The following is a 279,528-nucleotide window of genomic DNA, read 5'->3' on the forward strand; positions in this document are numbered from 1 at the left end:
GTATACCCCTAGAACTCAAGGAGCAGAGGCAGGAGGATCAGGGGTTCAAGGCTTACATGTCCCTGGCACACCAGATCTCTGAGGGAAAGCAGAACAAGGAGCAAAGGCAGGAACAAGGCAGGAGCAAAGGCAGGAACAAGTGCCATATTGTGAAGCCCTGTTAAAAGGATAGAAAGGAGGAGACAGTGGAAGAAAAGAAGGAAAGGAGAGAGAGCGGTCAGACAGAAAGACAGGAACCTGGATTTGAAAGCCAGTGTGTAGGGAGCCCAGGCTGGAGGGCTAGAGAAGACCAAGAGGACTGTGGGATGAGGCATGTTCAAGCCCTCTGCAAGCATGGGCAGTCCTGCTGGTGAATATGGTATCACTCCAGATGTGAGGGTAAAGAGTTATGTGAGTGACAGGGTCAAGCTGAAGGCAGCATGGCTCTCAGTGTCCTCAAAGGAATGAATAGATCTATCTGAGGCACCTCTGGGTGTCGTATCCATGAGGAGGGCGGGAAGAGGGGGTCCAGGGAGGCCTGGGAACACAGGGCAGCCAAGAAGCAGAGGCATCAGGCTAGACTGAGGCAAGTCCTTGGAAGTGCAGTGTTCTCGTGGAAGAAAGAACGAGGGACTGGTGGAAGAAAAGGGCCTGGGGACCTGGAGAGTACATGGTTTCCTGGTGGCCCCAAGGGAAGCCAACTGATCTCAAAGAGAAGGGCTAACCACAGCATGGCTACATGCAAGGTCAAGGGGCAGCAGGGCAACTGTAGGTGCCAGCAGGCTAAAGGACAATTCCCGGAGAGGGCAGTGGGAGGGCTCCTGTGTCTTTGGGTGTCTTTGATCTCTGAGCCACTTTGGCCAGGGGCAGAGCCGTGGGTACCAATGGGGTCGTGTCTGTTTAAACACTAGTGGTAAATCATTAACTCGAGGAAGAAACAAACAGGGGTATAAACCACATCTCCCACTCCAAGGGTTTACAGCTGGGAAGAAGTGCTTACCCTGAGCCAAAGCAAGTGTCTGCGGAACATCTTCTACTGCCGAGTCTCAGGGCCAGGCGCTGTAGGAACAGATCATACAGCCAGTTAGAGTCTACTCTATACTCGTAGCTCTCTCATCATGAATACCCAGCGGCCAGCTCATGTAATCCTCACACTGACCCTCTGAAGTAGGGCAAGGGTCACGGATGCATTTCCAGGCAAGAACACCCAAGCTCAGAGAGGGAGAGCAATTTGCCTTGATCACACAGCTTGTCGGTCATGGAGGGGAACCAGAGCAGGAGTTTCTTTGATTTCTGATGCACTTTAGCCTGAGACAGGATCAGCAAAGCTCTGGAAGGCAAGGCAGTAACTGTGTTTCTTCGTTTATTTTTATTTTAAATTTTATGTATGCATACGTGAGCCTGTGTGAGCAGTGTTGTGGAGGCCAGAAGAGGGCACCAGATCCTCTGGAATTAGAGTTACAGGTAGCAGTAAGCTGCTTGACTTGGGTGATGGGAACAGAACTCATGTCCTCTGGAAGAGCAGAAAGTGTTCTTAACCACTGAGCCATCTCTCTGGCTCTCACCTCACTGTCTTTTCTGGGACCCCCACAGCCTACCAACTCTGTTTCTCATTGAACATTATTCTTCCTTCTATTTGGGCCTTAAAAGCAAGGGGCCTGGCATCAGGTCCGGGTGCAGTCTTAGCTTCACCTCTGTGTAGCTCTGCAACTTCAGTGGAGCCCACTTCCCCTTCAAGTGAGAATACTGCATGCCTTGGGTAGAGATCAAAGGAGAAAGCCTGTGCCAAGCGCTTGGCCCAGTGCCTGGCACACAATAAATACTCAATAAACACAAGCTGTTATCATCTCACATGGAGGAAACCGCTTCCTTGGCCTTCCTGGCCCCCACAGCAATTTCCATGCATCTCTGTTCTGATTTCTTCAGTTGGAGAACCAACTCCAGCAAAGGAGTCAGGTAAGTGGAAAGCAGAGCAAAGACGCTGAGCAAAGTAGCCAGTGGTTTCTGTTACAGAAATTTCAACGGCAGGGCCTTATGATCAGAAAACTGGTTTGCCAACCTTTCCAGATCTTTCCATCGTAAGTCTTTGGGGCATGCCAGAAGGGCAGCCTGCAGAGGAAATGGAATGAAGACGTGGGAAAGTGCCTGCTGCATTTGTGGGAGCTGCTGGGGGTGGGGTGGGGGAACATACAAAAGAGGCAGAAGGATGCTTTGGGGGTCCATTCAAGAAAAACTTACGACTCTTAAGGCTTTTATTTTGTCACACAGTCAAGAGTCAGTCATTCATTTAGCAAATATTTATTGTGTGCCAACTGTATGTGAGGCATTTTGCCAGGGATTAGCTACAGAAGCAAAAGGCACAGTACTTGTCCTCAGGAAAAGTGGTCTAGGAGGAGGAACTTCAAACAATTTGTGTTGCACAGCAGGTCACGAGTGGGCTCCTGTCCACCGTGGGGTGGGGAGCCAGGGGCCGTCAGAGGAGTGGACTCCCAGATTTGTTGTTGCCTTTATGGGTATTCTGTGCTTAACGTCCCAGTCCAGCGTTTCTTAAGCAAGAACAATCTACCAGGATTCTATCTCCAAGTACCAGAGAAACGGGTGTTAAATCTAATCTAGTTAATCAGCATATGCCTTCCCTCGGGCCATGGTGATTGGTTTACTAGGGTGTATGTCAATCAAGTCTGCCCAATGACAGTCAACCAATGCCTTGGGCAGGCAATAAGAGGAAAGTAGCTCTTTTTCTGAGCATTGTGGGCAATTTGGGCAACTTGCTCCTGAAAAGAGGCTACTCCTGTAGACAAATAGCATCACAAAGGAAAGCACCGTGAGCTTGAGAGAAGTGGAACCTAACAGCATCCTGTGAGCTCCCAAGAACCGCTATTTCTAGAACCCCAATTGCCTCCAGCACCGTGCACTCTTTTGTTTTTGAGACAGGGTTTCTCTATGTAGCCCTTGCTGTTCTGGAACTCCCTCTGTAGACCAGGCTGTCCTCAAACTCATAGAGGTCTGCCTGCTTCTGCCTCCCAAGTGCTAGGATTAAAGGTGTGCGCCACTACTGCTCACCAGGACCTTGCACTTGCACTTTTATACCAATCATTAACACACACATACACACACACATCCCCTTTGGGGGTGAAGGCAATCTAAATTGAGTTTCTGTTACCATAAGTGAACAGCTTTCAGTATGTTCTGCCTCTTTCCTAGACTTCAGTTCTCATACTTTAATTTTGATATACTTATATATGTATATCCACATACATTAAAATACTTATACATGCAATTATTTTCTTTTTTTCCTTTTTATTATTATTATTAATATTATTATTAGATATTTTATTTACACTTCAGATGGCATCCCCTTTCCCCATCCCTCCCACCCCCCTTAGGAAACCCCTATCCCATACCCCCTTTTCCTTTTTGCATTTATACATTTTTAAAAAATAATGTTAATCATAGGCTTTATAAGTTTGGAATTGTTCAATCAGAGGTGTAACCCACTGACCAACCTAGATATAACAACTATCTTTGACATGCAATTATTTTCTTTGCACAAAAAACTAATTGCCTTGCGTGCAATTAGTTTTGTGTGTGTGTGTGTGTGTGTGTGTGTGTGTGTGTGTATGTATGTGTGTGTGTGTTCCTTGTGTAGGAGCCTTGAGGTCAGAAGATGACTTGGATCTCCTAAAACTGGGGTTAAAGACTATCGTGAGGTAGCATGTGAGTGCTGGGAACTGAAGCTGGGGCTGATCTCCTGCCTCTACCTCCCGAGTGCTGGGATTACAGGCATGCCCCACCATGCCTGGGATATGAGGTGCCAGGCAAGCACTCTACTAACAGAGTGACATCTCCAACCTCTAAAAAGTTTACCACATTTACTTACTTATTTTGCCTTTTTTTTTTTTTTTTTTTTTTTTTTTTTTTTAAAAAGGGCTTCACTATGTTGCCTTGGCTGTTCTGGAGCTGTGTAGATCAGGCTGGCCTCAAACACAGAGATCTGCCTGCTTCCGTGTCCCAAGTGCTGGAATTAAAGGTGTGCAGGTAACCACACCAGGCTCATTTTAAAGTTTCTAGTTGTGGGCTGGAGAGAGGCACAGCGGTTAAGAGCACTGACTGCTCTTCCAGAGGTCTTGAGTTCAATTCCCAGCAACCACAGGTGGCTCACAACCATCTGTAATGGGATCTGATGCCTTCTTCTGGTGTGTCTGAAGATGGTGACAGTGTACTCATATACATAAACTAAATAAAATATTTAAAAATTTTCTAATTGCTTTGTAAAATTTATAAAAAGTATTATAATGAAGACAGCTAGGGGCTCATATTCTCCTATCAGTAGAATATTGCAAATAGTTGTCCACAGTTTCTTTGTGGTTGAGGGAAATAGCCACACTGTTATATTATGTAGTCTTTAAATTTGACATTGCAGAGCAGTAAACAACTTTACTGACCAGGTTGTTGTTGAGCCAGTTTTAGAGAAGGCCTTGATTTTGTCCTGCTTTGGGTGAATGGTCACTGTTGAGCCAACTAATGTGGTTAAGAGACTGAAGTGCTCTGAGTGGCCGTTCTACGTCACAGGCTCGCCTGTCTTCTAGTAGTTGTTTTGTCTTGTTTCTCTGTGTGTTCTCTGTCCTGGAACTCACTTTATAGACCAGGCTGGCCTCCAACTCACAGAGATCCATCTTCATCAGCCTCCTAAGTGTTTGGATTAAAGGTGAGAGCTGCCACTGAAGACAACCTCTGAGCTAGCTAGCTAGCTTGCTTGCTTGTTTGCTTTCTGTCTTCCTTTCTTCCTTTCTCTCTTTCTTTTTTTGTTTTGTTTTGTTTTGTTTTGTTTGAGACAGAGTTTCTCTGTGTAGCCCTGGCTGTCCTGGAACTCACTCTGTAGACCAGGCTGGCCTCGAACTCAGAGATCCACCTGCCTCTGCCTCCCAAGTGCTGCGATTAAAGGCGTGCGCCACCACTGCCCGGCAACCAATGAGCTTTATAAGCCTTGTGTTAGACTGCTTCATACAGATAGCTTAGGCCAGGGCACAGAGCAGATACTTCTCGTTGGTTATATTCCAGCCCTCACCCCCGAGCCCTGCAAGCTGAAGTTTTCTAGGCACAGTATGGAGCGCACATCTCCACACTACTGTCGGCAGGCTCTTCTCTCCCATTAAATCACTTCTGTTAAGCCATTCCATTCGATATAGTTGGGCAGAACTAAATAGGCAGCCTTTATTTCCTCTGGTTCCTTTCCCCTTCTCCTAAAAGAGGTTAACTCACATTCAAGCAGCCTGGCTTGTCTCTCTTCAAAGGTCTAATGACCCCTCATCTACCACCAGCCTTCCTTGGCCAAGTGGGCATGTGATTGGGCTTCCAGTACAGTTAGCTATGCCTCCTGGATGGCACTGCTACCCACGGATACTCTGTCTCTCCCACACAGTGCACTGTGCCGCTTCTCAGCTCCTGGAATTGCTTCTTCTTCTATCAGCACAGCCTAGACGGTTCTAGACGGTTTTTCTTCCTTGATACTCCATATTTCTGTGTCTTTTGAGCCACAACTGGCTTGTAAAATCGCCAAAACCAATTGCAAATACTTAACTTTTTTTTCTTCTTTTTCTCCCCCCCTCCTCCTTTTCTTCCTCCTCCTCTTCCTTCTTCATCTTCCCTCCTCCCTCCCTTCCTCCCTCCTTCCCTCCCTTGCTCCTTCCTTCCTTCCTTTTCCTCTCCTCCTTCCCTCTTTTGAAAAGCATTCTGGGCCTAGATTTCCCATAGCATCTAGGTGCTGGAGCAACCTTTAAATGGTCAGGCATTCCCCCAGCGCCCGCCACTACCAAGAGAGTTTTTGTTTGAAGCCCCACAGCCCTTTACTGTGGCACTTGCTTACACCTGGCCAACTTCACTCACTCACATTCCCTGCCTGGCCCCTGGAGCATTGTTTGAGTTTTGTGACTCCCTGTTGGGTGGCCATTGCAAATCAAGGGCAGGTTGAAGCAGGGTTTAAACCACTGATGAGTCTGGGCCTAGATTGGCCTTCTGCCTCAAGGCTCAGAGGAGACAGAGATTGATGGTATACATCAAAGGTGGAAAAGACACTTCTAAGGGGTTTGAAAGAACTGCCGCTACTTGTCTGTATAACTACTATTGTACCTTTCAAGAGAATTATATGATGTTTAAATACAATAAATGAAGTTTCCAGAAATAGGTATAAATGCTGTGGGAGAATGCTAGCATAGCTTAAATTTGAATTGCCTAAAAGAAGTAGGATAAGATGCAAAGTCTTAAAACCATTTTGTAAAATAGTTAATGTGTACTTACATTTTATGGAAATCTTTTATTGACTTCTTTGTCTGTCTCATATAGTAATAAACGTTTGCAGAAGTAAGAAAAGCAAAAGAAAAAAGACGGCAGGAAGGTAATTGTATCCAGGGGCTGGCTAATATAACTATAAATTTAATCTTTATTTTTAAACTATTGAAAAAAAAATAGTCCAGGCAGTTCTGTGTACCTGGCTTCTCCCAATGGTGACATCTTCTTCCATAACTATAGGCCAATCCCATTTGTCTTCTGGTGGCATGGCTTCATGCAAACACCTTATTGCTATTCAATAAAGTTTATTGAGTGGATCTGTTTGAATATAGAAAAGGAATGCTGCCATTTGTTGATTTAGTAGATTCTCCACTTATTTTTATTCTCTTGGGAAGGTAATAAATATATGCACAGCGAACAAAATTTAAACAGGTCTTAGTTATCCAGGGAAAACCAGTTATTTATTTATTCTTAAAGATTTACTGGGTCTGGAAAGATGGCTTAGTGGTTAAAAAAAATATACTACACTTGCAGAGGACCAGTTCTGTTCTCAGTACCCATATCTGGTGACTTACAACTGCCTGTACATCCAGCTCCAGGGAATCCAACTCCTCTTGCCTCCAAGGGCATGTGGCATTCAGACACACAGACTCACAGGTGTACACTTAATTAAAAATAATACATCTTTTAAAAAAATTTGTTTATTACCTTATGTGTATAAGATTTTGCCTACATGTATATCTCATACCCAAGGTAAGAAGGTGTTGGATACCTGGGAGATAGAGTTAGGGATGATTATGAGCCACCATATGAGCACTGGGAACTGTCCCTTGGTTCTCTGCAAGAGCAACAAATGCTCTTAACTGGTGAGCCAACTCTTTAATCTCCATTTATGTCTCATACTGCCTTCCATGCAAACTTCCATGTATCTGTTTTCTCTCATCCAAGCACTGTTGTTACAGCATCTTTTATTTTCACTCAGCAGTATATTTTGCAATAAAATCATACTCTATACATATATTTATTGCACACACAAGGATGTATACATGTGCTTACTTTTTCTCACTTATCAGTGTATGTTTGAATTCTTTCTGTACAAGTTCATAGAGTTTCTTTAACATTTTGAGTTAGCATACGAAGTGATGAGTTTTGTGGTGTAATTTCATACCTGTGTGTGATTGTCCCCTGTTTTTCCTTCTCACCCTCTGCCCTGTTCCAAATGTCTCCTTTTAAATAGTTGTTTAACATGTGTCCCGTTAGAGTGAGTGGATTCACTGTCTGTGATGGATGGATTCGGAAAATGTTTCCAACAGCTCAATAACTAATCACACCCAGGATGGTTTACAGGATATACTGTGTATGATGACCACAGGTCATGTTTGTTCATGCTTATCATTTGATCCCAGCTTGTAGACTCCATCCATAGCCTTAGTTCACAAGACTTTTCCTTCTTCTTTTCTTTTTTTTTAAGAGTTATTCTTTTTATGAGTATATGTGTGTATGTGGGTATGTTTATGCACACATGTGCATATACCTGTGGAGACCAGAAGAGGTCATTAGATTCCCTGGAACTAGAGTTGTAGGTGCTTGTGCACCGCCCAATATGGGTTCTGAGACTGAATTCTTATCCTCTGCAAGAGCAGCAAGTGGTCTTAACCACTGAGCCAACGATTGCAGGATTTTTCCCTAGTTCTGGAGATAGACCATAGGGCGTCATGCGTGTTCATCAAGCACTCTGTCACTAAGCTCCATCCCTCAGTGTCTGAGGTTACTTTCTCTCTTCCTTTTCTGTCTGCCAGATTTCGGTGGAAACTTGATAAATACCTCGGTTTCTAAGTAACGTAGTCTCTTTGAGGGGCAGATCATGCTGTTTCTATGTTACTAGCCTGTGTATTATTGATCCTCTCTTGAAACAGGGTTTAAACAATCAAATCCAATCTGGTGTGGTAGCACACACCTGCAATCCCAGTACTTGGGAAGCTGGTGGGGCAGGAAGATTGCTGAGAGATAAGAGACCAGCTTGGGTTACATAGAGACCCTATTTGAGAAAACCAAATAGAAATAAAAACTGTCTGTCTGTCTGTCTGTCTGTCTATTTACTTGTGTGAAAGTCAAAAGATAACTTGTGGGAGTTGGTTCTTTTTCTCCAGCATGTGGGTTCTAGGGAATAAGCTCAGGTCATCTGGGTTGGCAGTAAGCACCTCTACCCCCAGCACCATCTTACTGGATCCAGGCTAGGTTATTTTCTGACCCTTGTCTGTAGTGCCACTGCCGCTGAAGTTCTTAAGACCAATACTATTGTTCTTCATTCTCAGAATTTATTTTGGTCCCATGAAGCCCAGTGCTCCTAGGCAGCTGCTGACAAGCTATCTTAAATGTCTGAAGAATGGGAGGGGTGTGTGTTGATGAGCTTATCACTCTATCATTCACTTATCAATCCATGTAACAAATATTTATTAGGTGCCTATTCTGGACCAGGCAGCTTTAACCTAGGTAAGACCAAGGTCTTTGCCATTATAGCAAAGTGTGATTAATGAAGAGATCACTGAGAGCTGAACTTTTTAAAATAAAAAGATTTATTTTAATGTGTTTAATGGGTGTTTTGCCTGCATGTATGTCTGTGCAACATGAGTGCAGTGTCCTTAGAACAAGAAGAGAGTGTTGGATTTCCCTACAGAGGGTTATGAGTTGTTATGTAGGTGCTGGGAACCAAACTTGGGTCCTCTGCAAGAGCAACAAATGCTCTTAATGACTAAGCCTTTTGAAAATTCTGTCTCTCTCTCTCTGTCTCTCTGTCTCTTTCTCTCTGTGTGTATGTGTGTAAATGTATGCCATATGTGTACAGAAGAGAGGGTCAGAGACCATGAAGCTGGAGTTACAGGCGACTGTGAGCTGGGTGCCAGGGACTGAGCTTAGATCCTCTCTTGCCCCAAGGTTTCATTTTTGAGAAAAGGTCTCACTATGTAACCCTGCCTGGCCTGAAACACCTACGTAGACAAGGTTGGTCTTGAACTTATAGATCCACCTTCCTTGTCCTGCCCAGTGCTAGGATTAAAGGAGATCTCCATTACATCAAGTGTGCAAAGGCTTACATTTTCAACAGCTGTATTGAGATGTAATCTATATATTATAAAATCCATCCTTAGAAAATGTACAATTTGGTGGAGGACTTCAGGTATTTACAGAGAATATAGTCATCACTGTCTAATTACAGAATAGTTTCATTACCCATAAGAGAAATTCATTAGTAGTCACACTACCCAGTCCTCTTTCCAGCTCAGCATCTGGCAGTCACTAACCTTTCCATCTTTCTATATTCTTGGCATTTCATACAAATGAAAACGCTAGGTGCTTCACTTAGTACATTTTTGTCTCATTCATTCAATATTCAGTATTTTATTTGCCTTTAATTTTGTTATTTAAAATGCAATTGAATTTTGAAACTTTACTATGTTAAAATCCATTGTATGGCTAGACCATATTTGCATATTCATTCATCAGTTGATGGTGATCTCATACTTCTAAGGGTTATAACGCTATGCATGGGCTGTAATAATTGCTCTCCCCTTAAAGACTGGGCTGTGCCTTAGTGGGTGAAGTCACAATCCTTGGAACTGACAGTGCTCCCATCAGTGCTCCCAAACAGTAAGCTCTGATTAAGCTTGGCTTGGGGAAACTAATGACTCTCCAGCTTTGTCAGTTACTCTGTGTGCCAAAGCTTTGGGTGGTCCAAATACAGTAACACAGTTCTGTGAATTTCTTTTCAAATGTATTTTCTATTCAACACGTTGGCAAAACATTCCTTTTCAGTTTAAACTGTAGCCTCCATGAGTTGATTACTCAAGGAAACTCTCAATGACTTTTCTTTTTGTCTTAATATTTTGGGTGTGGTAGCAAGTAGAAGCAGATCACCCTAACCAAATATTTGCAAATATTTAAACAAAGTCATTCAGGTCAGGGAAGGAAGATGACTGAGGAAGCAGAAATTGAATGTGGCTTTTAAAGGAGGGTTTTGAGTCCCATAGGTTTGCTGAGGAAGGAAAAAGCCTGTTCCAAAAAGGGGAAGGGGATTAAAAGTTTATCTTCTGGGTGACTGTGAACGTCTGGGTTCGGAGCACGTGTCTTTGGTATGTTTGGCAACCAGTAGACTGTGCATTAAGCGTGTTGACTCCACTCTTCTGCACGTGGTGAGATGTTTCAGAATTTTTATTGAAGGGAATGTTAGAGATCATCTCCAGGGCAGCAGAAAGATGAACTCCATTAGAATCTAGATAACTTCTTCAAGTTCTCCGTCACCTGTCCTCACTTCTTTAGTTGAGGGTAACTGTCTATGTGACACCCACGTAAGAACTGTACGTGGCCCGGCGGGTTGCAAACCGCCCGGGCCTTTTGCATTCCATGGAAGTGGTGGGGCGCGAGCACCGAGTGCGGGTGGCCAGCAGTGCCGGAGCTGCGAATGAAGCATCCTTGCGCGGAAGGACGAGGCCTTTGAAGCCCCAAAGGCTCTAACTCCTGCAGCAAAGCAGGATGCGCCGAGCGGGCGAATCACCCGGGAACAGGTTGTGGACCTTACTCTGCCAGTACTCCTGCAACTGCTAGGAGAAATGTCCGCCGCGGAGGGCGGAGCACAGACGAAGGGCGTGGCAAAGAAGAAGGGGCGTGGCCGAAAAAGACGACCTGGGCGGAGCAAGGGCGGAGGGGCGTGGCTAAGACTGTGTCAGGGCGGGACTCAGTCGATTGGGCGGGGCGGGCGAGGCCTCGGGGCCCCGCCTCTCGCCGCAGGCGCGCCCGCCCCGCCTACCCGCTCCCCTCAGAGGTGGCCGCGGCCGAGCGCGGGGAGGGAGGGGAGAGCGGGTCACGACGCTGCGGGGGCGGGGATAACCCCTCACGTGGAGCAGATGAAAGGGCCGCGGCGCGACGGCCGGGGGAGCGGAGCAGAGCCTGCGACCCACAAAGCCGCCGCCGCCGCGATGGTGCTGTGAGGCGACCGCCCGCGCTCGGTCCTCCGCCGGCCCGCGACTATGCCCGGCCGCGCCCGCCCTCCGCGCCCTCCCGCCGCAGGACCATGAGGCCACGCTCGGGCGGGCGCCCAGGGGCCCCGGGCCGCCGCCGCCGCCGCCTCCGCCGCGGCCCCCGCGGTCGTCGCCTGCCGCCGCCGCCGCCGCTGCCGCTGCTTCTCGGGCTGCTGCTGGCGGCCGCGGGGCCCGGCGCGGCGCGGGCCAAGGAGACGGCGTTCGTGGAGGTGGTGCTGTTCGAGTCGAGCCCGAGTGGCGACTACACCACCCACACCACCGGCCTCACGGGCCGCTTCTCGCGGGCCGGGGCCATGCTCAGCGCCGAGGGCGAGATCGTGCAGGTAGCCACCCGGGCCCCGCGCTCCGCCGCCACAAGATGGCTCCGGGGGCTGCGCCTGCGGACCCCGCCGCGGGCTAGCGGGCGGGCAGGGGGAGGCGCGGAGCCCGGCGGCATCCCTCCGGGGCAGGCGGGACGGGGCCTCCGGGGCACGGCGGCTGAGGCGAGCGCACGTGGGGGCTCGGCCTCCGGTGGGTGCACCGCGCCGGGGTGGGGGTGGGGACGCCGAGCTGGGCATGGGCGCCTGGGCGGCACTCTTGAGTTGGCGGGACGTTTTTCTCCCTCAGGTGAAAGTCCCGGGAACTACCTGTTGAATGCCAACTTTGCAAAGGCGAGAGTTGAAGAATGGAGCAGCCTCTTAAAGGTCGCAGGCTTTGCTCTCCATCCATGTTTGCTCTGTTTTCGGAGCGACCAAGTTGCCGGGGTGCACATCTTCAGGTTATTTTTGCTGAAATCTACTGGCAGCCTTACCTGGACACTAACCCGCTGGCAGGGCTCTGGACAGGCAGCAGCAGGAGGGGAGCAGGCGGAGCTGGCTGAGAAGTGGGAATTGGGAGAGCACAGTAGTTGCGGTGGTAGGCAGTCTTCGCTGCGTGCCTCAGATTACTGGGGATGAGAGAGACCGCAGGCTCGCTCCTGGGTCAAGGACTAATACCGAAGAGGCCTGCAGACCGGAGCCAGGGTTTCTCACTGACAGGGCCTCCACCTTGCTCCAGATGAAAGAAGTCTGCATTCCAAAGGAAGCTGGCTAGGGAGTGCTTTGAGCTGTCCCCAGTCTTTGAGGGGGAACTCTCAATTGAAGCCTTTGCTGATGGATAGCTGCATAGATTTCTCGATTCCTCGACCATGATTTTTATCAACTAACATGTTCCAAGGCCAGCGCACCTAAGGTCTGTTAGGCGAACCTCTGGTAGGAATGATCTGATATGGTTGGCTTGACTGTGAATCTTTTGGAACTTTAGAGGCCTATAGTTTGAATCTTCAGTGCTTTGCTCTTGGGTGAATTATGAAGAGAAAAGGGACTGTGTGGAATGACTACAAAGCAGCTCTGAGTGTAGACAGGAGGGTGAAGCTGCACCCTGAGCTTTGATAGGACACGGGCCAGTACAGTGTAGCTCCTTAAAGGTGTGTGTCTTTCCAAAGCTGGAGGAGGACCCTATGCCTCTGCTTAAAAAGCATTGTTGTATGGCGCTCCTGTTCCTATCTATAGAAAGCAAATTGCATGTTTGACCAATTTCTGTGACTACGGATATTGTTAACTGTGTGCTGGGACTTCTTTTCCCCCTTACAATGTTATTGTTACTGTCATTAATATACAAGCTTTAGAGAGGATGCTTTGTTGAAGATACCTCAACATCTCTGTTGCAGGCTTTAAGAATAGTTTGAATTTTAAATCTTGCTTCTTAGGAGTCCTTGTCTGTCTTTGAGGCTTTCCCTGTGCCCTGATGGCTTTAGAAATGTTTGATTTACAGTCTTGGGGGCGGGGTGGCAGCTGAGGGGGAGTATGTTTTAACGTGGCACTTCACTTTTTGAAGGAGACTTTTGAAGTTTGAGATTTTTATCTGTAGTGTTTAAACTTGAGCCATTCTCTGTGGTAGTTTGTCTGGGGAACTATTCATTATGCATAATGCTGTGCTTTGCAGATATTCTTGGGTTCACCATTTAATACAAAATTAGCAGTTTAAACACACCATTTGTAACTATTTTATCCTGACAAGTAGAGAGATAATGTGTAAATTTGGCAGGACTCTGTTCTGTTGAAAAGGTTTTGAAGTGCTTATCTAGTTCTTTTGTAGTCTACTAGACTCACACCTCCCTTCCAAATTAAGTCAACAGTCACTAAGGGGAGAAAAATGACTTAAATGGTGTTTAATAAGTTTATCTGTTAAGCAATCACTAATGATGTCCTTAATTCCTTTATAACTGCAGTGATATTGATGGGGTTTTCTGAGCTCTCTGAAAAAAATAGTTTGTCGGTGGTACACTCCATAGCTTTAATAACTTTGTTGTGGTCATCAACGTGTTGAACTGTGTGTCCACAGACGAGTACAGTGTGGCTTTCAGAGCTGTGTGTACATACACAGACTGACGTGCTTTTATTAGTTCTGTGAATACTGCCAGACTAAAGGAACTGTTGTGGCTCCTGCCTACCAGCCCTGGAGTGAGTTTTGTAAGGAAAGCCAGTGTTTTTGGATTGCTGAGAGGGAATATAGTGAGAGCATGTGTAGTAAGAGTGTAGAACAAACACAGCCAGTCTTTAAGTTCAGATTCATCGTGTTCTCTAGGGACTCATTGAGCTTCTGAAAACCACCTTTTGTTTATCACCTGAAAAACTTCATGATTTGCCCTTTAATGAACGTTTTATGGTCTTCTGTTTATTTTCTGATAACTAGAACTAAACTAACTAGCATTACTTTTATTCTTAGTGTGATTCTATAGCAATATTGTTCTTAGTTGGGAAGAGAGGAAAAAAGCTGTTTGATTGTCCCTTTTTAAAAATTGTAAGAAGTATTTTGTAATACTGATTTTTTTCCTGTTACTTGCCAATGAGAGAGAGAAAGAGAGAGAGAAAGAGAGAGAGAGAGAGAGAGAGAGAGAGAGAGAGAGAGAACACACAATAGATTCCTTTTTATAGCCTGGCCAACCCAAGGACCTGTTTAGTCTTTATCATGGGCTAAAGCAGGAGGAAGCATGGATGTGTGTGATTGTTTAGGAGTGGGATCTGTAATTCAGACTTTGGGATGAGTGTATTTTAGGTGTAAATAATTATCCCAACGTCATTAGTTTAGTTTGTATGAAGACAGGGTTGTTTGTGTGTGCTTGATTTTTTTCTTTTCTATTTTAATATTTCTAGCTGTGAAAATTGTGAATAGACTATTTAGGTGTGAAATTAATGGCTTTTATTATGCAACATTATAGACTGTTTGCATCTAAGCAGGTCAGACATACAGCTAAGTGCTAGAAGAATCACCCTTTAACTGTACTTTTGAAGTGTGGACTTTTAAAGAGCTTTCAGGCATACTGGTACATATTTCACCAATGTGTTGATATTAATGAAATTATTATCTGAAACTTTTAAACTTGACTGTACAGCACACTTGATTGGTGTTGCTAAATAAGGGGCCTGATTAAACACTGGCTAGTGGTGTGTAAATTGGCTAAACAAACAAGAAAATTTGCATTGCTAGAAATGAAAGCTTGTTTTAAAGTGGAAATGCCTATTTCTTCCATTGAAGTCAAATAGTTAGAAACATCAAGAAATTCATTTGTAATAGGAATGAGAATGATTGCTTCTGTGCAACTTTAAAGTCAGTTATTCTGGATCCCAGATTAAATGTTTGATGAATTTGAAGCTGAGAACATGAACTAAGGAAGTTCTTTTAGCTGTTAAAGAGTGAAAGGAGAGCTGCGTGGTGATTAGATAGGCTGGGTAACTAAAGGTATCACAGGGAATAATTGTAGGAGGCTAATTCCTCTGCCTTGTTTCCCTGTCAGTGTGTTTTTACAGTTCAGCATTTGATCAAGCACTTTCTTTTCATCTCCATTTGAAGTTAACTTAATAGGCCTGCCTCCAAAAATTGACTTGGCCCTAATAGAACAATTGCCCGCTGACAGCTGACTTGGATTTACACAGAAAGGGCCTGCCGACCGTCTTGTCAGATGGTCCTTTATAGGTTAAAAGCAAGCATTTCATTGTCGGGGTGGAGGGGAGGTTGGTAAATTCCTAGGATCTCTTCTCTGGTTTTATACCCTGAGATCTCATGGGCATTACCAGTAATTCTGACTGGGGATAGAGATTAGAGTGTGGAGGAAGCAGCCATGGCTCCATTGATGCACTCGTGTGTGTGTGTGTTTTTATGTACACGGGACTGTGGCAAGCACATTAAGCTTGTTCATTTCATCTTACATTCATATAGATTTAGATACTATTGTTCGTTTTTTACAGAAGAAGAAACTGAGGCTGAAAGTTTTCTCTAACCTGACAGCAAATGATAAAACCTGAATTGAAACCATGTCCTGTCCTTGTTCTTGTCAAATAAGTAAAACTGAGTTTGTTAGGATTTTGACATTTAATTCAAATCTAATTTTTCATAATTTGTATTGGAGTTCTCCTGTGGCTTCTCTACCCCCGCCCCCCAAGAAATTATTCACACATTCTTGTGAACGGGTGTGTTCATTTTCCTGATAGCTTCCCAAGAGGAAAAGAGAAGTTCCCGCCTAGTACTTGTCTTGGACTGGTCCAGCACTAATAACTTAAGTAGGAGGCCTAGAAGATAGCTCAATGGATAAAGGTGCTTGCTGTCAAGTTTGATTAAATTTGATCCTGGAAATCCACATGGTAGAAGAGAACTAACCCCTGAAAGTTGTCTTGTGACCTCTGCCTAGACTCTGTGGCACACATGCCCTTCCCATAAACGTAAAAAAAAAAAAAAAAAAAAAGTTGAGTGATGTAATAGGTTACCTGGGCTTGCCAGGGTTGGAGGGAAGTCTGCAGCTTTGCAAAGCTCCATTGAGCCTTTGATAGCTATCTATCAAAGCCCTGTCCTGTACAGAACATCGCTGCAGTACTGTAGTCCTCTGAGATAGACTCATCCACAGAGAAATAATAATCCTTACCAACTGAGTTTTTTTCACAGAATTGCACCCTCATGCCCATAGGCATCAATATCTCAACTGAGTTTGTGCATCTATGTCCTGCTAGTTCTGTATCATCCTGGGGAGAGAGAAAAAAAGTAAACAACACTCAAGGAATTTTTTTTTACATTTAGATCAAGTGGAGGAAGAGATGGAAATGAAAGATTTGAGATAGCAAAAGGTTAGGCATGTCCCTTTCTACCATTCACTGCACAGTGAAGTGGAACAGCTGCTGGTGTTGGAAGGCTGAAAGAGTAGTCCCTGCCTTCCGGTGAACCAAATCTCAGGGAGACAGGCTTTCATAGCCAAAAGAATGAAATGTGTGGGCTGAGACATAGCTCAGTGGTACGAGCACTTGCTTAGCATAACTGAAGCCCTGGGTTTCATCCCCTGCAATTGAAGAAAACAAAAGTACCAAATTTAATGCATTAGATTTAATTAATGCAAGGCTAGAAAGGTGGAGTGCCTTGTTTGGGCTATATGTGGTAAGGGTAGGGACAACCATGATTAACAATTAATTCCTCTGAGTCCAAGGCTTGGAGCCGCTCTGTTTACCCTGGTACAGCTGGGCATTATCTCTTGGAAGAGTGGGTGCAAAAAATGCGGCTTATGATTAAGGAAAACCAGGCATTCTTCAGTTATATGTTGAGTGTAAGTGGTTGCTTTTATCCTGATTATTTAAATTTTGATTCTTTTTAGTATTTCTCTGTCAGAGCTTTTAAAAATAGCTATCAGGAAGTCGGGTAAGGGTAGCGCATACCTTTAATCCCAGCAGGGGCAGGTGGATCTCTTTAAGTTTAAGGCCAGCCTGGTTGACAGATTAAATCCAAGACACCCAAAACTGCACAAAGAAACTTTGTCTTGAGAAACAAACAAACAAAACAAAACAAAACAAAACAAAAGTAGCTATCAAGGACTGGGGAAATGGCTCAGTGGTTAAAGTACTTGTAGTATAAGTCTGGGGACCTGAGTTCAAATCCCCAGGACCCAAGTCAAAAGCTGGGCAGGTAATACATTGCCTGTACTCTCATTGCTGGGAAGGTAGAGGCAAGTGAGTCCGTTTGGGTTGTTTGTCAGCCAGTCTAACTGAATCAACTAACTCTAGGTCAGGGAGAGACCCTGTTTCAAAAACTAAGGTGGAGGGGGGCAGCTGAGGAGGTGTCCAGAGCATTGACCTCTGGCACTCACATGCACATATAACATATACATACACACACACAAAGTAGCTACGAATGAAGCGAGACACTGTGGCTGTGGTTGCACATCTCTAATTCCAGATAATTAGGAGACTGAGGCAGGAAGGATCACAGGAGCCAGGAGTCTCAGATTAGCCTGTACAGCATGGTGAGAAACACAGAAGACAACAACAAAACCTAGCCGGGCGGGGGTAGCGCACGCCTTTAATCCTAGCACTTGGGAGGCAGAGGCAGGCCGATTTCTGAGTTTGAGGCCAGCCTGGTCTACAGAGTGAGTGCCAGGACAGCCAGGGCTACACAGAGAAACCCCGTCTCAAAAAACAAAACAAAACAAAAACAACAACAACAACAAAACCTAAACCAAAACAAAAAAGCTACTAATGTTCAGATGTTTGCCATATAAGGCCTTAGATAAAATGCTTTGTTTTAATTTTAACAGACATGGTTGATGGCAATTTTTAGACTAGAAAGTCAGTAGCAAAGTGGTACCTGTGACAGTCACTGAGCAGTTCTGTAGCGGATCAGGTTCAAACTGATCATACCGGTGCTAAGATTTGTTTGTTTGTTTTTCTGAGGTTGTCTCACATGGCACTTTTTTGTTGTGATAAGGTTATATGTACTGATCTTGGAATTCAAATTTGGGTTTAAACCTGGAACCATTGACTGAGAAGTGTGTTTGTAACTGAGAAAACCCCCTAACTACTAGAGAAGTGTTTTTTCTTGTTTCTTCTCCCATCTCTCACAATCACAGAAGACTCATTCCAACTTGTTTTTCCCTAGAGCCAGGCTGACAAGTTTCTGAAGACAGTGACTGGAAGTATCTAGCTATCACTTGATGGCACTTGTGCTGCTTTGGGCTGTTGGCAAAGCTGGAATGGCTGAAGCAGCCTGCCCTTTAGAGGGATTTCTGATGTGAGAGACACCTCATCCTGTGGCTGACTTCAGAGCCAGTCAGGAGTCTGTACCACTGTCTTCAGAGAGATTATGTCCCATGTACATTACTTTTCTTTGCACAGGCTGTACATTCCCTGATGATTAAAGATTCTTAAGGACCCTGCTCTTTCCATTAGCAGAATCCAGCAGTGCCTTGAATTCACCAGATCCTGGATGGGGCATAGTAGGGAACGTGAATAAGTCTTTGCTTCTGTCTGCAGGCAGAGTGTGGGGACCACCCTGTCTGGTAGGACACAGCCTATAGGATACTTGTGGAGAGTTTGGCCCTGGTGCTAAGTTTGGGTTGGACAAGTCCTTGTACGTCACAGCATAGTATGTGCATTTGAGCGGTCTGATCTTTTCTAACTCATTTTTTTACTTATCTTTGAGGTTAAAGCTGATAAAGCTTTTGTGGAGACATGCCTTTGTACCTATCAAACAGAAAGGCAGGAGGCAAAGAGTGGAGGCTCTTTGTTCTGTTTGTACGCTGAACTAGATGTTTTAAAATCTTACTTTTAGCAGCTCTGTTGACTTACGATAGTGTGAAAAGAATAAGGTCAGCTGGTCCATTGTGGTTCAAAGGAGAGCCTTTTATTTTTTATTACTCTTAAGATGTGTTGTAAGAGTTGCTATTAATTCCCTTCTCTGTGCAGCAGCCAGGGTGATATGGTTATTTAGAAACTGAATGTGTGAGTTGACTTGGTAAAAGTAAACTTTGATGATACTAGGAGTTTGAAGAGAAAATGTTGGAATGGGAACTTCTGGTCTCTCTCGAGTGCTGCTGCATTTTGAAACTGGAAGAGTAAGGATGGCTGAATTTTAGGTACATGTAAGATCCCACCCAGTGCTATAAGATCTGATTAAAACATAATTTATGAGGCTGGGAGATGACTCGGTAAAATGTTTGCCATGCAAGCATGAGGACCCAAGTTTGAATCCTTAGCACCCACATAAAAAGCTGGGTGTAGCAGTGTTTGTCTGTATTCCCAGTGCTGGCAAAGAATAAAAAGCAGACCCATGGAGCTCATAGGCTCATATCTGAGTTGATGAAACCCTGACTCAGAGAAAATGGAAAGTAGTGGGGAAGACTCCATGCCAGTGTTGACCTCTGGCCTACATGTACTTGACAAAATATAGGAACACATGCAAGTATATATCACACACAATATAATTTTATTATAAAATACTTGGGAAATACAGAAAATTATGAAAAAAAAAAAAAAAAACCCTTATTGTGTACATACTGCTTTCCCCCTGAACTGATTGAGATTTTAAAGAAAACTGGAAAAACAGTGGTGATAGCCCTTTGTCTGCTTTGAGTATTTAATTGTTATTAAATAGTCTGAAACATTTCCAGAGACCATGTCACAGGTTATTATTTTCTGTTATAGGTCATACTATCGAAAATCCTTAGAGTAGGTGAATATGAACATGTTTAAATTTCTCATGGCATTGTCAGATACCTCTGTGAAGGACTTGTGTTAGTTTATACCCCACCAGTTAACATGTGTGGAGAATATGTACCTTGTGGTATGTATATGTTTCTTTGAAAAGTAGTACAATAAACCAGATAAGGTAGAAATTTGTATATGCCTGTCATTTAGTAAATAGCAAAGACTGCTCTTTTCTCTGTTAGCATTCTGAGTGATAGCTAGTTCTGTATAGAGATGTGCTGTTGGTAGCCTCTGAGTGCCTTTCCTGTGTGTCTGTGAGCTTAATTCTGGAGCAGCAGATCATGCCCCTCCTCTGGGCAAGGTGGTTATCCACTCCAAGTTGACTGAGCTTGGAGGTCTGGAGACTGCAAAGCATGTTATGAGATAAAGCAGCTTGGTGCTCAGGGGGATGCTATTGCCTTCGATGTTTTCTTTATTTTATTTTATTGATTTATTTTTTTGGTTTTTTGAGACAGGGTTTCTCTGTATAGCCCTGGCTGTCCTGGAACTCACTCTGTAGACTAGACTGGCCTCGAACTCAGAAATCCACCTGCCTCTGCCTCCCAAGTGCTGGGATTAAAGGCGTGTGCCACCACCACCTGGCAACCTTGATGTTTTCTACTAGGCCTGTTTATCATTGAATAGTTCTCTGCTTATGAGCAACCGGGGTTCAGTGAAGCGCAAGCAAATTGACCTCAAATTCTAAGTGACACTGTCAGTTATTGATGAGTAGATAGAGTCAAGCATCAGAAAAACTGTGGGCTGAAAGCAACTTCTAGAAAAGTGGTTCCTTTTAAATATCTAGAAATTGTATGTATAGATCAGCTCTTAGTGAGAAAAGGAAACATCTGACAGTACCAGGTCTCAGTCACAGTAGAGGAACAGCTAAGAACCCTTCAGCTCAGAAGTCCCTGTGGCATCACCCAGCCTGCAATGGACTGTATAACCTTTTCTATCTCTGAAAGTTCTGAATTTGAACTCTAACGGTGTGTTTCTTCAAATAGCCTGTGTTAGATGTCCATCACTGGACCCCAGGAACCTCATACTATGTTCTTGAACTAAGCTGCACTGGCTCTAATGTAAGTCAAGTTGTTTTTTTTTTTTTTTTTTCTTTTTTTCTCAGACTATTTCCTATCCTGCCAAGGCTGGCCTCAAACTCATGATCCTTCTATCCAAGTGTAGATTTTTGTCCCACCAGTCACAGCTGCTGCTTTGGGTGGGCTTTTTCTTTACTCTCTGCCTGCAGATGCACACAACTCGCTCTCTCTTTTCTTTTCTTGCCTGTCTTTCTCTTTCTTTCTTTCTTTCTTTCTTTCTTTCTTTCTTTCTTTCTTTCTTTCTTTCTTTCTTTCCCTTTGACAGTCTTATTGTAAGCCTCTAATTGGAACTTGGCTATACAATCCTGACTTTGCCTTTCCCTCTCAAGTACTGGAATTATGGCATGCCCACCATTTGTTTTGGATTATCTTTCTTCCTTTCCTTATCTTCTCTACCTTTCTTTTCTTTCCTCCCATTTTTCTTGCCTTCCAGTATTGGGGATTAAATCTGGGACCTTTATGCTTAATTCTCAAACCCCTTTTGGAGTTCTCTGAGATTGAGGTCTTGGGGCCATTTGGCCTGCTTGAAGGGATCTTCTCTCCCAATCCTTTTCTTATATATTTATATATTAGATATACTATATTATAATAGTGATATTATATATTATTAATTTATATGTATAAATACATTAATTATATAATGTATATATAAAAAAGTATGAGCATGCATGTGGGTTCCTGGTGTTCTTCAAGGTTAGACGTGGGTGTTAGGTTCTAGGAATTGAACAAGTGCTCTTAGAGCTGGCTAACCCTTCAGCCGTGTGTGTGTGTGTGTGTGTGTGTGTGTGTGTGTGTGTGTGTGTGTGTAGGTCTCACTCTGTAATCCAGGCTGTCTTGGAATTTACAGTGTAGTTCAGGTTGGCCTCAATTCAAACTCATGGTAATCCTGTTTCAGTCTCCCAAGATTTGGGATCACAGCTCAGGTCTTGTTTTCTTTTAGTTACAAGAAATTTGTTTGGTTGCTTCTAAGTGTCATGACTCATTTCTCCTTTAGCATAAGGGAACTAACTGTGTGTGAGGATATAAGAGGCTGGGCCTAAGCTCCCTAATAGTGTTCTACCTTGGTTCAGTTCCAGGAAATCTCTAATGAGCCTGGAGCTTTAGAGACCCTAGTGCACTTTGACTTGTACTGTCCTTTTTTTTTTTTCTTTAAGATTAATTTATTATATATATGTGAGTACACTGTAGCTGTCTTCAGACACACCAGAAGAAGTCATTGGATCCCATTACAGATGGTTGGGAGCCACCATGTGGTTGCTGGGAATTGAACTCAGGACCTCTGGAAGAGCAGTCAGTGCTCTTAACCACTGAGCCATCTCTCCAGCACTGACTTGTACTGTCATTATTATTCTTTTCTGGGAGTGAATTCTGCTCCAGAAGGCATTCTACCATTTAAAGGGGTCTTGGTTGCCAGAGCTTGTCCATACTTGACCCAAAATACTTTTCTTTGTACCTAATGTGTATTTTTCTTTAAATGCATTTGACATTGTGTATATATATCAGCTTTATGGACAACTCTCTCCCTCCCTCCCCCAACTATCACTCAGTACTCAGAAACTTGGCATCTTTTCACAAAGTATCTCAGTCTTGAAGTAAATGCTGAGCAGACAACAGCTAGTGGTTTGTAAAGAATGTTGCAAGCTTGATTAGCAAAACTTTCAAAGTAGAAATCAAGTTAACTAGGGGTTAAGTCACTGCAAAAAGTGTCCTCAGGATGATGTTTGGTTTGCTCTGTCTCTTAGTGACCTTACTTTCTCTACTTTTAAAGTTATATTTCTATTATTTTTAAATTATGTGTACCCGTTGGTGTGTGTATATGAGTCTGTGGAGGCTGCAGGTGTCAAATTCCCTGGAACTAGTGAGCTGCCTGAGGTGGGTGCTGGGAACTGAGTAAGGGACTTCTTCAAGAATAGTACATCTCTTAGCTGCTGAGCCACGTCTGCAGGTCTACCCTGTGATGCCTTAGTCTCTTTTCACTCCCTTCCCTCTCTTCCCCACCAGGTTTATCTTGCTGCAATGACTTATGAGCACAGCAGCCCCTGGTCAGAATCCTTGATTGTTCTCTGAAGGATGGGTCCTGTGCTTTCTTCCCATTGCCTTCCTGCTGAAAACATTGCTGTGTCAGCATTCCTGCTCCCTGACTTGCCTTTGATTCTTTTTACCCTCTCCCAGCTCCCATATGAAACCAAAACTTCTAGTCCGGTCCATTGAGTGCTTTCTAGTTCCTCTGGCATAGCCTTTGAGGCAGAACATTCCATCTCTCTAGTGCTTTGCATGTATACCTTTAAGATAATTACTGAACTAAAATTCTTCTAGATCTAGTACTTTGGAATAACATAGAAAGGGGAATGTTAGTGTAGGAAAAGACATCCTGTGACAGAGAACTGTCTATAATTGTAGAAACTATTGACAAGTAGTTTTCAGACATGAGTGTGTCCTAGGCTATTCCAAATAATTGGGGTAGACTAGACTCTTAAGCATTCGCCTGTGATCTTAGCATGAAGAAGGTTGAAAAAGGATTATGAGTTGGGGCTAGCTTATGTCAAGACCAATCAACCAACAAAAACAAACCAACCAACCATCATCCAACCAAATAAAACCTCCACCTTGTTTGTGCTGTCTTTGACAGCCTCTACCTACTCCCAGCCTAGAATGTGACTGACTGACTGACTGCCTTGGACATGTGTTGGGAACTTGTTGGAGAAACAAGCATTCTGCCTGACTCTAGACTTTAAGGATATATTTATTTAAATTAGTATATTTTAGTGTCACTGACTCATTAAACTTAAAAACAATAACAAAACCTGGTGCTTTGGGGAAACTGCTCTTGAGTGACTTGCCAGTAGCAGCTATAATGTGAGTTCTTAAATATATGCTGTATGTTCCTTCAAATAATTTTTGCCCCTTTGGAAACTGTGTCATGGGCCTTGACAAACGATGACAGTTTTGTTCCTGAGGACTGTGAATTAGTCTTTGGTCTCAGTTTGATTGTTTTTACTCTATGAGGCCTCTATAATCCAAAAATTATGAAATTATTGCTTCATTGTACTTGTTGAGTGCTACGAGGTTTTTTTGTTGTTGGGATTTTTTTTTTTTTTTTTTTTTTGTCTCTTGCTGTTTTGTATGGGATAGTGTGGGACACATGGACACCAGTATCTTCAGGACTAGTCCAGGAGTGATACAGAGTGTGCTATATTTTACTTGTGTTAGATGATTTTCATGGCTGCTTTTCTATGGCATGTCTGTTTTAGATATGTTCCAAAGCCTATCAATAAATGCTACCCTTGCTCTAGTTATTAAATGAACAGATAAATACATGGTTTAGAAGTTTTGGTGTTACTAGATTTAAATGTCTAGGACACATATGTACTGGTTTGTGGTATTGAATGTGCAGTGTGGATGATTTCAGGTTGCAGAGGCAGAGGTAGTTTTTGCATTTCCTGATTCTTATGTTTAAATTTGCAGTCTCAACATTTCATCACCATAGGCTCTCACATTTAATGAATATTTATGTTGAGCTGTATTCTATATGAATATGAAGGTTTTTTACTTGATTATAACTTGTTATATACTGTGGCCAAGAGTACCCTACAGACAACAGAGTTGGCACACATTTCAGCATGCCAAGCCTCAGCGGATGTGGTTAGGGACCATGGTGACTGGCCTTGGTTGCTATGCCAACCTTGTTTTTTGGAAAGGGGAGACTCTAAAACAGTTCATGGTGTGGAGGCAGAATAATTTTAGATATTTCAAGTAAAGTGATTTTGTTCAAAGAGATGTAGAAAACTTTAGAACTCAATTCAATTACTATTATTATATATATGTATATATGTATATATATGTATATATGTATTTGAATGTATTGCCTGCATGTATGTCTGTGTACCATGTGCATGCCTGTTGACTTTGGGGGTCAGAAGAGGATGTCAGAGCCCCTGGAACGGGAGTTACAGATGATTGCAATCTACCATTGTAGGTGCTGGAAATTGAACACAGACCCTCTAGAAAGAGCAGCAATGTTCTTAACTGGTGAGCCATCATTCCAGCCCTGAAAGCCTTAGAATTCTTGTTTGCATACTTGACAGCATTAAATTAATTGTCGTTTGCAAGCTTGTTTTAATTGTCTTTTTGTAAATCTGGGAATGATCTATATTGACTTTTTTTTTTTTTTGAGATAGGGTTTCTCTGTGTAGCCCTGGCTGTCCTGGAACTCACTCTGTAGACCAGGCTGGCTTCGAACTCAGAAATCCACCTGCCTCTGCCTCCCAAGTGCTGGGATTAAAGGCATGTGCTACCCGGCCTATATTGACTTTCTGATTAATGTGGATTTTACATGTTGGGGTAAATGAAGACTCTTATATCTAATATTATGAATTCCACCCCTCACCCCCCCCCCCCCCCCCCCAATATCCCAGTATCCTTGTTCTCTGGTTCCACTAATCTAGTGATCACTGACTGGGGAGAGGGACTAGAACAAGAGAAAGGGTAGATGGGCCCTATTCCCCACTGCTCCTTATTCTCATTTCTTCCCTTACCTCCTGTACCAGAAGGCCTTCTTCTCTCTGTTCTTGTGTGTTAGCAACCACCATATCTGTAGTTTGAATGCTTTTATTGTTCCTTTTGAGCTAGGGTCTCACTCTAGTCTGCCCTGGCCTTTAATTCACTATGTAGCACAGGCTGGCCTTGTATGTTGATCCTCCTGCCTCAGCCAGCCTAGTAGCTGGAATTGCAGATCTCTCTTACCAGGCCTGGCTATACATAGAATCTTATGTTTTCCTATCCTCAGCAGTTAGGAAAGCTGGTATTTGGGATAAACTACAAAGCAGATAGTGTTCTACATGGCACTTCATGTTAGAGAGAATTGATCAGGCCTAGGAAACCAGATAGAATCTAAGAGTACAGGTAGAGAATAGGTTTGCTGGTTCCTCTCTTCAAGAGGCCTGACAGCCACTGGAGGCTGCACCCTGCCCAGGTTCAACAGCCCAGGCATTTTGTTGTATGGAGGCTTTTGTCCTCAAATCTCATCACTGCTTGGACTGTCCACATATAATCTTTGCTTGCTATAACAGAATCTACTCTGACACTATATTAGAACGAAACACCCTTCCCAAAGGGCCTCTGTGAGGATTACAAGAAAGCTATTTTGGGTTTAGGATGTGGACAGATGTGCAGAACATTCATTAATATTGTGAAGTTCTCAGGCTGGGTTCCCTTGAGATGTCTCTCTCCCTGTGGGTGGTGTTGCACCTGTCTATACATTGTCACTTCAAGTCTGCCTTGCTGCTTCTTTTTTTCTGAGGTTCCTTCCTAGAAAACCAGGGAACCATGTATGTAAAATGAGGAAATAGATACCAAGGGGACTGTCAGAGATTTAGTATATAGAGTCTTGGCATCTGCTTTGCCTGCTTTTTGAAACACTTTGTGCCAACCTTTTTTTTTAACATAAGCTGACTAATGCATGGGATCCTCAGAATTTGGAAACATTTTATATTATTTTGGTTGTTTGAGACAGCTCTGACTATCCTGGAACTCATAGAGATCCTCCTGCCTCTGCCTCTGAAGTACTGGGATTAAAAGTGTGCCCTACCCATCAGATCCCATTACAGATGGTTGTGAGATGTGATTCCTAGGACTCTGGAAGAGCAGTCAGTGCTTGTCATCACTGAGCCATCTCTCCATCTTCTACATCAAAGGAAGTCAGGGCAGGAATGGACAGAGGCCCTAGAAGAGTGAGTGCTGCTTACTGGCTTGCTTCCCGTGGTTTGCCCAGCCTACTTTCTTATAGCACCCAAGGCCACCAGCCTATGAGTGCTACTGCCCACAGTGTGTCAGGACCTCTCCCACATTAGAAAATGCACCCCAGGCTTATCCACAGGCCAGTTTGTTGTTGGGGGCGTTTTCTCAGCTGAGGGTCCCTCTTCCAAAATGACTCTAGCTATGTCAAAACCAGACAGCATAGGAGATTTTTAATGACTGTTTCTGTCTCAATGGGTGTTAACAGATCTACTTAGGGTTATTTTCTTCATCTTGATTTAACTGTATATATCTCAAAATTCTTTATCAGATTGTTCAGTTTGGTAGATTATATTTAAAAAAAATATTTATTTACTGTATGTGTATGTCTGTGCCACATGTGTGCCTAGTGCTCATGGAGGCCAGAAGGGGGCACTGGACCCTCCTGTACTGGAATTAAAGGTGGCTGTGAGCAGCCATGTGGGTGCTGGAAATCCAACCTAGGTCCTGTGGAAGAGCAGCTGGTTTTCCCATCTACTGAACGGTCTCTCTAGCTCCTATTGGGAAATTTCTTGATTTATTAATGAAAGAGGGCCCAGTTCAATGTTGGTGATGCCGTCCTTGTGTGCTATAAGAAACCAGGTGGAGGGCTGGAGAGGTGGCTCAGTGGTTAAGAACACTGACCGCTCTTCCAGATGACCTAGGTTTAATTCCCAGCACCCACATGCCAGCTCACAATGGTCTGTAACTCCAAAGTCTGATACCCTCACACAAACATACATGCAGGCAAAACAACAATGCACATAAAATAAAAATTAAAAAAATAAACCAGTTTGAGCAAGTTAAAAAAAAAAAATTGTGCCCTACCATGCCCAGCTGAAAATATGTTTTTTGTTGTTGTTTTTTTGTTTTTGTTTTTGTTTTTGGTGTTTGTTTGTTTTGTTTTTCAAGACAGAGTTTCTCTATGTAACAGCCCTAGCTGTCCTGGAACTTAGTCTGTAGACCAGGCTAGACTTGAACTCAGAAACCTACCTGCCTCTGCCTCCTGAGTGCAGGGCTCACAGTGCTGGGATTAAAGGAATGCACCACTACTCCTGGTGAAAATACTTATTCTTAATCATTACTTGCAAATTAAGTTTTGGAGTTCAATCTGACTTGTATATAAAGTCTCTTTAGTTCTTGGTAACTGTACAGTTAGCCAGCTGTATCTGAAGACTTGGAAGGATGCTTACATCACCAGCACTAGTATTGTTGTTAGACCAGTGTTTGTCAGGTTCCTTATTCTGTGAGTTCTGTAGAGCACCGCAGTTATGTGTTTCCTTTGATAAAAGGAAAGTCTGCTCAATACATTGTCTGGGGCCAGACTGTCTGGTTCTACATTCTTACACTGACTATTACTACTGTGATATTGCTTGACTTTTCCTGGAGAGTCTGTTTTTATTTTCCACTGTTACATAGGGCTACAACAGGCCAAAGAGATAATTCCACCCAATTCTAGCTTGGTGAACCAGTGAGTTTAATTGAACCACTTACAGAGCATGAGTAAAGGGTTATTTTCAAGAGCATGAACAACTTATAGGCATCTACACCACCAAGGAAGAATATTTCTGTTTGCTTATTGGTTTGGATTGGTTTGGTGTGTGTGTGTGTGTGTGTGTGTGTGTGTGTGTGTTGGAGTTGTTAACTGCCTGTATATTATTGAGGAGCGATGAGCCCACAGCTTCCTGTCCCTTGTGAGCCTTACAAGCCTCATGCCACTTCCTAATGAGGGGATGCTGGTGGCCCAACCTTGTGAAGAACTCATGTGATAATCACAGCTACTTTGATATCAAGGTGATTAGAAGAAGAATCCTGCAGCATGTAGAAGGTGGGTTTTGCTTCTCTAGATCTGTTTCTTCATCCTTCCAAGATTTGACTCAAGGATGACTTGAGTTACTCACAGTATGCAGTGGATGTGTGGATGTTGAGTCAGGGTGAGAATGAAAATATCAGACACAGTTTTGAGACATTTTCCACATGTGCCTTACTTTTGTACTGTGGTTCCCAGTGGTTGATCATTTTTACTCAAGTCCAAAAGATAACACTGACTGAGGAGTTACACTCCCCCACACCCCTCTCCCCCCTCTTATTTGGCAGGAATGCAGTGCATCCTTTGTGCTTCCTTGTCTGTTGTTGCTGAGTCCTGAGATCTGCATTTGGTCAAGACTGCTCTAAAGGAAAGCAGGGTAGTTGATTTTGCCCTGAGCACTGGGAGAGCTTGTATATTGGAGGTCACACTGTGAGCCTAATTATGTGGCAGACACAAAATGACTTCAGGACTTGGTTCAGTCCAGCATGAAATTTGCCAAAGCAAATCTTACCCCTCCCCAATTAGACACATTGACTTTTTCTAAAAATGGGAATGATTGGAGTACATTGTGGACTTTAAAAAATCTCCCCTTCTCTCTCTGTCCTCTACTCGATCCTCAAAGGCAGGCAGTGCATTCCTCTCCTTGAATGGAGAAGGTGATTTTTATTACTGCTTACGTACATCTTCTCACATTTTTGAAACTAGGTGATGGGAAGATAGCCTGTGAAGGGTGTGCCTGTGAAGGGTGTGTAGATTTTAAGACAGGGTCTCTTGTAGCTCAGAGTGACCTTGAACTTGCTATGTAGCAGAGGATGACCTTAAACTATTGATCCTCTTGCCTCCACTCCCAGGTGCTGGAATTAGAGGTGTGCTTCACTGTGCTTTACTCATTCTTTTCAAGGCCAGAGAAAGGGTTTACTGACTGGGAATTCTTGGGATTCTGATTGAGAGGCTACATTCAAGGAAAACTGTTGGGTGACTTCTGTTAGTGACCTTGAATGTGTCTGGGAGGATCAGCTATAATTTTGTGTGTAGTAAGGGAATACATGATGTCAGCAGGGCTTACCTGACACCCTGAATCTGTCCACAAAGTCTGCTGGGTTAAGGGAAATTCACAGGGTTCATTCATACCCAGTATCACAGTTTGTTCCTATCTAGATGAGAAAAAAAAAACTGCCTCTAAACAAGCATGCAGCCCTACCTTACCTCACAGAATACAGTTCTGTAGCTTCTCATGTAGCTTCTGCCTGTCGAGCCCAGGCTGACCTGTTGAGAGTTATCAGCTTTGAAGTCCTGAGGTGCCATTTTAATACCTTCTTTACGGTGCAGGTTTTGAGAGCAATTTAACTAGATTCTGGAGGGAGCTTACTTTACAGCATTCTTAAGAGCTCCGACAATCTTGAAAGAGTTAAACTCTAATTAGCTCATTCCTAAGGTATTTAATGCCCTTATTAAAACTCAACTGCTTGTTCACTTTTTTCTTTAGTGAATCAGATTTCTTGAGGAGCTGAGCCCTTGCTCCTCAGATCACAGGCTCACATGTTGAAGCTGGCAGTGCTAGAGGCTAGTTCCTATCTGTGTGACAGCATTTTTAATTTAACAGGACTGCCTTTGATGTTCCTAAATATTTATAGGCAGCTTTAGATCATTTCAGTATGTGCTTTCTTTTTTTCTCTTCTTCTGTCTTGCTCTTTAAAAAAAAAAAAAAAAAAAAAAAACTGGAGCAAAAGTTATTCCTCATGCAACAGCTTTCATTTTATCCTGCTGGTTTATTTTTGCTTGCTTTGCAGCCTTGATGAAGACTCTGGCTGCCTTCACACATAGGAGGCCAACTCTTCTTGCTTCTTCAGTAAAAGCCATTCTTCTGTATCATATGGCCCACTTGAGATTGCTTGAGGCACTTCTGTTTTGTCCCTTGACTTTTTTCTGTTTGTCCCTTGACCTTCTAAATTCAGAATTTCTTTTGGGAATCTGTTTTCTGGTAACCTGGAAGCATTCAGACTGGTGTGACACCTTGTGCAGTTTTTGTGGAAGATGATCAGTGGCCATGTCTTGCTCTCTTCCTGCCTGCATTGTCTGAATCTCCAAAAGGTGTGACTTGTAATGGACCCTTGGAGATAATGCTCTCTTGATTGTAGGATTACTTCTTGTGGTTGTACTAGACATGTTGTCTAAAATACTAGGGAATCAAAGACTTAAGACTCAGGAATGGGATAAACAAGGATGTTGTGTAGAGACTTGTTAAGCCACTAGAAAAATAAAGAAACTTTGTACCAATGAAAACATGTGGCAGAGAGAGAGGACAGCAGCCTGTCAGTGTAGGCTCAGGTAAACATTCTGCTTGTGAAACAATCCAAGTTTTTGAACTCTTGGCTCTCTGTTACTTACCTGGCTGGGACAGGCAGAAACTGGGACACTTCATGACTTCCTTTAGCACTGCTGGCTCTGCCTGCTACTACATGGTAGCTTTATGGGTCTGAAGGTCAAGTAGGTGGTTGATGAAATAAATTTGAATGAATGGATGCTCTGTTAAGACACTGTCCCTGGGCTTTTACACTTTGTCCCCAGATCTTCAGGAGGATTCTGAATGATGAGGTTTACTCCCATGTTTTTGGATGAGAACACCAAAGGGCAGTGCGATTTAACATAGCTGAAACTGGAGCTGGAACTCAGGACTGTGTAGCCTTACTGCATGGTAGTTCTGGGTAGGTGTATACAGTGATGGTCTGCTACGCTCTTATGGGTAGGTATATACAGTGGTGGTCTGCTAGGCTTTTATGGATAGGTTGTATACAGTGGTGGTCTGCTAGGCTTTTATGGATAGGTTGTATACAGTGGTGGTCTGCTAGTATACAGTGGTGGTCTGCTAGGCTCTTACAGGTTTTAAAAGAGAGAGAAAAAAAAAAAAAAAAAAACCCTGAGTCTGAAATCTCCTGTGTGTTATGTTTTAATCAGAGCTGACAGGTTTTTGCCATATAAGAGCTACACTGGTGCCAGATAGGTGTTTGCTGGTTTTGCCAATGTCAGCAGTATGACCTTGGCCAGGTCTTCCAGCCTCTGTGAACTGTTTTTCTATCAGTGGCATGGGCCATTTAGCTTCTACCTCAAAAGAATTATAAAACTTAAATGAAATAATACATTGGTGACTTGGTGTTACCAAATTGTCATTGTTTAAAAGAGTTCATAGTCCTGTGGGAGGACAGGTAAATCAGTCATTAGAAGACACCATGGCAGCTAAAGCTGGGAAGTCTGTCATTTACAACAGGAACCCAGGGCAGAGGCACTGATAGAGAGAGTTTTATATCATCTTTAAGCAGATGCTTTTGAGGCCTCCTTGAAGCCAGATGATGCTAGGTGGGACCATCGTGTTGGTTGTGTGTCCCCCCAACCCCCCTGTCCATTTCCCTCTTAGGAGAATTTGAGCTGAAATGTTAATTGCTACCTAAAGAAAGATTTTCTGAAGTGAAATAAAACCCCAAGGTGCCAAATAGCACAGATATACTTTAGTTAATAGTTTATCTTGTATGGCCCTGTGTTATTCTTCAACTATTTAATCTTATCTAATTTCTCTTAAATTTTCTAGTCTCTTCTATATAAGAACCTTACAGTACTTGAGAATGTACTCGAAACTTGCCAAGGGAGCAGGTGGTGACAGTTTGGTTCCCCACAGTGCCCAGATGGTGTCCCTGCTTTCTCATAGTCTGGCTCCATGGGGATTTGTTGATAAGATTTTGCTTTGATTTGATTTTCCCGTCAGCACCATGTTCAGATTCGGTTACACCCTGTAGCTGTTTTCTTTTCAAGGCTCCGTGGTTTCAGTCATTGACAATGCTGACACACAGGCCTTGTGCTGTATCTCTGGCCTCTGCACACAGTGAGATGGCTGCAGGATAGATTGGACTAATTTCAGTGTACTTTTCATTTGTTCAGTTGATTGGGAACATATTTAACCTAGACCAGAAGACACATGAAAATCAGTTGCTATTATTTCTGTAAGCTCCCTAAAATAGACTTAAGGTCATTTTTATGTCTTTCCTGTACAGTTGGAAAGCTAGAAAACAATTTTGAAATAGTATTGTCTACTGTGCAAGTCTGTCAGAGTAGATAATGTGGCTATCACTAACTAGTAACATTTGAGTAAAAAATAGACCAAGAGGATCTACTTAGTACCACAGGGGCACATGTGTGGTGGTGATTGCATTTCTTTCTCTCTCTCTCTCTTTTTTTTTTTTTTTTGGTTTTTCGAGACAGGGTTTCTCTGTGTAGTCCTGGCTGTCCTGGAACTCACTCTGTAGACCAGGCTGGCCTTGAACTCAGAAATCCGTCTGCCTCTGCCTCCCAAGTGCTGGGATTACAGGCGTGCACCACCACTCCCGGCTGCATTTCTTTCTCTTGTAAAGATTTTTTTGTTTTGTTTTGTTTTTTTCTAAGACAGGGCTTCTCTATGTATCCCTGGCTGTCCTAGAGCTCACTCTGTAGACTAGGCTGGCCTCGAACGTAAAGATCTGCCTGCCTCTGCTTCCCAAGTTCTGGGATGAAAGATGTGTACCACCACATCTGGCTAAAGATTTATTATCTTAAATTATGTGAATATTTGTGTTTGTGGCCACTAGTGCATGTGACCATAGATAGAGTCAGATTCTCTTAGAGATGGAGTTAGAAGCATTTGTGAGCCACCTGATATTGGGTGCTGGGAATCAAAACTCAGGTCCTGGAAAAGCAGTATATGCTCATATACACACTGAGCCATATCTCCAACCTCTGAGGTTTGCATTTACAGTGATATGTACAGAGTATCAGTTTGCCCTATGTCATGCAGTACCTCTGTGCCTGTGTGCACCTACCCATTCCCCACAAAGTAGTAATAGAAACAAAATCCTTTCTGCATTACCCCTCTTCATGCTTAGCTGGATTGTTGGCTGTTCTATAAGTTGGGTGTAGTTTGTGTTTGCTGAAGAAAAGAGAGGGCTTGTATTCATAGTACAATGATCGTGCTTGCTTTCCACTTAGGTTTAAAACTTGGTGATTCATTTTGCCTTTGTGGGAGCAAAGATGAAGTTGGTGTTATAGTATACAGATCACTGATCCCCAGGCAAAGGCCTAGTATCTTAGTTGGTATTTTTAAATGAAAATGATTTTTTTTTTTTTAATTTTGAATTGTTTTCTAAAGCTCTGCTAAAGGCTTCTGTTCTCTTAACTCTTTGGGGAAATTTGCCAGTTGGGACCAGGCAGCAACTGGAGCCATTGGCTTTGAGGCTGGGACCCTTCCTAAGAGGTTCTGTGTATCAGTTCCACTCTGCATGCATTTTCCATTTAGATCCTTTAGACCAGGAGGATTTTTGTGAAAATCCTCAAACCAAACCAAAACTCACCCTAGCATGTATAGAGTAGTTTTTAAAATTGGATCTGTATGCTTGTATTCTTAGAGATGCAGTTCTCAGGGGAGAAGATGGCACCTTTACTGGAGCTATCCACTTTCCTCATTTCTGGAATCCTCCATTTGTTTAGATCTAAAAGACAGGAAAAAAGCAAAGTAACATTTCTTTCTTCTCTTTGTGGGTGAAAGCTATCTTGAGTCTTCAGTGTGGTCTGCCTTGTAGTGTATTATTTGGATACAAAGATAGGAAATTTGCAGCAGCCTGGGGTGTTTCAAGGTATGTCTGGCCTCACTGTTCTGAGCCTCAACCCTGATGACCTCTTTCTTAGAGAAGGTTCATGGGTGTAGAGCTTGTGGTTTTCTGAATAGTGCTCTTGGCATGGTTGGTCTCTTTTTTGGTTATCTTCTGGAGTAGGCTGATTGGTCATTGGAAAAGATATGAACTTTAGGTGGTTGCAGTGTTACTTACAGAGGTGTGAGTGCTACATGCCTAATTCAAGAGTGTGTCTAGAAACCAGAGAATGGTCCTGGGCTATGCTCCATTTAAGGAAGGCCTGTTCTTGTATTTGCTTCTGATACCCCACTTTCTTTGCTGAGATCCAAGCTGGGTTGGCTCTCAGTAGGGGCTTATTTTTGCTGTGTATATCAGAGTCATCTGGTGTGGATAAGCTCAGGGCAAAGCAGGAGAAAGGAAAGACCATGTGAGGCATGGCCAGAATCATGACACTGAAATGAAACCTAAGGGTGAACCAGCTCTTCTCTCCTGATCCTCTGTTCTGCCATCTGTAAACTGGCAGGCATGTGGCCTCAAGTCAGGGTCCTGCCAGGAGTAGGGGATCTATAGCTGGATTTCATCTAAGTGGGAGAGAGCACCTAACTAGTGAGGTAGGAGGACACATAGCTTAGAAGGTAGGGATGGCTATGAGTAAAACCAGGCAGAGGTGAACAGATGGCAGCCATGTTTAGTGCTAGAGTTTTGATGGCTTGACCTCCCTCCTGCCCCATGTTCTACAGCAGCAGTGTGCAGGGGCTGTTCTAGCAGTTGCTCCTATGAAGAAAATAATTTGGAATGTCAGGGAGTCACGTTCTTGTGACAGCTCTAAATTCACTTTATTAAAGATAAATAGGACAGCTTTGGCTTTTAGTGTTATTTGTAACAAACTGCTCTCTACTTGTATACTTAGCCATTCACATCACCTTGGGAGAAAATTGTTGTTATGTGGCATTTGACCTTGACTCAACTTATTTTCTGAGGTTTTGAAAATAGACCAGGAGAGTGTGGAGACTTCTGGAAAGCAGTTCATCAGGCGTCTTTAAGTTCTGCTTCTTGCCCTTGAGTTTGAGATGTCAATGGACAAACCTCGGTTTTAGCAGAGAGCTTGTGTAAGCATGTTCCATCCCCAGCCTTAGGATTAGGCAATAGAGTGATAGGCTGGTTTGGACATTTTTCTGGTTATTGATGGTGTATTGTGACTTCTCCAGACTGAATGAGGATTTCTTTCTTTCTTTCTTTCTTTCTTTCTTTCTTTCTTTCTTTCTTTCTTTTTTTTCTTTCTTTCTTTTTTTTTTTTTTAAATACAGCTAGTGAGTCAAATGAGCCACACTGGGATAAACTCTGTTTGTTTACAAATTATGTAAGAGAAGGGCCCGCCATTAAATTCTTCTGAGCCAGAATTTCTATCCCTCTTCAAAGTTGTAATCAAACTAAACAAACACTCTCCTGCAGGAGAAACAGGAGCAGATGCTCCTGGGAGGCCTTCAGCAACTGTGGAATGTTTAAAGTAGAAACACGTAACCAAGGTGGAGTTGTTCCAGAAACAGTGCTTGTTCTAGCCAGAACCAAAGCACGTGTCAGCTTTTTTTATTTAGGGCAAGAGGTGCAGAATGAACCAGGCCAGTGCAGGCAGAGTTTTCCTCAGAATGTTTAACTGGGTTTTCTTACCCTGCTTCTTATAGTGTCAACTCCACAGATCTTACTTTCCTTTTGCCTACTCCTTTTTTCCCCTTAAAAAACAAAACAAAACAACAACAAAAAAGCACTCCCCAAACCTTAATTATTATCTCTTGTTTTTTAGGTGTATTGGATTACAGTTGATCCTTATCTTTTAACTGAGCTAGATTAGAGCTGGGAGTCTAAAAGCTCCATTCTCACAGGGTCATTCAGGGAAGTCAGGTGGAAGCTTTCCTGGCCTTGCTAGTGTCTCAGTGAGCCTGCGAGACTTAGTTCTTTTGGGCATGGGCAAAGACTTCTAGGCTCAAGGACATAATTTTCTAGCACTCACTAACTTGGATCTTTACTGAGTGCCTTGATTTAAGATTAATTCATTTTTATTTGTGTATATGTGTCTGTATCTGCCACGTGGGTGCAGGTGCCCACAGGGCCAGAACAGGGTGTCAGATCCCCTCATGTAAGAGTTACAGGTAGTTTTGAGTCTCAAGACTTTGGTTCTAGGAACCAAACTTGGGTCCTCTGAAAGAGCAGTATGTGCTCTATGGAGCCATTCTCCTCCCATCCTGAAGTGGCTTGATTTAACTTGGCTTGGGAAATTATAAAATTTCAGGACACCAGTGTTTAAATAGATGTGTACTTTTTTTGTTTGTGTTTTTGAGAGGGGGACTCTATATAGTTTTGACTATCATGGAGTTTACTGAGCTTGAACTCAGAGATCTGCCCCTGCCTCCCTAGTGCTGGGATTAAAAGTGTATTCTACAACGCCCACTCTGTTTTGTTTTGTTTTTCGAGACTGGGTTTCTCTGTGCAGCCCTGGCTGTCCTGGAACTCACTCTGTAGACCAGGCTGGCCTCGAACTCAGAAATCCGCCTGCCTCTGCCTCCCAAGTGCTGGGATTAAAGGCGTGTACCACCACTGCCCGGCTATAGCGCCCACTCTTGATGTGTACTTTCTAAGCCATGTGTAGGTTTCTGTGAAGTGTGCCCAAGATGAGCTTTTCTCAAGGTATCTTCTAAAAGATACCAACACTGCAGAATGATCTAGGGTGAAAGGATTTTATGAACTCACTTTGAGAAATGATGTTTATTATAGTTCCTTAAAAGCCCTACTGGAGAAAAAAAATCTGTGTAATCTGGCATCACTCAAATATACTTGATCACAAAACTTTTTCTTAAGGGACCTAAAGGACTTGGGAAGATTCTGTACTATGTACCTAGTAATGTTAAGCTGGTTAAGGGTTTGTATCTGTTGGATTATGAGTAAAATAGGCCAAGAGCACATCTACTTCTACCTTAAAGGCCCTGGATATATAGTCACCACCAGCTAGACCAAGGGCACACCTTTTGGAGATGATGGGAGTGCTTTTTTATTTCAACTCAGCATTTCATGATCTTTGTGAGTGATGCTAATGCAAGGAATTAGAAGCCATGTCATACAAGACCATATGACATTACCCTAAAGTGATCCTAGCCCTGGACTCAGGAAACTTGTTCTGTGGCATTTTGAGGGATGGGGATAGCAAGAAGCAGAGGTGTCCTTTATTGTGACAATTTAGCAAACTGTTTTCAGGTTGTATGTGTGTGTGTGCATGTGTGAGATAACCTGTAAGGATCACTGGCTGATATTCAAGCTTCACTTTGTTGGGTTACCATCTTGAGGTTGGTTGGTATGGATGTGTTTCCCAAATTTACTTTCATGCTGTAAGTTTGGTGGTCTGTTTCTCAGGTCCAGCTACCTTGGAGGTGCTAGGCTGAGTTGAATGGATGCATTTTCCAGACTTGTCTACCTTAGTGCATGAAATTTGGAAAGAGTATATGGCACAAGCTTGGCTAGGTTAGATTTTCTTCTCTAAGGATCAAAGGGGATAAACTCTGAGGTGAGAAGTTTAAATTCTTCTCCAACTACGTGTCCTGTATTTAATAGAGTGTTGACTTAGTATGCCCCCCCCCCTTTTTTTTTTTTTGAGTCAGGGTTTCACTATAGCCTTTGCTAGCCTGGACTAGGCTGACATCACACTTACAGAGAGCTGCTTGTCCCTGCCTCCCAGGTGTTGCAAACATTAAAGGTGTGCACCATAATCATCTTATTCCTCCTCAGTCTCCTCCCCCCACTTCCCAGGGATAGCAGCAGCAGCTCTGTTTCTCTACAGGATGTCTATGTTCCCCTCACCATCTCTTATTTGCAGAGAGCTGATTGTTACAAAGCTTTCCCCTTATCTCTCCACCCCCAAGTAGAATTAAATGCTTCATTATCCCACAGCTACCTCCTAGTGTGTATTTTAGGGCAGGCATAGCAAGTAGTGCAGACTGGGTAGGTTGACAATCAGGCACATTTATTTTTTTACAGTTCTGGAGGCCAGAAGTCCAGGAATAAGGTGATGGTAGTGTTGGTTTCTTCTGGGCCCTCTCTCCATGGCTTAGAAGAAGAGCTGTATTATTACTAGTTATTCTTGTTTCACACCACTGACCAGAGTGATATGCTGGCTTTTCCTGCTCTTATCTTTTCTTATCTTTTCTTCAGTCTGGAATACCGAGTTCATGGATGGTGCCATCTGTGTCCAATGTGGACGTTCTCTCTTCCTTTAATCCTTTTTAGAAACACTAGCATGACACATCTATATATATGCCTTGTCAGTCTCCTAGGTACTTCTAAATTTAGTCAAGTTGATAATTAAAGTTAATCAGACAGGAGTCTCACTGTTTTCCCATGGTCTGTCCTCTAACTGTACAGATTTTCCTTCTATAAACATTGCAATCACTATGGCTAGAGAGATGGTTCAGTGGTTAAGAGCTCAGACTGTTCTTGCAGAGGACCTCAATTCCGAGTGACCATATCCGATGTAACTCTAGCTTGTGAGATGATCTGATGCTACTGTCTCTTTAAGACCCTATCCTCAAATAGTCATGTTCTCAGATGCTAGGAGACCTTCATATTAATTTTGTTTATTTGTTGTTTTTTGAGACAGTGTCCCTCTATGTAGCCCTGTCTGTCCTAGAACTCTGTATGTAGGTAGGACTAGCATCATATTCACAGAGATATGCCTGCTTCTGCCTCTCAGGAGGCAGTGCTGCTATCAAAGGCATTTACCATCATGTTTGGCTTCATACTAATTCTGAGATACAATTTAACCTCAGCAGTCACTAAGGCATAATGAGCCTTCAGGCTTTTGAAGGTTGTGAACCCTCTCTTTTCATCAATAAAACCAGTAGGATTGGTTTTTCATTGCTGAGTACCCCAAGTTCTTTCTGTTCTTCATAGGAGATGGTTTTGGGGTTCTTCATCTTGAAACTGGGACTTTGTTTAGTTGAGGAAGCACCGTGGACTGCTTGATATGGTCAATATAATAACCATTTTAATGTTCTACCCTACAGCAAGAAGACATTTAAGTGATATTTGGAGGAGGGGAGCTACAGTGTGTGTTGGGGGTGCAGAGTTTGAGTTGCAGCTGTCACCTTCACTTGCCTGAGTTTTTGTGACCACTAACAGATGACTTGCAACATGGGATGGTTGAAGTCATCCACCATAGCTTTTCCCAGCAGCCTTGAGCCTGGTGCTGACTGTTTCTAACCCAGGCATCTGTGCTTAGAGTAAAGCATCCAAAGCCACATTCGCTCACCACTCTTCGGCCTTCCTCATAGTCTTCAGCTTTAGGAAATCTTTGGGGATAGTTACTTCAAAAGAACAAATGAGTGTAGAGTTTTTTGTTTTGTTTTGTTTTAAAGTCTGATTGTGTCTGGAGAGCTTAGAAGTCAGTCAGTGAGCATAACTTTTTAGTTACATAGTTTTATGCCAACCTTTAGTATAATTAGATTCAATACTATAAGGTTTCCTCTTTATTTTGGGGAATAGTTTACTTTCATTACCCATCTTCTCTATTAGAAATTATTAAAAGGCTCTTCTTTTTTCTTTATACTTAAGAGTGAAGTTCAGAAAAAAGTTTGTTGAATGGCTAAATGAATCTTCTTAATTACCTTGTGTATATTTAAGTAGGGACATCCTTGTGTTTTAGAAGCCTAAATGAAACAGAAACAGCAACATAAGGTTTAGGAATTAGCTTGCTCCCCCCCCTCCCCCCCCCCCCCACACGCTGAGGATACAACCCAGAGCCAGGGTAAAGCTCAATGCATTACCACTGAGCTATACTTCCATTCCCTTGATGTTGAATTGTGTGGAACGTCCATTAAAAAACAAACAAACAAACAAACAAACAAACAAAACACTTGGTGCTCCACTGCTAACCCACGGTTTAGAAATCCTGATTGATAGTTTGAACAGTCTTTCTCCCCTTCTTGTAGTGTCATAAGATGGAGTGCAACACTCTTGGAGTAACAGTCTTTGAAGATGCTTTGACTGCACCGCCCAGGATTTCCAAATTCTAGCCCTTTGAACCCCAGAGCCCCATCCCCCCCTACTCCCAGCTGTTAGGCCCCCTCTTTTCTGGAGGCCTGACAGCATTAAAAGCACCAGCTATTTATAGCTTACTTTTCATTCTCAGTAAATTATAGGCTGCCTTTGCCAGTGGGATGGGGCTAACATTCATCTGCTGTCGCTGATTACCTAGTAGCATCAGCCAGGTGACAGGAGGTAGCCCCCACCTGACTGTTTCTGAGGTCTCACCTGGTACTTACTATACAGAATACTACGGCTTGGTGAAATGAAATGAAGTCTCTATTAGAGTCCATAGTCTTTGTGATAGAGTGGTGGCAATTAAAAAAAAAAAAAAAAAGAGGAGAGATAGCAAGATAAATGTACTCTTGAGAGAGGCCCAGGCTGGTTTCACTGCCAACTTCCAACTCACAGACTTAAGTTGTGGCTATATATGTAACTCAGTTGGTAGAGTGCGTTCCTAACATGTACAAAGGGCCAGACATGGTGGCAAATGACTAATCCTAAAACTCAGGAAATGGGAAGACAGGGATCAGAAGTTGAAGATGGGGCCAGAAAGTTGATAAAAAGATTGAGTTCATCCTTGTTACATAAAGAGTTTGAGACCAGCTTGGGCTTCATGAGACTTTGTCTCAGAAAAAAAGGTGGAGGATGACCTTAATTCATTAGTGAACTGGGGAGTGTCCTGTGCAGTGTTTCAGGGGAGGAGCCTCAAAATTCAGCAAGGTAACTGAAGACTGTTTTAAATGTGGGCCAAGTAATCTTTACAGTGATGGATATTAAGAGTATGGGAAGGCTCTGAGGAAGGCCCTCAGGCCTAGAGTCTTCTGTCAGCCAAATCCTGGCATACCTTACACTGGGAGGGGTGGCCCCTCCACCAGACACTATTTAGAAGGCTGTTGAAGCTGTATTGCCCAATGGTGCCATACCAGATCAGACGTCAGGGAGCAGGTTTTGTTCTGGTAGCTTTTGATCTCTGAAGTTCTTAGAATGGCTCAGGGTAGGCTCAGGCAGCAAAAGAGGTCTGTGTGTTTAGTTGGAGTTTCTTCTGAAATGCTAGCTGCTGTGTTTTTTGACCTTCTAGCCTAATAGGGTATTTATAACTAGCTGTTTGTATGCTTAGAGGAGCCTAGGCCCTGCCTTTCTGTAGTAGTTTAAGAACTGTGCCCTTGGTGTGGTCTGAAAGGGCAGGCCTGATGAGTGTGGGGACTCATGACCCGCTCCCCATGAACTTGTCCTCCTACCCTCCATCCTGCCAGGCCATCAGCCCTTTCAGGGTTAATTTCTCTGCTTTGGAAGCAGCTGGCCAGTTTACACTCCTCCCTGGGCTGTACAAAAATACTTCCTTTGAAGTGTTAGGAGATGCGGTGAAGGGTAAAACCTGGTGAAGAATAAAATCTGGAGTGGGGCTCAAATGCATTTCTCTCCCAGGGAGTTTGCTGAGGAACAGTTTGCTCAGCCTTCATCTGAATCTCTCAGGCAGAGTGTTTCTCCTCCTGTAGTTTACAGCTTTGAATTTTAGTTTCATGCTCCTACCCCCATGTGTTCTTTTTCCACGAAGAAGTATTTCTTACCAAGAGGGATAGTTAGAATGCAGCCACCAGCTTACTTGGTAGCTGGAATCCTTCTGAAGACCATCTCTCTGGGGACTGCTCCATCTCTCCCAGCAGGAGTGATTATACTTTGGAGTATGATGTGAAGTTCTAATGCAGCCAGCCCTGTTCTTGCTTCCTTCTAGGGAAGGAGAGCTGTCATGGATCTTATCTCTGTTTCAGGTGTAAGGCTAGTAATGTAAATTAGCATTGACCTCAGAGTCAGAAATTGTCACTTTTACCTTGAATTTCCCTTTGGTAAAATGGTGTCAGCTGCAACGGTGTTGCAAGGATCTGTGGGAATACTGAGGTAGGGTCCTTGAAAGTTTTCTCAGGGCATTTTTTCTAATGTAGGCCTGCTAAGGAGCAGAAATGGCATTTAGGATAAAGAGGCCAAAGAGAATGCCAGAGCAGAAATGACACAGAACAAGGCTTGAATGTCTTCTTAATCCCTGAGTATTTGCAGCCGAAGGGTTGGGCAAGAGCTGGAGGAAAGGCAGCTGTTATATTCTGAAGAAGAATGCCAACCTGCTGCTTTCCACAAAGTGGGACACATAGATTCCTTCTGAACCTGGTTTGCTGTCCTTTTGTCCCTTGAAGATGTCCTCATTGGATTTCTAACATTTTCTTACAAGGCTTCCTGTGTCTCTCAGACAAGGAATGAGGCCCACAGACTTAAAAATAATTCCATGTGTCTTGCATTTATTGCTGATTTTTGCCATGTATTGTATTAAACAGCAGCATGAATGACCTCATTTATTCCATCTCATAACAGCCCAGGGCTGCTAACTATTCTTGTTTAGTTTCTATTGTACAAGGGTTGGAAAAGAGACCCCCATCACACTGACTAGAACTTTACTTTTTTGTTTTGTTTGTTTGTTTGTTTTGAGACAGTCTCATTACTTAGCTGTGGCTGGTCTTAAATGCACCAGCCTTCTGAGTGCTAGGATTTCAAGAGTGTGCCACACTTTTAGCCTTTTATTTGTAATAAAATAGAAGCTGTAATAAGTGATGGAGGTGAAATTTCATTCTGTGCTCCAGACTTGTTCAGGAGTTGTTTTTAGGGGAAGAAGTGGAACATTGACCTCTGTTCATTCAGGTCATTTTGTCAGGTTCATCAGTTGGCTTATTGATCCATTTGTATTTGAATAAACACAAATGGGAACTAGTTTTCTATAGGAATGCCTTTTCTCTCCTTCTGACTCTAGTTGACTGTGACTTCCTGGTTGAAGGTCTGGGGTGTTGAGGGTAGACAGGTAGCCTGTGCCTTCGCTATAAGCCATGGCTTTTCCTTAGCCTAGAACCAGAGTTTGTATGTCTTTCAAGGGGGTTTAGAACCTTCCTTGACCCTTCTTCACTCCTGAGGGGTATAGAGCTGGGGGTAGGGGGCTGGGAAAGTTAGACGGATTTGCCTTTACTCACACATGGGGCCTGACCCTGGGCCAGACTGGCAGATTCTCAGTGTACTGGCCACATGCCTCCTTCCCACCTGAATTTCAAATAGGGGAAAAGATGAAAGGACTAGAAATGACAAGTCTGGAGCAGGAGGGCTCTCATTTGCAAACTGTTTCTTTTCATCTTCACCCCTTTGTTTCTTTAAGCACACACAAGGGACTCCCTCCCAAAACTGGTAGCCTAAGCACAGGACTTCTCTAGTTCCCAGAGGGGCAGCCACTTCTCCTTTAAGCAGGAAGACTTTCTACTCCAAGTGATCCCATTTTCCTTAGGGCCCTGGATCCCCTCTTCTGTCTGCTGTTCTGCTGCCAGATGTCACATTCTCTTTACAATGTTTCTGAGAGCCTTTTACTGAGTATAGGATGGGGTCTATACACTGCCTTACCTTCATATTCTAAATCTTTTGGCTGTTTGCTTTGTCAGTCATCTTTGCATGTGTTTAGTGTCCTGCAGACCTCTCACCCCAGTCAATGGTCTTTGACTACTTTCTGCCCTTCTTTCCAGGCTGTAGCTGCCACCTCCAGGAAGCTCATTGCAGCAGAGTTGTCTCTGCCATCTCTGAACTTGTAACAACCTTGCCTGGCTACTCATTTGACATTTAATAGTATATTATTTTGTGTTGTTTAATTTATAGGTATGGTATTTTAATCACCTTTAGCTGTTGTGAGGACATACTTTGTTTTCTTGACCCTTTCTTTTAGTTGTGTTATGTGCCCTGCCTTTCAGCCTATGTGTCTGAGATCTGGCCTTGAATATACCTAGTAGTGCTGTCTCATGTTCTTTTCCAGTCCTCTTCTTTGTCTGATGTGTATGTAGCATGTTCTGTTGCACCTGTGGGAAGAACTGCGCTTGCATTCCTTTTCTTTTAATACTTTTTTCTCTTTTATCCTCCTGTGTCAGGTGTTTATCCTAGGAAGTGCCAACATTAGTAGCTCTTGATTTAAAAATGTTGAAACAAGCTTAGAGAGGTTAGTATTCTTACTCAAGACCACACAGCTAATCATTGGAGCAAAGTTGACCTTATGGTACAGCCCAAGGATGTGCCATGCCCCATGCTGGTTCCCTATGTTGGTATTTGGAATGCATTGGCTTGTCAAGTACTGCAACTCTTAGGAAAGAAGTTATCCAAGTAAAGCGGCAATTTAGTGTTCCTCCAGGGGTCATTTCTAATCTGGTTCCCACAGAGTTGATTGTAGGACCTTCTCCTTCTTCCCGGACAGTTCTCTTCATGGATGGGCTCCCCAAAGGGAAGAGCTGTGAAGATGGGACAGTGATCCCCCTATGCTCTACAGGGACTGACTGCGCAGGAAAACTGGACTCAGTGGACTACATACTCTACTAACAGGACAGGGATACAGTAGGAATGTCATGAAATCTACCTCACCATCCTTCATCTAGTTTCAAAGTACTAAAAGATCTGTGAGGAAATTGGGTGTGGTGATTCATCCCTGTAATCTTAGTGCTGCTGGGAGGCCAAGGTAGGAGGCTTAAGGTAGGAAGTCTAATGTCAGCCTGTGCTTCATAGGGAGACTATGTCTTTTAAAAAGATTGCAAAGGGTAAAGCTAGAAGAGTTAGAGGTTATAGTCATTTTCAGGTTCTCATTTGTAGGACGTAGTTGCACGGATGTATACTCAAGAAAGCTGTAGGGCACTTAAGTGGACCTCCATGTAGGCTTCACTCAAACAGTTGTCAAACCTGGCTCAGCTTGTCTTATTCCTGTATTATTTTGAAGTAAAGTCAGCCATATATATATTTTTTTTTCATGTAATTGTTCCAGTAAAGAGAAAAGATATTTTGAAAAACAAAACTTCAAGGCTAGTCACATTAGAGGTCAATGTTAATTTAGTGATGTCTCTTTCCTAGAGCCATTTCTCTAACTTGCTCTCCCCCCCCGCCCCCCCCCCCCCCCCCCCCCCCCCCCCCCCCCCCGAGAAAATGTGTGCCCTTCAGTACTTAGCAGGGGGTGAGGGTGGGGAGGGCTGATGGCCATTGGCCAATTGGGACTCAACCTGCAAGGCTTGGCCCTGGCCCTTGTGATCAGGATCTGGGATCCTGCTTGGGCGCCGTGATGGTATCAGCTTTGCTGCAAGCGGGAACCACAAGATCAAAGGCTCCGAGCTCTGAGGTTCTTCAAAGCAGCCTGAGCAGCTCAGATTGATGTCGAGAATGAGAGCGCCCTGCTGATGTAATCATAGCCTGTGAGACAGGTTCTTCTTTTTTTTTTTTTTTTTTAATTTAAACAAAGACTCCCCTTGTTTATTTAGCAAGGTAAAGCGGGTGCTGTGCAGGGCACACGTGCACTGTGGGTATGTGGGTGTGGGGGGGATGGCGGGATGGGGGGTGGGGATGTCCATTCCAGCTTGGTTGGTTTGTAAAAGGGCTAGTCTGCAGGTGGGCTTGGAGATTTTCCATAAAAGACAACCTATTTGTGTTAGGATCAGTTAATTTCCTCCCACTTTTTTTTAGAACGTTAAGATTTATTCCTGGGTTATATTACTAAAATCTTGAAAGCACCATCCCACAAAGGAAGATGCAGGTTTCAGGCCACACTTGGTGAAGCAGGTAGGGAGGGAGACAAGTCAAAAAGGAGGCAGTCTGTGGAAGGAAGCTCATCTTTCCCTCCCCAGAGGTTGGTGGCCAGAAGCCTTAGCATGTGTGGATTAACCCTTCCACATACCCAAATAGTCTTCTAGTCTCTATAAAAACTGCTGACATTTGACATTGTCTGATCTTGTGGTGTTCTTAGCTTCCATCTGTCCCTCTGCTTTTAACAGATAGGTGCACAAATCTTTTAAACCCTGTAAACTACCTCTATGAATAAATATTCATATTTTGTTTTCTTGCCTTCTTACAGATGGCCACATAGACTAAGCAGCCTTCCAAATTGAGCCAGGTTGGCAGATACTGAGTTCTTTCCCAGGATACCTCATCACCCCCAATCAGAGTTTAAATTCAATGGAATTTCTGCCATTCTTTAGTATAAATTGAAATCATGGTGACTGAGGTCTATTTCTACCAACATGACTCTTACCCCTTCCCCCAAGTCAGGGTTTCTTTGTATAACTGTCTTGCCTGTCCTGGAATTTGTTCTATAGACTACAAATGGCCTTGAACTCACAGAGATCGTCCTGCCTCCTGAGTGCTGGGATTTAAGGTGTGTGTCACCACTGCTCGGCTTATATACAATTTTAATATTTACAATGTAAGTACTTGTATATCCAGCTCAGGTATGCTTACCTGTTCTAATTTCAGGGGGGGGGGTGTTGAGGGCCTCTTTTAAATTATGCTAATATCACTTTTATTTGTAGATTTTTCCTGCCCCCACAGGTTGGGAATAGATATGAAGATATTGTTTCTATAGTCAAACATTCAGGGGAGCCCAGGAGGTTAGTTACAAAGACCAAAGGCTTCCCTGGTAGCTGTGTTGACTGTGGAGGCCCAGTTATGCTTAGGTAACTTGCCTACCCAAGTGTCTGGAATAAAGTGTGCCTATGTGCATGCTGATATTTCATGACAACGTTTCTGTTATGTAGACTGAGGTAGGAGGATTATGCTTTTGAGGTCACCTTGGACCCTGTCTCAAAAACAAAAAGCAACCAAGAGGGAAAAAAACCCACAAAAACAAAAATGGAGCATTTGTCTTGGGGCACAGAGACACATCCTTGTAGTTGCAGCTGTTTGGGAGACTGAGTGGATGAGACAGGAATTACTGTAGTTCTCGGCACCACAGCAAGACATTGTCCTGAAAATGGTTTTTAAAAAACGGTCTTTCTGAGTTTGAGGCCAGCCAGCCTGGTCTACAGAGTGAGTTCCAGGATAGCTAGGGCTACACAGAGAAACCCTGTCTCAGAAAAACAAAAACAAAAAAACAGTCTTGGCAGTGTCTCATATGTAAAGTCATTTTTATTGTTTTTGAGAGAATGTCTCATGTAGTCATAGCTGGACTAGAATTCCCAGACACAGGCCTGCTTCTGCCTCTCCTATGTTGGGATTAATAAAAGCATATGCCAATATGCCAACAATCATTTGGAAAGTAATTTTTTTGTTGTTATTGTTTTTCAAGACAAGGTTTCTCTCTATAACAGCCCTGGCTGTCCTGGAATTCATTCTGTAGACCAGGCTGGCCTTGAACTCACAGAGATCTACCTGCCTTTGCCTCCTGAGTGTACCAAACCAGTCTTGGAAAGTAATTTTCAAAAAGTATTTTTGTTGTATTCACAAACACTATAATGCTAACTATAAGGGAAATCTCCCTAGTTCCTGATACCATGTGAAACCCATTTTTTTTTTTTGTTTTTTTGTTTTTTTGAGACAGGGTTTTTCTGTGTAGTCCTGGCTGTCCTGGAACTCACTTTGTAGACCAGGCTGGCCTCGAACTCAGAAATCCACCTGCCTCTGCCTCCCAAGTGCTGGGATTAAAGGCGTGCGCCACCACCGCCTGGCCTACATGTTAAACCCAATTAATGTCTTTTTTCCATCTCTTCTTTTTGGGGGGGGATGGGCTAGGAGTGAGACTGGGTTTTTTTATGTAGCCCTTGTCTGTCTTGGAACTTCTTAGGTAGACCAAGTTGGCCCCAAATGCCTCAGATTTGTCTACCTGTGCTTTAATTCCCAAGTTGGAATTAAAGGTGTGCTCCACCACGTCCAGCTTCCATCTCTTTATAAGTGCAGATTTTGACAAACTTTTTAAAAATTGTATTTCCATAACCACTCATGAGATAATTAGAGGCATTATGGGATGTAAAAAAAAAAAAAGTATACTGACAAACTGTTTTCTGTTTTATCCCCAAAGCAGAAATTATTGAAAGAATTGAGTTTTGTTAAGAACACCAAGAATCCAGTGGTCTTTGAGTAATACTTGAATGTAGAAGAAATTAACTTTTATGTTAGGCTCTTCAGAAGCCGGCTCTTGTGATGTTGTAGAAGTGCCAAGTTTCTGGGAGTCCCTCTTCCACACTGCCAGGTCTCCCTCTCAGTACTGTGAACTTTTAAGTGAATCCAATGTGAACATCTAGAAATTTCTAGATGTTGTGAGCCAAAGGATCAGAACTAGGTTAGCAGATGACAGCAGTATCCTTTTCATGATTTTTGTTCTTTAGGAACAGTCTGGTTGTCTGAGACTGTTAGGATCTCTAAGTGGTTGAGTATTATTTACAAAAGAGCAATTCAGTTGAAGCACAGAATGGCTTAAAATGATAGTTTAAAATTAAGAGTCTGGAGCCAGGCTTAGTGGTTCCCACCTGTAATTCCAGCATTTTGGAGACAAATGGATCAGGAATACAAGGCCAGTCTACATAGTGAGTTTGAGGCCAGCCTGGGCTATATGAGACCCTGTCTAGAAACAAGACAACAACAACAACAACAAACCCTAAGTTTAAGGGGCTGGTAGTATAACTTAGCAATAAAGCTGATTTCAGTGTGCTTATGGCCCTCAGTTCAATTCCCAGCGCCAAAAAAGAAAACTAAAGCTTGAATGAATGCCACCAATTTGTGTCTTTTAGAACTTTGTATTAGCCTTAACCCTGATATCATTAAATATACATTTCATCATCATTAAAGTATACATTTCCTTTTTTTTTTCTTTAAATAGCAGATCATAAACTTAAAGACAGTTATAAAGTTACCAGGAACCTTCTTGAATTTGACCAGTTTTCACTTTTGAATCTTCAGAAGTTTCAGTTTGTTTAGCAATTAAAAGAAAAAATGGAGGGATGGAGAGATGGCTCAGTGGTTATAAGCACTGGCTGCTCTTTCAGAGGACCTGGATTCAATTCTCAGCATCAGCATGGCAGCTCACAACTGCTTGAAACTCCAGTTCCAGGGGACCTGATACCCTCACACAGACTTATGTACAGGCAAACAAATGCATGGAAAATAAAACCAAATAAATCCTTTTAAAAAAATGTCATTACTTAATCTTTCCAAAGTGTCTGATTTAGATTTCATAAAACAAAACTGAAGGTTTTGCTTTGTAGTTTTTAATTTAGGTGTCTAATTATAGAAAGTGAGTTTTTAAAGCAAATATAGAAACAGCTCAGCTAGCAGGAGCAGTGGAGCAACTAGAGTGTAGTTTCCTTTTTGACAAGTGTGGAGGAGTTGGAAGTCACCAAGCAGTTGATTGTTGACTTGTTAGTGTATGCATTGGCCCTTGGAGGAAAGTCAGAGAGTTCTTTCTAAGAGTGTGTGTGCCTCCTTTGAAATCAGAAGGTTGATGTCAAACTCTGTTTTTTCATGCTTTCTACATGAGTTGGGGGCAAGCTCCTTGGTGGTTGCTTCTTTTGAGTTGTTGTCTGTCAATGGGAGTAATACTTAAGTAAAATGCTGGCTTTTGCTTTTGAGCAGATTGTTTTGTAAGCCTCATAACAGGGAATGTAATCCCAACTGTTGTATCGAACATCATTGTGCTGGCTGGTTTTGTGTGTCAATTTGATATAAGCTGGAGTTATCACAGAGAAAAGAGCCTCCCTTGAGCAAATGCTTCTATGAGATCCAGCTGTAAGGCATTTTCTCAATTAGTGATCAAGGTGGGGAGGGCCCAGCCCATTGTGGGTGGTGCCATAGTAAGCAGCATTCTTCCTTGGCCTCTGCATTAGCTCCTGCCTCCAAGTTCCTGTCCTGTGTGAGTTTCTGTCCTGACTTCCTTTGGTGATGACCAGCAATGTGGAAGTGTAAGCTAAATAAATCCTTTCCTCCCCAACTTCCTTCTTGGTCATGATGTTTTGTGCAGTAATAGAAACCCTGACTATGACAATCACTTTGTTATTAATGGGCCCGCTATTGCTTAACCCAAGAAAACAGATGTGTTCTTCTGAGAATGTGTTGGTTGTCTCTTACTCTACAACTCAGAGTACATGAGAACTTGAGGCACCAGTAGAAACTGAGGAAGCTTTGCCCAGTGCACATTCATGACTGCTGTTGAGGAGTCACAGAACTAGGGCTTGGTTTAAGTAGTGTGTCAATGGAACTTACTGGTTTCCCAGTGCTGAGCCCTGAGAGCAGGTAAGGATGAGGGAGCAAGAGATGAATGAAGGTAGTGGGATTTGGCTGGAGTATTAGACAGCCAGAATTCTTACCACAGTTTCTTTTTCCATATTTGATGTGCACACTAAGTAAGTGGTATTGTGAAGATTAGTCATCCTAGAGAAAAAGAAGTAATCACTTCAGTGAGCCATTTTAATTTTCTAGAAAGAAACATTTATTTTGCTAAGATTCTGTTGTCCTTTTCCCACTGATTTCTCTAGCAAGTTAACCAAAGTCAGAGCCAAGAGATTACACAATAAACAGATAAAGTTTTCACATCTGTTTATACCTTGAAGGACCTTTTGTTATGATTTGTGATTTGAGATTCAGAGCTTACTTTCAGTAGAACAAATCTTATTTACTCTTTGTAACTTTTTCTCTTGGCTCTCCAGAAGAGCTAGAATCTCTCAGTTTGGGTCCAATGGGTGAATGTATTGTGAGTTCTTGAGTAACCCAATGGAGGCTTACATAGAAGTTAGCTAGGTGGTGGTGGGGGTCCTGGGTTTAGTGGCCCAAACCTGTCATAGGTATAGCACAAAGTCTGCTGTTAAACTAGCATGGTGTTTTGATGTTGGAAATGAGAATCCAAAGAGGGTATTACCCTCTTAGGGAATACTATGTACCTACCCAATAATCTATCCATCCATCACTCAGTAATACTTGGAATTCTTCGATGGGAAAGAATATTGTACTGAGGAAACTTGGGTCTTGGGACATTACCATTCTGGAATCAGAGATTGCTATCTAGTGCTACATGGCTGGACAGGTAAAACCTTGTGATTCGGGAATAATTAAGTTTTGGTTAAGTGGCAAAATACAGGTGAGGGGTGGTTAGAGAAGGCAAAAGGGTAAATGGAACATGCTGAGCTCAGTGTTACACACTGTATATAGCTGATAGGACTGCAGTAAGGACAGTGTAGATCACTGGCCAGCTAGGCATGTGGGAAGATACAGGTGTGGTTTGTGGCATCTCTAGCTAAAGCTTAGAGGACATTGTCATTTAAGTAGAAACCATCCAGCCATTCACAGAATCATCAGTGAATGTTTGTTAGTAGCTGAGGATGAAAGCATAGAATCAGGGAGGCTTTATGGCTCTGGACTATGGAAGAGGTTATACTTAGTGAGAGGTAGCCTGTTATTGGCATTGTCTTCCTCCCTCACATGTAAACAGCGACATCAATAGTTTAAAAAGGTCTTTCAAAATTCAATTTTTCAAAAACAATAATAAAGCTGGACATGTAACTTGTTACCTCTTGCCTTTGATTAGTGATCCACATGAATGGAAGGACCTGATACTTTGTTTCCTACAACTTTTGGAGTGAGTGTATAGTGTCCATTTTTACTGATGACTGAATCCCTCCCTGTTGGCAAGTACAGAACTTCAAAGTGTTCTAGTACACCTAGTGATAACGCTAGGCCGTTTTATGAATAGTGTGGTAATCTGCCACCAGACCATTACTCTCATTTTGGTTGGTTGGTAGGTTGGTTTGGATTGGGGTCTCATTTAGTTCATGGCTAGCCTTATACTTGACTATGTACCTGAGATTGGCTGTGGATTCCACATCTTCCTGCCTTTACCTTCCTAATGCTGGGGTTATACATATGTGTTACTGTTTTGGTTACTTGGTGATGGTAGAATGTTATTTCACTTTACAGGTTATATTTCTTTGAGGAAAGTCAGGGCAGGAAATCAGAGCAGGATACTGAAGGCAGGAACTGAATCAGATACAATGGAGTGTTGCTTACTGCCTTGCTTTTCATAGATTACTCAGTTTGCTCTCTTATATACCCTCGGACCACTTGCCTAGAGGTGGCAATGCCTAAGTGGGCTGGATCCTCTCCCACATCAATTATTAATTAAGAAAACGTCCCACAGCCTGGAAAATGTCCCTTCAGTTCTGGGGTCTCTACTGAAACTGAGATTGTACTTTTACTAACAGCTCCTCTGGCCTTTCACAGTGGACGATAATCTCAGCTTCTCTTTCCCTTTAATCCCATACACATTAATCTAGCAGTAGGGAGGCAGAGGCAGGTGGATCCCGAGTTTGAGGCCAGCCTGCTGGTCTACATAGTTCCAGTACAGCCAGGGCTACATAACAGAGACTCTGTCTTAAAAAACAAAACCACAACAAAAGGGAGGGAGGGGAGAAAGAAAATGTCCCAAGTCCACAGACCATTGTGATGGAGGCAGTTCCTCAATTAAAGTTACCTTTTTCTCAGGTAACTTTGGTTTGTGTCAAGTTGACAGAATTAATCCGAACAATTGAACCTGTATCAATGTGATACACAAACACATCACTATTAAACCAAAACTTACTTTGCTTATCTTAAAGATCTTATGTTCATCATAATCATAATATAAAACACAATAAATTTCTAAAAGTCCTGGTCTTTAAAAAATTCAAACACTTTTAAAAGTTCAGTCTCCTTGAAATAGCCAAAATCTCTTAACTGAGTTTCTGTATAATGGAGGGAAAACTAAACAACTTAAATACTTTCTACTCTAAAAGGGAAGAACCAGGTCATAGAAACAACCATACTTAACCAAAACCAAAGTCCAGTAGTATAGTTCCAAATCTTGCAGTTCAGTGCCTTGTATCTGGGACTAAACACAGTCTTTGGGGCTCCAAAGGGCTTGGGCACATCATGTGCCTTCAGCAGCACACAGCTTGTCTTAGAGGTTCAGGCCAGCTCCACTCCTGTTGTCTTTGGTCATTCCACAGTCCTGACAGCTCTAATATGCTGGGTCTCCACTGCAGTTGAGGCTCCACCTTAGCCAAAGGCCTCTCTCCTGGCCTCTGCCAGTTCCAAGCCTCAACTTCTTTCTATGATTCTTTCAGTTCTGGGGTCTCTCCTGCAACTTAAGCTGCACCTTTACCAATAACCCCTCTGACTTTTCATGATGGATGCTAAGTCTCAGCTGCTCCCCGTGACCCCTTTAGGTCTTCAAATTCAGTACCAAGTGGGAGACTTTTATACACTCCTATATCCTGCTACTGGCTTTAAATGCAGCTGTGGCCTTCCCTGGACCACAGCTTCTGTGTGCTGACCCTGAGGAAATACCTCCCAGAAGATTTTACCTCAGTGATGCTGGTCCCTTAATTACAGCTGATACTTCAGTCCCAGCTCACGAGCAGCTCTAGTGAGACATGGGTTTTACTTCCTTAGATTCTTTTTTTTTTTCCCCCTCTCAAATGGTTTGTTTGTTTGTTTGTTTGTTTATTATTTTTCTCCATTTTTTTACTTCCTTAAATTCTTAGTCCCAAATATCATACAAATATCCCAACAGTTTTTGCTTCCCTCTGAAACTTCATATGCTAGACTTCCATCTTCTGTTTTTTTCTCAGTATTATCTTTCAGATTCTCACAACAGCTCATTAAGCTCAGAGCACTGGATGCTGACTGTTCCCCCCAACCCCCAACAGTCCAAAAGGTATAAAAACCATATGGTTACAGTGACATATCACTTTCTAGTACCAATTTCTGCTCTAGTTTTCTTTCTGTTTTGACAATAAAACACTGACCAAGAGCAACTTGGAGGATGTAGGATAAAGGTTATTCAGCTTACAGGTTAGAGTCTGTCATTGAGGAAAGCCAGGTCGAGAGTGGACTAAAGCAGAAACTATGGTGGAATGCTCCTTATTGGCTCACTTCCACGGCTTATTCATTTTGCTTTCTTAATACAACTCAGCATTACCTGCCCAGAGGTGGCACCACCCACAGTGGTCTGAGACTCCCCCATATCAATCATGAATCAAGAAAATGTCCCACAGACATGCCCATAGGCCAGTTTGGTGGAGGTAAATCCTTAATTGAGGTTCACTCTTCTCAGGACTATAGTTTGTCAAGTTGACAAAACTAACCTACATAGTCCCCATGCTCAGTTCTATTCATCTTAACCCAGAGAAATTTCTCCTCTGCTCTGCTGAGAGGCAGAATTGACAGAAGTGCTTCTGTAATTGGAACCCTGGGGGACAGGCAGGGCTGACCTGGTCCTTCACATACTAGTTAATGGCTGGCCTACGGAGAATAGCTTCACTAGATATTTGCTTATCAGGAGTTTCTGTAGCCTTCCTCAGCCTTCCTGAAAAAATGCCCTTTTCTTCTCTCTGCTCACATCCTCTTTCTTCTACTCTTCATTTATTGTGATAGAATGGAGCAAAACAGCTGATTATATGAAAACAAGGGTTGCTAGAGAGCATTAGAATGAAGTTTTGGAGGGCATGTCTATGTAGTGCCCAAATCTACCGGAGTACACTATCTGACATTCTAGAATGCACACTTCCATCTGGTAACAAAGCTGTATTTTAATAATAGTTTGTGGCATACTCAATTATATTGAAACTTTACCATAATCTTCTTTCTTTTCCTTAATTTCTCTAGGCATTATTGGAATTTTGAAAAGCTAGGAGTTATATAAAAATTGTTTAAATACAAATCAATTGAAGTTTGAGTTTTGGGTGTAATTTAGATTGTTTCTAAAGCACACCCTGAACCTGAATGAAGTCACAGCCTGGTGAGCCAACAACAGTTAGCTAGTGCCCAATGTAACTACTATTAAGGAGTTAACATTACCTCTGCCGTGTTTAAACATTAACCCAAGGGTTTCCCCTGTCATGTCTGTTATTAACAATGACTTGGACCGTTTTCTAGCAGTCAGCTTTGTTCTTCCCTTGAAGAGGTGCTAGGACAGGATGAGGCTAGACATTAGGCCACAACAAAGGGAAGTTCTTGATTATGTCCAAAGGAGCATTGGCTTTGTGGTTGCATAGTTTGCTCTGTTAACATTTTGAACCTCCCTCCCGTCAAAGACCTTTCTGCCCCCTATTTACATGGATCTGGGGTAGAAAGAGGAAGTGCTTATTATCCTGAAACAGAGAACAGGACTTCTTTTTCTGTTTGGGACGATAACTTGAATTGATTGATAGACTCAATGACAATGATACTGGAGTGCAATTCTAGTTCAGCAAATCACTTAGACAGTCAAATGCTTTCTGCTTAAGGAATTGGGGTATTGACGCTGCCTAGGGCATGCATATTTTGGAGGGTAGGGAAAGGATTTACTGCTTTACTGCACATGTGGTCATTTGGTTAGTAGCAAAAGACTGAATGACCTAGAAGTTTTTTTTTTTTTTTTTAAAGAGGGCACTGGAAACATCCTTTTTTTTTTTTTTTTTTTTTTTTTTTTTAAAAGGCACATGCTAGGCAAGGGATGTACCACTGAGCTGTATTCCCAGCCCTGCCCAAGAAGAACAGAGGTGATGTTTAGACTACAAATGGGAAGCTCTTGGAGGCTCTGAATAGCGCCTCTGCATTGCTACCTAGCTGCTTTGGAGCCGTGGTAGCAATAGCTTGTCAGCCTAATAGGCCCCACAAAACTTGAGCCTGTTTCTATACAGAGTGCCTTGGAGTGGCCATTTCTCTTTGCCTCTTATTTACTCTCAAAAACCCCTTGGAAAAAGAGCTGATGAGGTGTATTGAGATTTGGCATAAAAAGCCATTCATGGGTAGTTTTAATTCAGCCCTGAACTCTTGTTCTTATTTTTTTATTTTTTTAAAATTGCTTTAGAGAATTATTCTTATAATTCCAGAAGGCATGCTTATTAAAATCTAAATAGTTAAAAATAGATAGAAGCCCTTCTATCCAACTTTTCTTACAGTAGATATACACTAAAGTGGGTATTTGGTTTTGCATTTCAATGCATTTAGCTACATTCTTATGGCTTTTCATGAACAGGATTGTCCTGTGTACTAGTTACAAGACATGGTGGTCTGGGACCTTCTTGGATATGAGTGCTTTAAAATACACTATAACAACACCTTATGTTGGCTTATGATTCAGACTATGAGACAGGACATACTTCTAAGCACTTGTGAGAGAATGGCATTAACATGTTTTTTGAGACAAAATTTTACTGACTGTTGTGGCTGCCATCTCATAGATCTACTTGCCTCTGCCTCCTGAGTGCTGGGATTAAGGGTGTGCTACCATGCACAGCTTAAGCAGCATTTGCTTTAAACACCCAGTTTCTTTTCTAGAAGCTTCAGATAATGTCCCACTTTCTGGACATGGATTTCATGATCTTGATTTTTGTCCTGTAGTTTTTTTAATAGTCTTTTCTGGTATAGAATTTCTGTATTGCTCAATTCCCTCAAACCTGTCTGTGTGTGGAGGTACCACTGTGCATACTCTTATCAGGTGGTTCAGTTCCTTCCAGCTCTGTAGGGTCGTAAAGCTCTCTGCACAGGTTTGTAGTCCAGCTCATCATCAGTGTTACGTTCTCATTTCTCATTCTTACCTGAACTATACTGACTGACCTTTTCTCCCTGGGACCACAGCTGCATTCTATCTTTGTACATCTGGGAACTAGGCTATCTGCTGTTGAGTGTTATGTGGATGAAGTACTCAAATTGCTACCACCAACACAGATCTGACTAGCTACATGAGGTCAGCTTACCACCTCCTTTCGTGTCCTTCAAGATTTGTTAGTTTTTGTTTTTATTTGTTTGTTTATTTTTTGTTGCTGTTTGTTTTTTGAGATTCTTTCTCTGTGTAGTCTTGGCTGTCCTAGAACTTGCTCTGAAGACCAGCTGGCCTCAAACTCAGAGATCCACCTTCCTCTCCCTCCCAAGCACTGGTATTGAAGGTATGTGCCACCACAGCCTGGCTTGGTTTGTTGGGTTTAAATTTCTCAAAGGATCATAAAATGATATTCCACAGTTAGTCTGCAACTCCACCAGCAATGAGGAACTCTCAGCATTTGCACAGAGGCTCCTCACACAACTGCCAAGTAACCCAAGGGAAGAGAGGGAAGTGGCTGGTTTTGCTTAAAGAGCTCTGCCTATATTTGTTGTCCTTCACCATTAATGAAGAACTTGAGCTGGAGCCCCACCAGCCGTCTTTTCTGGTGCCATCTTCAGTGGAAGGGGGAGCTCCAAGTAAGTACTATTTGGATACACAGCTGATGTAATTTAAGAAGCTAGTCATTGTTCTCTTGGGTAGAGATTTCATATCAGTCCCTCCCTCCCTCCCTCCCTCCCTCCCTCCTTCCCTCCCTCCCAGGTATCTTCCCTTTCATTCACCTTGAAGTATTTCTTAGTCTCTGTTCATTGGTACTTCGAGACTCATGAGAAGGTCTTTTCGTAGGTCTTGATTTCAGACTTTGATTGAAAGTCTGTATACTTCAGTAGTATTCTTACTCTGTGGCTGAAAGGCCTGATCCATTCAGTCACCACCCAGACCAGACCTACCCCCATTAGTCTTTCTGGCTTGGGTGATCTCATCCATGGTGGTTGTGACCACCAAACCCACCCAACATGATACCCTACTATAGTTTCTTACCATTTCAACTTGCCCACTCTTGTTTAGGAGTGCATCAACAGCCCTCTATGGTAGAACACCTAAGTCCCCCTGTACCTGAACTCTGGCCCCTTTTCCTTGGGCTCAGAAAAGTACCTAGAATATTGTCACAAGAGGATTATTCTGACTGGTTCACACATTCTTCTTTCCCAACCCAGCCAGTCTTTGCTCTAGCCAGTCATAGGTGGGAATAAATTGATTGGTTATAAGGTAGACATTTCTAGAAGTTGCATTCCTTTTTTTCTTTTCGATAACAGGTGCAAATTTCATTAATGGACAAAAGCATCCTCTTGGTACTTGGAAAAGTATAGAACCTTCTCTCAAAATTGAGCCAAGGGGGGGAAAAAAACCAACAACCATGGCATTTCTACTCTAGGCAGTAGTCTGAGGATAATTCTTGAGGGCTGTAAATACTCCAGCTACAGAACAGGATTGAAGGAGGCCACAGGAGGTCATCTCCAAAGCAGGGCCCACTGCCTGTCATGGCACTTTGTTCATCCCAGCTGTACCACCTACAAGTTTAGGAGTCTCCAGGTTTTAAACTGTTACATCTCAGCTAGTGCTGCTAATTTAAAACTGAGACTAGAGGCCATTCATTTGGAGATGAAGATCAAAATCTGCCAATGGACTTCTCTTTTGCATAACTAATTTTTTTCAAAAAAAAGAAAAATACCCAAATGTCAAACTTTCTTTAGCTATGTCTCTGTAGGCATTCCAGAGGTTCCCACTAAGCTGGCCTGAGGTTAGGAGGTAGACAGAGCTGGTAGGTCATTGTGAGCTTGAGAATTGCTGTGCCTGAGTCCCGTGGTATATACCATGTTTGGGCATGTGGTGACTCTTAAATGCTATTCATCCATCAGCACACTGACCCCTTTTTCGAGCTTCATTGTTCTATTGTTTTGACTGTGAAAGTGGCACTTGTTACAAAACCAGTTTCTGAGATCTAGGACACCATTCTCTAGCTTTCATGTACATCAGGATCATCTGGCCCCACCTCTTGGGAGGCTGATTCAGTAGTTCTGGGGTGGGGCCTTAGAATCTGCATTTCTAACAAGTTTCCAGCTGCTGCTGCTGCTGACATGGCATTCATTCTCCCTGTGAAACCTGAGTTGCAGAAGGTACAAGGAAATGAACATTATTTTTAATGTTAATATTCAGAGGAAGCAATTGTTAACATCTTAAGGTATACATTCCAATATAGACATACTTTATAAAGCAGTGGTCTGTGCTGCACACAGTATCACTTTTTTTAATCCAACAACTATTTTATTTTGGGGTAGTTTATAGGAAACTTGTGAGACCAAACAGCTAACCTATGCCCTATTTCTGTTTTTAGTACATAGATCCATCTTATTTGGGGATATACTTTTGTTTCATTTTGTTTTGTTTCTGTTTTTTTTTTTTTTTTTTTTTTTTGAAACAGGGTCTCTATGTAACCTTTCCTGTCCTGGAACTCTATAGACCAGGTTGGCCATGAACTCACAGAGATCCGCCTACCACTCACTGCCTCCTGAGTGCTGGGATTAAAGGTGTGTGAATCCAGCTCAGGTCCAGTTCCTATTATTAGTTTCAACCTGTACAGTAGCAACTGTTACAGAGCCTTTACATTAGTACTATAAAGAATCTAAAGACAAATGTACTTTTTTTAACTCTAATTTTTTTCTGTATCGGCACCTCTGGATTTGCTTCACTGTTTTTTAAAGGGCAGTGCACATCGTTTTGTTTGTTTGTTTTGTTTTTGTTTTTTACCTTTTTAAATTTTAATACATTTTATCTATGTTCAGATTGTAAATCTAGCAGATGAAAGGTAAGGACAGTCAAACGTCCCTTTTAGCTTATATTGATTGAAGACTAGAGATTATTTCCTGGCCTCTGTGGGGGTTCTTAGCCTGTTCTAGAAACTGCCAAGCATTTAACATATTATCTCAATCATTTATCAAAACAATCTTAAGAAATTGGTATCATTATTTTCCTGTGAGGGTTTGGGGGGGATTAAGGGAGTAAAATCCTCTGCCGGCTTTTTAGCTGAAGCCATAGTTCTGTGGCACTTGGGTGCTCTGATCAGAATCCAATAAGGCTTAGTGTGTACATTGCTTGTGCGCTCAACTTCAGGGCCAGACCTTTTGCTGTGATAGGAAGGGGAAGAGTATCCTTGAACTCCCGTTTACTTCAGTCGTGAAGGACATAGAAAAATAATAATGTACCTAAGTACTTTATGGAGCTGGATATAGAGCTGAGTTATAGAGCCTTGACCAGCCATGGGCTCATTCTCAGTACTCAGGGTGGAGAAAGCACTATGTGAAAGGTCGTGCGTGAGTTGTAAGACCTTGCAAAGAGGATTTTTTATGCCTTCAAAAGTCCTTTGAAGAATTAAGGTATACCACATGTGCAGCTTCGATGGTGCAGATGAGGTCCACATGCTCACAGTGATTATAGAAAAACCCATGGTGGGCTGGAGAGATGGCTCAGTGGTTAAGAGCACTGGCTGCTCTTTCAAAGGTCCTGAGTTCAATTCCCAGCAACCACATGGTGGCTCACAACCATAAGTATACTCATACAAAAAATAAATAAATTAAAAAAAAAACCATGGTAAGTTGGGAGTATCATAAGCTGAAATTACATAGGACACACATAGACCATTCCTACTTAGCAACACAGCACACAGTAGGGTCTCTGCTGTTTCTTAGCCTCTTTGGAGAGTATTGTACTGAATTATCAGTAGCTTAGGGGAAAAAAATCTAGATTCAAAATTTGAGGATTTGTACCGAATATATGACTTTCATGCTGTTGTAAAGTCAGCACTCAGCCATTAGACTTGGAAATGAGACCCATGTTGAAATTCTCTGTGTTAATGTGTGCTTGTTCATGTGTATCTGGGTGCATGTGGAGATAACCTGAGATATCATTCATCCCTGTGTAGAAGCTGCTGTTGGACAGGTTAATGAATGATACCAACTGTGTTTGTCAGACACATTCCTGAAGTGTTTTAAACCAATGTTGAAGGTGCTTTTTTAGAATCTTGTATTGGTGACAAGGTATTGATACTTGTGACTCAACATCCTCTGGGGCTGCTGCCTACCCTCCCTCTTCCCCCTCCCTTTCCTGCTTATTCCTCAGCTGTCTTTGATGTTGGAATTCTGTATAGACCTGACTAGCCTTGAACTCACCTGCCTCTCCTCCTAGATTCTGAAAGACTTATACAACCACACTGGGCTGGCTTTTCTTTTTCTTTTATATAGAGTCTCTGGTTGGTCTGGAACTTCCCAGGTGGGTTAGGCTGGCTAGCAGAGAGCCCCTATGATCCAACTATTTCTGCCTCCCCAGGGCTGAAATTAAAAGTGTGTGCCATCACTTGGGGCTTTTAAAACTATTTCCATTCTTTGAGAATTTCATACCATGATCTTTAAAAAGTTTTGTAATGAGTATTTTAAAAGGTATATCCTGTGAGTATTATGGGTTGGATGTGTGTAGCCCATGCCAGCCTCAAACTCTCTGATCCTCCTGCCTCTGCCTTTCTAGTGCTGGGATTACAGATGTTTGCCACCATGCCCCAGTATATGATAGCAATAGTTGAGTAAGTTTGGTCTGGAGAGATGGCTCAGCAGTTAAGATCATGTACTACTCTTGCAATTGACCCAGGTTCAGTTCCCAGCACTCATGTTGGGTGGCTCACAGTTATCTATAACTCCAGCCTCAGCAGGATCTAATGCCTCTTGTGCACCTGTACTTAGAGGCACCTGTACTCAAACATACACACAAACATATAGTTTTTAAAAAATCTTTAAAATACTAAATAAATTTAAATCCAGAAGTAATATTCTGCCCAATATGTAAAAATGAATGGTATATTTAATATAAATGCAGTATCTGCTACATTGATTACCAAGTGAAGAGGTTGCCTTTTAAAGTCCTTGAAATCAAATCCAGAAGCCATCCTGAGACCTTCTGTCCTCATCTTTGGTCCTTAAAGCATCCTCTCAGTAGATATATGCCCTCCAACCCCATATTTATTGTGTTCTGTTCACATTGAGTCTCCTCTGCAGCTACAATTTCCTGGAGCTCTGATCTGTGCCTTTCGACCCTGTGTCCCCTGCAGTTTAATGGGAATACATTAAACTTCAGTTATAGAAACAGATGTTAGAGAATAGTCTCAAATCATGCATGGTAGGTCGAGCTTAGACATGATAGTTTTGTAAGTTTTGTTCACCTCTTCTGTCTTTGCCCCCCCTTTTTAAAAAAAAAAAAATTAGCCTTTGCCACCCAACTTTAAGCTTTTAGCATAGAAGAAGGGTCATTGAACATTTTGTTGAACAAGGTTTTTTAATGAATTATACTTGATATATGAGCAGTCTTCATTATAAATTGACTTAATCCTTAGCTCTTTCTCTGTGATGAAAGATTTATGTTGATAGTTCTCTCACTACTTAGAAAAGCAGAACAAAACCCCAGCAGGCCTGAGCCTTGTAAAACCAGGGTGATTTTTTACCAGCCTGCCACAGGTTAGATAAATACTTTTCTTGCTCTTTGCCATTTCTGCTCATGTTTGGAGCAGGCTGCTTTCTCCCACAGGGATGCTGTGTCAGCTATGCTGGGAGACTGCTGTAAAGACTTGCTGAAGATGAGTTGAGTGACCATTTCTTCACTATGTAATGGCTTGGGAAAGTTTTCAAGTTTGTCCTAGGAAGATGTGTTCAAGGCAATTCCTTATCAGTCTCACCTGTTCAAGAAGTGTGACAATATTACTGTCCTCCTACTTTTGGAAGTTAGATGAATCTGTAGAGCTTGTGAAAACCCACTCTCCTAAATTTGAGCAGCAGGTCTCTCAGTTTTGAAAGACAGTCAGAGAAAGAGAGAGAGCCACGCTAGGGTTGTTTTGTTTGTTTCTTGTTTTTTAAGGCAGTTGCTCTCCCTTGAGAGAGCCAGCTATTCAGAAAACTTAATCACAGGGTCTTCTTCCATTCAGACTTAATCTGGTCATTCAGAGGCCCCTGCCTTCCCCTTTAGAGGCTGCTGGCACCTGACCCAGGGCCACCAAAGTCTTCCTCTTAGGACTTCAGAAGGCTCCCAGGGCAGGAACAGGCACCTCATTCTTTAGATGGGGAGTTTGACTGGGTCTTTTAAAATTTATCTCTGGTTGTGCTGTTACCAGCAGGGATTTACTCTTGCAAAATAGTTACCATTGCAGAAGCCTTTGATGGTTTTAGCCAAAAATTTAAATAAAAATAACCAACCCGTAATGGGACTCATACTACTGAGATTGTTCATTTTATGGACAGTTGTTCCTTTTCAGGCACTTGACTCACCCTCATGACCCCCACCCCACCCCCACCCCCTTCTGTCTTCAATTCTCCAGCATTTGACCACAGAAATGAAAGGCCCTTAGGTGGTCTGTCTTCATGGTAATAAACACTACATCTCTCCCCTCTTTTCTGTTCTCTGACATTAAAGCAACAGTATAGTAAGCTTCTTAGCAGTCTTGTCATTGTAGAAAAGGCTAGCTTGAAGTGGTGAGCAGGCAGTGGTGGCTACTATTAGGGAAGAAAATCAGAAGTCACTTAAATGTTGCATGAACAATAGCTATTTATTAGCTGCATGACACCAAGCAGTATGGAGTAATACCAGTTTATGTTGATAAGGATTCAGAGGTGTTTCTTTATTGCTTTTTATTTTAACAATCTAATTTTAGATCTCTTTTAATTGCCAGTGCCGAAATTTTATATAGGCTGTTTTAACCTCATCACACTGATAAAATAAGCTCGTTCATCCATCCATCCTTCCTTTCTTTCTTTCTTTCTTTCTTCCTTTCTCTTTCTTCCTTTCTTTCTCTCTCTCTCTTTCTTTCTTTCTTTCTTTCTTTCTTTCTTTCTTTCTTTCTTTCTTTCTTTCTTTCTTGACAGAGTCTCACTTTGAAGTTGCAGCTGGCCTAGAACTGACAGAGGTCTGCCTGCTTCTAGCTCCCAGTTGATGGTATTAAAGGTGTGTGCTACTATGCCTACCAACATAGTTTTTTAAATTACATGTTTAGTTTTTTGTGCTTGACTGAGGACAGTCACTGAGAAAAACTCTTCCAATCGAACAAGTCATTAAACTTCTGTTTTTAACCCAGGACATTTTAAGTCTACAGAATATGATGAAGACAGGTACATTGATACAAAAAGATGTCATAAGTCTTTAACTTCTAAGTGTTTAAACTGAAATAAGTGATCCAGGCCATTTAACTTTGCCCCCTACATGGAACATTGGGCTCTGGTGTGCTCTCTAGTCAGTCAATCTGTCTGTCTCCCTCTCCCTCTGCCCCCCTCTCTCTAAACATATGTGAGTATACTATTGCTCTCTTCAGACATACCAGAAGAGGTCATCAGATCGCATTATAGATGGTTGTGAGCCACCATGTGGTTGCTGGGAATTGAACTCAGGACCTCTTAGTCAGTGGTCTTAACTGCTGAGCCATCTTTCCAGACCTCTAGTCTGTCTCTTTCAGGGACTGCTTCTGACCAGACTTTACCCTCTGAAGGTCTGAGCACATTTTCAGCAGAGCTTATCAGCAGCTGTCTATGTGTAATAGATGCAGGGAGCTAGGGCCAAGGCTGGTTAGCAGCTAACTGTATATGATAGATACAAGGAACTGGGTCAAAGCGTACAGCAGTGTCCACCTGTCTATAGCCTGACTCCTATTGTGATGATTCCCTAAAACCTATAGGTGGACAGGGTTTTTTTTTTGGGGGGGGGGAGGGGGTAAGAGGAAAGCCCGGTACTTTCAGAGAAGCTGTTTAATAGCAACCATAAGGTGAGCAAGAAGATCAACTCTTTTTTTTTTTTTTTTAAATATTTATTAATGTAAGTACACTATCGTTCTCCTCAGACATACCAAAAGAGGTTGTTGGATCCCATTACAGATGGTTGTAGTTGCTGGGAACTGAACTCGGAACTTCTGGAAGAAGAATTGAACTCAGGGCCTCTTAGTCAGTGCTCTTAATTGCTGAACCATCTCTTCAGCAGTTACCCCCCCCCCCTTTTTTTTTTTTTTTTGGAGATGGTTTCTCTGTGTAGTTCCAGCTGTTCTAGAACTTGCTCTGTAGATCAGGTTGACCTTAAGCTCAGAGATTCCCCTGAGTGCTAGGATCAAAGGGGTGCACCACCACTGCCTTGCTGAAGACAAGTTTTTAAGCTTTCTTTCTGATCCCTAGGTCCTATAGTTGTAGCTGGTCCTTGGAAAGGGTTGTTTTCCAAGAGTTGGGGAGACATGGCCTCTCGATAAGTCAGTGATCTGTGCAAATTGCTTATATCCCAAGCCTTTTGTTTTTCTTCAGGGTGAGGGAATGGGTCTTGATTCTCTACTCTATGTCCTATTCAGTTCCTAGAGTCCAGTGTTATATGGAGATCTCAAATGTGAAAGGGAATATTTGAGGTACCCACTTAGGGGCTTTGGACTCTCATCTCTTTTACTTGGAAAAACAAAAGCAGCTTTTACTCAGCTTCAGATTACTCTCAGATTCATGTGCTTAGAAAAATACATTTCCATGACCCAGCATTGGGAAGGGCCATTTTAGACTAAAAATTATGAGCATTTTCATTAAGAGATGGTCATATTTGTTCTGGTGTATCCTCAAAGCTTTTCCTTTCCTTGTATCACTAGTGTTTGCTTTTTCCGTAGCTATGACCTTTCTCTAACCATTTCAGGTTTGCTAAAAGATGTGGGTAGTACTTTAAAAGGCATATTTAGAAAATGTTAGTTACTGTTTTGTTTTTAAGTTTCTTTTTCTTTCTAGTTTCGTCTTGTTGAACAGACTACTACCAGGTTTAATGTTCCACAGGGCAGCTGCTGAGAGTATGATGTTTTCCCCTCCTCCTCTTCTTCCTCAGTCCCTCCCCTTCCCTCTCCACTCTGAAGGGAACTGCACCTTTGTGGTTCTTCTGCAGCTGCTGGACTTTGATGGGGACATGCTTGTAGCCTCTATACTTGCTTCCCTTAGCAACCAGTCCTTTGACGATGACCTCTTGCTGTTTGCCTGTTGTCTCTCATGTTGGATTATAGATGAGAGGTTTACCAGACTGGGGGTAGGGGCCTGCTGTTAGTGCATTTATTCTAGGGTTCCCAGTGTCCCTCAGCATGAATTTTTCTCTGTCTAAAATGTGAGGTTTGGGAGAGGGAGGAAGAGAGTAGAAGAGAGAGAAAGCAGCTCCCTTCATGTTGCCCCCATAAGCTTTATGTTTGCAGGCTGGCCCTAGTTAATTTGGAAACAGATGCTGCAGTGGTTGTTAAAACTACTTAATTGACTTCTCATCTTTCCAATAGTGTGATTGACATACATAAGAGGGGAAGGGAATACTGCTTGTTTTCTTTTATTCTTCCCAAGGTTTTCATACTGGCAGTAAACTTGCTTTCTGTTGTAATCTGAGGTCTGGGAATCGCTAAATTACTTAAATCTTTATACATTGTAACATTTTTATTTTCTGTAAAGTATCATCATCTTTGCTTTTTTTGCTTTTTTTTTTTTTTTTTTTTTAATTTTGGAATCCCATGGCCCTTCCCTGCCTGCCCTTGTGCTAGGGATTATATGCTGGGGAAATGTGTCAGACTTGTATTGGATTTATCTGAGTGCTCTTGCCTTGGACAAGGTGGGGGTTGGGACTTCGTGAAACAGCAGGGATTCCAAAAGAACCCAGATTCTAAGTTTTTAGAAGAAGCCTTTAAAAAAAAGGGAAACTATCCAAATAATAAAGGCTCCAAGAAAAATCACTCAGTTTCATTAGAAGGTAGAAGAAAACAGGTTCCCATAATTTCTGCACTGCTGGTGGGGATGCTGCTTGGACATAGTAAGAAACTCAAGTGCTTGCTAGTCCTGGACCAATGCCTTTTCTTCTGGGAATTTACCCTAAGAAAAGAAAATTAAAATTCCTAATTTTGTTTAACTAAAAAATAAGAAAAAAAGCCCCTAAGTAGTATACATATAAAAGGGGAAGAAAAGACTACCATGGTCTTTATGTATAGGCTGTTCCTTTGATACTGGGTTTTTAATGCTTTCATTTTTTTTTTTTTAATCTTATAGATGTTACTTTTATAAGCTGAGAATGTTCATTTTAATTGATTCTCCATTTCCCACAAAGCATTGTGAGAATATTTTTTTAAATCTAAAGTTAAATGCTTACTTAATAGGTGAATCATACAAATAAATACCTCTGTTCTTTTCGTTGTTGGTAATTGTTAAATTACCTGAATCTGATACCTAGATTTACTTTAAAAAAAAAAAATAGTAACCCAGGCTGACTTTGAACTCACTGTAGAGTACGATCTTAAATTTCTTTCTTCCTGCTTCTACCTCTTAAGTGCTGGGATTACAGATATATAGGCATGAATCACTATGCCTGATTTAATGCTGTGCCAAGGATTGAACCTAGTGCACACTAGATAAAGCAGTCTGCTAACTGAACTATCAGCTACAGCCCTGACTTTGCTTTTTACAAATTAAAGCCACTGTGATTCTTTGTGTGAAAAGTGGCTTTAAGTTGCATTTTAATCTGTTCCTTAGTTTTCTGTATCACCTTCCTGTGATCATGTAGTGATACCTGATGTTAAAATGACTTATTAGTTTATAGAAATTGGTGCTTGAACCAACTGTTATGACAAAGTCCAGGAGACCTCACTAAAGGTGGCTGAGAATGGTGGTGGACTTGGGAGCTAGTCTTGTCTGTTGTTGAAATAATTCATTCCTGAATTTGGAATTAAGAGGCATTAGAGGGATGAGAAAGGGCGTCAGGAAATTTCAGTTGTGGTGATAGCTACTGAGGGCTAAAGTCTGTGCTGTGTGTTATAAGATACAGCTGGTTATAAAGTTGATTGAGTTGGGAGATACTGCAGCTGTGAAACCCTGAGCCCAGCCTTTTGGCTCTTTGGAACTCATTGTCACCAGCCATTTGAGAAATCTGTAACTCTGGAAAAGATTAAATATTACCAGACATTTGGGAGTTGAGAGTTGAGAGTTGAGAGTTGAATTCAGAGCACTGGGATATGAATAAAACCACAGTACAGTGCTTCTGTTGGGATCACCATTTTGTGTTGATGTACGCGTGGCTTATGTGTGTGGTATATGTGGTTTATAGGAGGGTACATGAGTGTGTGCGTGTGGAGGCCAGAGGACAATGTTGGATGTCTTCCTCCATTGCTCCTTACCATATCTCCTTGAAAAGGTTCCATTATTGAACCTAGGACTCCTTAGTTTTTTTCAGGTAGGTTGGCTGGCCAGTAAGTCCCAGCTGTCTTCCCTAGAACTGAGGTTGCAGATGCTTGCAGCCATGCCAGCTTATTATGCGGGTACTAGAAATCTGAACTCAGCTTCTCATGCTTGGGCAGAAAACCCTCTTACCTACCCAGTGAGCCATCAACTGGCTGCCCAGTTTTACCATTTTTGAAAGATGAACAAGGTTAGAGTTGGCTCTTTTTGAGAGTTTTAAAAAATTATCCTACAGTAATTTCATACATGAATAAAATGTATATAGATCATATCCACCCCTCCATGCCCATGTACTAACTCACTGATTCCAATCAGTGCAACCCATATGCAAGAGTTCATATTTTTTAACACTTATACTTGGATTCTTGTAAATAAATACATAAAAACAATATTCTTTTACTAGTCTCTTGTTATCAGACATTTACTGCTGATTACTGTTAGACTGTGGATATTCCTTATTCTTGGTTACAAGGTTAGGAATTAGTGCTTCATATAGAGTCACCTTATTTCACATTTTGAGCGGTTGAAGTACCTTTCCAATGTGGCTATACCATTTTATGCTCCTGTCAGCAAGATGTCTCCACTAACTAATTTTTCTCTTTTTTAAAAATCATGATTTTTTTTATGTATATGAGTGTTTTGCCTCCTACAAGAGAGTGTGTTAAAGTCTCTAGAGCTGGGGTTATAGATGGTTATGAGCCACCATGCTGTTGCTGGACAAGGAACCTGGTTCTCTTGTGACAGTATCAAGTGGTTCTCATAACTACTGAACCTTCTCTCCAGCCCCTGTGATCTATCTTTAAAGCAAATTTAAAAAAAAAAATATTTAATGTACATGAGTAACACTGTAGCTGTCTTCAGATGCACTAGAAGAGGGCATTGGATCCCATTACAGATGGTTGTGAGCCACCATGTGGTTGCTGGGAATTGAACTCAAGTCCTCTGAAAGAGCCGTCAGTGTTTTTAACCTCTGAGCCATCTCTCCAGCCCCTTAAAACAGATTTTTAAGGGCCAGATGTGGTGGTGTACTTTAATCCAGCATCTGGAAGGCAGAGGCGGTCAGATTTCTGAGTTCAAGCCCAGCCTAGTCTACAAAGCCAGGCCTGTTACACAGAGAGACTGTCTCAAACAAACAAAAACAAAAAAACCACCCAGATTTAATTTTTAATTATATGTATATATGATTTTATCTGTGTAGGGTATGTGCATGTGGGTGCAGTTGCTGATAAGCCAGAGAAGGAAAGCCTCCAGTTCCCTAGAGTTGGAGTTACAGGCAGTTGTGGTTGGGACTGAATTGGGGTTTTCCACAAGAACAATATGTGCTACTATTTTTTTTTAATTGTATGTGCATTGGTGTTTTGCCTGCATGTATGTCTGTTGTGAGAGTCCTCTGGAACAGGAGTTGCAAACAGTTGTGAGCAGCTATGTGGGTGCTGGGAAGTGAACCTGGATCCTTTGGAAGAACAGCCAGTGCTCTTAACTGCTGAGTTTTCTCTCCAACCCCCCAGTATATGCTCTACTCCCTAGTCTTTTCTCCAGTACCATCCTTCCTCCTTTAATGATTTATCTGTCTTATGTTAGCCACTCTGTAGTAGATGCAGAGTAGTATTATTATAGGGTTTTGTTGTTGTTCATTTGTTTTTCTTTTTCAAGACAAAGGTCTTTCTGTGTAGTCCTGCTGACTAGCCTAGAACTCAGTACAAACCCAGGCTGGCATTAAACCTGAGGCAGTCTTCCTGTTTCATCCTTCCAGGTGCTGGGATTATAGGCATGATGCTGGCTTTGATTTGCTCCCTGATGGCTAATGATATTAAGTATCTTAACATGTGCGCATTGGTCATTCTTTCATATTTTTTGGAGATGTGTTTGTTTGTATCCTTTATCCCTTTCAATCATGGTATTTGTTTTATTTTTGAATTCATGGTCACAAAGTGATTTTCTTCGTTGAGTTATGTCTGTTGAGAGTTTCTGTAAGAAAAGTTAGAACATTTAAAAATATTTTAAAGGTAACCTTAAAACCTAATACCTGTTAATCAAATGAACTTTAAAATGTGTTTATTTATTTATTTATTTATTATTTTTATTTATGTGTGTGTGAATGTGTGCCTTCACGAGTTGATATGTACTGTGTGTATGCAGATACCCATGAGGTCAGAAGACCTCAGATCCTTTGAAACTGTAGTTAGAAGTGGTTGTGTATTGCCTGATGTGAATTTTAGGAACCTAACCTGGATCTCTGCAAAAATAATAAGTGTTATTAACTGCTGAGCCATCTCTCTAGCTCCCAAATAGTTTTCTCGTTAGTTTGTTTGTTTGTTTGCTTGGTTTTAATGAAAAATATATATTTTTTAATTTTGGAAGATTTAAGAAAAGTAGCCTTGTTTTATATATTTGTAATACTTCTACCTTTCTGCTCCCAGATTGACTTACTGCATCACTGAGCCACATCCTCAGCCCTGTAAATGTCTTTAATGCTTGTCTGAATAGAAGACAGATTTTAAAATCATTCTGTCATAATATGTATTAGTTCAATTATCTAAAGAAAATTTGGCCATATACAGATGTTGTTGAGAAAAACTATTCTTTAATTGTGGACATCTTTAATATTGTGTGAAAACTTGACAAGAAATAGTTTGTCTGCCTGCCTGCCTGCCTGCCTGCCTGCCTGCCTGCCTGCCTGCCTGCCTGCCTTCCTTCCTTCCTTCCTTCCTTCCTTCCTTCCTTCCTTCCTTCCTTCCTTCCAGATGGTCTCATCTGATGTAGCCCCAACCTGTCCTCTGTCTCTAGGGGTAGCATGCCATCATACCCAACATTTTAAGATTTACTTGGGGTTGTTTGTTTGGGTTTTTTGAGATCAGGTTTCTCTGTGTAGCCTTGACTGTCATAGAACTGGCTTTGTAAACCAGCCTGGATGCAAACTCATAGAGAAGTGCCTGCCTCTGTCTGCAGAGTGCTAGGATTTTTAAAGGGGTGCACCACCACCCCTGGCTTTTTGTTTTTAACATTCTTTAAAATTTTTTGTGTGCTTTTGTATATATGTTTGTGCATGCATGAAGGTCAGAGCTATAGCATGTGGGCATCTATTCTTTCTGTCATATTGGTTCTAGTATTGAACGCAGGCTTGTCAGCAAGCATCTTTACCTGTTAAACTGTCTTTCTGGTCTCCTGCCTGGGTTTCCTCCTCCTCCTTGAGATAGGCTCTTACTCCATAGCTAGGTTATCCTTGAACTCCTGATCCTTCTGCCTCCTAGTAATCTATTACTATACTTGTCTGAAGAGATACTTTCTCAAAAATATGTTGACTTCAATGGAGGTGTTGAAACCACATCAGTAAATTCTTCATATATTGTTTTACAATGAAATCTGTTGGTCATTCCTATACCTTGAATTGCTTTTTTACTCATAAATTTTTATTATCATGAATTGGCCTTAGTAAATATTGAATTACTTAGTTAAGAATCTCTTCAGATAATGACACATTTATCTATATAGTACTTTAAAATTATCCGTTCACCTTATGCATTATAGTATTACATAGTAATATTATCAATCTCAAAAATAAGATCTTTGGTTATCAGGATTCTGTGAGGTACATGGTTATAGATATGTTTCCTAAACTACTTTTTACTTGAAGATTTATCACTGGAAATAAAATTTTAAATTATTTTTCTTGAAATTATGGGCTTTCTTTATTCACTGGAGAAACTATCTGCCCTGTACCTACCTAAATAAATCTGCCCTATAACTATCTGGATATTTCTGGATTTAATCATACTTGTCAGGTTTTCTTTTAAGTAAAATGGAGTCCTCTAGAAAATTGGCTAGCTTAACTTGCAACTCAAAATTACACAAGTTGAAATAACTGTCAAGTTTCATTTTAATCAGAAGTGATTTATGTATTATTCACATTTTGTCATACAACATGAAAACAAGGGATTAGGAAGATGCCTCAGTCAGTTAAAGTGCATGACACGCAGACATAGGACTTTAGTTGGAGTCTGTATAAAAGCAGGTATGGTCATGAGTATCTGACCCTAGCACTGAGAGTTGGAGGTGAATCCCTGGAACTCTGTGGCCAACCAGTCTAACCAGTTAGTGAGCTCTGGGTGAAAAGATGAGAGTGATAGTGACAGATACCCTACATTGACCTCCTGTCTCTTATCTGCATGTATGTATACATGCATACATATGTATAAGTTACACACAGAAGAGACTGTCTGAAAACAAGTGTGCTCGATTGAGATGTGTAAAATCTCAGTATCACATTACCAACATTCTTTAGAAAATGTCACTTGCATGTGTATAGTTAAAAGTAAAGTGGATACCACTACACTAATTTCATTCAGCTTTTCTCTTTGTTGTTTAGAATAAATGCCACCAACATATAAAAGGCAAATCTATATCTTTGTCTGACAAAAAACATTTAGCCTTCATATTTTACCTGAAGAGATTAAAGGATACCACAGTTCATCTGACCCCACAGCTTACAGATTGGACTTTGAGAATTGATGGCCTAGCAAGTATTTAATGGAATTTGGGCTAAATTGTCTCAAAAGCACTTGCTGCTTTGAGACTGGTAGCATAACCTTTCAATTATTCCATTTCCGTATCTTCTTGGAATTTAAAATCACAAGGCTATTCCTGTTGAAGCTTTGTTGAAAAATAAAATGTTTTCCCAGTTTTTTCTTTATTTCTCTTTGTGTTTTAAATTTGCAAAGGCTGTGGCCCATAAGAGTCTTCTTCCATGTCTTTGTCTTAGGTCAGTCCTCACACTAAGAAGCCTTGACTGTTGTATAGTTCAGGCCCAGGCCAGTGGCTGGCAACGACCCGATCCTTGCTATGTAAATCCTCACTGAATGGCATGGGACTTCAACTTAGCAATTCATGGAATTGTAAGGTGAGCCCAGTTTCCCAGCCAATTATGACTCCATCTGAAGCTGTAGCTGGGCCATTAGTGTATTTTGCACCTCGACCTCTTTTATATCTTGCCAGGCTTTGAGAGTCTACTGTATAGCTACTGGCAACAGGCCACTGCCAAAACAGCCTAGAAATGTATTGTTTTACAACTGATTTTTCTTTGTTTCCCTCTGAGGTGGCACCTTGCCTGTGTTTCTCTCACCCACTTTAAAAACTTATTTATTCATCTTATTCCTTCATCATGATATTATAGGTCTGGCTTCTGTAGTTACTTATTTGAAAAAAAAAAAACATGTTAAAGAATGAAAATGCTAATGTCTTCGCCAGCCTTCCTCCCCCATCTTTGTGAGTTAAAACCCTAACAGGAGGCTGGAGAGATGGCTCAGTGGTTAAGAGCACTGGCTGTTTTTCAGAGGTCCCGAGTTCAATTCCCAGCAACCACATGGTGGCTCACAACCATTTGTAATGGGATTGGATGCCCTCTTCTGGTTTGTTTGAAGATAGTGGCAGTGTACCCACATAAAATAAATAAATCTTAAAAGTAAAAATTTAAAAAAAAAAAAAAAAACCTTAACATGAGGTGCCACAGAATGTGACTATGTTTGGTAAGTACTATAAGGCCACTAGAGAGAGTTCTAATTCATTTAAAGTAGTATCTTTTAAAAACATAGGATTTGGACATAGACAGGGAGAACCCTTGGTGAATAGTGATTGGCGATGTAGCGAAGAATCCTTTATGGTTGCTAGCAAGCTACTAGAAGCTGAGAAGGCCTGGAAGTCTTCCTTGTAGCGCTCCGAAGGAATCAGCCTTTGCCAATACTTTGACTGTAGGCCTTTAAAAACTGTTAGATGGTCAGTTTCAGTGGTGTAAGCTACTCAATTTGTACTACTATTCTCTAGCAGCCCTGAGAAATGACTGTTGGCTCAAGGCTGACTGCTGGCCACCCATGCTTTCAGTTACTGTGACACTTTGTTTCATAAAGCTACTTCATTGTTTCCCAGGGTGACCTGTGTCCCTATCATATAAGGTTCCTTCTCAGATTGATGCTCTGTATATGGTCACATTGATGAAGAATGCTACATTGAGGGTGATGTATTCTAGAAGGATGCTGGAGAATGTTGATAGGCCCAGAGACAAGTGACTGTGTGTGTCAGCATTCATCTTTCTACCTGTTCTTGCTCTGCACTGGTCCTGGTCAGAAATGTTGAACTTGACTGGCCTCCACCTGCTTCCCTTTCCTGGGGACCACAGAGCCTTGAGCCTGCATGGGGCTATCTGGCTATATTTTCTCCAAGTGCTTTTACCATGGTATTCTTCTGTGGGTTCCCAGCTGACTGACAGTTTCAACCACACAGCTGGGAATGGCAGCCAAGAACAGCGAGCTGCTGGAATGCTTAGGCCCGAAACATTGCCCTTCGTGGTAGTGTGGTTCGTGCCAGGATGTCCTTGTAAAACTTTTATGAAGATGTTGTTGTACTTCCATGGGAGGTTGAAGATTGCTGTTAACCTTGGTGAGTCCCTTGTCCCCTAGGAATGCAGGGCACTGAAGAAATGTTTGTAGCTCTCCCTTTTGGATGGGCACTCTATTGCACAGCTGCCTAAGCAGAAAGTTGAGCTGGTTGGATGGATTAAGGGACATCAGCTAGGCCTTTGTTTAAAAATATTTAAAATATGTTTGAACCTCTCTTTATCAACAGAACAGCTCCTTTCAGTGCAGACAAGTTTTTTATTTCCATGTTTTTTCACGATTTTGTTTGGTTCTTTTGTATATTAGTGACTTTGGGAAAGTATTCCCATTCACAGTTTTGAGCCCCAAACACAAAGGCATTGCATAGTTGTTCTGCTTTGCTTGAGGGAAAAGAACAGTCTATTTCCATTAAGAGTGTTTGCGAACACAGTCTCTGGCTTGAGTTATTTTTTTCTGGTGTGAACTTTGGCAGTTAAAATTAAGAACATGTTTGAGAACATAACATTTATATGTACATATTGCTCTGAGTTAGGAATTGATGAGCTATATTATAAGAATGAGGTTTGGAAGTTCAAAGAAATAAAAATAAAAGGTTCTTACATGTTTGGATTTTTGGCAGGAGAACTACAGTATTAACCCACTCAGAGAGAGCCTTAGGAATCAAACATTAATAATGAAGTGTAATGGTAATGAGGTTCCCCTAGCCTTCCTTCTTGATGATCATAGTGTACATCAGGTTTCTGCCCAACTTCAGATTGGCTTTGGTCATCTTCCCAGTATTAGAAACCTGAGCTACTTCTGCATACGTGTAGGAGGGACCAGCATGTTGCACAACTCTGGTGGCCCCATTCATCATTGAGTGCTCAGAGTAGACCTTGGCATCAAGGGCATCGGGTAGCGTGTAGCCCTGCACAGTGATACTAACAGGAAAGGACTGGTGGGTGGAGGACCCTGTTTGTTTGGTCAACTAATATATAATTATTTTTAGGAAAGAGTCCTAGCCATGTTCCTGCTGATCTGTCCATAAGCCAGATCATTCGTTCTAGGGAGCATTTGGCCACTTGTGGTTTAGAGCTCTATCTAGCAGTCACAGGCACAGCCACTGGTTCAGCCACAGCCAACAGGAGTAAGACTACAACCTGAGGAGGCCAGTCTGTAGAATTCATTGACTCTGAAAATTGTTATAAAACCACAGACTAACCCTGTCATTGAGTAAAGTAAGTGTTCCTGTTTTTTTCTTCTGTACTCCACCCTACCCCCAGCCCTACCGAAGATTGGAATATGAAGAGAAAGATGAAGAGGGCTTTTAGTTAAGCATTCCAGAAAATTTCAAAAGCTTCAGGACTCTGAGATAAGGTTTAGTGATGTGCACTAATGACCAGTATGCCACTGTATCCTGAAAGGATAATTTTTCTGCAGCCTGTCATTAATCAGGTGTTAATCAGACTCTTGACTGATGGCACTTACATGTGTTGAGTTTTCCATTCTTGAAAGTTAGAATTGGTAAAATATTGGCACTTTCTTATGGATGTACCCAGAGGGGTCTTGTAGTTTAGAAAAACAGGGATCTGGGGCCAGCATGCTTGTACCTTGCTGGAATTCTTATTTAGTACTTGTTCATGGCTCTAGAAAGGTTACTCACCTTCGTGGTATTTAATGTATTACTCTGAAACTGGCAATGTTGGTGGTTACATGTCATAGGTTTGTTTTAAAGATGAAATATGCCTTGTATAAAATGGATCCATATCCAACCTAGTACACAGCTCATTATGGCCACCACTGGGACAGATGAAGTTTCTTCTATTTTTGTCACTTGAGTAGTCACAGTCTTCTTCACACAATCAGCTTCTCCAACAGAGCACTACAAACTGAGGTACTTGAGTAGGAGCCATTTATTTATTCCTCACAGTTCTGGAAGCCATAATACCAAAATCAATCTCCCAGCGTGGTTGATTTCTGGTAAGGGCTGCCTCACATATAGCTGTTGTCTTGTGTCTTCAGGAGTTAGAAGAAACAAGAACAAAACCTATTTGGTGCCTCTTCTAGAACACACTTGCCCTATTACAACAGCCTCGCCATGACCTCATCAAACCCTAGTTACCCTGTAAAGCCCTCAACTGTGAGGATACTTTGGGGAATAGGACTTCATCACAAGAATCTAGGCTCCCACCTCTACCCTCACCCATTTTCCTTCCTCTATGCCTGCTTCTCTCCTGGAACAAGGTCTCACTCTGTAGCCCAGGCTGGCCTTGAATTCATGTAATCCTGGAATTACTAATAAGAGCCACTAGGCCAAATGGGACTGGCATTTTCTCTGTGTGTTTAAGGGTGGAGTTGTAGAACAAAGTTGATGTGCATGGATTATCTTGGCCTATCACAACTTTATGGCTTTATGGTTTAGAGCCAAGGACAGTGTTTTTCTAATTTCATCATTGGTAATTTTGCAGTTCTGAATTATGAGTTGTAAAGACCACTTCTGAATTAGAAATTGATTGCCACTCAAAGAGAACAGGTATTAGACTAGTTTTCATGAGAGCACAGAAAGACACGAAGAGCTGCTGCAATTGGCTGCATTTGGTTCTTCTCTCCATGAGTATCCTCCACCAGACATAATTTCTCAGTTTGACTTCACTTAGCTCCAGGTAAACATAAAACTAATTGTTCAAGCCCAGTGAATTGCATTTGATATCTTTAGTTCTTGGGTCTTATAGTGAACCTTTAATAGAGTTTTCAACAAAAGTAATGCGAAAATTCTAGAGTAAAGCTGAGTAAAATTCTAGAGTAAAACTTTTTAGAATGTTTTGTTCATGATCCAAATTCAGCAATTTCCTTTAAAAAAAAAACACTCAATAGACGTGTTTACATAAAATAAACTTAAGGCAATGCATATATATACTTGAGTTGTGACACCCTGACAACCATAGACCCTTACCACTCAAAGTGTTTTGTCTCTTTATAGTCTTGCACTGAGTGTCCTTCATTCTAGACCTGTCAATCACTGATCTGCTTTCTGTCTATAGAATAGTTTACATTTTCTGGAATTCCTCATAAGTGGAAAGCATGCATATGTAATTTTTGCTGTTATGTTAGCAGGAAAAGAGGAAGTCTGAGTTTGCTTATTAAGTGTGATGATTTTGAAGTTCATCCTTGTTGTAGCATATATACATCACTGTTCTGCTGATGAATAACAGTCTCTTGTACGGACATGCCATAGCTGATTTATCTGTTTAGATTGTTTCTTTCTTTCTTCCTTTGTTTTGTATTGTTTTTGTTTTTTCTGCTTTTGCAAATAGAAATTCTGTGGATATTTAAATTAAAAATTTGTATAGATAAATGTTTTTATTTTCTTGTGTAACTATCTCCTAGAATATGTAGGTCACATGGTAGGTTTAACTTTTTAGAAGTGCCAACTCTTTTTTTTTTTTTTTTTTTCCGGAAGGGACTACTTTTTGGAAATGCATTCACAAATGCAGTGTACAAGCATTCTCTTGCTTCATATTCTTGCCAAAACTTTATCTTTACATTCTAGCCATTTTAGTGGCTCTGTAACAGTGGCCTATTGCAGTTTCAGTGTGCATTTCTCTGATGAATAGTGCTGTTAGGCATCTTGCTATCCCTGCCTCTTTGTGAAGTTATACTTTTTACTGTGTGTGTTGCAGGGAAGGGAGGGAGGATGCCTGGGGATTAAATTTAGGGCTGTGTGCATACTAGGCACATGCTCTGCTTAGGCATATCCTCAGTCTTGTTGTCGCCGTCATTGTCATTGTCCTTACTCTTATGATTCTTGTTGTTGCTGTTATTTGGTTTTTCAAGACTGGATTTCTCTGTGTAGCCCTGGCTGTCTTAGAACTAGCTCTGTAGACCAGGCTGGCCTAGAACTCACAGAGATCCTCCTACCTCTGTCTTCTGAGTGCTGGGCTTAAAGGCATGCTCCTGGCTTTTCATTTTGAAATAGGTTCTCAAATTTGTTCAGGCTTTGAACCTACTCTGTAGCCTAGATTGACCTTGAACTTGCATTCCTCCTGTCTTAGCCTTGCCAAGTTTCTGGGATTGTAGGCACCATCATGCCCCATGTTTTACTTAATATTTTAATATTTAATATTTTAGCTAGTTTTGGTTGAGTTGTTGATGCTCTTACCATTGAGTTTTAAGAGTTCTTTATAAAGTTAGGTGTGGTGATACACACTTTTAATCCTACCACCAGGGAGGCCAAAGCAGATAGATTACTTTGAGTTTAAGGCCAGCCTGGTCTACATAGCAAGTACCACCAGAAGAGCCAGGGCTATATAAAGAAACTGCCTTAAAAAAAATAGAAAAATAAACAAAAAAGGAACCTTCTATATGTTCTGGATTATGGTCCTCAATCCTCATTTGAGTTTTAAAATAATTACTGTATTTTTATAATCCAGTAAAAAAAAATATATTTATTTTAATGTTTAAAACTGAACTCCCCAACTGGGATATAGCTCATTGGTAGAGTATCTGCCTAGCATGCTCAAAGGCTCTGATTCTATTTTTAACACTAAAAGGCAACTAAAATTAATTAATATTAAAGTTTTTGAAGAAGGGGCACTGGCCTTTTTTCCTCATCTTGGTTATGATGTGTCTATGTACAGAGTCATTTCTTGGTTCCTTTTTATCCCCCATCCATCTTTAACTCATCAGCAGCACCCCACCCCCCAATTCTACCTTCACTTTCAGAATCTAACCACTTCACAACCAACAGCTCTACTGTCACTGCCTTATTCCAAATTGCTATTGTTTATCCTCAAGAGCCTCCTGCCTAGCTTTCCTTCTGCAGTCCCACTTTCTATGGTTATCCCCCTACCAAGTCTTTTCAAGTACAGCAGCAGCTATAGCAGTCCCATTAAAATACACACCAGACCACATTACTTCCATCCTCAGAATTTACCATTGATTCTCTTCTGAAGGCTTATAAAGTCTTTGTGGTTTGGCCTGCTGTATCCGCTTTCCCTCTTTCTAATATACTTTTTCCCTTGCCTATCCTTCCATCTCCACTGTACCATGCCTACTTCAGGTATTTTGTACTTGGTCTTGTTTCCTTGGTCTTTTATTTCTAGGGATAAAAACCACCCAGTGCTCTACTTCCATTTCAAATATCAAACATAAGAAGAAAATTAGAAATCCTTAAAAACTAAGATATAAACAAATCTATGGGCATAAAAGAAAAAAAGAGAAATACAGAAGAAAGGTTGATGCTGATACCATAGTTCTGCCATGTTGAGTTTGAAAGAAGCCATTGGCTGGGGAGTGGTGGTGCATACCCTTTAATCCTAGCATCCAGAAGGCAGAGACAGGTGGATCTCTTGAGTTTGAGGTCAGCCTGGTTTATAGAGCAGCCAGGGGTACACAGAGAAACTGTCTTGAAAAACAAAACAAAAACAAACAAACAAATAGGCATTGATGCTATTGAAGCTAGCTTTATTCTGGGAGTCCAGGGAGACCTCAAAATATTCTCTGTGGGGGGGACTGTAGTCAGATTGACTGCCTGACTTCTCCAGCTATGAAAGTAGGTAAGAAACAAAACAACTCATCCTTCATTCACTGCTCAGGTACTTGTGGGGCAGTTGGAAGACACAGATAAAAACATTGCACCAACATGAGTGCTATGGCCTCCTAGAGACCTGAAGACTGCCAGTGTCCCTATGTCCAGGTTTACTGAGGTTACTTAGTAAAGTAACCACAGACCTGTTGAGGAAGGAATGCTATGTGCAGGGAACCACCTTTGAGGTCTTTCAACCAGATCTGACTATAAGTTTTCAGACCATAAGCATACTTGAGGACGATGACCCCATAGAAAGAGATGAGGCTGAGAGGGTGTAGCTCAGAGGTGAACATGTATTTGATACACATGAAGCTGGAGAGGTTTTGATCCCTAGCACTGTTGTGAGCAAAAAAAGTAGATATATGTAGTTAGTACAACAAAAGTTGTAGACTACCCTAAATTCTTAACTACAGTCCTAAGATAGTCTCGTCAAGGCTGCTTGCTCACATATGCCACTTATCTTACCCGAAGGTCAGGTATAGTCTCTTAACAGAAGTCTTTGATTTGAGGGTTAGGATCCTAGGGGAGACTTGCCAGCCAGAGGACAGATCAAGGTGGAGTCTCTTCAGACGTGTAAAGCAGAGTGCTGCTGTTGGTCTCTGTTAACATACTGTCTAGTGAGCATCATGGAGTTCTAGGACTGTGTCTGATTTTCTTGAGTGAGTGATGTCACTGGGTTCTGGTTATCAGGTGCAGCTCTGAGTGTAGTAGCGTTCCTGAATAAGCTATTTTTTTATATGTCTAAAAGGTTTTTTTGTTTTTTTTTTTTTTGTTTTTTTTTTTTTTTTTTTTACTATGCTCATTACATTCCATTTCTTGGTCTTTGAGCATACAGAGTGCCACATGTAAGGATTATTAACAATTTTACAGTAATTTGCAAATTTGGACCACAACAGGAAAAGGAGAAAGCATACAATAAATATTCCAATCACTGATAGTCAAATGTAGGAAAATAAATCTCAGACACTAAAACAATAAGCAAAATGGTTCAAACAATATAGATCACATGATATTGCCATGATCCCTATGGCATATATGTATTTTCCCAAGTTTGTATTTTTCAGGTTTGGTATGTACCAAGTTGAAAACGTATTCAGAAATAAAAGTTAATGAAATTACTTTTAATATGATGGCTGTGCTACAGTATAATCTAAGTTCTATAGAATACTGTGCAGGCACAGAGTATAACTGTCTGCATGGGATGTCCTTGGGTAGTGGGGCTTCAGTATCATAAGATTTGAAGGGTTGTGGCAGCAGGTCAGTCAGGATCAGTGGACAGCTGTAATATTATGTCTTCAATGCTGCAATTTCTAGCCAGTCATTAATAGGTAAAAATGAATACGACCATCATACCAAAGTAGAATAGGTTAAGAAATTTGACCCCACCCCATATGGTCACTTTGGGCCTATTCAGTTGTGGGTATGGTCCAAAAAGTGAATTTGGGCTTTTGAATCCATATGATAGGTTGTACCATATTCTAAGCGAGAATATACTTTCATAGTGTTCTCTTGTCACTCACCCTCTGGGTCAAATGTACAGTTCTGCTGAATTGTGGGTTTTCACTTGATGTCTCCTCAGTCAGGTAACCTGTCTCCTCATTCTTGTCCCAATCTGGATAATCATAGACATTTTCATTTGCAGTCCCAGTTGTTTTATTGTACTGGTAGCCAAACACAAGGTTCATCTGCCATATGTATGGGGCGAAGAATGCTGAGAGAATGCTTTTGTGTTTGCCGCTATTTCACAGTCAAACATGGAGTTTTCCCTGTTTGGCATCTCAAATCTTATTCACCCCTTGTTCTTCATTGTAAGGTAGAAGGATGATTTAAGAGATACTTCTTTCCAGGGGAAGTTTAGATGGCTAATGCTGTTGTGATATTTCTCTAAATCTATGTTATGACATTTCAGTGGGTTTCTTTTCTTAAAATGGTTATTTCAGCTTCCTCTTGGTCATTGGTGACTGTGGCTCTCAAAATTGGTGCAAAACGGGTACTTAGCCTTTCTCCAGTCATCACAGTAGCTATATCAAACTCTATTCCCAAAAGCTTTACAATGAGCATATTGACCATAGAATGGGGCAAATCACCAATATCATATTTTACATTTTCATATGCAATCCCAGGAGTTTTATCTTACTAGTAGCCAAATGCGGGGCTCATCTGCCATTGTACTCACCCTTAGTAAGGGAGGAGGGAGAAAGAAAACCACATCTTTAAAGCTAGATTGGTACTCTGTGTCTGTAATCCCAGTACTCAGGAGGATGAAGCAGGACAATTACCATATTGAAGTCTAGTCTATACTATATACTAAGACCTGGATTTAAAAACTATTTATCTGAAAAAAAAATTTCTGAGGGAGATAAAGAATATCAGTAAGAAAAATACAAAACACAGCAGGTAAAAAGTAAATACTGCTAGCAGCTGTGAATGAGAAAGTGACTAGACACATTAGAAGTGAGAACAGAGCAGAGTCTTTGTACTTGGAAGGCTGAATTCAGTAAGAGGTTCACCAGGAGTTCAAGGACAATCTAGGTAGGAACCTCTCTCACTGGGTTGGGGATGAGACATTTAATTGGAGATTTATATTTAAAAACCACAACTTTTGAGACAAAGTCTGGCTCTGGCTGGCCTGGAGTTTGTGGCAGTCATTCTCTCTCTGAGTGCTGGGATTATAGGCCTCTGCCATTAAACCTAACTCAAAATTTATATCTTCATAAGTAGAACTCTAAGCTGAACAGGAAGGCAGCTAGTATTAGTGAAGTGAAAGTTGTCCTGAGGAATTTACCAGAATGCATAGAGGAAAAGTAATATATTTTAACAGAATACTTGAGTAACCAAGAGGGCAGCTCTAAGCTTCTAACCCAGTTCTGATTTGTGTTCCAGAGCACAGAGAGAGATTGATAGGAGACAAGAATTATATAGAGCAGTGGTTCTCAACCTTCCTAATGCTGCAACCATTTAATAATAATGGTTTAGGCAATCTCTCCCCCTCAATCCCAAAAGGGGTCTCAACCCACATGTTGAAAAGCACTGATGCCGGGCGGTGGTGGCGCATGCCTTTAATCCCAGCACTTGGGAGGCAGAGGCAGGCGGATTTCTGAGTTCGAGGCCAGCCTGGTCTATAGAGTGAGTTCCAGGACAGCCAGGGCTACACAGAGAAACCCTGTCTCAAACAACAACAACAACAAAAGAGAGAGAGAGAGAGAGAGAGAGAGAGAGAGAGAGAGAGAGAGAGAGAGAAGCACTGACTTAGATGAAAACTTTCCAGAAGTGGGGTAAGACACAAGTTTTTATAACAAAATACAGAGCGTGTGGATTAGCAGGATGAACTGGAACACATATCTACTCCTAGGTGCATTACAGCAGAAAAGCCCAGTGCAGGGTTAAATAAAATTGAAGAGAGAAGACAAGTAGCCTATGCAAGAACAAGTTTGAAAGTACTTCCTTTTCTTACTCTGCAAGCCTTAACCTTAAATACTGCAGCAGGTAGTACGGTGCTACTTTCACTCCACTTGGAGGGTTGTGTCTTATGACAAAGGACTGTGCTTGTGTACCTGTGCCTCACAGTTTTAGAGAGGAAGGGCCATGGTTTTCAGAGTCTGCTCTCTGTAACCCCCCTTGGGTGGATCATACACATTAGCCAAGTAGACAGTCAGAAGTGCTCAAGAGTTGGTTTTAAGCTCGGATGTGAATTAAAGATCTCTAGTTTGGGTTCATGTTATAGCCTTTCCGGTCTTGATCTTTCAGGTCAAGGCTATGAAAGCATTAGATGGCCTGGTTATCCTCCAGAACAACAGACTAGCCCAGTGCCTGCTAGAGTTAGTCCTTGCTTATTTGTTCACTTCCTTTAAAAAAAGGGAGGGAGGGAGAGAGGGAGGGAAGGACCTGTTTTTTGTATTGATGCTAGATCAAGTCAGTGCCATAAATATGTGTTCTATCTATTCCTTTTTTACGTATTGCTTTTGCCGTTAAAAGTACCCATTTATTTCCTTTGCTCATTACCCTACTAACTTTAAAACATTTCATTTTTGTTACCTCGCTCTCTCTCTTTTTTTCTTTAGTTGAGCAAGGCCTGGTACTTTGTCAGAAGTCAGCTTTGGGAAAAGTATTGGAAACAGAACACATGTTAGGAAAATCATTTATTAAGTGGCAGAATGTGCTTGAGGTGAAGGTGCCATGGGTAGATTTAGTATGTAATACAGTTGTCAAGTTGATGCGTCTGTCTCTCTCTCTCTCTCTCTCTCTCTCTCTCTCTCTCTCTCTCTCTCTCTCTCTCTCTCTCTCTCTCTCTCTCTCTCTTGACCTCTTGCATGTTAGGCAGGTGCTTTAATACTCAGCTATGCCCTTATCCCAGTTTATGTCTTTTTAATAAATTAGGGATTGAGGCTGGTTAGATGGCTCACTGGAGGTACTTGCTGCCAAGCTTGGTAACCCACAAGGTGAAAGATATAACCAACTCCTAAGGGTGTTCTCTCTCTCTCTCTCTCTCTCTCTCTCTCTCTCTCTGTGTGTGTGTGTGTGTGTGTGAGAGAGAGAGAGAGAGAGTCTGTGTGTGTCTGTATATGTAAATGTGAAACACTTTTAGAAGTCAGATATTATACCCATTTATTCACATACTAGCTCAAATACTGTTTCTTTTTTCTTCCTACAAAGTGGTATTCTCATTGGTAATTTCATATTTCTATTGCTGCATTTCATTTAATATGGTCAGCATTTAGCTGAAAATACTTTGCATTCTTAAATTTGGACCTTTGACCTATGGAGGCATAGGGGTATTTGGAGTTAGTTTTTCCTTACCTGTAAGCCAGGTGGTACCTACACACTGGGAACTGGATTGCTCATCAGTGCTAGAAGCCTTTGTCTCTTGGACTCTAGTCAGTGCTTATCTTTGCTTTATGTTTGCCTTTTACTCAAGCTCAACCTAATAACTAAGAATATATGGAGTCAGGAACTGTTTTTAGATTAGACTGGATAAAATGGTGCTCTTTGCAGCAGCAGTGAATAGCAAGACTTTAATGTCAGCTATGGTAGTTGGTTAAGAGCCCAGGTTCATAGGCTGCCTTAGGTTTAAATCCCAAACTTGTAGCATCCTTGTGTGTAACACTGAACTTGTCTTCCTCATCCATAAGACACTAGTATGTGATTGTGAGGACCATAGATTGAGTCAGTGTTTATATGATAGTGGAGTGATGCCTATGACCTGGCAAGCATGCAACAAATGTCACCAGATGTTATTATCTCTGGTGTCTTGGTAGTTGTGTCAGACACTGCTCTGTATGAGATAGATTTTTTTTTTTCTAATCCCCCTCACCTTTCCCCTCTCCTTCTTGCTTCAGCCCTACTCCCACTCATTTTTATGAAGGCGTCAGATCTCATTACGGATGGCTGTGAGCCACCATGTGGTTGCTGGGAATTGAACTCATAACCTCTGGAAGAGCAATCAGTGCTCTTAACCGCTGAGCCATCTCACCAGCCAGATTTTTTTTCTCCTAATTTTAACAACAGCCTTATAATTCCAGCATTGATCTTTTCATGTGGATGGTAAAACAGATAGGAAGGATTCTGCCTGTGGGAGGGGCTGACCCAGGAGTGTCTAAACTTGTTCACTGTCCTTGGTCCTGTCTTGCTATTCCATTGTGACAGGTCCTGGGAAGCAAAGGGTCTTACAAGAAAAAGTTTAGAGAACCACTAGTTCTTGAAAAATTTTTGTTTTGTTTGTTTGTTTTTTGACACAAGTTTTCTCTGCATATCTGGCTGGAACTCTCTGAAGCTAGCCTGGACTACTCAGAGATTCACCTGCCTTTGTTTCCCCAAGTGCTGGGGATTAAAGGCATGAGCTACCATGCCCACTTTCTTTAAAAATTAATTTCTTAAATTATTATTGTGTATATAACTACACAATAATACATAATATATGGCACTCATGTGGAAGTCAGAAGACAACTTTATGGAGTTGGTTATCTCCTTTTACCTTTATGTATATTCTGTGGATCATACTCAGGTCATCAGGTACTTTTACCCCTTGAGATATCTCACTGGCCCACAATTTCTTTTTAATCATCCATTACTGGTATTAAAGGCTAAACACTGTTTTAGATTCTCAGGGTATTCCATTGCTAACAAATGAAGCTTTAGGGAGTGGATTTAATAAAACCAAGCCTTGATAATTAACTCATCAGTCTACTCTTTATGGGGGTAAGAAATTCTGTAAGCAGAATCAACCCAGCATAGACATCATGAAGTAAGGATGGGCAGGAAACTACCCTAATTTGTTCTCATAATCCCTGATATATGATGGCTGTCTTCAGGGATTCCGTAGTACACAGGACAGACATCTCATCAAACCCACACAAGATCAGGAGGTCAATAGACATTCCCGTTGCTCTCAGTACCAGTGAGTAGGGTTTTTATGTGATTTGCCCAAGATCATATAGGGTAGTGAAGCCAGCACATAATTTACTGTTTTCAAAACCTGGGCCTATGGTTTCTTTCCCTCTCTTCTTCACCCTCTGTTAACAGACTACTCAGGAATATTTTAACCATGTGATTTTCATCAAGTGTCCCTTCCTGGAGCACTCTTGGCTCTTTCTCTGGGTTTGGAAACTTACCAGGGCAATTACAGAAGACAGTGAATCTGTAGTCTGTGAGTACAGCTAGTGATCCTGCAGGAACCATCCTGTCTATGAGAACTCTTGCCTACTTTGGATTCATAGCTGCTATCCTGCTTTTCTACATTCTTTGAATTGGGGCTCTTTTTGAAGCTTTGTTCAGTGTAATTTAATGAAGGCCTTCTTGTCCCACGAAACTTCCTTTTGATTGCTTTCTCCACCCATGAGGCTATGCCATTTTTCTTTTTCTTCTTCTTCCTCTTCCTCTCCTCCCCCCTCCTTTTCATCTTCCTCCTCCTTTTTTTTTTTTTTTTCCTTCCCCCAAGACAGGGTTTCTCTCTGTAGCCCTGGCTATCCTGAAACTCGGTAGACCAGGGTGACCTCAAACTCAGAGATATTCTGGGATCCCAGAAGCTGGGATTAAAAGCTTGTACCCCTCACTGCGGGGTACCATTTTCATTCTTATCATGTTAACTAATGAACCTCATCCTTGTAATGCACAAGACATTCCCTCTTGTGCATTACACTCTATCGCTCTTTATTTGTTGATTTGTAATGTCCACTTGCAGGTGGGTCAGGGTCCATTCCTGTTCTTTAGATGGACAAGCTGAACTGAGGGGAAGTAAAGTAATTTCTCTGTAATACTTGGTTTTACCTGTGTTCTTTTCACTGTGCCTGCTACTCATATGTGAAGCTTTAGATCCTGAGCACTTGTGACTTTCCTAAGAGAGTTGTGAACAGACATCTGTTAATAACAGATAGGACACCAAGTATAAGCAAAGAAATGATTACACCTAACTTAATCTGATAGAACAATGAGTTTAATTGGGGCTACTTTAATTGGGGCCTAAGCAACTTAGGAGCTGCTACACCACTGAGATTTTATCCCAGGAGTTGTTAACTCTGAATAAGACTCTGTCCCAGCAATTGTAAACTTCAGGGAGGGGAGAAGCCTCCTGTGTCTTGCATGCTCTCTCCCACTGTCTTAGGGTTTTAGTGCTGTGAAGAGACACCATGACCAAAGTAACTCTTATAAAGAAAAACATTTTAATTGGAGTTGGCTTACAGTTTCAGAGGTTCAGTACATTATCATTAAAGTGGGAAGCTCCACAGTGTCAAGCAGACATGGTGCTGGAGAAGGAGCTGGGAGTTGATCTTCATCTTGATCTTCAGGCGGCAGCAGGAGACTGCCATACTAGACATAACTTTTGCATAGGCGCCCTCAAAGCCCACCTCCACAGTGATACACTTCCTCCACAAGGCCACACCTAACAGGGCCACACCTTCTAATGCTACTCCCTATGGGCCAAGTATTCAAACTCATGACTCTCTATAGGGGTCATTCCTATTTAAACCACCACGCCCACCTTCCAGCAGGAAATGTTAATAGGCCTAATCTTGTATGGGTTTTGCACTGATAATTATAGCTGATCTGATTTTAAGACAACACCAATGCTATGCCAGAGTTCTATAACAGCATGAGCATGCATATGCACTCTCACCCCTCGGTACTTGATGATAATTAGAATCTTGTTCTTTTTTCCCCCCACTTTTCCTTTATTCACATAGTTCTTTAATAATAACTTTGTTGATACAATTCATGTATCATGTAATTCTTCTTTATAACATGTATAGTTCCATTGGTATTAGTGTATTATATATAGAGTTATAGATTCTTCATCATAATCCATTTGCAACATTTTAACCTCAAAAAGAAACCCCAAATCAGACATAGTGGTACACATCTTTAGTTCCAGGACTTGAAAGGGCAGAGAGAGGGGAGCTATGGACTCAGGGCCTTTCTGGTCTACATAGTGAGTTCCAAGACAGACCTGTTTCAAAAAATAAAAGAAATCCCATGGCACACACTGTTTGTTTGTTTGTTTGTTTGTTTGTTTCTTTGTTTGTTTCTTTCTTTCTTTCTTTCTTTCTTTCTATCCCTGTACTTCAGTCTTAAACACCTGTTTTATGCTTGTGGAGTTCCTTCTTCTGGACTGTGCAGACACAGATTCTTCTGCCTAGCTTCTTTCACTTAGCATGATATTAAAGTTTATCAGGATTGGAGCATGTCCCTAGTGCTCTGTTCCCTTCTAAGACTGAACAGTAAGTAATTCCATTATATGTGTATATCACATTTTGTTATCAGTTTGTAAACTTTTGTGTTATATATATATATATATATCTAGACTTTTATGAATAGCCTTTAAAACATTCACATACAAGATTTTGTGTGTAGCTAGGTGTGGTGGCACACACCGGGCCAGGTTGGTCTATATAGTGAGTTGCAGAACTCCAAGGCTATGTTGTCTGCTGCCTGACCCCTCCCCCTCCAAAAAATAAAATAAAATTGCACATGTTTCTCTTTTGAGTATATACCTAGAAATTTCTGAATGACATGGTAATTCTAATTGAATCTGGCAAAACAGTAAAATCCCTCTTTATGTAAATTTTTTAATTTTAATTTTATGTGTATAAGTGTTTGGCTCCATGTATGTTTGTACACCATGTTTGTGCATGGTGCCCCCCACCCCCAACCCCAGAGGTCATTGGAGGGCTGGAACTAGAGTTAGAGATGGCTGTGAATCACTAAGGGTACTGGAAATGAAACCCAGGTCCTCCAAAAGAACAGCAATATTATCCACTGTGCCATCTTTCCAGTCCCAACTCTTCATTTTTACCAGCAGATTGTAAGATTTCTAATTTTGCCATATTCTAACCAGTGCTTGGTGTTTTTTTAGTTTAGTTTTGCTTTGTTTTAAAGAGAATTTAAAAAAAAAAAACATGACTTTTAGTCTGTGTATCATGTACATGCCTGGTGCTTGAAGAGGCTGTTAGATCCTCCAGAACTGGAGTTACAGATGGTTTTGAGCCTTCATGAGCCTGGGAATCAAACCTGGGTTGTCTGCAAGAGCAACCAGTGCTTCTAACCCCTGAACCATCTCCCCAGCTCTGCAATGCTTGTTACCATTGATTTTTTTTTAACTTTTTATTTTTTATTTATTTGTTTGTTTAGTGTTTCGAGACAGGGTTTCTCTCTGTAGCCCTGGCTGTCCTAGAACTTACTCTCTAGACCAGGCTGTCCTCAAACTCACAGAGATCTTTTTTCTTCTACCTCCCAAATTCTAGGATTAAAGGTGCACCACCACTGCTAGCCTTTTTTTTTTTTTTTTTTAAATGATACCCATCCTAACTGGTGTGAAATGGTATTTGATTGTGGTTTTGACTTGTCTTCCCTTAGGATAATAATGAGCATCTTTTTATATGCTTATTGGCAATTGCATATCTTTTGTGGGTATATCCAGAGCCTTTTCCTATATTTAATTAGATATGTTGTCTTTTTTATTATTGAGTTATAAAAACTCTTTTAGTATTTTAAGAATGAGTATCTTGCCAAATGTACAGTATAGAGTGGCAGGTTGGAGGCAGAACACTTTTAATATACACAAGGTCTTAGTTTGGTGCCCCACATTGCAGGGGGAGGGGAACAAAGATTTCCATGTACCTTTATACACTGTGAGTTGTCTTTTTCACTTTCTTGATAGTATCTTTTATAACTCAGAAGTTTCTAATTTGGCCAGGTATGCTGTCACATGCCTTTAATCTCAGCACTTGGGAGGCAGAAACATGGACCTCTGTGAGTTTAGATCTAGTCCAGTGAACTCCAGAGGATCAGGATGTAGTCCAGGCCAGGTGGCCCGGACTTAGCTTATATCTGTGGTCATAGGAAGCAGCAGAGCTGGGACCTATCTCATGCCACATGACCCATGCCTAGCTCACATCTGCACTCAGCACAGTGAGCTTTTCTGGGTATATTCCTGACCAAAACACTAAAGTTCTTGCTGTTAATGCCATTCAGATTGAATACCCTTCCCAAACTTAGCTGCTCGGCAGATGCTGGATTATTACTCTTATTTTAGTTTCTGTTTTTCTAATTAAAGAGACTTCATGGAAATTAAAAGGAAGGAAGGAAGGAAGGAAGGAAGGAAGGAAGAAAGAAAGAGAGAGAGAGAGAAGGAGAATTTTAGTTTAGAAGCAGTGGACCTGCCTGCCATCCAATGGCCTCCTTTCTGTGTATTCAGAAAACCACTTAGGTTGACAAAAAAAACTGGCCATATCATGACCTATTAGGTTCTTGTAAAGAAATCTCCAGATAGCAAGTCTCTAGTCTTTATTTCATATAAAACTTTTTTTTTTTTAAATACGACGTCTCATCTATGGCTGTCTGGGAACTCATTGTGTCTCTTGGGTGGCTTCCTCAGGTTCATAGCAGTACTCTTACCGTTACGTCATAAGTGCTGGGGTCACAGGCCTGAGCTGCATGCCTGCCCTTTAAAAAGAAACTTGACTTGCATCTCATTGTAATTATTGGCATGTGATAAAATATCCAATTTTTCATTACCGGAACAATCAAACAAAAACATCTACAATATGCTTCTGGAGGAATCATGTTCTTGTCCTCTTGTATCCTCTAATTTGACCATTGTCTCCCATCTGGTCTTGTCTTTCAGACTTGTCTTTAAAAAACATCCTTGTTGATGACAGTTTTATCCAAGAGGACATCCACAGAACCTCTTGTGGGCACAGAGTGATTGTTATAAGCATTTATGAAAGACTTGATTTTTGTTGTTGTTGATCTACAGTGATGTTACTTTGCATGAATAGCAGTCAATTTCAGGTCTCAAGAGTGGCTGAGGAAGTGGTGTGAGGTGTCATCAGTGTTCTTCACAGTGACAGTTTGCATCCAGAGTAGTGTCCAGCCAAAACCACATTACTTTCCTGAGTCTTGTGAACTTGTCCGTTTTGATAGCAACCAGAAGCAAAAAGAAGTGAAAGCTTTTTGTTGTTGTTGTTGTTAGTTTTGAGTAATTTGTCTCTTTTGTTTGATAGATTAAGGAAATGAAATGATTACTATGGCCCTAGATGTGAGCCAGGTCTGGGCCATGTGCCCTTGGTGCTTCTATAGTTGGATAATCCTTTTGAACCAGCTCAAAGTGTTGGAATAACTGAAGCTGAGCACTGTCATCACTGATTAAATTCATAGTATTGTTGGTTTCCCCTGTGAGCTGTTCATACTCTGGTGTTTTTCTTGCTGAGTGCCTGCAGGCTACGCATGCAGAGGTAACCAGTGTGTGCATCCAGGGCTGTGTGTCTGGCTCTCTGGCTTACAGGAGTACTTTCCTTGGTCACTCAGCCCTTGCAGGGCGGCCCATCAAAGGCCATAGAATTTGTTGTAAGAGAGTTAAAAACAACATTACTACCTGGTACTGCTATGTTTGCTTTTAAGCTGTATTATGTTTTGGGTTTTAGTCGCCTCTTATGGCAGCAGATAGGTACATTTTAGAATCTTTTTCAAACAACCAATCAAACATCATGATTGCAGGGAGGGTTCAATACTTAACTGCATTTTCTCACTTCCACTGAGAGTGCTTAGCATAATTGTTACAAATGAATATTAGAATCTTGCTCTTTTAAAGCTATTATCCTTATTCTCTAACCTATTAACTTTCACATTTTCACCTTCAGTTTTTGACCAGAAATAGATGACTATTTTCAGTGTCCTAACATATTACTAGGTGAGCAATCTCCCATTGAGCCACACCCTTCAATTTGACTGTGGTTTAGAAATAGCACAGGTTGTGCACATTGACTTTAATTTTTTTTAATGTGAGTTTTCCCCCCTGGGGTGTTATTTTCATTGTCCTCTTTTGGTACAGAGTACCAGAAGAATTGGTACAGAGTTATAGAAGTATTCTTCATGTTTCTCTAAAAAGCAAAGTTCATTGGCAGAGACTTGAGCTGAGCATTCAGAAGACTTGTGCCTGAAGTAGAGGAGTGCTGGTTTCATTCTCACACTGGTCCCAGTTGGAAGCCTCCACAGGGCCAGAGCCAAGGAGCTCCTTTTCTGTGTCAGTTCCTTATCCTGTTTACAGTTGTCACAAAAACTGTGACAACAGGAAGAAAAGAAACTGTTCTGGGTTCTGGATTTCAGAAAAAATAGACCATTGGTTCAAAGAGCTAGAGAGGCATTCATTTCAGGACAACTTTCTAACATTCTGAATGGCTCAGAGGGTAAAGTGTTCGGTGAACAAACATGAAGACTTGAGTTTGGATCCCCCAGGAGGAGAAGAGAATGCTACAAGTCTGTAATTCTGGTACTTCTATGTTGAAATATGCTGTGGAAACAGGAGCCGCCCCAGAAGCTTGAGGCCAGCTAGCAGTGGCATGAGCAGTGATAAACAGCAAAAGACAAGATGGAAAACAAGGACTCACACCTGAGGCCATCCTCTCATCTTTCCATACATGCCTGTGCATGCACACAGAACTTTTTAATTTTCTTTAAAAGGAATTATGTATTTTTTATACATGAAAAAGGAAAAAAAATCTTATTATTCAAGAGAAAAGTGGATGAGGCTGTCACCTTATCCCTTCACATAAATTATAAGCCTTGACTTTAGCCACCACACTTTAAAGAAAAGGTCTGGAACATCTTGCATCCTGGACCACAAAGGGGAAAGGACCACACAGGAGGGGGGTTTGCCCTTTAAATCCCCAGGATCTTTTGGATAAGGTAGTATTACAGAGTGAGTTAGCTTGTCCTGCTTAGTATAGCAAGTGGTTCCTGTGTAACAGTAACCTACTTGCAAGCAGATGATACTTTTGAAGTCATTGTAAACCTTCAGTGAAATGTAGAAGTATTATAACTTTGGGCAGAAGCACAGTTAGTCCAGGCTTCAGCTCTCCCCTTTAAGACATGGAGAGAGACTATGCCAGTGTGTTTCAAGCAGTTTGTGTTGAAAGCTTCTGAAAGAGCTACTTTTGGTTTCAGAGCTTGGCAGGTGGACCATCTCAAGGGAACAGTTCTCCCTAGACACTTATGTCTGGCAGTACATTGTCTTTTGACTTAGGGGTTCCTGTAGATTCTTTGTCCATTAAGAAAACAGTGAAACTGTGATAAAATCAGTCTCACTGGGCCCTGAGAAATCTGAAGAAGGTCTGTTTTCATATCCTAACATAAAACAGTTGTTCCATACCTGTACCATTCCTTGGTCTGGTGTGCACACTCCTTGTTAGCTATTCTGTTTTAGCAGCCCCTTATTTGGAAATGCAAATAGATGTTCATTGCCTTTTCTAGATATCATAGGATCTGTCTGAGGAGAAAATTAGAACTTCTCAGGTTGTTCACCCTGGTTATTATGTTTGTTGTAGCTGTAATATCCAAATCCATGTCAGACTTTAGTATCACCGAGAGTTAGCTTTAATCATGAGGGTGATAAAGCTGCTGGTTCTTTCTTCACTGTGTCTGCCTGTCCCACATGCTCATTTCCTGACTGTCTACAGCCCATGCCAGGAATGGCTCCCAGAGTCTTCCTTCAGGTGAACACCAACTGTCTCATGCAGGAATCCCTTTGGGAGTCTTTCCTGGAATTCTCTATGTAGATCAGGCTGGCCTCAGACTTAAAGAGGTATACCTAACTATGCCTGACTTTGTCTGCAGTATGCTGAAATTAAGGCATGTGCTGCTATGTCAGCCTCTGCAACTGTCATTAACTGTTTGGTGTTTTCTTCTCTCTCTTTTTTTTTAAACCTAATTTTATTTTCTTATTCTTTTATTTTCAATACTTCAGTTTCCCCTCCCCCACTCATCCTTTTTCCTTCAGAAAAAAGCAGGCCTCCCAGGTATATCAGCCAAACAAGGCATAACAAGATACAGTAAGATTAGGCACAAATTCTCATATCAAGGTTGTGAAAGGCAACTCAGTAGCAAGTGAAAGAGTTAGAGACCACCCCCATTCACACTGTTACGAATCCCACCAAAACACCAAGCCAACAACCATAATGCATATAGAGGACCTAGAGCAGACCCATGCAGGCTCTTTACTTCCTGATGCAGGTTCTGTGAGAGCCCTGCTTGGTTGATTCTGTGAGCCATGTTCGTCTTGTGTACTTGATACCTCTAGCTTCTACAGTTTTTCCTCCTTGGCTTCTGTGGGTTCCCTGAGATCCTAGGGGAGGGGCCCAATAGAGATCTCCAATTTGGGCTTTTTTTTTTTTTTTTGGCTGTGGGTCTCTGCATCTGCTCCCATTAGCTGCCAGCAGTGCCTCTCTGATGACATTTGGGCAAGGCACTGATCTATGAGTATAGCAAATATCATTAGGAATCATTCTACTGATTCCCCCCCACCCCCCCCTTTTTTTTTTTCTTCTATCCTAGGTTTCTGAGCTATCCAACCTCTGGTTCCTAGTCCAAGTCATTGATTGACCACTCCCACAAGTTTATACATCTATAGCCCCAGCACATCTTGCAGGCAGGATAGATTGTAGGTAGGTTTTATAGCTGGGTTAGTGTCCCAGTCTCACCACTGGAAGCCTTGACTGCTTAAGGAAGATGGCTGGTTAAGTCTCTGTATCTTCCATTACTAGGAGTCCTTGATAGAGTCACCCTTGTAGATTCCTGGGAGTTTCTACTGTACTAACTTTACACACACACCCTGCACCCCTCCCCCATGCCTTCCAATTCTAGTGTCTCTTCTTCCATCACCCCCACCTGATCTCTCCTGTTCCCATCTCCACCTGTCTCCAGTCCACTAGAACATCTGTTCTATTTCCCCTTCTCAGGGAGATCCATGTGTTGCCCTCCCCACCCCCACCCCCACCCTCGTTATTTAGCCTTTCTAGGTCTGTGAACTGTATCATGATTACTTTACAGCTAATATCCACTTATAAGAGAATATATGAGTCTGGGTTACCTCACTCAGAATTTTTTTTGTTTTTTTGTTTGTTTTGTTTTTCTAGTTCCATCCATTTACCTGCAAGTTTAATGATGTCATTTCTATGAACAGCTGAGTAATACTCCATTGTGTAAATGTACCAAATTTTCTTTATCCATTCTTCAAGACTTGAAGGACATCTAATTTGTTTCCAGTTTCTGGCTATTATGAATAACACTGTTATGAACATAGTTAAGCAGGTGTCACTGTAGTGGGATGAAATGTTCTTTCGGTATATAGAGTAGTATAGATAGCTGAATCTTGAGGTAGATTAATTCCCTGATTTCTGAGGAACTACCACATTGATTTCTATAGTGTTTCTACAAGTTTACACTCCTACCAGCAATGGAGGACTATTCTTTTTGCTCTATATCCTTGCCAGCATAAGCTATCACTTATGTTATTAGCCATTCTGATTGGTGTAAAATAGAATCTCATAATAGTTTGATTTGCATTTTCCTGATGGCCAAGAATGTTGAACATTTCTTTAAGAGTTTCTCAGCCATTTGAGATTCTGCTATTGAGAATTCTCTGTTTAGAACTGTTATGCAGTTTTTTGGGGTGCTTGCTTGCTTGCTTGGTTTTTTGTCTTTTTTAAATGTTTTGTTTTGTCTTGAGAAAGGGTATCTCTGTGTAGCCCTGGCTGTCCTAGAATTCACTCTGTAGACCAGTCTGGCCTTGAACTCAGAGATGCTCCTACCTCTGCCTCCAGAGTGCTGGGATTAAAGGCGTGTACCACCACCGCCCAGCTTGTGCCCCAGTTTTTAATTGGATTAGTTGATTTGTTTTGGTGTCTGGTTTCTTGAATTTTTTAAATGTATTTTGGATATTAGCCCTCTGTTGGATGTGGACTTGGTGAAAATCTTTTCCCATTCTGTAGGCTGCCATTTTGTCTTATTGATGGTGTCATTGCCTTACAGAAGCTTTTCAGTTTCATGAAGTCTCATTTATTTTATTTTTAAAATATTTATTCATTTATTTTATGTAAATGAGTGCTCTATCTGCATGTATACCTGCATGTCAGAAGAGGGTATCAGATCACATTATAGATGATTATGAGCCACTATGTGGTTGCTGGGAATTGCACTCAGGACCTCTGGAAGATTAGACAGTGTTTTTAAATGTTAAGCCATCTCTCCAGCCCAATGAGGTCTCATTTATTAATTGTTGGTCTTAATGCTTGTGCTATTGGTATTTTCTGTCCAGAAAGTTGTCTCCTGTGCCAGTGTGTTCAGGCTATTACCCACTTTCTCTTCTGTCAAGTTCTATGTGTCTGGTTTTATGTTGAGGTCTTTGATCCACTTGGACTTGAGCTTTGTGCAGGGTAATTAAATATGGATCTGTTTGCATTCTCCTACATGCAGATACTCAGTTATACTAGCAACATTTGTTGAAAATGCTTTTTTTTTTTTTTTTTTTTTTTTTTTTTTTTTTTTTTTTTTTTTTTTCACTATGTCTTTCTGGCTTCTTTGTCAAAACTCAAATGTCCATAGGTATGTGGATTTACTTCTGGGTCTTCAATTCCATTCTGTTGATCAATGTGCCTTTTTATGCTAGTACCATGTGTGGTTTTTATTACTGTAGCTCTGTAGTAGAACTTGAAGTTGGGGGGGTACCTCTGGAAGTTCTTTAATTGTTTAGAGTTGTTACAACATCCTGGTTTATTTTGTTTTGTTTTTGTTTTTTATATGAAGTTGAATATTGTCTTTTCAAGGTCTATAAAGAATTGTGTTGGAGATTCCATTGAATCCCTAGTTTGCTTTTGGTAGCATGGCCATTTTTACTACTTTGATCCCACCAATCCATGAGCATGAGAGGTCTTTCCATCTTCTGATATCTTCAGTTTCTTTCTTCAAAGACTTGACGTTTTTAATGATATAAGTCTTTCACTTGTTTAGTTAAAGTTAACCTGTAGATATTTTATATCATTTGTGGCTATTATGAAGGGTGTTGTTTTTCTGATTTTTTTTCTAAGTCTAATAAATATATATATATATATATATTGATCTTATATACAGCCACTTGGATGATGGCATATACCAGCTGTAGAAGTTCTGCTAAAATTTTTGGGGTTGCTTATGTATGTACTTTGATTTCTTCTTTCCAATTTGTATCCCCTTGATCTCATTTAGTTGCCTCATTACTCTAGCTAGAAAGAACTTCAAGTGCTATATTGAATAAATATGGAGAAAGTGGACAGCCTTGTCTTGTTCCTGGTTTTAGTGGAATTGCCTTAAGTTGTTCTTCATTTAATTCGATGTTGGCTATAGATTTGTTGTAAATCGCCTTTATTATATTTAGTTGTACTTCTTGTATTCCTACTCCAAGCTTTTATTGTGAATGGGCCTTGGGTTTTATCAAAGGCTTTTTTGGCTTCTAAGCTTTTTGTGTTGTTTTTTCTTCTTCTTCTTCTTTCAGTTTGTTTATTTGGTGGATTACATTGACTTACTTTGTTATATTGAAACATCCTGAATCTCCAGGATGAAGCCCACTTGATCATGGTGGATTATCTTTTTGATGTGTGTTTGGATTCAGTTTGTGAGTGTTTTATTGAGTATTTTTGCATTATGTGTTCATGAGAGAAATTGGTCTGTAATTCTCTTTCTTATATTTTTGTTTGTGAGCCTATCCTTTAACGGCTGAGCCATCTCTCCAGCTCTGTAATTCTCTTTCTTTGTTGAATCTTTGAGTGGTTGGGTTTCAGGGTGAGAGTGACCTTAAAATGAATTTGACAGTGTTTCTTTTTTCTTTTTTTCATTATTGAATAGAACTACATGACATATTTCATTTAGGTTCCAAATACAAATGCATCAGTATTTCTCTTTTTGGACTAATTTGAGGAGTATTACTGTTACTTCTTCTTTGAAAGTCTGGTAGAATTCTGCACGAAAACTGTCTACCCTGGGCGTTTTGTGGTTGGGAAACTTTTAATGACTGCTTCTCTTTCTTTATGGGGTTATAGGTCTATTTAAATTGTGTTTCTGATCTCAATTTTGGTAAGTGAAATCTATCAAGAAAATTATCCATTTATTTTAGGTTTTTCAATTTTGTGGAATATAGATTTTAATGTATGACCTACTGTTTCTTTGGATTCCCTTAGTGTCCATTGTTATGTCCCCTTTTCATTTCTGATTTTGTTGATTTGGACATATTCTCTCTCTCTCTCTCTCTCTCTCTCTCTCTCTCTCTTTCTGCCTTTTCGTTTGTTTGGATAAGTATTTGTTTATCTTCTTGATTCCCCCCCCCAACAAACTCTTTGTTTCATTGTTCTTTTTGTTTCTATCTTATTGATTTCATGATTAGTTTGATTATTTGCTGTCTACTCTTCATGCTTATGCTTGCTTCTTTTTGTTCTAGAGCTTTCAAATGTGTAGTTAAGTTGCTAGTAGGAGATCTCTCCAATTTTTATATGTAAGCACTTAGTGTCACAAACTTTCCTCTTGGCACGACTTTCATTGTGTTGCATAAGTTTGAGTATGTTGGTATTCATTTTCATCAAATTCTTTAAAGTCTTTCATTTCTTTATTTTTCTTATTGATCCAGTTCTCATTCAGTAAACAGTTGTTCACTTTTCATGAGTTTGTAAGCTTTCTGTTGTTACTGTTGTTGAAACCCAGCTTTAGTCCACAGTGGTCTGATAGGATGCAGGTCTCTCTCTCTCTGTCTGTCTGTCTCTGTCTCTGTCTCTGTCTCTGTCTCTGTCTCTCCCTCTCTGTCTCTCTGTCTCTCTCTCTCTCTCTCTCTCTCTCTCTCTCTCTCTCTCTCTCTCTCTCTCTCATTTGTTGAGACTTGCTTTGAGGTTCCATGGGGTGCAAAGAAGATGCTATATTCTTTTCTTTTAAAGTGAAATGTTTTGTAGATGTCTGTTAGGTCCATTTGCTTTATACTGTCTGTTAATGCCAGTAGTTTTCCGTTTAGTTTTTGGCTAGATGACCTGTACATTGATAAGAGTTGGGTATTGAAGTCTCCCACTGTTGATGTGTGACGGTCAATGTGAGATTTAGGCTTTAGTAATGTTTCTTTTACAAACATGGGTATCCTTGTGTTTGGCAAATAGATGTTAAGAATTGAAGCATCATCTTGGTGTTTTCCTTTGAAAATGGAATGTCCTCTATCTCTTTTGATTAATTTTTGTTCAAAGTCTATTTTGTTAGATATTCGATGGCTACATCAGCTTGTTTTGTTCTTTTAGGTTCATTTGCTTAGAAAAAAAAAATTTTCCAACCCCACTCTCAAGGTAATGTCTATCTTTAATGTTGAAGTATGGTTTTTTTTATTCATCAGAAGGATAGATTCTGATTTTGCATCCATTCTGTTAGTGTCTATCTGTCTGTCTCTGTGTGTATGTGAGAGAGAGACAGAGAGACAGAGACAGAGAGAGAGAGAGAGAGATTTTTTCTGTGTTTTCATGGGTGTAGTTAAATTCCTTGGGTTGGAGTTTTCCTTCTAGTACCTTCTGGAGGACTGGCTTTCTGATTGGATGTTATTTAAATGTGTATTTATCATGGAAGAAGATCTTGTTTTCTTCACCTATGATGTCTGAATGTTTTGCAGGGTATAGTAGTCTGGGCTGCCATTCATAGTCTTTCAGAGTCTGTAAGACCACCTGCCTGGACTTCTGGCGACTGGCATGGTCTCTAATAAAGCAGGAAGTCTGTCCAAAGTGGGGATTGGGACACAGCAACAAGGAGGTTGAAGAACTGGGGAAAAGGGTGGGGGTGCAACACTGAAAGAGTTGGGGATATCTGCAGGTGGACAACCTACTTGGACTTTTGGCAGCCTGTGTAATCTCTTGTCTCCCTGACTTGGGAGCTAGAACATGGTTAGGGTGTGGAGATTGGAGGCATGAAAGGGAGTACCAAGAGTGTAGGGAAGGTCCTCGGGAGGGCAGCTCACCTGGACTTCTGGAAGCCTGTTTGTCCTCTAGTCGAGCAGCTTCTTCTCTTTTTGAGTGTTTCTAAGCTCATTTGAAAAATGTTCATGTTGCTGTTTCATATTCACATTGTCCATTAGCTAAGCATAGACCTAAGTGGCTTTCGGAAAACAAAGCAGGCAGCCAAATAGAGAGGCCAAAGGCTTTGTTCAACAAGCAGTCATTTATTGAGTACCTGTTGATGTCAAGGTTAACAGTAGGATGGTTGGAAGCTCTGAGTAATACTGTTCTAGAAGCAAATGCTCACATTAGGTGGGAGTAGGGGATAGTAAAAGGGACTGGTAAGCACCATGAAAGTATTTGGTATCAAAGATGTGGAAGCAACTTAGCTTTGTGAGTGCATTTAAGAAAGCTCCATGGAAAGAGTGACATTGAGGTTGGTCCTAAAGGGCAGAGTGTTCTTGGCAAAAGTGTAAAGCAAAAGTGAACTAGACAGATCTAGAGAAAATAAAGAGGACTTAGTCACCGAGCACCTACCATGCTACTTGTTTGTGTCACATCTCATCCAACTCTTGTTTTTCATTAAGGCATTGTGGTTAGTATCAGTCCACATAAAGAATGAGCAGTGTTCTGCCTTCCTTGACTCATGCCATTGCTGAGCATCCCCAGGTTACTCTTTCCAAAGCACAGGATCAATGTTAAACACAGAACAGACCACACTTTGTTTTATCCTTGAGTTTAATTATAGCTTATTATTTGCCTGATATTCTCTCAGAAAACTTGCTTCTCTTTTTGCTTCAGGCAGTGGGGCTGTCCTTTCATTTCCTAATAGAGAATTAAGTATTTTAATGGAATCTTTCTCAGGTTCCATTCTAGGTTTTTGAACCTATGGGATTCCCCTACCCCCACCCCTCTGCCACGTGATGTTTCTGTGTTCTTATATGTAATCAGGCCTCTTAAAACTGTCCTAAAAATAGTAGAGTAAAAGCTTTTAAAATTTCAGCCATGTGGCTAGGTAAACTCTCCTTCCCCAAACATTTTAAGAAAAATTCAGGGCCTGGGGAAAAGTATGTACTCACAAGCAGAGGATCTGAGTTTGAATTCCCAGCTTGCATCTACAAAGCCAGGCACCGCTGCCCAAGCCTATAACTGCCTCTAAGGAGAGGCTAGCAGAGACAGAGAGATCCCAAGAGATGACTGGTTAGCCAGCCTAACCAAAACAGGAGCTTCTGGTTCAGTGAGGAACCCTGTCTCAAAGCAGCAAGGCGGAGAGGATAGAGGAAGACATTGAGCATCTTGCTCTGGCCTCCAAATATATATGCCCATATACTTACATGTATCTTTTGTGTGTGTGTGTCTGTCTGTCTCTGTGTGTGTGTCTGTGCATGCGCATGTATCATTTGGCTTCATTGCTGTTGCACACACACACAGACAGAGGCAGAGAGAAAGCTTATAAGAGTAAAACTCAGAAGTGCTTATAATTTTTAAATGCTAATGTACCATATTAAGTTCAAAATGACCATGTTTGAAAACCTTACACTACTGGATCCTAATACTAATTTTGAATGATAAAGTGTCAGAAGTATACATTGTTCCCATGTGGAGTGATCTGATACTGATTGACTGATCGGGAACTGAGGCTTTTACATAGTGGCTGTGGAGTAATGATGTAGAAACAATACCTAGCTGGGCCTTTTGGAGGTTATTTGAATTCCTTATATAGAAGGTCCTTGTTTCGTGTAGATGATTTGCTATCCAGAAAAGGGTCTGGAATATTTTAAAATTAGGGACTAATATCTTAGATAATAGTAATGAGTCTGATTGAGACTGTCTTGAAAATGAGGCTGAAAATAAAAATGTTTAGGGTTGTTGTTGAAGATCCATTCTGAGATGGAATCCATACATTCATGACACTGTTAATGTGGCCAAAAGAACCTGAAGCTAAATAGGTTGAGAATGTGTTTTTAATTTGACAAATTAGGATGTAATTATAGCCTAAGTATCTTAAACTGGGGACTGCACATTGGATCTCAGATGAACAATGTTAGAATATTTTCAGGAGAATTATCTAAGTGGTTGTGGTATCCTTTATGTTTGACTTTGGTGATATCATCCAGTGGTCATTTTCCAATTGAGAAAACTCTCATTTCCTCATAGTTCCTTTTCTGCTTTGATCATTCTCTGTGGAAGCAACCATTCTTTAATTCTTAACTAGATCATTTTCCATTGGCTTTGAGTGGGATCCAGCTGTTCATTGGATGACATGACTTGTGGTACCATTCACTTGGCTTCATTGCTGACTTGCAGTTCCAGTTTTCAGGTTCTTTATGTACTCTAGTCACTATTATTCTATATTTAACAGTTTGCCATAAGCATGGAATGAGATTGAAATGTAACCTGGTCATACACTTTCAGATGAAAAGTTTGCCAATTCACTTTCTCCTTGACACATCATGTTCCTTTGCATCTGATGCCTACCTTTGCCTAGAGGACATTATTTGAGAAATATTTTCCCAGCCTGGCCACGGGAGGCAGGTGGGTCTTTGTGAGTTTGAGATCAGCCTGGTCTACAAAGTGAGTTCCAGAACAACACAGAGAAACCCCGTGGGGCAGATGGGGAACATTTTTCTGATCTTGTAACTTGGACCTCCTTGAGTGAGATAGAACCCTGTGGTGCAAATGGCTGCAGGTATGGGACAAACATATTTCTGGAAGCTATTGTCAGAGATGAACTGACAGCAGCCTGAATTTTACAATATTATCTTTGGCAGATAAGTAAAATTGTTATAACCAATAGTTATATTGGTTAATTGTAGTAGCAAAGATTGAATTTGCAGGGTAGCTTACCTGGGGAAGTTAAACGGAATGGGAAACTGGGGTAGAGATGGTCTTTGACATCCTTTCCTTTTGGGGGAGGTCAGGCTTTCACTTTGTAGACCAGGCTGGCTTTAAGTTCATAGAGATGTACCTGCTTCTGTTGCTCTACAATGACTGGCTGTAAGGTGGGTTTATAAAGAAAAGTAAACAACCAGTGGCAACTGATAATTGGTGTTTTAGAAAAGTCTGTTTTAGTTTTGAAGAGTTTGACAGTATTTAATAGTCAAAAGTCATGCCAGGGCTGCCAGCAATTGCCCCAGTGTCAGCAAGAAAGTCTGATAAAGGGTCTTAGAGAAGTGTAAAAGGAAGAAAGAGCCAGCTCAATAGAAAGTATTTTCCGAGTGCTGGCCTGACAGAGTCTTAGGCGCCCTTGGTTGTGCTTGATGTTTGTCTAGTTTACATTTTTGCATACTGAGGCACAAACTCTTGACACACCTTCCTTAATGTTAGGTCCCATTGTCATAGTGGCTGAAGTGAGTCAAATTCCAACCGTGGCTTCTGTTGCTCTTGGTTCCTGTTCTGGTTTATCTTTTCTCCCTTTCTTCTGTTTGCTGTCTTCCCATGTCTCTCTCTCTTTCTATTGTCTTTACTCTTGATTCATGGTTGGTTCTTCAACATTTGAGGTCATTTAGCTTTGCCTTGTATCAGATTTAGTGTGTATGTGTTCTCCCTTCCAGCTTATTCTCAAAATGTGTTTCATAGAACAACATAATTATATTAGTTAAACACGAAGCAGTTGTAGGATCAGAGTAAGAAATGATGGATTTAGCAACAGTTAAACACACCTCACTCTCATTTTTAATAGCTGGGTATGGTGGCATGTGCCTGAAATCTCACATATTTAGAAGATAAGGATAGTTCAAGGCCAGCTTGGGCAATTCAATGAGACTGTCTCAGACTTATTAATTAATTAATTTGTTTTGAAGGATTAAGATTATAGCTCAGTGGTAACACACTTGGCTGGCATGCTTGAGTGATCCCCAGGCCATGTGTGCAGGTGCACAGACACAAAAGACAAAGTGAAAGAAGAAAATGTAGCCTTCTGTAGCTTTTTAGTTTACAAATGTAGATGCTGAATTCCTGTGAAGTGTTTCTGTGTATTACACTGTTTCTTTGTTGTTGTTTGTTATTTGTTTGTTTGTTTTGTTATTGTTTGTTTTGGTGGGGCCCAGGCATGATTTCTGAAGGGCCTTTATAATTGGTTTATGTTCTGAAAGGATTCAAACCACATTGCCCTATACTGTGGATACCCATATTCACCAAGGCCAACAGTAGGCCAACAACAAATTCTTTCTGAATAAACAATTGCTTGGTTAAAAAACAAAAAAAAAACAAAAAAACTACCATTTTAAAGCTTTTAGTGTCAGATATGATGGTGCATGCCTTTAATTACAGCAGAAACAGGCAGATCTTTCTGAGTTCCAGGCCACATGATCTACATAGTGGGTTCCAGGACAGCCAAGGCTACAAAGACACTGATTTAAACTCTGTGTGTGCGTGCGTGCGTGCGTGCGTGTGTGTGTGTGTGTGTGTGTGTGTGTGTGTGTGTTATGTTGTGTTATACAACTGTTACCACTATGAGGTTCTTTCATCCTCAAGAAGAAATTTTACCCACAGAACAGTTGCTTCTTATCACTTCCAAGCCCAGGATAACCATTAGTCTGCTTTAGTCTCTTTATTTGCCTTTTAAATTTTTATATGAATAGATTGATACCTGTTTGGCCATGTCTGCTGGCCTCTCTTCAATGAAGTTCTGAAAAAGACTCAGCTCTTATGTCTGCAAAATCCAGGAAATCTCCATCTCATCATGTCTAGTCACATATGCCAGTGCCTTTGTATGTGGTAAATTCTTACTGTGTAAGCTAAAATGTATGAAGGTTAGGATATGAATGTCTTTGGAGCAGTTATCCCTTCTATAGTGGAATCTAGAAGGTTCTTTGTTTAGGTTTGGTTTGGTTTTTTTCCCAAGACAGGGTCTGACTATGCAGCCCTAGCTGTCCTGGAACTCACAGAAATCTACCTGCCTCTGTCTCCCAAGTGCTGGGATTTAAAGTCACATGCCACTACTCCTGGCCCTAGAAGGTTCTTAATACAAATCTAAAGATATCTTTCAACTTAAAGAGTTTAACACATTGGGCTGGAGATATGGAACAGTGGTTAAACGCGTGCATGCTCTTTTAGAGGGCTAAAGTTCAATTCCCAGCACCCACATAGTGGTTTATAATCATCTAAGTCCAGTTGTAGGGGTCTGACTCCCTCTTCTGATCTCTGAGATTAGGTGTGCACCTGGTGCACAGGCATACATGATAGCAAACTACTCATAAAGATAAAAATAAACAAATAAATATTAATATAAATATTAAAGGGGGAGATTTAGCACCCTGGTCCTCTGTAAGAGCAACAAGTAACCAAACCACTGAGCCAACTCTCCAGCCCTAGAACTTCTGAGTTTTAATGAGCTTCCCTTTAGAACTTACTAGATCTTAAAGAACCTGTGAGGAAATTGCTACAGAATAGCCTGATACAAGTCAATGCTAGAACTCTAAACATAGACCTTGGGATTTCTGTAGTTTTCAAGTTTCTATATGAGAAAATAAGCTGGTGCTCTTCTACCCAGTTTCTATTTTGTGATGTGTAACAGATTTTGAAAAGACTTCAGAGAATGTCCTCTATTTCCCAGTAACCATTTGCAATCTTAAACTAGCCTGCTGATTATACTGATGATTTGCCACATTTCCAGTTCTCTCATAAAGTCCTGAATATGTCTCTAGACCCTCATGCATAAGTTAATGTGACCTTAAGATCTAGAAGCCAAATAGGATATTATCCTGGTTAGTTTTGTTTGTTTGTTTAACAGTTGCTTAGTGTTAGATTTATGTTACTTCATAGTAATTTAGATTGGCGTTTATATAAGATGCTTTCTCTCCCTCTTATCAGGTGGCTTCTACCTTGGACAAATACTACTTTGAAGGCGGAGAGAAAGTAGCCATAATATATATTGATAGGGTCTGAAATCATGGCCCCATCTGTAAAATGCTTGCTGTGCAAACATGAGGCCTTAATTTCAGTCCCCAGTACCATGTAAAAATCAAGCACGGTGGTGTACACCTGTAATCCTAGCACTGAACAGGCAGAGACAGGGGGATCTAGCCGGATTCGAAAGCTCCAGGTTCACTTAAAGACCCTATCTCAAAAAAATAAGGTAAAGAGAGATTGAGAAGTCATTTAACATCAACCCTTGGGTTCCATGTACCTACATAAATGTGCATACACATGAATCTATGTGTATACAATATATACCCTATTTTACTTTATGGGTTTGGATGTTATGTCTGAATGTATCTGTGTAGCAGCATATGCAGGGCTGGTGCTTATGGAAGCCAGAAAAGGGCATCAGATCCTTTGGAACTGGAGTCAGATAGTTGAGGGCCATCATGTACATGCTTGGAATTGAAGTTGGGTCCTCTGGAAGAGCAATCGGTGCTCTTAACTGTTGAGTCATCTCTCTACCCCTTAGAATATCTATTTCTAGGGGTTTTAGTGTATTCTCTTAGGGCTCAGCTAACTGTAATGAATTAAAATTCCCTGTGGATTGAAAAACTGTTCCATGCCACAAAGTTTGAAGTTTTGAAGTGGCTTTTGCTTAGTACACGATAAGAAATGCATGAAGTGGATCAAACCAGCCTGTGGCCAGCCTGTTGATATTTTCTTTCCATTTTGTCTCTTAGATGCACCCACTAGGCCTATGTAATAACAATGACGAAGAGGACTTGTATGAATATGGCTGGGTAGGAGTGGTGAAGCTTGAACAGCCAGAATTGGACCCCAAACCATGTCTCACTGTCCTGGGCAAGGTAAGCACCAGGCCTTCTGTGTCATATCCATTGTAGTTGGTCTTTTCATGCATTTTCCTGAGTTTCAAATAGCAGGTTCTGAAAAGTATGAAAAGCCATACTGGTATAGCACTCCTTCTGAAACTGTGTGAACATACATAGCACCATGGAGCTCATGAGCTCTGGCCCTGTAAGAGGCCCTAGTCTCCAAGTCTGCTGTCCCCCTGCCTACTATGTGGTCGTGGACAAGTTGCTTTCCCTGGGAGTCTGAACTTCTTTCTTATCTGTGAAGTGATTTGATATTAGAAATCCATAATACTGTACCTTACACCTTTGGGGCTAGATGTTTTAGACCCGAGTTGTGGGGTAGGGGGAATTCAGGAAGAATTATGGTTTATATATTTTCTGGGGACCTGGGGCCATACTCAGTAATCACACATGTTTGTATATGTATAGCAAACCATATGGATATTCACGTGGGATAACCAAAGCCTAAACAGCCTCCTCTTAGCCCACAGCTGCTTTATCTCCAAATAAATGAGTTCAAATCCATTCATTTTTGCTGTCAGGTATGTTATAGAAAAACTCTTGCAATTTAGAGCTTCCTTGGTTTCAGAATGGCAGACAGCAATTATGGCCCTGCATTAGAACTTACTTCACACGTGACTAGGAGATGAGTTAAGGTCTAATGTCACTGCTGGCTGTTGGCACACCATTTAGAAGCACTAGCAAACAAAACATGCTTTTTAGCCGCTAGGGGTTAATATAACTTCTGGCGGTAGGATAAGATAGAAATAAATTCACTTTGGAAATCATCCATCAGGAACTCTTAACTTGATAAATCATAACCTTTTTAAAAGTGGATCATTTTGTCAAGGGGATGGGTTTTGTGAGTGTAATTTGAATTTTTGATTGTGAAAAACATAGTCCCCCAAAGAGTAGTCTTACTGCCTGGATTTTATGGTCCCCAAAGCTACAGATCTGTGTACTGTGGAAGACAACTGCATTCTCTTCCCAGAAGCTGAGGTTTTCTTTGCTATCCAGGCAAGAGAAGAGGTGATAATGGTACAGAGAGCCATCAGAAAACCTAGAGAGTCTTCTGCCAACTACTCCTAAAAGGTCTTTGGTCCTGGAGATCCTCATGAGCCTAATTTGTTTGTGGTTTTTATGCCTCTTATGCCTTTTGAGAAACTGCATGACTCTTGTCAAGTTTTCCTGCCCTTTCATTGGGGGAGAAACCTGACAGGAATTATGGCCTGTTTGGTTTATGGTTCACCAAGTTGAATAAAGGTGTTTAAAGCTCAGCGTTGATGCTTGATCATTTTCATAGTTGACCAGAGTGGCTTGCTGATGGTTAGGAGAGCAGTAATCCTCTCAAGAGTACTTTAGTGTTTTCCTAGGGAAAATGCCAGCTACATCCAAAGGGTAGAAACAGTGCTCTCCTTGTAGCTGTCTGCTTCAACTAGGCCTTTTGCCTCTGTTTAAGCTGCTGCTGCTCTATGCTTAGCTTATTGGCTTCATTGTTCTCCCTTCCCTCAACCCAGGGCCCAGTGGGGATCCATCTCTTGTGTCTATAAATGGGTTGAAGCAGGGTCCCACAGTGTAACCCTTGTCCTTTGATGGTTTAGTGGTGGGTACTAGTTAAAGTCACTCAGAACCCCAAACTGTTTCCTCCACTGCCTGAACCAACTACACTGTGGTTTACTTGGTGAGTTTCATATGGTTCTGCTGGTCTGTGAAGCCAGTGGAATGGAAACTTTAGATATGTATGGACTTACTGAGCACTTTTTGTGTTTAACTCATCAGGAAGTAGTTATTGAATGTGGGGGCCTACAGGCTCCATGTGTGGCTCCACCTGCCTAAGAGCATCGTATTTCTGTTGGGGAAGGCTGAGACGGGGGGCGTGGCACATGGCAACACACGTTTGTTGTTAGTCTTAAGGGTTGGCACCTGAGTAAAGTCATTAGTAAAGATGCCTGGGCCAGACAAAGAAAAATGATTTCCCGTTTGCTTTAAATGTAGGTTAGTAGAAAAGGTATGATGAATCAGAACTATTTTATCTTCTTCCTTTCTTCTTCCTCCTTTTCTTCCTCCTCCTCCTTCTTGTTCACAACTTTAATTTCATTGATTTTCCATCCCTGTTTTCTACTTTTCTGGGTTCCCAAGAACAGAAACATAAGACTCTGGTGGGGGAAGGCACAGTAACTCTCCACCAGCTCAGCATGCCAGTACCCTGCAGACAGTATGGTTTTTCTTCTAGTTCTGACTTTCAGTGGCTATAGCAAGGATTGCTTGGCAAGGAGAAGCACAAAGACAAAGGAAATGAATTAGGAACATAGCTGGGGACAGAGCTCCTGCCTAGCATGTGAGGCCCTGGGTTCCATCACTAGCATTGAAATAAAGAAAAAGAAATTAAAAGGCGTAGGAAGAAACTCAGCCCAGCGTGCAGGTGGGAATGGGTGAACTGCTGTGGATGGACATTGAAACTTGTCTCTGTTGCCACAAAAAAGCCTATGGGAAATTAGGAGGGCTAGACACAGGCCCCCTCCTCCCTACCCTACCCTACCCTACCAGCCCACAGAAAATCAGCTGAAACACCAAAGATTTTAAAAAACATAAATGCCTCTCTAAGAGTCCAAATCAAGTTTTATTTTAAAAGCAAACTACATAAATTCATCACCTTGATGTATTACCAAGGGCTTTTGAGTTCAACACTTTAAAACTCATGAGAGAAAAATAATTTATGATCACATCCTTCTATTCTTTTAGATTTTGTAAAGGTACTAACAAAATCAACTAGGTAAGTAGAATTGGGGGAACTCTTACCACGGGGAAAAAGTGGGCCAAGATGCCCCCAGGCCTCACTTCAGGCCAGGCTCAGGCGGATCTCTGCAGCAATTTCTCTTTTACTTAGTGTGAAGATGATGTTCTTGCTTGTCTGACATTCTGAGCTTCTGGATCAAGGTTAGGATCTTCCCTAATGCCCTCATTACAGAACTTAACCCAATGACAGTAAAACAGTAGAATTGACATTTGGGGGCAGCTTACTTTGAGGAGAGTCTTAAATCATTCCCAAAGTGTAAGAGTCTGTATGCTCCAGGCATTTCATCCCTTCAGTTTCATAGTGTTTGTTAAGAATCTTACAGGGCTGTAAAGAATTTAAAAGGTTAATCTTAATTTGGCTATTATGACCCATCAAATTCACAGAGACTCTCATGTTGTGCTAGAATTTCTAGCAGAATTCACTTGGACTGAATTCTGAAATTCCATGCTGGATAAACCCCAAACCCCAGAGAGACTAATTCTGTGGTAGCATTTTGAAATACAGTAAATTCAGCAGTCCTGGACCTGCCTGTGTCTCCTGCTTCAGAAGATGGTATGGGGAATTTAATGTAAAGATATTTAGAGGATTTTATGTTAGAATGCCTTGCCTGGGTGACCTTAGAAAGGCAACTTTAGTTCTTGGTGCCTTGCTTCTTTGTGAAGCACTGCCTCTCTGATCACTGTAGGGCTGTGAAGTGTTAGCAGAACACTTAGCTTAGAACCTGGCTCATGGACCCATCCTGAACACTGCCTGCTAGGGGCTGTAGTTGCCTTTGCTTGTCAAACTGACATCTTGTCCACACTCCCATGTTATGGTGAGGAAACTGAGTCCTAGTAAGGTTCTCCACATTATCTGAGATAACACAGCTCACAAGACCCTGGAGCTGAAACAGAACTGTTCTGTGCTTCACCAGTGTTGAATTATTGCTAGGCATTGGTGGCACATGTCTTTAATCCCAGTACTTGGGAGGCAGAGGCAGGTGATTTCTGAGTTTGTGGCCAACCTGGTCTACAGAGTGAGTTCCAGGACAGCCAGGGCTACACAGAGAAACCCTGTCTCCAGGAAGGGAAAAACAAAACAGTGTTAAATTCTTGTCTTCTCTTGTTTCAGTCAGTCTTTTCTGGATAATAAGCACCAGCTGCTTTCAGTATCACTTGGATGTGGTCAGGACTGTTGCTTCTACATGGTAGAATCACAATTCTCCCATAGACGGGGTGTTTGCTCTGAGAGTTGAACTGTGTCATAGAACCTACATCTGGCACTGCCACCACATCGGCAGTCCCCTCCCCAGATCTTCTTATAGATCTGTTTTGTCTCCCTACCCCTACCTACTCAGGAAATATAACCTCCATATTCCTGGTTTTGAGTCTAAAAGGATTCCAGGAAAGGGATTCATTGACCCATCTCAAATCAGGCACTCTTCTTCAGGCTTATTAGTTGTGTTATGGGGCTGAAAATACTATGAAACTAAACTAAGCCTGTCTCTCCTTATACTGTGTGAGGGTAGGAAGAAATGTGTTCTTCAGAAAGGGATAGGGGCTGGAGTAGTGCTGAGCTAAGCATGCCCCTGTAGTTGGTAGGGCAAGAATGCTGTTACAAGCTAGTGGGCAATGTTCTCAGTTTATCCCAGGTCACTTGAAGTGGGTCTATTGAGAGAAGACGCTTGGGTCATGTGTGTTTGCATAGCAGAGATCAGTGCATAGATATGGTGACTGAAGGGGTGGATACCAGCCAAAATGGACTGTGAAAGCAGGAGATGGGGAAGAACAAAGCAAAGTGAAGGGAATCATAGCTTCTTTAGAGGTGTGAAAAGTTGCTGAGGAAGAAAGCTTACAGGTTTAGGAAATATGATCTCAAAGGTGCTGTTGAAAGATTCTAATAGAATTACATCATAATTTGCCTTTGGCAGTAACATCCAGGTTGGACAGAGAATATGAGGAACCCTTTTGCTACAGTCTTAGGGAACTGTATAGGTCCACACATTGACCATTTTTAGCCAAGGGAGTTGGTGAGGAGTTATGTTTGCCTCTGTCCTGGTCAGTTTTCACACATAAACACATACACTGAAGAGACTGAAGAGTCCACAGAGTGATAGGGAAGAACCCTGCTGCACCATGAGCAGAACTGCTCTAAAAACTGGCCCTTGTGGTGAACTCAGAGAAGCCAAGGGTGAAGGCTGATAGAGAACCGCACCCTCTGCTACGGCTGCTTTTCTGCCCCCCTTTTTCAGATCAGTCTCAGAAATGTCAGTGCAAAATAAAAATCTTGCCGTTTTAGTTTCTTTTCTGTTGCTGTGACAAAACACTGGCAAAAACCAGCTTGAAGAGAAAAGGGACACCCTCGCTCACTCACTCACTCACTCACAGAAATCTTCCATTGGTTATATTTCTCTAGTGAACCCTGACTCATACGCCTGGTGACCAAGATGATCTGAAGTCAGAGCCAAGGGATGTTTTCCTTTCAATCCAGGTTTTAACTCTAGTTGTAACTGTTTGTTTGATTCCATACTGGGGATTGAAACTAGCCAGTCCCCCCCCCCCCCTTCCTATGTAAGCACTTAACCACCAAGTTATAGCATTCCAAAGTTGTATTACTTTTATAGTGAAATCCAGAAATGCAGAGAGTGAAATAATTGCCGGTTGCCAGACTCTGGGATCTAGGAGCAGGAAAGCTTTTTTGTTTTGTTTTGTTTTTTAAACTAGGTGTAGAATTTCAGTTTGGAAAGATGAAAAGATTTAGATTTTAGAGGGTATTAATAGCCATGATTGACAATATAAATATATTTCATTCTGACCTGCACACTTAATAATTAAAGTGATAAATTCCATATTATATATTTTACCCAAATAAAATATGGTATCTCTTAAATCATTTTACAGTATATGGACTAGAATGGCAGTAGGTATAAATAATTATATTAAAGTGGGTTGATTTATGTCTGAAATCCTAGCACTTGAGAGATCAAGAGGACCAATGTGAGTTCGAGGTCAGCATGGATTACATAATGTATTCTAGGTCAGCCCCAGCTCCAAAACACAGCAAAATAGCAACAACAACAGCTCTAAACTGTTTGTTTCTGAAATGATAAAGTGTAGTCCCATGAAGGGATACCTGATAATTCTGAGTCCTGGTATATGATAGAAAAGGAGACAAATGGCCAGAGAGCCTCATCCTCCTCTGAACATCAGTCTATCTCAGGAAAGTGTCTTCCCTGTTCAAACTACAGCTCTCAAAATACACAAGTTTATGGGTTTTGTTGTTGTTGACAACAAACCTTTCTTTTTGTCATAATAATTCTTTGAGAATATCATATACTATATTTTTATTGTATTAATCCCTCTTCCTCAACTCCTCCAGATCATTCTCTACCTCTCTAACCACCCAGCCTTATGTTCTCTCTCAATCTCTCCCCTATTGAATGCAGTTTGTATAAGTACTCCTGAGCATGAGGCCCTGCCCTGGAGAATGTAGTCGATATGCCAGCTACTACACCATTAAGGAAAGCTGACTTTCCCTCTCCTGGCAGCAATCAGATGTCAGTAGCTCCTCAACTAAGGATGGGACTTCATGCCCACCTGTACTGGCTGGTTTTGTATGTCAACTTGACACAAGCTGGAGTTACCACCGAGAAAGGAGCCTTAACTGAAGAAATGCCTCCATGAAATCCAGCTGTAAGACATTTTCTCAATTAGTGATCGAGGGGGAAGGGCCCAGCCCATTGTGAGTGGTGCCATCCCTGGGCTGGTGGAATTGGGATTCTATAAGAAAGCAAGCTGAGCAAGGCAGGGGAAGCAAGCCAGTAAGTAGTACTCCTCTGCATCAGCTCCTGCCTCCAAGTTCCTGCCCTGTGTGAGTTCCTGTCCTGACTTCCTTTGGTGATGACCAGCAATGTGGAAGTGTAAGCTGAATAAACCCTTTCCTCCCCAACTTGCTTCTTGGTCATGATGTTTTGTGCAGGAATACAAACCCTAAAACACTTTTCATACCTACTCTTTCATACTGGGGTTTTGTCTGATTTCAATTTTTGCAGGTCTTAAGGTGCATCTGCCTGTTGTGCCTGGAAAACCATTTTCTTTAAGTCAGCCACCACAGTAACTCTTAGTCTTTCAGTCTCCTCTTCCAAATAGATCCCTGAGCCTTGAGGGGAGGGCTGTAATATAGATATTCCATTTAGGACTGAGCACTCTGAAGTCTCTTTTTCTCTGTACATTGACCCATTGTGGGTCTCCTTGTTAATTGCTAGCTGTTATAAGAAGCATTTCTCCCCAAACCTCACCTAGGCAGCACAGTAGACCTAGCCCTGGTGTCATGGGCACGAGAGAGTTGGTGGGCTGACCAACTCAGCTTCCACCCAGGGCCAGATCCAGGGCTCTGAGTTGGTCCACTCCAGCATCCACCCCATCTATGAACTCCTGGAGTACAAGACAGGGCTGGTCCTGCAGATCCAAAGCTATGGCATGTCCATTGAACATTTGCAAGAAAAGATATGCGGACAAACAGGAATTTTGCCTGAAGCACTGTGGCACCACAGCTTCCAAGACGAGATGTTTGTTTTTTGTTTTTTGATTGTTTGTTTGGTTTAGTTTTATTTTTTGTTTTCTTTGTTGGGGAGGTTACAAAGATGAAGAAAGAATAGAAAAGGACAGGGAAATGAGTGGGATTGGGGTGCATGATGGGAAATTCTAAAAATGTTTAATTAAAAAAGCTTCTTGTATGAGGACAGAGACATGTACTGATCTATGGGGATGGCAATAAGTCATTAGAAGGTGTTTTATTGCTGTGTTCATTTAGTACAGTAGTTGTATTAGGTTTTCCCTTAGAGCCCATGCTCTATCTATGGGTTCTGGGTTTTGTTGGCAGTGTCAGGTTCCATGTCCTGGGGTGGGCCTAACACTTACTCCTCCCATTAGCATTCGCACCACTCTTGTGCCAGTGGGCAGATCTTGCCAAGGACTGTCGTTATTGTAGTTCACAGGGTGCATAGCTGGGTAAGCTGGATGATTACACTTCTCTTCCTATAATATGCATAGTATCTTCCAGCACTATGAGTGCTAGCCAGTAGACATGTTTCTGGCTGATACTATCTATATTTCTCTGTGTTCTAACTCAAGAGTGTGTCTTCAGGAGTAGATTCTTGCTATCATGCTCTGGATTGTAACCAGCACCATTGACTGTAGCCTGCAATAGACACAGGGAGCAAAATTTCCCCTAAGTGCTAGTGACCTCATGATGATAAATGGGTTTTGGCAAATATCTTGGACATAGAGCTGTTCTCTTCTGGGAGCTGTCTCACTGACTTCTCCAGTAAACACTGGGCCTAATAAGGTTCTGGTGTAGATGTTAATCCAACTGTTCAGGTTTTAAAGTGTGGCCAGGAGACCTACCTTTCCAGGACTCTCAAGATCATGACTGTTTTTATAGTATACTACAGTCTTTCCTTCCATCCCCTCACAGTAGGGCTATCCAAGGGGATCATTGTATGTGCTGACTTCATCCCACTCATGACTAATGGAATATGTGTTTGTGTGTTCCATGTTTTCACTTTTATGGTTTAGTTCCTAATAAGTGCAATATAAAATAGCTGTAACCGCACTGGTGGTGGCGCATGCCTTTAATCCCAGCACTTGGGAGGCAGAGGCAGGCGGATTTCTGAGTTCGAGGCCAGCCTGGTCTACAGAGTATCAGGACAGCCAGGGCTACATAGAGAAACACTGTCTTGAAAAAACAAAACAAACAAACAAACAAAAAGCTGTAACCCATACAAACATGAGAATATGGAGTGAAATCTGAGTTTGCTAACCCAACATTATTATGTTCCTACAGCAAGATCATCTCACAGAACTCAGCTAAGCTCTGTGACTGTTAATGAGTCAGTGGAAATAAGTAGGCACACAAGCCATAGAAGGCCATGTATAAATAATAATCAGACGAATATGAAAACTTCTTAGTATCTTAGAACATGTTAGTATCTTTGAGACTTGCATTGGTATATAACCTTTAGCCATGACCTTCTAGAAACAGGGATTATCTACATGAGCAGGAATTTTTAGGTGGCTGGTAAACTGTGGTGTTCTTTTTGAACCCTGAACATACTGGGTAAGAGGAGAGGTCCTTATCCTCAGGACACCACTCTCATTTGGGGTTTTGCTCATAGATGTTTCCAGGAATACTTCAATCTCCTTGGCTCCCCTCCCTTCTTTCTTCTCTCTTCTCTCTCTTCTCTCCTCCCTCTTCCTGCCTTTCTCTCTCTTCTTCCTTTCTCCCCCTCTCCCTTGTTCCTCTCCCCTCCCCTTCTCGACACGGTTTTTCCATGTAACAGTCCTAGTTGTCCTGGAACTCGCTTTGCAGAACCAGGCTGCCTGGAATTTACAGAGATCCACCTGTCTTGGCCTCCCTGCCAAGATTTAACGTGTACGCCACCACCACACACCCAGTGAGTGTCTGAATGATAGAACTGAAATCCTTGTCAGAAAAAAAAAATGTGATTGGCTGCTCCAGCTGCTTCACGTTGCAGCCTTTAACCTCAGCAGGCTGCCTCTGGTCAGCAAAGCAAGTAGGTGTTTGTCACATGTTAGCACAAGGTGACATGTCTGTAGCTCATTGCCTTGGCATTCCTGGAAGCATTCTATGAAGTGCTTAGGACACTTCCTATATCAATCTTTATTTTATTTTTAATTATAAATATATATATTTTATTTGCAGATACTCACAGAAGCCAGAAGGTTTCTGATTCTCTGGGGCTGGAGTTACAGGAAACTGTGAACCATCCAACATGGGTGCTGGGAATCAAATTCAGGTTCTGTACAAGAACATCATTCTTACCTGCCGAGCTATCTCTCCAGCCCATGTCCATATTTTTTTTAATATAGAATCTTTCGTGTATGACATTGTTTTCAATGACGTATAATGCTTGGGGACATTTTTAGCTTTTTAGGAAAGTATGTTGGGGTTGGGGAAACAAGTACAGCCAGGCTTGTTGCTCAGCATCTTATTGATCATAGAATAGTCACCACCACAGAGAGTTCTCTGGCCCCACAAAGTGTACTATGAAATTATTTGTCAGGAATGGACTGGAGCAATGGTTCAACAGTTAGGAGCATTCGTTGTTGTTCTATAAGATCCAGGTTCAGTTCCCAGCACCCACATGGCAGCTCACAAATGTCTATAACTTCAGTTCCGGGGGACTGAATGCCCTCTTCAGACTTCCACAAGTTTCAGATACACATTTGGTACACACACATGCAGGCAGAATGCTTGTACACACACAAAATAAAAACAAGGTTTTTTTTTAAATAGAAGGAAAAATAATTTGACTTCAAATATTCATCTCAATATGAATATTTTTATTATGACATGCAAACATTCTCTTTCCCAAAGATGTTAGTTACTTTTGGGAAGCTAATTCTTCCCTCATTCCCTTCTGTGCCTCCTTCCTTGTTCTCTGTACATGATACTTTTATTCTATACTTTTACACTTTTATTGCATTTTGCACATTGAGATGTATACAGAATCCAGGCCATGAAGCCAAAGACCCTGTATATGAATGCTAATTCTACTGAGCAGAAGCCTCTTTAAGCCTCTAATTCTCTTTACCTCTAATTCTGCAAGTCTCCTTCTGTAACAAGTTGTGATGGACTGGCAAGATAGTTAAGTGCACAAGTCTAGTAACCTAAGCTCTTCTAAGCCCACAGTGAGAGGAGAGAACTAACTAAAAGTTATTATCCTTCCAGCTTCCACTCTCACATACATGTACACACACACATACACACACACACACACACACACACACACACACTCTAAATTCATAGAAAATTCAAGTTTCCTTCTGTCTTTAAACATACTTCTCCTGAGTAAATGGGAGTCCTTTCCTGAAATGAGTTTCTTATTGGGTAGGAAGTTTGGAAGACTGTACAGATTTATTTTAAGGAACATAGGGGTAAATATCTCCCATATTTGGTTTAAAAAGCAAGAAAGGAATTTGGTAAAAAGAAATCAGACCAGCGGCAAAAAAATTGGCTTGATATGAATGGAAAATTTAGGAAATACCAGTTTGTTTTTGAGGTTATGAGTCTGGTCTGAAAGTCAGACCTTTCAAGTGATGCTTTTCATTTACACTCAAATCTTCCATAAAGCTCTTGATTAAAAGACTATATTATAAAAGAATATATTGTTTTTTAAAACAAAAGCCCGACCATTTGATTTTACCAAATGAAGAGTCAGGAGCCAGACACTGATGAAAGCCTGCTAGCTCAGAGAGACAAAGAGCACCCAGCTGACCTTCCTACTCAACTGAAGTCTCAGAAGGAAAAGGCTCCTTCTTCATACTGTCTAAATTCCCTTCAACTCAACTCTAAATGTCCATCCTTTCTCTTTTCTTAATTCCCTCTCAGCCGGTTACTTGCTCCTCCTCTTGACCTACCCCTGACTTTATTTAGCTTTTGTTTACCGAAAGCTCTTGGTTTAAAAGGTGTATGCTAGGGCTTAGCCACTTCACAACAAGGTTTTTTCCAGTTCACAGACTTGGGATTTGCAATGCGATCAAATATCCTGTGCGTGTGTGTTTGTGTGTAAAATCAGATACATCATTAGCTATAAAAGGCTGAAACCAACTTGGAGGCTTAAACGAGTTTTAAGATACAGTAGGTGAACAGACCAAATACTATGTCTGCTAACAAGGAACACAGGTAGTTTGCCCCCTCCAGGACTTGGGGATGGTTTCCTCTGTCTTAGTAGTCCTTAACATTGTCCCTAGCCATTGATCTGATTTCACCAGAGCTGCAGTGAAGTTGTTCTAGAACACAAGAGATGGTAGCAAGGCTGTCCAAATGTTTATCAAAGATAGCTAGTGAATTTGTCTACTTGGAGAGGTTGTGACTTTACTGCATTGTGTCTTCATACTATATAAAGTGCAGCTACCAGGTCAGTTGTTCAGAACCTTACCTGTGGACAAGCCAACAGTCCCATCTCAAATAGAGCAACCTCACATACATCTGGTTTTGCACATGCATTAACTTGCGTAAGCGTCAGTTTCTGGCTATGGTCAAAGGTGCTATGAGAGCCATCCTGATAGCTTCCAAGGCCATGGAAAGTATGGATATTTCTAACCTAGACAGACACACACACACACACACACACACACACACACACACATGCAGGCACACACACACACAAACTTTACTTGTATAGCATAGGAGCAAAATTCGTGTATACTCTTCACATAGGCATAGAATCCCCTGGAGACAAAGAAGGAAGGATGTAGGGGAACTTGTCTGCTGGTCTTGGTCACAAGACCTCAGATTCCTGATACCAATACCATATCTTTTCATTGTTTTACTTTGTTCTTCCTTTCTAAAGATACTAACTGAAACATACAGGCACATGCATGTAGTTCCTGGGAACCATTCTGTTCCATGATATTCTTTCCCAATTCAATGTTAGGCTATATGATCTGACTGATATCTTTGCTTTTTCTAGTTATACAATAAAAGTGGACGATGAGAGGGCCCAGCAGGTAAGAGAGCCTGGTTGAGTTCCACCTCTGGAACTTACATGGTGGAAAGTAAACCAACTCCTTCCTTCCTACAAGTTGTCTTCTGACCTACACACACACACACACACACACACACACACGGCATGCCCATACCCACATACCCAAAATAAATAAATATAATAATATACATTTTTCATTTAAGAAATACTTTATTAGTTTCTATAATCAAGCCCATGTAGATGAGACTTTACATATTTAAATCAGTATGTTGTTCTTGTAAAAAATATTTAAATAATAAAACTATAAACATATTTCAGTTACTGTAACCATTGTTAGAGCCAATAAGATTTTAGTTATCCTGAAAAACCTGTGCTATTTCTTATGCTAATTAAGAAACTTGACTTACTCTCTCCGTATGAACCTGTTGCTCTAGTTTTTCACAAGTTTACCCATTCTCTTATCGAAAAATGGACCATGCAAGGAACCTGTTGTCTTCATTCCTAGCCCCACCTCTGTGTGTGTGTGTATGTGTGTGAGCATGCACCTGCCATATCATATGTGTAATGTCAGAGAACATTTTTTTCTGGTATCCTCTGTACTTTCCCACTGAGCCATCTCCCAACTACTGATTTTTTAAAAATAAAAATTTAAATTGATATTTAAAGGCTAAAAGCTTTCAGCTTTATTATCTATTTGTGAACAACAGGTTCATTTGTTAAAAAAAAAAAAAAATCTCAGGTTTCTTTCTTTTAAAAATGTATGTATGTATATGAGTGCTCCATTTGCATGCGTGCCTGCATGACAAAAGAGAACATGAGATCCATTACAGATGGTTGTGAACCACCCTATGGTTTCTGGGAATTGAACTCAGGTCCTCTGGAAGAGTAGCCAGTGCTTTTAACCACTGAACCATCTCTTTACCCCTACCCACCTCTCTCTCTTTTTAATGTCACCTGAAATCTCAAGTTTTGTTTGCTTGTTTTGTTTTTAAAACCTTGAGTTGTGTGGAGTTTTGTTTTGTTTTGTTTTTTTTTTTTTTTTTTTTTTTTAAGATTTATTTTTATTGTATGTTTTTAAATGTTTGCCAAAATGTATGTCTGTGCACCATGTGAATGGTGAGTGCCCAGAAGAGGGTGCTGGATTCACTGGAACTAGAGGTGAAGACAATTGTTGGCTACCATTTGTTAGTGGCCTTTTAGGGTCATTGCACAGTACACTTTTCACTCATATTTGGGCGTTTGGAGCATGATTACTTGGCTGTGTGAAGTTCTGGTTGGAGGAAACCTCTCTATACCTGCCACTTTTCATTTGCTAATTTTGGGAGTCTTCTTTTCTACAGATTATTCTTCTGACTCAGCATTTACAATGGCTGTGGGAGTGGTGGTCATTGGCTTTAACAGAGGTGTCATCTGGATCTCCTAGGTACAAGCTAAGCTCTTGAGCTTCTGTTAAATCCCCATACAGGCCACTAAATATGTTACCAAAAATGTTTAAGTTGTTTCTTCATAGTTGTCAGATGATACTGAGGAAATCTAGATCTCATCTTAGAATTATTAGTCTCAATATTAAAAGAATTTAACAATGACTTAAATGTAGTGTGAGGACAATTTTAAATTTAAAAGAAAAACCCAAAGCAAGTTATAGCAGCTGCCTAAAAAAGAAAAGTAAAGACATGTCATTTGAGTTAAGCCAGCATAGGGTCAGACCACATGATTGACAAGCAGCCACACGGCAGGATGGGGGACTTAGAGAATGAGTAATGAAACTCCAAGTATCAGAACAGGGAAAAATAGTCTCTGACATTTAAAGAAAAGCACAGATGAGAAGAAAAAGGAATGGTTAGACCTCTGAACCAGGTCTTAGAAAGGAAGGCAAACCTCATGGCAGTCCTGGAACTCACTTTGTAGACCAGGCTTGCCTTGAACTCAGAGATCCAGAATTCTGGGATTAAAGGCAAGCACCACTGGTTACAAAGAAAGGGACTACTACTCCAGTCAGTGTGTCTGGATAGGGCAAACTTTATTTCTGATTAAGAGAATGTGCTCAAAAGGGCAAATACAAAGACAGAAAGTACATTGGTTTCTGGTTTGTTTGTTTGTTTGGTTGGTTGGTTGGTTGGTTGGTTGGTTTGGTTTGGTTTTTTGAGAAAGGGTTTCTCTGTGTAGCCCTGGCTGTCCTTGAACTCACTCTGTAGGCCAGGCTGGCCCGGAATTCACAGAGAATCACCTGCCTCTGTATTGGGTTTTTATTTTAACTTTGGTGACTGTGTCTTTTCCCCCATTGGCTGAGGTCCAACCTCACAAGCTTATTCAATTGGCTAGTCTGAAAAGAATTGGCACAGAGGAAATGAAGGAGGAGGAAAGGGACCACCAAAGAGAAAAGGGTCACTGCTTCAGGCCATCAAATTTCTACAATTGAGCTGTGGCCTTTGCATAAGGAAAGGCTTTTCAGGGTGGAGAGGATTAAAACATTTGCATGAAAGTCTTATTAGTAGGGGAGATAAAAAAAGATTTTCTTTGTCCCAAACACAAGTTTTATAGTTGATAGAAATGACTCATTTGATTCTCTCTCTTTCTTTCTCTCTTTCTTTCCTCTCTCTCTTTTTGAGACAGGGTCTCTATTATGTAGCCCTGGTGATTGTGCATATGTATGTGCTTGATTGCAGATACATGCCACCATGGCACAAATATCAGAAAACAACACTTGCAGGAGTCAGCTTGCTCCTTCTACCATGTTGGTACTGGAGGTCAAGCTCATGCCTCAGGCTTTGCAGCAAGTACATTTACCTAGTGAGCCATCTAGCTCTCTCTGTTAATGTTTCTTGTACTAATTTTAAGATTAAAAGTAGTTATTTTCAGTTGCATATCTTTGATTATTATACATTATCACTAAACATTAAACTTGAAACATTTTTTCTAGGTTCTAATTTAATTTCTTTTTTTGTTAAATGTTTCTCTAAGTGAGGACACAATGAAACCACCAAACTGGACCATTTATTTGGGTTGAAACTGCTACTCTCAAGAGTCAGAAGAAAAATGGTGGAAAACCAAATAGATTTTATATGGCAGCCAGTCAACAAGATGGAGGATTTTTGAACTGGTAACAGCTGTTGGGACTGACCAGGATCTAGATGCCATTACCCCAGGGTAGTTGACTTTTGAGGGCAGAGTAAGGGAGACTCCTGGTAAATAGATACCCACTTTTAGTCTTCTGCTTACCTAGTAACACTCCTCCTGTTTCCCAGCCAAAGTCCTTCTCTTGAGGACATTGTCACCAGCACAGCCATGGGAGTGGAGGGCTGCTTTGGACTTAACATTTTCCTTCTGGGCTATAACTGATTTTTATGCATGGATATTAATGTAGGTTTTTAAAAATAAAGCTGTATAAGTACCCATTTGATGTGTTGTTATTTGCATTGGTGAGGCTGGAGCCCAGGACTTTATACATCACGCAGGCTTTCTAATGCTGAGCCACACACACCTCCTGCTTTACGATGTTTTATTTTGGGGAGTTTTGTTTACACACACACATATATTACATATAATGTATATATTATATATAATATATATAACATTTCAACCACAGCTTCTCCTCCCAATCACTTCACCTCCCCTCTTCACACAAACCCTCATCCACTCCTCCATTTCTCCAGGCTGTTTTGTAATCGACCCTTTTAGTCATCTTTTGTTTGTTGGGTTACAGGATTTTGGAGTTTCTGTGTGGCTCTTGTTATTTCTTAGGCCGCTTCTAATATCAATATATTCTTTAAATCACTTAAAACTTGCCTTGTTATAGAAATGTATAATATCAGAAATGGGTATAAAATCTGGAAAAAAGCTCTCACATTAAATCATTTCCAACCTTCTGTATATCTTAATCTTATACATACATACATACATACATACATACATACATACATACATATTGCACCTCTTAGATAGCTTAGCTGCCTGGGACACTTGCCACCAAGACTGACCTTAGTTCAATCCCCAGAACCCACATGGTAGGAAAGAACTGATTCCCACAAGTCCTTTGACCTCAATATGAGTACCCTGGTACATGTGTACCCCCACATAACACCCAGTAAATAAATGCAGTAAAAAGAATAGTATGTTATAAAATATAATATATTAAAATTATATTTTATAATATACTAAAGTAGTAAACTATAGAACTTAGGATCGTATCTTGTATTTACTACCAAATCTGGATGTCTTTTTGGAATAATATTATGCTACTATGATTTTTTTTTATATTTTTATGCATTCATTTTGGGGAATGGAGTTCAGCAGTTAAGAGCATGTATTGCTTTTACTGAGGACATGAATAGTATGAATAGTCCTACTTCTGGACTCTTAGGACCCCTGTGCTCAGACATATACATACAATTTTTTGTAGCCACCCGCGGCCACAAGTCAACTGGGTTCACCTGAAAGGGGGACTGGAATTGAAGGGGGAAAGAGGGCGAGAAGAGATGAGGCCAAGACAAAGGCCCCCAGCTTTAATGTTCAGCTCTCAATTTGAAGGGGAAGACCCAACCCACAACCCCTCCTGGTTCCAGAAGGGTGGGATAATCCATAGTCCGTTCCAGGTCACGGCCGGAGATGTCTCAAGGCAAGCCCAGGGGCAGTTCTGCTTCTGTGTTCTGGGCAGCCAAGGTGGGTAACTCCACCTAGATCCTGTCACTTGACCTTGTTGTCGTAAACAAGGTCTCTCAGGCCTGCTCATGGTAGGGGGAAGGGTACAATTTTTAAAGCTGGAAAACTTAGAAGACTGCCAAAAAAGAAAAGTAAGCACTCATTTCTAGAGCTAAGTGAACTATGCTTGTAAGTACATTTAAAATAATTGATAAAAGTAGGTGCCTGATTATGTTTTATCCCCTAGAACAAGGAATCTTAATTAATCCCCATCTACTATCTATCACATCTGTACACCAGAGTGTCAGTATGGGAGTTACTTTCAGAACCTTTGCTCGTTGTCATCATGTCTATATTTAATGGTTTGGGTTTTTTCCCAGGGGTGGAGGGCTTGTTTTGTTTAGATTATAGGATGTCACATAGGCTTGCCTAGCTTTAGAGGGACTGAGGGTTACTCTTTGATGTCTTATCTTCTTGCCTCCACCTTCCAAATGCTGTTGTTATAGGCATGCAGTCACCATACCTGGCTTTACACTGACAGGCAATTAAGTCCAACACTTTGTACACATTATGCTGATACTCAAGCATCTGAATTATATTCCTAGCTACCACACTCCAGGATATAAGATATGTTTTTGTTTTAATTTTGGAAAAATACATAGGGGTTAAAACCAACCCCAAGCCTTATTTCAGTTTACATTGCCTAAGATAATTTCATCACCAAAACTTTTCTACCTGTTTCTGTTTGGAAAAGTTTGATGGTTCTACACTATCTAGAAACAAAACAGAAAGTCTTGATCAAATTGTTCCTATATGAAACTATATAAAAGCTTACTTTCAAAACATGTATGTGGGGGCCTGGAGGGATGGTTCAGCAGTTAAAAGCACTTACTGCTTTTCTAAAGGTCCTGAGTTCAATTCCTGGCAGCTACATGGTGGTTCGCAACCATCTGTAGTGGGATCTGATACCCTCTTCTGGTGGGTCTGAAGACAGCAACAGTGTACTCAAATACATAAATAAATAAATCTTAAAAAAACAAAAACATGTATGTGGTTTTTAGTGTGTACACAAAATTGTTCATCTATTACCAAAAAATAGCTTTAGAATATTTTCTTTTTATTGCTTTAATCCAATTTCCTTATCAGACACACTTTCATCACTTCAAAAACAAATGTCTTATCTTTTATCTCAACAGATTCCCCTCTATTCCGAAATAACCACTGATTCATTTTTTTGTCTATGGGTTTACCTGTTGTAGATATTTCTTATAAATTGAATCATCATATGTAATATTTTGTGTGGTTTCTTTCAGTTAGCAAAATATTTCCACTTCATCCATGTATCAATACTGCGTTTCTCTTTCCCCCATTTAAAAAATGTTTTCTCATTTATTTTGTTTTATGTATATGGGTATTCTGTCTGCATGTAAGTATATGCACCATGTGTGCCTAGTGCCCATGTAGGCCAGAAGAGGGTACCAGATCCCCAGGAAATGGAATTATGGATGGTTATGTCTGTGGGTGCTGGAAACCAAACCCAGGTCCTTTGCAAGAGCAGCAGATGCTCTTAACAACCTCTTAGCTACCTCCCCAGCTCTCCCTATTGTTATTCCTGAATAATATTCCATTATATGAGAATTATCAGTTGCTTTTATTTGTTATGAACATTGTTACTGTGAATATTTTCAAGTAAGTTTTTTGTTTGGTTTAGTTTGGGTTTGGTTTGGTTTGGTTTGGTTTGGTTTGGTTTGATTTGGTTTGGTTTGGTTTTTCAAGATAGGGTTTTTCTCTATTAGCCCAGGTTGTTCTGGAAGTCACTCTGTAGACCAGGCTGGCCTGCCTCTATCTCCCAAGTGCTGAGATTAAAGACGTATTCCACCACACCTAGTTTTCGTACAAGTTTTTACACACACACACACACACACACACACACACACACACACAATTTGTTTTTCTTATGTTTTTAGAAACTGCCAAACTTTTTAAATGGCAGCACTTGGGACTTGCTTAGTGTGTAAAAGTTCTTAGGTTTAATCCCCAATAATACGAAGAAGTCAGGATATATAAACAATCCCCATCACTGGTGAGGGGTGTGTGTGTGTGTGTGTGTGTGTGTGTGTGTGTGTGTGTGTTCTTCATTTCTTCTAGTAAAGGTTCTGAGTTAGTCTGTACCCTCACTGACTTCCTGGCTTTGGTAATTGCCATCCTGCTGTGGGATTTTGATTTGCTTTTTTTCAGTGGCTTGCTATGTTGAACATCTTTTACTTTGCTAACTGGTAATTTGTTTTGTTTTGGGTTTTGTGTGTGTGTGTGTGTGTGTTGTTGTTGTTGTTGTTGTTGTTTGTGTGTGTGTGTGTATGTGTTGTTGTTGTTGTTGTTGTTGTTGTTGATGATGATGATGATGATGATGATGATGTTGATTGCAACAGAGTCTCACAACATACTTCTGGCTGACCTAGAATTAGCTATGTTGAGGAAGCTGGCCTTGAACTCACAAACATCTACTTGCTTCTGACTCTGAAGTGCTAGGAATTAAAGGTGTGTGCTACTGTGTTAGGATCATTAGCAAATACTTCTTCCTACTCCATGGGTTTTCTTGTCATGTCACTTTCTTGATGAAGTCCTTTGCAATACAAAACTATGTTATTTTGATAAAATCTAAGTCACCACTTCTTTGGTGGTTTGTACTTTGATCTTCTGTCTTGGTAATCATTACTTTGATGAGGTCTACTAGTTATTTCTGTGCTATTTTATTATAGACATATATTTGAGGGCCTTCTGGAATTCCTACTGAAGAGTTTCTTTCCTCTCTCCTAAAGCCTTTAAGTTAATAGAGAAGCCAGCAAACATTGACTTGTCTGAATCACTAATTCCTATCCTGATCTGCTATCTAAGATCCCTTGATTCTACCTGGGCTATTTGACCACAGTATCCATTAGTGGGAAGGTGGCAGATCCCTTCAGCTCTTAGCAACAGAATTAGCTAGGTTATGAATATGGAAAGATGAGAGAGGCACCATCCAGGAGCCTCGTTTTTAGACTCATGATAGTTCTGGAAAATACTTCCTAGAATCCCAGACAGTCTTCATGACTGTGAATGCCCCTGCTGGCCAACCTTCGGACCTTAGTTCCATGAACTTAAAAGTACATTCCATCATTTGAAATAAGGGAAGGCAGGACTGTCTACCTAAATAAAGGTAACAGAAGTGCTGCCAAAGAAAGGATGTTGGCTACTGACAGCTGTCAGTAAGCCTCCCACAGCTATTGTGTGCTTTTAGTACTTTTGAAAAAAGAACAGCTCAAAAAAAATTCTATTTTAGAATGTTCAAGATCAAAATGTTTTCAAAGTAGTTTTTCTCTCACAGGTTTGCTGATGAATAGCAGACTATAGATAATTTCCCTGACTGGTATCCAGGCTCTTCTTCTCAGGAGGGTTTGGGCCTGGGAGCTAAAAGGGTAGGCAGGATCATTAGTTGGAATCTGGATAGCCTAAGATGAGTACCAACAGACAGTTCAGAGACCTGTTCATTGAGATCTACCCATCTCAATGAATTGGCTTCATTGGGAACCAGCCTATGTGCAAGCCTGACTGCAGGCCACTCAGCCTTGGTAGACGGGCTGATAGACAGGCAGACATGACAAAGAGAGATGAGCACACATAGTTTCTCTCCTACAAGACCTGTTTTCCCAAGTTCTTTTTTAAAAACTTCAGAAGATCACATACCCCCTCCCCAGTTTTACTTTTCAGCTGATTTGGGGTCTTTCCTATTATCTGAAGTTCATCTAAAGTACATTCAGCCTTTGTGGTTATAGCATCCCTATCTCCCTGGCACATGGCCCCAGTCTGATGTTGCAAGGTTTTTGAAGAATGGTCAATGTAGAAATAAACAAACAAACAAATAAATAAATAAATAAGCAAGCAAGCAGTTGACTACCACACAGACTTTTGCTTGGCATAAGAAACTGACTCTCTCCTAAAAGCCAAATAAAATCTATTTAACTTCAAAAGGCTCGCCTGTAAAATCTGTTAGTTATTCATGTAGCCCTTGCAACCGCCAGCCATCCCCAATCCACAACTACACACAGAAGAGTCCAGGTTACCTACTCACCTCTTAAGAAGTGACTGAATTATACAAAATGGCATCTCTTACCAGCCTTCCTTTCTTTCTGACCCCCTCATGGTATTGTTATTTTTGCTTTGATTAGACTGTCTTACATGAACTAGAAAAATAAGAAAATTGCCTGTTTTCTGCAATCCAGGTGTGTTTTGAAGATTTAGAGTTAAGAAGTCAAGTAAATATTTTGGCAGCCCAACAAAGGTAAAAAAGGGAGAATGTACCTAACTGGCTTCTCAAATTGCAGACCTGTCCAAACACTCCCTTTCTTAAGAGAAGCTGGTCTAATGAAGTCTGCCTCGTTCACCCAACAGCCAGGCCAGTGGCTAAAATGGACTTGTCCCCTTTTCTGGCACCTTCCCTGGTCTGGTGCTGAGCCAGATTTGATTTTTGATTTCCTCTAGTACAAGACAGAGATACTCTATCTGTAAGCAGGGATCTTTCCTCCTTAACACACTCTAATCACGTTGTTTTCTCATCTTCCTGAGGGGGAAAAGAAGAGCCAGCCTATTTTCTCTACCTCTTTTAAGTTGGAACCCTGACAACATTAAGCCCAAAAAACATCACAAAGACTCTCAGATAACATGGAGACTTCAGTGTAACTTCATCCCAGGAAGGGGCAGACAGCTGTTGAAAGGTCCAGGACTCCCCAGAAGGGGGGGCTCCACTTAAGTCACAGGATAGCACGCACCCAAAGGACACACGAGAGACTTGTCTTGCTGTAAAGCACATGAGGTGGTTTATTAAATCAGAGCTCTGGGCCAGCCCATATCCCCATATCTCACATAGGGGATAGAGGGACTGACCTCGTGGCTCAGGGGCATAGTGCTTATATATGGGCGGGGTAGGGAAAAAGCGAACTTTCGAGCAGGTGCACAGGATTGGTTGTTTTACCTTTTTTGAACACTAGTAGGCCGTACCATGGGGCAGGGTGTAGTTCTTCCCTTGGCCAGTCAGTTTCTGGGATGTTCTTAACAGGCCTTTGTACTGTAACTCCCCCTCCTCTGTAACTAATTAGATGGACCCAAACCTGCTGACAGGTGCTTTTCTGCCCAAAGTCTAAGGTGAAAAATTTACACATATTTCATAAGATGGCCTTTATAATTTTTCACTCTACACTGTGAAAGGGAATCCAGAAGTACCATGTACAGGGCTGCTGGTCTCTAGGACTCCAAGATCAGGGCACTAGAGCACAACCAGGTGCCAATCTAGATGACTACCCCCTCCCTCAATGCTTTCACTTAAGAACAGCCATCCATTCCAGACGTAGGGAGTTCTGGCCTGCTAGTCCTGTCATGCTGTGCTTTGTATCTCTTCTAAGGGAGAGACAGACATGAAAGCTGTCTCTTTCTCACCCTCCCCCAGTGGCTTCCACCAGATCACCTTGGCAGGGGCCTCATCGCAAGGGAGGAGGGGGTGGGGTGTGGCTGCTGTGACAGTTCCTTTGATCACCTCCTGCTAGATCCAGGCCTGGCTGCCAGGAGGCCAACTAAAGGTCCAACTATACTGACCTGATGAGGTGCTGAATAAAACCCAAGGGGTAGCAGCTAGTGAGAAGAAAGCCTTGGGAATGAAAGGATCTACCCCTCCCTATCAACCTGCACAGCTTCATAGGCTGGATTTTCCTAACAGTGAGCCTCTCAATTCCTGCCAGCCAGGCTACATACTCTTAGCCTTGGCCCCCTGCTTTTTAGATCTTGTGTGCCCTGTGTATGTTTTGTGCTTGAATCCAGGCTGGCTCCCTGGTTCTCAGGCTGGGAACCCACTGTGCCTGTTTCCATGGTCACTGGGAAGCTCTTAACGCCATGTGCTTCAAAGGGATCCTTTCTCCTCCCAGACTTCCTGCTGCTTGCCCTAGGGAGTGCACAATGAGAGACTCCTTTGCCAGGCCTCTGACTAGCCTGCCAGGAGGAAGATCTATGCTTTGCCAGGGAAGGCTGTGCTACCTCACAGTACTAGGAAGTACTCCCAGTCGTTAGTGAGCCAGCCCCCTTATAGACGTTTATAGTCTGTAGATTGGTGTTTTCCAGACATCTCTTTGTTTAGGAAATCATAGAAACTGAAGGAGAGTGCAAAGTCTAGGTCCTTGTAAGAGGTAGCAGTCTTCTGGGTGGGCAAAGGGGAAAGAAAATGATGGGTTGGGGAAGATGTGGGAATGGGAGACTAATGTTAGATATCTTTGGCCAGACTCCTGTCTTTTTTGGGCCAGCAGAGAATGAAGTTGAAAGATGGCTCTTGCTTTCTGTCCCTGGAGACTGGCTGGGGAAGCGATGCCTCCTCACACTCCCAGAGCCAGGCTTCCAGGTTTGACAGTTGCTTTCATTCATGTGTTTCAGAATGTAGGGAACAGGCTCTCCCAGCTGAAAGAAGATAAGAACTTACAACTTAGAGATTTTGGAAGGTGCTCCAAGCTGAGGCTGGAGTAAATGTGGAGCTCCTGGTTTTAGATCCAAGACTGAACCCTAGCTCTCAGAGCTGGCAGCTTGGTGTCTGGGCTTACCATATAGCAGAGAACATGTGGGCCAAATGTTTTCCAAGGATAGAGGAATTGAAATTCTTTATTTTGGCTTTCATCCTGGTGTTGCTTTCCTGATTCCTTGTCAGCCTTCAGAATACCTCTTTCCTTCCCCATAAGTTTCCTTGTCTTGATACAAATTTAGCTAACAGGTCACAGATACTCTTTATATTACTAGAAAAGAATTCTCTTTGATAGAGTTAATTATTTTCTACTTAAAACTTCTTGGAAAGGTTTCTAGAACTTTGAATTATGAGAGTGATAAGAAAATCTGTGTTCACTGCCTGTGGAACATCATATAGAGGGTGGATTCTAAGAATAGCTCACTCTGTGCTGCTCTGTTGGAACATGCTATTGGAACTCTAAAGCTGGTGCCCTTGGAATACCTATGGAAAATAAAATGGAGAATATGGCCCCTATTATAGACAACATGGTTCCTACTGGAAGGGAATGATACTAGATTTCTTTCAGTGAGTACAGGGATGAAATTCCAGGATGACCTAACAATGTGTGTGGCCATATATCTGTTTTGGGCAAACAGGGACCACTAGACCATTCACTCTTCCACTGATGCCCTTCCAGTTTGCTGTCAAAGTAGAATCTTTTCTAGAAAGCAAATACCTTATTAGTGCTTAAATATTTCAGAGGCTAATAAGAGAAAGAAACATCTTAAAGAACTATTTAAAAAAAAAAAACTACTAGTTTCTTTCTTGTAGATTCTAGTTTTCTAACAATCTATCCCTTTTTCTCTTTTTCTTACCTGCCCATACCAAATTTGGTAAGGAAAGAGATAAGAAGACTGAATGTTCAAAAATGTCTTCCTAACCATTGCCCATTTGGTGGGCAGATTGTGTGCTCCAGACGGTGTTCTTAATCATTGGAGTTGAAGACCCTGTCATTTCAAAGTCTATCTGAATATTGCAGCACTGGTTATGGAATCCTGGTGATGCTTTTGTGTATTACATGTTCTGAGCCAATTCTTCCAGATTCTTTGTCTAACCTTGGGCTTTTTTTAAAAAAAATTTTTATTTATTTAATGTATGTGAGTACAATGTCACTCAGATCTCATTATAAATGGTTATATATGGCTATGAGCCACCATGTGGTTGCTGGAAATTGAACTCGGGACCTTTGGAAGAACAGTCCAGCCCAACCTTAGGCTTTCTTAGGTATCAGGTATATAACCTGAAGAAAATGAGACATAGATGATAGATAGATTAGATAGATAGATAGATAGATAGATAGATAGATTCTATATAGTATAGATATATGATTTTGTTTGTTTCTTCCCAACCTAAGCCCTTCTGACTTTTTGGTGGGGGGGGGGGATTGGTTTTTTTGGTTGTATTTTTTGTTAGGTTGTTTGTTTGTTTGTTTGTTGACAGAGGGTTTCTTTGTAGTTCTGGATATCTTGGAATTCACTCTGTAGACCAAGGTGGCCTCAACTCAGAGATCTGCCTGTTTCTTCCTTCCATGTTCTGGGATTAAAGGCAAAGCCCTTCTAACTTTAAGGTTGAGTGACTCTTCATATTCTTTGTGGTGAGAGGCGTAGAGTGCCCTCAGTCTTCAGTCCCTGCAGCAAGAAAGTGTACTTTTGATGGGTTTTTTTGGTTTTTTTTTGCTCCATTTCACTGTCCTGTAATTGCTATATACACCAGGGTAGCTTTAAACTCAAAAGAAATCCACCTGACTGCCAGGGATTAAAGGTGTGCACTACCATACCCTGTCCCATCCATCTTTTTTTTTTTTTTTTTTAATTGAGTTTTTGGTTTTTTGAGACAGGGTTTCTCTGTGCAGCCCTGGCTGTCCTGGAACTAACTCTGTAGACCAGGCTGGCCTCGAACTCAGATATCCGCCTGCCTCTGCCTCCCAAGTGCTGGGATTAAAGGCATGCGCCACCACCGCCCAGTGGGAGATTTATTTTTTAAGGAGTGGGTTATAACTTGGTAGAAAGCATTTGCCTGGTATGTACAGCCATGTTTTCAGACTCCAGAACTGTACCCCCTAAAGAAAAGTATGTGTGAGTGGATGTATGCATGTGTGAGAGCGTGTGGCTAGATGATTAGGTACATGACGATGATTAACTATACGTGACACAAGATTTACCATTTTAACTTCTAAGGTATGACATATACTTACATTGTTTTTGCACATAATGGCAGCAGCTATCTGGAACATTTTCCTTCCTCACTACAACTCCATACCCATTAAGCACCAACTCTTCGTCTCTGCCCGACTCTGCCTTAGCAACCATTCATCTACTTTCTGTCTCTCTGGATTTGCCTGTGCTTGGCATTTTATATAAATGTGCTAAGAAAATAGTTGTCCTCTTATGACTGGTTCTTTCACCAGTATGATGTCTTCAAGGTCATCCATGTTACACCATGTATCAGAATTTTTTTCTTTTTTATGATTGAATAGTATGTGTGCTATTGTACTTGTCATACTTTGTCCATTCATCTGTTGATTAATCCTTGGGTTACTTTTTTATCTCTAGATGATTGTAAATAATACAATCATGAATGAGATCTCTTTGAGAGATCCTGCTTTTAGTCCTCCAGAGCATACACTGTACCTTGATATGAAATTGCTGAACCATGTGGTCACTAATATTATCTTGTTGAAGAATCAGTATATTGCTATCCTCGATAGCTACATAATTTTACTTCCCACCAGAAATGTACAGAAGTTTATTTTACACATCCTTTTACCATGTGCATACATGTATACACAGGCAAATAATGGTCACCTTAATTGGTATGGTCTGGTAGTTCATGGTAGCTTTGATTTGCATTCTCTTATTAGTCAATGATGCTGAGAAGCCTTTTGTGTACTTTTTGTCCATTGTCCATTCTCTTTGGAGAACAATTAAAATCTTTTGCCTGTTTTGAAATCAAATTGGTTGGGTTTTGTTATTGAGTTTTAGGGATTTTTTTTTTTATATTCTTGGTATTAATCTCTTATCTAGTGTACAATTTGCAATATTTTTTCTCGTTCTTTGGGCTGACTTTTCATTCTGTTGATAGTATCCTTTGCTGCACAAATTTTTTAATCTTGAAGAAGTCTAATTTGTCTTTTTTTTTCTGTTGCCTGTGCTTTAGTGTCTGTTTTTTTGTTTTGGTTTGGTTTTTTGTCTTTTCTCTTCCTTTTTTTTTTTTTTTAAATAACATTTATAGTTCTTTTTCTTTTGGTTGGTTGGTTTTGCTTTTTTTTTTTTTTTTTTTTTCACATAGAAAGTTAAACAAATATATTTGTCAATTTAATGTTATCCCAAGAATTCCAGAACAGAAAAGAATTGTTGCATCCTGGGCCAGGCTCCCAGTATCTCTATGTGTTAGAAGACATGAAGAATGAGAAGGAAATACACAGGAGGTGCCCTAGGCTAGCTGTCAGGGTCCAGCTAGCTGGCCACACTGTTTTGTGGCCAACCTCTTGCGAATGGGGAATTGCTGTCTTGTCTCCATGGCCAGCTGCCACCAGCCCTATGGTGTAAATGGCAAGGAAATGGGGACTGGTGGCTGGCTGAAGTCCAGGATGTAGCCTTTGCTGGCTGAGAACCAAAGCAGAGGGGAAAAACACTCCATGCACAAGAGAGATAATGCCAGTTCCAAAACCTGTAATTCCCGACTTTAAAAAAAATTTTTTTAAAGAGATTTTTCAACCAAACTGTGCTTTTATCTTTAGGTTCTGAATGGAAAATTGTTCATACAGCTAAGCTGGCTGCAAAAGCCAGGCCAGTTAAAACAGTATCCAGGCAGTACTCCTTCTAAGTAACCAGAAGCTGTTGGCTCAGAGGAGCCTAAACTGAGGAACCAACCTGCTGGGAGACGTTTTCCAAGTAACTCCAAGCAGTGGCCTAAATGCAAACCCTCCTGCTGGGGAATGGCACTTTGGCAAATGAAGACCCTAATTAGAAATGGAAGGGTTTCTATTTTGTTTTTCTTTAATCCTTACCCTGGGGCCTTTGCAGGGCCTGCCATGTCTCTGCTTGTGTGCAAAGAAATTTCCAGCTTCTCTTTGTAACAGGATCCTCTTTTGGGAAAGCAGCAACAGTGTGGGCCCACCACAGCCAAAGGACCCTGCAGCCAGCCTAATCCAAAACAAAGAGCTTGGGCTGGGTCACCTGGATCGGCTAGTCATTGAGGTTATGACCAAGTTGGAGCTTATGCTGCCTCTTGAGACACTCAGACACATGTGTAGGCAGAAAGTGAAGTTCCCTCCGTCCCAGAGGACAGAGGCATGAGAAAAATGCAAAGCAGTAAGGCAGAGCTGTGGCTCTGAGTACTGCTGTACTGAAAGCACTGGCAAGGTCCACTTTCTTTCCTATAGTTTCTTAGCTGTTACATCCAGATGGCGGATCAATCATCTTTTGATCTTGAGATCAAATCCATGGAGACTGCCTGGACCCATCAGTGCTACCAGTCCTATTGTTCATGTATCCTTGCTCTGTGAGGCACCTATGGGGGCTTAGGGCAAAGAGTCCCTTCAATTCTTTTTTTATTTAGCTCTGGAAAGACAGATGAACAGAGCTTCTCTGAGCCTAAAGTATTGAATAACTGGTAAGTTGTAGCATTGTTGGTTTTATAGATAATTCTAAGTAAATTCTAGTTGATGTACCTTTTCAGTCTCAAAAAGCAGTTCTATTTCAGGTAACATCTTCACATCAGAGAGCGTGGTGTGGCAAGGGGACTGAAAAATTTCATGTGTCCTTTGTGTTTTAAACACCAATTGATAGCTACAGCTTTTATTTTCATCATCATTATTTATCATTATTATTATTGTCAAATTCATGACTTAGTTTAAAATGCTTATGCCTAAGGGACTTCAAAAACTTATTGGGGGAAATTATACATTTTTGAGCCAAATACAGGAAGGATATATCTCCCAAGCAGCTGCTCCCTGAAAAGAGGGGGTTGGACTTCATCCTGACAGTCTTTAAAATTCAAAACCCTGGAAGCTAGTTCAAAGATTAATGATCCCAGACTTGGGGAGAGGAGCTTGGCTGCAGACACTAGCTAAGGCTTGTCCAGGACCCAGGTTAGCACCAGCTTCACAAGCTCTTTTAGACCACTGCAGTTCTTGACACATCAATTCTGTCCTCTGATTTGTGGAGCCTCTGAAGAGTGCCTCTCTCCAGTTCTGCATGTGTAACAGGATGGATTCCTGGACAGTCTACACCCCTCTCATTGTTGAGAAGCATCTTGCTGTCTACACACCTAGCTCTGGCCAGAAGAATGTATATCTGGAACAATTCTTTTCCTGAGATGCTCCCCCTCCACACACATACACAAACCTACTGATTGCTCACTCTGCCTAAAGTTAGGCTTCAGGGCAGTTCTTTTTCAACTCTGTTTGTGGTCCACTCCAGCTTGGAAGAAAGTGGTCCTAGGAAAATGGCTTTCCTAGCTTCCTGGGAAAGGGGTAGTCATACAGAGTATCCCTTTATGCTGTTGCTAGTTGACCCCTTGTTCCAGCTTTTCATTCTTGATTCAATTTTCAGGGGCTTTGAGAAGCAGATAAATCCAGAACTGAAAAAAGAAAACCAAGTTTTTACTGATTGTATTTCTGTTTTTCAAAATATATCTGAAACAGTGTTATGGCTATTTTACTTAGGTTGGTTTTTTTTGTTTTGTTTTTTTTTTGTTTTTGTTTTTTTTTTTCTGGCTCTAGTAGTGTACAATATTAAATGACAGTGTAGTAGCAACATTTACTCCTTTTTTGTTACTTGAAATTTTTGTCAAGTTATGCCTTTATACTCATAGGTAACCCAAAGACGTATCAAACCAGGCAGGGGAGGCTTTCTGATAATTTGCATTTCAGCTAACACTTATACCTAAGGAAAAGCTGGGACCATTCCATGTTATACTTGTATTGACAGTCACTTTAGAACTAGGTTTGTAAAAAAGATAATAGTAATAAATTAAAAATTCTGGGTCTAGAGACATGTTCAGCAGTAAGGAGCACAGACTGTTCCCAGAGCATCTACGTGGCTGTTCACAACCCTCTGTAACTTCTAAATTACAAAGGATCAGATTCCCTGCTCTGTTCTCCATGGGTAATAGTCATGCATGTAGTACACCGGCATACATGCAGACAAACAAAATTCCCACATATATACATTAAAAAAGATTCTGGAGCTGGCAGGATGGCTCTAGGTAGAAGCTCTTGCAACTCATACCATGGTGGGTGGAGAGAACTGACTCCATAAGTTGTCCTCTCACCTCTCCTCCCTCCCTGAACCCCCCTCACACACAGACACACACAGACACACACAGACACACACAGACACACACACACACACACACACACCCATGCTTATGTGCACACTAAAAATGAAAGAAAATTAAAAAGAAAAGAAAAATTCTACCATAGATAATTGGATTAGCTGTGTAGGTCATAAAAGCATGAGTACATAGAATAACATGAATACTCCTGGATTTATAAAGGCTTTGCTTTTACAGTAGCAGGGGCCTGATAGCACCTACCATGGGCAATGTGGAATATTGGGAATAGCCTTTACCAGGGCAGGTTAGTATTGTTGATACTGCTAAAATTGTTTTTACTCAGAGAAAATAATGCAGAGGACTTAGTATCTTCATATCATTTCCTAAACATCTTTTCTCCATACTTTCTGCTCTGGCCATTTCTTTGTTTCTGTAAAGTCTCCCTACCATACTAAATGCTATTCTGTCAGCAGTGAGAATACTTTTGAAAATTTTGCCCCACAAAAGAGCTAAGAAATGACATTCTATGCATCTTGGTTTTGAGTTGTCTGTCCCCTAGTCCTCTGGAACAATGGTATATTTGATGTTACTTAGTTGTATGAATATCTGTGGTCCTCTAGCCTGCTGGTACAGGCTTGAATTTGGTGTTCCTCATGTCTGTGAGATCTTTGAACCAAGAACATTTCTGTAGCTACTAACTGCAGAGCAATTAGACTCATAGCCTACTTTGTAACACATTGTTAAACAGGATGCAGAGAAGAAGCCCCAGCCTCCATCTAAGGTAACTTAGACTCAAACTTGCCAAAGTCACTCATTTTGTACAGTGTAAACAAGATCTTGTCTTTATAATTCAGTTATGCATTTATTAAGGCTCCCCTACAGCTCAGTGGGCTGGCTACACAGTGTCTAACCTGACACTATGATGGTTAGAGTAGACAAGTTCCCCGCCCTCATGAGACCCTTGGTCAGTAAAGGGAATGCAGAAACAACCAGCACATGAATATACACACACAGAAGAGCGATGGCTACAGGCCATGATGTGGTTATAAGATCAACAAGGTAAAGGGGTGAGTAGAGCATCTCTGCCTGAATTGCTTTGAGCCATTAGCCTAGGGTCAAGAGGAGAGAGACACACATCTCCCACAATGAGTTTGTCTACCTCTGCTTTGTCTTCTGTTTTTAAGTATGTCTGCTACCTAAAATGTGCTTTATTGCTCCCTGTCATCTCTGTCATTTTAAACCCATCAAACAGTTCTTTGCTCCCATATAAGTATTAGCATGTGATAAGAATGACAGGAAGGCACTTAGTCTTACAGAAAGTTAGCTGCTCTATTTTAGGAACCTCATTAAATATTATCTACCTGTCTATTTCATGATGATACCTTTAACCTCTGAAAGTTGTATAATATGCTGTGATATAAAGGGGTGTGGGGGTGTCCCCTAAAACTCAACCCTTGGTATTGTTTTAGAGATTAATGTTACCTACAGAGTCCAATGCAGTGTTTTGTTTTGGTTACTCTTTCTTCCTTTAAGACTTCTTTTCTGCTGGTGACTACAAAAAGAGAAGGAAGGAGGGGGGATCTGTTGAACTTAAAACTGTCTGGCTGTATCTTATACCTTGAAATATTGTAATTAAGAGATCATTAGCAGATAGTATCTCTGGCACTAGTAAAGGTTATTGTCATAAAAAGCTGCTAGGTGCATCAACTTTGTGGTCACAAGAAAATCCAAAGGCCAGCAAAGTGCCCTCTTAAGTGTCTGGTGAGAGATGCATTCGAGAAGGTGGGAAGGTGAAACAGCATTCAACCATCTTGAGAAAAGATGAAAGCATGGATCTAGCCTTTGATAGACTAGAAAAATTGACTGAAAAAATAAGCCTTTGCACAGAGTGGGAAGATCTCTAGCCAATATAAGGTTGTACTAGAACCCACTTCCTTTGTTCTGTTAAAGTCCTGATAATACTGAATAAGTATGGTAGAAGAAGCCCGAAGTATGCTTTCGGTTGTTTGATAAAAATTAATTTAAGGACACAGTAGAACTTAGGATGTACCTTGAATTTAGGGACTTTTCTAAATAATTTGCTAGAGGCTATAGAAACAGAAGTGTGTTGGTTCACTAGTATGTAGATAACCTCAATATTGTATTTAAGAGTAATACTAAACAGGGAGCTTCAAGTGGGATATTGCTATATTTAGATTTAAAGATGCTACCTCAGTTGGGCATGGTGGCACATGCCTTTAGTTCCAGTATTTGGAAGAATGAAGCAAGAGAATCATGAGATCTAGGCATCAGGACCCTGTTTCAAGAAAGGAAAGAAGAAGAAAAGAAAGTAAGTTAGTTGTTTCAGTGGGAGTTCCAATGAGTCGCAAGCAGAGAAGAGCTCTGTGATCTTAGGGCACTATGACTTTATGGCCAGTGCCATGAAGCATGCTTTTATCCAGAAGACCTAAAAAGAAGGAGAAAAGTAACATTCCTAGAAAGAAAAGTCATGTGCTCCTGATAGTCTAGGTGAAGCTGGGATAGCAGCCTACCCACAGATGGTCTGTAACAGAGCTAATGAGTGACAGAGCCACCTTGGCTCCTGTTAGTTGTAGATGTGAAAAAGGGAGAACACCACTATGAAGACAGTCTATGGTGATGCTTTCCGTAACCACCTCCCTTCCTTAGACACTCTGAAATAAATAATATGTCTGATAATAATGCACTAGCATCTGCAAGGGGTGAGAAGCTGATGCTGGGCATTGGAGACAGGGGAACTCAGTACAGGATAGTAGTTGCAAAGAGGGAGTTTGCTTGCAAGGACTCTGTATGTAGATAGGGTTGGGCAGGCTGGATGTAGGAAGAAGGAGGGGCTGTGAGAGGAGGGGAAGAAGATGTATTTCTCATATAATACAGTGGTTTTATAAATGTGAGTTTTAGGAGAAGCTTGATGGCTTTGATTTTGGTTTTGTTGTTTTGGGATTTTTGTTTTGTTTTATTTGGCTTTGTTTTTTTTACAGATTTATTTACTTTATGTATGTGAATATACTGTTGTTGTCTTAATCATGTTAAATGGCCAGGGAAATCAGGGCTAGAGATGGTGTGGTACAAAATGAGCTTGTCCTAGAGGAGAATTCAGAGAAAAGGGCTCAATGGGAAAGGAGTTAGTGGGACTCTGAAGGAATCATTGAAGGGATCTAATGATATGAAAGAAACGGAGCTGGAATAGAGCACAGAAGATAGGCAGGTAAGGGAACAGGGCCTGTGCATTCATTTAGCACAAGTACATCAGCTTGCTACAAAACAACCACCCCTAAAACTTACTACAGAAACCTACCAAACAAAAACTACTGCTCCTATTTCTGTGACTTGGCTAAGCATTTCTGGTTGGGGCCACCCTGACTGATCTCTGTGGTTGCCTGGTGGTTCAGCAATAGCTGAATAGTCTAGGATGGCCCTAATCACATTGGGACCTTGCCTGAGACAGGTGTGCCGTGTGTCATCTAGGAGCTTAGGGTTCTTTACATGGTGGGGGTGGGGGAGGAGAGAATAAATATATGAAAGAGAATGAGCATAAGCATGCCCAAGTCAGGTATTCAGGCCTCCTTCAAGAGATGGAAAAACAACTTCCCATCTATACCTGGAAATGGGCTTTTTTTTTTTTTTTTTTCAGTCCATTCAAGTGTAACTGTCTTGTAACATATGGCAGCAGGAGATACTTAATCCTGAGAGAACATGTGAAATTGTGGAGACGTCCTTATGGAAGTTATTTTTCTTCAGCCTCAGATGAAGGCAGAAAATTAGATAATACAGCAGGAAATCAATACCAGTCTGGTTCATGACACCAAGCAAACAAGATTGATAATGCCAGATGTAGTGGCTCAGTCAGCCAAGAGCCAAGGCAGAAGGATTATTGCAAGTTCAGGGCTAGCCTAGGTTACATAATGGATTCTGGGCCACCCTAGTCTATATCCTGTCTCAAACACACACACACACACACACACACACACACACACACAAACACACACACACAAACACACACACAGAGGTAGAAATATACTGCTAGGCCTAACCACCTGAATTTAAGCCCAGGAACCCAGATGGTATAAAGAAAGAATTAACTTTTGGAAGTTGTCTTCTGGACTCTACACTATACATGCATGCATATACATCCAACATACAATAAATGAGATTTAAAGAAAATAAGAAACTTATAATCAGTTACAAACTCAAACTGAAACACCCCTGCTCAAATCAGCACTGTCTGATCTACAGGATTCAACATTTTACTGTTGATATTCATGTAAGATTAGGCCAATGAAGAGTGGTCATAGCTGCCATTAGTTTGTAGCTACTGTGTTCCCAAATTGTGCCAAATATCCTATGCCCACGATTATTTGATAATTTAACAATTCTATAATGTATAGCAATATTATAACTACTACACTCCCAGTTTTAAAGGTGTGAAAATGAGGACCAAACTGTAATAGACTTGGCCAAAGGTATCTGTTTAATAAGTGATAGAACCAGAAATCAAACCTCACAGGCTCCTGGACTCCCTTGACTGTGAGCAGCAGCAACAAGTGTGCATTCAGCCTCACGCTTATCTCTCCTTCTTCCCCTCAAGATAAGATCTTAATATGTAGCCTAAGTCGGACTTGAATTCACGCAGTCTGGTCCCAAACTCAGTGCAGTCCTCTTGCGTTAGTCTTCCAAGTCTCGGGATTACAATTACGTGCAACCATGCCTGTCTCTGGATCTATCTCTTCCCTGCTGGTCTCATCTTTCTATCCCTTCCTTTCTTTCACAATTTCATGCGCTCACACACTGTACTTAGATGAATGGCTTCTCTCCCCATTATCTTATTTTGTCGTCCCCTCCCCCATACGGAACTCCTCCCCCAATAAGTTCCTCATTTGTGTGTCTGTGTGTGTGCATTTAATTAGGATTGCTTACATGAATATGGGTGATGGGTTATTTACTTGAACAAAGGCAACTTACTACTGGCTCTTACACAGAAGAATGTGACTCTTCTTTCCTCAGAAGTGGAGGGCTTGTACAGGTAGCCACAACTGTTAGGAATTCATGAATCCAGTGGCAGTCCAATAATAAACAGAAGACACTGGCTGACAGCACTCCCCCCATCCTCTGGCTTTTACATTCTCTCTGCCCCTTCTTCCGAGGTGTTCCCTAAGCTTTGGAGGTGGTGCAGTAGATGTCCTGTTTAGAGCTGAGTACTCAGCAGTCACTTGTTCTCAGCATTTGACCAGTTATGAGTCTCTTCCTTAACCATTGCCCACTGCAAACAGAAGTGTCACCAAAGTGGAGCACACACTAATGCTATGGATATAAATAGGAATATTTAGAAAGCAGTTTGACACCATTGATTATCTATTTGTTTGTTTGTTTGTTTTTCAAGACAGGGATTCTCTGTGTATCCCTGACTGTCCTGGAGCTTGCTCTATAGAGGAAGCAGACTGCCTCAAACTCAAAGATCCACCATGCCTGACTATCATCCTTTTCTTAATGAAATACTCACTCTGTCTACTTGCTTGGGATCTGCCTGTTTCCCAGAGACCTAGTGAATCTGCACTGCTAGCTTAACTTACCCTTCATCCAGATGCATTGGCAGTAGATTTCAAATACTGAGTCAGTTTGAAATATCAAAGGAGGTATTATCTTGTTCAATCTGGGTAACTTTTAAAACTAACTTTGGAATTTTCTTCTATTATCTAAAATTAATAGCATTCTCAACTGGGTACAGTAACACAGCATGAATTCTACCACTTTAAAAGTGGAATCCTGGCTGAGCGGTGGTAGCTTTTAATGCCAGCACTTGGGAGGCAGAAGCAGGTAGATTTCTGAGTTGGAGGCCAGCCTAGTTTACAGAGCAAGTTCCAGGACAGCCAAGACTACACAGAGAAACCCTGTCTCAAACAAAATAAAACCCAACCAAACCCAACAAACAAAAGAGTGAAGCCTAAGGATCAGTAGGTCAAGGTCATCCTCAGCAGCAGCTGGCCCTAGAGAAAGAGTGAAGAAGTTAAGTGCTCTTGCTGCTCTTTGAGGGGACCAGAGTTTCCAGCAGCTAAGCATCCTCTCTGGCCTCCATTGGCATCCTTCCAAACATACATGCACATATAGACAAATATATACCTAAATATAAATAAAATAAGTCTTTTTAAGAACAGCATTCACATGATCAAATGTCATCAGGTTCAGAATAGTTTTGCTTTAAAGCAGTAATGGGGAAAGATTAATTTTGGGTTGTTCACCTATTTCATCTAAAACCAACTTTAGGGGCCAGCAAGATGGCTTAGTATGTAAAGATACTCACTGTCAAGCCTGATGCCATCTGTTTTTTGTTTTTTTGGTTTGGTTTTTTGTTTGTTGGTTGGTTGGTTGGTTGGTTGGTTGGTTGGTTGGTTGGTTTTTTGGTTTGGGGTTTTTTGTTTGTTTGTTTGTTTTGATTTTTTGAGACAGGGTTTCTCTGTGTAGCCCTGGCTGTCCTGGAACTCACTCTGTAGACCAGACTGGCCTCAAACTCAGAAATCCACCTGTCTCTGCCTGCCAAGTGCTGGGATTAAAGGCGTGTACCACCACTGCCTGCTGATGCCTTCTGTTGAATCCTCAGAATACACATGGTAGAAGGAGAGGACGAATTCCTGCATGTTACCCTCTGAAGTCTGACCTGTACACACACCTATAAAACTATAACCTGGCATGCCAAAAGTTCCCTCCATTCCCCCTTTGAAGTCTCCTTCTTCTATACATTTCTTCCCAACTGCCAGACCACTAATTTGCTTTCTTCAACTATAAATTAATTTGCATTGTGTAGAATTCCATATGGAATCATACTGTGTGTGTGTGTGTGTGTGTGTGTGTGTGTGTGTGTGTGTGTTTATCAAACTTAATATGTCAGGATTATTGAAAGTGTCTTTATTCACTGAGCTATCTCAGTATAAGTTTAATCTTGGCTCTTTCACTCAGGATTCTTATTTAAGATCTATCCATTCATGTTGTATGTCAGCAGCCCCACCCCACCGCCATGTATGTGAAAGAGAGAGAGAGATTTCAAATTTTAAATTTTGAATACATGTGAGCATTCTGCTTCTTTTTTACTCTTAACTTGAGCCAGGACTTGTAAAGTTGCCTGTGAATTGTACATTAACCAACTAATGGCAATGATGAGTTAATCTATAACTTCATCTGTTAGCTGTTAACATGACCCCCAAGCCTAACTTCCTCTTGACTATCTGGTTCTAAACACACCTTCTCTTGAGGTGGTAACCGAAGGCAGCCTAGAGGACTTGGGGGAGTGGGCACATCTATATATCCTAATATGTGTGGCTCTGTGACCATCAGACTAGCATGGACCAGTGTTCTGTAAAAACTTCAGCTATTCTCTGACAGGTTCAAGTTATACAAGTACCCCAGCCTTGCCTTGGGGCAGACTCAATATATTGGGGAGATGATTGCTACAAAAGTATTCACTTTACAATCTAATAAATGGCCAGATGCAGTGATGCACACCTTTAATTCCAGCACTCAGGAGGCAAGGCAGGTGGATGTCTGTGAGTTTGAGGCCAGCCTGGTCTATGTATTGAGTTCCAGGACAGCTGGGACTACATTGAGATCCTATCTCAAAAAAAAAAAAAAAAAAAAAAAAAAAAAAAAAAAAAAGGATTTAATAATAGGAGCCAGAACACTGTCTTGGTGGTTAAGAAAACTGGCTGCTCTCTGGGTGGTAGTGACACATGCCTCTAATCCCAGCACTAGGGAGGCAGAGCAGATCCTGTGAGTTCCAGGCCAGCCTGATCCTAAAAAGTGAGTGCCAGGTCAACCAAAAGCATGGAAAAATGAGAGAGAGAGAGAGAGAGAGAGAGAGAGAGAGAGAGAGGATATATATATATATGTGTGTGTGTGTGTGTGTGTGTGTGTGTGTGTAACTTTGGGTTCTCTCAACCCCAAGTGTAAACTTGGACTTTGCAAAACTTAATGGTATGGTAGGAGTAGATTTGACAGGAACTGTTGACTTTAAGTAGAACACACTCTGTCCTCAGGAAAAGCATGGCCTCCTTTGCAAATCAAAGAAATGGGACCCTGACTCCTAAATAGAAGAAGCAGGCTCACTATCCTCAGGTATGCCATATAGGCTCTGGGGACCAAGAGTAGATAGACTCAGTCTGTGTAGGAACAACTGGCCAGAACTCCTACTTCAAAGAAGGTAGTTTGTGGCCCTTCTTCCTCTAGAGTTGCCTCACTAATCCTTCCAGGTGTTAGACACCCAAAAGGTGTGTAGTTTGATCTTTTTAGCCTCAAGGCTAGCAAGAGAGTATAAGTTTAGTGATCAAACAAGTTCAATACCCAGAACTCCCACATAAAGATGGAAAGAAAAACAGATTCCACCAAGTTGTCCTCTACCTCCATATATTCACTGTGGCATGTGTACCCACAAATAAACGATCATAATAAAAATAAATAGACTTTTAATTTAAAAGTGCTGGGTATGTTAACGTACCGCTTTAATTTTATCAATCCAGAGGCAGAGACACAGGCTGAATGTCTGAGTTGAAGATCAGCTTGGTCTACATAGATTAGTGGTTCTTGGCCTACTTAATGCTGTGACCCTTTAATGCAGTTCCTCATGGTGTGATGACCCTCAACCAAAAAATTATTTCACTGCTACTTCATAACAATAATTTCTTAGTTATGATTCATAATGTAAATATCTGTTTGCCAATGGTCTTGGTCGAGACCCACAGGTTGAGAACCACTGACACACATAGGGTGCTCCAGGCTGGTCAAGGCATGGTGAGACCCTTTCTCAACAATTAAAAAAGGAGCCAACAGTATGACCCAGTGGGTAAATGTTTTTGCTACAAAAGCCTGATAACCCAAGCTCAATTCCTAGAACCCACATCAAGTGGAAGAGCAGACTCCACAAAATTATTCTTTGGCTTTTACTTACTCTCTCTCTCTCTCTCTCTCTCTCTCTCTCTCTCTCTCTCTCTCTCTCTCTCTCGCTCTCTCTCTCTCTCTCTCTGTGTGTGTGTGTGTGTGTGTGTGTGTGTGTGTGTTTATGTGCATGCACATAAACAAAACACATAGTAAATAAAGTAGCTTTTTTAATTAGAAAGAAAGAAGGAAGATGGTAGTAGGTATTTCTCCAGGCCCACCTGGTAGCTGGGTACCTCCTAGCCAACATTGTCATTTCCTACAACTACTGACTTTTATTTGGGGTTCTACAGAGCATGGGGTGCTACCTCTACTTGTCCACAAACCCACTAGCAAACTCTTACATCATAAAGTAGAGCACACACATGACCTACTCTTTGCCTGTTCATTTGAAACTTCCCAAGAAGGGTTCTGGGTAGATGCTAGTGATTACCCCTGATTCCCTTAGTATAACTTTTCTTGGAACCAAACTGTCCCTTTGCAAGAAGTTGGTTTTGGGGAGGATTGTTTGTTTGTTTGTTTGTTTGTTTGTTTTTTGTGGCAGTTATTCACCTGTTATTGACCAAAGGAAGTGATAGCTCTCAGACCTAACAGGTCCCAGTGAACCTCTAGCAGTTCCCCTCAGTTGTCTCCATGGAGGAGTCTTTTTTTTCCCTTAGAGAAATGGGGGGTGGGGTGGGGAGAGAGAAGGAGAGGGAGAGGGAGAGAAAGAGAGTGTGTATGTGTGTGTACGTGTACCATGTATATACAGGTGTCTGCAGAGATCAAGAGAAATAGTCTGTGCTAGTCCTGAAAGTCACCTTAGTGCAGTATAAAGTTCCCAGCAAGGTCCTGGGAACAAAACTGGAATCTCTGGAAGAGAAGCAAGTACTGTTCACTACTGAGCCATCATTCTAGCTCCAGGGGGAGTCTTTAACAAGTTCCTTAGGCAGTCCCCACTGCCACCCTGTGTCTAATCATTCCATGGCTTTATTTTTTGTCATTATGTGATTTTCCTGTGGCATTAGGAGTACAGTATGTCACATCAACCTCCAAAAATCTTCAGGTCAACTCACTGTGGTTCTTAAGAGACTTCATGCTTTGTGCAGATCCCACACATGCAGGAAGGATCAGAGAATGAATTTTCCTCTTTCTTCAAGAGAATATACCCTATATGCAATCATCATTGGGGGGGGGGTTAAGGATCCATCAAGAAATGTAGAGTAAATGTTATGTTCACAGGAGGGAGATGTATGTGGTAATCATTCCCAGGTACTTAGATCTGAATCCCAGCCACTGTGAGTGTGCTATTAATTTACCTCTGAGGATGCAGAGTAAGGATAGGCTTTCCCTCACTGTCATGGAATTAAAACAGTAAGTCAGGATTGCAATTCCAAGAGTTTCAACTCCCTTCCCTTCCTCTATGGCAGAGCTAAAATAAAAGCATGGTTGCCAGCCTGAGCTCATGTCACCTGACCTTCAGCCTGTGCTAGTCCTGAAGGTCACCTTAGTGCAGTGTCATCAAACTACTTGTAGACACATAAGACTAGCAGGATGAGGGTAGGGAGTTGGGAGTGACTGTTCTTCCCTAAAGAAAGATGTGATGCTGATGTTGCTATAAATTATCTTTGTGAGAGGTTAAGATAATTAAACAATCATTGTTAAACTCCTCTAATAGTAAGGTTCAGAGTTGAAACAATATTTAAAAAAAAAAAAAAAAAAACCATAAGTGGATATATCCTTTAAAAGTAAAGAGAGAAAAAAGTAGAGTTCAGCATTGTGACACAGGCCTTTAACCCCAGCAGAGGAGGTAGAGGCAAGTGAATCTCTCTGAGTTCAAGGTCAGCCTGATCTACATAACAAGTTACAGGACAGTTAGAGATACATAGACTCTTCTCAAAAATAAAAATCAATAAATAAGCAAAAACCAAGTAGTAAGGGTGAGAAGTGGCCTGTTTGTGAGCTTACATTGGCCTAAATACCAGTGGCTATCACACTACTGAATAAACAGCCTTGTCTGATCAGAATAGACCTTCTACACTGCTGGCCTGAAGGAAAAGAAGAAAACTCCTTAAGCACCTCTCCAAGGTGGCCACTTATGAGGCAATGCAATAGGTAACTTGAGGGAATAAGTCTCTTCTTTATGTTGAATATTTGATTTTCATGGCATTTTTAACAAGTTTTAAAGAGGAAGAAGACCAAATGAGTTAAATAAGAACTAAGTGGGGCCCGGAAAGGGCTCAGGAAAGATGGCTCAGGAACTGAGAGTACTTGCTGTTCTTGTGGAAGATCCAGGTTTGGTTTCCAGCATCCACATAGCAATTCACAACCACCTCTAACTCCAGCTCTAGGGGATCTGATGCCCTCTTCTGGCCTATATAGGCACAGCAGTCATGTGCACACACAAGTATACAGGCAAACACTCAGACACATAAACATAAATTAATGTTTAAAAGATAAAGGGGCTGGAGAGATGGCTCAGCACACTGACTGCTCTTCTAGAGGTCCTGAGTTTAATTCCCAGCAACCACATCGTGGCTCCCACCATCTGTAATGGAATCTGATGCCGCCATCTGGTGTGTCTGAAGAGAGCTACAGTGTTCTCACATACATAAAATAAATCTTAAAAAAAAAAAATCTAGAACTTCCTTGTGGGACTATGGAGAGTGACATTCACCTGGCAAGGGATGGAACCTAAGGTCTCATACATGCTAGGTCAGAGCTGTGCTACTCTGCCCCAACCCTCTTGTTTTTATGTTGAGGCAGGGCCCATGCTGACCTTCAATCTGCCAAGTAGTTGGGATTATAAGTCTGCTCTTCTAAACTTGGCCAGTATAACACTTATGTGTTTAACCTGTCAATGAAGTATTTTGAGGTTCAGCATTCATGTTTCCAAGTGGGGCATGATGAGAATTTCTCTGGGGATGGGATGGAACGGAACGGGATGGGACGGGAAAGAGGTTTAGGTCAAATGTCAACCCTCTAATTCATGACCATAGAGGAGATACATAACTTGGAGGTTCCAGCTCTGTAATAGAGCCAGTTGCCTTGGCCTTGCAGTTGTGCACATTCAGTACCTTTTGGAAGCACTGAGTGTCTTGCCTCATACATTAATGAGTATTTTACTTTTCCTTCTGAAGTTTCCATGCTCCAAGTCAATATTGCTGATGACAAGAGCTGTGGTGTTGGCAAAAGACCCAGCTTATCGTTCCCTTAATCCACCCCCAAGATAGCTCTGTGCTAGTTCCCAGTCCTTCCTAGAGCTATCCTCCTAGGGACAGAATACTATGGCAACACAGGTCTCTAAGCAAAGTGAAGGAAACTTGGTGTTTGAAGGCTGAGAGTCCACCTGCATGTGTGTAAGTCCCATCCAAGTGGCAGGTGAACTGTGAGCACACTCTGATGATGAACTGAGGAATAGTGTATATATGTCAAGGATATCTTGTGCTTAGTGTTAAAGTTGTATATTCAGACTGTTCCTGTTTTGATTTTGCGTTTAAATTTGTTTACCACCTGATTTAAGAGTATTGTAATATCTTCTTTTACCTCATCACAAGTATTGTTGGGTTCTGCGTAGTTAGATCCAGACTCCATTAGCCCATCTGCATCAGAACATAGATTCCTAGGGATCAAACTGAACTCTAAAACTTGATGGCAGGTGTCTTTACCCACTGAACCACCTCACCAGCCTGAGATATTTATTCTTTAATTCCCCAGTTTCTCCCTCAGTGGGCCAACCTTAAGAACGAAGCTCCTTGCCGTAAGATCCTACCTTTAATTCTCCAGAGGGCCGCTTAGGTGTTCAGACTTTGCAGGCAAGGTTGTTAAGCCTGGTTCTGCCACCTAATTAACACTTGTTTATATTAATTAGTTGCCACATGTACAGAAGGCAGTGGTCCTTTTTTGAAGTTTCCAGTTACAGACCTAATAAGATCTTTCAGAACCTCCCAAGGCAAGGTAACAGCTTCCAAGTCTTCTACAAGTTTCTCTTTCAGGCATAGACAGCTCTACAGCCATTTTTCCATAACATCCTTCATTCACCCAGAAGGATGGATGGAACAGGAGGGTGTGCACAGGCTCTCCTGAGTTTTTGGTACTCCTTGTCAGGTGTTAAAACAAAGGGACCATTGTGTTTCTTGGAACTGATCTAAAAGTCTGTGTTTGAGATTAAGATCTAAGGAAATGCATTTCCGTTTAACACCCAGTAGTTTCTGATTGTGAAAAGACTCCCAACCTGTGCATCGGCGCCGCCGTATATGGCTGCAGACTCCAGCCTCTTCTGTTGGTTCCTTTAATTAGTAGGAATTAAGTGGAGGCTGCTGCATATTTTGAGAATAAATAACACTGTTTAAACTTAGGCAGCCTTAACCATTAACTTAACCGCTGGATTCTCGCTGCTACATGTCTCCTGAATAGATCAGCATAATCTTAACTAGGACTTAAAAATCCTTCAGCCTCTCTCTTGGGAACTTAGAACTTGAAGCCCATGGGAGCCTTTGGAGACTTAATGACTTTAATTATGGCAAGAAATATCTTCTGGTGGGTAGAAGTGCAGCTGGTGGGAGAGCCCTTTCTCAGTGAAGCCGGATGGGAGCTGGCAGAAAGGCAGTCATGGGGGAGGGGGACTGAGAGGGGTGACTTGGGGGGGGGGTTGGCCGCAGGGCCTCTGAATTCTGAACTGTGTTTGTGGCTTCAGAGCTTTGATCACTTGCCAGGGAAACCTGGAAGGTCAGGCCAGGCTGCAGCCAAGCCCTGGAATGAGGAGCCAAGTCAGTGGAGCGGGTAGCACTATGTCAGTGTCCTCACCTCCTACCCTGGAGGAAGTAACCCTATCTGCAACCCCATCCTTTGGTCCTCTTTCTGTGTTGGTCTTCTTTTGAATTGGGGGCTCTAAGGCCTGAAATAAACCAACAAAATGCCTTCCAAATGGTAAAATCAGATATGTTTTATATACTTTAGAGGAAATTGGGGCTGGGTTCTTGTTTTTTGTTTGTTTGTTTGTTTGTTTTTATTCTGTGTGTGTCTAGTACAAATTATTCCAGAGCACAGGTAATCTCTCCTGGTGGCTTATGTCAGGTTTCCTCATTTCTTTTAACATTGCCACCACCACCCCCACCTTGTTTCTTGGCACCAAGTTTTTCTCACTGGTTCTCTGTGTGCCCTAGTGTGTGACCTCATTTCCTATTGAATGAAAAGTTTCTGTCGGAAAACAGGGCCCTTGGTGAGTCGGTCGTCTTTAAGCCCCTTTGCCTGGTGTGACTCATGCTCTAGGGCATAGGGGCTGTCCAGAGTATGCAGGAGCCTGGTGCCTGGGTGGTCACTGTCTAGAGGAAAGGGAAGGAAGGAAAAAGTGAGGAGTGAAGGTTTAAAATCCATTTAGTGATCTCCAGAGAGAAAGGGTATACACGGACCCAATGAGTATCTGCTTGGACCAGGAAGACCCACCAAGAGAGAGCTGATGATGGTAGGTATGGACAGCCCCTAACACAGCCACCACCACTTTCCCCTACATGACCTCCCTGGCAACAGGAGCAGGACCCTGTACAACACCAGAAGCTTGTTACTGCCACTCTGCAAGACTGTAAGCTGCAGAAAGGAATAGTGTCTCTCATGTTGGTGCTTAAGAGCTGTGAAGCTGTGGTTTCTACAGCCAGTACTCCTAGAGAGCCATGTTCCATTTCTCAGCAGGGCCTGTGCCTTGTTCTCTCTTGCAAGTGGTAGGATAGATTCTGTTGGTCCTCTAGGCCAGAGAAAGTCCAAGGGCACATATCCAAGGGTAGTCATCTGCCTAGCTTTTCCTCATTGGAATTCTAAGGGAAGTTCACTTTCCTCCAGAGAGAGGAGGGACACAGCACACACTGTAAATGTACAGGATACTTTTTTTGAGAGAGAGAGAGCTTTGAAGTCCAGAGATCTGTGTGTACAAAGCCCAGGGCCTAAGAGCCACAGGCAGAGCCACTTTGGAGTTTAAGACTGACCAGAGACAAGATGTCTGCCTTAGAATTCAAAAGCCTCCTCAACAGTACAACAGAAGATGGTGCAAATAAGAAGGCAGGTCTTGAAGTTTGAAGTGTGAAGACTGCAGACTGCAGAGTTCCAAGAAGACATAGCTAAGCAGACCTTTCCTCACTGAGGAGTTGAGGATCCACAGGATACCTGGTGGCCAGGAGCAGGCAGCAGCAAAGCCCAAGTATGGTGCTGACTCTTGAGTGAGCCTGGTGCTGTATGAGCGCAGCAGGATTGGGCAGTTCCTTGGTGCTGAGAATCCACTGTAAAGAAGTCTGGCTGCCAGGCTGCCCTCTAGTGTGGGAAGCTTTTGAAGATTGGTACTGCAATATGGAGCTGGTGCAAGGGTTAGGTAATGCCCTGAAGGGCAAGTTAAGTGAGGTAAAGCCACATGCTACATCCTGCAATGGGAAGGACACTCAGAGAACCAATAGGAGGACTGTCTGGTAAAAGGGAGAGGGATGTTGAGTTTGGAAGCAGTTAGCAAGGGAGGTCAAATTTTAAGCAGCCCTAAAAGCAATATAAATCCTTGACTGAGAAAGGTCCTTGTGCTGTGTGCTGTGGGTAAGACTGGCTGGGTAGGGAGAGCCCCAGGAATAAAATAGTTGTGAGTCACAAGGTTGCAACAGTGGAGAAAAATAGTAAGTAGATTTGGAAGTTGAAATCAGTATAGCTTGGTGAGCAGTTAAATGTAAAGGTGAAGCAACAGATTACAGTTTCCATGTACCACCTTGAGAAGGGAGCCCAAGTTGTAGGGAAGAAAAAATTGCTTTTAATTTGGTTTCATTTGTTCGGATTTTTCAAAATAGTGTCTCACTGTGTGTCCCAGGCTGTTTGTAAACTCTTTATACCTCTTGCTGATTCAGACTTGCAATGATCCATCTGCCCCAGCTTCCTGAGTGCTAGCTAGAATGACAGATATGCACTACCACAAATAACTTAAAAGTCAGGATTGAATGAATCATAGGCCATGGCACCCATATTGTCCTGCTCAAGAAATGGCCCACAAGTGTCTGAGATAATGTACTCTGCCCTGCTCTGGAAATAGCTGCAGAACTTTGGAGAAACCCAATCTGAAGCAGAAAGCTGGTGCCAAGTCATGGGAAGCAGTCCTTGGGCCTCCAGTACCATGAATTCCCCACTGTCGTCATTTCTGCCTGCTTGGGTTAAGCTGCTATTTGCAAGCACATCTGAGAGTCCCATGAGTGTGTTCATGTGGGTGAAGGGAAGAGACCCCGGCACCTTCACCTTGCTTAAGAAAGAGTGCTTCAATCAGAGATTATCAGGTGCGTTGTGGTGGTAGATGCTTCCAAAAAGTCCTTGTCTGTGTCTTTCTTGAAGTTCCTATGACACAATTATTTGGCTATCTTAAATTGTTCATAGATGGAACTGTGTAATTGAATGTTTTCATACCAATAACCACCATTTACCATCTGTTAAGTTGTGGATGTGTGCGTTATTTAGTTATTGGCTACCAGAGCAAAATATCGATTCTTCCACCTATGAGAGTAAGATGTGAGAGGTTAATAATCCTTTCACCCAAGCATGCTGCACACCATGGAACATTTGATCCAAACAAAGCCTGCTTCACAGCAGGGAAGGTATTATTCGCATTGCTTTGGAAGGCTTTCTAATGCTGGGTAGTCTGGAGCTGCCCAAACATGAATATGCTTCACATACATCACAGATAGCTCTAGAATATGCAGTGCTTCCAGATGGTACCAGCCAGGAATGTATGTCATTTTCATATATGCAGAGACAGGATAAACAATCTTATGTTCTTCATCTCTTGCCCTTATACCCCTGAACTAAACACTAACCCTTCCTGGTGCTGCCCCAAAAGAATGGTATTGTTCCACAGTCATCACATGCAGAGGACATGCTCAATGAGGACAAAGACCTGTCACTATGTCTGCTGTTCAGAGCTATACATGTTCCCAGGGCTTAGCACACATAGTAACTGGCTAATAACTACTGTTGAACAGCTGAATTAGTAAATGGTAATGCAAATGGAATTAGACCATTCCTTACTGCTATGTTAATTACATTGAGATGGCCTGGGGCCATCTGTTTTGTTAGGCTTTATAGAGTATACAAATGCAACCTGTAACATCTACCTTTGGACCCCAAGGGGTCTCTATTTTACACAGGACATGCCTAGTACCTGAGTGAGGTGTTTGCATGTAGGACTACTCAGATATTTTAAGGACAGGTGCCACAGAGAATGTACCTAGCCCCTGCCTGTGTTGTTCATTTATGGCATCTTACTTTGTCATTAATACAGGCTTGGATGAAATCTAAGAAGCTTGTCAGTGGCCCTCACCTGGCCAGCTTCACCGGGCTGTCTTTCCCCTGCTTTCTGTCAAGCAACTTTCTTCTGAGAGTCTTTAAAGCATTAGGGTATAACACTATAATATCATATATATTGCTCACAAGAATTGGAATCTTCTACCTGGGTTTTAGATTTGTTTGAAATACAATAATCTGGCAGGAAGTTGACTAGATAAAATTGGAAATTATCTAAGATAAGAAATTTTGCTCAAAGAATTTGACTCTTCAGGTTTTTAAAATTATATTGAGTCAGGAAGAAAAGTGTAACCAAGCAATATTCTATGATTTTAAAATGTAATGAAAGCTCCATTTTGTAAATGACAATTACTCGTGGCCTTTTTTTTTTTTTTTTTTTTTTTTGATTAAACAAATTCAGGATTAATGTCTACTAGGCAAGTGTTTTACCACTGAGTAACATCCCCAGCCATCACAGTCTTTTCTAAAGCCATCTCTCAACTGGCAAGATCTCAATAGGATATCCTCCCTAGTCCTGATATGTGCAGGAAGTACATTATTTCAATAACATATAATTTTTGTTTTGTTTTTTTGAGACAAAGTTTCTCTGTGTAGCTCTGTCTGTCCTGGAACTCTTTCTGTTGACCAGGCTGATCTTGAACTCAGAGTTTCAGCTGTTTTTGCCTCCTGTGTGCTGGGATTAGTGCGTGCCACCACCGACCAGCTGTTTCACATGTTTTTTTGTTTTTTTGTTTTTTTTTTAAAGTCTCACATGGTCCAAACTGACCTCAAACTCTCTTTGTTGTTGGAATGACGTTGAACTTTGGAATCCTCCTGCCTCTACCTCTCCTGCTGGAATTACAGGCACCATACCTAGTTTTATGCAGTACTGAGGATCACTTTCTAAAGTGCTAGGGTTTCATGCATGGTTGGCAAATCTACCCACTGTGTTACATCACCAGCCTCAATAAATATAATTTTAATGTAATTCACTGAAAATTAAGCATTCCTCAACCACAGTATTTGTCCTTAGAGTCCATGCATTAGTGAATTGTGTCTGAAGTTGGGCTGTAGATGGGATTTAAGCACTTTATTCTCTACCTGCCTTCCTCACTAAAGAAAGCAAGTATGTTTTAAAGTATCTTTTGTTAGGCTGAGAATGGAGCCCAGTGGTAAAGCACATCCGTAGCATGGGTGAGGCCCAAGGTTCATCCCCCAACACTCTGATGTGTATCCTGAATGGATCATGCCTCTGCAACGAATAAACATTCATGTTCTTGTGGAACAAGAAATACTGGGAAGCCAGAAGGCCCTCTGGCTGTGTGTTTCCCTGAGGCACATTCCAGGAAGGCATTCCCTACCCAGGTGTTGCAGTCCATGCCAGCCTTTCCAGGTGCACCAGCTTCAAAGCTGCAGAAACAAGCACTCCCAGTCAGGACATACCTGAACTCACACTCCCCAACAGGTACTCTTTGATATGCTGGATCCCTGGCTGAAAGCAGAATTAAAAACATGAGAAGCCCTCTTTATTTCTTCCTCTAGGAATGGAATTTGGAAGAAGCCTAGGGTACCACTGGGGCAGAAACACAAGCACCTACTGAGAAGTCTGTGAGCTGTGCCCTCAGGAGCTGCTGCCCTAAGGAGTTTAATGGAAGAGAATAAACATGCCACCTTGGCTTCTTGGGGGGGAGGGGGGATGGCTGTTCTGAGACGGGGACTAAAAGAGATTCAGTGACTTGAAATGCAGTGATACAAGAGCAAAGCCTGGATTTGACCCTAGCACTACCTAGAAGAAAAGGAAATACTGAATCTTACTAGTCACTTGGGATCACTGATTGATGAACAGTGAGGTGATCCTCAGGCGACTTTCTGATTGTTCAGTCTCAGTTTGTTTTTAAGGAAGCTTAAAACTGTAGGACAAGGACAAATTTTATAGCACTATACCCAGGATTCCAGGGCTTCTTAAATTTCCAAGAAACACAGTTTTATTCCCAATATCACTAAATTTTGACTTGCTGGTCCCAAGTTCAGGGGATTGGCTTAAAAAGCAACAGGGTGACACTGCCCTCTAGTGGTCCAGTAAAGTATTTGCCCATTGGGTTTGTGCATCTGTCAGTACAGATTATTCCTGTGGAAAGAATTTGGATTTATTCTCAAACACTTGGGCCCACTGTGATGTGACCTCTGAGCACTGGATGAAATTGCCCATCTTTTTAGCATGCTGGTTTGGGAATTTGTTTTGTTTTCCCTGTTTTGTTTTTTTTTTTTTTTGTAGTGGCTGTCTTTGTTACAAGAGTTCAAGTCCTAAAAGCAAAGATCTGTCTCATGTCTCTTCCTCCTTCTGCAGACTCAATTCTGTTGTTCACTTAGCTGGAGATAAAATTAGAAAGTTCATTGAGGTAGAAAGGAATCTTTTCTCCCTCCCTGCCCCAACAACAACAACAAAAATTTATCACTTCTCATTTGTTTCTAAGCCTGCTTGTCTTGTCCCTCTGACCTCTAGTTTTCCAACTGGTGGGACTATCTGAGTCCCTGAGAGTTTACAGAACTCAGCTTCCTGGGCCTGCCTCCAGCCCCACTGAACCAGTCTCTGGTTGGAACCAGGAAATCTGCTTTACACACTTCCCAAGTGGTTTTTGATGTGCAACCTAGCTTGGCAGCCAGCTGCTCTAAATCCCCACTTACTATTTTTTATACCCCCCCCCCCAAGTCTTCAGAGGTCTTTAACTTGTGTCATGAGTTAAAAGTGACCATTTTGAGATTCATTCAGAAATAGTCAACATGCTATCTTAACTGGATGGCATGGAAAGGAAGAAAGGACCACAAGAGACAAACCAAAAGCATTTACTCTTGTTGCCAGGGGCAGTGTGTTTATAGCAGAAATACCAAAACCAATACCTCTGTGCTGGCTGGGCAAGCTGCCCATCTGTAGTCTTGTTCTTAATATTCCAGCTAGGTTGGGGGATGGAGAGGGACAGACTTCTGCAGTAGTCAGTTACTCATTGCCACCCATTCTAAGTCTTCATGCTCTCAGGAAGATAGGACAAAGTAGGTGGCAATGTCTCCTATTTTGCAGTTGAGAATGCCAAGGCTTAGGAAAGAGGATCAACTTGCTCAGGCACAGACATTGCTTGCTGTCCAGTTCTGCGTTCTGAAGCCATGCCTGATTTATAAGGCCACTGTTGGCAGAGTCAGAGGACAGAGTTGCCAACCTGTTGTTTTTCACTCCACCAGGCCAAGAGAGCAGTTCAGCGGGGAGCTACTGCAGTTATCTTTGATGTATCTGAAAACCCAGAAGCCATTGACCAGGTAAATCACCACTACAACTAGTCCTACTGTCTGCCTAAGAGGCATTTACTCTAGTCATCTTTAGTAGGCACTGTTTTGACACCCTTGTCTCAGATCCTTTTACTTGTCCACTGAAGTTATATGCCTGTGTTTGAATATCATACCTGAACGAGGCATGTAGTAGCTGTGGGTTTGAGGGGTTAGGGATGAGGGACATTTTCAAAGTCTTTGGGCTTTTGGCCAACTCAGCCCATCGTAAAACAAGTATATTCTCACCTTTCTGGAAACCCCAAGGCTATAATGCTTGAAGATTTCAAGATTTAGCATTCTTTTTTTCCTCCTCTGTGTGTGAGAGTGTGTGTGTATGTGTGTGTGTGTGTGTGTGTGTGTGTCTGTGTGTGTGTGTGTGTCTGTGTGTACATGCATTGGAAATGATCACTTGACCTTGCATGTACCAAACAAGCACTCTACCCATGAACCACATTCCAAATCTTGTTTCTTAAAGTAAGCATGTCCTTTAACTGGTACCCTCTTCTTTGTCAGCTAAACCAAGGCTCGGAAGACCCTCTTAAGAGGCCAGTGGTGTATATGAAAGGTGCAGATGCTATCAAGCTGATGAACATTGTCAACAAACAGAAAGTAGCTCGAGCAAGGATCCAGCACTTCCCTCCTCGAGTGAGTGGCAGCTTGTCTGTTGTCCTACTGGTGCCTTTGTTTTGTTTGAACTTTGAGCTTTCAGCCCTTGTTCCTATATCTAGAATGCTGGTGTAATGTAGGTTCCTACAGGCTGAGCTCAGCTATGGCACAGGAGGACAGAGAGATTTTTCACCCATATTTCTTTATTTGTAAAAATGTGAAAAGGCTTATAGAAACAGCCATTGTATGCTATGAATCTGGTTTCTCCAACCTGGCATTGCCCCTTTACAGTTCATTCTTTTAAAAGATAAGCCGAGAAAGATGAAGGATAACATCATAGCACTTGGCTTCCTTTGTCTCCTTCTCTCCATCTGACCTAGAGATGGGAAAAGGCCTATACTTTATTCTTTCAATCATGTAGATTACTCACTTGAAACTCCCTGACTCACAAATAAGAATGTTAAGAATTATTCAAAACATTAAAAATTATTCGGGCCTCGGACTGACATTTGTTGGTGACAAGTAGTGGTCAGATGCCTCTTCAGTGTGCTGAAGCAGTATTACTGCTCACTGATACTTCACCCCAAGAAAAGAAACCAAGGAAGATTGCAGAACTGACATCCTCTCCTCAACCTTGGACTAAAGCATTCTAGGAATCTGGGGCTAGTGCCCCACATATGTTTTCTTTCCTCCCCAGAATTAGTAAACTGTTCCCTTGTGGGGTGATTCTTCTACCTGTACCAAGTATCTGGGTAGCACAGCATCTCACTAGGGTCCTGTTCTTATTGGCACAGGCGAAACAGCTTCAGTGATAGTGTTCTGCGCAGAAAAGATAAAGACTGCCAGGTGTACCTCAGTTGGTAGAGGGTTTGCCTAGTGTCCACAAAGTATGAAGTTCATTCCCCAGCACTGCATAACCACTGTGGTGGCACAACTGTGATCTCAGGACTTAGAAGGTAATGGCTGTAGAGTTAGAAATTCAGGGTCATCTTCAGTTCAGCTAGGTAGAAGACCAGCCTAGCATAAATACTGCCTTGTATCCCCTACCTCACCCCAAGAAAAGAAACAAGGGGAGTTTGCAGAATTGACTTGCTGGCTTCTTTTTAAAGGAAAAGGAACTTTTTGGTAAATGTGACTCATTGAAGTGGAAGCTGATATTTGTGGAAGCAGCGTACAATTTTCTAAGTTGTTGTAAACCATTAAATATATGGTTAGTAATCATTTGTTCCCTCAAAAACACATCACTCCTTTGTCTATAACTGTGATTATTTGTGTTTATTCAGAAGGGCTTTCCTCACTAGTTTCACCAAACTTTGCAGTGTTTTAATGGGAGGCTGAACTTTACAAATGGCTTTCTTAGCTACTGGAAAGCCTCAGCCACTTTAACTTCCCAACCCTCATCCTGGCCACACTAAAGGCACCATCACTGTGCATTTGAGCAGAACCCCAGGAGCTTCCTACTGAGGGTCCCTGTCCTCATTCCTCCACTCCATTTCCCAACTGACAGCTCACATGCCCACCAAACAGGCCAAAGAGAACATGGTTCATGGCATTTGTGTTCTATTCTAGCAACCCACCGAGTACTTTGACATGGGGATTTTCCTGGCATTCTTCGTCGTGGTCTCCTTGGTCTGCCTCATTCTCCTTGTCAAAATCAAGCTGAAACAACGTCGTAGTCAGGTAACCCTAGGAGTAACCTGTGAACCCCATTGCCCTGTTCCTGATGAACTTTAGAGGAACTAGATGTAGTAGCACACTCTTTTAATCCCAGCACTTGGGAGGCAGAGGCAGGTGGGTCTCTGAGTTCAAGGCCAACTTAGTCTACATAGTGAGTTCCAGTATAGTCAGGGCTGTTACACAGAGAAACCCCATCTCTCAAAACTCAAAAACAAAAAAAGAAAAGAAAGTTAGGGATTTGACCAGCCTGCTGTCTATGGCACCCATCCTATCTCAGTGGTTTGGAGAATACCAGACCTCAAGTACTGAATCCTCATGCTGAGAAGGGCGGGCCTGCCCACAAAGGCCTCAGCATTGGAGGTGTTCCAAGCTAGTATTTTAAGGGGAAATGTTAAATAAATGTTGCTTCAGAGCACGAGACCTTGCTTCTCAAGTAGATCTGAGATTGATAGAAATACAGACTGTCAGGCTCCTAAGTCTTAGGATGAAATTTGCCTCTGCCAGGTCCATCTGTTGATTGTTGATAAACAGGTAGTGCTCTAACAAGTGCATCACTGTAGCTTACAAGAAAGAAATACCTCTAGGTAGAGGGTGGTAAGAAGGAAAGCAGGAAACTAGACTTTGAGATATGTGGTGGTATGACACCTTGGGAGAGTTGGGACCTTAGATAGTGACTGTCAAAAGGAGAAGGTTTCAGTTGTCAGGAAGGTTGAGGGGCCACCACCAGCAAGCCAGGCTCAGGAGCTAGTCTTTGCATGCTCACACTGTGTGTCAGGTACAGCACTCACATGAGCTATCTCATTTCCCTTCGACAAGGAGGGTCATTTGGCCTGGAGCCTTTCTAGCAGAATTGGGAAATATCGGAGACAGGAATTGCCTTTCCTCTTGAAGGCAAGACTGTAGTAGAGTCAATGTCATGGGCACTGTTGGGTCTAGAAAATACAGTAGCAGGATGAGTTTTGAACAGTTTCTCAAGGATCTGTTTGGTTGACCTAAGTGAGGTTAGTCTTTCCTGAGTGCCATGGCCTGGGGTATGCCTGCCACTGTTAATGTGTACCAATACTGTCCATGTTCTGCCATGCAGAATTCCATGAATAGGCTGGCTGTGCAAGCTCTGGAGAAGATGGAAACCAGAAAGTTCAACTCTAAAATCAAGGGGCGCCGGGAAGGAAGCTGTGGGGCCCTGGATACACTTAGCAGCGGCTCCACATCCGACTGTGCCATCTGTCTGGAGAAGTACATTGATGGAGAGGTAGCTGCAGAAACAGGGCCTGCCTTGGGTGGGGAGGGATATACAAGCCCCAAGAGGTGCTAAGGACCACCATGACCATGACCAGAGTTCCTCACAACCTAGATTCAATGTGCAGGCTTCTAAAGGCATTTCTTCCTGGGGCTGGGAAAACTATACTCTAAATAGTCTAGGTAATATAATAAGTACATGGTAGGCCAGGATAGTAGCACATGCCAGTAGTTCCAACACTTGAGAGGCTACTCAAAAGGATTGTGAGTTCAAGATCCCAGCTTTGAAAAAATGCACATGGTTGGACAGAAAATATGTAGATAAGAACAAGTTGCTTGCTTTGCTTTGAAGAACTGGTTAAGTAATGAGTTTATTTGGAAAAAGTCAAGAGATTTGAAGCCTTTGTTTTTGCTTGTAATTCTTTATTAATAGATGCAAGGATCAAGAGCAGCATAGAACCCCGTTCACATAGAACCATCCAGCCTTAGCATTCTTCTACCCTTGTGTTTGTCTGTCTCCAGGTGGATAGGTCCATACAAAGTGGGGAGCAAACCGCCTAAGAGTCCAGGCCTCAGACAACCCCTGAATAAGATGCTCCCACTGATGTGTAGATTGCTGGGTGGAAGTGTGTTTGTACACAGGCCCATGGGTGATACTCTTGCATGGACTGTAGGTACAGACTCCTGGGTTCTAACTTAGCCCAGGCAAATTCTTGGTTTGTGAACTTGGCAAGTGGCTTCATTCTGTGTCTGCACTTCTGACACCAACCAGCATACAGATGCTCACAAAGGCTATTTAGGTGAGAAGATACAGCATCCCTTTTTTATTTTTTTTTTAAGATTTTATTTATTTATTTATTTTATATATATGATAAGTATATGATGAGTACACCATAGGTGTCTTCAGACACACCGGAAGAGGGTATCACATCCCATTACAGATGATTGTGAGTCACCATGTGTTTGCTGGGAATTGAACTCAGGAAGAGCAGTCAGTGCTCTTAACTGCTGAGCCATCTCTCTAGCAAACCCCCTCCCCCCGCTTTTTTAAGATTTACTTATTTGTATATGTATATGAGCACTCTATTTGCATGTACACCTGAATGCCAGAATTGGGCATCAGATCCCATTACAGATGATTGTGAACCACCATGTGATTGCTGGGAATTGAACTCAGGACATCTGGAAGAGTAGCCAGTGCTCTTAACCACTGAGCCATCTCTCCAACCCTGATACAGGCATTCTAAACCATATTGGTTATTTATTTGAATATTACTGTGTCAGACGAGTGAGAAAAGAAAAGAAAAAGAGTAAGAACAAGTCAGGAGGATGCTTTGGTTTGGAAAGCCCATCATATTCTTTCAAATTGGCTGCTTTCCTCAAAAAACCAAGTAGCCTTATCAAGTGTTCCTTTCTAATTTACCTCATTTAAGGGTGCTTAGAGGCAACCCAGTATAGTCTAGTGGTTCTCAACCTTCCAAATGCTGGACCCTTTAATACAGTTTCTCATGTTGTGGTGACCCCCAACCGTAAGATAATTTTCATTACTACTAAATAACTGTAATTTTGCTATTGTTATGAAATTTTATATATATCTGTATTTTCCAATGGTCTTTTGAGGTCTTGATCCAAAAGAACCACAGATCTACACCAATATAGATGGCCTGGGGTGTTTGTTACTCTCCCTGTAAACCCTATGCTCCCTGTCCTGTGTCTTTGGACTTAGGTGTGCCCCCAGCTCCCAGAAATGAATCTGTTCCTTATGTTCCTTGTCCTTTACCCCTGATAGCTGTGATTGAGGCAGGTGGATTGGGCAGTTTCCTTCTCCCTGTGGGCCTTACTTTAAGGAATGAAACTGGCATTTAGAGTTAAGGAAGAGAGTAGGAAGTACCTTGACTTTCCATTCCTGTAACAAATGCTTGCAGGAATAAACAGATATAGAGCAAAGGTTTGTTTAAGCACATAGTTTTAGACGGTTGTTTTATTTTTAATGATTTTACTTGGTTTATGTGTGTAGAGTGCTCTATCTACCAGAATTGGGCATCAGATCCCATTACAGATGGTTGTGAACCACCATGTGGTGGCTGGGAATTGAACTCTGGACCTCTGGAAGAGTAGTGCTCTTAACTTCTGAACCATCTCTCCTGCCTAGTTTTGGACATTTTAACCCACACACTTGACCACAATCCTTTATTAGGCTTATAGAGAGGCAGCATATCATGACAGGAATATGTGAGGGCTAGGACTGGAGAGGTACCTCAGTGGTTACCAGCACATCCCTCTAGTCCCTCAGGCAGCTACACTCACATGCACAGACATCAAGCATACATACTCATAATTAAAAGTAAAAATTAAGTCAGTCATGCAGCCTTGTACAACTTGTAATACACAGCCATGAATTGCTCAGAAAAATGGACCTTCTCCTTTTCTTCTATCTCTTTTCAAAGCATGCTTTCTCACACTGTAGACTTCCTTGCTCTTTCTCCATGTATCTGACTCTAGGCCAGCTTAACTCAAATAGCATGGCTCTCTTCTCTTCTTTGTTCTCCTCTGAGCAACTGATGAGACATACTGGGAGTTTTCTCTTTATCACTAATGAAATTGTCCAGGAGGGCACAAAAAGAGGGACAGAGGCGACCAGGTCCCACTTGGCTCCCTTCCCTGATACTGATGAGCTAAAAACACTTAGGATCCATATTACAGTAAGGGACACCAGCACAGTGCACAGGGCTGTTTGTCCCCCATAGGCTCCACTGAAGGAAGTACTTGTGTGAGGATGAAGGCAGAAGTACCCTCTTCTGTCCATCCTTCAGACTGTGTTCTTTCTCTCCCTCTGCAGGAGCTTCGGGTCATCCCTTGTACTCATCGGTTCCACAGGAAATGTGTGGACCCATGGCTACTGCAGCACCATACCTGCCCCCACTGTCGGCACAACATCATAGGTAACTGTTACAGGCCTTGTCACACCCTGACCCTAGAAAGTATGACAAGTGTGTGCTGCATGCTGTAGGCTCATGGGCAAGCTGAACCAACACAGAATGGTCTTCTGGACCTGCAGATGGGGGCCTTAGGTTTTGGAAGTTGGTTGCACAACTCTAAGCAGACCTGGCATTAAGGATCACTTTGAGCTGCAAGTGATGTGACTTAGTGGTAGACTGTTTACCTCGCGTGTGGAAGGCCCTGGGTTTGATGCCCCCTTAGTCTCCCGCCTCTAAAGAAAATTATCTTGTGTTTTAAGTTTGAGTTTCCAATTAAATAGGATCCTGGTTGGGTATGGTGATGTACACCTGTATACCCAGCACTTGGGAAGTAGAAGCAGAAGCTCAAAGTCATCATTAGCTTTGTGGCAAGTTGGAAGCCAGTCTGGGGTACAAGTCTGAGGAAAAAAGGAAAAAAAAAAAAATCTCAGCGTACTGACCTGGCCTCCTTGCTGCTTAAGGCCCCATCTCTTTAACAGATGACAGTAATGTTGGCTGCCCGGGCCTAGGGGTTGTCTCCAGGGACACAGAGATGATGAATATGCAATAGCAGTGTTTGCAGCCGCACCCACACCATATTACAGGGCAGCTTGGGAGGCGCTCTCATCTTTGTATTTGTTTTACTCTGTATGTAGGGAGATGGGAAAAGAAACAGGTCAGCCTCTACCAGCTCAGCTCAATTTGGAGACAGCTTACAGTATGGCAGGGTCAAGCATAGACTTCCCTGGCACATAGCTGCACTTGATGCTTCAGTCTCTACCCCATTACCTTGTTTTCTCCACCTCTTCCAGAACAAAAGGGAAATCCAAGTGCTGTTTGTGTGGAGACAAGCAACCTTACACGTGGTCGGCAGCCAAGAGTGACCCTACCAGTACATTACCCAGGCCGTGTGCATAGGACCAATGCCATCCCAGCCTATCCTACCAGGACAAGTATGGACTCCCATGGCAACCCTGTCACATTGCTAACCATGGACCGGCATGGGGAGCAGAACCTTTATTCTCCACAAACACCCACCTATGTTCGTGGCTACCCGCCCCTGCACCTGGACCACACTCTGGCCGCTCATCGCTGCAGCCTGGAACACCGGGCCTACTCACCAGCCCATCCCTTCCGCAGGCCCAAGTTCAGCAGCCGCAGCTTCTCCAAGGCAGCTTGCTTCTCTCAGTATGAGACCATGTACCAACACTACTACTTCCAGGGTCTCAGCTACCCAGAGCAGGAGGGCCAGCCAGTACCCAGCATCACACCCAGGGGCCAATCCCGTGCCTTCCCACCAAGTGGTGGCAGCAGCCTGCTCTTCCCCACAATGGTGCATATGGCCCCTCCAGCCCATGTGGAGAGTGGCAGCACATCTAGCTTCAGTTGCTACCATGGGCACCGTTCTGTGTGTAGTGGCTACCTGGCTGACTGTCCTGGTAGTGATAGCAGCAGCAACAGCTCTGGCCAGTGCCGCTGCTCTTCCAGTGACTCCGTGGTGGACTGCACAGAAGTCAGCAACCAAGGTGTGTACGGGAGCTGTTCTACCTTCCGAAGCTCCCTCAGCAGCGACTATGACCCCTTCATCTACCGCAGCCGGGGGCCTGCTGTGCACCTTGAGGGCTCCCCTCCACCAGAGGAGCTCCCAGCAGCACACAATCAAGGTGCTGGGCGGGGTGAGCCATGGCTAGGCCCTGCCTCTCCCTCAGGGGACCAGCTGTCCACCTGCAGCCTGGAGATGAACTACAGCAGCAACTCCTCGCTGGAACCCAGAGGGTCCAACAGCTCTACCTCAGAAGTGGGGCTTGAGGTTTCTCCTGGGGCTGCCCTGGACCTCAGGAGGACCTGGAAAGGGGGCCCAGAGGGACCATCATGTGCTTGCTGCTTCGAGCCCCAGCCCTCCACCCTGGGCTCTGGGATAGGAACAACTGCAGGTGGCAGCAGCTTATTCCTGGGTCCCCGGCTTCTAGAGGACTGCAACCCTCCAAGTGGGGAGTCACAACTAGGGAGCTCCCAGGGCCTGTATGGCCTTCACTCAGACCATTATCCTAGGACAGATGGGATGAAATATGAGGGCTTGCCCTGCTGCTTCTATGAAGAGAAGCAGGTGGCCCACAGTGCTGGCAGGGGCAATGGCTGCTACACTGAGGACTATTCAGTGAGCGTGCAGTACACACTCACTGAGGAACCCCCACCCAGCTGTTATGCAGGGCCCCGGGACCTGAGCCAGCGCATCCCCATTATTCCAGAGGATGTAGACTGTGACTTGGGCTTGCCCCAAGACTGCCAAGGGCTGCACAGCCACGGCCCCTGGGGTGGGGCATTGGGCTTGGACGTTCCCCGACTCCACTGGAGTCTGGGGACAACCCAGGAAGAGGAACAGGCTCCATGTTACCAAGCTGAGGTACAGCCTGGCTGCTCTCCAGAGGAGGCAGATGCTTCCAGGGCTAGCCTCTCCAGTGCCCCCCAGGACACTCAGGAGTCCCATGCCCTGGCTGCTGAGGCTTCAGGTGAGAGCAGATGACAGTAACATTTGCATAGGGATCCTCTTCTCAGGCCTGTTTTGTTTAGCTTCCTCTGTGCCCTTGGCTTCTGTACCTGATGACTTTCAAACATTGCTTCTCAGCTCTACCCATCCCCAAACCCTCTATCCATGATGTTAGCATCTCCTCCCATCAGATGCTTCATATCCCAAAAGCATATCTCATTAACTATTCTGCATCTCCTATGGTCCGTCCCTGTGCCTGTTAAAGAGCGAAGTTCTGACAGAGGTCACTGCAATTGTTTGCTGTCCCACTTGGGAGGCCCAAGTCACAGTCCTTACACTAGAAATGCTGTCATGACTTTCAGTTACCTTTATAAGATGTCTGGTTTGTGCATTTTTGTTGTTTCTGAGACAGGATTCCTCTGTGTAGACCAGGCTGGTCTTGAACTCAGAGATCTCCCTGCTTCTGCCTCCTGAGTACTGGGATTAAAGGCATGCACTAACACTGCCCAATGTAAGATATCTTCTTAATGGAGATGCTCCCTTTGATCCAGCCTTTGTCCTGTTCCTGCAGTATGTCAGGTTCATTGCTATCTCCATTTGAGATCTTCTGATCTCAGCTTAACAGCCTTCCTTTCCCCATCAGGATCACTCCCCCTGCTATCTCCTGAGTCACCTCAAGCCAGGCACCTCGTGGGGAAATCTGTGTGATCTGTGAGGGGTCTTCCCTGGTCTTTCAGTGCCCCTGGGAATTCACTTAACTTCATTTCTACCTATGCTTCCATGACATCTTAGGGCTTCCAGAAGATTCAGTATAGCCATGAAGGGAGACCTGCTCACTCCTCCACCCCCACCCGCACAACTGTTTTCAGTGTAGACTTGAGCTCCTGAAGCCATTGCTGACCCCTTCCTCACACATGGTCCACTCACCACTGTGAACTGTCACTTCCAAGGGCCCCATAGACAGAGGATAGGGATGCTCAAGGGCCTTACCTGATGCATACTGCTCAAAGCCTGCTGTGCTGGCTCTCTCCACATCCTTGATGACTCTTCTCCCTCTCTCTCCCAGGACCAGGATCTGGCCCAGGCATCGGTACGGGAGCTTGAGCTCAGAAGGAACTCTTATATAGAAATCGTGAACTGTACGGAGACTTCAAAGTCTGGCTTCCTTCAAAACTAATATATATATGTGTGTGTGTGTGTGTGTGTGTGTGTGTGTGTGCATATATCTGTGTGTGTATGTGTGTATATATATATATGTATGCATGTATACATATACACATAGATGTATGTATGTATGTATACACATATATGTGTGTATATATGTATATATGTGTGTGTATATATATATATATATGTGTATACACACACACACATATATTTTAGCTTTGACAAACACAAAAGTGGTAATAAAGAGAGCCCTCCTCAACCCAAAATGTGAGCCACCTGTGGCATCCCTTCCCCATTAACAAACCAACAGACAAAATCTCTTGAGTCCTTTGCCTCTTTAATAATGTGTTGTTCTGTTTTGTAATGTGTGCTTGGGTTTCTGAGGTGTGTGGAATTGAGTTCTCTGCTTTTTTTTCTAAGATATTATATGTAAATGTAAAAAGTTATTTAAATATATATTTTAAAGAACCCTAACTACCAACTTTTGTTGAAAAAGGAAAAAAAAAATCACTGCTGCATTAAATGAACCACATCATGTGTCAATACTGTCGTCTCCCTGGAGGGACCTCAGGCCTTTGAAAAGCTCAGGGTTACACCTGCCTTATTGAAAATGAACCAGAAACTTGAAGAAAAAGCTAGTTGATATGGGTACAAACTCCAAGGAATAATACAAAGCTGCCTCATGCTTTTTCCCTTTTTTGAGGCAAATCTGGACTTCAGGGCTTCTGGGAAGCCACACCTCTCCTGCCCACACCTGTAGGCAGCAGTGGAACAGAGGAGAAATGGGGGCAGTGTCAAACTATTATTGCCTAGGCCCAGTTTATTGGGGACAATTCTGCCCATTCTTTTCTATTCCTTCAGTTCATCATCCCAAATAAGAAATAAGATTGCAGTCTTTATCCCAGCAGAGGCTGTGACTGTGGCCAGCCCTGTTAATAGGGTCTCTTGCCTGCACTCTGACCACTGGGCAAGAGAAGAGATGCTCTCACCCTGTCTGGTTTTTGGAGTCTTTTGTAAAATCATTTGGGCTTCATGCCATCAATTGCAGGAGTGATTTAAATGGGGTGTGCAGGGTGGACACCCAGGAGGAATGTTGCTTTGTAGCCTTAGTGTCCTGTGGGACTAGAGGAACAAGCTCTCCTCTCAGTAGCAGTGCACCACCCTTTGAAAGGTATGCTGGGGCCCACTTGTGCCCATGGGTCTGGGACAGCCACACCCCTCAGCTGTTGCCCCCTTAGGTTGCCTTCCTGGGGGACACATGCTTCAACCACAGTAGTGTACTAACCTCCAATTGAACCAGTCTCCCATCCCCAGAGACAGGCCTCTGCCTGGTGGCTGCAGTGGCTCACCCTGCCAGCACATGTCTGCTAGCCTGTCTGCCTGATGCACTAGTACATACTGATTCTCCACGAGAGACTATCAGATAGTTCAGACCCAAAGGGTAGGCTCTTGTATATTTTTTCTAGCCTCTTTTTTTAAGGGGAAGAGTTTTTTTTAAACCCAAACCACTTTTGGTTGTTTTTGTTGTTATTGTTTTTAAGATGCTTTGTTTATTTTTAAAAGGGAGAGAGAATCTATTTAAAATCACTTCAGGGATTGTAATCCTTTTTATTCAAAATAGTCCTTGCTCTTAAAAGTATTTTCTTTTCCTTAGAGGAAACTAATCGGCTTGGCCCTGTGTTTGCTAGCTCTTCTGGTCACTTTTACTCATTCACTTAGCAGATATCTTTTGCCATTAGGAAGAGTTTGGCCCAGTGGGTCTGAAAACTCAGTTACAGAATCTGGGTTGCCAGAAACAGAAATGACCCTTCTTCCAGTCAGTCTCCCAGGAAGTCATCCCAGGGTCCAGACCGCACATTTTTGAGATGATCAGAATACTTTATTCTATAAAATCCCATCCTAAGATGAGGACATTTTCTTATTTCTATCCAGAATCTAACAAAAGAAATCCCACATCAGATGATCCAGTTATTTGCCCTTTGGGAAGTGGCCATGGTGAAATTTGTTCTTCTGCCCAATTCTGGGGGTCCGACCCTTGAGGCTCCTCCCCTGGGCTATTCGCAGTGCACCTGTTGCTGAGGGTGTGAGAAGGGCCTAAACTGTTGACATGTGATCAAGGCTGCCTTTATTTCTGGGGCCAGGAGTAGCAGCTGCTAAGAACAGCAGCTTGCCTTACTGTGCAGGGGGAATGGGGGCACAGCTTTTAACATGAACTGCAAAGCACAACTTCTCATTGTTGAGATGTTTGTTGTTTCTGGTTTTGCCTTTGTTTTTAGTGTCTGTATGTGCATATTTCTCCATTGTTGAAAACAGACCCCAGAAAGATTTGCCTTTGTCCTGCCTGACTAGAAAACCACTTCTCAGTACTCACAGACAAGAGAGAATTTGAATGCCACTAGACCGAGTCAAATAAACAAGTCCAGCTCTCCCTTGAAAAAATGCTATGGGTGGGCGACAGGCACGTGTAATTGTTGTACTTTTGGGCTAGTAGAAACAAAAGGAAGATTTAGAAACAATTATTATTATTAGAAACAATTATCATCTTTGTGTAGCCACATCAGACCAGAATAAAACCTTCTATCTTATGTCACCATTTAAATCAAAAGAAATAATGTCTTTGAAGTTCTGAGACTCCCAATACTGTTTGTTCCCTCTTTTGGGAAGGGAATGGTGGAATAGGAATGTCAATAGTGTGTGGTAATTGTATAACCATGGACAGCCATTCTCCCCTGGGAGCCTCTATAACATGTGAGTGTGTGATAGCAAGTGTGGGCTTGATACCAGCCCTGGGTGTAAAACAGCCATGTCAATTCAAAATCTAGAATCAGATGAAAATGGAAGTGTAGTCATTCTGTACCATGAGGTGCCTCTGTGATCATAGCTCCAGAAGCTGACCATCTATCCCCTCTTCTAGGCACAGACCATTTTATTAGGTTCTATCTTTGGTCCTGTAGTTCAGGCCCTTCCCTGTGTGCTTCTGTTCTCAAAGTTCACACAGGATTAATGCTTTTAAAATGTGGTCTGTAAAAGAATTTGAAAGTATCATCTTTTAAACTGATCTGCCTTTTTCTATTCCTTACATAAACTTTTTGTATTGTGTTGGTCTAACAAGACACTTTTAATTTTTTTTATTTCTCCCATAGCACTTAATATTTTGTAAAGATTTTTTTGTGATAAAATGGTCTAAGGGCTCTTTTTCAACATTACCATTTTAAAAACTGTTTTTAAAGCTAGAAAACAACTTATGTATATTCTGTATATGTATAGCAGCACATTTCATTTATGGAAATATGTTCTCAGAATATTTATTTACTAATATATTTATCTTAAGCCATGTCTTATGTTGAGAGTGTGACATTGTTGAAATAATCATTGAAAATGACTAACAAGGCCCTGTAAATACATAATAATTGCACACAGATTTTACATATTTGCAGACCAAAAATGATTTAAAGCAAGCTGTAGTCTTTTATGGTTTTGTAACAAATTGTACAAATGACTGTAAAAAAAAAAATACAATTTTATCAAGTATGTGTTACATGTGGTCATTGCTGTGGCTCCTGAAGTCTAGAGCCTGGGCCAGTGCTCTGAATTCTATCTTACTCAGAGATGCCTGTGACCTTCTGCTCCTATTAACAGATTCCAAGTTATGGGGTATTTCCAGTCATCAGAGGATTGGCTGGAATCTGTGGGTTATATCCTTGAGTAACTGTGTGTGGCAGGAACCTGAAGCAGGGAGTTTCAGGCCATCCTGGACTACAGAGTGCATCCAAAGCTAGTCTGTACAAGGTAATGAACCCCTGTCTCAAAAAAGTAAAAGATGTTCTGGAGCCTGGACACCTGCCACCAGTCAAGGCTCTAGGTTCAATCCCCCACACCTCCCTTCCCCTGCCCTGTGCCATCCCCAGAACAATAGCTGGGCATGGTGGCTCATACCTTTAATACTAGTGCTTGGGAGGCAAAGGCACGTGGGTCCCTGAGTTCAAGTTCAGCTTGGTCTACAGAGTGAGTTCCAGGACAGCCAGGTCTATGTAGAGAGATCCTGTCTTCCTGTCTTCCTGTCTCCCCACCCCTCCCCCCTTTAAAAAAATAAAAACGACTGGGACTTTTGTCTCTTTTCCCTGGGAGGGTAGTCACTAGTTTGTAAAGCATTCTGAGATTAGGTGAAAGATACAGTTTATTTTTCAGACATACTGCAGAGGAGACTCCAATTCTATGAGTTCCAATTATTTTTTTATCCTAGCTTGGGCCATTCCTTGGCAACAGCAACCATATTCCGTCGCAGCGTCAGGCCCCTCCATGCACTCCTGGTGACAGCTGACTGCAAAGCTCCCCAGAGCCTTTGTTTAATGGCCTTGCCTAGCTCTGAGCTGTACCTCTTGGGGCTTCCAGAAGGATCTCACAGCATGGACTCTACCACAGTGTGGTACAAGAGCCTGGTAACCCTCAGTGAGAATGCCATGGATGGTTGGCATGACCTCCAACTGCTGTTCCTCTTGGGTTTCAGGAAGCAGTGTCCAGCCCTTCCAGGCTGTCGTCCCACTCTCCCTGGACTTGGGTAGTAGCTGCATGTTTGGCATATCTGTCCTTAAGATCTTGGCTGACTGTTACTTTTTCTCCTTTGAACTTTCTTTATTCAGGCCAAGAAGAAAGCAGAGATGTCAAAGTTAAAACTTGAGAAGGGAACTCAGAATAATTATCAGGGATTTGTGTCTGAGTCTTCACTGCCACAACAGCCAACATTTGCCTAGCATAGTCTTGTTACTGAATACCTTTACATAAATCACTGAGTAGTCCCTAGAACCCTGTAGAGTCAGCAGAGGTGGATTTAAGGTGGGGAAATTAGAATTGGTTTACCCAAGGCCACAAAGCTTAGGAACTTTATAACTACAGCTGACACCTATTGCATACTAAGGAAGCTCCTAGTTATTCTCTACCAACCCATCCAAAAGGCCTTTGCGTTCATTTATTCTTCATGGAACCCTGCGAGAGAAGGGCCAGTATCATCTTATATGATAAAAATCAAGACACACACACACACACACACTTGAGACTTGGACCCTGATAGCCAGTCTCTAAGACATACTCTGAGTTCTGCTGGCCACCATAAAGTGACAGAACTGGACTGACTCATCAGGTCAGGCCTCTAGCTGCCAAGTTTATGTGTACAAGTTCACAGGCTATAGGTACCTCAGCTGTGTATACATAAGAATATACCATCCACCCTTTTTATTTTACCTCATTGTCATCTTCCTTTTGTCTGTGTATATGAAGTCATCCTACAGAACTAAACATAGGATGAACCCTAAATCTAACTGTAGATCTGGTGTTACAATCCTCTGTCACAGAGACTCTTCTCCCCTAATCCTGTCTTCAACTTAAGGATTTTCATCACCTTGTGGTAAAATCTTTGCCTTTGGCTTTTCCTTCCTCCCAACCATCTTCCCACCACTAGTAGTTGGTTACCTCTCTGATGCCACCTGTAAACCTGTGTTCTTGTTAAAGAGCAGTTCCCATGGAGAAACTAGAGTTTGGGTAAGAGACTAAGCTTTGACATCATTTTACGTGTTTTTCCTTTGCCCCAGACTTTAGAAATCTTGCTGGGTTTTGTGCCTCCTGCTCATCTAGACTTTATATATATATATTAATATATATATAATAATATATGTATATTATAATATATATATATTAATATATATATATATATCAAGTAAGAGAAAGATATACCACATAAGAGAAAGATGTGAATTTTTAAAGGTCATGATATTTTGGTTCTTAACAGCATGCTAGGGCAGGAAGCTGGAGTCAGGAAGAGCTCTGTAGGAACATAAGGCAGTTAGCCTGCTGGAAAGATGAATCCGCAGCAGGCAGGAAAGAACTGGGACCATCTTGCAAGACTTCTGTATAAGCTACGGTCACAACTGCCCATTCAAACAAATGACAGCAGGTAAGTCCTGCTGGACTGTGAATATGCCTTCTAACCTGATAGCAAGAGCCAGGAAAAGCCACTCAACAGGGAAATACTCTGGAACCCATAAAGAACAAAGCATACTTCCTGGGACTGGAAACAATTTGGATAGATTTAATCACACTAGAAGACCTGGCTTTTTAAAGAGATGTCACCTATATAAAAGTGAAATCGGGGAACAGAGAGCTCAGCTGGCTACTATTTCAGAGGATCCAACACCTTCTGACCTCCCTGGGCTCCTGCACATAGGTAGTGCACATATCCTTAGCCTTTCTGCTTGGTTGGGAGGTGTCCTGGGACTCGGAAATCCAGCAACTCCCCCAGCTCTGAGCTGTTCTCAGGGAAAGGTATCCTAGACACAGGAGCCCAGGTACCACACAGCTCTGAGGAAGCTTCCTCAGCAGAGGCAGTGTAGCTCCCAGGGGAGGGATCCCAGCTGAGCTGAGTGCCTCAGCCCCACTCTACTTCGATTCCCTTTTCATTGCTTCTTGGCTTCTGATGAGAGTCACACCAGACAGCGAATCTCGTGAAAGACTTATTGAAGGGTCCAGGGTGTGGAGAAACGAAGTGGCTGCCTCTACTCCTGAGAGGGAGCCAACAATTGGAAGAAGCAGTGTTTTTATAGGGTTCTTGGGGAGGGGTGTGTGTGGAGATTTCCAGAGTGAGGACTGGTGGGATTTCAAGTCCTGGGCTTTAGGAGAGCTCAGAGATTGGGTTTTCCTGTTCAGGGATTGGTGTGTTTTCATGCGCAAGGGTTGGTGGGTTTCTGTGAGAAGTTCAAGGATTGGTGGGTTTTGCTATTCAGAGATTGATGGTGGCTTTTGTTCAGACTTTTCACCTAAAATTAGCATAATCTGGGGAGGGTCCTGCTGAGAGGCTAGGGATGACCTTTGTGACAGTTACAGAGGTTGGAAACATAGTTATGAGTTAGGGAGGCCTGGGGGAGGGCTTAGTTGCTGGAGCTTTTCAGGCTGGTGCCTGGCTGCTTTCCTGCCTTGAGGATTTACAAAGGGAGTCCATGGCATCAAAACCCTTTCCTACCTCTTAAGTGGCCTTAATAGTCAACACATATCAGGCTCACACACACATACACATAAGTATTTTTTCAATAAAATTACCATATTTTGCTTGCCTTAATTTTTATTTTAGCTACCTTAGTAGGGGGAAGAAATGTGTATTTTTCTTTTTCTCCCTTCGCCACATTTCTATGTGTTGTGTATTGTTTCTTTCATATATCTAGTCTAGTCACCTGCCTTTCTCATCTGGAGAAAATTGCTGTCTGTTTAGATTCTGGGTGGCAGTGTAGGCAGTTTTGAGCTATTTACTCCAGGATTTCTGATGTCACTTTGGTTTGTGAAGTGGGTGTGGGCTGGTATTACATCATCAAATTTTATGGTCAAATGATTTTTAGAAGAAGTTCCAAAATGTCTGGAGTGTTCATTTTCCCTAAAAGGCTTGGGGGAAAGACCCTAGTGTTCTTAGGAAGCACACTTTGCATAGAATACCAGCAGACATGCAGACTAGACTATGTGGGTACAGATGTCAAGATCATCCTTATGTGTGCAAAAGTGCCCTTCTCCATGCACATAAAGAGGTTACTGTTAATTTATCCAAATAGCTGCCAAGGTTAGGGGACCAGAAATGAAAGAACACGTTCCTGCAGCCCAGAGCACCTCTCCCTGTCTCTTGCCCAAGGAGATGACATGGTTTCTGGAATGTGGTTTTATTTTACATCCCATGGCAAATGCAGTAATTAGAGCTGTTAGCACTATAAAGGCCTGGAAATGAGAACAAAGACGCCTCTTCCTGGGAACTCTTGGGCAATGCCTAGCTCCTTATCAGGTGCAGGTCCCGTTGGTGGTTTTGATTTTTTTCATATACTGAATGCCAAAGGAGGCTCCTTCCAGAGTGGGAGGAGGGTGAAAGGATGGAAAAACAAAGTATGTGTCTGGCAGGAACTCCTGGAATCACCATGTGTTGCCTGTTTGAAATTTCAACTGTTGTCCCTGGAGTGAATCAAAGCTGGCAGGCCGACCACAACACAGGCTGCCCTGTGGTAGAGCCACCCCAGGCCCATGGCATCTGTGTCCACAGACACTTGGGAAGACAATGCCGCCTATTCAGCAGCAAACTCTGGCTTCACCTCCCAAGAGGTGGGTCAGTTTTATAGCAGGACATTGGAAAAGGTTTGTCTTTGGGAAGGGTTTGCAAATACCTAAAACCAGACAAGAAAACATCCTTCCAAACCAGTGAATCCTGGAGAGATGGCACCATGCTTGTAGGTCACTGGATAGTCACTGCATTTGATTCTGCTTGGTGGAAACCAAGAAGCCATAGTGAGAGTCATTCTGTTTTCCTTTCCTTCCCCAGCTTCCCTCCCCTCCCCCACAGTCTCCATTACATAATGTAACCTAGACGGTGTTCTAGAACTCATGATCCTCCTGTCTCAGTCTTCTGAGTACTGGGATTGCTTGCAGGCATGTGCCACCATGCCCAGCATCCTTCCCCATCTCCAGTTTGATTTTTCTCATCAGCTTTCTTCCAGACACAACTTCATTTCTGGGAAACACTGCACATTCTGGCATACAGCCATTCCCAGAGATGTCTCTTGAAACACTCGCCCCTGCTCCCCTTGTGTCAAACATTTAAACTTTGGGTCTCAAGCAAGCTAGAGGAGCACTCTTACTGACCTCCAGAGCCCACTGTTCATATTCTAACAGTATTTATCTTAAATTATTTGTGTGTATATACATGCCTGCACAAGTCAAGAGAACGGCACCATATCTCTTGGAACTAGAGTTACTTACAGGCAGCTGTGAGCCACCAGTGGGTGCTGGGACCCAAACTCTGGTTCACTAGACCAGCAGGTGCTCTCAAGTGTGGGGCCATTGCTCCAGCTCTGCACTCTTCAGATTTGATTCAGTTTATTCCCTCTGTTCAGCCTGGCTCACTTCCGTTGGCTGCACCCTAAAGGTACACCCACCCATTCTTCTTAAGCCAACCCTTAATAGCTGCACTTGTGCTATTTCTCCTGCATCAATAAAATTCTTATTTATTGAAGAGTTACTGAAGGCCAGATGCTATTTAAGCTCCTATCGTGAAATGCTGCCCACAGTCACATGGTGTGGGTACTGGTACTGCCCTTAGTTTACAAATGAAGAAACCAAGGCACAAGTTGCTTAAGAGCATCCCCCAGTCCCTGTGGCTCTGCCTCTTCCCTAGCTGGTCCATCTACCCACCATCCCTGGGCCCAGGTCTAGTCTTCTCTTGTCACAAGACTTCCTCTAGGCTCAGGGATTGTTCTCCCTACGTTGGTATCCCAGATCTATCACTCAGCAGGCAAGCACATTTGTATCTCTGAATTGGAATGTTCTCCCTGAGACAGGGACAGCCAACAGCACCTCTAAAATGATTACCATGAGAATGAAGTGCAATGATGCAGAGTGAGTTCCTGGCACCACTGCCCACGTAATTGGTGCCAAATATGTAATATTCTTGCACTAGGAATCTCAAGCAAGGGGTGTGGCATTTTGTCTTTAGGTGATCCAGATTGTACTGAGTAGTTAGCAAGAGGGTTCAGAGATGGCTCAGCAGTTAAGAGCACTTTCTGCTCTTCCAGAGGACCTAAGTTCAGTTACCAGAAACTCACAAACACTTGTAACTCTGTGGGATCTAATCCTTTCCCTTGGCCTCCATGGATACCACACATGTGGCATAAATATATAAACAAACCCTTTTTAAAAAAAAAAAAATGAGACCAGGTCTCACCATGTAGCCTTAGCTGTCTTGGAACTCACTCTGTAGACCAGGCTGAGCTCAAAAACTCATAGAGATCCGCCTGCCTCTGCCCCGCCCACCCCCCAAGTGCTGGGATTAAAGATTTGTGACACCACACCTAACTTCAAATCCTTTAAAAAGGAAAATACATAACAAGAGTCAGCAGGATGAATAAAGATGCCTGCTGCCAGCCTGGCAGTGCAGTGCTAGTGACCTGAATCCAAGTACCAGAGCCTACATAAAAGTAGAAGAGTGTCAACTCCACGAAGTTGTTCTCTGATCTCTACATGTGTGTCATGGTACACACCACACACACATACACACACACACACGAATACATATATCGTATAAACATGTATACATATATACATGTATGTATACATGTAAACAATAATAAAATAAATTTTCAAGTATATAATAGGGCTATTGAGATGTCTCAGGTAAGAGTGCTTGCTACCTGGTGACCTGAGCTTGACCTCCAGAAAGTTCACACTGGAAAGAGAAAACCAACATCTGCAAGTATTCCTCTGACCTCTACACACATGCTAACACACATACATATGTTTTTGAAGCAATACATACATATATTGTGCTAACGCACAATAAATGTTTTTGAAAAGCTTTTAAAAAGTAGGTAATGCTTTTATTAATGTTACATTGTGATCTGTTTATCAACACTTCTCCCTAGCTCCTGATGCCCACAGTCTAGTGGCATGATCCAACATTTGACATGAGCTTCAACTCGGGTTTCCATAGCAATCCTCTGCTCATCTCTTCTCCCTCCCCCCCCCCTTGCTTCCCTGCCTCCATTCCTCCCTCTCTTCCTCTCCCCCCCCCCCCCAGCTCTCACATGCTAGGTAAGCGCTCCACACTGAGCTCTACCCCAAGCTCCTAAGATCCCCTTTCTTGATTTATTTTCACTAAATACTCAATTGTAGAACTTTCTAAAATGCTGCATTTTTTGAAAAATTTTTGTTTCATTAGATGGGAAAGGGGCACCGTAGATACAGTGAGGAAAGTAGTTAGGCTCTTCAGAGATTCTGGCCTCAAACATTGTTTAGAATCATGAAGTCAGGCTTCCAATAGAATTTGGTCTAGGTTCCTGCAGCCTAGTGAGGGTTTTGGTCTTTACTGTCATTTGGCCTGGGCAGTGAGAGCAACTTCACAGCAATACCATCCTGAAAACACCTGGTTTGAACTAATGGAATCTAACCAGAGTTAGGGTAGTTAGTCCTTGGTGGGAGAGTTTGAGGTTGAGGGAAGAGGCTGTCCATATGTCCTTCTGTGTCTTGCTCTATGAAGCTTTTTTTTTTTTTATGGTATTCTGTTGAGCTTGGTCTAAATAGTCCTTGCTTCCCGTTTGGAGCTGGGCTCCTTGACACCTGCAAGCTCATGCTTCTATTTGGAAACACATCTGTCCTTCTCTGATGCTCAGCCAAGCTTTCTTCCTAGTATTTTTAGCTCCTGTAATCTTTGTTTCTTCTCTGTAGTTTTTCTCGGCTCTTATTTTCTTTCTGGAGGATCAGCTAATCGAGAAGATAGTGCACCTGCTTTTATGACTCCGTGTCTTCTCCCTTTATGGCACCACCCTTCTAGCCGCAGTGCCATTTCCCCATCTCCTAGGTTGTTTTCATTTGGCGTACAAGCAGCGAACTCCCACACCCATATGGGGTTCTCTGATCCAAAAGGACAGAGAATCTTTGGAGAGAGAATGTGGAAAGTCCTGACCTGTGATGCAGTGGATTAGGCCACATGCACTGAACACTCACCAATCACTGGCCTTGGACCAGAGATGGTAACTGATGCTCTGCCTGCCCTGGGACCACTGACCTCCTGACTTTAAATTCAACAACTCCATTTCCTCATTTTCACCCAAATGTACCCACAGATCACTGTTTGTACCCAGGACCAGATTCTTTTTTTCTTACTCCATCAAAACAGTAAATTCCTGACTCTCTTAAATTTCCTATCACTGAGATCCTATTCCTCAGCTAGGATCAGTAAGCAACTCAGTGCTGAGCCAAGCCTAAGTCCAGAGAAAAATTGAGACAAAGATCTGATGTTTGTTTGAAGTGTTGAGAATGGGTACATGTAGCTCAGTGGTGCTTAATCCAGAGACAGACAGACAGACAGACAGACAGACAGACAGAGTTCAGGTGAGATAGGGCTTTGTATCCCAGGCTGGCCTTACACTACCTAGATACCTGTTCTACCACCCGAGTACTGGGATTACCAGTGTGTGTATCACACCCAGTTCATTCAGTGCTGGGTATGGAACCCACAACTTCAGCTGTAAGACAAGCAGTCCACTGATTGACCTGTATTTCCAGTCTCTTTCATCTCTCTCTCTCTCTCTCTGTGTATGTGTGTGTGTGTGTGTGTGTGTGTGTGTGTGTGTGTGTGTGTGTGTATGTGTGTATGTGTTGTTCATCTAGTGTGTCTTTCAGTGTGTGTGTGCCCATGGGTGTGAAGGCTTGACTGTGGAGGTCAGAGGACAATATACAACAGTCAGTTCTCTCTTTCTGCCATGTGAGTCCCAGTGATCAACCGCAATCACTAGGCTTGTTGGTGTGTACCTTTCTCTGCTGAACCATCGAATTGGTCCTCAGGACCTCCTTCAGAAGGCTTGGGGGAGAGGCTGTGTGAAATATGATCATATGATCAGAAGTACTGCAAAGTTCCTAGGAATTCTTTGTTAAGGTGGTGTGTCATTATGTAGCCCTTGATAGCATGGAACTCCCTATGTTAGGATAGGCTGGCTTCAAACTCATAGAGAACCTCTGCCTCCAGAGTGCTGGGCTAAAGGTGTGCACCACCATGCCTTGCAAATAAAAGCTCTAGATGTTTGGGATCAGACACCTTGGTGTTGTGTTTATCTGCAACATGGCAGCCTTCAGAACAGACTTCATTCTCATCAGTATTTTAAACGCTAAACTGACAAAACGCCACGGCTTAGGCAGGTTCCCCAGGAGGAGGAAAAGAACCAGCCTGCGAAGTGTAGTCAGGCGAATGGACTCAAACATCAGCATCTTTACTGAAAGCAAGGTGCTGCCATGAATATCCTCATTCTTTCCATGAAATAAGTCTCCAAAACTCCCCAGGCATGCAAAGCCTCGAAATGAGCATCTGGGGCTGGAGCCGACACCACATAACTGAGCAAAAGACCTTGAGCCCTTAAGCACTATGACCTAGACACACTCAGCTGTATTTTTAGCCTCCAGGACGATGTTTCCATCACCTGTGCTGGGCTTTTAGCTTCAGAGAGAAGGTGGGGGTGGGGAAGGGCCGGAGGGCTGCTTCTTTTTCAAGGTCACCTAATGGGCAGAAGCTCACGGGCTGAGTTATACACAGGGTCACTTTCATGAGTGTGCCACCGATGTAGTGAAAAAGATCGGAATGCTTAGACAAGCCACTCCACCGTTTAATGCTCTCCTGTCACCGTCTTAAAACTCTTCTGTTTTCTTTGAGCCGGCCTTTCACTCTTTGTCCTTGAATGATCCCTCTAACTCAGCTGGGTTACAAGTGTGAGCCATAAGACCAAGCTTGAAATTCTTAATAAGTCTGAACACAGGACCCTGTATTTTCTGTGTGTGTGTGTTGTGGGAGGGGGTATAGTTTTTAGAGATAGGGTCTCTCTGTGTAACCCTGGCTGTCCTGGAACTTCTTCTGTAGACCAACCTGGCCTCAGACTCATAGACATCCACCTGCCTCCTGAGTGCTGGGACTAAAAGTATATGCCACCATGCCCGGCTAGGAGCCTGTATTTTCATTTCCTATGCAGCCATACAAACTATAGAGCTTATTCTGGTGGCACCAAAGTTGGACAGTCTGATGAGCATAGAGGCTGATGCCAGGTCTCCATGGAGGGGCAACTTTCAATGTAAGGGAGGAGGAGGCACAGTTGTCTCGGGCTAGTATCAGGAGGCCCAGATGCCCTGAGTAGGCCAAAATAGTCTCGTTTTGGATCTCTTGTGTGCCTCTTTCCTAGTTTCTCCTCTGACACCCAAAGGAGATAGAGAAAGAATCTAGCAGCCAGATGTGGTGGTGTGGTGGTGCACACCTTTAATCCCAGCACTCAGGAGACAGAGGCAAGAGGATCTTTGCATTTGAGGCCCGGGCGAGTTCTGGGACCACCAGAGATACACAGAAATCCTGTCTTGAAAACAACAAAACAAGAAGTCTACTAAGCTGTAGGTAAGTTAAGTTGCAGAGAATTGGGTTCTACTTCTCTCCTGCATCCTGACTGATTGTTGTGTTTTGGATGGAACCCAAGGACTCACTTACCCTAGGCAAGTCTCTCTCCCAGTGTACCACATTCCCAGCCCCAAGTGTGACAGAAGTGAGCCCACCTGCCTTCAACAATTATTTAGTGATAGGACTGGAGATATGGCTCACTAGAGTGCCGGCCACACATGCACAGAGCACCTTCTTATTGGTGTCTCTGTAGTATTCTGGGGTACATACCCTCAGACACACACACCCTAAGTCTGGGCTATCCTATGGACGGCTATGTCCTCAGCACTTCCCACATTCCTGTCTGTCTTTATTTTGAGACAGTGTCAACTAGTCCAGGCTGGCTCTGTAATTGTGTAGTTGAGGGTGACCTTGAACTCTCTTGATTCTCCTGCCTCTACCTCCCAAATGCTGAGATGACAGGCATGTGTGTGCCACCCACCTTGTTTATTTGGTTTTGGGAGCAGGTCTTTGTGCATGCTAAGTTAACACTCTACTGAGCTATAGCCCCATCCCATGTCTGACTATTCACTGAAGTGGAGGAAGGCTCACCCTACCTGGTGTCCACACCTATGTTAGCTGTTGGTTTTGATTGTTTTTTAAGGTAATGCTGCTTTTGAGGGGAACAGCCAGGATTGTAAGGTGTAGCGGTCGATGGTTTGGGGTTGCTTTTCCTGAGGAGGCATGAACAAACACCCTACATTTAACTCCAACAGCAGCCAAGGCAGAGACCCCTCCAGCTTTGTAACCAATGAATTTATCCCGTTTCACACAACAGGAGTTGGGGTGACTCAAAAGCAGGCTCACCACCAAAAAGTCCTAAGGCCCTTACTAACAACCTCAGTGAAGTGGCCTCGTGGAGCGCTGCCTTCAGCGGCAGCTCCCCGTATCACAAGCACCTGGGGCAGCCCCCTTATTGTTACAGACTTAGCCATAATCTTATTGCTCTCTCCTTGTTGCAACTGTGGGCTGAAGCTCTCTGCTCCATAATATCCAGTGTTCATGGGTCATGTTAGGCCCTCAGTTAAAAAGGAAGAAAAAAAGAAAAAAAAAATTATACAACAGTCCCACGTGTGGAACATGGAGGCTGCGTTCTCACTAGCAAGTGGAGGGTGTGCCCACTGGGCGGTGGGGGTGTCCACTCAGAAACACCCCCTGAATTCAAGGGTTCTTGAATTCAGGAAAGACAGGGAAAGCAAACTATTGAACAAGATTCTTCTTGCCACAGCTCTGGGTCGTGTGGGTGGAGAGGGACAGAAAAGCAGGCGCCTCATGGGTGGTAGCTACATCCTTGGGCCTCAGCTCTGAGAGCTGCCTCCTGAGTGTGGGAAGACTGGGGAGAACACCGGCCCAGTGAGAGGGCGAGGGCAAGGGGCACAGAGTTGGGTGTACCCCAGGCAGGCTAGGGTATCCCGCGGGGCCAGGACCGCCCATCTCTGCTCTGGGCACAGCGAGTAAGAACAGGAGGGCAGATGTTCCCGCCGCCGCCGCCAACTAGTGCAGGCCTGCACTTGCCAGCCCCGGACCAAGGACTTGAAAGCTCCGGCGCACAGCCCGGACCTGTCCCGCCGGGCGTCACCATGGCGTTTTTTTTTTAGGCGAGAGCAATAGGAAAATCCCTGCTGCCTAGGGGTGTAAGGAGGAGTAAAGAGGCTCTCTAGATGCGGCGGGGGGGGGGGGGGGGGGGGGGGGGGGGAACTGGCTCGCGGAGACCGAGAATTTAAGCTACCGGAGTCCCAAGTCTCCCTTAATGAAGAGACTCATGGAGTTAGGCACTTTAGTTGCTTCCATGTCTTTGAACCTTGAGGTCTTTTATGGTTCCTATTTTGCTGATGAGCAAAATACATTGATGATGATGTGTGTGTGTGTAAAATTTTGTATTTGAGCAAAATATATATTGTATTTTGTATTTGTATATACATGTACATATATACAGATACATATATATGCAAATACATAGTATATCATCCATTTTATACTAATTAAAAATAATTTAACTGGGAGTGGGAACACACCTTTAATCTAGCACTTGGGAGGCGTAGGCAGGAAGGCCTCTGTGAGTGGGAGGGCAGCCTGATGTATCTACACAGTTCCAAGCCAACCAGGGCTGCATAGTAAGAATCTGAATCAAATGACGATGATGATGATGATAATTATTTAAAACTGGTGTGATGGCTCAGCAGGTAAAGACAATCGCCACCAACCCTGAGGACCTGAGTTCGATTCCCAGAACCGTCAGTGCAAGGAGAACCGACTCCCACAAGTGGTTCTCTAATTTTACGCATGCACTCACACACATATACAATTTTTTAAAATATACAAACATATATATATATGTATATATACACACATGCACATATACATGTATACATACATTTTTTCTTTGTTTCTGTTTAACAGCCTTGGCTGTCCTGGAACTTGCTTTATAGACCAGAGAAGCCTCCAACCCAGAAATCCATCTGCCTCTGCCTCCCGAGTACGGGGATTAAAGGGGTGCACCACCACTGCCCCATTGTAAATACATATTTTTAAAAGAATAAGTTGCCGTAGTTGACACAGATACACTGTTCCTTAGGTAGCTGCAGGACTCCACAAGGAGAAAGAACTCCACATTTACTGAGCCCCAACTCTGCGTGCGTGGTTTCCGTGCATTATCTATCTCCCTTTGTGGAGCAGACTGTGCCCTTAGCAGAAGGGAACCCCGTTTTCTTTAAACTTGTACAAATATACAGATCTTACGAGTGACCAAGTAGGATAGGAATCAGGTCAGGCGGACTCCAAAACACGCTTTGGCTAACCGCTACCACGAGCCTAGCAAGAGAAGGCGGTTTGCTCTGGTTACTACCGCAGTGGTGGAGCCCGCGCGTGGGTCACGACCTAGGTGAGGGTGAAACAGGGGTCACTGAGCGCCCAGCCCGTGTCAGTGCCGACAACCCTCAGCTTGGGAACTCAGAGGCAGGGCTCGTCCCGCCCTCACCTGCAGACTCCACACCTCGGGTGGCCTCACCTCGCGGCCCGTGGGGGCGGGGCCAGGCGGGGCTGGGGCCGGCTCCGGCGCGTGAGTGGCAGGCTGCGACCAGAACGCGCATGTGCAGTCAGCCCAGCTCTAGAGCTTAGCAGGCAGCTGGCGATCGGGGCGGTGCTGAAGAAGGCGGGGCGGAGCTGAGGAGGGCGGGCCGGGGCGGGGCGGGCGGCGGGGGCGGGGCGACGCTGAGCTCCGTCCTGCTCCCATGGCCGCCCCCGGCTCCCGGTGCTGCCCCCTCTGCCCCGGGCCGCGCCCGGGGGTCCCGCACTGACGGCCCATGGCGCCGCCCGCCGCCCGCCTCGCGCTGCTCTCCGCCGCTGCTCTCACTTTGGCGGCCCGGCCCGCGCCCGGTACCCGCCCCAGCCCCGGTGAGTGAGACCCCGGCCCCCACAAGCCCCGCTCGCCCTCTCTCGCGCGTGGACCCCGGAGAACCCGATGCTTGGGCTTCTGTCCTGGCACGCGGCGTGGACGCGCCTGTCCCGCGTTACCAGGACTCTGCCCCGCGTGCCGGCTTCGAACTTTTCCGGACTCTGCTCACTACTTACGGGAGAGAAGGGGTGCGTGACGGCTAAGGTCGCCCGTACGGAGTGCAGACTACTCCGAGTCCGGCGTCCTGCTTCCCAGGCCGAGTCCACCGCGCGGTCCGCCCGAGGAGATGCCCTCGGCCAGGATGAAAGCTGGGATGGAAGCTTAGTTCTCACACGCCCTTCCTTGCCACAGAATCCTTTCCCAGTGGAAGGACAGGCATGAGGGTGTTGTCTGGCCCAGTTCAGTTTCTTTGCAGGTTGTTGAGTCTGCTGAGCATAGGTCATTGGTGAACCTGCCACTGGGGTCTCTACCCTAAGTTGCAGATTGTGATGTTGTGAAGAGAGGGGTTTGCTGGTGAAAGAAAACTCAGAGTTGCTTTGTTTTCTTGCCAGCCTGGATTTAGGGGAAAGGCTGAGATTTATTTTTCTGTGTGATTTTGAGGCAGACTTTGAGCTGCTTGAACCTCTGTTACCTGATCTGAAAAAGAGGGTATGGTGGTAACTCACTACCACGCGCAGTGTTGGTGAACATTAAATGATAACATTTTAATAGTTTTTATAGTGTTTCCCAGATAACTAAAGACTAGACACCTCGTTTACCCTGTGAATACTGAATTTCTTACAGGATGAATCCCGGCAAAAGGCAAAGCTGGGCTTTGGGACAGCAGAATGAGGGTTTCCCAGCACTCCAAACCTGAGACTCAGTAGAAGTGGTTTCTAGGTGATTGCTGCCTTCTATGGGACTTCTATAATTTGCTCACTTCTACTATTTGTAGTATGTGAACAGGGAGGGACGTTCCAAGAGCCAGGATGTGTCAACATAACTGTAACCTAGTAACCCCTTCCACTTTGCTATCTGTGTGTTCATGAGTACTCTTTGGAGAGAGAGAGTTACGGATGGAAACAGACTGGTTTTCCTTCCTGGAAAGGGCACAGTATAGCTTTGGAAAGCATTGTGAGCCTATTCTGCCCACACTCGAAGGGAGGTGACATCTGTTAGGCACCTTTGCTGTGCTAGGTCAGATGCAACAGCTCTTGGGTAAAGCTGGTATGCTTTTATTTAGGAGTCTTGGTCTTGGGTAAGGACAAATTTCATGGCTGTTGTGAAACCGTTTGCTAAGTAACTCAAACTCTCATCAGCCTGGTCCTTTAGTATTCTGCTACATCAGTGTCTTTGTGATGTTTCCCCTCTGGTTTCAGAAGCAGTTTCAGAAACAAACCACATGGTTTTCAGCATCATATCCTGTCAAGAACCTAGCCACTAGTTTGTTAAATCCTTTCCAATTAAAAAAAAATGCTGTACACTGAGAATATGCCAAACTTACCATTTCATATTTTGTGATACTGTAATTTTCTCTAAAATTTTGTGGATGGAAAAAATTATTCCAATACTTATATTCTGCACAACTTTGTAATATTTAAATTACTGGTGGTTTGCATTTTTGAATGCTGACTTTATAAAAACAGTTAGCTCATTCCCCTTCAATGTTATTCTAATTATAGTGTGTAGCCAACCCCAAATGATCTCCAGTCTCTCCGTTCTTTTGTCATGCTTTCTCGTCTTTCAGAACTGATAAGAAGACAGGGGTTAGTGGTAGCCTTTTCTTGAACATCCTCTGACTTCTCATCTGGAATTTGTCCTACTAGTCAGTAATGTATATTGTTATAAAACCTGAGTTCAGTTACCTGCAAGGTCTTCATACTTTATAGTACATTCTCTTAGCACTGTAGATGAATAATTTAAGTGTTTAAAATGCAGTGAGTGCCCCCCCCTCTTTTTTTTTAGATCAGGCTGGCCTCAAACTCACAGAGATCCAACTGCCTCTGCCTCCTAAGTGCTGGGATTAAAGGGGTCCACCATCATCACCTGGCTTTCCTTTTATAAATCTCAAAGAAAGAAAGTATTACATTTAGGCTCACTTCTAACCAATACAAGTTGGTGTGTTCAATATAGCTATCAATATGTTCAGAGTTTAGCATAGATGGACCAAAAGCAAAATGATTAAAACAAACTTACATCTTCATAATATCCACATTGGGAGTTTTTGGTAGATGGCAGTATATCCTCTTTAGTTTAGAATCTGAAATATTAAAGAATTTCTTTATTGGGGAAGTACGGGTGTGAGGGCTTACTGGAGATGAGTGTGAAGGTCAGAGTATTTTCGGTAGTCAGTTCTCTCTGTCTACCTTGTTGGTTCCAGAGATTAAGATCATCAAGATTAATACAAACACCTGTGGCTTGTGAGTCATCTCAGTGGCCCCTAGTTTAGAATTTTTGAGCCTGGAACTCTACCTGAGGCTGTAGACCAGCAGTCCTCAACCTTGCTAAGGCTCCGACCCTTTAATAGGGTTCCTCATGCTGTGGTGACCACCACCCCCTATAAAATTATTTCATTGCTACTTCACAACCGTAGTTTTGCCACTGTTATGAACCATAATGTAAATATCTGTGTTTTCTGATTGCTGTAGGTAACCCTGAAAGGGTTATTTGACCCCGCAAAGGGGTTTAGACCGACAGGTTGAGAATGAGACCCACTGCTCTAGACCAAGGCAGAACAGTAAATGCTTTAGGCTTTGTGGCCCATAGACTGGAACAGATGCAGTTTCTCACCTCCGACTGTATAGGTAAAAGTAGTCATTGACAAAATGAATAGGCACTGCTGGGTTTTTTTTTCCAAGACATTGTCTTACTGCGTCTCCAGCTATTGTTATTCACTACATGGACCAGGCTGGCCTCAAATTCACAGAGATCTGCCTGCCTCTGCCTCCAAAGGGCTGGAGCAATAACATCACACCTGGCTTCATTGTTTTGTTTTAATGAAACTCTTTGGACATTGAAATTTAAATTTTTATATCATTTGTGCATGTCAGTATCTTGTCCTTTTTAATTTTTTATAATTAAGAACCCAGTCTGAATTTGGTTTGTGGGTCATTATTGGCTCACAGGCTGCACTTATGTTAACCTAGCTCTAGGTCATGTGAACTGACTTTTAAGTGGTTACTGGTCTGGAAAAAGCAACAAAGTAGGCTGATTTTACTGCATGAACAGACCTTTTACCATTTAGTGTGAATTAACTTTTAAATACATCTGGGAGTCAGGCACAGTGATAATATAGTTGTACTCCAACTATTTGGAAAGATGAGATGAGAGACTCGTTTGAGGCCAACAGCCTGCCTGTGCAGTGTAACAAGGCCCAATAGGCAAGAAGAAAGTGCTAGTTAAAATGGTAAATTTTATATTTCACCATGATTTTTAAAAAGATACAGCTGACTGGGAAAAGCTTGTATACATAAATTTAGTTTATTAATAAATAGAGATTCAGCACGGTTCAGTGCACTACTTAAGGAAATAATTCCCACCTCTGAGCTGACCCACAGTTTGTTCACTCAGCCTGCAGATGTTACTTGAAACAGACTGTTGAGAGATCTTCTGTTTTGCAGAGGAAAGCCCAGGCAGCAGGTGGCACCAGCCCTGGGAACTGGAAAAACAACCACTGGGGAAAAGAATTTCTGTCACTATTAGTCTTTTCTAAGTTTTTACTCCCATGCTTAGGTTGTCCTTTTAAAGTGTCTTTACAAAACAATAATCAGCTTGGCTGATTTTTTTCTTTTTTTTCTTTTTTTTTTTTTTTTTAATTAAAGCATTTTGAAAACAAAAACCAAAGTGAAATATTGGAACATAACAAGCCGATTGTACTGCTGGACAGTTAATGCGAAATGCTTGGCAGAAGCCGGAAGTTGGGGTCTGTAGCTTTTGTCTGAGGTTTTACGTCCTGAATAAGGACAAACATCAGGACAAACTTAGGAGGACTGAGGAGTGTGCCTCAGTGCCCTGCACAGGTTTGCAGGTGAGAGCATCCTCCAGAGTTCATCTTCATTTGATATCTGACTAGCTCAGTATGCAACCTCTGCCTGGATAAGATGACTGAGATTCCTTCTGTGTGCTGTTTGACCTTGACACTTGCACTAGACCCCAAAAGTGTTCCTTTGGGTGGAGTGGGCACTGGGGTCCAACAAGTTTTTGCCCTTTCTTCCTTCCTTCTAGGATATAATTTTTTTTCCCCAGACCTCAGGCTCTTATCACTGTCAGCCAGAACAGGGAGAGGAGAGGGGCCATTGTAGAAATGTCATCCGACAGAAGTTTGCCTTTTCCTCCAAAGAACTCTCTTTCCCTGTTCTGTCCTCTTTCTAGGTAAGCACCTCCTTAGGCTGCCCTTGCACCAGCTTGAGGAGGAATGAAGTTGGGGCTAGACAGTTCCTTCCCAACTTTAAGCCATCTCACAGGCTGATTGCCACTGTCCCTCTTACTTCTGCAGTAGGGCCCCCTGGGGGCTTCTCCCCTGCTAGGGCCAGCTTCCAGCTTCTCCTGCCACAGTTTAATCCCTGGCACATAACCAGAGCATTAAACTTTTATTGTTCAATTTACCACAAGGGCGAGGCCCTGTCCCTAGTGGGCTGAGGAGGCTGTGGCCGATTCCAAAACTCGAGTGTCATACCACATTAGCGACTGCAGACTTTGAGGGCTGGATTTCTTTCAGTTTGGTTAGATTCTTGGTTAGAGCCAGAACAGTATACTCACACTCAGTTTTAAAGCCAGGAAAGAATAGAGACAGCATAGGCGACTTTTAAAGATGATTCATGCCGGGGTTCATAATGGAGGTAGCCATCAGCCTGTATGAGGAGCCTGCACGTGGTTTCTTTGTATCCCCAAAGTAGATACATTATGGTGTTTGTAGCTTTTCTAGTGTCCCAGAATCAAGTAACAACATGGCAGCCAAGAAGCTCTCTTCTAGAATAGTAGGGATTGCTAGCCAATCCCGTCATACTATGTAAATTACTTGCTGCTGTTCAATCTATAAAAATTCATCTTCAAAGAAAATTACTGGGCTGGTAAAAATATTTTTAATAATGACCACAGAAGTCATATTTATTTTTCTTTGATGTTCTTCCGAAGAATCTTCTGGTTCTAATCAGTTTGTTCCCACATAAAATACAGTGGAAATCTACAATAATAAAATCCCCATTTCTCTGTCTATGGGGAAATAAACAGGGCAAGGACTGTCTTTTTCAGGGGCTTCCCCTCGCCGTGCCCCAGACTCAAAGCCTCTATTACTGGTGGGTGTTTTGGCATCAGTTAAGGGCCTTCAATCCTTCCCTCCCTCCATGTTTTGGTCTTTCATTAAAGTGTTTCTGTTGTCTAATTATATCCTTTCAATCAAATTAGAGAGTGCAGCATCTGGTGAGGGCCCTAACTGCTGCCATCTGCACCCCGTGTACACAGGCCTTTGCAGCTGAGAATCACTCAACTTCCAAATGGCAGGAAGAGATTTGGAAAAAGTTCAGTTGGAGGGGAGGTTAACTTAAAAAGAGCCTCTTCAAAGGCTGGGTGCCCCGTCCTGCCTGCCGTGATGCATGCAGGACGTCATTGGCTTTGCTCACCCAAGAGGCTTCCTAAGCACTTCTGGCAGCTGAAGGGTTTCTAATTGTCTTAGCTAAAGTGACTAGGCTTTTTCCTCCCTGTTATGGTTTTGGAGGGCCCCAGTAGAGCTGAGAATATCTCTCTTGAGAAGAGTCTTTTGTTATATGACCACCGATTAGTGGATGTGACACTTTCTCTTGGGTTGGCCATTTCTTCTAACTCAGTGATTTCAGCAGACAGAGAATTTTGCTCCTTAGAAATAGTTTGCAATGCTTGAAGGCTTTTTTTTTTTTTTAATTGTCACATGGGGATGCTATTACTATCTAACAGATAGAAACCCGAGGTGCTATTAAACACTCCAGAATGTATAGGACAGTCCCCTGCACCAAAGAATTACCCATCTGTAAAGATGGTGCTGAGAGAGGCCCCTATCCTGATTGTGTCATTACTGTGTCTTCTCGCTGTGGTCTAAAAACGGGCAACACAGAAGAGCATCACTTTTACCTGTTCTGAAACTAACTCTGTAGAACAGTCTGCCCTCAAACTCAGAGATCTGCCTGCCACTGCCTCCTAAGTATTGGGACTAAAGGCACATGCCATCACATTCACCAAGAAATAGATTTTTGCTGGGAATGACAACACATACCTAACACTGAGAAAAACTGAGGCAAGAGTTTGAAGCTAGGCGAGGCACATAAAAAAACATGTCAGAGAGAGAGAGAGAGAGAGAGAGAGAGAGAGAATGAGAATATGACAGAAAGGGAGAAGGAGAGGGAGAGGGAGAGGGAGAGGGAGAGGGGGAGGGGGAGAGGGAGAGGGAGAGGGAGAGAACTAGGTATTACACCTATAATACCAGAGCTCAGGAGGCAGAGGCAGGTGGATCACTGAATTTGAGGCCAGCCTGGACTACAAATTGAGTTCCAAGACAGCCAGGGCTACACAGAGAAACCCCATTTCAAACAACAGAAACAAACAAACAAACAAACCAAAAAGAAGTACAAATTTGGTATGGTAACCCATGCCTATAATCCCAGCACTCTAGACGTAGAAACACCAGGATTGGGCATTTAAGGCCAGCCTCCATTATATAGTTTGGGTTGCATGAGACCCTAGCTGGAAAAACAGAACATTTTTCATTGTCTTCATCTAAGCCCCTTGAGCGTTTCACTGCATAGCATTCTGTAAGCTTGCCTGGAGTGAGGATTTCCTGGCTTTCTACTTCCTCTCATTATTGTCAAATAAAGTATAGGATGCCCAACTGAATTTGAGATCAGGCCAATACAAAACAAATTTTTAGTTTTGGTGTGCCTCATTCAGTGTTTGGAAATACTTCTAAGAAACTGTTCAGTAGTTGGGTTAAGGGTAGGGGAAACATATATATATATATATATATATATATATATATATATATATATGTGTGTGTGTGTGTGTGTGTGTGTGTGTGTGTGTGTGTGTGTGTGTGTTCCTTAGTCCTGAGGGTTGAATTCAGGCCCTGGCATTGGCGAGTCAGGTGCTCTACCAGTGAGCTACACCCTCAGTTCCTATTTTGGATTTATCTGAGATCCAGATGTAACTGAGCACCCTGTACTTTCATCTGATGAGCCTGGGGCCTTCCTCTAAGAGCCAGGAAACACTGCATAGCCTAGGGTATGAGCCTGGGGCCCTCCTCTAAGAGCCAGGAAACACTGCATAGCCTAGGGCATGAGCCTGGGGCCTGCCTCCAAGATTTGAGAAACACTGCATGAGCCTTTCAACCATGGACAGTCAGAGCCAATCTCTCAGCCACACTCTGTCCTCAGTGCTGCTGCTCTGCGTGTCTATGGATGACAGCACTGCCAATCCTCCTACCTGGTATAGGGACTGAAGGGTGGAGCCTTTCAGCTCTTCTAATACTCCTGCCTGGTCAGATGGATGCTAGGCTGAGTCCTTCCTTTAGCTCTAATCCTTCTCCCTGGGCAGCATTTCTGAAGCGTGTCTCTTGAGTTGGACTTTTATGTTGGGATCAATTAGCAAGTGCTTATCAAATGTCTGCTGCATGCCAGTATCTTTCACTGGGTCTTGTTTGTCCTGTGCCAGATCACAGAAGCCAGTAACTGTTGCTGTAGGGTTTACTTTGATGATATGCTCCAGAGAGAGCTTGTCCACCTGTCAATTAGTTCCCTCCTCAGGAACTCTGGTATTATTCGGCTGTTCTATATCAGCTAAAGGCAGCTGAAAAGGCCAGAATCTGGCTTCCATGGACCAAGAACCACACCCTCCAGGACTCCATTATTGGAGAACTTTCTGGTCATCTGACTTTAAAAGTAGGTCACAGGCAGTGCTGATAAAACTTGTCTGAAAGCTGGGTTTTATTAGTTTATTTAATCTCTTTTTAGTCCAATTGAGAACTTGAGACAGTACAAAATAGGATTGCTAGGAGCTGAGGATGTATAACTCAATGGGCCAGATCACTTGCCTAACATGAGTAAAGTCCTGATCCAGAACTGCAAAGGAAAATAAAAAGCCATAGGATTGCTCACATGATCATGAGGCAAGGTGTAGATATGGACCAGGTGTTTTCTGCTTAAAGAAAACTCAGGATATAAAAATGGCTCACTTGGCAAAGTGCTGGCCTAACACACTAAGTCTTAGATTTATTCCCAGCACCAAGTAAAATTGCCATCACAGTGGCACTCACCTGGAATCCCATCACTTTTGAGTAGAAGCACTAAGATTAGATGTTCCAGTTTTTCCTTGTCTGTGTAGTGAGGTCATAAAGTGGACTACCTAAGACTGTTTTAAAAATTAAAAGGGCACAGGCGTGACCTTATCATCAATTTCATTTATCTGTCTGTCTGTTCATTCATAGACAAGATTTCTCATGTAGCCTAAGCCGGTCTTGAACTATAATTCTCCTGCCCCTGCTTTCTGAATGCTGGGATTATAGGTCTGCATCACCATGCCTGGTTTATTAGCAAATGCTGGAGGTAGAACCCATTTACTAATTTAGGAGCTACATCCTCAGCCTTAATTTGTCTTTTGAGACAATGTGTCACTATGTATCGTGTTTGAAGTCCTCCTACCTCAGCCTCCTGAGTGCTGGGATGACAGGCACTGGTCTAGCAGGGGTTTTTTAATTAGCAAATATTTGACTTTCAAGTGTTTGATTGACACAGAACTTCCTGGAACTTCTCAGAGGTGATTGCTAGGCAGTCAGAAGGCTGATCCACAGGCAAAAAAACAAAAATAAAAACTGGAGTTCTTGACTGTGTAACAGATTCCCCCCTGCCCCTGCAAGCTATATATTTATGCTTTTTGCTCATTTCACAAACATAAACAAAAACAGCTTTTTCTGAGATCTGCCTTCGAGGGGGATTCAAAGTTAGGCAGCCTAGGACTGTCCGTAGAACGTGTGCTTTGCAGTGCAGGGCTCGGGTTCAGTCCCTGGCAGGAAAAATAAAGCCTGGACGTATCCAGAGATGGGGAGTGAAGCTCAGTGAGGAGGTGGAGCCTGAGCACTGCTGTGGTTTGATGTGTAGTTTGTGTGGAGAGTATTGAGCTAGGGCTCGTTTTGTCCTCACTGTGTAGCTGAGGAGACCTACAGCTCCTGATCCTGTGTTCCAAGTGCTGAGATTACAGATGGCCACCACTTCACCAAGTTATCTTTGAGTCAAGGTCTTACTCTTAGCCTAGACTAGCCTTAAGCACATGACTCATCTCCTCAATGACAGAATTACATGTGTGAGGCACAGTGGTAGACTACTGCCTAACATATGCACGTTGCTTTAGCTTTTTCTTGGGAAACATGAATAATGCCTGTTTTCCCAGATATGGCACTGTGAACAGCTTTGTCAGGCCCAGCTTGGAGAATGAGTGACATTATTGGGCTTATATACAGGAGTATGGTGACCCCAAAAGAGCTGTGCTATAGAACAGTCCATTCTAGCCACTGTTACCCCCTCAAAGCTATACAGTTATTCTTTCACCTCTTATATACTCCTGTGTTGCCCCAAAACCAAGTACAGCCAGGCTGGAATTACATGCAGTTCTGTGAAGGAATGTCAACAGGCTCGATCCTGTGAGGGTCTCTTGCAGGTAATCACAGCTGCTCTGATTAAGATCATAGCAGTCATATCATACTTGGAGGACGGTGCACCACACAGTGAGATAGCCTGAGCTGGATCTCCAAGGGCAAAACAAAAGGTAAAATGCTGAAGAAGCTCACTGGCACCTCAGATGGGTCCAGCGACTGTGCACGGGAACCTGGGACCTGTTTACACTTTCTACAGGAATGTACCACTATCTGTCTTGGTCCAGCCCAGTGACAGCTCACCTTCTGACTTTATGAGGGGTTTGTTTTGTTTTTTTAATAGTAAACAGAGTTACTATCTATCAGAAAGCAGAATTTGGAGCTTGAAATGTCATGTTTACTGTTTTCTTATGTGAAATTTTTTTTGTGTGTGAAATCTGATGTTAAGATAGAACAGGCTATTTCTAGATAAATACCTCAAATAGTAGTACACCTTGGTGTTCACATATTACATGGATAATTAAATGATTCATACCATCAATCAGGTAGATCCACATAGTACACTGTGGTGCTTACATGTTACATATGTAAGTGACTGGTCCGTGTCATCAGAGAACCACGAGAGAATAAATCCTCTTGGTTTTGACCCTAAAGTCTCTTGAGGAACTTTGTTAATAAAATGTTTTAGGGCTCTGCAGAGCAGCTAACTTCCTACTACCCTTAAACTAAGGCGTGTTTAATCTCTGTATATGTTAGGAGCTTCGGTGCTGCTAAGTTAGTGGAGAAACTGGGCTGAGGGTGTAGCTGACTGACAGTGAGGTGCTTAGCCTGTGTGAAGCTCAACGGTTCCATTCTCAGCACACTAAAAAGAAAAGCACTAAGCAAAGCCCCAACTCTCTTTTGTGTATCAGGGAGACAATTTTATGATTCTCAATACCCTGAATAAGTAACTCTCAGCCTGGCCCTTTTGGGAATCACATATCAGATATCCTGCACATCAGATATTTACATTATGATTCATAACAAGTAGCAAAGTTGCAGTTATAAAGTAGCAATGAAATAATTTTATGGTCGGGGGTCGCTACAACATAAGGAATTATATTAAAAGGTCACATCATTAGGAAGGTTGAAAACCACTGCCTAAATGCTAAGTAGAAATTTCTCATATACTACTGCATATTCATGGTGGCTGTTCCTGGTAAAAACATGTGTTCACAGCAACACCCATAGCGTGTTTCCCAGGGGGCCCTGCCTGGGTGGGAGGGAAGCATGCTCCAGATGAGAGCCAGATGTGATAGAGTGTCACCCCACCTCTCTTCTCTACTTTGACAACTCGGTTTTTTAAAAGGCCTTATTTTTTCATGTGTTTATTTTTGGTTAGGATAGTAGTCCTGACTATCCTAGAATCTCCATGGATCCTCCTGCCTCTGCCTCCTTAGTGCTTAGGATTATGGGTGTGTACTGCTACTGCAGCTTCACTTTAGAAAAAAATACATTTTAGTAAGGTGTGTGTGTGTGTGTGTGTGTGTGTGAGAGAGAGAGAGAGAGAGAGAGAGAGAGAGAGAGAGAGAGACAGACAGAGAAAGACAGAGAGAGCTGCTGCCATGCTTATATTGGAGTTCAGATGGCAACTTGCTGAAGTTAGTTCTGTCCTTCAACCATGTGGGATCTGAGTGTCAAACTTAAGTTGTAAGTCTTGGCTTCAATCACCTTTACCAACTGAGCCATTTTGCCAGTCCTCAGTCCTCCTTTGTTGTTGTTGTTGATGTTGATGTAGTTGCCGCCCTGACTGTCCTGGAACTCACTCTGTAGACCAGGCTGGCCTCAAACTCAGAGATCCTCCTGCCTCTGCCTCCTGAGTTCTGGGATTAAAGGCGTGCCCCCACCCCAACCTGGCTTCATTTTAAAATTTTTTGTTTAATAAATAAGACCTCTCTCTATGACAACTTCCAAATTTAACCCTCTGCTCACTGTAGGCTGCTTTTCTTGTAATGGTCTTTTACATAATTCAGTATTTCATTTCTTATAAAGACTATTTTAGAGAGTCAATAGAAGAATTCAAACTCCCTTTCCACAAGTATACATGCTTAGGCTGGTCTTGGCCTCTCAGGAGGGTGAGGCAGGAAGGAGTTTGAGGAGAGCCTCACTATGTAGTGAGTTCCAGGTCAGCCAGGACTACGTGAGACCCTGTCTCTTAAATCAACAAAAATGTAAAGTCAGTTAAAATAGATTTGGGAAGCATGGTCTTTTCTTTGTTACTGTGATATTGTATGTGTAAGTACATGTGTGTAAGTACCAGGGTTTCACATATGCTCAGAGGTGCTCTATTACTGGGCCATACCCTCAGGTCCGTGCTACTGTCTTTAAGAACACTGTCTTCTTAAATGAAAAGGAAGCTCTGTTCTAATACAAAAGCTACTGATGCCTCAAAATTTACCGTATTTATGTGCTTAGTCCACTTTGGGCAGAAGTACAGCCTGTCCTGTGGAAAGTGAATGTAGTCTAGGATCATGCTCCAAGAGTGATCATGTGGATCTACATGGATGCAGACTTGGCTAGCTGAGTTTATGGTTCTTAACAAGAAGCTAAAGGATATTTGTTACAAAACGGTATGCTAGTAATGATTTTTAGAATGGCTTCCATTTTTATTATGGAAATTGAGAAATGCGCAAAAATAATCTAGGAAAGCCACAAATACCTGTTGCCTAGGGCCAGGGTTCCCAACTGTGATCCATGTTATTTCATTCTCCACCCTCCATATCATCATATCATCCTATCTCATCTGTAAATGGTTCAGTCCTTATCTGTAAATGATAAGTATATATATATATATATATAACAACACTCAGCCATTATAGAAACCAAAAATGTGGCAATTCCCTGATATCATCAAATATCCAATGATTAAGTGCCAATGCCCTGATGTCTCCTCAGAATTTTATTTTATTTGTTGAAGCAAAGTTGGAGTTTACTAAGAAAAAAAAGTTTTACTGGCCATGGAGGCTCATGCCTGTGCCAGTACTCTGGAGACTGAGACAGGAGGATTGTCACAAGTTAAAACCAGCTAAGACCCTGTCTCAAAATCAAAGAGAGTTTAGTATAGATTTAAGTACAGATGTTAGAGGAGAATACTTTAAGAGGCAACAATGTATCCCATCCAAAGGGTAGGCAGGTTCTCGAGAGAGTGTCATCAATGGACGGCTTTTACCTGTTCTGAGCCAGAAACAAATAGATACATGGAAGCTTCTGTTATCCTTTTCCTTTCTCTTCCTTTTATTTGTTTTTGTTTGTTTGTTTGAGACAGAATCTTGCTATATGGTTGTGCTGAGCCTGGAACTTAGAATATAGCCTAAGCTGGACTCAAATTCACAGCAATCCTCTTGCCTCTACTTCTGAGTGCTGGGATTTTAAGCATAGCTAATGCCTTCACTTGTTTTGTTTGTTTCCCCTTTGCATAATTTCTATGTTAAAGGTGTACTTTTCTTTAAGCAGCAGGAGGGCGTTGGTGGCACATGGAAAGGGCCTAATAGGAGGCAAGTGCCATGCTTGCCCATGTGACCATAGGCTTCTTACCTGCTGTAGAGAGGCATGAAGAACTGCAGGGTTTTTAAGCCTAGGAGAGAATTTAAGCCCCAAGTCTTTTCTATTCAAGTCACCCCCGGCTTTTGAATATTACTTCTGTTTTCTTAAATCTTAGGAATTGACTTGAAAGTAAAGGGGTATCAGAACCTTCTGCACCAAACCCCCTCATTCACAGGAGAAGAAAAACAAAGAAGGGAAGGCCAGTGGCTGGGACTTCTGGAGCCATTCGGTGCTATTTATCTTGCTCTCATTTCCTTTAAGTCTAGTGACTCTCATATGACCTGCATGTGAAGAGAGCCTGTCTGCTCTCACCTGTAAAGCTGATAACCTCCCTCCATGAGATTGCAGAGGCCAGTACTCCTAGGAGCTGCTGAGAAAAGCTGAGGGTCCTGATGTAGCCTCAGTGTACTATATGGGAAAAGTTTGAGGACTACTTCCTTCCCAAGGTCACATGTTCCTTTACCACAGGGTCACTCATAACTAAACCATCCCATGGTACTTTGGGATGTCTGAAGGCAAAGGGCAGCTTGCCTGGGATTGCAGGCTTGGAAGATGTTCCCTCCAGTACACTTCAGCTGACACCTTCAGGGAAGCAGCTGTTGCATGAACATTTCATACTGCTGTCAGCTTTCCTCCAAATGATAAGAACTTTTGTAGTTCTATAAATTATTCACTTACTGAATTTCATAGATTTTTTTCTTTTTTCTTTTTTCTTTTTTTTTTTTTTTTTTTTTTTTGGTTTTTCAAAACAGGGTTTCTCTGTGTAGCCCTGGCTGTCCTGGAACTCACTCTGTAGACCAGGCTGGCCTCGAACTCAGAAATCCGCCTCCCTCTGCCTCCCAAGTGCTGGGATTAAATGCATGCGCCACCATCGCCCAGCCTTCATAGATATTTTAAGAACAAAAGGAAGGTAGGATAGCTCTGTAGGTACTTGTCACTAAGCCTGATGACCTCATTCAATCCTCAGAACCCACAGGGTGAGAGGATTGAACCAAGAATCTGACAGGTTATCTTCTAACCATCACATATACACTATAACACACTTACATCCATACACATGCACAAGAACACAGAGAATAAATTATATGTATGTATATATATTAAAGCCTAGTAGATATTCTCATCAGAAAATGTACTCTGGAATTTTGTTTTAAATGCTAGAATTGGTAACCAGACAAATTGGCTTACACCTATAATCCTAGTATTTTGCCAAGGCAAAGAGGGCTGCTTTTGTGCAGTTTGAGGCCAGCCTGTGCTAAAGTGTGAGACTTTAACTCAAAACACAAGAGTCAAGAATGGTGCCAAATCTCAGCACTTTGAAGGCACTGACTGAAGGATCAGGGGTTTGAGGCGTGCTTGGCTATCTATCAATTTTGAGGCTATCCTGTACTACAAGAGATCCTGTCCCAAAGAAACATTAAGTATTATTTCATACTGCTTTCTTTTTCTTCCTCTATTCTTTTTATTTGACACAGAGTCTCTCTGTGAAAAAGCTCTAGGCCAGGCTGGCCTCGAGCTCAGAGATCTGCCTGCCTCTGCCTCCTAAATGCTGACATTAAAGATGTGTGCCATCACACTTGGCTTATACATGAAATTTAAAACACAGTACATGCGTTAATTTGTATTTTCTTCACAAGCATAGTTATTGAATTATGTAACTTCAGTGGCATAATAAATTAAAGTATGTCTTACCACATTGACAGCCAGATTTCAACCAGAGAACAATGCTTCACTTCTTCTCCTCGTTTCTTCCTTTCTTTGTGTGTGTGCACTAGAGTGTGACCCTGCCTGTTCTGGCCTCGCAGGCTCTTCCTGCACACTCACCTGCTCATCAGGGAGGAGCAGCCCTGCCTGGCCCCTTTATTTCCTAGTATGCTCCCTGTTAACATGGAAACACCAGGAATCCATTGTGTATTTGCCGCAGCTCTAGGCAGTCGTGAGGGTCAAATATATGTGGAATTAATTCATGAATGGTGGTGTAGACATTAGGTCTCTTGCCTTGGAGTTAATTCATGAATGGTGGTGTAGACTTTAGGTCTCTTGCCTTGGAGTTAATTCATGAATGGTGGTGTAGACTTTAGGTCTCTTGCCTTGGAGTTAATTCATGAATGGTGGTGTAGACTTTAGGTCTCTTGCCTTGGAGTTAATTCATGAATGGTGGTGTAGACTTTAGGTCTCTTGCCTTGGAGTTAATTCATGAATGGTGGTGTAGACTTTAGGTCTCTTGCCTTGGAGTTAATTCATGAATGGTGGTGTAGACTTTAGGTCTCTTGCCTTGGAGTTAATTCATGAATGGTGGTGTAGACTTTAGGTCTCTTGCCTTTACTTATTGCCTTTTACTGAAAATGTGAACACACAAGGCAGCAAGTGATTTTCTTTGTTGTTTGAGCCTCTCCTTGTTTATCTAGACAAAGCTTATGTGAATTTCATAGCAGAAAAAAGGGAGGCAGGGTCCTCATTACCTCGTCCACACCCTGATAAAGTCAAGATGCAAAGATAACTTTCAGTCTGCAACACTCTGTGTTTCTTGTCTTTTCCTCACCACTGGTACACACTAGGCAAGCTTAGTTTAAAAAAAAAAATCATTAAAATCTAATACGCTTCTATAGAGTGGATCCAAGAACCCTTCTGAGTGGACTACCACACTTGTGGTTTTCGTGCTTAAGAGGTAGGGGCAGAGGGATCAGGAGTTTGAGGCCAGTCTCAGCTGCATAATAGTTCTAGGCCAGCCTGAGCTATAAGAGATCCTGTCTCAAAAAACCCAGGCCAGACTTTAATTGACTTTGTAGCCAAGAATGACCTAGACCCAAGGAGGGTCATTGTTCTGTCTGATCCCCTGCCTCCGTCTCCCAAGTGCTGAGACCACAGGTGAGTGCCACCATGCCCTGCTTTCTTGACACTTGGTTTTTGTTGTTGTTTTGTTTTGATTTGATTTTGTTTTGGTTTTTTTTTTTCTTGATTGGTCTTGTTGGGTTTTTGGTTTTAGATTTGTTTTTTTTTTTTTTTTTATTTGTGTTTATGTGTCTCTCATAAGTATTATATGCCAAGTGTGTGCTGCAGAAGCCAGAAAGGGCATTGGGTCTTCGGGTGCAGGAATTACAGGTGGCTGTGAGCTGCCCGGTTTGGATGCTAGAAGCCAACCTCAGGTCCTCTGGAAGAGTAGCAAATATTCTTAACAGCTTAGCCATCTCTCTAGTGCCCCCTCCTTCTTTTTAAGGTGTATTTCTTATTGTCTACATTTAAGGCAGGCAACATAATGTGGGTGGTGGTGGTGTTGTTCTGAGACAGGTTTTCACTATATAGCTCTGGCTAACCTGGAATGCTCTATTTCAAACTCAGAAGTTAATGTTTGAAGGCTAGCTTCAAACTCTTCTATCTACCACTCTGTGAGAAGTACTAGGATTACAAGTGTACACCATTATACCCAGCTCTGCAATATAGTGTTTTGGTGTATAAGATTGGATAGGGCAAAAAAATATTTTAACATAGCAATTAAAATGGTAGCAGTTGATAGAGGTTGGTGTGATATTCATAGAATTGTCTAGTCCTCTAACTCCAAAACTGGTTAGACGACAGGATTACTTAGGTTGGAATAGGGCTCTGGTGTGGAGTGCACCACAAACATTATCCTTCCCCCACCCACCCACCCCTTCAAATATGGCTGCCACTTGGTATCCATGCAGTATTTGCTCTGGCCTCTGAGGACCCACAGTGCAGGTACTTGTTTGCATGTCATTTGTACAACCTTCATATGCCTTTAGTCATCCTTAGGTCATTTAGAACACCAAAACCATTACAGTGCTGTGTGAATAACTGTCAGCTCACACCGCTCAGGGGGTGATGGAATGGCTAGCTGGGAAGATGTCAGTGAGTGTGTGCAGTTGGTTGAACCTGTGTGCAGTGTATGCAGCCTGGATTTAGGGTTGTGTATGTGTATCCCTCGTGATAGTACTGTGGACAAACGAAGGAGGCAGAGGTGGGCAGAGATGGGAAGGGAATTCTGAGGGGCAATGTTTATCTTGCAACTGGAAATATTAGAGGAAGAACATTTGGGCAGGAAATGGAAAAGTATGTTCCCAGGATGAAAAGCAGGCCAGTGTGGCTTGACCGCAGTGAGTGACTAAGGGACGAGCCGGGTTTCCAGCACAGAGGCCTCACAAACACGCATAGGACAGACCTTCATTCTCCTGGGACCTTTGAGTTCTGTGTGGAAAGGGGGCTGTGGAGCAGAGGAGGAAAGTGAACCCTAAACTGCTCCCTCATGATCAGTGGGCCAAACACAGAGGTGCTAAAGGTGAGGAGACAAAGGGCTTTCAGGAAATGGGGTGAGGGAGAGGAAGGATCTCCACTGGAGTCCCATGGGATGTGGTCGAGTGCTCTGGCTGCCTCCTGTGTAAAGAGGAGTGGGCTCTATCAGCGTGGCGTACACTGGAACACTGGAGATACTAAACTGACGTGAATGATGCTGACTTGTCCGCCGCCACCGCAGAGCCAGTCAGCAGCAATCCAAGCGGTGAGCCACGGCTGAGCCGTTAGTTGGTGTCCGCCATTCTATGCTGAGTCGGTGTGCCCGTTATCTTTGAGCTTTTTGTTAACGTAGACCCCTAATAGAAAATCCTCTTGGTACTTGAGGACTCACACTTAATAATTTAATATCGCACCAGGCATGGTGAGTTGCTATGGCTTTCTGTGTCCTAGAATTCTAGATTAGTTGAGCTGTCCATAAATGGTGCCATTCCAGACAAAACACAGAGACCAGCTGGTAGGAGGAAGGCGTGACTGCAAGAAAACTGCTCTGTGGACGGTTTCTCTAAGTAGTCAGATGTCTTTTGGGATAGAGCGGTGTTCCTGTTGTCCACATGCCTTTTAGTCTAGAGCAGGCACATCCACTTTCCAGTGGGAGACTGCATCATGTCCTTATTACCGGAAGTTATAGGTCACTGTGTGCTAGGGGAAAGAAAGGAGGAGAGCTAAGAATGTTGGTGTAACTCCCCCAGACTGTCAGGGTTCTAGTGATACATCTTAAAGAAGTGTTTGAAGTGCTTCTATCTGTCAGTTTTAACTAAGCTAATTTTAAAAAATCGCTCTTTGTACTCTGCCTTTCCCATGAACCTCTGAGTTTAATGTATACAATATGTGGGAGGAAGCCTGTCAGCCTCAGCCCCACCCCCCAGTCTGAGAAGTGGATTTTAGAAGTGCGTGATTGCACCTGCAAGGATTTGTCATTTCATAAAATGGGACCTGAGACCATTTTGACACATTTTCTAGGAAAGCATTTCAGGAAGAGGTGAGAGAAAGTGCCACTCCCGCCCTCCGTCGCCCCTGTTTTCTTGCACCTCAGACTCACAGGGAGGACTGTTCCTCATTACCAGGGAATGTGAGTCATCCCCTGATTTGTGTGATTGGGATTCCAAAGCATCGCTCTGTCCGATGCTTATTAAATCCAAGTGGCAGCACAGCCTTTCAGACTGTAGGGGAGCACTCAGTTACAGCTGCTGACCTGGTTCTAGTTACCACAGGGAGACTCTGGCGAGAGCAGTGGTCCACTCTGAGGGCCCAAAGTCCATGTGCACGGCTACTATCAACTATTCTAGATTTGGAAGTTTCCTGGTTTACTACAGGGACTCCAACACATTTCAGCTCCATGTTTATATCTTCACTGGGACTTGTAGACTTCAAGGGGAAATGTCCCAGGGCCCCAACAAGCTGGTGCCAACAGTGCCAGTGTTGTAGGGGACCTCTTTGCAGATTCAGTCAGCCTAGCAGGCCGCCCAGGATCTAGCAAAACATGATCCATTTCTAGCTTGATCCAAACAAAACAAATAAAACGTTCACCAGAGAGGGAGGAAACTATAAATGTTGCCAGAAAATTAGTATGCTGTTTTTTCTTTCTTCTAGAATGTTTCACAGCCAATGGTGCAGATTATAGGGGGACACAGAGCTGGACAGCACTGCAAGGTGGGAAGCCATGTCTCTTCTGGAACGAGACTTTCCAGCATCCATACAACACGCTGAAATACCCCAACGGGGAAGGAGGTCTGGGTGAGCACAACTATTGCAGGTAAGATGGGGCCATAGTGCTTTAAGATGATCTGCAGTCTCCTCTTCCAGCTCCTTCCAGCTCTTCTCACAACTGGAATGTTCCTATCTCCTGTTGGCCAACTCAGAGAACCATATCATTGTTTCTAAGATGAACTAATCAGAGCTGGAGAGATGGCTAAATAGTTGAGAGCACTTAGCACTCTTCCAGAGGACCCAGGTTCAGTTCTCAGCACCCACATGGGAGCTCAGAACAGTCTGTAACTCTGGTTCTTGGGGATCAGACACATTCTGGCCTCTGCAGGCACTTCATGTGGTGTACAGATAAACATACAGTGAAACACCACAAGAAATAAAAATAAGTAAAAATGAACCCGTGTCTTTCTCTCTCTCTCTTCCTCTTTCGCTTTTCTCCACAGTAGCTTGCTTTTCTGCTGGTATTCACAGCAGTGTCTTGTCTGCTCACTCTTTTGTCTCTTTGGGATGATTTTCTCAGGCAGTCTCTTCCCACCAGTGGGCACATAGGCATCAAAGCTGCTGCTGCTGATAGTCAGACCATCTAGGACCCAAACCTTCCTCTGCCATGTTACTTAGGCTAGGCCAGAACTCCTGGGTTCAAGTAACTCTGCTCTTAAGTATACCAGGCAGCTGGACTACAGACACAGCCACTGTTTGGCTCCAACAGAAAGCCCTAACCTAACTCTGTGGTCTTCAGATGTATATTTATGATTTTCTGTGGGAAGTGAGCCACAGCTTTGATCAGGTTCTCTGTTTTCCGAGATTAAAGACAAGTTGAGAATCACTGGCAGCTAGTGAGATAGCCTGTGGTTTACAGTTGGCATCCCAAGAACCCAAGTGAATTCTGGGATGTCCTGAAAGCCCACCTGTCATGCTAGTGCTCAGAAGGCTAAGACAGAGTTCCAGGAGCTGGCTACCTGGCTAGCCATATGGGCTAGCCTGAGTTCAGTGAGAGACACTATCTCAGTAAATAACATGGAGATGAATGGAGAAAGCCTCCAAAGTCAACCTCACTCCCTCACACATACATAAACACATTTGAGCATACATGCTTATGTGCACACACACACACACACACACACACAGGCAGAAAGATAAAAATAGAATTATAAGTATGTAGAAGCCAGAGCACTTTTGTTTATACTTTTCAGCTAATTTCACCCAAGATCTTGATAGCATGACTCAGGGTTCAACAATGTGGTGAATTTAATCGTTCTTAGGACAGGTGTGCAGCTGCCTCTTGAGCCATTGGGACAAGGACTAATGATTCCAGAGCCTTCCTTCGAGTTCCATGCTATGACTCTGGTTTGTTGGTACATGAACGTCTAGCCATGGGGCACTGTTGACCCAGCTGAGCCAACACATCTATTTCTGCACTGTGTGGACCACTCTGTTTACCTTCTGTCCTCCGCATGCCCATGCTAACACACTAGGCCTTTGTGGCTGTCTTGACATTACCAGGCCTGTCGATCGACCATATTGGTTTGTTGGTTGGTTTGTTTGTCCTTCCCTTCAGCTCTTTATGTCTGTCCTAATTTGCATCAACTGATTGACTTCCCCATATTTGCTGCTACTGTAGGTTTTCATTTCTTGTTGTAAAAACACTAAAAGTTTGTTCCAAGTCAGGCATGGTTGTGTGCATTCTGTGATCTCAGCACTTGATAGGTTATGGCAAGATCAGGAGTCCAAAGGCATCTTTGGCTACATAGTAAGTTCAAGGCCCATTGGGCTGTATAAGCTCCCACCTCAAAAACCTAAATCAAAACCAAGTAGAAGCTTTCTGTAGCATTGGCTAGTCCTCCTGCTGCCCATCACTTTCAGAACCCTGCCTGGCAAAGCTCTGAAGTATGTGCCATCTTTCCACTCTGCTGTCATTTGTATTTTTAAAAGATGTGTTTTATTATTTTAAATTATGTGTATATGGGGTGGCGGTCTGTATACAAGCACAGGTGCCGCAAAAGGCCAGAGGTGTCAGATTCCCTATAATTGGAGTTACAGGTAGCTGTGAGCCACCCAATGGGATTCTGGGAATTGGACTCCAGGTCTGCCAGAAGAACAGTGCATGCTCTTGACCACTGAGCCATCTGTCTAGCCCCTGTCCTTTGTAGTTCATTGTTAGGCTTACTTATGCTCATTAACCAAGTCTTCATTAGTTTCAAAGTTTTTTCATATTAATATTTTGTATAAATAAAAACTTGTAGGCTGTTAAGGTGGTTTAGTGGGCAAGGGTGCTTGCTGCCAAGCCTGATGACCTAAATTCAATGACTTGAGCCCAGATGGCAGAAAGAAAGGGTCAACTCCACAAACTCTCTATGTGTAAACGCTCCCTACACATGTGTGCATACAAATAAATAAATGAATATTTTTAAAAATGCTAGGGAGATACCTTAGTGTAGTGCTGACCCAAAGATCCCAGTTTGATCCGTAGCTCCCACATTAACAAACGCTCTGCATGGTTGTGTGTTTACAATCCCCACACTGGGGAAGCAGAGACAGGCAGAACCCTGGGGCATCTGGCCTGCCACTAGGGAAGTTTCAGGCCAGTGATAGAGACCCTGTTTCAAAATAAAAAAGATGAATTGCACCTAAGGGATGACACCCAAGTTTGACCTCTAGTCTCTAAATGCACACTCAAGCACAAGCACATGCATGAACATGTGTGCACACACACACTCAGGAACATGCACACACACAGGAACATGGGTGTACACACAGGAGCATGCACATATGCATGAGCACACACACTCATGAACATGCACATACACTTATCCACACAGTTACTCCATTTCTGCTATATTACCCTCCTCTAGTTTTTCTGTTCATAAGAATGACTAGCTTAGGAAGGGCACTTAGAGAAAGGAGTAGGGTCTTTGGTATTGTCCACTGGTTTTGCTAGATGAGTGCCCGTGTCTACTCTACTCCCAGGCTTGCAGGAGTGCACCCATAAGCATTCCAGAGGGCTGTACCTGGGGGCTGGGAGCACCTTCCCCCAGCACCTTCCCCTTTAACTCCTCGGGCTACAGCCCTCTGATTTGATGGAATGCACCAGACCTGAATTACCAGTTTATACTTCAAAAGCAAGAGAGGCTGAGGCTGTTGATGATATCACCTCAGAGTCCAGGCCTTTGGCTCTAGTGCTGCAGGGAAGTCGGATAGGTTTGCCTGCTCTTTATTAAGCTATTCGGATGCTTTTAGAATGGCTTTGACATTGATAATAAACACTTGTTGTCTAGGGGTTTTATCCAATACTACATCAAAGCTGAACTCAGAACAGAGGGAGGAAGATGACGGTGACATACTGTTTAAAGAAGGGCTTTGTACAAACCCTGCCACTTTGATTTCTCAGCTGACATCCGACACTGTGTTTGCCTTGTACAACTTTTCAAATCCATCACATCTGAGATGTCTACATGCTATCAAGTGATGGGAACAGGCTTCTTCTGGCTGGACCTAAAGGATCTGGATTAGACAGAGAGGCAGAGCCAGGGAAGAGCAGAGTTGTCCCTCACACCTGCCTTAGGGCACAAAAAAGAACAGGCTCCTTTGTGCCTGGAGAAGCTTATCTCTTAGGCCACACAATGGGCTTGTCTGCTCAGGCCCTGAGCTTGCAGCAAAACTGGGGTTGGGGAGAGGGGTGTCCTTATGCCCATTTCCTGCCTAACTGGAGTGTCAGGTTTCCAGTATTCTGAGTCTAAATAAAAGGGGCTTGGGAGGGGGTGAAGCGAGGCTGGCTTCTGTCCCTGTAGCAGCCCCTGTCATTTGCTGCACTGCTTCACCAGGCCCAGTCTTTATTATTATCTGTGATGTCTCTGCCCCAGAACAACCTTGAAGGTCATTTACTCCAACTGTTCTCACTTGGCAATGTGGAAGTAATTCTTTAAAAAGTACGGTTGTCATGGCTAAAAGTTAGTGTCCTGACTGAGAAGCCTCTGTGGATCTCTGTAGTGCCGAGGATCATTTCTGTCATGTGAGTTAGCCAGCATAGACTGAGTAGGCTTGCCAGCCGAGTTTGTGTTATGTGAATTTATTTAGCTGTTTGGAAACTATACTTGGGATATTCATTATTGAAAGAGGAAGAAAATAAAATCATAGAAGACACCCCCCCCCAAAAGAAAGCCTAAAATGCCAATAGTCTTATCACCTAGAAATAAACATTTTTAAGATTTGAGATTAAGCCGGATGTGGTGGCACATACTTTAATCTAGGCACTCAGGTATAATAAAAATTAAATCCATTTTCCCTCCCAGTTCCTGCTCCCAGAATGAGGACTCTGAGACCAGTTATTTATTAATAAATGCGTAAAGTATATGTTTTAGCTCATTCCCTGACTAGCTCATAACTTATTTAACTCATTAAAACTATTCTGTCTTCTACATGCTTAGTTACCTCTCCATCACTCCCTGTCCGAGTCTATCTTTGTGTCTCCCTCAGCATCTCTCACAGTGTCTCTCTCAGCATCTTTCTTGAATCTCTCCCAGTCTTCTTTTCTTCTCTCACTATTTCCCAGAATCCTCTACTTCCTGCCAGTGTCCCATGTCCTATTTCCTGCCTCAGCTCATTGGCCATTGACTTTTTTTATTGACCGGTGATGCTTATTAGAGATTCTCTACACTCAGGAACCAGAGGCAGGCAGAGGCCAGCCTGGTCTACATAGTGAGTTACAGGACAGCCAGGACTACGCAGAGAAACGCTGTTTCAGATAACAAAAAAAGCAACAAAATTGTTTTTTTGAGATTACATTATTTCCTAGATACATCTTTTCTACACTGAAGAGGATTGTACTATCTGTGGTTTTCCACACTGAAGAGGATTGTACTATCTGTGGTTTTATTGTTTAGTCTGTTTGCTTGCTTGAGACAGGGTCTTGCTGTGTAGCCCAAGCTGGCCTAAAGCTTGTAGCAACCCTCTAGCCTTAGCTTCTTGAGTGCTAGGTTTATAGGTCTGAGCCACTGTGGCCAGCTCATGTTTTCCTTCCTGATTAGAGACGACATTGAAATGTATACCAGTTATTAGAAATGACAGGGAACTCAACACTGTAAAACTGAATGGGCTGGGTGACTAGAAACACAAGCAGTGTCACCAATGTGTTCTTATTCCCAACAGAAATCCAGATGGAGACGTGAGCCCTTGGTGCTACGTGGCCGAGCATGAGGACGGCGTCTACTGGAAGTACTGTGAAATCCCTGCCTGCCAGAGTAAGGCTGACCCGCCCGCCCGCTGACAGCCTGGAGCCTGAGCACTGAGCTCCTGGGCTGTAGGCTTCCACTTTTTTATTGAAGTTCTTAAGAACTAGAAATACCCAGTTCCATGGCACCGTATTTAACCAGGAGGTGGTGACACATGCCTTCAATTCCATCACTCAGGAGGCAGAGGCAGGCAAATCTCTGTGAGCTTGAGGCCAGCCTGGTCTACAGAGTTAGTCCAGGACAGCCAAGATACACAGAGAAACACTGTCTCAAAACAAAACAAACAAACAAAAAAAACAAAAGAAAAATGCCCATATTTGGTATTATTTGGCCTCAATGTCTCTGGAAAATAATAGCAAATAACTGGTTAAATACCACCCACAGCTCTTTAATTCACAGTGTTATAATTCACAGTATCTATTTCGTTTTTAATGATGATTCATGACTCAGTCTCTTCAGCCTTTTGTGTTTATGTATGTGTGTATTCATATGTACATGTATGTGCATGTGCATATACCTGCTTGTATGAGTGGAAGCCAGAGGTCAGCCTTGGGTATTGTTCCTCAGGAACCATCCACCTTTTTTCCTGAGACTGGGTCTCTGACTGGAACCTGGGACTGGTGGGTTGGGCACAGCCCTAGAGAACCTCCTGTCTCCACTCACTATTCCTAGCACTGGGATTATAAGCCTATGTCAACATGCCTGCCTTTTTACATGGTTGCTGGAGACCAAGCTCTGGTTCTTGGTTGTGTGGTGAGCACATTACCCACTAAGGCATCTCCCCAGGCCCTTCTTTAGCCTTTTGGTGAAGAACTGTTTCTTAACTGTTTCTTTCTTCTACTCATTCGTTATATCCCCAATATAAAGGCAGAAAGACATCCAGATTCTTAGGGAGAGCTGCCATGCTGAGAGTCTTCTCCTGAGGTGTTTGGGGCTTTGCTGTGGGTTTGCCTGTCTGTTTTTCCTGTAAGCCGGCATGGTGGCAACAGGCTGAAATCCTAGCATTCTGAACACTGAGGCAGGAAGAGGTTGAATTCCAGCCCAGTTTACATGGTAAAATCTTGTCTCAAAATAAAAATGTAAAATAGTAGTCGGAGAGCACTTGCTGCTCCTGGAGAAGACTGAATTCTGTCCCTAGCACCCCACCAGGTGGCTCACAACTGCCAGCAGTTCTAGCTTTAGGGGGCCCGAAGTCCAGCTCTTCTGGACTTTGTGGGCACCTGCACAGAGAAGTACACGAACCCTTGCCAGGCATCGGTAATGCACACCTTTAATTTCAGTACCAGGGAAGCAGAGGCAGGAGGATCTCTGTGAGTTCTAGGCCAGCCTGGTCTACAGAGTGAGTTCCAAGACAGCCAGGGCTACACAGAGAAACCGTGTCTTGAAACCCACCCCTAACCCCCTGCCCCACAAAAAAGTACACATACATGCATAGCTTAAAAATAAACTTTTGGTGGGAGTTGTTTTTCTGTTTTGCTTTGCTTTGCTTTGCTTTGCTTTGCTTTGCTTTGCTTTGCTTTGCTTTGCTTTGCTTTGCTTTGCTTTGCTTTGCTTTGTTTTGTTTTTTGTTGAGACAAGGTATCACTATATAGTTCTGGCTGTCCTGGAACTCTTTATAGAGACCAGGCTGGCCTTAAACTCCGCCTCTGGCCCTCTGCCCAGCCTTTAGCTGATTCCCCACATACTCCCCAATTAGAGCTGCTCCTTCCCTTCCTTGTCCTAGCTCAGGACGCTTGTTTGTGCTGTGGAGGTCTGTCTGAGACCTGAGATCCCTCTCCTCCTCCTCCTAGAGCAGTCTGCATGCTGACAGCTCCAGGGGGAGGGAGGGCCAGGGCCAGACCTGTGGGCCCACTGTTCTTACCATCACCATCCTGCCAACCTGAGTGTGCCTTAATGCAGGTCTTCAATTGAGAAAACTGTAAAGACCAGAAGAATGGGCTCTTTGCTCAGTCTGCTTAGCCAGATTTTTAAATGATAAAACATGTCATTTGGCAGTGGCTGTGTAAAGAAGGCAGAGAGGAAAGCGGATTTCCCTCGGTCCATTTGTTCTACACAAAGATGGCCTTTTCCTCTCCGTCTATGCCATTCTCAAGAAGGACAACAGGGTGTTTCAATCTGGGCACTTTCATTTGGAAAGATAATGTTCAGCCCACATTTGTAAAGCATGATTCAGGTCAGTAGGAGTTGATTCATGTACTTATTGAAACTAAATTCGAGAAGAGAAAATTGTGGCAAAATAATATACCAACTAATATATCTCTAATGTCCCCACAGTCCAAAAACCAAACCAAGACAAAATAAACATTATTTCCATCCTTCTGGCCTTTTGATGGCCTTCTCAAATGGTCAGGGTAAGGAGGCTTGCAAATTATAGAGAAGAAGAGTGGTCCTGAGGTGGGTGGATGGAGGATGGGTGGTACCTGAATTTGGTTCTTTAGAAAATCTTTCAGTTGACTCTGTTGTATGAAATCTACTTGTCAATCCAGAGCCCTGACTTCAGGTCTCTACAGTGTTTGACTAACATGGCTGAGGAAAGGCTATATGCTGTAGCAGGAGTCCCGAGGAGTAGCCTGTGGATTTAACAGAGATACAGCTTGCCTCTAAGGCTACATTTGGCCTATTTCTGTATGTGGAGTCACTATTTTTATGAATAATACCACCCTCTATAAAACTCATTTATTCATGACTAGCACTGGGCTTGTCATTCAGGAAAAGGCCTGTAACATGATCAAGTTCCTGGAAAGTTCATATCTGAATATAACAGATCTCATGGAGGCAGGGGAATGAATGTTTGGGGACAGAGCAGAATTTATTGAATGGTGAGCCATTGTGTGAAGACCTGAGCCTCTGTCCTTGGTGTGTTATGAGCAGGCTGTGGCAGCAGGAGGTGGAGATGGGGCAGGATTCAGAAGGGAAATCAGACAGCTTTCAGCTGTTAGAGCTTTGATAGAACTATTAAAGGGCAGTTCCTCAGAAGTCCCTGGACTTTCCCCACCCCACCCCCACTACCTGCTTCTGCCAGTGTGCTTCTCAGAACCTCTAGTTCTTAGAGCTTCTGAGAGAAACAAGATGTTACAAGCAGGTCCCAAGACTGTCAGATGTCTGAGGGGAACTCTGGGCCCAACAGCCTTTGCGTTTTTCCCTTATGTTAAATAATCATCCTTCTATTCCATTGCTTTTAATAGACAAGCTTGTGTAGTCTCTAATACAACTTTTAATGTACTCTATTTTACCCATGGATTGTTATTTTCTTTTGAGTTAGGGTCTCACTATGTAGCCCAGGTTGGACTAGAATTCAAAACCCTTGAGCCTCAGCCTTCTGGATTTTGGGATTACAGGCACATGCAACACTTCAGACTTAAGATTTTGGAAGTAAATCATGTAATTTTTGAGTGGGGAAATGTTCTGAAGATGACATTTGAAGGCAAATACAAGGACCAGAGACGCTCAGCAGGTAAAGGCGGTGTCTGTGCACTGCTGAGCTGAGTTTGAGCCTCAGGAGCCTCGGGACCTGAGGAGAGGGAGCTGACTCCACATGCTGACCTCTCATCCTCCAGAAATAGATAAAATGTCACTAAAACAAATGTTTAAAGTACACGCATGTGCAGGTATTTATGAAGACTAGAGGTACCAGATCCCTCTGTGCTGGAGTTAGAAGTGGGTGTGAGCCCCCCTGATGTGCATCCAAGGACTGAACTTAGGGCCTTTGGAAGCTCAGCATGTACTCTGAAGCACTGGGCCCTCTTCAGCCCTTACCTTTTTTTTTTTTTTTTTTTTTTAAGTTAAATAAAGTTTTCTGCACACAGCTCATTTGGGTTTAAGGCCCCAGACATAAAAATTTACCTTCTCATATCTGAGAGCGTTCTTTTTTTTAATCTACTAAAAAATGTTCACCTACAAATCTACCTATAAAAATTCATCTTTGACTTAAGAGAAATTTGAAAGGTTGAATCTGGTGATATTCATAAACATCTATTAACTTTAACAACCAGAATAGTGGGGTAGTGGTCTATGTCTCCCAGGCTGGTCTCCATCCCTAGGGTTGTTATTCACATCAGCCTCCTGAGCAGATGGGGCTGCTGATCAGAGGATGGTTTCCAGTCATTTTCCTCCTTATACCACATGTGGGTCCTGGGATCAAGCTCCAGCATCACTGAACCAGCTACACTGTTTTTTAAAGTAAAGTTTCACACCTTGTAAGTAAGACCTTAAATGTTTAAAATATGTATGCCAGAATATCTGGATTGAAATATTTAGCTTGATGCCAGCTCGGGCCTCCCTCCCATGTCGACCAAGCAGCGTCTCTGGCTCCTGGAGAGCTTTCCATTAGCTTGTCAGTGCCTGAATCTGTTGCTAAAGTTTGTCATTAAGGCTTTAATTAAGTTTATTACAACTCTTAATTATTACTTAAAGTTATGAAAACTATTCATTATTGAAGTAGTTATTAAAATTAATTATTAAAGTTTAAAATCATAAGAACTTTAGGAGCCAGCAGGATGGTCTAGTGCATAGGATGCTTGCAACAATGCCTGCCGACCTGAGCTTGATCCGTAGTCATCACGTAGTTTAGGACAAAACCAGCTCCTGCCACTCATCCATTGGCCTCCATGCGTGCTATGGCTTGCTGGCCCACATGCGTGCATGCACACATAGAGAAATAAGTGGAATAAAGTTGTAAGAACTTTAAGAGTTGTTAGTTGTGACAAATGGTATTTCTTTCTTCCCTTTTTATTTGTGTGATGCTGGAGGTAGAACCTAGGGCCTTGGCATGTCAGGACCATGCACTACAACTGAGTTACACTCCCAGCCCAATTTCTTAGGTTCTGACCTCACATAAGAGCTTGTACCCAGTTGTGGTCTATAGTGGGTGGAAGCCTGCAGTTTAAGATAGAAGACTGCTACATAGTCAGATAAGCATATACACAATACTCTAGAGAACTGAGGATGACAAACATCATAAAGATGAGAGAGGCCGTGTGCCAGGTGTGGGAGGAGGTTGGTTCCCTGCTTATCAGTCGGACTGTAAGTAGCAAGGCTGTTCTTACTGGCCTACTGTCAGCAGTTCTCAACCTGTGGGTCTCGGCCCCTTGGAGTTAGGATGACCCTTGCACAGGGGTCACCTAAGACAATCGGAAAACACAGATACTTACATTACAATCCATAAGAGCTGCAAAATTACAGTTGCGAATTACCAACAAAAATAATTTTATGGCTGGAGGTCACCACAACATGAGGAACTGTATTAAAGGGCCACAGCATGAGGAAGGTTGAGAACCACTGCTCTAGAGTTAGAGTTGAGAGATGGCCCAGTGGTTAAGAACACTGGCTACTCTTGCAAAGGACCCAGGTTTGATTCCCAGAATCCGCACAGTGGTTCACAACCATCTGTAACTCTAGTCCTAATAAATGTGCCATTCTCTTCTGGCCTCCATAGTGACCAGCCATGCACATGGTGCACAAACATCATGCAGACAAAACACCCATATACAATCAATCAATCGATCGATCAAATCAATCAATCAATCAATCAGGAGCTGAGTGACAAAGCAACTCTGAAACCATAAAACTAAACTATAAGAACAAAAGAGCCATTAATCCCGGCTCTAGGGAGGCAGAGGCAGGTGGAACTCTGAGTTCAAAGCTAGCCTGATCTACATATCAAGTTAGTTCCAGGTCAACCATGGCTACATAGATACTCTCTGAAAGGAGAGGACAGGAAAGGACAGGAAAGGACAGAAAAGGGGAAGAGGAGTGGCTTACAGGCTATGCTCTGAGTAGTCCAACAATGGCTGTTTCCCAACAGAAAGACTACAGATCTGGAAGTTGTTTAGGCTATGAGACTCGATGTCTCAGCATTGGAAGTCTGGTTGGAGTCTTAGGGAAGTCTAGAGAGCTGCTAGCTTTCAGTCTACTTTGGAATTGCAGAGAAATAGGTTCTAACACCAGTGAAGGGGTATCTTAGGGACAGGACAAGGAAGCTTGCCAGTGAGAGTTGGGGCAAGCAGGCAAAGGTCAAAGCTTTCTTCTTCCATATCCTTTTATGTGGGCTGCCACCAGATTTAGATTTGTCTCCCTCCTCAAATAATATGATCAAGAAAAATCCCTGACAAGGGTGCCCAGCTGCTTGGATTTTAGTTTATTCTAGATGTCATCTTTGACAACAAAGATTAGCCACACGGCAGCTCGAGTTCCTCTTAACTGAGTGACGCTCTCCTTAATCTTGTCTTCCTTTAGCTTTTGTTCATTTTTTGCCCTCAAAAGAATTTAAAAGCTTTTGATTGTGATCTCTTACAAAATTGTGATCTCCAAAGCTGAATGAAGGACATTTTCCACTGTAGGACCTGTGATGCTGGCACGTCTGTTGCTGATCCCACTGTAGGATGTATATAACGCTGGCATATCTGTCGTTAGTGTCAGCTCTGGTCTCCGTATTGTTCAGTTATCACTGGATGCCCGGTTTATACTACACCCATGTTCTCTTGCAGACTTGACAGCAACTATAGATGTGTCTGGTCTTTCCTCCCCCATTCTTCAATAAGAAAATTGAGACTAGTTGGTTCTGCTGCATCCAGGGTCAAATAAGGTTTGGATACAGGACCCCAAGGCAAGTGTAGTTCTTTCCTTCTGGTCCTTATAAGCAAACTTATTTCCTGTTTTCTTGAAAACTGGTGCTCTAAGATGGATCTGAGCTACTGTTAAGTTAGGGGTGTGTGTGTGTGTGTGTGTGTGTGTGTGTGTGTGTGTTCTTTAGGAATTAAGATTAAAATAGTATAGAAAAGGAATAAAATTCCCTTTTTGACATCATGGAAATGAAGGGATCAACTGACAGGTAGCAGGCACACAACTCATGCTGCCAGCTCTGAGTTGTTTTCTTTTCTCTGAGTTTGGGAAATCCCAAGCCCCCAGGAGCAGAGCAGGCTGCCATGATATCCAGGAAACCTTTGCTGCACAGCACAGTGGCACCGATGCTGGGCTGGCACTGTGGGTGTTCTCTGCCCAGCTGTTAGCATCTGGCCTTCGGCTTGGACCCTCTGCACAGAACACTCTGCCAGCCTTTTCTAGGCCTCTGGGGTCTTTCCTGGCTTCAGGCTTCACTGCTGTGTGCTTAAGTTCATCTCAAAGAGAGAGCACATTGCCTCATTACAGCCAAGAAGAAGCCCCTTGCTTTTCTCAGACACCAGAGCAGTGGTGGCAGCAACACGAATGCCACAGGTCTGTAGCACCTCCCTGTCTCACCATCTTGACCGCTTAGCGTTTTTGTTCATGTGTACTCGTTTAGACTATCCATGTTGGCATTGTCAGAGTCCAGTTTTAATATCATTTGTTCTTGCTTTCTGTGGCAAGTTTTGTCAGTAGGATGAAGCTGTTTGATGAGAGGGGCTAGGACCCCTCTGAAATTCCTAGGTAATGGAAAGCCTAACTTAGAGCAGGATCTCCAGGATTTCACAGGATGCTGTGCTTACATGAGGGTCACCCTATATTGGGATCTGTGTGCCTCTGTGGAAGGGCACTGGTGGAAGTGAGGGGGGCTGCCAAAAGAACAGGGTGCTTCAAGGCTTGCCCTCCTCCATCAAGTGATGTGACGTCTTTTTCTGTGTGACATGTGAGTAATGGGAAGCATTTGGGCCATAGCATCATTGCTCGAGGTGCATAGCATCACTCCTTCAGTGGCTCTCGGGAGAATAGCTCTTCTCTGGGCTTTCTCCACTCATCGGTGCCTTCTCAGGCTATTTTTAAGATTAATAAAATGCATAAACCTCAAGTTTAGGACCTAGCTAATAGGAGGCACAAGAATATCACCAACTATTGTATTGGTGTGTTTTTCCCAGGAAATGGACTACCCCTGGTACTCTCCTACCATGCAATTTTCAAAATGTTATTTTTGTTTCTGTCCACCCTTATCCACCTAAACATGGGGGTGGCCATGGTGCCTTTGCTGCACTCACTGTTCAGTAGCTGTAGCACTGGATTCAAGGGTCACAAAAGGACCACATTGGTGGTTTTTGTGTGTGTTTGTTTTTGTCTCATTTTGAGACAGGGTCTCATTGTAGCCTGGCTGGTCTATCTAGACCTCATTATGTTCATTAGGCTGGCCCTGAACTCATAGAATCCACCTGCTTCTGCCCCCAGTGTATGCGGATTAAAGGTGTGTGCCACTGCCATGTTTGTTCTTATAGTGCAGTTTTATGGACTCAGATCTAATATGGATTCAAGTTTTGGGTTTTGTAACTTATGTTTTTTAGTTTACCATGAAAAAAAAAATGCCAACTTTAAGGGCTGTAGCTGTAGTTCAACAGCATGCTATAGCATTTGTCTAGAATTCCTGAGGCCTCAGGTTTAATCCCTAGTATTGTTGAAAACAAACAAACATAAAACAACTGGAGACTTATGACCCAAGTGAGCATTTTCTCCAGTGGCACAGATGGTGTCCTAAGCACAGTTGTGCAAAGTGCACTAGTAATGTATGGGGAAACTGGGGTGCACAAGATGGCTTGGTGGATGAAGGCATGCTGCAACCTGGGTTCCTGCAAGCTCAGGAGCACAGAGGATGGAAGGAAAGAACCCGCAAGTCCTCTGAGCTACACACACACACACATTGTGGCTCACATGTACCTCCACATATAGACAAAATAAGTAAACAAATAAGCAATTCATAATTTTTAAATTGTGTACAATTCTGGATAGCATGAATTGTCTTAGTTAAGGTTTTATTGCTGTAAAGAGATACTGTCTTAGTTAGGGTTTTACTGCTGTGAACAGACACCATAACCAAGGCAACTCTTACAAAGACAACATTTAATTGGGGCTGGCTTACATGTTCAGAGGTTCAGTCTGTTATCATCAAGGTGGGATCATGGCAATGTCCAGGCAGGCATGGTGCAGGAGGAGCTGAGAGTTTTACATATTCAACTGAAGGCTGGTAGCAGAATACTGGCTTCTAGGCAGCTAGGATGAGGGTCTTAAAGCCCACATGCACAGTGACACACCTACTCCAACAGGGCCACACCTTCTAATAGTGCCACTCCCTGAGCCAAGCATATGCAACCAACACAGACACCATGACCACAGCAACTCTTATAAAAGAAAACATTTAATTGGGGCTGGCTTACAGATTCAGAGGTTTAGTCATTATCATCATGGCAGGAAGCATAGTGGCACACAGACAGACATGATGCTGGAGAAGGAGCTGAGGGTTCTACATCTGGATCAGCAGGCAGCAGATGGAGACTTTGTACTTCACTAGGCATAGCTTGAGCATGGGAGACCTCAAGGCCCTCCCCCACAGTGACTCACTTCCTCCAACATGGCCTCATCTCCTAATAGGCAGTGGGCCTAGCATTCAAATATATGAGTGTATGGGGGCCATTGCTATTCACACCACCACAATGACGGTATCTAGTGCTCACCATTCATTCATTCATTCATTCATACCAAGGTGAAGCCCTAAAGGACTTTCTTTAATGAAATAGGAGGACATTCCCTAATCAAAGTTGTTAGGGCAAAAACCTGGGCTGTAACTGCTAGGCTTAGCCACTTATCCTTAGTATGCCAAGGCTTGGCCACTCTCACATGAGCTTGAGTCCTAGTCTCAGTTCTGCAAAGAGGTCCAAGGAAGTCCTTGTCTCTTGAGGGGACAAAGTAATGACCACTTCTGCTCCAAGATGCAATCCCTATGGATAATTGCCCACCTTGGGAGTCATGCACAGATTCAAGGCGATGACCTATCTCTTTGCCTCCAGCCAAAGTGAAAAATACAGATGGCACAAAATAAATGCAGAGTCAATGCTCTTGAACAAAAGTATCTCCTGGGTGCTTATCTGACTCTCAGTAACACAGCTGTCACTGCTCAGTTAATAAGAGATGGTGAGTTCAAAAGTAAGTGATCATAGCCTGGGAACACAGACTGAGTTTGCCCCAAACACCAGGCTCCAGTGTGGTAAGTTTCATGGTGACAGGGCGTGTAAAGTCATCACCAGGGCAGGTTTCGAGTATATTGGCAGAAATATTAGGGAGGCGGGTCATAGCCAAGCAGGAAAATCTGCTCTGTAGGTTTTATCTGTTAACATTCGTAGCCTTTAGGTTCATGAAAGATCTGTTAAGTCAATGCATCCCAAAATGTTTCTTATGATAGTCACAAGAATGCTAGGTGAGACGCAGAGGTGGACTATGAGGGTATTCAGAGAGCTAAAGGTATTCCAAGATAATCTGATTCCTGATCTGCCACATTCCATCTCCCCACAGTCACAAAGTTCTAATCAGTCAATCAGCCTTGCAGGATCTCGGGCGTGCCTCTTTTCTTGGAACTTGAGTTCACAATCTTCAGCTTAATAAAGAAAAGGGGAAGTGTGTGCTGGAGTTTCTAACATCTGTGGTGAGGAGGGATCTTCTATCTGTGTACAGTTGTGAGGAGGAGAAGGCAGTGCCAGTTTTGTGGTCAGCCCTCAGACTACACAAGTTTGAGCCATGGTGTGTAATAAGGGTTCGGTGTGGATGGAAAAGGCAGGGTCTGTGTATGCTCCTACAGGCAGGAAACCCAGCTTCTGTGTAGCTGGGTGCTGTTTGTGGTGGCTGGCATGCACTGGAGGACTTTGGAATGTATTCCTTACAGATAAGGGAGGGGACTACTGTAATTGCCATGAGTTTCAAAGCCTTGACTGTGATAAACAAGGGTTCCATTTGTGTGTTACATTTTTCTAAGTGATGAAGCCTCCTTATAAGAGGAAAAATGTATGACGAAGCCACAGGACTTCCAAGTGGCCCTGAAAGTAAAGGAACTTGAGAACAAGTGTCTGTTCTTAATGGACCTTCCCTCCCTGCTTCTGGGAAGACCTAAGGGTGGGACACAGTCTGGAAATCCTGCATGACGTGTCTTCTCTGGGGAGACAGAGCCACACTTTCCAGTTAAAGAGCACCCGGACAGGCTAACACTGTCCCAGAGGCTTTCCTGTGGGTGCACAGACCCCTGAGGGAAGGGATGGTGGAAAGTGCCTGTAATTATTACATCAAGAAACTGAGGCAGGAGGAGTGAGAGTTAGAGGATCAGCCTGGGCTACATATTTACAGCAAGGCTCTGTCAAACAAGAAAAGAAAAAAGGTAGCATCCCATCTTGGGCTGAGGGATATAGCCAGCGTTAACTGCCAGTTGCCTCCTGTGACTGTGGAGCTGCCTGAGTCTGTCAGGTAGCGTTGAATGACTTTGTCTAGACGATGTGAGCAAACATCTATTCATCACATTGAAGTCACCAACAGACTGAAGCTTTAATGTGTTGAAGTTAGTTACAGGAGTCATGGGCTACTCAGAAACAGTTGTGTCACTGGGTGCCCCCACTCCTAAGTCAGCCCTCCTCCTCCACTCCTCTCCAGGGCCTCCCAAGCCAGGAGGCTGTGCTGGATGTAGTCTTGGGTGAGGGTCTGGTGAACTTTACAGCCTATAAGGGGATGCAGGTAACTGAGTGCCTTAGCTTGGTACAATACAACCATGTAGCCTTGCTTTCTTCATCATAGTGACTGGAGCCAAACTTATTTTTTTAAGTGAACACGGCGGTTTCACTTCCATAGTGGCAATTGTCATGGTTCTATAAGGCAATCAGCAGACATTTGCACCTAACTCTGTCCTGCCTCCAAGGAGTGCTTATGTGTCCCTTATGCAAAGCCCGTCACCTTCATGGTTCTTTGTCCAAAAGGAATAATGTCCTCTTTCCTGCCTCCCTGGAGGATGGCGCTTCATGTGAGATGACCTGGTGAGACACACTGTGCAGCACAGATGTAAGATGAGTATTTTAATATCTGGAAAAAACATTTCTGAGGTGGCTGCTTTTGATGTTGTCTTTTGAGTCAATGCTATTGTAATTTTCTATTACCCAGCAAGCCATTCTTGTTTGTGTGGTAAATAGTGAAAGCCTTACTATACAGACTGGTAATAACTCTTCGTTCAGCACATACCATCCTGCCTAGCCTTGGGATGTGTATTTACTTTACCCATGTCTTACCAGAACCCTCTGAGGCCCGTATTGTTCCTTGTTCCCCCACTGATGCTCTGAGTGTAGAAGGGCTGCAGTGGGGTGGATGTGGCTCAGGGCTGGAGCACTTGCCTCTGGATTCCATCCCCTGAACCTGGAAGAGAGACAGAGAAAGGAAGACATACAGCCCACAATGGAGTGGCCAAGAGTATACAGATGCTGGCTGCCGCTGGCATAGGGTGGTTGGATCAGAGTCTTCAGATGATGCCAAGAGCTAAGAGTGAGCAAGCAGAGAGTTTCTGGACCACTGCATGGATGGTGAGGAGCGAGACGGCTCACTGCAGCCCAAGCTGACTGAACTCAGTTCTCTTGATCTAGCAGGTGTGCAAGGTCTTGCTCAGTATTTGCCCTGTTTCTTGTAGCACAACTCTAATAAGCTGTATAGTTTTCTCAGCCCAGAGTACAGGTACAACAGTAAGAAATGCCTCCCCCCAAGACCTCTCTGAGAGATCATTTCCAAGGTTCCAGTAGCCTCCACAGCATCTGTTTTAGAATAGACATGTCCTCCCAAGTTTCTAGCTGGGCATAGTGACACATGCCTTTAATCCCAGCACTAAAAGTCAAAGGCACCATATCTCTGGGCCAGCCTGGTCTACAAAGTAAGTTTCGTGACAGCCAAGGCTACACACTGAAACTCTGTCTCAACCAAACCAAACCAGACCAAACAAATCTTAAATTTAATATCTAGTGCATTTTGGAAAGGTTTCATGCAGTGATTTAGTATTTTTTTATGTTGTAAAGTTGACTTGTATGAAACTAGTATGTTGTTTCCATGGCTAGCTGTAAGCAGGTACTGTGTTCATTCACAGCTACCCAAGAGGGGGCCTCATATACTCACAATTTCAGCTGTGTATCCTTCAGAGTCACAGAGTATCTGCAGGGAGTATAGTGGGATGAGGAAGATGATGTCCTGCGCTTATGTTGTCCTCCATGGTAAGAGAGACAAGGGAACCGTGTTTAGAATCTAAGGCCACACTGCACTGCTTGGCCATTCAGCTCACTTTCAAATGGGGAAAGGTGGGGAGGACTGTAACCCCAAGTGACCCCTGTGACCCCGAGTGACCCCTGGGGAAAATGGTGCTCAGACTGAAATCTTAAGTGAGGGGGAGTTTTCCAAGCAGAGGGAATGCAAGAGTAACAATTCAAAGGCTGGGGGGCAAGGTAAAGCTGGACACATTAACACAGTTCAGTGTAGCTAAGGGGCAGAGGCGAGGGTGTGCTGCTGGGGGGGAGGGGGTGGGAAAGGGGATGGGGGGACAGGTACCGGGCTAACTAGGAAACTCCAGGCTTTATCCTGAGGCAGCCAAGAGCTTTGCAGAATGGATGTAGGGCCCACCCCCATGCTGTCACTGGTCAGTTTGCCTCTTAATGTTCCTGCCTCAGCCTCTGCGCCTACCTTTCTTCTGCCTGGCATATAAAGGTAATTGTGGTGACAGTGTGCCACCCTCAAGTAAGACAAGCCTGGAAATAGACAGAACAGGAGCCTAAGTGGTGGTCTGAGACATAGATAGCTCTTTAAGAGTTACATCTGCTTATTGATTGATTGATTGATTGATTGATTGTGTTGGTGGGCATATACATGTATGTATTTATCCCATGGCACACATATGGAGTTCAGAGAACAGCCAGTAAGAGTCCGTTCTTCCACCATGTGGGTTCTGAACATTGAACAGGTGGTCAGGCTGGCAGACAAGGGCTTTACCTACTAATCGTCTCACCAGCTCTAAGTCAGAGCTTTTAAACTCTGGATCACAACTCCATATGGGGTCATATAACTGAATGCTGGGGTTGTGAAAGATTTGGCATGGTAAAAGATGTCTGAATGTGCGGTGGCTAAAACTAATTCAGAATGAAGCCCGTAGTGAGTCTGAGGCACATCTGGCAGCTCTTGCCCACGTGGCATCATGTGACCTCCCTGCTGTCTGTTTCTACACACACTGCATGGCTTTACAACTGATGTAGACCGTGTTATGAAAGGCGCTGCTTTTACTGTTCACGAAAAGTTCTTTTCTATTTTTTCATTTTGTTTTTTGCCCTGAGACAGGGTTTTTCTGTATAGCCTTGGCCGTCCTGGAACTCAGTCTGTAGACCAGGCTGGCCTTGAACTCTCTGATACAAAGTTTTTTTTTTTTTTTTTTTTTTTTGGTTTTTCGAGACAAGGTTTCTCTGTGTAGCCCTGGCTGTCCTGGAACTCACTCTGTAGACCAGGCTGGCCTCAAACTCAGAAATCCACCTGCCTCTGCCTCCCAAGTGCTGGGATTAAAGGCGTGCGCCACCACCACCCGGCTCATACAAAGTTCTTGAGCAGTGGTTTTCAACCTTCCTAATGCTGCGACCCTTTAATACAGTTCCTCATGTTGTAGTGGCCCCCAACCATAAAATTATTTTATTATTAATTCAAAACTGTAATGTTGTGTTATGAATCATAATGCAAATATCTGATGTGCAGGATATCTGATATATGACTCTGAAAGGGGTCATGACCCACAGGCTTAGAATCACTGTTCTTATGGAAACTTAATAGTTTAATTATGAAAAACTAAAGCTTTTAATATTTCCTGCCGTCATTCCTCTCCTCAGCATGTTTTAAATTAATATATCTTTGAATTATATTGTATTAGTTAGAATATTTTATTTTTAAAATACTGAGTTACGTGCTCGCTTCAGCAGCACATATACTAAAATTGGAACGATACAGAGAAGATTAGCATGGCCCCTGCGCAAGGATGACACGCAAATTCGTGAAGCGTTCCATATTTAAAAAAAAAAAATACTGAGTTACTAATGTGAGGTTCATTTTTTAAAAATTCAATTATGATACTAGGGAGAGAGCTCAGACCATAAAATATTTGCTATGTAAACGTAGGGATCTGAGTTTGATCCCCAGAACCCATGTAAAATGGCATGGTGGCAGCATGTCTTTATGATCCCAGCACTGGGAAAGCAAAGCCCCACAGATCCCTGTGATTCACTGGCCAGCCAGACTAGCCTAATTGACTTCCTCTTCCTCCTTCTCTTCTTCCTCCTCATCTTCCTCTTCCTCTTCTTCTCTTCCCTCTCTTCTTTTCTGAGATGGGGTTTCTTGGTGTAGTCCTGGCAATTCTGGAACTCAACTCTGTAAAGCAGGCTGGCCTTGAACTCACAAGGATCCTGCTGCCTCTGCCTCTCAAGTGCTGGGATCAAAGACTTGTGCCATCACCACCTGGTGAGTTTTTGAGATAGGGTTTCTCAGTGGCCTGCAGCTTGATAATTAGACAAGCCTGGGGATCCCCAGCACTGGGTGTGCACGGATATTTTATGTGTTCTGGGGATCAAACTCAGGTCCTGTAGTTACAGGGCAAACACTTTGCTGACCACCTCCCTAGTTCCCTATTTTATATACCTTCATACCCTGGGTCAAATCAAAGGCTTTTTTGAAGTGGGGGTTGTGTGTGTGAAAGGGGTTATGAGAAGAACATGTTTAAGAAAGAGAGAAAACTGGGCACTGGCAACATAGAGTCTCAATGCAGATGGAGAGTGGGAAGTTTGGCAAGTTTAAGGTAAGCTTGGGGGTGGGACAAGGATGTTACCTTAAGCCACCGAGGTCAGGGTGGATTAGAACAGCAGCAGAGAGTAGCCTGATTCCTAATGTTCCCCTTTGTGGTACATGTCGGTACCCTACTACCTCACTGGAACACAAGCTGCCTGGATTTGCTCACCAAATCTTTGTGAATAAAGCTTATAGGTTCCAGCTGTATTCATGTAGTCTATAGCCTTGTTTACGTCTAAACTTAGTATTTATGACTGTGCCTTGGCTGTGTGTAGTCTAATACATGTATCATGCTTACATGAGCATAACGGAGGAAACGAGGCAGAATCAGAGTAAATGACCGAGATGCTCACGATCAAGCACTTCTTACTAAGAGTCATTGATGCATGTTCTAGTCTCCATACAGATGGTCTCTTAACAAGCTCAGCTTGGATCATACGCCCTGGCTGCAGCTGCTTGGCTCTGCAGTTGTTTAAGCCCTAAATCTCAGATATTCCCAGGCTGGCTCCACTGAAGACTGGCCCACTCCAGCCCCAGCTCTTGTCCACAGTGCTACTGTAGAGATTTGGTTTGTTTCTGAGAGATTCATTTTAAAGTTTGTGTGGAGAGCCACACTTGTTATATCTGAGTACGTACACATACGAGTATATATTTTTTTATATGCTCGAAAGACCGATGTGCAACTACAGCTCAATAAACTGGGACAGGCTCTTTCCAATCTTAAAGCAGAAAGGAAAATACTATCCCAGACTCTGGTCTCTTAGCATAGAGTTTGAGAATTGGATGTAGAAGAAACTGTAGGATGTTTTGACAAGGACTTCAACTGATAATCTTGAGTTTTAAAGATGGATCGAGGGGGCTGGAGCCATGACCTAGCAGTTAAGAGCACCGGCTACTCTTGTACAGGACCCAGGTTTAATTCCCAGCACCCACAGGCAGCTCACAACTGTCTGTAACACCAGTTCCAGGGGATCCAACACCCTCACACCAGTGCACATAGGAACAAAAACAAAACATGGACTGAACACTAAATTTCTAAGAGACTGGCATGTCCATGGCTCATTGTGAGTTAACCATGAGCAGATTTGGAATGTATCATGTGTTAGTGACTTACTGCTTTGAAACAGGTTACCCCAAATTTAGTGGCTTAAAGTGGTACAATAATTGCCATACATCCTGTGAGTGAGAAAATCTAGTCTGACTTAGTCTTGGGCATTGAAGTCTCTTATAAAGCTGCAGGCAAGCTGTTGCCAGGGCTGGAATGTCTCCTCTAAAGACAGGAAGGGAAAGAGCCACTGTCCGGCACACAGGGATTTTAATAAGATGTAGTTTTATGTGTGCTATCGGCTGGAGCCCAGACCACCCTCAGTGCTTTGCCATAGGCTTTTGACATGGCCTGTTTGTATACTTGTAATCCTTAAAAGCTTGACGCCTGCCTAGGCTACATATTGAGACCTTGTTTCAAAAACAGATGCAAGCCGGGCAGTGGTGCACACCTTTAATCCCAGCACTTGGGAGGCAGAGGCAGGCGGATTTCTGAGTTCGAGGCCAGCCTGGTCTACAGAGTGAGTTCCAGGACAGCCAAGACTATACAGAGAAACCCTGTCTCGAAAAACAAAAAATTCGAACACAGGGGCCATGAACACTCTTTAGGGAAAAGGATTTATTTTAGGCAATGTTTCATTTTTTCTATTGGGTGCACATGGGGATTGGGAGAGACAGGGTCTCACTATATAGCCCCTAAGTGACCTGGAATTTGCTATGGAGGCCAGGGTGGCCTTGAACTCACAGAGATCCGCCTGCTTCTGCCTCCTGAATGTTGGGATTAAAGTGCTCAAATGCCCTGTAGTATGTGGGTTTTTTTTTTTTTTTTAAACAAAATTCCTCAGACCCAAACAGCTTACTAGACATACTAAACTGGAAGTTCATCTATTCAGTGTCTGGTATGGCCCCTCTTCCTGGCTCTCTGATGGCTGTGTTTCTGATGAGTACTCACAGGGCAGAGAAAGAATGGGCTCTCCTCTTCTCTTCTCACCCCACTGTGGTAGCTCACTCTTCCTGATTTCATCTAATTACTGCCCAGAGGCCTCCACTCACACTGTTTATTCAGACTTCAACAGATGAAAGGAAGGAAACCAATCTTTTTCCTATACATTCACAGACTTTATTGTGATACCAGATGGGTGTTTTCCAGCAGCCAATCCTGCAACTCTCTACACATTAACAGAATGGATTACCATTCATGACTGGATACCCAGCATCAGAGCAGGGGGCTAAAGGCTCAGCAGTACAAGAACACACCCCGATTCAGTGCCAGTCACAAGCTGTGAGGCTTGAGGCTTGTCTACAAAGTAGACTTCCACCTCAGGCTTGGTGATCTGCTGCAGTAACTCTCAGAATTTGAGGACACATTTGCTGGTATATTGGAAAGAATGTCATGGGTTGAAGATGTTGAAGATGTTTGTATGTTTGAGGTCCAAGAGGATCTGAGCTCCAGAGCATCTGTCCCTGTGGAGTGTGCCATTTCTCAGCCAGGATATGTTAATCACTCCAGAACCTCTCTGAACTCCATCTATAGGGTTTTTAAGAGGCTTCACCAGGTAGTCACAGCCAAGTCTTAACTCCATCCCTAGCTTGGTTCTCTTCCCTGGAGGATGGGGAATGGGACCACAGCTCCAAGTTACTAATTGTCTTGGTCTTTCTGATGTCCAGCCCCCACCATGAGGCTAACCAGAGGCCCACCATGAGGTGGCTCACTAGAAAGGAGTCATCCAGAGTCTTGAGGGTTGGGAAACTTGGTGGCAGGAAGTGGGTAGAGACCAAGTATATTTCTTATTACATCCAGTGTATACAGTCAGTCCTTAGCAGATCCAAGGCTATGTGGGAGCCAGTCACCATGGTTAGTGCTTCTATTTACATTCAGATACAGATCTTTTACTAGGACAGACAGCTCACCATGTGACTATAAAACACTGATATGCTCCCTTCAGTAGGCTAAACAATGACCCCCAAAGATTGACTTTATAATCCCAAGCTATGAGTATGTGACCTTAAATGGCAGCGGAGAGTTTGCAAGTGTGGGTAAAGATTTGGGAAGGAGAGATTATCCTGGATCATACGTGTGAGTCCAGTGCATTTACAGGAAGGTATGAGTCAGAGGCTTATGACAGGACAGCAGAAGCCAGGGAGGGAAGACGTGATGAGGGACTGGTGACAGTGTGACCATAACTGAACAATGTCGCTGCATCTCAGAACTGGTCAAGTATGGCTCAGCTCCGCTGACACCTTCCTTTTGGCCCTTAAAATCGGCTTGGTTCTTCTAGCCTTCAGAAAATGAAAGGTGACAAATATCACTGGGAGACAATTGGGGCGTGGTCATTTGTTCTAGCAGTGATGTAAAAAGAGGGCCTCGGGGAGACCCATTTACTGTTGTACAGAGAGACAGGCTTCACAACATTGCAACTCCAGTTCTTCCATATACTTGACTCAAGCATACCATGTACTTCCGCCGTGTTCACCCCTCATTACTCTTCCTGTGTCTGTGTCCCACAAGTCTGCTTCCACCTCCCCCATTGTCCTTTTTATATCATTCATGTGTACATACATGGCTATGGAGATTGATCAGTCATAGAGCCCCAGGAGTAAAAAAAAAAAAAAAAAAAAAAAAAAGCCAGGCATTTGAGCCGGAGGGACAACAGTTAGGATCACTTCCTGCTCTTTCGGGGGCTCACAATCACTTGTAACTTCCATTCTTCTAAGGGACTGAAAACTCTTTGGTCTCTGCACACATATGTAGTGCACATAAACTCATTCATTCATTCATACATACATACATACATACATACATACATACATAATACACACACATAAAAGCAAATCCTTTTTAAAAAGCTATTCATAGTGGGCGATGTATCTAATCCCAGTGCTGGCAGCAGATCCCTGGGGCTCAATAGCCAGCATAGACTACCTGATGAGTTCCAGACTAGTGAGAGACCCTGTCTCAAAAAGAAATGTGGCAGAGTAGTTGTTGCTCACGCCTTTAATCCAGCACTGGAGAGGCAGAGGCAGGCAGATCTCTGTGAATTTGAAGCCAGCCTGGTCTACAGAGCTAGTTCCAGGACAGCCAGAGCTACACAAAAAACACTCATGGATCAAAAAACACTCATGGATCCACAGTTGAGAAAAATGTTATATGTATCTCTCTGAGTTTGGCTTATTTTCCTTAATTGGTGATCCCCAGGTTCTTCCATTTTCTTGCAAATGATATAATTTTGGGTTTTTTTTTTTTTATTACTATTAGTTCTTCAAGAATTCACTACATTTTTAAAACTATACTTATCTTTTTCCCAACTCTTTCCCTGGTCACCTCCTTTTTCCCCACCAGCGTTGTGTCCTGTCTCTTTTGTTTTTCTCCGTCAAGTCCGGTTTGTGCTGCCCCTATATTCATGGTGTGTGGCCTTCCACCAGAGTGTGTTCAGCCTGTCAGGGGCAGCCCACTTAAGGAAAACTGACCTCCCTTCTCCAGTGGCTGTCAGTTCCAATGACTCCTTAGCTAGGAGTGGGGCCTCACGCCCACCCTGGCCTTCCATGCTGGGCTTTGATCTAGCTTGAATTTGCACAGGGCTTGTGCATGCTCTCACAACCAGTATCCCCCTCCCCCTGTCTACTAAATGCTAGAATTCATCTATGCACCACCTTGCCTAGCTATCATTTTTTTTACCTTGTGGTTGAGTAAAACGCCATTGTCTTTGTATCACATTTTTGATACATTCATTTGTTGATGGGCATTTAGGCTGACTACACAGAAAGCATGTATATACTCTGTACTAAGCTGATCTAGGGTTCCTTGGAGTGTTTGGGGGTGATTTTGCTTGGGTGTTTTTTTTAAGATATTTTTACTTTATGTATGTCTGTGTGTTCCTGCATGTATATGTATGTATACCATGTGCATGTCTGATATCTGCAGAAGCCAGAAGAGGGCATCTAGATCTGCTGGAATTAGAGTCACACAAATGTCTTGAGCCACCATTTTAGATGCTGGGAGTCCAACCTGTGTCCTCTGGGAGAGGGGCCAGTGCTCTTGACCATGGAGTCTTCCCACTGGCTCCTTTGTTTGCTTATTTATTTGTTTACTTTTGAACAAACCCAAATGCATTGTGTAGCCCTGATTGGCCTCAAGTTTACCATTCCTGCTTTAACCTCAAATCCTGGGACTGTGCTTTCCACTCAAGCTCCCCCAATTGCCTGGAACCATGGGAGGGGGCAACACATTCCACAGCATACACATGAAGGCAAAGAAACAACCTTTAGGAGTTGGTTCTTTCCACCATAGAGGTTCCAGAGATCAAACTGAGGTCATCCAGCAAGTACATTTAACCCATGAGACATGCCAGCCTGCTTCTCTGCTCTTTTTTTAAAACAATCTAGGCCTTTTACTTTTTTTGTACATTAAACTGTGAGTTCATAGGGAACAGCCCCAGCAGCCCAGGCTCCTCCCCCTTAGTTCCCAGGAAGCCTGCGGAGCTGGCTGGTGCTCTGTTGCATACGCGAGCCTTCTCCTTGACATCCTTTTTTCTGATAGTTTTTTCCATCACCAGTTTCAGGAAACTGCCTTGGCTCTTGGTGCTTAACGTGTTCCATGTGCTCATGACTTCCCTTGGCGAGAGCCTTGCCTTCACCTGCTTGTTCACAGTGACGCGTGTGGTGTGCTGAATGATGTTACAGACACTTCCGATTTTGCTGTGGTAACACTTATGGTCGTTCATTCCCTTGATGTCTACAGTATTACTCGTGTAGATTTGCATGTATGTGGCCAAAGGAATCCCTCCAGCGAATTAATGGAAGATGGGTGCTGTGGGACACAAGCAAAGCCAGCTTCTCTATTTTGAGAGTGTTCCTGGTTCTGTTTAGTACTAAATTCTATCAATACAGATGCCACACTTTCTTGCAGATGGTGTAGCGTCTGGCAGAGAACAGTACCAGAGGGTCCGTTTTAGAGCTTGTTGTCATTTGCCTGTGTTGTACCTCGGGGTGTAAACACTTTGGGAAGAGCACACCCGGCACAGACTGCATTTCCTCCTTAGTGTTTCCCAGCCAGATGTTGTGAAATTCTTGTGTTTTGTTTGTCTCTAGTGCCTGGAAACCTTGGCTGCTACAAGGATCATGGAAACCCACCTCCTCTCACGGGCACCAGTAAAACATCCAACAAGCTCACCATACAAACCTGTATCAGCTTTTGTCGGAGTCAGAGATTCAAGGTACTGGCTCTGTGGTGTACAACTATAGAAAAGATAATGAAAATTAGAGCAGCCCGTATGTCGAGTCACACAGGAAGAGTAGGCTGGGGAGTCAGAACACAGGCAGCATTCCATGTACAGAGGGGGAGAGGGGGTCCCTGTTAGCCTCTGCTTGGCCCGTGTCTGTTATGAGCAGGGATCCATAGAGAGTCGAGCCAAGGCAGTGGTTCCCTTCCGTGGCAAACTGCCATGCTTTACCTCTTTTCCAAATATTCTTTTCTTCCTCTTCTTTTCTTTATCTGAAATGTATTTCCCAATCAATAAGGTTCAGTAGTGCTATTTTGTATCAAATTAGACAGAAGATCCCTCCCTCTCTCCTTTTGTTTTTCCCTCTTCCTTGACCAATTCAATCTAAAAGCCATTAATTAAGTTCAAGAAAGAAGGGTGCCCTGCTCATGTGAGGCAGGTGAATAAGCAATTGGACCCCATGACCATGCGGTCGGGTGGTTGTGCAGAACTTGAGCTTTAATGAATGTCTCAGAGCCAGCATATTCTGGCTGCTGGAGAAGGGAAGTGCAAATGTGGAAGCTGGGGAAACTGAAAGGAAGTCCAGAGGTAGTGTTGGAGGTAGTGTAAGTTCGTGGCTTTGATTATAGACAGATAGATAATGATGTTATATAATTGTGCAATGGCTGTGTGTGTGTGTACACACACATACACTTCATCACTATCCTTGCCACACACTGATAACAAGAAGTATAGCCAGCACTCACATCTCCACCAGAAAGAAGCTCTGTGGGGAAATTACCCATGCTGTGTTCAAAGCACAAGATGTATTCACTAATATCTTATGTAGGACAGAAACATCAGTACAGATTCATCAAATGGACGAAGCCACCTTGAGAGGGGTCCCATGACCTAAATCTGGCATGCTTTAAGCTTCAGATAATGGTAGTAATAAATGCATCTTATTGACTAAAGTCAGAGCACCCCACTCCACTCCCAGCGATGAGTGAGTGAGAAGATAAACATTTGTGATTAGTGAGTGTAAACTACTGAAGTATAGAAGAAATGGTGGCATTATTACCATATGACAGCCCTCAGAGTGTGATTGATTCAGAAAATGAACATCAAGGTCTGCAAATATCTCAGATCTTCACTCACTATTTATGGAAATAAAAGTGTACCTAGTCTTAAGCATCACCCACAATGACTGGGCATGGTGGTACAACATCTTTAATTCCAGTACTTGGGAGGCAGAGGCAGGTGGATCTCTGTAAGTTTTAAGCCAGGCCAGCCTGATCTATATAGTGATTTATAGGTCTACCACAGCTACATAATGAAACCATGTTTCAAAATAAACAAACCAATGTATTTGTGTGTGTGTGTGTGTGTGTGTGTAGACAGGGTCTCATATAGTCCAGGCTGACCTTGAACTCTTGGTTGTCCTGCTTTCCCTGCCCAAGTGTTGGGATTATAAGCATGCACTGTGGAGCCTGTCTGTAATTAAAAGTATCTATTTCCAGAATATCCATAGCTAATACCCTGCTCAGTTGTGAGGTAACCCATGCTTCCTAACTAGTATCGTGAGCAGACAGTAATACTCAGTCTTACCTCATTGGCCTGGAGGGTCTTGCTAAAGAAATGGTTTTTAAGCCGGGCGGTGGTGGCGCACGCCTTTAATCCCAGCACTTGGGAGGCAGAGGCAGGCGGATTTCTGAGTTCGAAGCCAGCCTGGTCTACAGAGTGAGTTCCAGGACAGCCAGGACTACACAGAGAAACCCTGTCTTGAAAAACCAAAAAAAAAAAAAAAAAGAAATGGTTTTTAAGAAAGAAATGGGGTACATAGATTGGAAACTAAGAAATAAATTTTTTATTTTATAGAATATTCTAAGGAACCTGTGAAAAGAGAGCTAGAATCAGTGAATAAATTAAAAGGGTTGTAGGCCATAAGGTCACATACAAAAAGCTGTGTATCCATATACTAGCAGTGAATAATTAATAATTGTGCTTCTAAACAAATAATTATATATTACATATCTCCTTGGTATATCTGAGTGGCCTCTCTGGGAGTTCAGCTGTTGCTCTCTTGCAGTATATTTCAATAAACTCTTTGTCCAAAAAGAAAGAATAGAAAAGAAAATCTTACCATTTTGCAAGAGTATAGATTGGGCTGAGTGTCACCTAGTTGCTGGGCATTTGTCCAACACATGTAAAGCTCTAGATCCCAACAGCATTGGGAACAGAAATGAGGAGAGGTTAACTAAGAGCTCATAATGAAGCCATAAAGACCTAATGAGTGACAAGACAGATCTACCTGCTCGTGGCCAAGACAACACAAATATTATTAAGGTGGAGTACTTCAGGTTAGTCTATAAATTAAATGGAAAAGTATTGCTTTTTAAAAAAAAATGACAAGTTACAGTGCTGGAGACAACATTCAGTAGTAAAACAAACACTTACCCAGGACAAGCAAGACCCCGGCAGGGTAGTGCCCCAGCAATGCAAAAGAAAAAATGGCCAACCCCATGCATATGCAAAGACATACCAAAGTGATCATGGTAAAGAACCGTTATGTGGAACTTCCCCACCTGACCTATTCCATAAAGTCACTGTCACCAAGAGAGCAAATCGTGAGCCAGTCAGAAATTGCCCACAGACAAATCCAACCACCTGTCTATTATTTTTTTGTTCAGGTAAATAAAGTTTTATTAAACAGAGCCATGCCTGTTCATTTACATATTGTCTGTAGCTGTTTTCATTATGTGGCCAGGAAGCTGGGTAGAGAAAGACTATGTAGCCCACAGAATGCAGAATATTTATTTCTGGCTTTTGTGGAAAAGGTTTTCTGAAATCTGCTGTACATTGGTAGAACTATCTAGAAATAGATCAAAAGTCCTTTTCAGGCCTCTGAGGGCACAAGGAATATACATGCATGTGGGCAAAACACCTATTTATATAAAAATTTAATTAATTAAAATTTTACCTGGCACATAGTAAATAGTCAATGAAGTGTTTAGCTGTTTTTAATCAATGTTTCATGTTGAAGATTTAAATACTATGGAAATGAGGACATTAGAATCCTCACAGGCAGGGAGCACATGAGTGAAGAAGCTAAGGAGAGGTCACAGGGAAAGTCACAGGGAAACTGAAACTAATTGCTCCAGGTTTGAGGGTAAGGGGGCTGCCAGCCTCCTTTGGGCCTGACACTCCTCATAACCTCCCAACATCATGTGATAACATTTACCCAGACTCCCCAAGTTCATAGCTATCTCATAGTGCAAAATACATTTGTCCAACTCAGAAGTCCTCACACTCCTCTTCTGTTGTGGCAGTTTGCTGGGATGGAGTCAGGCTACGCGTGCTTCTGTGGGAACAATCCTGACTACTGGAAGCACGGGGAGGCAGCCAGCACCGAGTGCAATAGTGTCTGCTTCGGGGACCACACGCAGCCCTGCGGTGGGGACGGCAGGATTATCCTTTTTGACAGTGAGTATGTTTGGTGACAAAGGCACAATCAGGGACAGCAAGCCCACCCACCCATTCAATTATCCTTTCGTCAGTACTCACGAAGCATGCGCCATGTGACGCCAACCATGGCTGACTCAGACGTGTCCTCGAGAAGAAACAACACTGTTTACCAGTCTGTAATTGGGTGTAGCGCTCTGAGTATCTTGGCTATTGCAGGTGTCTCTGCTGGTCATCTCTACCATGACCAGCAGAGCAGCAATCCACGAGAGACAAGAAGGTAGTTCAGTTCAGGCCAACATGACTTAGTAGCTGCTGTTGGTTCAGTCTTCAGGATTCTGACCCCAACTAATTTATTTTAGGCTTATTTAGGTACAGCCCAATTTGATGAAAATTATCCTGGTGGTAATTAGCTCAATCTCATGTGCACAATAAAGCATAAGATATGGCTACCCTGGAACTCTTTGTAAAGTACATGTGACATCATTCGTAAAGATGAGTTCCCTAGATTGACTACATAGGACACTTTCTATAAAGATAGGCTCTATAGATTGACAAGCTCATGATAAGCAAGAGAGGGTTTGAGGAAGGGGCCTCCATGGCCTCAGCCGCACAGCACATAGGTCATGGCTATTAGCCACACCCACTCCTAGGCTTCTGGGCAGAACCAGGTATGCATCCCTCCCTTTGAGTGGCCAGCCCGATGACTTTAACACAGTTCCCTCTGCTCCCACAGGCTGTCTCAGGGCTACTTTGACAAGTAGAAAGATAAGGCTGTCAGCTTGGAACATGCACTGGTGTTGGTGTAGTGTTTGCTCTTGTGTGCTCTTGTTTTGATACAGCCCCATCTGTGTGTGCGTAGACACTGTGGCTTTGTGCCTCACCAAGGTACATCTGAGACAGTAACTTTGCAAACACTTCAAGTCATTTTTCCAGCCCTGTCATTGAGTTTGCCCTGACCCACCACCACGTGTGTGAGGTGCCATCAAGAGGCAGGGCTGTGCTGACTGGTGTGGATTTGAGACTTACCTCGCCACACTGTGCTCTCATCCCATCTCATCTCATAACACACACAGTAGTGCTGAGACCTCATGAGAGTTATGACCCAGATTTTAACATTCTACAAAGGGAAGCCTCAGGTAAAAGGCAGAAGAGAGACCTCGCACTTACGGAGGATGTTAGTGCATCTGCAGGATCCCTAACTGCCAAGGGACTGGGCATGCACTCCTGACATCTCAACTTGGTGGGGAACTCCATCTTGAGCAATACCTTCACAAGATAGATTTATTTCCTAGAGCTGCCATAATGCACTATCACAAATTATAGTGCTTAAATCAATAGGAACTTACCCTCTCATAAAGAATAGAAGCCCCACATCAAGATGTCAGCGGGCTATACTCCCTCCCAGGGCTCCAGGAACTGTGAGTAAAATACAAGAGAAGCAATTTAAGGCAGGAAAGATATCTCTGACCAAGGGTTCAGGGCATTATCATAAGGAAGGAGTGATGGAGTGGCTTTCATTTGTGGTAGGACCACAAGGTGTGTCAGCTGAACAGCAGTGCCTGAGCCAGCTACCGAACCATATACAAACTATGTACACCTCATAGTACAAATACACTTAGTCCAACTTAGAAGTTGTACTGGCTGGTTTTGTATGTCAACTTGACACAAGGCAGAGTCATCAGAGAGGAAGGCACCTCAGTTGAGTAAATGCCTTCATGAGGTCCAGCTGTGAGGCATTTTCTCCATTAGTGATCAGTGTGAAGGGCCCAGCCCATTGTGGGTGGCAACATCTCTGGTCTAGTGATCCTGGGTTCTATAAGAAAACAGGCTGAGCAAGCCATGGAGCAAGGCAGTCAGCAGCTCCTTCCATGGCCTCTGCATCAGCTCCTGCCTGACAGTTTCTGCCCTGCTTAAGTTCCTGCCCTGGTTTCCTTCCATAATAAACAGCAATATGGAAGTGTGAACCAAATAAATCCTTTTCTCCCCAGTTTGGTTCTTGGTCATGGTGTTTCATCACAGCAAAGGAAGCCCTACCTGAGACAGAAGTACCCATAGTGCTTGTATTAAACCCATGACTATTGTTTTATCTAAGTTTTGTGTATGGGTGCTTTAGCTGCGTGTTTATCCATGCACCACATGCATGCCTGGGGTTCTCAGAAGGTAGAACCCCTGGAGCTTGAATTACAGATAGAAGTTATGTGAGTGCTGGGAATTGAACTCACATCCTCTAGAAGAACAGCCAGTGCTCTTAAAGTCTCTTCTGAAGTGCAGGCAAACTTTGAACCGCAACCCTTATAACACCAAAGGGAGTTACACACTCCCCGTGTTCTGTGGCAGCAGTCAGTATTCTCTTTTCCAAAGCAGGAGCAGGAGAGCAGTAAGGGAAGACTGGATAAAGCCAGTTTAAAGCCAGTCAGGTGCCTGTTGAATCCATTCAGAAACCGTTCATGACACTGACTCTGAGGGCATGGGCAGCCCCGCCTGCAGGCCCTGCTGCCTGTAACACAGATCCTTCCTCCTGCCCTGGCTTCTCTCTTCACCTGCAGCTTTTCTCAGCAGACACCCATGATCCTGGCATGTCCCACAGTCTCCACTGACACTGACACTTCACTATCCAGCTTCACACATAGGCTTCCCTCAGGGAACCTGGACACAGCTGCTTACTGATGGCCTCCTGGGCCTTCCTTAAGAAGGTTGGTGTAGGATGAGGCGGTGGCTTAGTGGGCAGAGGGACAACTGCTTGTCATCACAGCACTAGGGAGACAGAGACAGGTGAATCCCTGGGATTCATTGACTAGCCAGTGTAGCCTACTGACAGGCAAGCTCCTATCTCAAGAAACAAGGTTGCCACGTCCTGAAGAACAATACCTAAGTGTCTTCTGATCCTCTGACTCCCTTACACAACACACATGAATGTCAGTCAGACCACCATGACTCTGTAGATCTTGCATTTGGTGAACCAGCAAAGCCATATGTACCCTACTGCAATGACGAGCTCTGCCTGACAGCCTGTGGTGTCTGTCTCCAGGCCTGCCTGTGAGTGCCGAGGCTCATAAGCTCAGGAACACTTCTCTAGGCAGCCCTTGTCCAGCAGGGCAGCTCGGCCGCACCTCCTCTCCTGCAAAATCTCATTCTCTGTGAGTGTTCAGCCTTACACCCCAGAGACTTCTATGGCACTTCCTTCCTGAAATGCCATTAAAGAACTTTTTTGTCCCAGTCCAAAGTGGTCCTTCTCTGTGACGTCTTCTTTCCGTTTGCTTTGTCTGTGACTTTAAACTCATTTCTGGCCAATTGTTTGCTTTTTATTTTCTCTGAAGTCTCTTGGTCGACCTGGTTTGGCACCAGTTGTAACCGTATCACAAGCACAGTGCTACACTGTCTTAAAACTTCTGCCAATAGCTTTTCCATTACTTTTTAAATTTAGCCTTACTCAGATTTTCAGAACAGCAGGACGTAGACAAACTTTTTGCCAGAATGCACCAAGGACTGTCGTTCAGTTCACCAGAGCCCTTGTTCTGACCCAAAGTTTCCCAAGTGCCAATGTCCTTGTTTCTGCTGAGGTTCTGGCTTCCATATCCCACCAGAACTATGCAGAATTAACATTACTCTGAGACCTCTCCAGCCTCCAGCCTCCTCCTGTAAACCCGTTCCTGAGCCCTAAGTGTAGCATGGCTAGTCAGCCTCAGCAGTGATTACTCACACCAGTGACCAACACACAGCAGTGACCATACACACAGCAGTGACACACACACAACAGTGACCACACACACACCAATGACACATACAAAGCAGTGACCTCATACACAGCAGTGACCACACACACACAGCAGTGACCACACACACACAGCAGTGACCACACACACACCAGTAACCTCATACACACCAGTGACCCACACACACACCAGTGACCAACACACACACACCAGTGTCCACACACACACAGTAGTGACCACACACACACAACAGTGAACACACACACAGCAGTGAACACACACACAGCAGTGAACACACACACCAGTGACCAACACACACACAGCAGTGAACACACACACCAGTGACCCACACACACAACAGTGACCCACAGACACACACTAGTGACCACACATAGCAGTGACATACACACACAGCAGTGAACACACACACCAGTGACCCACACACACAACAGTGACCCACAGACACACACTAGTGACCAACACACACATCAGTGGCCATACACACATACCAGTGACCACACACACCCTAGTAACTCCACACACACACAGCAGTGACTCCACACATACACATCAGTGACCCCCACACACACACACAGCAGTGACTCCACACATACATATCAGTGACCACACACACACCAGTGACCCCCACTTCCCTAGTACAAATTTTCTGTTACTTTTGCATCGTTTTAGCCAAATATGCGGCAAAAATAGCTTCCAGGAGGAACTGTTTATGGTTCTGGTTCATGGCTTTAGGAGGCCCTGTCTGTCATGACAAGGAAGGATGGCAGAGACTGTTCACGTGGTGATAGATCAGGTGATAGAGGGACTGTAGCCATATATAACTGGTGTAATATGTGACCTTCAACTGCCCACCCCTAGTGAACTAGCTAGGCCTGTCTCCTAAATGCTCCTCAGCCTTCCCAAATTGCACTGCCAGCTAGGGACAAGGGATAAAAGCATCGTCTCTAGGGAGCACTGCAGACTCAGACTCACTAATCACCTCTGACATCAATGGCCTGTAGCTGTTTCACACCCTCCCTCCATTTTTTCCAAACATCACCATCTTCCCCCTTTGTGGATCCATTTTTCTGTGAGCCTCGTTGTGAAGGCACAGACCACTGGGCTTAACCTTCTCTAATGCATTAGAACATCATCCTAACTTGATTATGTGTATAAAGACCCCTGGTAGTAGGATCTGAATCTGTCCTTTTGGGGGACACAGTTCAGTTATCATAAAGCATAACTGTGCAGCTCAGCCAGGTTTGTTTTAACCAATCCTTTACAGGTTCTAACCTGCACATTATCTACACAGTGTGTTTATCTTAAAGCTTGCCTCACCTGCATGGTAGGATTCTGTCTCAGAGAGAAAGAGAGAGAGAGAGAGAGAGAGAGAGAGAGAGAGAGAGAGAGAGAGAGAGAGAGAGAGAGAGAACCCTAGAGATAAAGTCGGTTACCTCAGTAAGTACCAGAGCCAAGACTCAAACCCAAGTTTACCAGTTTTAAATCCTTTTAGCAACTGAGATCCCTTTTATTAACGATAATAAGTGATAAAGCTTTCTGCTTTAAAGTCTGTGGTCAGTGATGCCCAGAGTGCCTGCTTATTCCTCATGGTCCACAGAGCTGTGCTCTCCGCCTGTGTGGATTCCTGGGCCAAGCAAGATGGCATTCCATCTTCAAAGGCCAGCTCTCTCACTCACCTCACTGCTCCTCAGAGAGAAGTAGATGTAATACCAGAGAAACAAATCCTAAAGCCTCCTCTATCAGAGGGAGGCGCTTTAGGTAACTCAGTCACATGCTTCTTCTCCTAGGACAAGGCAAACACTCCCAGGAGATTAGCTACAGACAGCTCCCGATTTGGGAGGTCGGAGAGATCCCTGAGTGACTGGAGGGGTGGGTAGGTACTGAGCATCCTTTTTTCATTTTTTGTTTGTCAAGACAAGGTTTCTCTGTGTAGCCCTGGCTGTCCTAGTACTCACTCTGTAGACCAGGGTGGTCTGAACTCAGAGACCTGCCTGCCTCTGCCTCCTGAGTGCTGAAATCAAAGGCGTGCGCCACCATATCTGGCTTCCTTTTGGTTTACCTTTGGCTTGAGTTTCCTGAGAGTCTTAGATCTGTGGCGCCCTTTTCTAATTGGCTTTGGAAGGTTCTCATCAAATGACTCTTCTGCCCGTCTCCTTTCTCGTCCTTTATGAGGCTGCAGCCACATGCACATTCGTCATGCACTCGATGCCCTCTGTGGCTGTTAGGTGCTCTTTTTGTTTGTTGGGTTCGTCCTCTGTTTCATTTTGGATAATATGTTTTATTGATGTGTTTTCAAGTTTATTGATTCTTTCTCCAATGAACTTAGTCTGCAGATAAATCAAACGGATACTTCATCCCTGATAGTATGTAATTTTTTTATTTTACATTTTTTATTATGTCTATATTTAGGGGTGTGTGTGCAGCCTTCCCTCGTGCCCCACACACATGCACATGAGCACAGTGCTAGTGGAAGCCAGAAGAAGGCTTCAGGCCCAGTAGATCTAGACTCAACAGGCAGTTGTGAGCCATCTGACATGGGTGCTGGGAACTGAACTTGGATACTCTGCATGAGCAGGGTGCGGTCTTAGCTGCTGAGCCATCTCTCCAGGCCCAACATTTGACTCCTTTGAGTTTTTGATACAAGGCTGACCTCAAACTTTGTGTACCCAAGGCTGGTGTTAAATTTCTAATTCTCCCGCCTCTAACTTTTTGTTAGAATTACAGACATGTAGCACCATATCTAGCTCACTGGTTCTTTTGCACATCTTTCCTGAGATTCCCAGTCTGTCTCAGTGTGTGGTCTTCTTACTGTAAACTGTACTGTATTCATTATGCAGCCTCCACATCTGATAGTCCCAACCTCTGGGTCACTCTCCAGTCTTGTTCTGTGGGTTGCTTTATTCCTTGGCAGTGAATCTTTCCCCACTTTTTCTTGCCTTTATGTGTGTGCTGTGGTAGTCTGTTTAATGCTGCACACTGGGTAGAATGGTAGACACTAACGTAAACAGCATTTACACTTTGGAGGCCTGCTGAGTGTGAGCAGAGGGCTGGGGTCCGTCTGTAGCCAACCTCGGTTTGGACTGTTTTTCTGTCATTCCCTTTGGTGCCTTTAGACTCTCTGATCCCTGAAGCTGTGCTTAGTGTAGAACAGAGGGCACCAATGTGGTTTTTAGTGTCCTGTTCCATACTGAGCTTTGTTCAGGTCCCTTTGTGTCCTGCCCTTGTGGGAGATAGCCACAGTCTGCTATTTGGTGCTGTTGGTGGGAAGGCATGGGGGTCACTGGTTCCCCTACCTACCTACAGCTTAGAATATGCCACTATCCACAGGAACAAGGGTTTTCAGTGGTTCTCCCTTTTCCCCTGGCAGCCATATACTTTTGTCTTTGATGGAACTTGGGAAAGAGACTCCTGTTCTCTCCCAAGGAGGCCTTAAGGCAGCCAGGAGCCGACATCTTCTGCTTTAGCTCTTCTCTCAGAGCGGTTGGACTTTCCCTGGTTACTGAGGAGGTAGTCTCCTACTCCCTCACAGACACAAACACAGATGTGAAACCACATCTGCCTCTCTCCAGCGGCTCTGGAAGAAATGGGTGAACAGCCCTCCCCCAGCAACCTTCCTTTGAGATGGGAACTTGGCTGGCTGTGGGACACTGGTCACTCCTGCCAGCACGCGGAGGCCTGTGCGGAAGAGCTCGAAAATGAATGCAAAGGCTACTGTATCTCAGGCTCCGTGTATCCTCCGTTGAGAAACCAGGCTGACGGGTCCCCAGGAACTTGTTCACATGCAGCCGCCTCGCAGGCTCAGTGGTGGTCACCTCTTCCCTCTGGACTCTGGCACAGATGAGCACATTTCTGTGATGAACCTATTCCTACTGGTTACTGCTAACTTTCCTTGGTTGTCTTGAGACCTCAGCTTCTGATTTTGAGCTCACTTGTTGCTAGAAAGAAAAAGCAGCTTCCCGGGGACTCACAAGGTAGTCAAAGGCTCTACCACTGAGCTCTTGCCAGTCTGTGGATTTTTGAGACACAGTCTTGAACTGACATCCTCGGACTTCAGCCTCCGTAGTGTTGGGACTACATACCTGCACCTGCACCACCAGGGCCAGCAAAGCAGCATGGTTGTATTGTTTTTCTGTAAACTAGAGAAGAACTTTCCTAAAGCCTCCTGGAGCTGTGGCTCGGTGGAAGAGTGCTTACCTGGCATGCTCATGGCCTCCAGTTTCATCTGAGCACTGAAAATAACAACTCTCTTCAGTCCTGTTCCTACACTCCCTCCTGAAGGCTTTCATTTCCAAGATCTTAATTACATTAGTATCCCCTTTCTAAAAGCCTGCCATTCAAACCCATGAGTCCCGGGAAAGCATGGCTGATGCACGGAGGATGATCCAGAGCGCCATGAGTCTGCCGTTACCCCTTCTTCCCCTTGGGTGCTTTTGGAGATCCAACCCATGGTCACATGTGCTAGGAGAGCATCCCCTACAGAGCAGGTCTTCCAGTCCAGAGCTCCTTGTGAACTTCTCATGCGAGCACTGCACCTCTAAGGTACTGGAGACCCTGAGGAGACTCGGGGCCTTTCCTTTATGACATCACCTCTTCAAAAGCTTCTCCTCGGCCGAGAGGTCCCAGGGTTTTCACGCACTTTATCTCAGATGTCCTCTCAGTGTCATGGGATACAGCAGCAGGTGGTGGCCCTAAACTGGAAAACAAGTGAGAGGCCTGGGAATGAGGTGCAGCCCCTAGGATCACATGGCCCCGCTGCTCCTGAATGCAGACAGTCTGACTCCAGCCAGACCCCAGCCTGGGCTGCACTACTCCTCCAAGCACCAGTCTAAAGTCTCCTGGGGAAACCAAATAGTCTGCACAGTCATTCGTTCAGGGTTTAAGTGATTCATTCTGTGATTTGATCCTAAAACCCTGGATGGCCTGGTTTGTAGCTGGAAACAATGTCCCTAGTAGGATCACATTTCCTAAGAGTTTGTTTGTGTCCCCATTAGAGAGGAACCCAAGGCTGAGACTCAGGCCCACTGTCTTCTCTTCTGCAGCTCTCGTGGGCGCCTGCGGTGGGAACTACTCAGCCATGGCAGCCGTGGTCTACTCCCCTGACTTTCCTGACACCTACGCCACTGGGCGGGTCTGCTACTGGACCATCCGGGTTCCGGGAGCCTCTCGCATCCATTTCAACTTCACCCTGTTTGACATCAGGGACTCTGCAGACATGGTGGAGCTGCTGGATGGCTACACCCACCGGGTCCTGGCCCGCTTCAGTGGACGGAACCGCCCACCTTTGTCCTTCAATGTCTCCCTGGACTTTGTCATTTTGTATTTCTTCTCTGATCGAATCAACCAGGCCCAGGGATTTGCTGTCTTGTACCAAGGTAAGATATCCTTGTCTCTGGGGGCACAGGTGACTCTTCCTTCTCTTTCTTCTCTGCCAGCGTTTTCAAGCCTAAAGTGGATCTTTGGGGGGAGACTTGGTCCTCCTGCCTCAGCTACAGATGATTTCAACATTAATTCATCCCCCAGTAACCATCACACAACACCCCACCTTCCACTGCACGACACTCCACCTTTCAGTGAACAACTTCTTACCTTCCAATGAACAATATCCACCTTCCAGTGAACAACACAACACCCACCTTCCAGTGCACAACACAACACCCCATCTTTCAATGAACAACACCCCACCTTCCAGTGCACAATTTGTTTATATTTTAATTTCATTATTATATTAATTTTGTTTATTTATTTTAGATTTAATTTATGACTGTGAGTGTATACCATATGCCACATATGTGGGATGCTTCAGGGGCTAGAAGAGGGCATCAAATTACTGGAAGCTACAGGCATAGACACGCAGTTGTGAACTGCCTAACATGGAATGGTTGCTGGGAACTAAACTCAGGTCTGCTGAAAGAGCAGGCCACTGGGCCTTCTCAGGCTCATGTTAGTAGTTTTAGTGGCAGTTGTGTAGACAAAATAGATGGATAGATAAAAAAGGAGATGAGGGGTGGAATTGGAAGGCTCCCAAGTGGTCATTTTGTCCATCCTCCTGCTCCCAAGCAGCAGACAGTCTTACAGACTAATCTACTATCATTCCTCAGAAACATACACTCTGCCCTGACAGGAGCCTTTGCTAGCCTCTAAGAAGAGGCACAGGTATCGGACTTCACAACTTAAAAAATTTGGTTAGTGGGCTACAGGAAGTGGGACAGACTGGAGCAGGTGTGGTCAGGTTTGCCAAAACAAGGATGTCCTGCAGGCATGAAGCCTGGGAAACAAGAAAGTGGACTCAGTATCTGAAGAGACCAGTCTCAACACAAGGCTCAGCAGTCTCTCCTTGAATCACATCAGGCCTCCTCAACCAGGAGGAATGCCACACATCTGTAGGACCAGCTCAAGGATAATAGAAGCAGAAGATTAACAATTCAGGGTCATCCTCAGCTACATAGCTGGAGGCCAGCCTGGGCTATATGAGACCCTGTCTCAAAAAGAGGGAAGTACTGAGTTCGGTGGTTAGGTGCTTGCTGAGCAGGCGCCCTGGAATGCATATACATTCTGAGTGGGTGTGGTGGCCTCTACCTGATTCCAGCCTTGGAAGGTGGAGATGGGATTCCTAGAACTCGCCATACTGAGGAGTTGTGCATTTTTAGACTCTGCCTCACTAAGTAACAAGGAGGGGAGTTCAAGATGAGTCCCAGCATTAACCTCTCACACACAAAGAAAGAAAAATAGAAAAGGCCTCATCCCACTCACAGGACCCCTCCTTCCTGCTGTCCTCCTCAGTTTTGTGTGGTTAATTCTTTTGCCGTCCTAGCCACCAAGGAAGAACTGCCACAGGAGAGGCCTACTATCAACCAAACCCTGGCAGAGGTGATCACCGAGCAAGCCAACCTCAGTGTCAGCGCTGCCCACTCTTCCAAAGTCCTCTATGTCATCACCTCCAGCCCCAGCCACCCACCACAGACCGTCCCAGGTAGCCATTCCTGGGCACCGTCAGTTGGGGCCAGCAGCCACAGAGTGGAAGGTAGTTCTTTCAACACTTACAGAAACCAAGGTGCTTGTGGGTGCTTCCCCTTCAGACACAGGTTGGGATATTGGCCCTGCAACCTCTAGTCTGCATGGCCTTTGAGAGAAATGTTCTCCTTAGCTTAGCTCCCCTCCAGAGATGGCTTCTGTGTACCTTTGGTAATTGTGATTAGCAGCTAAGATGGTCTCTTCATAATTAAAAAACATCTTTTGAGAGCATCTTTCTAGAGCCCTGAGGTAAAGCTCCTCAAATCCATTGACTCAGAAGTTGTATACAGGGCTGGAGGTCAGCTCAGTGATAAAATATGCACCAATGGGAGGGGAAAGTGAACCCAAAGATACAGAATTCCTTCCAAGGTGCCATATACTGTACTAAACAATGGGCCATACACTAAGCCAGACAAATCCCTGCCCTTCTCTTGTCCAGACACACAAGCCCGGTCTCCAAGTGTGGGCAGCACACGGCCAGGCACTGCTCCTCTTCTGCAGAGTGCAGTGCACGCAGATTTGAGGACAATACTGTGCGTGTTTCCTGTGGGTTACCAGTGGGGGATGGGAAGCACTGCCAGGGGTGCTGAGAGCTTTGAAGAGAAGCCATGCAGGAGAGAGACCACCGGCCATGGTCTGCTCTGGCAAAGCTAGTGTGGTCCCTTGGTTTTCTGCTGAGGACGTGTCCCTGAGTGAGCTGGTACACTGAGGACTGCCATCTGTAATTTGGTCTGGAAGTCTTCACAGTGCTCCCTCGCCTCTAGCCCTCACCACAGAAGGCTGGGGGGAGAGGCCTCTCCTGCCTCGCATCACCTACTTGGCTGTGGATTCCAGTAGGATTTCACAGGTCTTGCTTCCATTGCTCAGATGAGAAAACTGGGACTCTAAGACTCCTAAGTCACTCACTGCTGAGTTCCAGTGGCAGACAGATTTACCGAACCCCTTTGAACCCTAACTCTAGTGTCCAGGTTTCACCAGTGGGAGTTTCAGAACAAACAAGGCAAGGTCATGAGAAAGCTCAGTGCTCGGCCCAGCTCTGAGTTGCTCCTGATGCCAGGTTTGCTGGCTGCTCCCACCTGCAGGACCCCCATAGCCAGTTCTGCCCCCTGAGCCGCCAGTCTTCTTTGGAAAGTGAAGACAAGTCTGGTGAACTCTGCTTTGCACTTGCAGGATGGACCGTTTACGGCCTGGCGACCCTCCTCATCCTTACAGTCACAGCCATTGTGGCAAAGATTCTTCTGCACGTCACATTTAAGTAAGTACCAGTGCAGGCGGAGCTCAGTGTCTTTCTTCTGTTGTTTCTTCATCTGTCTGGGGACAGTTTAACATCAGAACAGGATTCCAGAGGCTGAGTCCTTGGCAGCACAAGACAGAGAACACTGCTTCTCCTCCCAAGAGAGATAGGTGACAGGACCAATCACACTGAGGTTGAAGGATGCTGTGTCCAGTAGACTCAGTTTCAGCAAGGGTTGAGACCATCCTGGCATAGGAAACAGCAATTACCTGTTTGGGGGCTTGTCTGATCCCCCAAACAGGTGTATTGAGAGGTATATTTAAGAGTCTAGCTTCCTAGGATAATACCATGCATTTTCCTTCCTTCCTTCCTTCCTTCCTTCCTTCCTTCCTTCCTTCCTTCCTTCCTTTTTGTTGTTGTTGTTATTATTGTTGTTTTGTTTTGTTTTGTTTTCGAGAGAGGGTTTCTCTGTGTGTAGCCTTGACTGTCCTGCAACTCACTCTGTAGACCAGGCTGGTCCAGAACTCTTAGAGATCCAGGCATCTGCCTCCTGAGTGCTGGGATTAAAGGCATGTGCCACGACCACCTGGCCCATGCATTTTTCTTAATGCCTCTAGAAACCAAGGAAATCTTAAAAAGATAATTTCAACATTTCAATTAGTGCTTGGGAATTTCATCAATTTTTTTTCACAGTTCCTTACGTGTACATAGTGTATTCTGGTCACAGTCACCCCATGCATCTCTTCTCCCCTCCTGTTCCTGTCACCCCCACCAGGCCGCCATCCCACTCCCATGTCTTTCTGTCTTGTTTTTGTTTTTACTTTGTGGCCCACTGCACTTAGCCAGGGCTGCCCACATGGGCATGGGTGTGAAGCTGTTCACTGGAGCGCAGGCTCACCACTGGCTGCACCCCTGAAGACAATGGTTTCCTCCACTCCCACAGCCCTTGACTGCCATTAGCTCCCCTGGGTGAGGCTGTGGCCCACGAGCCCCTCCTCCACCTGTGACTAAATGTTTGGAATCATTCAGTCTTATACAGATCCTATGTGGGCAGCCACAGCTGCCAGGAATTCCTGAGTGCCAATGCCATGTCGTACTCACAGGCCAGCATTTCCCTTCGCCTGGCCCTCGTGTCCTGTGCCCTGTGTGTGTCAGAGGGGTGAGAGCTGTGTCCATTTTAAGGCTGAGCTTGTAGCAGTCACATCTTCTCAGCACTCAACCAACCATGAGCTCTGCAGTAATGGCTGTCTGCTGTGGAGACCTTGGGCAGGGCAGCACTGACACCCTGTGCCCTTGCTTCACTCAGTACTGCCTGATGCCCAGGACCCCATGGGCTTGCACATGCACAGGCCTTATTTCACTCCTGGGCCATAAGTGCCTGTGCCCCCCTGTCGGTGTCTAAGGCTGTTGGCCTGTATATGCCCAAACTCTGTCATATCCCCAGTGTGCCAGTAAGTACACGTTATTTCTGACCATGTATTTAAGCCGTGCTCAGTGGCATACACCTGAAATCCTAGCTACTTAGAGAGCTGAAGCAGGGCTATGACTGAGACCAGTATGGGCGAGTTATCAAGTCCCTGTTTCTGCTGGGTACCGTAGCTCCTGCCTAGGCTCTCCCTCCACAGTAGGCAGACAGGAGTGTTGCTACAGTCTTTACACTGCCTGTTCCCTGGAGTGTGAGTAACTTATCACCAGCTACACCCCTGAAAACAATGGTTCCCTCCACTCCCCTGGGGGAGGCTGTGGATCATGAACCCCCTTCCCCACCTGTGACTGAATGTTTGGAATAATTTGGTTCACTGGTTTGAAACCAGCCTTTTCTACTTAATAAATCCCAGGCCAGCCTGGGCTACAAAGTGACACAAAACAAAAACACAAAAACTAAAACGTATCTCAAAGACAAAAAGAAAACTTACAAAGGCTTTTACCCTTCAGTTCTAACAAAATTGAAGAAAGAAATAGCTTTCTGTGTGCACTGCCTTCCAAGCAAAGGCAGTCTCTTGACAGTGCTGTCTGTATGCCTGGAGAGCTCTTGCTCTCTCTAGACTCCACTTACAGACAGACCTCCCTGAGCGTGGGGCTCTGGTCAGGCCTCGTCCCATTGCCTCTTCCGAGAACATTTATCCATGAAAGCCGTCTGTGGCCACTCTACTGCCTTCCCCAGCAACACTCTGAACCTTCTCAGTAGAAATATATCCTCATTGTTGTTGGCTGAGCTCACCTTTCAGACAGACAGACAGACAGACAGGCATGCAGAGAGTGAAATGTGGGGGAGTGTCAGTTTCAGAACACCACATGGATGCCAAGGCCTAAATCCATCTGTAAAATGGTGTAGGACTGGCCGTGACACGCCATCCCGTGGGGTGTGCACTCTAGAGCAGGTCTGCAGCTCTCACAGTACCCAGCACTGTGCTGTTGTGAATGCTGGAAAGGAGAAGTGTCTACGTGTGTCAGCACAGACGGAGCTGCTTTTCGAGGCTTTTCACCTGTGGTTGCTGACCTCACTGATGTAGAACCTGCACCTTCAGAGGACCAATATGTATTTTACATATTCACATCCGAGGAAGTCCCTCAGGGCCCAGTGCCTCACAGCAGACTGAAGCAGGGCTGAGGCCCTAAAGCACACACTTGACTCCTCTCAACACTGGAACCCCTCTGCAGCCTTCCTGTTCCTGTCAGGAGGGAAGAGAAGGATGGGCTAGGAGCAGGGCTGATGCAGGGCTTGCTGCTTCAGACAGAACTTTCCCCTTGCCCTGTTAGGTAGGTGGGCTGCTAGGTAATGGCATTGGTAGAGAGCATTCTTTTACCCTGCCCTGCTGGCCTCCGTGCCCACAGGCCACACCTCCACACTCCACATATTTCATCCTTGTTTGTTTGTTTGTTTGTTTGTTGAAACAGAGTCTTTCTACATAGCCCTGGCTGTCCTGGACCTCACTATGAAGACCAGGCTGGCCCCAAATTCAAGAGATCTGCCTGCCTGTCCTCCTGAGCTCTAGGAGAACACATGTGCATAACCACACCCAGCCTTCATCCTTAACTCTCTAAGGCCGTCAGCGCCCTTCCCAAGGCCTAGCCCCACAGGCAGTGTCACAGGTACAGGAGCCTCAGGAGGAGGCTGTTTGAGTGCTTTCTTCAGATCTACTGGAAAATCTGTTTTTGTTTGACAGATCTCATCGCGTTCCTGCTTCAGGAGACCTTAGGGACTGTCGTCAGTCTGGGACTTCCGGGGAGATCTGGACCATTTTCTATGAACCTTCCACTACAATCTCCATCTTTAAGAAGAAGCTCAAGGGTCAGAGTCAACAAGATGACCGTAATCCCCTCGTGAGTGACTGACGCCCAGCCACACCTGGATGGAAAGCTCCGCTCCGAGCTCGAGCTTGCTGGGGCCCCTCCCCTGAGTTTTCCTCTGAGAACTTCCCTGCCTCTCCATTCACTTCCATCTCTTTGGGGGCACCCTGTTGCAGAGGCAGCACAGCCTGGAGTCCTCTATCACCTATACTAGCCTGGCTGCCCTGCAACTCTGTCTCCACTGAGGATGTTAAGACCGGGCTGGGCTGACAGGACACAGCTGGGCCTGATTCTAGAAGACCCTTGGGTGGTGGGTAGGTGTAGTGTACAATGAGTTTTCTTGCTTCTTCTCTATTTGGTCCACATACAGCTCAGTTTCCCCTGGTCTTTACAGTTTGGAACAGAGCCAGATGGAAAGAATTCTCAGGTTTTCTTAAAGGTTGGCCTGTTTCCCCACCAAGTGTGTCCTCAGGGGCATTAGCACCCCAGAGGCCCAGTCTAGCCTTGGAGCTTTCTCTGGTGCTGACTATGATGTGTCATCTTGTCTGAGGGGACTGAGAACAGGGCCACAGCAGATGTTTTCTTTCTAAAGGGTTCTTTTCAATACCCGCTGACCTGTGGGGCAAGCCTGAGAATTGGTCCATCTGTCTGTCCATGGAACAGACACAGTGAACTTCTTGTATACTACACTGAAGTAGCCAGGCCCGCAAGTCGTTCCCAATCCTGTGGAATCTGAACTCAGCCAAATCCTACTTCAAAATCAGGAGTTTAAAGACAGGCTGTAGCATAGGGCTGGGGCTGTAGCTCAGTGGTAGAGAGCTTGCCTTGCATACGTCAGGCCCTAGGTTCTATCCCAGGACTGCCAAAAGGGGATGGAGAAAAAGCATGTGGGCAGCATCTGTGGTTCCTACATGAGGCGTCTATTATTTTAAAAGAAGATCAAAACTACCGAGAGCTTTGTCCTTTGTCCCTTATCATGGGCACAGAGTAGTTAGGAGTAAGGGCTCTTGTCTTACCCCATTGTCCCTTAGACAGGGAGGCAGACTACAGCAGTTGGCAGGAAAAGGCCAGGCTTGGGAACTGGAGATCCTCCCAGGAGTGGGAACTGGAGATCCTCCCAGGAGTGGGAACCGGAGATCCTCCCAGGCTTGGGAACTGGAGACCCTCCCAGGAGAGGCTAAAAGACTGGGAGTCCCCGCTGCAGCTCTGAGGGGAGCTTCCCTGACTGGGAAGGCCTTTAGTCTGGCGTGGCCTTTGTCAGCAGCAGCTGAGAGGAGCAGCCTGTGCCCTAAAAGTGGACCTTGGTCACTCTCCTGCCAGCCCTTGAGCCTCTACTCTCCTGGGTGCCCTCCTGGAACCTCATGCTCACCTCCCCTAAGTCTCTCAGCCACTGTCATTGAGGCCTTTCGTAGGGTTTGGGTATCTCATCTGCAGCTGCTGGCCCCCAGGACTGTATGGGACCATCTGGGAATCATCCTCAAGGAGAGGCAGCAGGAGAACAGACAAGGCAGTGACCAGAGCTAAAGGTAAAGAGGCAACCGGAGGAGGAACACTGTATCTCTACAGTGGGCTGGGGTGCTGGCCCAGCTCCTGTGGGAGGCCTGCAGGGGTACAGAGCTACTGGAGGTCATCTTCTCACTTTGATCTGGGAAAGGCTACAGGCTCCTGGGTGTGAAGACAGGCCCACCACATACAAAGAGCTCTGGAAATAGATGGACAAGGGCAGGTTCCACTCCAGGCTGTCCATAAAATTTGCAGGCTCTCCCCTGAGAGCAAGAGCACCACGTGCATAGTACACAGAGGATGTGGGTTCTTTCCCAGGGAAGGCTCACTGGCCAGGACATTTGTTCAGCTCAGATCGCTGGCCCCTGGCTTCCTCTCGGCCACCGCTCACCTGCCTCTTCATATCTCAGACACAGGAAGCCAAGCCCCAGTGTGGTGGCAGCTGCAGCTCAGCAGCCCTGTATTAGTGTCCCCAGGAAGGGCAATGGATGTGCCCACGCTCTTCTTGCTGCTGGCCTGGCACAGCCCAGCCCTGCAGGATCCACTTCCTCTCTTGGAGACTGGGGGGCACCCAAGGAAAACCAACCCACCTCCAACAACAGCAGGGGATAGTGGGAAGGGCTGTAAATCACCCAGGCCAAACTTCCAGAATGACAGTCACAGTCTGTTAGAACCTGTAGACAGCCAGTCACAGAGGGCCTTTGTGCTGGTAAACACCCGCCCAGAGCGCAGAGGTAAGCCTGAGGGAGAAGAGCAGCTCAGAAGACTGCTTGACCCTCAGATACGTAGCTGGAGGCATAGGTGCCCTGTGTTCTTCCCTTCCTGTCTCACTGCTTACAAAGCAGAGACCGAGTGGGAAATCTCAAAGCTTGTGTCCTTTTCCACATCAGCAAGGATGGGGCTGAGGCCACCTAAAGTAAGCAAGGAGACCAGACCTCTGGACTTCTCAAAATGTGGGCTCTGGCTTCTGACTCCTCAGCCAAACGCTCTCGAAGATCAAAGCTCTGGCGGGTACCACTGTCCTGGCCTCGGGGCCAGCCCATGGGATGTGCCTGGGCCAGGTGCCACCCCATGCCTCACTGTCATCCCGGCGGGACCCCACCTGATACTCCTCATCAGCCTGACACTGTCCAAGCTTGCCCAGCCTGTTGCCAAGGACAGTCCACACTTGACCTTCAGAGCACGTAGAAGTGATGGCCTCCCAGACTCTGTCAGCCTCTCTGCTGGGCCACACAGGTCTCCCAGGCCAGCTCCTCACTTCACAAGCTGCCATGGTTACCTGGCTCTGCGTCTGGAATCTCCTGCTTGGTGTTTGAGGTCTGCTTTGGGTACCACCCTGGGAACTGTTCACCTCCAATTGGTCTCCTTGTGTCTTTGTTTACTGCCTTCTTCTACCTCCAGGCCACTCTCAACCTAGCTACTCTGGCTGAGGGGGGGACCTGCCAGCTGCACCCTGACCTTGGTCTGCCAACAGAACCTGGAGGCCTCACACAGGCTCCTGTCTTGCCAAGCTGGAGCTGAGCACACTGGCCGAGGCTGAGTGGGGCAGGGCAGACAAGTGGGAGGGCAGTCTCTCACGTCAGAGGAAGTGTCCGAAGGTATATACAGAGGAATCCTTTCTAGCCAGCACAGGGAGCTGCCATCCCTCCACCTTCATGTCACCAAGACCTTCTCATTTCCAATCTCACCCTCCAACAGGGATAGGATTTTGGACGACAAGGCTTTATTTGTAAATATGCTCTTAATATGCAACTTTGAGAATAAAATAGAAACATCATGTATTTTAAAATATAAATGAAGTGTGACACTGTATACAATTTAATATATATTTTTAGGATTTTGTTATTTAAGAAAATGAAATGTGATGGTACTTAACTTTTACAAAAGAGAGAAAAATGTTATTTTTACTGTTTGAAGAAAATAAATATTCTCATTGTTGTAGAAACTGTGGTGGGGCCTAGGCTATCATTTTTCCAGGGTACCCCAAGAGTCGGGCCCCACAGGAAAGTACAGAGTGCTGGAACTCTTTGCCCTCCCAGGCACCAGGCCTGGCATTGGCCGCCTTTCTTCTGGTGTCTCTGGGTCTTGTCATAGCTTGGCCACAGCTGAGGCAGAGCTGACAAGCTCTGAACACCAGGACTCCAGCTCAGCTCTACATGCAGTATGGTCACCTCAGCCTAATCAGTGGGGTACCCAGGCTTTGCTTCCCACCCTGGAACAGCAGTCACCCCAGATGATGGAGACCTGATGGAGAAACAGTGCAACCATCCCAGGAAGAACTGAGCCAGACTCCCAAAGTAACATGTACCTCTCTGTCCTCATTCTCTCTGTTATTTTGTTTTGTTTTGTTTTGTTCTTTGAGATAAGGTCTTCCTCTGATCTGCTGCCCAAGTTGGCCTCAAACTCTTGGGTTCAAACATTCCTCCACTCTCAGCCTCCCCAGTCACCGTGCTACCAAGCCGAGAGGGTTGAAAAAAACCCTCTCCTTAAGTAAGCAATGCTTTACCATGGTCCCTATTGTGCCAACAAGGAAAATGTCTCAACGAGGCAGTGTGGGTTTGTTGTCAGAGGATAGACCTGCAGTTAGCTGGCCAGCGTTCTGATTCTTCTATCCTTCAGCTTGAGGTCAGCAAGAGTCAACCAGGAGGACTTCAAAGAGTTCCAGTGGGGACTGACATTTGAAAACGCAGATCAGGGTGAGGAGACCAAAGGCAAGCAGACCAATGAGGAGCACTGGAGGTACATGGGTCCAGGCAAGGGATGCCAGGGCCTGGGGATGCCCCAAACCAGCACCATGAAAGGAAAGATTGGCCATGCCCATAGGTCAGGCATGTGCTTGGACCTGAGTGCTCAGGTTACATTCAAACCTCTCTTACATAGGGCTTCTGAGCCTGTTCATACGAACACAGGCAGGCATGGTCCATTGATCACTGCACAATGTTAGCTAAATGGTAGCTGTTGTTCTTACTCCAGAATACATCTAAGGGTTAAGAAAAAAGGTTTGACCTTGAGGTCTGGGTGGGGAGAAGGGCCACTCTGACAAGGAACTAAGTCACAGGTATCATAAAACCCAGATGAGTTCCATGGGCACCAATTCCAATGATGTCAGTGTGGGCCATCAAGACAGAGCTGTCTGACAGATGACTCCGATCTGAAGAGTCCCTTCCATACTGACATCCTAATATCCTTGGGGTGAATGTCAAAGGTGGCCCCAGAAAGCTTCCAGGACAGTGTTGAGCCACCGAGGAGGGTGAAAGAATTACAAAAAGGTCTAAGGGCAGAGCTTCCCCAGAAGCCATGGAACCTAGCAACCAAGCAGCCTGTCAAGGTACATTCTCCCCCATGGCCTGCTGCTCCTTTGACTCCCAATTCCAGATTCTCAGGGGTTGGTTGAGTCTCAGCTCAGCCAGATTTTCTTGGGGAACAGGCCAGTTCAGCCAAAAAATTGCACCACCACCTGAGATGTGCACCTGAGCCCAGACCCAGACCTCCTATATCAGGTTCTCCTGAGAAGTGCCCACTATGTCTGACCACCACTTCATCCACTTGGGAACTTTGACTACAGTCAGTTTTGGAAGGAATCACCCACACAGCCATCTGTGCGAGTTGTAGACCACTTTGTCTACCAATAGAACAGGGTTAGTGGCTACTCAGCTGCAAAGAGTTCAGCCCCAGATGTGTCACATGACAAGAGTGAGGCACACACTGAGGACATGTGTGCAGCACAGCAGGCAGCCCAAAGGCTTCTCCAGAATCTGCCCCCTCCCTGACTCTGTCCCCATGAGAACACTGCTTCCCCCCTTGTGACCACACCACGAAAGGCCAGTTCTGCTGGAGTGTGTTTATCTTTCCGAGCTTCCCTCTGTTTTCCGAGAACTGCTGTCCTTCTATGTTGGAGAATATCTGTAATGGCAGGAAATGACTGGTGAGAACATATGGAGAGGCTTTGCTGGTAGATTTCAGACAACCCCAGCAATGACAGAAAAATAAACAAACGAGCCCAGAATACACAACTGCTCTGCCCAGAGAACACATTTGGGATTATGAGATGGCAGGAAGAGACCAGCAAACTCATTTGAATGGAGTTTGGGGCCACCTGACCTTGACCTGGTGTGTTACACAACCCCACAGCCTCTGATCCATCACCAGGGTGGCTCTAGTCTCATCCTTTGTCCTGCAGAAAAAGGCTCTTCCGGTGCAGGGGAAAGGCTGGACAAAGGTGACCTTGTCTCCAAACTTGGGAGTCACATGGCCATGTCCTCTCCCAAGTGGGCCATGTGTGTCGAAACTGTAGGCAGACTCTGGAGCTCAGAAAACTGAGAAGGCTTTGTTCTTCCATGGCAGCATTGGGTCCCTACAGGAGTATGTTTTTGCTCAGCTGAAGGGGACACTTTGGGGATAGAATATGCCGGTTATAGAATGCATCAGCTTCAAGCACAGCAGGGCTTGCCTGCAGCTACAAGTCTTAATTTCTGGTCTCCAGCTGCTCTTAGAGCTACCAGGCCCCCACCGAATAGGCCTACGCCTGCCACTGAGGGTGGAGTGAACTGGACATGGAGACCCATTTCCGGGACAGACAGCTGCAAGGATGCTCAGGGAAATGAACCTGTCAGCTCTGTGGGAGCAGGGTTGCGGGGGGACTCCGTAGGAAGGGCTTTAGAAGGAAAGGAGATTGGAGACTGAAGGTCCTCAGGAGAACACAGAAAGGTCTAAATCACACAGACTTTCACAGGAGCACAGCCGCAGAGCCCTTCGCTCATGGCCAGGAGTGGAGCAGCCAGCACCGTTCATTCTGGTCACTAACTGCAGCATGGTCCAGGCCCGCTGCCTTGGGTGCTGATCATGTGATACCTTAAGTGGTAGAAGCAGCAAGGGCTATCAGACCTCTGATTTAGCCAAATGTAGGAGCAGCTCTTTAAGAGCTTGTGTGAGCCGAGGGAAGCTTCTGGATGTACTGGTCTAATCACAATGATAGCTGCTACTCCACGTTACTTACTGTGAGTCCAGTGTCGTACCACTCACTTCACAGGCCACTGGATCTGCCCTATTTCGTTTGTTTGCTTGACATTTTATCACTGGTCAAGGCAACCTACAGGCTTAGAGTCTTTCAAAGGCACCAAGGTTCTTAGGTCAAACCTGACAAAGCACACAAAACAAAAAAATGCCCTTCAAGCCAAAGTCTCCCAGCCACTAGAATACCATTTTCTACTGACAAGTGTCCCTTGAAGTCTGAGCTATGATGCCGAAGATCATGCATCCTACCTTGGAACCATAGAAGGCAGCTGTCATTTTTCTTCAATCCTTATAAGAACTTTTCTTTTTTTAAAGAGAAGTCAGCCTTCTCATGTAAAGCTGACTGAGTTGGCTGCTTTGAGAAAGAGACTAAATCCACACAGCAGCAACAGGAACAGCAGTGGTGGCAGCAGCTACAAGGACAGATGAATCAGCCAAGAAGGCTTGGACCTTTTCAGCAAGTAGGAAAGGTGTCCTCGGTGGCAACAAAGCCAGGACCCAACTGCATCCACTGATGGTAAAATATGGTCTGAGGCAGCGATTGGGTCTCAAGCACTGGCACTGTTGTATACAGGCTCCAGGAAGTGAGTGCAGAGTCTGCTCTGGGGTATCAAGCACTGTGGGGTGGTAGATGCTGCTACTGTCAAACACCTGCTGGGTAATCAGCCCAAAAGAGAAAGAGGAGATCTTTGCAGAATTTGGGGGTGCCGTTTCCCTGGTGGCTCCCACTTTGTTCACCTCTGGTCTTTGCCAGACTCACATCTCTGATTTTCAGTGGTACTTCGGAGGAGTACCACCAATTTAGTAGTGATCCCTAAAGCAAGGAAAAGAAATATCCTGGGGTGGCACAGTGACCTAGCATGGGGTGATGACATCATCATGGCAGTAGCCAGCACCTTATTGGCCAGCAGCAAGTCCCAGAGTGAACACAAGCACATGTCTCTGGGTATGCCGCAGGTGTCTCCGGAGCTAACTGGGTTTCCAGATGTTCCCGATGGCCTTGTGCATCATGGCATTCTTATCCATCGGTACCACAGCCTTCCCTGGAAGGGACATGTGGGTCTGCAGATCCACCTGGAGCCCAAACTGTCTGCTCCCACACTGAAGCATTGAGAGATGTCATCCAAACGTTGAATGATATTAAGGAGGTAGATGGGTTCCAGGTTGCCTTGTCTTCCTTGGGCAGTGCCTTTAAACCCACAAAGTGTTTACACACAGTGTTACTTTAACAAGGATACCTGACAAGAACCCTGTAGATTCTTACTTGGTACAAAGCCCTAGTTGCACAAGCAGATTAACAAGAGGAAAACACATCAGTCTTAAAGAATTCTTTGCAGCAGCCCAACAATCTCAAGAAGGGGTCAAGCAGTGGAGGTCATGACCAGGATTCAGCACCCAGCCAAGGTCCACTAGCATCTCCTCCTGATGTACCACAGTCCTCCAGCCCCCACTGAGGAGAGGAGTCCCGAATAGCTCGGCATCATGGGTATCTCCAGACAGTTCAGGAAGAGTGTGAACACATTTGCCTGAGACAAACAAGTAATCTAACCTAGACCCTTTCCTCAGTTTGAGGACATGCATTCCCTTAAGAATCAGATAGGGGCTGTGGGGCTGGAGAGATGGCCCAACAGATAAGAGCACTGGTTTGCTGCTGCAGAGGACCTGGGTTCAATTCCTGGCATCCTCATCTGTAACTTTAGCTCCAAGACACACATGTGTGTACATGTGTGCTATACAACAGACATGCAAACAGAATTTTGGGGGGGGGGTGTTATTCATTTATTTATTTTAAGAATCAGATGAATGTGTATAGTTCCTTTCCCATCCACAGAACTTTGCATGACAACCCTGGAGGTACAGACATCGGGAAGCCCTTCCATAGACTGGTGACTTATCTCTTCAGTAAATCATGACAAATGGGGTAACAGTGATCACAGATACATCTCATAGACGGTTTCCACACAGGGCTTGGCAAGCTTTTGACTAAGTACCCAAATGCTAAATATTTCATTATTTAATATATTTCAAAGTTTCAAAGTAGGAAACATTATTGGGGGAACACACATGCCACAGTGCACGTGTGGGGCTCAGGGGACAACTCTGAGTTCAGGTCTCTCCTTCCACCTATACATGGGTTCTGGGATTGAATTTAGGTCACCAGGCTTTGGTGACAGATGCTTTTACTTGTTTCGTCCCACACAGATTGGGTCCCAGGACTGTGACTAGGGGAATGGTGGGAATGAAGACATGCAGATAAGTGTACACAGAGAAACTGGGGTCAAGTGGCCTGGGCTGCCTGCTGCAGAAGCCATGGCACCCGCAGCTCAGCTTGTTTATAATATACATTTGAGCCGGAGGCAGGGTTCTTACATACAGCGAACAGAGGCAGGGTTATTATATACAGTTAAACAATAAGAGGGGTTATTACATAGAAATAAACAAGGAGGCAGGGTTTATGGTGTACAACTGAAGAGGAGGCAGCTTTAGCTCATCTCCGTGGTAGCAGGCTCTGTAGGGGAGCTGGCTCCAGGCTGTAAACAGCTGGGTGGAGAATGCTACATGGACATTTTCCCTGCACATTGTCAACATTCACCCTTGACCTGAGGAAGGCTTGGCGTCCCTCTGAGCCTTCCTGCCCGGGAAGGTTTTCTACTCCGTGGAGCTGAGCCACTGTCAGCAACACCTAGTCACTCAGAACTTTGCTCACTCTCTACATTCACCACTGAGCCAGCCGGGGGCTGGTGGTCAGTAGTTTGCTTGTTTGGTTTTTGAGGGTCTCACTGTGTAGCCCTGGCTGTCCTGGAACTCACTATGTAGACCAGGCTGGCCTCGAACTTACAGAGATCTGCCTGCCTCTGCCTCCTGGATGTTGTAATTAAAGATAAGCGCCTCAGCAGGTAAAAGTGCTTGCCCCACGCCTGACAGTCTTGGGACCCAAGTGATGAAAGGGGCAAAGCAGCTCCCACAAGCTGCCCCTCCACCTCCACAGACACACATACCATGGTATACCCAATGCACCCTGCCCCCACAAATGTAATAACATTTTTTTGTTTTGTTTTGTTTTGTTTTTCGAGACAGGGTTTCTCTGTGTAGTCCTGGCTGTCCTGGAACTCACTCTGTAGACCAGGCTGGCCTCAAACTCAGAAATCCGCCTTTCTCTGCCTCCCAAGTGCTGGGATTAAAGGCGTACGCCACCACCGCCCAGTGTAATAACATTTTAAATGTAATAATAATAAGAAGATGCACACTGAAATTTCCACCAGCATGATGACAAGTGGGTACAAGTGCTTGCCGTGCAAACCTGGCACCTAACTTCAATATCCAGAACCCAAGAACTCCCAAAACTTGTCCTCTGGCCTCCACATGCATGTGCACGCACATACACACACACACACACACACACAGAGAGAGAGAGAGAGAGAGAGAGAGAGAGAGAGAGAGAGAGAGAGAGAGCTTTTTAAAAGAAAACATCAATTTTACAAAACTTGGATGATGTCATAAGATACGATGTTGTTTTTTACCCCCAACAGTGAAGCACACATGAGAGTCCTTTGCTCAGGGGCCATGGAATACATGGAACTGCAGGCGCCTGCCCACAAGCCTTTGCTTGCTCACAACCCTGCTCTCCACTGCCTGGTGTTCACTACTTAATCCCCACAGCAACTGCATGGATTAAGTCTTGTTTCTGTCCGCACTCAGATGGGAGAAACATGGCTCCGGAAAGCTTAAACAGCTCTTCCATGCAGCACTAGAGTCAGGTCCGAGCCATCTCCAGCCTGCTTGCTTTCCTGAGAGACAGCATGGGTGAGTCTGGTTATGGGAAAAGGGAAGGAACAATAGAGCAGGAGGGGGAGCTGAGGGGACCCCCCCCCACGCACACGCACACCCTCCCCCGTGCCATGCAGCATCCTGGCCTGAGAGAGCTGTAAGGAGAGAACATTTCTTCCTCCCACAGTCTGCTCTGCCTGGGTCTCTCCTCACTGGTCTGCCCAGCAGGGGAGGGCAGCTGGCTCTTAGGGTTGTCTGTTCCTGCCCCACCCCCAGCTCCAAGGCAGGAGCCCAGACCCAGGACAGCTGGCCGCCCCACACTGTTTTCCAGAGCCCAGGTTCTTTTAATTATAACCAGTTTGCCGCCCTCAGCAATTCTTTGTTTCCCTCTACTAATACCCATGAGTTGGACTCCGCCCCCAGAGCCTCCCAGCCAAGCCCTGGGTTAAAATCATTTCCTTCCCACATAGAGACCCCTCCAGTCTGTTAGGAGCTCCCTTGGCTGCTGGGAGTTCGCACAGGGCCCTCTCCATCTCCAGTTAGTTGCTAAGGCTTTGGACTCCCCCTCTCAGAAACTCTCCCAGATTGGGTATATTACCGAGACAAAGTGGAGTTGAAGAGGCAATCGTGTGCAGGACATGGGCTTGATGCCACTCTCTGTGCATGTAACTTTGGCCAAATCACCTTCTTTTGCCAAGGAAACCAGGGATTTCCTACCCGAGAAATATGACTGTGGACCTAGGCTTGAAGCAGGGTCTGTGGCCGCCATGCCTTTCCAGACTCCAGTCAAGCTACCTTCTCTTCCAACCCCCAACTTCACTGCCCATGTGTTAAATTGGTTAAGCACAGTTAAATGTGGTATACCAAAAATCCCTACAATTGGGAGGCTGAGAAAGAACGTGAGTTCAAACCCAGCCTATGCTACATAGCAAGACCCTGTTAGTAAGCGGAACACCTCATATTTAACTCAGTCACTGACATCAGTGTGCTTTTTCTTTTTCTGTTTTTTTTTTTTTTTTTTTTTTGGTTTGGCTTGGGTTTTTTCGAGACAGGATTTCTCTGTGTGGCCTGGTTATCATCAAACTTACACTGTAGACCATGCCGGCCTCGAACTCAGAGATCTACCTGCTTCTGCCTCCTAAGTGCTGGGTCCAAAAGTGTGTGCCACCACACCCAGCCTTTAAAAAAATATATAATAATTTTAAAACTTTCATGTGCATTAGTGTTTTGCCTGCATGCATGTCTGTGTGAGGTGTCAAATCCCCAAGAACTGGAATTACAGACAGTTGGTGTAATGTGGATGCTGGGAATTGAACCTGGGTCCTCTGGAAGAACAGCACTTGCTCCTAACTTCTGAGCCACCTCTCCAGCTCTGGCTTATGCATCCTTAATACATTTAGATTTTATTTTATTTTTTATTTTTTTAGCAGTAAATAAGGATCAAAGTCAAGAGAGGACCCAAAGTTACAGAGACATGGCCCATAGTCCCTATTCTTATGGTTTGGTTGATTTTGTTTTGTTTCTTTAAAAAAAAAAAAAAAAAATCCCATTCAGATGAGACTAGCTTTGAACTTTCGAAGTAGTTAAAGTTGGCCTTGAACCTGATTCTCTTCTATTTGCGTCTCCTGAGTTCTGGGATAACAGATTTGTGCTACCATGTCCATCCCTCATTCCCTAGTCTGCAAATAAGAGCTAAGTTACAAACCAGACTTCACAGGGACTTTAGACGATAGTGTCTTTGGGGGGGACCTGGCCTTGTATCAGATGACAAGCCAACACTGCATACATAAGGGCAGTGTGCTTCTGAGAAAAGAACTCACCTGGTTCCTGTCAGTGACTGGTTTCCCCTCAGTACATTCAATACATGGTGTGTGTGTGTGTGTGTGTGTGTGTGTGTGTGTGTGTGTGTGTGTGTTGGGCAGGAATGCCATGGTGTGCATGTGGCGGTCAGAAGACAACTTGAGCGTGCTGATTTTCTCTTTCACAACGTGGGCCCTGGAGCTCAAACTCAGGCTGTCAGGATTGACAGCAATCACCTGCTGAGCCATCTCGGTGGCCCTCTCCACCTTATGCTTTGAGCCAGAGCCTCTCACTGTACCTGGAGCCAGCCAGCCAGCCAGGTCTTCCTGCCTGTGCCTCCTCAGCCCTGGGACTGCAGGTGCTGAAGCTGGAACTCAGGGCTTTCTGCCTGCTCAACAAGCGCTTTCCCAACTGAGCCATAACCCGCAGGTCCTCAGCCCCACAGGAGTGTCTCCTGCCTCATCTCGGGGCCTAATTTACCTTGCTGCTCCTGTTCCTTCAGCAAACTTCAAACTTTTGCTTCAGTTATGGCAGTGGTTCTCAGCCTTCCCAGTGGTGCGACCCTTTAATACAGTTCCTCAAGTTGTGGTGACCTCCCCCCACAACCATAAAATTATTTTTATTACTACTTCATAGCTGCTGTTACTGTGATGAATCGTAGTACAAATTTTTTTGGAGATAGAAGGTTGCCAAAGGGGTCTCGACCCACAGGTTGAGAAGCGCTTAATTAAGGGCACAAACACACAAGAACTTGAATGACCTCCAATTCCTTCAAGGCCCCAGGTGGGCAGACAGACAGACTGAAGCACCTGGCCCAGCTGGCAGCCAGGCTCCGGCCTGCGCGGCTCTGGCAGCCTCCACCCTGCAGAAGCCCTTGCCTGTGCAGCCTTGCTCACCAGCGCCTCCCTGTGGTGAGATCTGAGATTGTGAGGGAATGCGCACTCGACTTCGGCTTCCAGGCAACCTGCACCCTCTGTTAAAGTCTCGGGTTTCTTGGCCTCCAGGTCCTAAACCTAGACATTGACTTTGCCCTTCTCCCTCTCGGGGTGATAGAAATTCTCCCACTTGGAGGTCATTTTCCATTGCCCTGACCTTACTGTTGTGGACTATTCCCCAGAGAAGACTGCTCAGACATGGGTTTAAGCAATAGAAAGTCTTTATTAGCCAGCCTGCGACTACACTGGGTGTTTGGGATCCCAGTGTAGTCTGGAGCTTTTCTCAAGGTGAGTTTTTATGCACTAAAGCAAACAAACAAACAAACAACCCAACCAAGTCCTGGGCTAACAGACTTCAGGTAACAAGAATAGTCAGCCAGAAGTGGATCTACAGAAGCCAAAAGCAAGGTTAGTACTTTTAGAGACTTTCCCAGAACTAAGGATTAGATCTTTGTTTTATGTTTGGTTGTTTGTTTTGTTTTTTGAGATAGGGTTTCTCTGTGTAGCTCTGGCTGTCCTGGAACTCACTCTGTAGACCAGGCTGGCCTTGAACTCACACTCACAGAGATCCACCTGCTTCTGCCTCCTGAGTGCTGGGATTAAAGGCATATGGCACTACCCCCTGGCTGGATTAGGTCTTCGTTTTGGTTTTGGCAGGTGGTGCTGTCTCCATGCTGAGTTTTACAGCCTGAATGGTACTTCCATCATGGAGTCAGTTGTGCTAAGGTAGACCTGTTACACTATAAAACTTAGCAGGAAAATGACAAACACACACACCATTCCCTCATACCGCCCATGGATTTATCGGTTACTTTTGTGTCTCTGTAACATATAGTCAACAGAAGTAAGTAGGGAAAAGTCTTCCCTTCATGGTTTCTGAAGTCCAGTTCCTCACCTGAAGAGGGCACAATGGGGAGGAGCTGTGGTCACAGAGGCAAAGACAGGAAAGGGTTCGTTCAGAATGAGGCCAGGGCAAGCAACTCCTCGGAGCCAGAAAAGGTTTCGAACAACTCTTTCTGCCTATCAGTGGGGCTCAGCCATCAGCAGAAGCATGATCATCTGTGTCTTGTCTGTGAGTTTCCGTGTTGCTGACACAGACATGAGGACCCCCTACAGGAAGAAATCATATCACATGACAATCTGTATGTCATCCATATTTCTTCAGTTTTCTCTCTCTCTCTTTCTCTCTCTCTCTCTCTTTAAAGATTTATTTATTTTTATATATGTGAGTATACTGTCGCTGTCCTCAGATCACATTACAGATGGTTATGAGCCACGATGTGGTTGCTGGGAATTGAACTCAGGACCTCTGGAAGATCAAGCAGTCAGTGCTCTTAACCGCTGAGCCATCTCCAGCCCCCCCAGTTTTGTCTCTTAAAAACATTTATATTTGTGTGTGTGAGAGAGAGACTTTATGTATTTTTGTATATCAAACACACGCACACAGCCAGAAGAAGGTGTCAGATCCCCGGAATCCAGTGTTACAGGTGATTGTGAGCCACCATTCAGGCACTGGGAACTGAATCCTTTACAAATGCAGCCACTGCTCTCAACTCATGCCTCTCCTCTCCAGCCCCATTGTGTTACTTAGTATTTTTTATTGTGTGTCTATGGTGGTGTGGGGCTGATGGTGGCAGGTGTGTGCACGTGAGTGTATGTATCTTCTGGAGCTGAAGTTACAGATGGCTGTGAGCCATCCAATATAGGCGCTGAGCAAAGGCAGTTCCCCCTCCCTGCTGAGCCTCCTCTTCCCCCCTTTAAAGAGGGTCTCGTTAGGCTGCCCAGGTTAAAGGATACACACATGACTGTATGTACAAAGAAACTAAAGTCCCAGCCAGGCTGTTGGGGAGCACCTCTGGAGGGGCAGGAGGAGGAAGGAGATCGGGGAGCACCTCTGGAGGGGCAGCAGGAAGAAGGGGAGTGCAGGAGCATTCCCACTTTATTTGATGTTTTTACATATGGCTCAAATCTTTTTCATTTATGAACTACATGTGCCATTTTGAAAATACAATGACATTGATCTTTAAAAAGAACAGGAGGCGCAAAAAAGCACGGACAATGTAAGTGTCCCTGTCACTCAGAAGAAAGCAGCCATGCGTGTTTCCAGAGCATCAAGGAGAATATGTGTCCTGCTTGGGCAAGTCACCTGGGACTGTGCCAGAGCTACTAGCCTGGCATCCCCTTTGTAGCCCAGCACTACTTATGCTACTGTCCTGCCTCACCCCAAGTTGCCCCCAGAGACACCTGCTGGGACAAGCAAAGCTTGTCCCTGAAGCTTCTCTCCAAAGCCAACAGAACATTCAGTTACTAGACCAAAGTCCTTTTCTTTGAAAACTACAAAATAAACATCCCCAGCCCCTCCTCCCTCCCCATGTGCTGGCAGTCCACATGTTTATGTCTTTGGAAAGAGAAAGGAGAGCAAGAAAAGACAGAAAAGAGCTTCAGCAAGCCCCGCCCAGCAGATGGCACCAAGTCGGTAATGAACCCTCTGCATTTGGGGCATTTGATCTACCAGTGGGGCTGCAGCAAGCTGTGGGAAGACTGCTGAGGGAGCCCTGGAGGCCTTGGGATGCTCTCTGCAAGGATGCTGGCAGCATCTTTTAAAGAGAACCAGGCACTAGAGGCCTATCCCCAGAAAGCTTCCCACACCAACCCTCAAGGCACAAGCACAGGCGTGTACAGGGCTGGCTTGCAGCATGAAGAGTTTGGTCTCCCTGATGGTTTGTTAACACCTGAGGGACATGCTTCTGGCAGGGCATGTGTGTGATTTCATTTGACCCTATGGGGCAGTGGTCACAGTCAGACGGTCTCTGGGATGTAACCAGGGAGTGAGAAGGACAGCTGCCACCCAAATGCACCTTGACTACAGAATCCTGTCACCAAAGCGCCTCTCTCTCTCTCTCTCTCTCTCTCTCTCCCCCCCCCCAACATGGGACACTGAGGCCACAGAACAGAATTTGTTCTGAAGGTCCCGTATTTGGCAGTTTTCTGTCACTATAACAAATATCTGAGGATAAACATTACACAAAGGCTTGGAGAGTTGGAAGCTTGGCCTGTGGTCACTCAGCCCCAATGCCTTGGGCCTGTGTAGCACACCATGGCGAAAGCATGTGTTGAGGAAAAACCTGCTCATCTTTGGGCCAGGCAGCAAGAAGGAAAACTGGGGTCTGACTCCCAACAAATCCCCTTTAAGGACATACCTCAAAGGACGTAAAGACCTTCCACTATGCCAGGCGGTGGTGGCGCACACCTTTAATCCCAGCACTTGGGAGGCAGAGGCAGGCGGGTTTCTGAGTTTGAGGCCAGCCTGGTCTACAGAGTGAGTTCCAGGACAGCCAGAGCTATACAGAGAAACCTTGTCTCAAAAAAAAAAAAAAAAACAACAACAACAAAAAACAAACAAACAAACAAAAAAACAAAAAACAAAAAACAAAAAACAAAAAAAACAAAACAAAAAAAAAAAAAAAACTTCCACTAGGCCGACCCCTTAAAGGAACTACGGCCTCTCAATAGCAACAAGTAGGGACCCAGGCCTTCAACACATGGCTTTGAGAGGTACTGTCACTGTAACTTTGCCTCCATGGTCAGTGTCATCTCCACAGAGGCTGTTGGAAAGAAGCAGATTGGAAAAATGGGAGTGGGAAAGGGGGTTCCATCTGTGCCATGGGGAGGCCGCCATCCATGGTGGGTGAAGACTTTCGAGTCTGCTGCTACAGAGTCACCCACACTCACACTCTGGTCATACGTGAGCCTTGGTGAAACCAAACTCCAGTTTGTCACTGAGGCCTTAGAAGAGGGAGGAAGGTATTTACATCTCCCTAGGGAAGAAATTCTCCTGTTCTTCCAACCACAGCACCAGCTATGAATGGAGAAGAGCAGCCAGTGCCACAGCAAGGGGCAGACTCGGGAGATGCCTGCTAACCATGAAGCCAGCCAGCCAGGAATCCAGCTCTGCAAGAGAGAAGAGGGAACTGAGAAGTGAATGTGGACCAGGGACTTCTTAGGGAGCAAGGACTTGGGGCTGCAGCTCACAGGTCTGGCTTTCCCCCAGCATACGGCCTTTGTCGTGAGCTCCTGCTTTGATTCTGGCTGTTGGCCTCCTGAAATTCTCCATTATTTTTTCAAGAAGAGACTCATTGTTTTCATTTTGCAGTGTGGTACCCACAAATTATAGTCAGTCCTGAGTCTAGAGACTCCCGCTGCTCAGGCCAAACACTTTGCCCATCCCCCTTCTAGCACATACTACATAGATACGTGTGTGCACACCAAATGTGTGTACCCACCATACATGCATATATTCCCTGGTACCAGTATACACTCTCAGACTTCTCCCTCCAAGACCTTTTTAATGATTTAATATTTATTTACTTTATATGCACTGGTGTTTTGCCTGCATGTATGTCTGTGTGAGGGAGTCAGGTCCGGAGTTACAGACAGCTGTGAGCCTTCATGTGGGTGCTGGGAACTGAACCTGGGACCTCTGGAAGAGCAGCCAGTGCTCTTAATTGGTGAGCCATCTCTCCAGCTCCTACATGGTTCACTTTACCGATAAATATTTACTGAGCATCATATGATATAACATGATATATGAGATGATGAGATATAATATGATAGTGTTGAGGACAAGGAACAGTGAGACATGGAACAGCCACATGGTCTCTGCTTTGTGGAACCTGAGGCCATGCTCCCTGGCCTACCTGACCTTGTGGCAGTTACTTGTCCCCTTGTACCGCTATAGGTCACTGAGCAGAGGACTCCCACCTGACCTAGGACGTAGCTCAGTTTGCCAGAAGCCTACACAGGGCATTGATCGTCGGCTTGGTTGGCAATATTCTAGAACATCTAGTGAGGCTTAGGCACAGAAGTTACAGACGCCCATCCTCTCCCAGCCACGATGAGATGAACCTTTCAGAGATCAAGAGACCATGATCAAAGGGTTTTTATGTCAGTCTTTCCTTCCTGCCTCAGGCTGTGGTAAGTAGCTGTGATACACACATCCTGCTTCCTGCCTCTGCTGGCAGCCACAATCTCTTCTTCAGTTTTTTGTTTTTTGTTTTTTTTTTTTTAAACCACACTGGAGATCATGCCAGGGCGGTGGCCAGAGCTCTAACACTGAGATACCCTAGCCCTTGGTTTGGTTTGGTTGATTTTGAGGTAGCCTCAAAGTCTCTACATTCCTACCTCAGGTTCCAGTATGCTGTACTTAAAAGTCTGCACACATGACCAACTCAGAGACTGACTTTCAACAGCACTGGGCCCAAAGCCTTGAGCACACCACACAGGTGCTCTACCACAGAAGAGTCCCCAGCCCTATTCCAACTCAAACTCACCATCCTCCTGCCTTGGTTTTCCTAGTGGATGAAACTGTTGTCTTTGTCACAAACTTAATTCAGCATCCAGATTTCCTTAGGCCCAGGCTATTCAGAATTCTGTAGTAACATACCTCACATGGTCTCAGGCACTGCCCAGAAAGTCTGGCCTATAAAATAGCCCAGCAGTTTGAACAAAAGAAGCTGGTGACTTCAGAGGGCCAGGTGGAGCTGCCTTCTCCTCAGACAGAAAGCGTGTGCTCACAATGGCCTGTCACAGCTATTCCCCTCCCCACGCTGACTTGAGGCAGGACTGAGACCCTTCTGGTCTCTGGAACCTGTGAGGTGAGTTCCACTCTGTTTCTCATGAAAACAGCATACAGGACTCATAGAGGACTCAGTGGGGGTGTGCCTGGGTCCACACAGCATGAGGACCGTAGCTGAGTTCTCCAGCACCCAGGTTAAAAAGCCAGTATGGTAGCGTGTACCTGCCATCTAAGAGCTGGGATAAGAGGGTCCCTACGGCTTGCTGGCCAACCCACCTAGCCAAATCAGTAACTCTGAGTTCAGTGAGAGACCCTGCTTAAAAATAAGGTGCAGAGTGGTTGAGGGAGACACGTTGACATCAACCACTGGCCCACACATTGAGAGACAATAACAGACATACAGACATACAGAGACAGAAAGACAGACAGACACACACAGAGAGACAAACACATAAGACACACAGACACACAGAGAGTAAGACAGAGAGACAGACACATACAGAAACATAGACACATAAGACACACAGACACACACATACACACAGAGAGACTAACAGACACACAGAGACAGAAAGACAGACAGACAGATACACATAGAGAGACACACACAGAGAGACATATACACAGACACACAGAGACACGCACAGGCACACACCACAGTGTAGAAACCACAGTGACAGGTGGCTGAGGGCTTCCCATGGGCACTGGCCCTGATTCCCTGTGTTTCATCCGTGGAAGGCCATGGGAAGCCAGGAGTGATTTGTGTGGATCAGCGGCCACAGCTGTCTAATATGGTGGTTGGGATCTGTCACTGAGTGATGTCAGTGGCTCAGGCTCAGGGTAGACTCTGGCTTTCCTAGAACCAAGTCTCCTGTTCTTTAGAGTCTTTGGAACTATGTCACTCCTAAGAGACTTCACAGTATAGATTTAAGCTTCCCTGGAGCCTCTAGCTGGACCCCACTCCTGCTACCACATCTATGGTTATGTCAGTCAAGGGCCTTTGGCACCGGAAGCTACCTATGCACCCAGCTCCTTCAAGTATGCCAGGTGGAGTGTGCTCCTGCTGTGAGGGCCTCAGGCCTTTCAGGGGACACGCAGGGACTTGGAGGAGGACCACATTTGTATGCCAGGTCTGCAAGAGTGTTTCTAATAACATGAGTTCCTGAATAACAGGTCCATGTGACTGAACATCTTGACCACACTGGAGGTGTTGTCACAGCTGGAGATGGGCCACCCTCCTGCTGCAGGCATCCATATGCACCCTGGGCAAACACCCCACCTGGACTACTTCTTCCAGGACAGATGGCTCATGCCTCATGGGGCCTGGGGCTGGACATGTGTGATGGCCACCTCTTTGGTCCTTGGTATGTTGACCCACAAACACAGGGTGTTAGCCAGGGAGTAATGCTGTGGCTGCCACCTGAGGAGAATGGTGGAGAGTGACCATCTCAGAATCTGGATGCTGGCACTGAGTGAGGTAAAACATCACGGTGCCAGCAAGTGGCAGATCAGTGCTACCCACATGGCCATGGCTGGGAAGCAGATGAAGAAAAGGAAGAACCAGGCCCAGGGCTGCCCATGACCTACTTCCTCGCTCCACTTCCTCCCCATAAGACCTTACACCACCATCAGACACTGCCTCCCCATAAGACCTTGCACCACCATCAGACACTGCCTCCCCATAAGACCTTGCACCACCATCAGACAGCCTCTGCTGGATTAGCCCACCAAGTAAGTCAGTGCCCTCAAGGTCCTCCTGCCTCTTGGTAACATCACCAACTGAGGACCAAACCAGCTTTGGGGTGGACATCATATATCCAAGCCTAACAGGAGGCTTGCTGCAACCACTCTCGGAATTCCTGCCCCTGCCAAGGCCGGGCGGTTGCCATCTCCTGCAGAGGGACATCTGCCACATCACCTCTCCCTCTCCTTGTCTTTCTGAGCCCTGCAGACTTGACAGCCCCTACTGTAGACAGCTTCCCAATGCTTCTATATTAATGGGGGGGGGGGGTCTCCCGTAGCCTGTCAGCCACTGGCCACTCCAGCCCATTCATAGTAACAATCAAGCTAAGGGACACAGCTCCATCGTAGGGACCTCACCTAGCATGTGCAAGCCCTGAGTTAGATCACCAGTGCAGCTAAACAACCCTCATTAGAAACGTCCAGCCCTGCATAGCCATCCCATGTTTGAGGTCCTATCAGGTGCTCATATATAAACATTGTTCCACCTTCTCAACTGCTACAAGGACCATCACCATCGCCCCACTCCCACCCCTTGACTCTCCCTGACTTTCAGACAAACCTTCTCCTTACCCTCATCATACCTTCCCTATATTGAGGCCTGTTCTTTTGTCTGAACGTCCCACTTTCAGAGGTAGTTTGGGGAATACCCACACCCTCAGGCATTCTCGGTCCACCCTCTATTCCCTACCCTCAATATAAAGGGTACACAGAGGTGGTCAGAGGGCTGAGGCAAGTGCAAAGGTGGCTCTCTGTCCTGCTCCCCCTGCCTCAAGGCCCAGTTGGTCATAGTGGTGACAGGGCCTCTCTGAGTCTCGAGCTCTCTCAAGATGCTTCTTCTAGCAGGCTAGCCTCAAACTCACAGCAATCCTGTCTCTGCCTTCCGAGTACTGGGCTAACAGCCATGAGTCACCATCCCTTGCTTTCTCATTTAAAAAAAAAAAAAAGATTTATGTGTTTGGGGGTATATGCTCATGAGTTCAAATACCCTCCAAGGCTGGGGGAGTCAGGTCCCCCTTGCAGCTGGAATGGTGACACACATCTTCAATCCTAGCACTTGGGAGGCAGAAGCAGGCAGATCTTTAGGGTTTCAAAGCCAGCCCGGTCTACAGAACGAGTCCCCAACGTTTTGCCCACTCCCCTCTGCCACTGTCTTCCCCGGGTGCCCCCTCACTGCCCTGCTTCTGTTCACAGCTCAGACCGGACATCTTTGATAACAGGCTGTAACAACTCTCCCGCCTTCCAGGCCTGTTGCTGTCTTGCTGTTTCTTAACTGACTTGGTTGGGCTGATTTTAGTGAAGTCTGTTTTTCTGAGAAAGTATGCAGTCCCTGATTTTACCCCTCAGAGGTGGCCCTGAGCATGCTCGGAGTCACCCTGGGTGACAGGGTCATAACAGGACCCTCCCTATCCTTCCCTGGCTTCTCATGTCTGTCTTTGTTAGACTCCCATTGTGTTGGTTCCGGGGATGATGGTTTGGTCTCCTGGGATAGAAACCATTCCTCAGATGATCTAATTAAACTCAGGCCCCGTTCGTGGGGGTCCTCTTTGAGGTCAATCTTTGAGGGTTATTACAGTCCCTTGAGGGTTCCCTCAATTGTTTGGTTTTGTTGTTTTTTTGTTTTGTTTTTTAAGTTTTAGTACACTCAAGTGTGTGTGTGTGTGTGTGTGTGTGTGTGTGTGTGTGTGTGTGTGTGTCCTCAAGTGTGCACATGCCTGCAGAGGCCAGAAAAAGGTATTGATCCCCTGGAACTTGGTTACAATCCATTGTGAACCCCCTGACCTAGGTACTACAAACTGAACTCAGGCTCTCTGGAAGATTAGCCAGTGCTCTTAACCACTGAGCCATCCTCCAGCCCCCATTGTCTCTCTTTCCAGTCTGTAAATGTCTAGCTGGCCTGTGTCTTAGCTTGCTCCCCTCCTGGAGCTATTTATAGCAGCCTCCTCTTAATTAGTTGCTATTATCTGCCTCTTAATTGCTTGCTACCAAAATCTCCACTATTCTCACCCTTGAACTTGAGCCGTTGACTCTCAGTCCCATAGGAAGTGAGTTCCCTTGGGAGTGTGTTAGCTCTCCCTGCTGTCTCTTGTCAAATCTCTGCACAGCTGCTCTGCATCAGGGGCAGGGCCGGCCTGCTTCTCTCTTGACACTCCTGCCTTATGAACAGGGCCATGGGTGGGGCAACTCCCGCATGGCATGGAACCTGTACTGTATAGCAAACAGAAGTAAAGGCGGCCAGGTACATGTGTCCGTGAGGCAGATCTTCCCCACCCCACAGGAGACTGCGAGGGGCGGGGGACAGTCTCAGGCTCCCAGCTGCTCTTTCCTGGACTAACATTTCTAGATTTCAGAGCTGGGGATGAGACATGTTCACGTTGGCATCCTGCCCTTCCTGGGGAGAGAAGGAGGCTGTGTTCTGGGCTGCTTTTGTGGTCATTTGGAACCCGAGAGGGCAGGAGGGGAGGAGTGGGCCTTGCTCTTTTGAGATTTAGTCAGGTGGTCTCTCTGTCTGTCTGTCTGTCTGTCTGTCTGTCTGTCTTAGAAGAGTTTCTCCATCCTATGTGTCCTTCTTTAGGACAGTTCCCAAAGAGTGATTTTGTTGGCAAACATTTTTCACTAGCTCTAGCTCTTTTCTCTGAGGTCCGTCCTCATCACTGTCTCTGAATATTCACTATGATCCAGAAGAGTGCAAATGCATCCATCGCTGTGGGTTAGCTGTCTCCCAGGAAGGTTGATGGTTCTAACCAGTCAGTATTGTTCGCCGTGTTGACAGAGTAAAAAGGTCAAAGCCACTGCACACATCAGCTTTCCTCCCTGAGTGGCTGTGGCAAACCCAACTCAAGGGCCAGGACCCTGTCTCAGAGGCAAGAGTTCCCCCGCATGCACCGAAAGGCAGGATTCCCCACAGCAAGTCAGTATGCTTAAGGGAAGCTGGGCCCCAAAAGCTGTGTCCCTATCGGAATACATGGACCCTGGGAAGGATTCCTTATCTGGAACAATGGGTACTGTGTGCTAGGACTACAGGTGTGTGTCAGCATGCCTGGCTATGCCTCTGCCCTCTCTGGGTGTCTCTCCCCTTTCCTTTTATACTATTGCGTGTACAGGCAGATGTATTTAAACGAAGGATCCGGAAGTGAGAGAGTCACTTCAGATTATCTGAGTGGGCCCAAGGAGAAGGACAGCTCTTTTTCAAGAGGTACTGGAGGTCATGTGTGGTGGTGCACACCTTTAAACTTGGGAGGCAGAGGCAGGTGGATCTCCATGAGTTCAACACCAGCCTGGTCTACATAGCCAGTTTCCAGGCCAGCCAGTGATATCCTGTCTCAAAAAAATAGCAATGTGTGTATGTTTGGAGTAGTGGGGTAATATAAGTAGCTCCATGAAGGGAGGCAGCCAGGACACAGCCCACTAAACGTTTACAGGAAGGAAGGAAACAACTGAGAGCTGAGAGCGGCTCAGCTGATGGTTAAGTGCATGTGCTAGTCTTCCAGAGGATCTGAGTTCCAGGTTAACCAGGGCTATGCAGAGGGCCAGGAGGCTAAAAACCAGAGGGCTGGCACAGTAGCTCACCGGGTAACATGTTTACCACACAAGTTTGACCCCTAGGACTCACTGTGAAGAGGAGCACTGACTCCCACAAGCTGCTCTCTGATCTCTATCTGTGTGCCAATGGCGTACTTACACCCTCCCACACACTCATAAACCCCCCACCCATATACCCCCCACATCCATATACTCCTCATACGCCCACTGACACTCACACACACACCCATATACCCCATGCACCCCCATGCACCCGCTCATACACACATACACCCCATACACGCATATACCCACACATGCATATACCCACATGTGCACACATGCACCCCAACCATGTATACCTCACACCCATACACCCCATACACACATGCATGTGCATGCACAGATACACAAAAAGGAAAAAAGAAAACGGGAGAGACACCCTGAGGAAAAATTCAGAGGCATAGCTGGACTTGTTGGCACACACCTATAGTCCCAGCCCCAGGAGGCTAAGGCAAGAAAACAAGAGTTCGAGGCTGGTCTGGGCTACATAGCCAGACCTTGTGTAAAAAACTAAAGACGGGTTTGATGAGGCCACAAGCCAAGGGCTGCCTATTTAGACTGCTGTAGCAACATGCCTTCACCCAGAAATTTACAATCAGCAGAACGTGATGCTCAGGTCTAGAGGCTGGGACATTTAGGACCCAGATACCATGTAAGGAAACTCTCCATGTAAGGAAAACTTGCCCCCATCCCCACAGATGGTGCCTTTTGGCAATAAGAACTGTTTCTTGGGCCTAAGTCCCAAAGTCCAGGCCTTCTATATATGTTATAATATGTTGCACCGGGGATTAGATTTCAATATTCAGAGAGAGACAGGTGCATTCAGACCCTGGTACCAGAGCAAGAACCACAGGAGCAGAGGAGGCAAGAAGTACATATGGGGCAGGAAAGATGGTTCAGTGGCCACACTAGTGCCTATAACTCTTGGCTCAAGGGATCCAAACCTGCTTCTGGCCTCCATGGGTACACACATACACACACACACACACACACACACACACACACACACACACACACACAATTAAAAAAAATAATAAAATAAAAGACTGGATGCTCTCTGGCCCTAACAGCCTCTCAGAACTTCTGTTTTAAGCCTGAGTGTGTGGTAACTTGTTATATTATCCTTAGGAAATTAGTGTCACATGTATAGATACACCTGTGTGAGGATGTGTGTATACACTCATGGATGTGTGCACTGTGTGAACATGTTTGTGGGGGTCGGGGGCCGATGTGAGGTCTTCCTCTGTAGCACTCCATGTTATTATTATTTTGAAAGTACTGAGGATCCAACCTAAGGCCTCATGCATGTAGGGCACCTGCCGCTGAGCTCCTAAGGCCTCATGCATGTAAGGCACATGCCACTGAGCTCGAGCACATGCCTGGTACATATGAGCAGTGGGGAGTTACATGCATGTGACATGGTAATGGCAATCTTACATAGTTTATATGGGACAAGTAAACTAAAGTGAGCTGGTCGCTCCTGCTTCATGGCATGTTCCTGAGTCCAGGTCTTTGTACCTGTGGCTCTTTTCTCAGGAATCACAGTCTCCTTGCTGTGGTTAATCTCTCTCAGTCTTCAGCTCTCAGCCTGGAAAGATCCTCTCTGTACCCCTTCCCCAAAGTCCTAGCACATGAATTAGGCAGGTCTTCCCCTTCCCCAAAGTCCTAGCACCTGAATTAGGCAAGTGACTCCCTTCCCAAAGCCCAGGCACCTGACTAAGGCAGGTCTTGCTGGTTGCTTTCTGCTGTATCCATCCCAGTTGGCCCTGAGCATGTGCTCCATTACAGTCATCTGCCTGGTTTCTCTCAGATCCTTCGATCTGCAGCTGATCACACCAGCTTTCTGCATTCACCACACAGCACCTGTGCCCATCTGGGCAGCGGTAGGATGAGTGAGGACAGACCCTGGTGCCAGGGATGATGCCCAAGGCCACAGAACTGCCATTGAGTCTCCTCGGATTCAAGCCCACCACATCCCACCCAGCAGCAAGATTTCCAAGCTGTCATTAATTCGGATCCCCACACACATGATTCTTACAGAGAAAGCCACTCGGATGGACAATCTGGCCCTTTGTGGAAACTGTGGGAGTCTTCCTGGCCATAGAAGCCAGCCTCACATCAGTGCTGTCTCAGAACCATGAGCTCAAGAAATTAAGGATTCTGCAGGCGTGCTCGGAATCTCTGGGCCCAGCAATTAATTCCTTGGAGATTAAAGGATTGTTGTGTTTCTGATACATTATTATGCGGAGTGGGCTTGCTGTGGATTTCAAAACTTGAACCAGAATTCTCATTAACTGGGACCTTTTATCTGTGTGCAATTTCTAGAAGAGATGGGTTAGGAAGTGAGCTGGTGCCTCCCCCAGCCACATTCCAGGGGTGTCCTGAGGCGCACCCAGCCGGCGTTCTCTTCTGAGGATGATATGGCCATTGGCCAGCTTCCTCTAGCTTTATAGGTGACAATCAGCTCGATCTGGCCTCCCCTTCTTCATGATGGGTCCATCTCTGTGATAGTGACCATCACTATGTAGAACAATGAGCCCCAAAGATGGCCTTTTGGAGCCACTGGGAACAGACTTGGATTTGTGTGAAGCCACCCAGGGGCTGGACCCAGTATGGCTGCATTCTATTGCCCACGGTGAACAGTCCCTGGCTTCTCCAGCATCAGCCCCCTCCAGAGATCCATCTGGGAGACACATAGGGGCTCCCTTGGCGTTTCCATCCTGGCTGCACTGACAGGATTTCAAGGGGAGCATCTCCTGAGCCCGCATCCAATGCTGGCTGGGCTACCTTGAAGTTACCTTGGAAGCTTCTGGCATTTTAGCAGCTCCTGTGCTTTGTCACCTGGGTTTAAATGCCCAGCACTGGTACATACAGCTGCTGCCTTACCCCAGCAAGGTCAGGCCTGTGCCCGCCAGCCCAAGTGGCTCCAAGGCCAAAAGCCAGGTGGCTGCTCTTCCAGCCCCTTGTATATCGTGGTTTTTCTGGAATTCTGCCATCTTCATCTAGAAACTTTGGAAACAGAACAGGACCTAGGTCAGGGTGCCAGGCATCGCTAAGAAAAGTATCCCCTGAGGGAGAGTGCCCCAGAGAATGCTGTCCCTAGGCTTCCTTCCTCTGGGCACCTATGATCTACCTCCCCTGAGCCTGCCACCCAAGAGCATCATGGTTCCCATAGCCCGATGTGGCCAATGCGGCTCTTAAGAAAGAGAACCAGCAAGGATGGATCCATGTGGGGAAACTAAGCCCTCGCTGCTTCCTGGCAGGAAAGTAAGAGAACAGCCAGGGGGTGCAGCACACACTCGCCTTGTGACTCAGTTCCACTACTGGAAGTGTACCCCCAAAACACTGAACATAGGACCTCATGGAAGTCAAGCATGCTGACTGCCGGAGCTCTGGATCGAAAGGTGTTTACACCACACCATGTTCATGGTACATACCTCATAATAGCCAAAACAAGAGGCAATCTCCATGTCCACGCACAGATGAATGGATAGCTGAGATATATCTCATAGCCACACCATGGTGGTCAGCCATAAAAAAAGAAAGAAATTCTCACTTATGCTACAACATGTGTGACCCACAGGGATGTTCTGCTGAGCAAAACAAGCCAGACACAAAATAAGTACTGTATGAGTTTGCACCCTGGACCCATAGTAATCTATGGACAGGGTCAGCAGCGTCTTAACGTGAATTCTATCGCCCTCATTTTGAAAAGGAGATGACCAAGACAAGGAAGCAAGAAGCCTAATGTGACCCAGCCACTGGCAGGGCCAGGATTCAACTGGAGGCCATTGACTTGGGGGCTGGCTGGCTCACTCTTCCTGAAATCCTGCTCAGAGCTGCTGCCAGGGCACAGCAAACAGGCTCCAGATGGCTGTTCCCCACTCACCAGGCTGGGCTCCACTTGAAACCCCCAGCCAGCTTCTAAATGTATCCCAGCCGGCTGAGCTGGGAATGTCTGGGGCTCCCCTGCTGGGGCGGTAGGGACAAAGGAGGCCCTGGCCACACAGTCTGGGACAGTCATAGGGGCTTGGAAGGGTTTGCTCCCAGCCCTGGCTTCATCTCTTCTGAGGCCCAGGCCTGCTCCTGCAGGTCCTGGAGCCTGGGTCTCACACAGGAGGCTTACTGTAATCCCTCCTGCAACACAGATGGAAGCTTCAGAATAGCACTTTTAAATATTTTTTCAATTTAGTTTTGATTGATTTATTTTTATTTCATGTGTATGGGTGTTCTCTCTCTCTCTCTCTCTCTCTCTCTCTCTCTCTCTCTCTCTCTCTCTGTGTGTGTGTGTGTGTACTGTGTGCATGCAGTGCCCACAGAGGCCACCAGGTTCCTCTGGACTAGAGTTATAGATGGTTGTGAGCCACCATGTGGGTGCTGGGAGTCAAACCCAGGTCCTCTGGAAGAGCAGCCAGGGCTCTTAATGGCTGGAGCACCTCTCTAGCCCCCTACATTTATGTATTGGATTTATTTATTTGTTTGGTTGTTGTTGTTGTTTCTCTGTGTAGCCCTTGCTATGCTGGAACTCGCTTTGTAGACCAGGCTGGCCTCAAACCTCAGATTCAGAGATCTGCCAGCCTCTGCCTCTGGAGTGCTGGGATTAAAGGCGTGTGCCAACACTGCCCAGCTACATTTAATGTTTTAAATTAACATGTAGAACAATGGGCTTCATCTGACACTTTCATACGTGTGTATCATTTATCTTGTATTAGCCTCTTGTTCCCTCTCCCCTGTCCCCTTCCTCCCCCAGACAGCCCCCTCCTTCTCTCCTGTCCTGTGTATTTCTAGCTGGACCTGCTGCACAGACCACATGTGGCATTTGTCTTTCAGGCTTAGTTCACTACTTGTGTTGATCCCAGGTCTTGTCCATTTTCCTGCAAGTGCCCTGACTTTGTTCCTTATTGAGTAAGAGACCTGTGTATCACAAGCTCCTCACTCACCCACAGGTGGGCTCCCAGGCTGGCCCCACATCCCAACTGCTCCGAGTGGAGTGGCGAGGAGGATAGACGCCCACGCCCACTGCTGCAGCTTCCATCAGGAACATGCCTGATGTTGTCTCTGGGTCATAGGAGGGCTCTGTCTTTACATTTCTGAGGACCCCCCTCATCGGTTTGCACACTCACTCCTGTTCCCTCCAGCCCTGTGCAGGGGCCCACAGTCACACCCATGCCTGTCCTCCATAGCACTTCCTGTTCATTCTCGTTGTTCTTAGTCTCCAGCTTCGGAGGCTGGAAGGCTGAAATCAGATAGGCAGGCAAGCTTGCTTCTTGAGTGTGGGAGAGCAACTATCCACTCTAATCTCCTGGTTTCTGCTGGTCCTGGACATCTTCTCCCTGTCTTCTTGATACTGTTCTACCCAGGCCTGTGACCCATGTTTAGGGACAATCATAAAGAAGCAAGGTCCCACTCCCACACTGGTTAGCCACACAGGCTCTGAAAGGAGCCACTTGCCCAACCTCACAGCACATCACTCCTGGTTAGTTTGAATCACCCCAACCCAAACCTGCTGACACCTCTCAGAATAGTGTCAGGTTTCCTGAACCCCCCCACACCCCCACACCCCCTCACCCCCACACCCCCCACACCCCTGTCACCCAGGGCCCCTCCCTCCACCTCATCAGCTCCGAGGAGGAAGAGAGTTCCCAGGGCTTCAGTGAGTTAAAGGCACTGCTTGTGTTTCCAGTGTGTGTGTGTGCAAGCATGCGTGCGTGTTCGTGTGCATGTACGTGTGTGCATGTGTGTGTGTGTGTGTGTGTGTGTGTGTGTGTGTGTGCCCCCAAGGGTCATGGAGGGGCATTTTACCTTTGAGAACTGTCTGGAGTTCTGACCACAGACCATCTTAATGGTATGATGGCTTACAGGAGCAGGAATGGATCCTGAGCCAGCCCAGTGGGGATTGTCATCCCAACATTTTGGAGGCAGAGGGAAGAGAATCAGTTCAAGGTTAGCCTGGGTAACATAGGAAATTCCAGGCCGACCTGGGCTGTGTAAGACTATTGTCAAAAACAGACAAACAGAGCTGGGATGGATCTCTGGAAATTCTGGAGACCAAAAA

At 43.8% G+C, this 279,528-nt stretch overlaps 2 protein-coding genes and 1 non-coding gene across 4 annotated transcripts; all 3 read left to right on the plus strand.

Moving 5' to 3' along the window:
* Positions 1-10,977: 10,977 nt before the first annotated feature.
* On the plus strand, positions 10,978-170,776 carry Znrf3 (zinc and ring finger 3). Its single transcript, XM_034509221.2, has 9 exons — positions 10,978-11,623; positions 106,676-106,801; positions 157,028-157,102; positions 157,625-157,756; positions 159,287-159,397; positions 160,479-160,646; positions 163,473-163,575; positions 164,403-166,100; positions 167,145-170,776. The coding sequence occupies exons 1-9, from the start codon at positions 11,333-11,335 to the stop codon at positions 167,180-167,182; spliced, it is 2,742 nt and encodes a 913-aa protein (XP_034365112.1). The 5' UTR covers positions 10,978-11,332; the 3' UTR covers positions 167,183-170,776.
* A 13,629-nt stretch (positions 170,777-184,405) lies between these two features.
* Kremen1 (kringle containing transmembrane protein 1) lies at positions 184,406-253,002 on the plus strand. 2 transcript variants are annotated; one of them, XM_034508760.2, is made up of 9 exons: positions 184,406-184,616; positions 203,684-203,846; positions 208,946-209,037; positions 230,710-230,834; positions 234,149-234,302; positions 243,058-243,390; positions 244,830-245,039; positions 246,200-246,284; positions 249,431-253,002. In XM_034508760.2, exons 1-9 carry the CDS (start codon positions 184,526-184,528, stop codon positions 249,597-249,599), a joined length of 1,422 nt encoding a protein of 473 aa, XP_034364651.1. In that variant the 5' UTR covers positions 184,406-184,525; the 3' UTR covers positions 249,600-253,002. The 2 variants fall into 2 exon arrangements, with proteins under 2 accessions (XP_034364651.1, XP_034364652.1); XM_034508761.2 differs by having other exon boundaries at positions 244,830-244,988.
* On the plus strand, positions 223,703-223,809 carry LOC117713250 (U6 spliceosomal RNA). The gene has a single exon (XR_004607419.1). It is a non-coding gene; the product is annotated as a U6 spliceosomal RNA (small nuclear RNA).
* Positions 253,003-279,528: the final 26,526 nt, after the last annotated feature.

This window comes from Arvicanthis niloticus, chromosome 7 (assembly GCF_011762505.2).
Source record: "Arvicanthis niloticus isolate mArvNil1 chromosome 7, mArvNil1.pat.X, whole genome shotgun sequence".
NCBI lineage: Eukaryota > Metazoa > Chordata > Mammalia > Rodentia > Muridae > Arvicanthis > Arvicanthis niloticus.

Bases quoted from the DNA above. Each gene is read 5' to 3' on its own strand.
- Kremen1 (XM_034508760.2), top strand. From the start codon at position 184,526: ATGGCGCCGCCCGCCGCCCGCCTCGCGCTGCTCTCCGCCGCTGCTCTC. The intron at 203,847-208,945 runs GTAAGATGGGGC...TATTCCCAACAG, and splicing joins GGTGAGCACAACTATTGCAG to AAATCCAGATGGAGACGTGA. The intron at 209,038-230,709 runs GTAAGGCTGACC...GTTTGTCTCTAG, and splicing joins TGAAATCCCTGCCTGCCAGA to TGCCTGGAAACCTTGGCTGC.
- Znrf3 (XM_034509221.2), top strand. From the start codon at position 11,333: ATGAGGCCACGCTCGGGCGGGCGCCCAGGGGCCCCGGGCCGCCGCCGC. The intron at 157,103-157,624 runs GTAAATCACCAC...CTTCTTTGTCAG, and splicing joins ACCCAGAAGCCATTGACCAG to CTAAACCAAGGCTCGGAAGA. The intron at 157,757-159,286 runs GTGAGTGGCAGC...GTTCTATTCTAG, and splicing joins TCCAGCACTTCCCTCCTCGA to CAACCCACCGAGTACTTTGA.